General features: G+C 36.8%; 5 protein-coding genes across 5 annotated transcripts; 2 read left to right on the top strand and 3 right to left on the bottom strand.

The window, feature by feature from the left end:
• Nucleotides 1-19,533: 19,533 nt before the first annotated feature.
• Nucleotides 19,534-20,265, bottom strand: LOC146747447 (uncharacterized). The gene is made up of 2 exons (XM_085496644.1): nt 20,004-20,265; nt 19,534-19,752 (listed from the first exon to the last, which is right to left on the bottom strand). The coding sequence occupies exons 1-2, from the start codon at nt 20,157-20,159 to the stop codon at nt 19,534-19,536; spliced, it is 375 nt and encodes a 124-aa protein (XP_085352770.1). The 5' UTR covers nt 20,160-20,265.
• Nucleotides 20,266-20,546: 281 nt separating this feature from the next.
• LOC146747446 (uncharacterized) lies at nt 20,547-22,256 on the bottom strand. Its single transcript, XM_085496643.1, has 2 exons — nt 21,925-22,256; nt 20,547-20,900 (listed from the first exon to the last, which is right to left on the bottom strand). The coding sequence occupies exons 1-2, from the start codon at nt 21,997-21,999 to the stop codon at nt 20,547-20,549; spliced, it is 429 nt and encodes a 142-aa protein (XP_085352769.1). The 5' UTR covers nt 22,000-22,256.
• Nucleotides 22,257-34,666: 12,410 nt separating this feature from the next.
• Nucleotides 34,667-181,150, bottom strand: LOC100376560 (uncharacterized). The gene is made up of 28 exons (XM_085496698.1): nt 180,935-181,150; nt 174,232-174,420; nt 173,404-173,630; nt 171,394-171,619; nt 169,566-169,682; nt 168,938-169,016; nt 166,727-166,872; nt 149,960-150,063; nt 147,625-147,809; nt 144,136-144,310; nt 132,296-132,388; nt 128,031-128,154; nt 127,583-127,662; nt 124,499-124,610; nt 115,422-115,514; nt 114,273-114,356; nt 112,823-112,910; nt 112,052-112,125; nt 91,584-91,708; nt 90,990-91,215; nt 90,479-90,626; nt 88,321-88,487; nt 88,009-88,088; nt 87,569-87,635; nt 38,896-39,066; nt 37,638-37,871; nt 36,975-37,160; nt 34,667-36,723 (listed from the first exon to the last, which is right to left on the bottom strand). Exons 2-28 carry the CDS (start codon nt 174,394-174,396, stop codon nt 36,505-36,507), a joined length of 3,795 nt encoding a protein of 1,264 aa, XP_085352824.1. The 5' UTR covers nt 174,397-174,420; nt 180,935-181,150; the 3' UTR covers nt 34,667-36,504.
• A 28-nt stretch (nt 181,151-181,178) lies between these two features.
• On the top strand, nt 181,179-215,691 carry LOC100378866 (ribosomal RNA small subunit methyltransferase NEP1-like). Its single transcript, XM_085496699.1, has 5 exons — nt 181,179-181,527; nt 204,110-204,211; nt 208,499-208,640; nt 211,244-211,452; nt 215,527-215,691. Exons 1-5 carry the CDS (start codon nt 181,369-181,371, stop codon nt 215,638-215,640), a joined length of 726 nt encoding a protein of 241 aa, XP_085352825.1. The 5' UTR covers nt 181,179-181,368; the 3' UTR covers nt 215,641-215,691.
• A 7,178-nt stretch (nt 215,692-222,869) lies between these two features.
• Nucleotides 222,870-228,427, top strand: LOC144352398 (uncharacterized). The gene is made up of 3 exons (XM_085496642.1): nt 222,870-222,915; nt 224,765-226,967; nt 227,533-228,427. Exons 1-3 carry the CDS (start codon nt 222,870-222,872, stop codon nt 228,425-228,427), a joined length of 3,144 nt encoding a protein of 1,047 aa, XP_085352768.1.
• Nucleotides 228,428-247,065: the final 18,638 nt, after the last annotated feature.

Genomic DNA, 247,065 nt, shown 5'->3' with positions numbered 1-247,065 from the left:
TATTGACTCACATCAATCCATTTATGAACCAGACAATATCTGCTATCAGTGACACATTTTCTGAGTTCTCTTCAGGAATCTACTTGTCACCAGCTGAATACAGATGAATATAATAGAAATAACCATCAGAATGTGCTTAGTGTCAATTACTTCATATTAGCCTAGGGAACACAATGGTGGTTGACGTAGTGTAAATCACTTCATATTAGCCAACTCCAGGGAAATCCATGGTGGTTGACGTAGTGTAAATCACTTCATATTAGCCAACTCTAGTGAAATCCATAGTGGTTGACGTAGTGTAAATCACTTCATATTAGCCACACTAGGGAACACAATGGTGGTTGACGTAGTGTAAATCACTTCATATTAGCCAACTTTAAGGAAATCCATGATGGTTGACATAGTGTAAATCACTTCATATTAGCCAACTCTAAGGAAATCCATGGTGATTGACGCAGTGTAAATCACAGCATATTAGCCAACTCTAAGGAAATCCATGGTGTTTGACGTAGTGTAAATCACTTCATATTAGCCAACTCAAAGGGAATCCATAGTGGTTGACCTAGTGTAAATCACTTCATATTAGCCAACTCTAAGGAAATCCATGGTGATTGACGCAGTGTAAATCACAGCATATTAGCCAACTCTAAGGAAATCCATGGTGTTTGACGTAGTGTAAATCACTTCATATTAGCCAACTCTAAGGAAATCCATGATGGTTGACATAGTGTAAATCACTTCATATTAGCCAACTTTAAGGAAATCCATGATGGTTGACATAGTGTAAATCACTTCATATTAGCCAACTTTAAGGAAATCAATGGTGATTGACGTAGTGTAAATCACTTCATATTAGCCAACTTCAAGGAAATCCATGATGGTTGACGTAGTGTAAATCACTTCATATTAGCCAACTCTAAGGAAATCCATGGTGATTGACGCAGTGTAAATCACAGCATATTAGCCAACTCTAAGGAAATCCATGGTGTTTGACGTAGTGTAAATCACTTCATATTAGCCAACTCAAAGGGAATCCATGGTGGTTGACCTAGTGTAAATCACTTCATATTAGCCAACTCTAAGGAAATCCATGGTGATTGACGTAGTGTAAATCACTTCATATTAGCCAACTTCAAGGAAATCCATGATTGTTGACGTAGTGTAAATCACTTCATATTAGCCAACTCTAAGGAAATCCATGGTGTTTGACGTAGTGTAAATCACTTCATATTAGCCAACTCTAAGGAAATCCATGGTGGTTGACCTAGTGTAAATCACTTCATATTAGCCAACTCTAAGGAAATCCATGGTGATTGACGTAGTGTAAATCACTTCATATTAGCCAACTTCAAGGAAATCCATGATTGTTGACGTAGTGTAAATCACTTCATATTAGCCAACTCTAAGGAAATCCATGGTGATTGACATAGTGTAAATCACTTCATATTAGCCAACTTCAAGGAAATCCATGATGGTTGACGTAGTGTAAATCACTTCATATTAACCAACTTCAAGGAAATCCATGGTGGTTGACGTAGTGTAAATCACTTCATATTAGCCAACTCTAAGGAAATCCATGGTGATTGACGTAGTGTAAATCACTTCATATTAGCCAACTTCAAGGAAATCCATGATGGTTGACGTAGTGTAAATCACTTCATATTAGCCAACTCTAAGGAAATCCATGGTGATTGACGTAGTGTAAATCACTTCATATTAGCCAACTTCAAGGAAATCCATGATGGTTGACGTAGTGTAAATCACTTCATATTAGCCAACTCTAGGGAAATCCATGGTGGTTGACGTAGTGTAAATCACTTCATATTAGCCAACTCTAAGGAAATCCATGGTGATTGACGTAGTGTAAATCACTTCATATTAGCCAACTTCAAGGAAATCCATGATGGTTGACGTAGTGTAAATCACTTCATATTAGCCAACTCTAAGGAAATCCATGGTGATTGACGCAGTGTAAATCACAGCATATTAGCCAACTCTAAGGAAATCCATGGTGTTTGATGTAGTGTAAATCACTTCATATTAGCCAACTCAAAGGGAATCCATAGTGGTTGACCTAGTGTAAATCACTTCATATTAGCCAACTCTAAGGAAATCCATGGTGATTGACGCAGTGTAAATCACAGCATATTAGCCAACTCTAAGAAAATCCATGGTGTTTGACGTAGTGTAAATCACTTCATATTAGCCAACTCAAAGGGAATCCATAGTGGTTGACCTAGTGTAAATCACTTCATATTAGCCAACTCTAGTGAAATCCATGGTGATTGACGTAGTGTAAATCACTTCATATTAGCCAACTCTAAGGAAATCCATGGTGGTTGACGTAGTGTAAATCACTTCATATTAGCCAACTCTAGGGAAATCCATGGTGGTTGACGTAGTGTAAATCACTTCATATTAGCCAACTCTAAGGAAATCCATGATGGTTGACGTAGTGTAAATCACTTCATATTAGCCAACTCTAGGGAAATCCATGGTGGTTGACGTAGTGTAAATCACTTCATATTAGGCAACTCTAGGGAAATCCATGGTGGTTGACGTAGTGTAAATCACTTCATATTAGCCAACTTTAAGGAAATCCATGGTGGTTGACGTAGTGTAAATCACTTCATATTAGCCAACTCTAGGGAAATCCATGGTGGTTGACGTAGTGTAAATCACTTCATATTAGCCAACTCTAGGGAAATCCATGGTGGTTGACGTAGTGTAAATCACTTCATATTAGCCAACTCTAAGGAAATCCATGGTGATTGACGTAGTGTAAATCACTTCATATTAGCCCAGGGATTGCGTTAACCCCATATTTTGCTTCCCGGACTCCAATTATTGAAGAGGGACCCAGTTTTTCAGACAAGCTGGGGTCCAATCTCTAATAAAGTTATCAGGGGTCAAATTTCAATTTCTTAAAATTTTGTAAGTGGGACTCGTCTTGCCAAGACACTAGCGCAAACCCTGTTAGCCAACTCTAAGGGAATCCATAGTGGTTGACCTAGTGTAAATCACTTCATATTAGCCAACTCTAGGGAAATCCATGGTGGTTGATGTAGTGTAAATCACTTCATATTAGCCAACTTTAAGGAAATCCATAGTGGTTGACCTAGTGTAAATCACTTCATATTAGCCACACTAGGGAACACAATGGTGGTTGACGTAGTGTAAATCACTTCATATTAGGCAACTCTAGGGAAATCCATGGTGGTTGACGTAGTGTAAATCACTTCATATTAGCCAACTCTAAGGAAATCCATGGTGATTGACGTAGTGTAAATCACTTCATATTAGCCAACTCTAAGGGAATCCATTGTGGTTGACCTAGTGTAAATCACTTCATATTAGCCAACTTCAAGGAAATCCATGGTGGTTGACGTAGTGTAAATCACTTCATATTAGCCAACTCTAAGGGAATCCATGGTGATTGACGTAGTGTAAATCACTTCATATTAGCCAACTCTAAGGGAATCCATAGTGGTTGACCTAGTGTAAATCACTTCATATTAGCCAACTTCAAGGAAATCCATGATGGTTGACGTAGTGTAAATCACTTCATATTAGCCAACTCTAAGGAAATCCATGGTGATTGACGTAGTGTAAATCACTTCATATTAGCCAACTCCAGGGAAATCCATGGTGATTGACGTAGTGTAAATCACTTCATATTAGCCAACTCCAGGGAAATCCATGGTGATTGACATAGTGTAAATCACTTCATATTAGCCAACTCCAGGGAAATCCATGGTGATTGACGTAGCGTAAATCACTTCATATTAGCCAACTCCAGGGAAATCCATGGTGATTGACGTAGTGTAAATCACTTCATATTAGCCAACTCCAGGGAAATCCATGGTGGTTGACCTAGTGTAAATCACTTCATATTAGCCAACTCTAGGGAAATCCATGGTGGTTGATGTAGTGTAAATCACTTCATATTAGCCAACTCTAGGGAACACAATGGTGGTTGACGTAGTGTAAATCACTTCATATTAGCCAACTCTAGGGAAATCCATGATGGTTGACGTAGTGTAAATCACTTCATATTAGCCAACTCTAGGGAAATCCATGGTGATTGACGTAGTGTAAATCACTTCATATTAGCCAACTCTAGGGAAATCCATGATGGTTGACGTAGTGTAAATCACTTCATATTAGCCAACTCTAAGGAAATCCATGGTGGTTGACGTAGTGTAAATCACTTCATATTAGCCAACTCTAGGGAAATCCATGGTGATTGACGTAGTGTAAATCACTTCATATTAGCCAACTCTAGGGAAATCCATGATGGTTGACGTAGTGTAAATCACTTCATATTAGCCAACTCTAGGGAAATCCATGGTGATTGACGTAGTGTAAATCACTTCATATTAGCCAACTCTAGGGAAATCCATGATGGTTGACGTAGTGTAAATCACTTCATATTAGCCAACTCTAAGGAAATCCATGGTGGTTGACGTAGTGTAAATCACTTCATATTAGCCAACTCTAGGGAAATCCATGGTGATTGACGTAGTGTAAATCACTTCATATTAGCCAACTCCAGGGAAATCCATGGTGATTGACATAGTGTAAATCACTTCATATTAGCCAACTCCAGGGAAATCCATGGTGATTGACGTAGTGTAAATCACTTCATATTAGCCAACTCCAGGGAAATCCATGGTGATTGACATAGTGTAAATCACTTCATATTAGCCAACTCCAGGGAAATCCATAGTGGTTGACCTAGTGTAAATCACTTCATATTAGCCACACTAGGGAACACAATGGTGGTTGACGTAGTGGAAATCACTTCATATTAGCCAACTCCAGGGAACACAATGGTGGTTGACGTAGTGTAAATCACTTCATATTAGCCACACTAGGGAAATCCATAGTGGTTGACCTAGTGTAAATCACTTCATATTAGCCACACTAGGGAACACAATGGTGGTTGACCTAGTGTAAATCACTTCATATTAGCCAACTCCAGGGAAATCCATGGTGGTTGACATAGTGTAAATCACTTCATATTAGCCACACTAGGGAAATCCATGGTGATTGACGTAGTGTAAATCACTTCATATTAGCCAACTCTAGGGAAATCCATAGTGGTTCAAGTCAATACCAATTAAAACAATCTACACTTTGATGTTTTAAGCAGATTTTCTAGTGTTTTTAGATATTTATATTGCTGTTGTTAACTCACAGTGATCAATAAATGTAGCTATTTCTAGTACGCCTTTACAAAATGTTACTTTCACTGTATCCATTAAATTTAACATTCATCACCTCTGACCAAACAAAACAAATTTGCCCTTGGTATATTTTGGATCAAACTTTGAAAACTCCATTATTGCAAGCATCTGTTTTACATGGAATTATATTGATTATATGCGAGTGGCAAATGATGGTCATTGGGTTAATATTTTCTGAATGCCCTTTTCACGTATTGTTTTATTAGAACGGGTATAACTGTCATAGAGTAGAGCAACTCATCATCATGTTATATTCAGTGTGACGTATCACAAAGAAACAAGTGCTACCAGTCCATGTCAAGATGTATAGCATTTATACTAGCTTGTAATCACATGGTATCACTATGGCTGGCGCTGTGTTGCACCAAACAAAATAATTTTGTTTAGATTGAATAATTTGAAGGTCATCCTGCTGTTGATGGTGAGTTGGTGTATTCTTCTTTTGTGTTGTGTTATGCTCTATTATTGGTGGACTACGGATTCTTACCAATATAGATCCATATTTCATACAACTAAAACTAAATTAATTCAAAATTATAGACTGATGAATGACATTGGAAACAATTATTCAAGACCATCTGAACAAGTCAATTTTAGTCACTTTTAAGTTATGCAAACATAAGTTGAATATTATAAAGTCTTTATGTAATTTTGTGAAAAGATCAATGATTGTATGGACTTGAAACTTGGCTGAGAAGACTTATGTGATTCTATTTTTGTGGAATTGACAATAACATCGTAATTATGATTAAATATACATGTTACACTGAATGTATTTGGTTAACTGTGGGCACACTCACTTTCAAGTATAAATATTATATTTGATCTATTAAAAGTACATAATCAATTTATACTGGATCATAAAATATTACTATATTTTAACAATTAATGCACCTGTGTTATTATGTATAAGCACATACACTATTAGTAGAGCAAACACGGTACATGATTGATGTTCAGTTATTTTATATGAGAGTGAAAAATGGGCTTTAAGTTGTACCTTATTTTACATAGTCATCTGCATCAGTAACATATTTGCTGTGAATTATTGCATAGCTTTTAATGTTCTCTTGTATTGTAATCCTGTCAAATTATTGAATTTGACAGATATGTGTATACTGCATACTATGCAACCAATGAACAATGTACCGTAGCTATGTTAAACTTCAATCCTCTCAACAAACTGTCTTGAATAAAAAACAATATTTGTTTTTCAAATTACTGATCCTATCACAAAACCATGTTCTTTAGCACACATGTTATAAAACAAGGTACAAAGTAATAGTGTTCAGCAGTTTATGTTTCACAATGTTTCAAGTTTAATCATTGGATTATACTTGATACAGAGTACAATATACAAATTTGATTAAAATTTTATCCTAGTTTTGGCTTCTTTTAAATATGTATAAATTCTTTTTTTTTTCATATATTTTAATATCTTATATTTTAATTTGTTATTTATATGCTGTTAGTTTTTTAAAGTTTTGGTAATTGCAAAAATCCCAAAAATTTTAAAAAGCCAGCAGAAAAATAATAATAAAAAAAATATTAAATACATATTAAAAAGCCCGAACTAGAATCTGATTTTAATTAGATTGTTAATATACTTTATCAAAGCATTGGAATTCCTGTAAGTTATACTACAAATAATTGTCTTATATAAAGTTTAAAAAAACATGCAATAAAAAAATGCCCTCAAGTGGACTGACCCAACTTTAAAGGTTTTTTTAGAACAAATTGTACAGAATTAAATAAACATTAAAAATACTATATTTTAATATAAATTCTTATAATTTTTAATAGTATACTAAACTTTTGAGAGCATATGGTGATGTGGTGTACTTTGCAGTTTATATAGTAGCCTGGAGGTGATTGGTTTATAGCCTATGTGTAATGAGGCTAATCTTATACTATTACACTATTTTGCATATTATTTTAGTTTCCAACCTAAACACTAAAGAAATAACAGGTTTTCCTGTTCGCTTGAGTTACAAGGTCAACAAGAAGTCAGTATTATAGGAATGATGCAATGTTATGTGCCATGTATTGTTATAATGCAGTGCCATGTATTGTTATAATGCAGTGCCATGTATTGTTATAATGCAGTGCCATGTATTGTTATAATGCAGTGCCATGTATTGTTATAATGCAGTGCCATGTATTGTTATAATGCAGTGCCATGTATTGTTATAATGCAGTGCCATGTATTATAACGCAGTGCCATATATTATAACGCAGTGCCATGTATTGTTGTAATGAAGTGCCATGCATTGTTACAATGCAGTGCCATCTATTGTTACAATGCAGTGCCATCTATTATAATGCAGTGCCATCTAGTTATAATGCAGTGCCATCTAGTTATAATGCAGTGCCATCTAGTTATAATGCAGTGCCATCTATTATAATGCAGTGCCATGTATTGTTATAATGCAGTGCCATGTATTGTTAAAATGCAGTGCTATCTATTATAATTCAGTGCCATGTATTGTTACAATGCAGTGCCATCTATTGTTATAATGCAGTGTCATGTATTATAATGCAGTGCCATGTATTATAATGCAGTGCCATCTATTGTTATAATACAGTGCCATGTATTATAATGCAGTGCCATCTATTGTTATAATACAGTGCCATGTATTGTTACAATGCAGTGCCATATATTGTTATAATGCAGTGCCATGTATTGTTATAATGCAGTGCCATCTATTGTTATAATGCAGTGCCATGTATTATAATGCAGTGCCATGTATTGTTATAATGCAGTGCCATCTATTGTTATAATGCAGTGCCATGTATTGTTACAACGCAGTGCCATGTATTGTTATAACGCAGTGCCATGTATTATAATGGAGTGCCATGTATTATAATGCAGTGCCATGTGTTATAATGCAGTGCCATGTATTATAATGCAGTGCCATGTATTATAATGCAGTGCCATGTATTATAATGCAGTGCCATGTATTGTTATAATGCAGTGCCATGTATTATAATGCAGTGCCATCTATTGTTATAATGCAGTGCCATCTATTGTTATAATGCAGTGCCATCTATTGTTATAATGCAGTGCCATCTATTGTTACAATGCAGTGCCATCTATTGTTACAATGCAGTGCCATCTATTGTTATAACGCAGTGCCATCTATTGTTATAACGCAGTGCCATGTATTATAATACAGTGCCATATATTGTTATAACGCAGTGCCATATATTGTTATAACGCAGTGCCATATATTGTTATAATGCAGTGCCATGTATTGTTATAATGCAGTGCCATGTATTGTTATAATGCAGTGCCATGTATTGTTATAATGCAGTGCCATATATTGTTATAATGCAGTGCCATCTATTGTTATAATGCAGTGCCATCTATTGTTATAATGCAGTGCCATGTATTATAATGCAATGCCATGTATTATAATGCAGTGCCATGTATTATAATGCAGTGCCATGTATTATAATGCAGTTCCATATATTGTTATAATGCAGTGCCATATATTGTTATAATGCAGTGCCATATATTGTTATAACGCAGTGCCATCTATTGTTACAATGCAGTGCCATCTATTGTTATAATGCAGTGCCATCTATTGTTATAATGCAGTGCCATCTATTGTTATAACGCAGTGCCATCTATTGTTACAACTCAGTGCCATCTATTGTTACAATGCAGTGCCATCTATTGTTACAACGCAGTGCCATCTATTGTTATAACGCAGTGCCATGTATTGTTATAATACAGTGCCATGTATTGTTTTATTTCCATGTTATGCAATGCTGTGTATTGTTATATTGCATGTTGTTTGTAATGCAGTGCCTTGTAGTGCAATATTGTATTCATAGAGATATTCTTAGCGGAGCTAGGGTGTGGAATTTCTCAAAGGTTTTAATCACTGTATATGTGAAGCTATAATTTTATTTTTATGTATTACTACTCTCATTTAACAGCTTTATAGATGACATAACTAATCAGGGGACAACACACTTCCAAGAAAAGATAATATTTTTGAAATCCAATGTAACTGTAAATTCAATCCTCTCTTTATATATTATTTTATTGGGTATTCCTGTTTGTACAAGAGACTTGCAATAAAGTATTACATTTGCACACACACACAGTCCAGTTTGGTTGTTTCCTTCATCTTCAGTACGATTTGAAAGATGGAAAGAATAAATGTGTGATGCTGCCAGTCTTTACTGGTAGATGGTGTTTTTACATGCTAACCTGTTGCAGTCACAGTTATTACTGGCTACAGTAGTTTTGTTGCTCGCACTGCAAATATCAAATTACACCAATGTTAATAGAAACAGCCTTACTTACATTGTATATGCACAATCCATTTGATTTTCAGAAACAGAATTTCAAACAGAAATTGTGATGATCAACCTACTAAATTACACAATGCACTAAATTATTGACATACAAAACTGTTATTGCTTCAATAGTGTTACAACTACAAATTAATTTGATTTAAAAGTTCAGCAATGGTACTGTGACGGTCAGCTGAGTTAGACCAATATGGTGGTAGAACAGAGCACTGTGGCAGTACAGCCATACTGCTTAAAGACAACACTGCATACATTTTTCCCTTGCCCGTAGTGTAGTGTAAACGAAGGGTAAGGTATAGTAAGGGGAAGATTTTGGCATTGTTGGCGTAACTTGAGGGTGTGATAACTCAAGTAATTTTTACATGATTGGTTTCAAATTTATATATGATATAAACAAACATGCAACGATGGCAAGTTCGATGCATTGGTGCATTTTGCATAATTAATGAGAGACAGCTACTGATTGGTTTTCTCTCCTGGGCAGAATAACAAGTAATTTTTACACAATCAGTTTTAAATATTATTTGACACAAAACTTTGTATCTACAATACATTGTCCATGGCCAAGAAACTAATCTATTAATAACACAATGAAAACACACAACAAGAAAAAAGTTTTTAGAAATAATTTAAAATGCAATGAATAAACTTGGCAAGGCTATTGGCAATGAAGCTATATTTTGTTCCAAGCAATTGCTCAATACCTTGGCTTGAGAGCTCGCTATTAGTGGAGTCATAACAGAGAATTTCTTTATTAAAAACATTGTGAGCTTTTGAAATTTCACTGTTGTGAAAATAACATGAACTTCATCACCAATAGCCTGCTTGTCACAAAGTGTACAAAGTCTTTCTTCTGGAGGTATTCCTTTATAACGCAGCCTTTCAATTGGTAATGAATGGGCAGAAATTCTAAACTTAGTAAAGCTGACTCTGTGTTGTAAATTTTTTACCTGCTCCAAGAATGGTTCAAATTCATACGTATGTTTAAATTTATTGTAGGTCCGTAATTTATTATTTTCACGTTTATTAATAGTTGGCAACCAGACTTTGTTTTGGTAAATCTGTGTTATAATAGTTTTGAATTCCTTTGAGTCAGTTGAATCATCACTAATTTTAGTTATATTTATTAATTTGGTAATAAATGGCAACCATGTATTACCTCTCATATTGTTGTCTACAGTGAATGCACAGTGCAGTAGGTGATTTTTAGCCCCCGCCCGGAATTAATTTGGGTCGTGTCTGTGCATCTGTGTGTGCACATTTTCACGTTACCAGCTTTTTCTCACACATGTGTGATCGATCCAATTCAGTTCAGAGTTGGTACAGAGACAGGAATTGATGGTGATATTATGCAAATCAAGTTATGTTTTCGATTCTTCAAAGTTTCACTGTGTTTTTCTTTGATTTTTAACATTTTTCCTTCAAAACTGCTGGAAAATCAGACTTTTCCCGAAATTACCCGAGTTTAATCAGAGTTTTGATGACGCATATGCAGTTCTCGTCTCATTGGAAATCAGTCATTTGTGTGAGGATATTGTATCCCGGAATTGTATCTTTATTTAATAATCTAATGTCTTGTTTATACAACAAATGGGATTGTTAGTTTATATGCACTTCTGATAGAGCAAATACCATATATTGATGAGGTAATGACATCGATGGAGAGTGGCGACTGGTGATTTGATGTAAATATTTTTAATGCAAATGATTTATGGATATTAAACATAAATTACTCATAAACTACTAAATTATAGACAGAATGGTGCAATCAGGTCATTGTTAACAATCCAGTGGTATCAGAGGTGGAACAGTGTTGGCTAGTCTATTAATTTTATAAGAGCTTGTAACGACATATACAATGTATTGCACATTGTAGTTAATACCTGATAAATTAAATAAATCAACATGTAATTAAATTTAAAAATACATACAAGTAGATGTGTTTGTTTACAACACCAAAGAAATACATTGCCTTAAACCTATGTGTGTTTTAACATTCACAATCATAATGTATTTACTGCGCACATGTTAAAATTTTGTTTTCACTTTTTGTCAATTTTCACTAGTTCCAGAATTGTTGAGATTTAAAAAATAAGTTAAGATTAACAAGTCATTGAAAATGACACAGTCCCCGTTTAATTTTTGAAAGTTCACTTTGTGCTTGTCATATTAAAGCGGAGGGGTTGTCGCGAGCGTGTCCTTGAAACTTGAGTTCCAAGTGGCGTATACAACAGATTGTTTATTTACATCAAAACACGTGTTCCGTGTAGTAGTAATATGGCCAAAAATAAAAACAGCCGTTATTCGGCCATCTTTGATCTGATTATGAAACACACTGATATGCATGATGTATGTGCCAAATACGAATGAAAATGGCACATAAATTGTGGAAATATAGTAGTAAGGCCAAAAAGTCAGATGGCTGTCAATCGGCCATCCTTGACCAGATTTTGAAACAAATTGTCATGGACATGCATCCTAACATGTATAAAGTACATGTATGTGCCAAATTTGAATGAAAACTGACAAAGCACGTCCAAGATACCGCACATAAAAAAACAAGATGCCTGCCAATCGACCTTCTTTGATCCAATTGCAAAATAAATCGTCATGGACATGTATCCTAACATTTTCAAAAAACAAGATGGCTGCCAGTCAGTCATTTTCAATCGAATCGCTAAACCACTGCATGTGCATATGTCCCACATAAGGTACTGGGCACATGCGAACAATGAACGGAGTCGGTCCACAGGATTCTAAAATATGACTCTGGACAGACTGACACATGGACGGACGGACACACGGACGGACGGATGGACAGACTCAGGAACTCACGGACAGTCGGGGACATGTATACTAACATGTATGATCTATGTACTAAATTTGAATGAAAACTAACAAAGCTTGTCCAAAATACGACATTTAAAAAAACAAGATGGCTGCCAGTCGGCCATCTTTGATCCAATTGTGAAATAAATCGTCATGGACATGTATCCTAACATGTATAATCTATGTACCAAGTTTAAATGAAAACTGACAAAGCATGTCCAAAAAACAAGATGGCTGCCAGTTGGCCATTTTGAATCGAATCGCTAAACCACTGCCTGTACATATGTCCCACATAAGGTACTAGGCATATGCAAAGAATAAACGGAATCAGTCCAAGGGATTCTGAGATATGACTCCGGACAGACTGACGCACGGACGGACGGACACATGGTCGGACGGACGGACGGACAGACTCAGGAACTCACGGACGGTCAGGGACATGTATCCTAACATGTATGATCTATGTACTAAATTTGAATCTAAACTAACAAAGCATGTTCAAAATACAACATTTAAAAAACAAGATGGCTGCCAGTCGGCCATCTTTGAAATAATTGTGAAATAAATCGTCATGGACATGTATCCTAACATGTATAATCTATGTACCAAGTTTGAATGAAAACTGACAAAGCATGTCCAAAATACAACATTTTCAAAAAACAAGATGGCTGCCAGTCGGCCATTTTGAATCGAATCACTAAACCACTGCATGTGCATATGTCCCATTCCAAGGGATTCTGAGATATGACTCCGGACGGAACCACAGACGCATGGAGTCCTCGTTTTCGGACTTCGTCATAAACAGTACTTATATTTTTTACCAATGCTAAAAGTAACATTTAAAGGGCGGTAGTTGTCGCGCCAGCATGCATGAGATATATGGGTCTCATATAAACAAAGACAGCGACTTTGACAGCATCGCAGATCAACAAGTACAACTGAGACATTACCAAGCTTTGATTAGGTATTTTTGTAGGTGATTGGAAGGTATTGAAGAAGTTACCAGTGGTAATTAGTGCAGGTTGTGCCCAGCTCAAACCTCCTACTTGTGATTTCCACTAGAAGAGTGCATTGGATTGTGGGAAAATCTATGTTTATCAACACAAATGTAGCACAAGTGCAGTGTGACCACGACTGTCCTTTAAGTTCCCTCAATATTGGCAAGTTAAAAACACGTTTCAGCCAATCGCTATTGTCTGTAAGCATGCACGTGGAAGTAAAAAAAGTAACTTTTCAGAAAAATTGCAATTAATGATGCCAATTAAGCATGATTGTAAGCATGTAATTAGAAGAAATAGAAACTTAAAGTTTTGAAAATACAATTAATGAAATGAACAAGATATGCAAATACATTCGTGTTTATGAATTTGAACTTGGATATAACCTGCAGTAAGTTCAAACCATAGATTTCTAGCAGAATTCTCTATACATAAAAGCTACACTCTCCAATACGTAACAATCCTCATAAACTCATTTAAATAATTGCACTGATAAATATAACACAAGTAAAATTAATTGTTGTTGTACATAAACATTAAAGCTAGCACCAGACATTATAAATATATACACCTCTATTGTAGACATAGAGCAATAAATGTACCTACAAACTTATACACAGAACATAATTGATTCATTCAGGTGACACTGTACTGACTTGCATTTTAGGGGAAAATAGGGGTGCTAACTTATCATTGACACGACAGATACGTAAACATTTCAGAGGAAGCTAGGGATGCTCTCTTACTGCAATAAAACTTTGGATACCTGACATTTCTTAGAAAGCTAGAGAAGCTCACGAATCGCAAAAAAAACTGGGAATGCCTGAAATAATCAGCAATTTAAAACTGAGCAAAACGAAACACACTCTAAATTGTAACATAGCGAGTACCTACAACTTTTTATATCACTATTCTAAGACAGTACAGTACCACAAGGTTACATAGATGTTTTTAAAATTGCTTTATCTTGCATTCAACAAGCTCAGCCACAGTTCCTTTGGATAAAAACAAAGTTAAAATTTGAACACAAAGTTAGCATTAAACATGAGAAATGTTCTAAAACAGCGTTGTTAGGGGCAATACACTTGTCATTTACAATTCAATTTATACTCTATATACATTGAATAAACCATTATACTCATTCAATAAAAAAACACTTCATCAACAAATTAACATCTACATCCTAACTCTTGCCAATTTTGATTTTCAGAGACACACAAGAAAAAAGCAATATACTGAGTTACACAACAATCAACACATTGGATTACAACAAATATAAACATTTTGAGTTAACATATATCAACTAACAAATAACAAAGATGCTGATAATTACCTATAGTCAAATTGTTGACAACCAATGTTGACATTTACCAACAATGTTGACAGTTACCAGCAATGTTGACAGTTACCAGCAATGTTGACATTTACCAACAATGTTGACAGTTACCAGCAATGTTGACAGTTACCAGCAATGTTGACAGTTACCAACAATGTTGACAGCTAACAGGAATGTTGAGAGTTACCAACAATGTTGACAGTTACCAATAATGTTGACAGTTACCAACAATGTTGACAGTTACCAGCAATGTTGACAGTTACAAACTATGTTGACAATTACAAACTATATTGACAGTTACCAGCAATGCTGACAGTTACAAACTATGTTGACAGTTACCAGCAATGTTAACAGTTACCAACAATGTTGACAGTTACCAACAATGTTGACAGTTACCACCAATGTTGACAGTTACTATGTTGACAGTTACAAACTATGTTGACAGTTACAAACTATGTTGACAGTTACCAGCAATGTTGACAGTTACCAGCAATGTTGACAGTTACCAACAATGTTGACAGTTACCAACAATGTTGACAGTTACCAACAATGTTGACATTTACCAACAATGTTGACAGTTACCAGCAATGTTAACAGTAGTTACCAACAATGTTGACAGTTACCAGCAATGTTGATAGTTACCAGCAATGTTGACAGTTACCAACAATGTTGACAGTTACCAACAATGTTGACAATTACTAACAATGTTGACAGTTACAAACTATGTTGACAATTACAAACTATGTTGACAGTTACCAGCAATGTTGACAGTTACCAGCAATGTTGACAGTTACCAACAATGTTGACAGTTACCAGCAATGTTGACAGTTACCAACAATGTTGACATTTACCAACAATGTTGACAGTTACCAGCAATGTTGACAGTTACCAGCAATGTTGACAGTTACCAACAATGTTGACATTTACCAACAATGTTCACAGTTACCAGCAATGTTGACAGTTACCAACAATGTTGACAGTTACCAACAATGTTGACAGTTACAAACTATGTTGACAATTACAAACTATGTTGACAGTTACCAACAATGTTGACAGTTACCAACAATGTTGACAGTTACCAGCAATGTTGACAGTTACCAACAATGTTGACAGTTACCAGGAATGTTGACAGCTACCAGGAATGTTGACAGTTACCAACAATGTTGACAGTTACAAACTATGTTGACAATTACAAACTATGTTGACAGTTACCAGCAATGTTGACAGTTACCAGCAATGTTGACAGTTGCCAGCAATGTTGACAGTTAACAACAATGTTGGCAGTTAACAACAATGTTGGCAGTTAACAACAATGTTGACATTTACCAGCAATGTTGACAGTTACCAACAATGTTGACAGTTACCAGCAATGTTGACAGTTACCAACAATGTTAACATTTACCAACAATGTTGACAGTTACCAGCAATGTTGACAGTTACCAACAACCAGTTACCTTTTATACATTAATTCTTCACAATCATTCTAGTTACAATTGTCATACTCAGTTATGGATTTTAAAACCAGAGCACAGAAAAAAAGAATCATCAAAACTGAACACTAACAAATAACAAAGATGCTGATAATTACCTATAGTCAAATTGTTGACAACCAATGTTGACATTTACCAACAATGTTGACAGCTACCAGGAATGTTGACAGTTACCAACAATGTTGACAGTTACCAACAACCAGTTACCTTTTATACATTAATTCTTCACAATCATTCTAGTTACAATTGTCATACTCAGTTATGGATTTTAAAACCAGAGCACAGAAAAAAAGAATCATCAAAACTGAACACCTCAAGAATGAGGGCATACTTCACCCAATCATATAACCACAGTGGGACATATTCAGCCCAGCAACATCGCGACTAAAATTCAGTTGTCTTCATTATATGTTGGGAAACTATTTAACAGATGTGAGTTTAAGGTAGCGAGATTATTATTTGTGCTGAAAATTAGGATTTTCACATTTATTTATTAATTGATGAAATGCACTATAAACTTTTATTTGATAAAGTCAACGTAACCTAGAATGTCATGCAAGTTGGTTAAAATGTAGATTTTCTGAAGGGAAGCAAGGCAGCTTCAGTAGTGTTTTCCAAAATCAACAACACAGGTTTAATCTCTGTGTCTATAAGTTTCAAAGATTAACTCAAGACAAAGCAATGTTAGGATGTGATTGAAAATCTTTGCTGTGACTTCATGGATGTTTTCTAGGAGTTTATGTTTTTCAAAATACAAGGTCTTTAACAGAAAATAACGTATACTTATTGTCGTCGGATTAACACCAAATTTTCACAGCTTTAAGGTGACAATGAGAGGAACTTGAATGTGTCCAGACAAACTATTTCATGGATTATTTACCAATATGTTGTGGTTTGAGTTGGGGGCAATGTGACTAAAACAGAAATTAAAATTCAGAACACTACTTTTCAAAACGCGTTGCTTGAATAAAACTGATCAGACACCTTCAATTTACCAGACTATTGAACAACTAGGAAAAGTGAAAAAAAAAACTTCTTATCACCAGCATAAATGCGTAATTATTTTTTTTACAAAAAAAGTAATTTTTCACTTTTGATTAAGTAACGCGCCGTAGAATGCAGATACGGGCATGGCAAACACCTTTGAAAAGCTTGAAGTCTCGCGATTCCAAAAATATATACTTTCCTGGGTCTATTTGTAGTCATTTGGTCACAATTAAAAGATGAAAACAAGTATGCAAATAATAGTCCCGCTACCTTAAGCTTGAAATTATTCATCCCGGGAGTGGGGTGGGGTATAAGGTGAAAATTTAAATTTATCCAACACCAAGAATTTATCACACTCTTATAACTCGGCTTAGTTTCTATATCCAGAATAATGTACTAATTAACTAATGAACAATGAAGACAACAACAACAATCATGTTGCACATACAATAGAAAGCAGACGATTATTTTAAAGCCGGTAATTATTATGTTCAAAGAACGCTTTATTTAACGCTCTTTAAATCAAAACGTCAATAAAATAAGAAACACTGCTAGAATAGTAATGTGTTGCAAGAAACTTCGCATAAAAACATTGAACTTCAACAACCTGACATGACAGACCATGCCGCGAGCCATATGCCACCATAACGCAGAGCTGTTTATATCCGGAATGTAAGTGATTAAACGTCACAGACAAGTGACAGGGGAATAGCAACATATATAGCGATTCAACTGAAATTGGTGAGATTGTACTTACTTCAAAAAGTTCAAGAACGCTTCTTGATATCATTCTGCCATGATGCGATGATGCTCACGCAAAACTCCCCCCAAAAAAACTGGTCGTTTAATACAGTACATGTATATTATGATTCTAATCGACGTAATAATCCCGTGGTTATCAAGCTTTTTATTCATTTGAAGAACAGATCGTCAGTTTATATGTATTACATGTATTTATAACGACAATTATATGTGATGAAAATTGTATGGTTAATAATAAAATTACAACATTTTTTTCATAGAAATTGAAATTGATTGAAAACCAGCCATTGTCATTGCATGCATTGCGAGCTGCCATGCTTTAATAATGCCACATGTACAGACACTATGATGGAAGGCCAATTGTCATTGGTCTGATTGAAACCCGGTTTAGGCTATCAGCCAATCAGAGTCTATGTAACATATAGGCTGAACCACGACCCCTGCAACCTCAAAAGTAGGGAAGTCCCGTTCTTGTGCAAGGAGTTGTCAATTTCGGCGTACATATGCATGCTAGGTCTTGTCTATTTCTATTACAGGTTTGGTGAAGTGTTTACTGACAGTTACTGACATGCCTGCTATATGCCACAAAAATTCCCAGGACCAACATACCTACTTGTATACTGTAATAAAAGAGGATGGAGGAAACATTGTTTGTTAATGGGTACTAGGTATTCTAGGTGTGGATGCTAATAAGACAATGTGTGCTGTCAAAACATTGCCCAGCATCTTGAGTTGAGCATACCCAAACTTTTTTATGTTTATCGTAATTGTAAATACTTACATGTACTATCTCTATACTATTGTGGCCATGATTCGATATAGTTTGGTGTTTGCACAAGTTAACCTATTCGAATAAGTCAATGAATTTACTGTGGAATGAATCAACCTTCCACCCTCTGCTAATATTATTTTATACATGTAGTTGATAATAAAGTAATTATACAAATTCAAAACTTGCAAGTACCAGTAAGTGTGTAAAGAATGTTTTGTAAAAAATTTATTTATACCAATTGTGATATTTACAAGTTCTTTTGTAAAAAATTATACTAATAAAGGTTTACAAAAAATGGCATAAAACTGGATTACATAAAAAAAATCTGCAAAACAATCAATTACAAACTTTAGTAAACTGTCTAGCAATGGTTTGTTTCTATATGCTAATACATTTTGAAAAATAATATGTACAAGAAAATAACATTTGATTTTTTAAATATCCACAAAAATCAATTCAATTGTATTACAATTTGAGAATATATTACAAATACTACATGGATTTACAAAGATTTTAATGCATTACACATACGCACAATCCTAGTAATCACAGACCTAAAATAAACCGTAATATCCTTACAAAAATACTTATTTCATACTTATAATATACATTTACTTCTTGAAGGACAAATACCTTGTTGAAAATTGAGTTGACTGAAATGCAGAATCTTCCCAGTTAATTGCAAAACAAGTATTTCTTAGGTGTTCTCTGATTAGTATTTCAAGGACACACAGACGTATCTGAATTATTACTATATACAATATGCCAATTCAATGCCAAATCATTAAAAATCAAGAGGTTCCGCAGAGTCTAATTCTGGTATTTGACTGGCTCGGATGGTAAATTCTTTACGACTTGATTCAAGTGTTACTCTTTCACAGACTTCGGCCTTGATTTCTTTGACCATATTCTGAATATCCGGACAGGCCAAGAACATATCATACGCTGTGGAGTGTAATAATGGTTCCAACATCTCGTTGATTTCTTGTAACACAGGTACACTCTGTTATTAATAAACACATGGTGTAAATTATGTAATACAGTATTCATAGTACACTGAATAATATTGATATTGACTGGAAAACTTGAATTACGGTGCATATATCACCCCCTTTATATTGTTTAATGTATACCCAGGCACAATAGGCTTAATTTCAATGATAAGGTGGTAATAGAAGGTTTGTTCATATCATTTGTAATTTGAAGTAGTTTGACAACTTATCTACTTCATACTGGTTATTTCACATTACTTACTCCATAGTCTACAACAAGGAAAATTTCATTTGTTTCTTGATCTTTTTCACTGAGTTGTTTGAGTTTATTCTGTATCAATGATGGTAGACATCTTGGTGCATAAGTACAACCCATTCGCAATATTTGATCCATCTTTTGTCTGTAAGAATTCATCATTCTACCCAGAATGCTTAGCTTCAAAGGCCCCTAGAATACATTACAAGAATGAGAGGGCATTGCATGCAGTTATTGTAATTTAGTGAAAGACTTCTTTAAGGAGGTTATTTTGTGTCATATTCATTATATTGTCATCATTATGGGTTCATACAATTGAGTCAGCAGATGATGTCATATCGGTAGTCATTTTTACATTCTAATTCATTTTTAATTTCTATGGTGCAATTATTTCTTCATATCTCAAATTTTTGCTTGGGTTGAAAGAGTTATTATTGGTGGAAATCTTAATATTGTGAAAACAACATTTCCAAAATTGACATATAATTCAGTCAGTTTCCATGACGATGAGAGCTTTCTATTATCCAAAATTGGAAGTTCTCACATAATTCAGTAGTATGTGCTTTTAAGCTTTCGAATGCCTTGATTCAGTCTCTTCCATAACACCCATATCACATTCTGTACATATGTAAACATGATACTACTGGTAGTACTAATAAAGTAACTGACTCGTTCTTCTGGTGGAGGAGGTGGAGGTGGCTCTTCCTGGTTTGCTTTTTTGGGTTTATTAGGATCTGGTGGTGGAGGGTGTCTTTTACGTTCTTGGGCAGCTGCCAGAGTTCCCGTTGTTTCTAAATCAGAGATAATCAAGTCCTGCATAGATTTATTGAGTTCCATTATATATTCAATCTGGTATGCAGTGCTGTGTAACAACCTCCAGCAGTCTGCTAACAAGTTATATTGCTATGAGAAAAAATACAATTATCAAAAATCAGAAACTTCAATGTCTATGGCTGTGCATAGTATATACTCCAAACTTGTATCATATTATAGCATTATTAATACCAGTGGATTTTATGACGTCATTGTAGCAGATTATTCGCGATAATGCATCCCATTATTGTGCATCAAGGCCCCATACAATAGATATATATATATAATGTTGTTTTCGAAAACAAATAGAGCAGAAACTATTTAAAAAGAGGAGAAATTGTAAGATTTAATATTAAAATCGACATCAAGTAAAAATGGTCTATTGCCAGAACAATGGATTTCAATATCGAATTGCAACAATTTTGTTGAGTACGCACCCCTATGACCAGTTTATCCACAACAGTGACCTAGTAGTGAAAGACCGTGGCTGACACCAAAATGGCGTACCAGTCTCGGTGTGCCGTTCACACAGGCGATCACTAACATTACACAACACGTCAGTCACTAGTCCACTAGCAATGTAAATGATTTAAAATAGTTTGTTAAATGAGACTGTAAAAAAGAATTTCCTAAAAGGCATTTTAAATTATCCAGATTCACAGGTGGCTGTGAAACTGTTCTGTTCACTGCGGCAGCAAATCCACTGGTATTGACAATAATAACAATAATGAACTCCCCACCAATCCATAATGGAATCAAGCTCACTTCATGCTCCATATATGTACTTGGCTCACACCTCACACATAAATGTCACACAAAGTGACCTTTCACCCATTATGGGTTGACAGCTCATTGATTGTTTTTAACTATAGTACTGAGAAATGTTGAAATATTAAATATACATGTATGCAGCAATTCTAGGATGTTTCACTGTCCATATGCAAACAGTATCATTCATACATTTGTATAAATATAGCAGTTTTCGATCCAAGGCACTGACAGGTTATCGTCAGATAGACAAGCAGAATGTGGTACTGATAAAACCAAAGAGAATGGACTATTTTATTATTCAGCAGCACAAAGTATTATTATATCTGTTGACATTTCTATTTACCTTATTAACTAATGACCTTATTAAGATCCATCTGAACACACTAACATAGTCCTGCTGACTGATAGCAAATTCCATCTGCTGTTTGATATGTACATTTGTTGATTTCACATTAGAACTGCTGTATGGATCGTGTCTATCTTCTGGTCCACCTTGTTGGAAGTGAAACGCAGCCTACAAACAAGACAGACAAGTATATTATTGCATACATTCAACTGTATCTAACAATGTCTAGTTGATGGCTATTGCGTGTGAGTTAGTGGTTATTGTGTGTGAGGTATCAACATTGTTCAGTTAGTGGCTATTGTGCATGGTATCCACATTGTCTAGTTAGTGGCTATTGTGTGAGGTATCCACATTGTCTAGTTAGTGGCTATTGTGTGTGGTATCCACATTGTCTAGTTAGTGGCTATTGTGTGTGAGGTACCCACATTGTTTAGTTAGTGGCTATTGTGTGTGATGTACCCACATTGTCTAGTTAGTGGCTATTGTGTGAGGTATCCACATTGTCTAGTTAGTGGCTATTGTGTGTGGTATCCACATTGTCTAGTTCGTGGCTATTGTGTGTGAGGTACCCACATTGTTTAGTTAGTGGCTATTGTGTGTGAGGTACCCACATTGTCTAGTTAGTGGCTATTGTGTGAGGTATCCACATTGTCTAGTTAGTGGCTATTGTGTGCGGTATCCACATTGTCTAGTTAGTGGCTATTGTGTGTGAGGTACCCACATTGTTTAGTTAGTGGCTATTGTGTGTGGTATCCACATTGTCTAGTTAGTGGCTATTGTGTGTGAGGTATCCACATTGTCTGGTTAGTGGCTATTGTGTGTGAGGTATCCACATTGTCTAGTTAGCGGCTATTGTGTGTGAGGTATCCACATTGTCTAGTTAGTGGCTATTGTGTGTGAGGTATCCACATTGTCTAGTTAGTGGCTATTGTGTGTGAGGTATCCACATTGTCTAGTTAGTGGCTATTGTGTGAGGTATCCAAATTGTCTAGTTAGTGGCTATTGTGTGTGAGGTATCCACATTGTCTAGTTAGTGGCTATTGTGTGAGGTATCCAAATTGTCTAGTTAGTGGTTATTATGTGTGAGGTATCCACATTGTCTAGTTAGTGGCTCATTGTGTGTGAGGTACCCACATTGTCTAGTTAGTGGTTATTATGTGTGAAGTACCCACATTGTCTGGTTAGTGGCTATTGTGTGTGAGGTATCCACATTGTCTAGTTAGTGGCTCATTGTGTGTGAGGTACCCACATTGTCTAGTTAGTGGTTATTATGTGTGATGTACCCACATTTTCTAGTTAGTGGCTATTGTGTATGAGGTATCCACATTGTCTAGTTAGTGACTATTGTATGTAAGGTACACACATTGTCTAGTTAGTGGCTATTGTGTGTGAGGGATCCACATTGTCTAGTTAGTGGCTATTGTGTGAGGTGTCCAAATTGTCTAGTTAGTGGCTATTGTGTGTGAGGTATCCACATTGTCTAGTCAGTGGCTATTGTGTGAGGTATCCAAATTGTCTAGTTAGTGGTTATTATGTGTGAGGTATCCACATTGTCTAGTTAGTGGCTCATTGTGTGTGAGGTACCCACATTGTCTAGTTAGTGGTTATTATGTGTGAGGTACCCACATTGTCTGGTTAGTGGCTATTGTGAGTGAGGTACCCACATTGTCTAGTTAGTGGATATTGTGTGTGAGGTACCCACATTGTCTAGTTTGTGGCTATTATGTGTGAGGTACGTACATTGTCTAGTTAGTGGCTCATTGTGTGTGAGGTACACACATTGTCTAGTTAGTGGCTATTGTGTGTGAGATATCCACATTGTCTAGTTAGTGGCTATTGCGTGTGATGTACCCACATTTTCTAGTTAGTGGCTATTGTGTATGAGGTATCCACATTGTCTAGTTAGTGGCTATTGTATGTAAGGTACACACATTGTCTAGTTAGTGGCTATTGTGTGAGAGGTACACACATTGTCTAGTTAGTGGCTATTGTGTGTGTGGTATCCACATTGTCCAGTTAGTGGCTATTGTGTGTGTGGTATCCACATTGTCTAGGTAGTGGTTATTGTGTGTGAGGTATCCACATTGTCTAGTTAGTGGCTAATTGTGTCTGAGGTATCCACATTGTCTAATTAGTGGTTATTATGTGTGAGGTACACACATTGTCTCGTTAGTGGCTATTGCGTGTGATGTACCCACATTATCTAGTTAGTGGCTATTGTGTGTAAGGTACCACATTGTCCAGTTAGTGGCTCATTGTGTGTGGTATCCACATTGTCTAGTTAGTGGCTAATTGTGTCTGAGGTATCCACATTGTCTAGTGGTTATTATGTGTGAGGTACACACATTGTCTAGTTAGTGGCTATTGCGTGTGATGTACCCACATTATCTAGTTAGTGACTATTGTGTGTGAGGTACCCACATTGTCCAGTTAGTGGCTCATTGTGTGTGATGTACCCACATTTTCTAGTTAGTGGCTATTGTGTATGAGGTATCCACATTGTCTAGTTAGTGGCTATTGTATGTAAGGCACACACATTGTCTAGTTAGTGGCTATTGTGTGAGAGGTACACACATTGTCTAGTTAGTGGCTATTGTGTGTGAGGTATCCACATTGTCTAGTTAGTGGCTATTGTGTGTGAGGTACACACATTGTCTAGTCAGTGGCTATTGTGTGTGAGGTACCCACATTGTCTAGTTAGTGGCTATTATGTGTGTGGTATCCACATTGTCTAGTTAGTGGCTATTGTGTGTAAGGTACACACATTGTTTAGTTAGATGCTATTGCGTGTGATGTACCCACATTGTCTAGTTAGTGGCTATTGTGTGTAAGATCCACACATTGGCTAGTTAGTGGCTATTGTGTGTGTGGTATCCACATTGTCTAGGTAGTGGTTATTGTGTGTCAGGTATCCACATTGTCTAGTTAGTGGCTATTGTGTGTAAGGTACACACATTGTCTAGTTAGTCGCTATTGTGTGTGTGGTACCCACATTGACTAGTTAGTGGCTATTGTGTGTGAGGTACCCACATTGTCTAGTCAGTGGCTATTGTGTGTGTGGTACCCACATTGTCTAGTTAGTGGCTATTCTGTGTGTGGTATCCACATTGTCTATCTAGTGGCTATTGTGTGCGAGGTATTCACATTGTCTAGTTAGTGGCTATTGTGAGTGAGGTATCCACATTGTCTAGTGAGTGGCTATTGTGTGTGTGGTATCCACATTATCTAGTTAGTGGCTATTGTGTGTGTGGTATCCACATTGTCTAGTTAGTGGCTATTGTGTGTGTGGTATCCACATTGTCTACTTAGTGGCTATTGTGTGTGGTATCCACATTGTCTAGTTAGTGGCTATTGTGTGTGAGGTACCCACATTGTCTTGTTAGTGGCTCATTGTGTGTGTGGTATCCACATTGTCTAGTTAGTGGCTACTGTGTGTGAAGTACCCACATTGTCTAGTTAGTGGCTCATTGTGTGTGAGGTACCCACATTGTCTAGTTAGTGGTTATTATGTGTGAGGTACCCACATTGTCTGGTTAGTGGCTATTGTGAGTGAGGTACCCACATTGTCTAGTTAGTGGATATTGTGTGTGAGGTACCCACATTGTCTAGTTTGTGGCTATTATGTGTGAGGTACGTACATTGTCTAGTTAGTGGCTCATTGTGTGTGAGGTACACACATTGTCTAGTTAGTGGCTATTGTGTGTGAGATATCCACATTGTCTAGTTAGTGGCTATTGCGTGTGATGTACCCACATTTTCTAGTTAGTGGCTATTGTGTATGAGGTATCCACATTGTCTAGTTAGTGGCTATTGTATGTAAGGTACACACATTGTCTAGTTAGTGGCTATTGTGTGAGAGGTACACACATTGTCTAGTTAGTGGCTATTGTGTGTGTGGTATCCACATTGTCCAGTTAGTGGCTATTGTGTGTGTGGTATCCACATTGTCTAGGTAGTGGTTATTGTGTGTGAGGTATCCACATTGTCTAGTTAGTGGCTAATTGTGTCTGAGGTATCCACATTGTCTAATTAGTGGTTATTATGTGTGAGGTACACACATTGTCTCGTTAGTGGCTATTGCGTGTGATGTACCCACATTATCTAGTTAGTGGCTATTGTGTGTAAGGTACCACATTGTCCAGTTAGTGGCTCATTGTGTGTGGTATCCACATTGTCTAGTTAGTGGCTAATTGTGTCTGAGGTATCCACATTGTCTAGTGGTTATTATGTGTGAGGTACACACATTGTCTAGTTAGTGGCTATTGCGTGTGATGTACCCACATTATCTAGTTAGTGACTATTGTGTGTGAGGTACCCACATTGTCCAGTTAGTGGCTCATTGTGTGTGATGTACCCACATTTTCTAGTTAGTGGCTATTGTGTATGAGGTATCCACATTGTCTAGTTAGTGGCTATTGTATGTAAGGCACACACATTGTCTAGTTAGTGGCTATTGTGTGAGAGGTACACACATTGTCTAGTTAGTGGCTATTGTGTGTGAGGTATCCACATTGTCTAGTTAGTGGCTATTGTGTGTGAGGTACACACATTGTCTAGTCAGTGGCTATTGTGTGTGAGGTACCCACATTGTCTAGTTAGTGGCTATTATGTGTGTGGTATCCACATTGTCTAGTTAGTGGCTATTGTGTGTAAGGTACACACATTGTTTAGTTAGATGCTATTGCGTGTGATGTACCCACATTGTCTAGTTAGTGGCTATTGTGTGTAAGATCCACACATTGGCTAGTTAGTGGCTATTGTGTGTGTGGTATCCACATTGTCTAGGTAGTGGTTATTGTGTGTCAGGTATCCACATTGTCTAGTTAGTGGCTATTGTGTGTAAGGTACACACATTGTCTAGTTAGTCGCTATTGTGTGTGTGGTACCCACATTGACTAGTTAGTGGCTATTGTGTGTGAGGTACCCACATTGTCTAGTCAGTGGCTATTGTGTGTGTGGTACCCACATTGTCTAGTTAGTGGCTATTCTGTGTGTGGTATCCACATTGTCTATCTAGTGGCTATTGTGTGCGAGGTATTCACATTGTCTAGTTAGTGGCTATTGTGAGTGAGGTATCCACATTGTCTAGTGAGTGGCTATTGTGTGTGTGGTATCCACATTATCTAGTTAGTGGCTATTGTGTGTGTGGTATCCACATTGTCTAGTTAGTGGCTATTGTGTGTGTGGTATCCACATTGTCTACTTAGTGGCTATTGTGTGTGGTATCCACATTGTCTAGTTAGTGGCTATTGTGTGTGAGGTACCCACATTGTCTTGTTAGTGGCTCATTGTGTGTGTGGTATCCACATTGTCTAGTTAGTGGCTACTGTGTGTGAAGTACCCACATTGTCTAGTTAGTGGCTACTGTGTGTGTGGTATCCACATTGTCTAGTTAGTGGCTATTGTGTGCGAGGTATCCACATTGTCTACTTAGTGGCAATTGTGTGTGGTATCCACATTGTCTAGTTAGTGGCTATTGTGTGTGAGTTACCCACATTGTCTCGTTAGTGGCTCATTGTGTGTGTGGTATCCACATTGTCTAGTTAGTGGCTACTGTGTGTGTGGTATCCACATTGTCTAGTTAGTGGCTATTGTGTGTGAGGTATCCACATTGTCTAGTTAGTGGCTATTGTGTGTGAAGTACCCACATTGTCTACTTAGTGGCTATTGTGTGTGTGGTATCCACATTGTCTAGTTAGTGGCTATTGTGTGTGGGGTTTCCACATTGTCTAGTTAGTGGCTATTGTGTGTGGTACCCACATTGTCTACTTAGTGGCTATTGTGTGTGAGGTATCCACATTGTCTAGTTAGTGGCTACTGTGTGTGAAGTACCCACATTGTCTAGTTAGTGGCTACTGTGTGTGTGGTATCCACATTGTCTAGTTAGTGGCTATTGTGTGTGAGGTATCCACATTGTCTAGTTAGTGGCTATTGTGTGTGAAGTACCCACATTGTCTACTTAGTGGCTATTGTGTGTGGGGTTTCCACATTGTCTAGTTAGTGGCTATTGTGTGTGGTATCCACATTGTCTAGTTAGTGGCTATTGTGTGTGGTACCCACATTGTCTAGTTAGTGGCTACTGTGTGTGTGGTATCCACATTGTCTAGTTAGTGGCTATTGTGTGCGAGGTATCCACATTGTCTACTTAGTGGCAATTGTGTGTGGTATCCACATTGTCTAGTTAGTGGCTATTGTGTGTGAGGTACCCACATTGTCTCGTTAGTGGCTCATTGTGTGTGTGGTATCCACATTGTCTAGTTAGTGGCTACTGTGTGTGTGGTATCCACATTGTCTAGTTAGTGGCTATTGTGTGTGAGGTATCCACATTGTCTAGTTAGTGGCTATTGTGTGTGAAGTACCCACATTGTCTACTTAGTGGCTATTGTGTGTGTAGTATCCACATTGTCTAGTTAGTGGCTATTGTGTGTGGGGTTTCCACATTGTCTAGTTAGTGGCTATTGTGTGTGGTACCCACATTGTCTAGTTAGTGGCTAATGTGTGTGAGGTATCCACATTGTCTAGTTAGTGGCTACTGTGTGTGAAGTACCCACATTGTCTAGTTAGTGGCTACTGTGTGTGTGGTATCCACATTGTCTAGTTAGTGGCTATTGTGTGTGAGGTATCCACATTGTCTAGTTAGTGGCTATTGTGTGTGAAGTACCCATATTGTCTACTTAGTGGCTATTGTGTGTGGGGTTTCCACATTGTCTAGTTAGTGGCTATTGTGTGTGGTACCCACATTGTCTAGTTAGTGGCTATTGTGTGTGGTACCCACATTGTCTAGTTAGTGGCTATTGTGTGTGTGGTATCCACATTGTCTACCTAGTGGCTATTGTGTGCGAGGTATCCACATTGTCTAGTTAGTGGCTATTGTGTGTGAGGTATCCACATTGTCTAGTGAGTGGCTATTGTGGGTGTGGTATTCACATTGTCTAGTTAGTGGCTATTGTGTGTGTGGTATTCACATTGTCTAGTTAGTGGCTATTGTGTGTGAGGTATCCACATTGTCTAGTTAGTGGCTATTGTGTGTGATGTACCCACATTATCTAGTTAGTGACTATTGTGTGTAAGGAACCCACATTGTCCAGTTAGTGGCTCATTGTGTGTGTGGTATCCACATTGTCTATTTAGTGGCTATTGTGTGTGAGGTACCCACATTGTCTAGTTAGTGGCTCATTGTGTGTGTGGTACACACATTGTCTAGTTAGTGGCTATTGTGTGTAAGGTACACACACTGTCTAGTTAGTGGCTATTGTGTTTGTGGTACCAACATTGTATAGTTAGTGGCTATTGTGTGTGTGGTACCCACATTGTCTAGTTAGTGGCTATTGTGTGTGTGGTGCCCACATTGTCTAGTTAGTGGCTATTGTGTGTGTGGTGCCCACATTGTCTAGTTAGTTGCTATTGTGTGTGTGGTACCCACATTGACTAGTTAGTGGCTATTGTGTGTGAGGTTCCCACATTGTCTAGTCAGCGGCTATTGTGTGTGTGGTACCCACATTGTCTAGTTAGTGGCTATTGTGTGTGAGGTACCCACATTGTCTAGTTAGTGGCTATTGTGTGTGTGGTATCCACATTGTCTAGTTAGTGGCTATTGTTTGTGTGGTACCCACATTGTCTAGTTAGTGGCTATTGTGTGTGTGGTACCCACATTGTCTAGTTAGTAGCTATTGTGTGTGTGGTACTCGCATTGACTAGTTTGTGGATATTGTGTGTGAGGTACCCACATTGTCTAGTTAGTGGCTATTGTGTGTGAGGTATCCACATTGTCTAGTTAGTGGCTATTGTGTGTGAGGTACACACATTGTCTAGTTAGTGGCTATTGCATGTGATGTACCCACATTATCTAGTTACTGGCTATTGTGTGTAAGGTACCCACATTATCTAGTTACTGGCTATTGTGTGTAAGGTACCCACATTGTCCAGTTAGTGGCTCATTGTGTGTGGTATCCACATTGTCTAGTTAGTGGCTAATTGTGTCTGAGGTATCCACATTGTCTAATTAGTGGTTATTATGTGTGAGGTACACACATTGTCTAGTTAGTGGCTATTGCGTGTGATGTACCCACATTATCTAGTTAGTGACTATTGTGTGTAAGGTACCCACATTGTCCAGTTAGTGGCTCATTGTGTGTGTGGTATCCACATTGTCTAGTTAGTGGCTATTGTGTGTGAGGTACCCAGATTGTCTAGTTAGTGGCTATTGTGTGTGAGGTACCCACATTGTCTAGTTAGTGGCTCATTGTGTGTGTGGTACACACATTGTCTAGTTAGTGGCTATTGTGTGTAAGGTACACACATTGTCTAGTTAGTGGCTATTGCGTGTGAGGTACACACACTGTCTAGTTAGTGGCTATTGTGTTTGTGGTACCCACATTCTCTACTTAGTGGTTATTGTGTGTGAGGTACCCACATTGTCTAGTTAGTGGCTATTGTGCGTGTGGTACCAACATTGTATAGTTAGTGGCTATTGTGTGTGTGGTACCCACATTGTCTAGTTAGTGGCTATTGTGTGTGCGGTGCCCACATTGTCTAGTTTGTGGCTATTGTGTGTGTGGTGCCCACATTGTCTAGTTAGTTGCTATTGTGTGTGTGGTACCCACATTGACTAGTTAGTGGCTATTGTGTGTGAGGTTCCCACATTGTCTAGTTAGTGGCTATTGTGTGAGGTATCCACATTGTCTAGTTAGTAGCTATTGTGTGTGTGGTACTCACATTGACTAGTTTGTGGATATTGTGTGTGAGGTACCCACATTGTCTAGTTAGTGGCTATTGTGTGTGAGGTATCCACATTGTCTAGTTAGTGGCTCATTGTGTGTGAGGTATCCACATTGTCTAGTTAGTGGCTATTGTGTGTGAGGTATCCACATTGTCTAGTTATTGGCTCATGGTGTGTGTGGTATCCACATTGTCTAGATAGTGGCTATTGTGTGTGATGTACCCACATTGTCTAGTTAGTGGCTATTGTGTGTGTGGTACCCACATTGACTAGTTAGTGGTTATTATGTGTGAGGTACACACATTGTCTAGTTAGTGGCTATTGCATGTGATGTACCCACATTATCTAGTTACTGGCTATTGTGTGTAAGGTACCCACATTATCTAGTTACTGGCTATTGTGTGTAAGGTACCCACATTGTCCAGTTAGTGGCTCATTGTGTGTGGTATCCACATTGTCTACTTAGTGGCTAATTGTGTCTGAGGTATCCACATTGTCTAATTGGTGGTTATTATGTGTGAGGTACACACATTGTCTAGTTAGTGGCTATTGCGTGTGATGTACCCACATTATCTAGTTAGTGACTATTGTGTGTAAGGTACCCACATTGTTCAGTTAGTGGCTCATTGTGTGTGTGGTATCCACATTGTCTAGTTAGTGGCTATTGTGTATAAGGTACACACATTGTCTAGTTAGTGGCTATTGCGTGTGAGGTACACACACTGTCTAGTTAGTGGCTATTGTGTTTGTGGTACCCACATTGTCTAGTTAGTGGTTATTGTGTGTGAGGTACCCACATTGTCTAGTTAGTGGCTATTGTGCGTGTGGTACCAACATTGTATAGTTAGTGGCTATTGTGTGTGTGGTACCCACATTGTCTAGTTAGTGGCTATTGTGTGTGTGGTGCCCACATTGTCTAGTTAGTGGCTATTGTGTGTGTGGTGCCCACATTGTCTAGTTAGTTGCTATTGTGTGTGTGGTACCCACATTGACTAGTTAGTGGCTATTGTGTGTGAGGTTCCCACATTGTCTAGTCAGCGGCTATTGTGTGTGTGGTACCCACATTGTCTAGTTAGTGGCTATTGTGTGTGAGGTACCCACATTGTCTAGTTAGTGGCTATTGTGTGTGTGGTATCCACATTGTCTAGTTAGTGGCTATTGTGTGTGTGGTACACACACTGTCTAGTTAGTGGCTATTGTGTGTGTGGTATCCACATTGTCTAGTTAGTGGCTATTGTGTGTGTGGTTACCAACAATGTTGACAGTTACCAATAATGTTGACAGTTACCAGCAATGTTGACAGTTACAAACTATGTTGACAATTACAAACTATATTGACAGTTACCAGCAATGCTGACAGTTACAAACTATGTTGACAGTTACCAGCAATGTTAACAGTTACCAACAATGTTGACAGTTACCAACAATGTTGACAGTTACCAACAATGTTGACAGTTACTATGTTGACAGTTACAAACTATGTTGACAGTTACAAACTATGTTGACAGTTACCAGCAATGTTGACAGTTACCAGCAATGTTGACAGTTACCAACAATGTTGACAGTTACCAACAATGTTGACAGTTACCAACAATGTTGACAGTTACCAGCAATGTTAACAGTAGTTACCAACAATGTTGACAGTTACCAGCAATGTTGATAGTTACCAGCAATGTTGACAGTTACCAACAATGTTGACAGTTACCAACAATGTTGACAATTACTAACAATGTTGACAGTTACAAACTATGTTGACAATTACAAACTATGTTGACAGTTACCAGCAATGTTGACAATTACCAGCAATGTTGACAGTTACCAACAATGTTGACAGTTACCAGCAATGTTGACAGTTACCAACAATGTTGACATTTACCAACAATGTTGACAGTTACCAGCAATGTTGACAGTTACCAGCAATGTTGACAGTTACCAACAATGTTGACATTTACCAACAATGTTCACAGTTACCAGCAATGTTGACAGTTACCAACAATGTTGACAGTTACCAACAATGTTGACAGTTACAAACTATGTTGACAATTACAAACTATGTTGACAGTTACCAACAATGTTGACAGTTACCAACAATGTTGACAGTTACCAACAATGTTGACAGTTACAAACTATGTTGACAATTACAAACTATGTTGACAGTTACCAGCAATGTTGACAGTTACCAACAATGTTGACAGTTACCAGGAATGTTGACAGCTACCAGGAATGTTGACAGTTACCAACAATGTTGACAGTTACAAACTATGTTGACAATTACAAACTATGTTGACAGTTACCAGCAATGTTGACAGTTACCAGCAATGTTGACAGTTAACAACAATGTTGGCAGTTAACAACAATGTTGGCAGTTAACAACAATGTTGACATTTACCAGCAATGTTGACAGTTACCAACAATGTTGACAGTTACCAGCAATGTTGACAGTTACCAACAATGTTAACATTTACCAACAATGTTGACAGTTACCAGCAATGTTGACAGTTACCAACAACCAGTTACCTTTTATACATTAATTCTTCACAATCATTCTAGTTACAATTGTCATACTCAGTTATGGATTTTAAAACCAGAGCACAGAAAAAAAGAATCATCAAAACTGAACACTAACAAATAACAAAGATGCTGATAATTACCTATAGTCAAATTGTTGACAACCAATGTTGACATTTACCAACAATGTTGACAGCTACCAGGAATGTTGACAGTTACCAACAATGTTGACAGTTACCAACAACCAGTTACCTTTTATACATTAATTCTTCACAATCATTCTAGTTACAATTGTCATACTCAGTTATGGATTTTAAAACCAGAGCACAGAAAAAAAGAATCATCAAAACTGAACACCTCAAGAATGAGGGCATACTTCACCCAATCATATAACCACAGTGGGACATATTCAGCCCAGCAACATCGCGACTAAAATTCAGTTGTCTTCATTATATGTTGGGAAACTATTTAACAGATGTGAGTTTAAGGTAGCGAGATTATTATTTGTGCTGAAAATTAGGATTTTCACATTTATTTATTAATTGATGAAATGCACTATAAACTTTTATTTGATAAAGTCAACGTAACCTAGAATGTCATGCAAGTTGGTTAAAATGTAGATTTTCTGAAGGGAAGCAAGGCAGCTTCAGTAGTGTTTTCCAAAATCAACAACACAGGTTTAATCTCTGTGTCTATAAGTTTCAAAGATTAACTCAAGACAAAGCAATGTTAGGATGTGATTGAAAATCTTTGCTGTGACTTCATGGATGTTTTCTAGGAGTTTATGTTTTTCAAAATACAAGGTCTTTAACAGAAAATAACGTATACTTATTGTCGTCGGATTAACACCAAATTTTCACAGCTTTAAGGTGACAATGAGAGGAACTTGAATGTGTCCAGACAAACTATTTCATGGATTATTTACCAATATGTTGTGGTTTGAGTTGGGGGCAATGTGACTAAAACAGAAATTAAAATTCAGAACACTACTTTTCAAAACGCGTTGCTTGAATAAAACTGATCAGACACCTTCAATTTACCAGACTATTGAACAACTAGGAAAAGTGAAAAAAAAAACTTCTTATCACCAGCATAAATGCGTAATTATTTTTTTTACAAAAAAAGTAATTTTTCACTTTTGATTAAGTAACGCGCCGTAGAATGCAGATACGGGCATGGCAAACACCTTTGAAAAGCTTGAAGTCTCGCGATTCCAAAAATATATACTTTCCTGGGTCTATTTGTAGTCATTTGGTCACAATTAAAAGATGAAAACAAGTATGCAATAATAGTCCCGCTACCTTAAGCTTGAAATTATTCATCCCGGGAGTGGGGTGGGGTATAAGGTGAAAATTTAAATTTATCCAACACCAAGAATTTATCACACTCTTATAACTCGGCTTAGTTTCTATATCCAGAATAATGTACTAATTAACTAATGAACAATGAAGACAACAACAACAATCATGTTGCACATACAATAGAAAGCAGACGATTATTTTAAAGCCGGTAATTATTATGTTCAAAGAACGCTTTATTTAACGCTCTTTAAATCAAAACGTCAATAAAATAAGAAACACTGCTAGAATAGTAATGTGTTGCAAGAAACTTCGCATAAAAACATTGAACTTCAACAACCTGACATGACAGACCATGCCGCGAGCCATATGCCACCATAACGCAGAGCTGTTTATATCCGGAATGTAAGTGATTAAACGTCACAGACAAGTGACAGGGGAATAGCAACATATATAGCGATTCAACTGAAATTGGTGAGATTGTACTTACTTCAAAAAGTTCAAGAACGCTTCTTGATATCATTCTGCCATGATGCGATGATGCTCACGCAAAACTCCCCCCAAAAAAACTGGTCGTTTAATACAGTACATGTATATTATGATTCTAATCGATGTAATAATCCCGTGGTTATCAAGCTTTTTATTCATTTGAAGAACAGATCGTCAGTTTATATGTATTACATGTATTTATAACGACAATTATATGTGATGAAAATTGTATGGTTAATAATAAAATTACAACATTTTTTTTCATAGAAATTGAAATTGATTGAAAACCAGCCATTGTCATTGCATGCATTGCGAGCTGCCATGCTTTAATAATGCCACATGTACAGACACTATGATGGAAGGCCAATTGTCATTGGTCTGATTGAAACCCGGTTTAGGCTATCAGCCAATCAGAGTCTATGTAACATATAGGCTGAACCACGACCCCTGCAACCTCAAAAGTAGGGAAGTCCCGTTCTTGTGCAAGGAGTTGTCAATTTCGGCGTACATATGCATGCTAGGTCTTGTCTATTTCTATTACAGGTTTGGTGAAGTGTTTACTGACAGTTACTGACATGCCTGCTATATGCCACAAAAATTCCCAGGACCAACATACCTACTTGTATACTGTAATAAAAGAGGATGGAGGAAACATTGTTTGTTAATGGGTACTAGGTATTCTAGGTGTGGATGCTAATAAGACAATGTGTGCTGTCAAAACATTGCCCAGCATCTTGAGTTGAGCATACCCAAACTTTTTTATGTTTATCGTAATTGTAAATACTTACATGTACTATCTCTATACTATTGTGGCCATGATTCGATATAGTTTGGTGTTTGCACAAGTTAACCTATTCGAATAAGTCAATGAATTTACTGTGGAATGAATCAACCTTCCACCCTCTGCTAATATTATTTTATACATGTAGTTGATAATAAAGTAATTATACAAATTCAAAACTTGCAAGTACCAGTAAGTGTGTAAAGAATGTTTTGTAAAAAATTTATTTATACCAATTGTGATATTTACAAGTTCTTTTGTAAAAAATTATACTAATAAAGGTTTACAAAAAATGGCATAAAACTGGATTACATAAAAAAAATCTGCAAAACAATCAATTACAAACTTTAGTAAACTGTCTAGCAATGGTTTGTTTCTATATGCTAATACATTTTGAAAAATAATATGTACAAGAAAATAACATTTGATTTTTTAAATATCCACAAAAATCAATTCAATTGTATTACAATTTGAGAATATATTACAAATACTACATGGATTTACAAAGATTTTAATGCATTACACATACGCACAATCCTAGTAATCACAGACCTAAAATAAACCGTAATATCCTTACAAAAATACTTATTTCATACTTATAATATACATTTACTTCTTGAAGGACAAATACCTTGTTGAAAATTGAGTTGACTGAAATGCAGAATCTTCCCAGTTAATTGCAAAACAAGTATTTCTTAGGTGTTCTCTGATTAGTATTTCAAGGACACACAGACGTATCTGAATTATTACTATATACAATATGCCAATTCAATGCCAAATCATTAAAAATCAAGAGGTTCCGCAGAGTCTAATTCTGGTATTTGACTGGCTCGGATGGTAAATTCTTTACGACTTGATTCAAGTGTTACTCTTTCACAGACTTCGGCCTTGATTTCTTTGACCATATTCTGAATATCCGGACAGGCCAAGAACATATCATACGCTGTAGAGTGTAATAATGGTTCCAACATCTCGTTGATTTCTTGTAACACAGGTACACTCTGTTATTAATAAACACATGGTGTAAATTATGTAATACAGTATTCATAGTACACTGAATAATATTGATATTGACTGGAAAACTTGAATTACGGTGCATATATCACCCCCTTTATATTGTTTAATGTATACCCAGGCACAATAGGCTTAATTTCAATGATAAGGTGGTAATAGAAGGTTTGTTCATATCATTTGTAATTTGAAGTAGTTTGACAACTTATCTACTTCATACTGGTTATTTCACATTACTTACTCCATAGTCTACAACAAGGAAAATTTCATTTGTTTCTTGATCTTTTTCACTGAGTTGTTTGAGTTTATTCTGTATCAATGATGGTAGACATCTTGGTGCATAAGTACAACCCATTCGCAATATTTGATCCATCTTTTGTCTGTAAGAATTCATCATTCTACCCAGAATGCTTAGCTTCAAAGGCCCCTAGAATACATTACAAGAATGAGAGGGCATTGCATGCAGTTATTGTAATTTAGTGAAAGACTTCTTTAAGGAGGTTATTTTGTGTCATATTCATTATATTGTCATCATTATGGGTTCATACAATTGAGTCAGCAGATGATGTCATATCGGTAGTCATTTTTACATTCTAATTCATTTTTAATTTCTATGGTGCAATTATTTCTTCATATCTCAAATTTTTGCTTGGGTTGAAAGAGTTATTATTGGTGGAAATCTTAATATTGTGAAAACAACATTTCCAAAATTGACATATAATTCAGTCAGTTTCCATGACGATGAGAGCTTTCTATTATCCAAAATTGGAAGTTCTCACATAATTCAGTAGTATGTGCTTTTAAGCTTTCGAATGCCTTGATTCAGTCTCTTCCATAACACCCATATCACATTCTGTACATATGTAAACATGATACTACTGGTAGTACTAATAAAGTAACTGACTTGTTCTTCTGGTGGAGGAGGTGGAGGTGGCTCTTCCTGGTTTGCTTTTTTGGGTTTATTAGGATCTGGTGGTGGAGGGTGTCTTTTACGTTCTTGGGCAGCTGCCAGAGTTCCCGTTGTTTCTAAATCAGAGATAATCAAGTCCTGCATAGATTTATTGAGTTCCATTATATATTCAATCTGGTATGCAGTGCTGTGTAACAACCTCCAGCAGTCTGCTAACAAGTTATATTGCTATGAGAAAAAATACAATTATCAAAAATCAGAAACTTCAATGTCTATGGCTGTGCATAGTATATACTCCAAACTTGTATCATATTATAGCATTATTAATACCAGTGGATTTTATGACGTCATTGTAGCAGATTATTCGCGATAATGCATCCCATTATTGTGCATCAAGGCCCCATACAATAGATATATATATATAATGTTGTTTTCGAAAACAAATAGAGCAGAAACTATTTAAAAAGAGGAGAAATTGTAAGATTTAATATTAAAATCGACATCAAGTAAAAATGGTCTATTGCCAGAACAATGGATTTCAATATCGAATTGCAACAATTTTGTTGAGTACGCACCCCTATGACCAGTTTATCCACAACAGTGACCTAGTAGTGAAAGACCGTGGCTGACACCAAAATGGCGTACCAGTCTCGGTGTGCCGTTCACACAGGCGATCACTAACATTACACAACACGTCAGTCACTAGTCCACTAGCAATGTAAATGATTTAAAAAAGTTTGTTAAATGAGACTGTAAAAAAGAATTTCCTAAAAGGCATTTTAAATTATCCAGATTCACAGGTGGCTGTGAAACTGTTCTGTTCACTGCGGCAGCAAATCCACTGGTATTGACAATAATAACAATAATGAACTCCCCACCAATCCATAATGGAATCAAGCTCACTTCATGCTCCATATATGTACTTGGCTCACACCTCACACATAAATGTCACACAAAGTGACCTTTCACCCATTATGGGTTGACAGCTCATTGATTGTTTTTAACTATAGTACTGAGAAATGTTGAAATATTAAATATACATGTATGCAGCAATTCTAGGATGTTTCACTGTCCATATGCAAACAGTATCATTCATACATTTGTATAAATATAGCAGTTTTCGATCCAAGGCACTGACAGGTTATCGTCAGATAGACAAGCAGAATGTGGTACTGATAAAACCAAAGAGAATGGACTATTTTATTATTCAGCAGCACAAAGTATTATTATATCTGTTGACATTTCTATTTACCTTATTAACTAATGACCTTATTAAGATCCATCTGAACACACTAACATAGTCCTGCTGACTGATAGCAAATTCCATCTGCTGTTTGATATGTACATTTGTTGATTTCACATTAGAACTGCTGTATGGATCGTGTCTATCTTCTGGTCCACCTTGTTGGAAGTGAAACGCAGCCTACAAACAAGACAGACAAGTATATTATTGCATACATTCAACTGTATCTAACAATGTCTAGTTGATGGCTATTGCGTGTGAGTTAGTGGTTATTGTGTGTGAGGTATCAACATTGTTCAGTTAGTGGCTATTGTGCATGGTATCCACATTGTCTAGTTAGTGGCTATTGTGTGAGGTATCCACATTGTCTAGTTAGTGGCTATTGTGTGTGGTATCCACATTGTCTAGTTAGTGGCTATTGTGTGTGAGGTACCCACATTGTTTAGTTAGTGGCTATTGTGTGTGATGTACCCACATTGTCTAGTTAGTGGCTATTGTGTGAGGTATCCACATTGTCTAGTTAGTGGCTATTGTGTGTGGTATCCACATTGTCTAGTTCGTGGCTATTGTGTGTGAGGTACCCACATTGTTTAGTTAGTGGCTATTGTGTGTGAGGTACCCACATTGTCTAGTTAGTGGCTATTGTGTGAGGTATCCACATTGTCTAGTTAGTGGCTATTGTGTGCGGTATCCACATTGTCTAGTTAGTGGCTATTGTGTGTGAGGTACCCACATTGTTTAGTTAGTGGCTATTGTGTGTGGTATCCACATTGTCTAGTTAGTGGCTATTGTGTGTGAGGTATCCACATTGTCTGGTTAGTGGCTATTGTGTGTGAGGTATCCACATTGTCTAGTTAGCGGCTATTGTGTGTGAGGTATCCACATTGTTTAGTTAGTGGCTATTGTGTGTGATGTACCCACATTGTCTAGTTAGTGGCTATTGTGTGTGATGTACCCACATTGTCTAGTTAGTGGCTATTGTGTGAGGTATCCACATTGTCTAGTTAGTGGCTATTGTGTGTGGTATCCACATTGTCTAGTTCGTGGCTATTGTGTGTGAGGTACCCACATTGTTTAGTTAGTGGCTATTGTGTGTGGTATCCACATTGTCTAGTTAGTGGCTATTGCGTGTGATGTACCCACATTATCTAGTTAGTGACTATTGCGTGTGATGTACCCACATTATCTAGTTAGTGACTATTGTGTGTGAGGTACCCACATTGTCCAGTTAGTGGCTCATTGTGTGTGTGGTATCCACATTGTCTAGTTAGTGGCTATTGTGTGTGAGGTACCCACATTGTCTAGTTAGTGGCTATTGTGTGTGAGGTATCCACATTGTCTAGTTAGTGGCTATTGTGTGTGAGGTATCCACATTGTCTAGTTAGTGGCTATTGTGTGAGGTGTCCCAATTGTCTAGTTAGTGGCTATTGTGTGTGAGGTATCCACATTGTCTAGTCAGTGGCTATTGTGTGAGGTATCCAAATTGTCTAGTTAGTGGTTATTATGTGTGAGGTATCCACATTGTCTAGTTAGTGGCTCATTGTGTGTGAGGTACCCACATTGTCTAGTTAGTGGTTATTATGTGTGAGGTACCCACATTGTCTGGTTAGTGGCTATTGTGTGTGAGGTATCCACATTGTCTAGTTAGTGGCTCATTGTGTGTGAGGTACCCACATTGTCTAGTTAGTGGTTATTATGTGTGAGGTACCCACATTGTCTGGTTAGTGGCTATTGTGTGTGAGGTACCCACATTGTCTAGTTAGTGTATATTGTGTGTGAGGTACCCACATTGTCTAGTTTGTGGCTATTATGTGTGAGGTACCTACATTGTCTAGTTAGTGGCTCATTGTGTGTGAGGTACACACATTGTCTAGTTAGTGGCTATTGTGTGTAAGGTACACACATTGTCTAGTTAGTGGCTATTGTGTGTGAGGTATCCACATTGTCTAGTTAGTGGCTATTGCGTGTGATGTACCCACATTTTCTAGTTAGTGGCTATTGTGTATGAGGTATCCACATTGTCTAGTTAGTGGCTATTGTATGTAAGGTACACACATTGTCTAGTTAGTGGCTATTGTGTGAGAGGTACACACATTGTCTAGTTAGTGGCTATTGTGTGTGTGGTATCCACATTGTCCAGTTAGTGGCTATTGTGTGTGTGGTATCCACATTGTCTAGGTAGTGGTTATTGTGTGTGAGGTATCCACATTGTCTAGTTAGTGGCTAATTGTGTCTGAGGTATCCACATTGTCTAATTAGTGGTTATTATGTGTGAGGTACACACATTGTCTCGTTAGTGGCTATTGCGTGTGATGTACCCACATTATCTAGTTAGTGGCTATTGTGTGTAAGGTACCACATTGTCCAGTTAGTGGCTCATTGTGTGTGGTATCCACATTGTCTAGTTAGTGGCTAATTGTGTCTGAGGTATCCACATTGTCTAGTGGTTATTATGTGTGAGGTACACACATTGTCTAGTTAGTGGCTATTGCGTGTGATGTACCCACATTATCTAGTTAGTGACTATTGTGTGTGAGGTACCCACATTGTCCAGTTAGTGGCTCATTGTGTGTGATGTACCCACATTTTCTAGTTAGTGGCTATTGTGTATGAGGTATCCACATTGTCTAGTTAGTGGCTCATTGTGTGTGTGGTACACACATTGTCTAGTTAGTGGCTATTGTGTGAGGTATCCAAATTGTCTAGTTAGTGGTTATTATGTGTGAGGTATCCACATTGTCTAGTTAGTGGCTCATTGTGTGTGAGGTACACACATTGTCTAGTTAGTGGCTATTGTGTGAGGTATCCAATTTGTCTAGTTAGTGGTTATTATGTGTGTGGTATCCACATTGTCTAGTTAGTGGCTATTGTGTGTGAGGTATCCACATTGTCTAGTTAGTGGCTCATTGTGTGTGAGGTACACACATTGTCTAGTTAGTGGCTATTGTGTGAGGTATCCAATTTGTCTAGTTAGTGGTTATTATGTGTGTGGTATCCACATTGTCTAGTTAGTGGCTATTGTGTGTGAGGTATCCACATTGTCTAGTTAGTGGCTATTGTGTGAGGTATCCAAATTGTCTAGTTAGTGGCTATTGTGTGTGAGGTATCCACATTGTCTGGTTAGTGGCTATTGTGTGAGGTATCCAAATTGTCTAGTTAGTGGTTATTATGTGTGAGGTATCCACATTGTCTAGTTAGTGGCTCATTGTGTGTGAGGTACCCACATTGTCTAGTTAGTGGTTATTATGTGTGAGGTACCCACATTGTCTGGTTAGTGGCTATTGTGTGTGAGGTATCCACATTGTCTAGTTAGTGGCTCATTGTGTGTGAGGTACCCACATTGTCTAGTTAGTGGTTATTATGTGTGAGGTACCCACATTGCCTGGTTAGTGGCTATTGTGTGTGAGGTACCCACATTGTCTAGTTAGTGGCTATTGTGTGTAAGGTACCCACATTGTCTAGTTAGTGGCTATTGTGTGTGTGGTATCCACATTGACTAGTTAGTGGCTATTGTGTGTGAGGTACCCACATTGTCTAGTTAGTGGCTATGTGTGAGGTACCCACATTGCCTAGTTAGTGGCTATTGTGTGTGAGGTACACACATTGTCTAGTTAGTGGCTATTGTGTGTAAGGTACCCACATTGTCTAGTTAGTGGCTATTGTGTGTGAGGTATCCACATTGTCTAGTTAGTGGCTATTGCGTGTGATGTACCCACATTTTCTAGTTAGTGCCTATTGTGTATGAGGTATCCACATTGTCTAGTTAGTGGCTATTGTATGTAAGGTACACACATTGTCTAGTTAGTGGCTATTGTGTGAGAGGTACACACATTGTCTAGTTAGTGGCTATTGTGTGTGAGGTATCCACATTGTCTAGTTAGTGGCTATTGTGTGTAAGATCCACACATTGGCTAGTTAGTGGCTATTGTGTGTGTGGTATCCACATTGTCTAGGTAGTGGTTATTGTGTGTGAGGTATCCACATTGTCTAGTTAGTGGCTAATTGTGTCTGAGGTATCCACATTGTCTAATTAGTGGTTATTATGTGTGAGGTACACACATTGTCTAGTTAGTGGCTATTGCGTGTGATGTACCCACATTATCTAGTTAGTGACTATTGTGTGTGAGGTACCCACATTGTCCAGTTAGTGGCTCATTGTGTGTGATGTACCCACATTTTCTAGTTAGTGGCTATTGTGTATGAGGTATCCACATTGTCTAGTTAGTGGCTATTGTATGTAAGGTACACACATTGTCTAGTTAGTGGCTATTGTGTGAGAGGTACACACATTGTCTAGTTAGTGGCTATTGTGTGCGAGGTATCCACATTGTCTAGTTAGTGGCTATTGTGTGTGAGGTACACACATTGTCTAGTCAGTGGCTATTGTGTGTGAGGTACCCACATTGTCTAGTTAGTGGCTATTGTGTGTAAGGTACACACTTTGTTTAGTTAGTGGCTATTGCGTGTGATGTACCCACATTGTCTAGTTAGTGGCTATTGTGTGTAAGATCCACACATTGGCTAGTTAGTGGCTATTGTGTGTGAGGTATCCACATTGTCTAGGTAGTGGTTATTGTGTGTGAGGTATCCACATTGTCTAGTTAGTGGCTATTATGTGTGTGGTATCCACATTGTCTAGTTAGTGGCTATTGTGTGTAAGGTACACACATTGTTTAGTTAGTGGCTATTGCGTGTGATGTACCCACATTGTCTAGTTAGTGGCTATTGTGTGTAAGATCCACACATTGGCTAGTTAGTGGCTATTGTGTGTGTGGTATCCACATTGTCTAGGTAGTGGTTATTGTGTGTGAGGTATCCACATTGTCTAGTTAGTGGCTAATTGTGTCTGAGGTATCCACATTGTCTAATTAGTGGTTATTATGTGTGAGGTACACACATTGTCTAGTTAGTGGCTATTGCGTGTGATGTACCCACATTATCTAGTTAGTGGCTATTGTGTGTAAGGTACCACATTGTCCAGTTAGTGGCTCATTGTGTGTGGTATCCACATTGTCTAGTTAGTGGCTAATTGTGTCTGAGGTATCCACATTGTCTAATTAGTGGTTATTATGTGTGAGGTACACACATTGTCTAGTTAGTGGCTATTGCGTGTGATGTACCCACATTATCTAGTTAGTGACTATTGTGTGTGAGGTACCCACATTGTCCAGTTAGTGGCTCATTGTGTGTGTGGTATCCACATTGTCTAGTTAGTGGCTATTGTGTGTGAGGTACCCACATTGTCTAGTTAGTGGCTATTGTGTGTGAGGTACCCACATTGCCTAGTTAGTGGCTCATTGTGTGTGTGGTACACACATTGTCTAGTGAGTGGCTATTGTGTGAGGTATCCAAATTGTCTAGTTAGTGGTTATTATGTGTGAGGTATCCACATTGTCTAGTTAGTGGCTCATTGTGTGTGAGGTACCCACATTGTCTAGTCAGTGGCTATTGTGTGTGGTATCCACATTGTCTAGTTAGTGGCTATTGTGTGTGAGGTATCCACATTGTCTAGTTAGTGGCTATTGTGCGAGGTATCCAAATTGTCTAGTTAGTGGCTATTGTGTGTGAGGTATCCACATTGTCTAGTTAGTGGCTATTGTGTGAGGTATCCAAATTGTCTAGTTAGTGGTTATTATGTGTGAGGTATCCACATTGTCTAGTTAGTGGTTATTATGTGTGAGGTACCCACATTGTCTAGTTAGTGGCTATTGTGTGAGAGGTACACACATTGTCTAGTTAGTGGCTATTGTGTGTGAGGTATCCACATTGTCTACTTAGTGGCTATTGTGTGTAAGGTACACACATTGTTTAGTTAGTGGCTATTGCGTGTGATGTACCCACATTGTCTAGTTAGTGGCTATTGTGTGTAAGATCCACACATTGGCTAGTTAGTGGCTATTGTGTGTGTGGTATCCACATTGTCTAGGTAGTGGTTATTGTGTGTGAGGTATCCACATTGTCTAGTTAGTGGCTATTATGTGTGTGGTATCCACATTGTCTAGTTAGTGTCTATTGTGTGTAAGGTACACACATTGTTTAGTTAGTGGCTATTGCGTGTGATGTACCCACATTGTCTAGTTAGTGGCTATTGTGTGTAAGATCCACACATTGGCTAGTTAGTGGCTATTGTGTGTGTGGTATCCACATTGTCTAGGTAGTGGTTATTGTGTGTGAGGTATCCACATTGTCTAGTTAGTGGCTATTATGTGTGTGGTATCCACATTGTCTAGTTAGTGGCTATTGTGTGTAAGGTACACACATTGTTTAGTTAGTGGCTATTGCGTGTGATGTACCCACATTGTCTAGTTAGTGGCTATTGTGTGTAAGGTACCCACATTGTCTAGTTAGTGGCTATTGTGTGTGAGGTATCCACATTGTCTAGTTAGTGGCTATTGCGTGTGATGTACCCACATTTTCTAGTTAGTGCCTATTGTGTATGAGGTATCCACATTGTCTAGTTAGTGGCTATTGTATGTAAGGTACACACATTGTCTAGTTAGTGGCTATTGTGTGAGAGGTACACACATTGTCTAGTTAGTGGCTATTGTGTGTGAGGTATCCACATTGTCTAGTTAGTGGCTATTGTGTGTAAGATCCACACATTGGCTAGTTAGTGGCTATTGTGTGTGTGGTATCCACATTGTCTAGGTAGTGGTTATTGTGTGTGAGGTATCCACATTGTCTAGTTAGTGGCTAATTGTGTCTGAGGTATCCACATTGTCTAATTAGTGGTTATTATGTGTGAGGTACACACATTGTCTAGTTAGTGGCTATTGCGTGTGATGTACCCACATTATCTAGTTAGTGACTATTGTGTGTGAGGTACCCACATTGTCCAGTTAGTGGCTCATTGTGTGTGATGTACCCACATTTTCTAGTTAGTGGCTATTGTGTATGAGGTATCCACATTGTCTAGTTAGTGGCTATTGTATGTAAGGTACACACATTGTCTAGTTAGTGGCTATTGTGTGAGAGGTACACACATTGTCTAGTTAGTGGCTATTGTGTGCGAGGTATCCACATTGTCTAGTTAGTGGCTATTGTGTGTGAGGTACACACATTGTCTAGTCAGTGGCTATTGTGTGTAAGGTACACACATTGTTTAGTTAGTGGCTATTGCGTGTGATGTACCCACATTGTCTAGTTAGTGGCTATTGTGTGTAAGATCCACACATTGGCTAGTTAGTGGCTATTGTGTGTGTGGTATCCACATTGTCTAGGTAGTGGTTATTGTGTGTGAGGTATCCACATTGTCTAGTTAGTGGCTATTATGTGTGTGGTATCCACATTGTCTAGTTAGTGGCTATTGTGTGTAAGGTACACACATTGTTTAGTTAGTGGCTATTGCGTGTGATGTACCCACATTGTCTAGTTAGTGGCTATTGTGTGTAAGATCCACACATTGGCTAGTTAGTGGCTATTGTGTGTGTGGTATCCACATTGTCTAGGTAGTGGTTATTGTGTGTGAGGTATCCACATTGTCTAGTTAGAGGCTAATTGTGTCTGAGGTATCCACATTGTCTAATTAGTGGTTATTATGTGTGAGGTACACACATTGTCTAGTTAGTGGCTATTGCGTGTGATGTACCCACATTATCTAGTTAGTGGCTATTGTGTGTAAGGTACCACATTGTCCAGTTAGTGGCTCATTGTGTGTGGTATCCACATTGTCTAGTTAGTGGCTAATTGTGTCTGAGGTATCCACATTGTCTAATTAGTGGTTATTATGTGTGAGGTACACACATTGTCTAGTTAGTGGCTATTGCGTGTGATGTACCCACATTATCTAGTTAGTGACTATTGTGTGTGAGGTACCCACATTGTCCAGTTAGTGGCTCATTGTGTGTGTGGTATCCACATTGTCTAGTTAGTGGCTATTGTGTGTGAGGTACCCACATTGTCTAGTTAGTGGCTATTGTGTGTGAGGTACCCACATTGCCTAGTTAGTGGCTCATTGTGTGTGTGGTACACACATTGTCTAGTGAGTGGCTATTGTGTGAGGTATCCAAATTGTCTAGTTAGTGGTTATTATGTGTGAGGTATCCACATTGTCTAGTTAGTGGCTCATTGTGTGTGAGGTACCCACATTGTCTAGTCAGTGGCTATTGTGTGTGGTATCCACATTGTCTAGTTAGTGGCTATTGTGTGTGAGGTATCCACATTGTCTAGTTAGTGGCTATTGTGCGAGGTATCCAAATTGTCTAGTTAGTGGCTATTGTGTGTGAGGTATCCACATTGTCTAGTTAGTGGCTATTGTGTGAGGTATCCAAATTGTCTAGTTAGTGGTTATTATGTGTGAGGTATCCACATTGTCTAGTTAGTGGTTATTATGTGTGAGGTACCCACATTGTCTAGTTAGTGGCTATTGTGTGAGAGGTACACACATTGTCTAGTTAGTGGCTATTGTGTGTGAGGTATCCACATTGTCTAGTTAGTGGCTATTGTGTGTGTGGTATCCACATTGTCTACTTAGTGGCTATTGTGTGTAAGGTACACACATTGTTTAGTTAGTGGCTATTGCGTGTGATGTACCCACATTGTCTAGTTAGTGGCTATTGTGTGTAAGATCCACACATTGGCTAGTTAGTGGCTATTGTGTGTGTGGTATCCACATTGTCTAGGTAGTGGTTATTGTGTGTGAGGTATCCACATTGTCTAGTTAGTGGCTATTATGTGTGTGGTATCCACATTGTCTAGTTAGTGTCTATTGTGTGTAAGGTACACACATTGTTTAGTTAGTGGCTATTGCGTGTGATGTACCCACATTGTCTAGTTAGTGGCTATTGTGTGTAAGATCCACACATTGGCTAGTTAGTGGCTATTGTGTGTGTGGTATCCACATTGTCTAGGTAGTGGTTATTGTGTGTGAGGTATCCACATTGTCTAGTTAGTGGCTATTATGTGTGTGGTATCCACATTGTCTAGTTAGTGGCTATTGTGTGTAAGGTACACACATTGTTTAGTTAGTGGCTATTGCGTGTGATGTACCCACATTGTCTAGTTAGTGGCTATTGTGTGTAAGATCCACACATTGGCTAGTTAGTGGCTATTGTGTGTGTGGTATCCACATTGTCTAGGTAGTGGTTATTGTGTGTGAGGTATCCACATTGTCTAGTTAGTGGCTAATTGTGTCTGAGGTATCCACATTGTCTAATTAGTGGTTATTATGTGTGAGGTACACACATTGTCTAGTTAGTGGCTATTGCGTGTGATGTACCCACATTATCTAGTTAGTGGCTATTGTGTGTAAGGTACCACATTGTCCAGTTAGTGGCTCATTGTGTGTGGTATCCACATTGTCTAGTTAGTGGCTAATTGTGTCTGAGGTATCCACATTGTCTAATTAGTGGTTATTATGTGTGAGGTACACACATTGTCTAGTTAGTGGCTATTGCGTGTGATGTACCCACATTATCTAGTTAGTGACTATTGTGTGTGAGGTACCCACATTGTCCAGTTAGTGGCTCATTGTGTGTGTGGTATCCACATTGTCTAGTTAGTGGCTATTGTGTGTGAGGTACCCACATTGTCTAGTTAGTGGCTATTGTGTGTGAGGTACCCACATTGTCTAGTTAGTGGCTCATTGTGTGTGTGGTACACACATTGTCTAGTGAGTGGCTATTGTGTGAGGTATCCAAATTGTCTAGTTAGTGGTTATTATGTGTGAGGTATCCACATTGTCTAGTTAGTGGCTCATTGTGTGTGAGGTACCCACATTGTCTAGTCAGTGGCTATTGTGTGTGGTATCCACATTGTCTAGTTAATGGCTATTGTGTGTGAGGTATCCACATTGTCTAGTTAGTGGCTATTGTGCGAGGTATCCAAATTGTCTAGTTAGTGGCTATTGTGTGTGAGGTATCCACATTGTCTAGTTAGTGGCTATTGTGTGAGGTATCCAAATTGTCTAGTTAGTGGTTATTATGTGTGAGGTATCCACATTGTCTAGTTAGTGGTTATTATGTGTGAGGTACCCACATTGTCTAGTTAGTGGCTATTGTGTGAGAGGTACACACATTGTCTAGTTAGTGGCTATTGTGTGTGAGGTATCCACATTGTCTAGTTAGTGGCTATTGTGTGTGTGGTATCCACATTGTCTACTTAGTGGCTATTGTGTGTAAGGTACACACATTGTTTAGTTAGTGGCTATTGCGTGTGATGTACCCACATTGTCTAGTTAGTGGCTATTGTGTGTAAGATCCACACATTGGCTAGTTAGTGGCTATTGTGTGTGTGGTATCCACATTGTCTAGGTAGTGGTTATTGTGTGTGAGGTATCCACATTGTCTAGTTAGTGGCTATTATGTGTGTGGTATCCACATTGTCTAGTTAGTGTCTATTGTGTGTAAGGTACACACATTGTTTAGTTAGTGGCTATTGCGTGTGATGTACCCACATTGTCTAGTTAGTGGCTATTGTGTGTAAGATCCACACATTGGCTAGTTAGTGGCTATTGTGTGTGTGGTATCCACATTGTCTAGGTAGTGGTTATTGTGTGTGAGGTATCCACATTGTCTAGTTAGTGGCTATTATGTGTGTGGTATCCACATTGTCTAGTTAGTGGCTATTGTGTGTAAGGTACACACATTGTTTAGTTAGTGGCTATTGCGTGTGATGTACCCACATTGTCTAGTTAGTGGCTATTGTGTGTAAGATCCACACATTGGCTAGTTAGTGGCTATTGTGTGTGTGGTATCCACATTGTCTAGGTAGTGGTTATTGTGTGTGAGGTATCCACATTGTCTAGTTAGTGGCTAATTGTGTCTGAGGTATCCACATTGTCTAATTAGTGGTTATTATGTGTGAGGTACACACATTGTCTAGTTAGTGGCTATTGCGTGTGATGTACCCACATTGTCTAGTTAGTGGCTATTGTGTGTAAGATCCACACATTGGCTAGTTAGTGGCTATTGTGTGTGTGGTATCCACATTGTCTAGGTAGTGGTTATTGTGTGTGAGGTATCCACATTGTCTAGTTAGTGGCTAATTGTGTCTGAGGTATCCACATTGTCTAATTAGTGGTTATTATGTGTGAGGTACACACATTGTCTAGTTAGTGGCTATTGCGTGTGATGTACCCACATTATCTAGTTAGTGGCTATTGTGTGTAAGGTACCACATTGTCCAGTTAGTGGCTCATTGTGTGTGGTATCCACATTGTCTAGTTAGTGGCTAATTGTGTCTGAGGTATCCACATTGTCTAATTAGTGGTTATTATGTGTGAGGTACACACATTGTCTAGTTAGTGGCTATTGCGTGTGATGTACCCACATTATCTAGTTAGTGACTATTGTGTGTGAGGTACCCACATTGTCCAGTTAGTGGCTCATTGTGTGTGTGGTATCCACATTGTCTAGTTAGTGGCTATTGTGTGTGAGGTACCCACATTGTCTAGTTAGTGGCTATTGTGTGTGAGGTACCCACATTGTCTAGTTAGTGGCTCATTGTGTGTGTGGTACACACATTGTCTAGTGAGTGGCTATTGTGTGAGGTATCCAAATTGTCTAGTTAGTGGTTATTATGTGTGAGGTATCCACATTGTCTAGTTAGTGGCTCATTGTGTGTGAGGTACCCACATTGTCTAGTCAGTGGCTATTGTGTGTGGTATCCACATTGTCTAGTTAATGGCTATTGTGTGTGAGGTATCCACATTGTCTAGTTAGTGGCTATTGTGCGAGGTATCCAAATTGTCTAGTTAGTGGCTATTGTGTGTGAGGTATCCACATTGTCTAGTTAGTGGCTATTGTGTGAGGTATCCAAATTGTCTAGTTAGTGGTTATTATGTGTGAGGTATCCACATTGTCTAGTTAGTGGTTATTATGTGTGAGGTACCCACATTGTCTAGTTAGTGGCTATTGTGTGAGAGGTACACACATTGTCTAGTTAGTGGCTATTGTGTGTGAGGTATCCACATTGTCTAGTTAGTGGCTATTGTGTGTGTGGTATCCACATTGTCTACTTAGTGGCTATTGTGTGTAAGGTACACACATTGTTTAGTTAGTGGCTATTGCGTGTGATGTACCCACATTGTCTAGTTAGTGGCTATTGTGTGTAAGATCCACACATTGGCTAGTTAGTGGCTATTGTGTGTGTGGTATCCACATTGTCTAGGTAGTGGTTATTGTGTGTGAGGTATCCACATTGTCTAGTTAGTGGCTATTATGTGTGTGGTATCCACATTGTCTAGTTAGTGGCTATTGTGTGTAAGGTACACACATTGTTTAGTTAGTGGCTATTGCGTGTGATGTACCCACATTGTCTAGTTAGTGGCTATTGTGTGTAAGATCCACACATTGGCTAGTTAGTGGCTATTGTGTGTGTGGTATCCACATTGTCTAGGTAGTGGTTATTGTGTGTGAGGTATCCACATTGTCTAGTTAGTGGCTATTATGTGTGTGGTATCCACATTGTCTAGTTAGTGGCTATTGTGTGTAAGGTAAACACATTGTTTAGTTAGTGGCTATTGCGTGTGTGGTATCCACATTGTCTAGGTAGTGGTTATTGTGTGTGAGGTATCCACATTGTCTAGTTAGTGGCTAATTTTGTCTGAGGTATCCACATTGTCTAATTAGTGGTTATTATGTGTGAGGTACACACATTGTCTAGTTAGTGGCTATTGCGTGTGATGTACCCACATTATCTAGTTAGTGGCTATTGTGTGTAAGGTACCACATTGTCCAGTTAGTGGCTCATTGTGTGTGGTATCCACATTGTCTAGTTAGTGGCTAATTGTGTCTGAGGTATCCACATTGTCTAATTAGTGGTTATTATGTGTGAGGTACACACATTGTCTAGTTAGTGGCTATTGCGTGTGATGTACCCACATTATCTAGTTAGTGACTATTGTGTGTGAGGTACCCACATTGTCCAGTTAGTGGCTCATTGTGTGTGTGGTATCCACATTGTCTAGTTAGTGGCTATTGTGTGTGAGGTACCCACATTGTCTAGTTAGTGGCTATTGTGTGTGAGGTACCCACATTGTCTAGTTAGTGGCTCATTGTGTGTGTGGTACACACATTGTCTAGTTAGTGGCTATTGTGTGAGGTATCCAAATTGTCTAGTTAGTGGTTATTATGTGTGAGGTATCCACATTGTCTAGTTAGTGGCTCATTGTGTGTGAGGTACACACATTGTCTAGTTAGTGGCTATTGTGTGAGGTATCCAATTTGTCTAGTTAGTGGTTATTATGTTTGTGGTATCCACATTGTCTAGTTAGTGGCTATTGTGTGTGAGGTATCCACATTGTCTAGTTAGTGGCTATTGTGTGAGGTATCCAAATTGTCTAGTTAGTGGTTATTATGTGTGAGGTATCCACATTGTCTAGTTAGTGGCTCATTGTGTGTGAGGTACCCACATTGTCTAGTTAGTGGTTATTATGTGTGAGGTACCCACATTGTCTGGTTAGTGGCTATTGTGTGTGAGGTATCCACATTGTCTAGTTAGTGGCTCATTGTGTGTGAGGTACCCACATTGTCTAGTTAGTGGTTATTATGTGTGAGGTACCCACATTGCCTGGTTAGTGGCTATTGTGTGTGAGGTACCCACATTGTCTAGTTAGTGGCTATTGTGTGTAAGGTACCCACATTGTCTAGTTAGTGGCTATTGTGTGTAAGGTACACACGTTGTCTAGTTAGTGGCTATTGTGTGTGAGGTATCCACATTGTCTAGTTTGTGGCTATTATGTGTGAGGTACCTACATTGTCTAGTTAGTGGCTCATTGTGTGTATGGTACCCACATTGTCTATTTAGTGGCTATTGTGTGTGTGGTACCAACATTGTCTAGTTAGTGGCTATTGTGTGTGTGGTATCCACATTGACTAGTTAGTGGCTATTGTGTGTAAGGTACACACATTGTCTAGTTAGTGGCTATTGTGTGTGTGGTACCCACATTGTCTAGTTAGTGGCTATTGTGTGTGTGGTATCCACATTGACTAGTTAGTGGCTATTGTGTGTAAGGTACACACATTGTCTAGTTAGTGGCTATTGTGTGTGTGGTACCCACATTGTCTAGTTAGTGGCTATTGTGTGTGTGGTATCCACATTGACTAGTTAGTGGCTATTGTGTGTGAGGTACCCACATTGTCTAGTTAGTGGCTATGTGTGAGGTACCCACATTGCCTAGTTAGTGGCTATTGTGTGTGAGGTACACACATTGTCTAGTTAGTGGCTATTGTGTGTAAGGTACCCACATTGTCTAGTTAGTGGCTATTGTGTGTGAGGTATCCACATTGTCTAGTTAGTGGCTATTGCGTGTGATGTACCCACATTTTCTAGTTAGTGCCTATTGTGTATGAGGTATCCACATTGTCTAGTTAGTGGCTATTGTATGTAAGGTACACACATTGTCTAGTTATTGGCTATTGTGTGAGAGGTACACACATTGTCTAGTTAGTGGCTATTGTGTGTGAGGTATCCACATTGTCTAGTTAGTGGCTATTGTGTGTAAGATCCACACATTGGCTAGTTAGTGGCTATTGTGTGTGTGGTATCCACATTGTCTAGGTAGTGGTTATTGTGTGTGAGGTATCCACATTGTCTAGTTAGTGGCTAATTGTGTCTGAGGTATCCACATTGTCTAATTAGTGGTTATTATGTGTGAGGTACACACATTGTCTAGTTAGTGGCTATTGCGTGTGATGTACCCACATTATCTAGTTAGTGACTATTGTGTGTGAGGTACCCACATTGTCCAGTTAGTGGCTCATTGTGTGTGATGTACCCACATTTTCTAGTTAGTGGCTATTGTGTATGAGGTATCCACATTGTCTAGTTAGTGGCTAGTGTATGTAAGGTACACACATTGTCTAGTTAGTGGCTATTGTGTGAGAGGTACACACATTGTCTAGTTAGTGGCTATTGTGTGCGAGGTATCCACATTGTCTAGTTAGTGGCTATTGTGTGTGAGGTACACACATTGTCTAGTCAGTGGCTATTGTGTGTGAGGTACCCACATTGTCTAGTTAGTGGCTATTGTGTGTAAGGTACACACATTGTTTAGTTAGTGGCTATTGCGTGTGATGTACCCACATTGTCTAGTTAGTGGCTATTGTGTGTAAGATCCACACATTGGCTAGTTAGTGGCTATTGTGTGTGTGGTATCCACATTGTCTAGGTAGTGGTTATTGTGTGTGAGGTATCCACATTGTCTAGTTAGTGGCTATTATGTGTGTGGTATCCACACTGTCTAGTTAGTGGCTATTGTGTGTAAGGTACACACATTGTTTAGTTAGTGGCTATTGCGTGTGATGTACCCACATTGTCTAGTTAGTGGCTATTGTGTGTAAGATCCACACATTGGCTAGTTAGTGGCTATTGTGTGTGTGGTATCCACATTGTCTAGGTAGTGGTTATTGTGTGTGAGGTATCCACATTGTCTAGTTAGTGGCTAATTGTGTCTGAGGTATCCACATTGTCTAATTAGTGGTTATTATGTGTGAGGTACACACATTGTCTAGTTAGTGGCTATTGCGTGTGATGTACCCACATTATCTAGTTAGTGGCTATTGTGTGTAAGGTACCACATTGTCCAGTTAGTGGCTCATTGTGTGTGGTATCCACATTGTCTAGTTAGTGGCTAATTGTGTCTGAGGTATCCACATTGTCTAATTAGTGGTTATTATGTGTGAGGTACACACATTGTCTAGTTAGTGGCTATTGCGTGTGATGTACCCACATTATCTAGTTAGTGACTATTGTGTGTGAGGTACCCACATTGTCCAGTTAGTGGCTCATTGTGTATGTGGTATCCACATTGTCTAGTTAGTGGCTATTGTGTGTGAGGTACCCACATTGTCTAGTTAGTGGCTATTGTGTGTGAGGTACCCACATTGTCTAGTTAGTGGCTCATTGTGTGTGTGGTACACACATTGTCTAGTGAGTGGCTATTGTGTGAGGTATCCAAATTGTCTAGTTAGTGGTTATTATGTGTGAGGTATCCACATTGTCTAGTTAGTGGCTCATTGTGTGTGAGGTACCCACATTGTCTAGTCAGTGGCTATTGTGTGTGGTATCCACATTGTCTAGTTAGTGGCTATTGTGTGTGAGGTATCCACATTGTCTAGTTAGTGGCTATTGTGCGAGGTATCCACATTGTCTAGTTAGTGGCTATTGTGTGAGGTATCCACATTGTCTAGTTAGTGGCTATTGTGTGAGGTATCCAAATTGTCTAGTTAGTGGTTATTATGTGTGAGGTATCCACATTGTCTAGTTAGTGGTTATTATGTGTGAGGTACCCACATTGTCTAGTTAGTGGCTATTGTGTGAGAGGTACACACATTGTCTAGTTAGTGGCTATTGTGTGTGTGGTATCCACATTGTCTACTTAGTGGCTATTGTGTGTAAGGTACAGACATTGTTTAGTTAGTGGCTATTGCGTGTGATGTACCCACATTGTCTAGTTAGTGGCTATTGTGTGTAAGATCCACACATTGGCTAGTTAGTGGCTATTGTGTGTGTGGTATCCACATTGTCTAGGTAGTGGTTATTGTGTGTGAGGTATCCACATTGTCTAGTTAGTGGCTATTATGTGTGTGGTATCCACATTGTCTAGTTAGTGGCTATTATGTGTGTGGTATCCACATTGTCTAGTTAGTGACTATTGTGTGTAAGGTACACACATTGTTTAGTTAGTGGCTATTGCGTGTGATGTACCCACATTGTCTAGTTAGTGGCTATTGTGTGTAAGATCCACACATTGGCTAGTTAGTGGCTATTGTGTGTGTGGTATCCACATTGTCTAGGTAGTGGTTATTGTGTGTGAGGTATCCACATTGTCTAGTTAGTGGCTATTATGTGTGTGGTATCCACATTGTCTAGTTAGTGGCTATTGTGTGTAAGGTACACACATTGTTTAGTTAGTGGCTATTGCGTGTGATGTACCCACATTGTCTAGTTAGTGGCTATTGTGTGTAAGATCCACACATTGGCTAGTTAGTGGCTATTGTGTGTGTGGTATCCACATTGTCTAGGTAGTGGTTATTGTGTGTGTGGTATCCACATTGTCTAGGTAGTGGTTATTGTGTGTGAGGTATCCACATTGTCTAGTTAGTGGCTATTGTGTGAGGTATCCAAATTGTCTAGTTAGTGGTTATTATGTGTGAGGTATCCACATTGTCTAGTTAGTGGTTATTATGTGTGAGGTACCCACATTGTCTAGTTAGTGGCTATTGTGTGAGAGGTACACACATTGTCTAGTTAGTGGCTATTGTGTGTGAGGTATCCACATTGTCTAGTTAGTGGCTATTGTGTGTGTGGTATCCACATTGTCTACTTAGTGGCTATTGTGTGTAAGGTACACACATTGTTTAGTTAGTGGCTATTGCGTGTGATGTACCCACATTGTCTAGTTAGTGGCTATTGTGTGTGTGGTATCCACATTGTCTAGGTAGTGGTTATTGTGTGTGAGGTATCCACATTGTCTAGTTAGTGGCTATTATGTGTGTGGTATCCACATTGTCTAGTTAGTGGCTATTGTGTGTAAGGTACACACATTGTTTAGTTAGTGGCTATTGCGTGTGATGTACCCACATTGTCTAGTTAGTGGCTATTGTGTGTAAGATCCACACATTGGCTAGTTAGTGGCTATTGTGTGTGTGGTATCCACATTGTCTAGGTAGTGGTTATTGTGTGTGAGGTATCCACATTGTCTAGTTAGTGGCTATTGTGTGTAAGGTAAACACATTGTTTAGTTAGTGGCTATTGCGTGTGTGGTATCCACATTGTCTAGGTAGTGGTTATTGTGTGTGAGGTATCCACATTGTCTAGTTAGTGGCTAATTTTGTCTGAGGTATCCACATTGTCTAATTAGTGGTTATTATGTGTGAGGTACACACATTGTCTAGTTAGTGGCTATTGCGTGTGATGTACCCACATTATCTAGTTAGTGGCTATTGTGTGTAAGGTACCACATTGTCCAGTTAGTGGCTCATTGTGTGTGGTATCCACATTGTCTAGTTAGTGGCTAATTGTGTCTGAGGTATCCACATTGTCTAATTAGTGGTTATTATGTGTGAGGTACACACATTGTCTAGTTAGTGGCTATTGCGTGTGATGTACCCACATTATCTAGTTAGTGACTATTGTGTGTGAGGTACCCACATTGTCCAGTTAGTGGCTCATTGTGTGTGTGGTATCCACATTGTCTAGTTAGTGGCTATTGTGTGTGAGGTACCCACATTGTCTAGTTAGTGGCTATTGTGTGTGAGGTACCCACATTGTCTAGTTAGTGGCTCATTGTGTGTGTGGTACACACATTGTCTAGTTAGTGGCTATTGTGTGAGGTATCCAAATTGTCTAGTTAGTGGTTATTATGTGTGAGGTATCCACATTGTCTAGTTAGTGGCTCATTGTGTGTGAGGTACACACATTGTCTAGTTAGTGGCTATTGTGTGAGGTATCCAATTTGTCTAGTTAGTGGTTATTATGTGTGTGGTATCCACATTGTCTAGTTAGTGGCTATTGTGTGTGAGGTATCCACATTGTCTAGTTAGTGGCTATTGTGTGAGGTATCCAAATTGTCTAGTTAGTGGTTATTATGTGTGAGGTATCCACATTGTCTAGTTAGTGGCTCATTGTGTGTGAGGTACCCACATTGTCTAGTTAGTGGTTATTATGTGTGAGGTACCCACATTGTCTGGTTAGTGGCTATTGTGTGTGAGGTATCCACATTGTCTAGTTAGTGGCTCATTGTGTGTGAGGTACCCACATTGTCTAGTTAGTGGTTATTATGTGTGAGGTACCCACATTGCCTGGTTAGTGGCTATTGTGTGTGAGGTACCCACATTGTCTAGTTAGTGGCTATTGTGTGTAAGGTACCCACATTGTCTAGTTAGTGGCTATTGTGTGTAAGGTACACACGTTGTCTAGTTAGTGGCTATTGTGTGTGAGGTATCCACATTGTCTAGTTTGTGGCTATTATGTGTGAGGTACCTACATTGTCTAGTTAGTGGCTCATTGTGTGTATGGTACCCACATTGTCTATTTAGTGGCTATTGTGTGTGTGGTACCAACATTGTCTAGTTAGTGGCTATTGTGTGTGTGGTATCCACATTGACTAGTTAGTGGCTATTGTGTGTAAGGTACACACATTGTCTAGTTAGTGGCTATTGTGTGTGTGGTACCCACATTGTCTAGTTAGTGGCTATTGTGTGTGTGGTATCCACATTGACTAGTTAGTGGCTATTGTGTGTAAGGTACACACATTGTCTAGTTAGTGGCTATTGTGTGTGTGGTACCCACATTGTCTAGTTAGTGGCTATTGTGTGTGTGGTATCCACATTGACTAGTTAGTGGCTATTGTGTGTGAGGTACCCACATTGTCTAGTTAGTGGCTATGTGTGAGGTACCCACATTGCCTAGTTAGTGGCTATTGTGTGTGAGGTACACACATTGTCTAGTTAGTGGCTATTGTGTGTAAGGTACCCACATTGTCTAGTTAGTGGCTATTGTGTGTGAGGTATCCACATTGTCTAGTTAGTGGCTATTGCGTGTGATGTACCCACATTTTCTAGTTAGTGCCTATTGTGTATGAGGTATCCACATTGTCTAGTTAGTGGCTATTGTATGTAAGGTACACACATTGTCTAGTTATTGGCTATTGTGTGAGAGGTACACACATTGTCTAGTTAGTGGCTATTGTGTGTGAGGTATCCACATTGTCTAGTTAGTGGCTATTGTGTGTAAGATCCACACATTGGCTAGTTAGTGGCTATTGTGTGTGTGGTATCCACATTGTCTAGGTAGTGGTTATTGTGTGTGAGGTATCCACATTGTCTAGTTAGTGGCTAATTGTGTCTGAGGTATCCACATTGTCTAATTAGTGGTTATTATGTGTGAGGTACACACATTGTCTAGTTAGTGGCTATTGCGTGTGATGTACCCACATTATCTAGTTAGTGACTATTGTGTGTGAGGTACCCACATTGTCCAGTTAGTGGCTCATTGTGTGTGATGTACCCACATTTTCTAGTTAGTGGCTATTGTGTATGAGGTATCCACATTGTCTAGTTAGTGGCTAGTGTATGTAAGGTACACACATTGTCTAGTTAGTGGCTATTGTGTGAGAGGTACACACATTGTCTAGTTAGTGGCTATTGTGTGCGAGGTATCCACATTGTCTAGTTAGTGGCTATTGTGTGTGAGGTACACACATTGTCTAGTCAGTGGCTATTGTGTGTGAGGTACCCACATTGTCTAGTTAGTGGCTATTGTGTGTAAGGTACACACATTGTTTAGTTAGTGGCTATTGCGTGTGATGTACCCACATTGTCTAGGTAGTGGTTATTGTGTGTGAGGTATCCACATTGTCTAGTTAGTGGCTATTATGTGTGTGGTATCCACACTGTCTAGTTAGTGGCTATTGTGTGTAAGGTACACACATTGTTTAGTTAGTGGCTATTGCGTGTGATGTACCCACATTGTCTAGTTAGTGGCTATTGTGTGTAAGATCCACACATTGGCTAGTTAGTGGCTATTGTGTGTGTGGTATCCACATTGTCTAGGTAGTGGTTATTGTGTGTGAGGTATCCACATTGTCTAGTTAGTGGCTAATTGTGTCTGAGGTATCCACATTGTCTAATTAGTGGTTATTATGTGTGAGGTACACACATTGTCTAGTTAGTGGCTATTGCGTGTGATGTACCCACATTATCTAGTTAGTGGCTATTGTGTGTAAGGTACCACATTGTCCAGTTAGTGGCTCATTGTGTGTGGTATCCACATTGTCTAGTTAGTGGCTAATTGTGTCTGAGGTATCCACATTGTCTAATTAGTGGTTATTATGTGTGAGGTACACACATTGTCTAGTTAGTGGCTATTGTGTGTGAGGTACCCACATTGTCTAGTTAGTGGCTCATTGTGTGTGTGGTACACACATTGTCTAGTGAGTGGCTATTGTGTGAGGTATCCAAATTGTCTAGTTAGTGGTTATTATGTGTGAGGTATCCACATTGTCTAGTTAGTGGCTCATTGTGTGTGAGGTACCCACATTGTCTAGTCAGTGGCTATTGTGTGTGGTATCCACATTGTCTAGTTAGTGGCTATTGTGTGTGAGGTATCCACATTGTCTAGTTAGTGGCTATTGTGCGAGGTATCCAAATTGTCTAGTTAGTGGCTATTGTGTGTGAGGTATCCACATTGTCTAGTTAGTGGCTATTGTGTGAGGTATCCAAATTGTCTAGTTAGTGGTTATTATGTGTGAGGTATCCACATTGTCTAGTTAGTGGTTATTATGTGTGAGGTACCCACATTGTCTAGTTAGTGGCTATTGTGTGAGAGGTACACACATTGTCTAGTTAGTGGCTATTGTGTGTGTGGTATCCACATTGTCTACTTAGTGGCTATTGTGTGTAAGGTACAGACATTGTTTAGTTAGTGGCTATTGCGTGTGATGTACCCACATTGTCTAGTTAGTGGCTATTGTGTGTAAGATCCACACATTGGCTAGTTAGTGGCTATTGTGTGTGTGGTATCCACATTGTCTAGGTAGTGGTTATTGTGTGTGAGGTATCCACATTGTCTAGTTAGTGGCTATTATGTGTGTGGTATCCACATTGTCTAGTTAGTGACTATTGTGTGTAAGGTACACACATTGTTTAGTTAGTGGCTATTGCGTGTGATGTACCCACATTGTCTAGTTAGTGGCTATTGTGTGTAAGATCCACACATTGGCTAGTTAGTGGCTATTGTGTGTGTGGTATCCACATTGTCTAGGTAGTGGTTATTGTGTGTGAGGTATCCACATTGTCTAGTTAGTGGCTATTATGTGTGTGGTATCCACATTGTCTAGTTAGTGGCTATTGTGTGTAAGGTACACACATTGTTTAGTTAGTGGCTATTGCGTGTGATGTACCCACATTGTCTAGTTAGAGGCTATTGTGTGTAAGATCCACACATTGGCTAGTTAGTGGCTATTGTGTGTGTGGTATCCACATTGTCTAGGTAGTGGTTATTGTGTGTGAGGTATCCACATTGTCTAGTTAGTGGCTAATTGTGTCTGAGGTATCCACATTGTCTAATTAGTGGTTATTATGTGTGAGGTACACACATTGTCTAGTTAGTGGCTATTGCGTGTGATGTACCCACATTATCTAGTTAGTGGCTATTGTGTGTAAGGTACCACATTGTCCAGTTAGTGGCTCATTGTGTGTGGTATCCACATTGTCTAGTTAGTGGCTAATTGTGTCTGAGGTATCCACATTGTCTAATTAGTGGTTATTATGTGTGAGGTACACACATTGTCTAGTTAGTGGCTATTGCGTGTGATGTACCCACATTATCTAGTTAGTGACTATTGTGTGTGAGGTACCCACATTGTCCAGTTAGTGGCTCATTGTGTGTGTGGTATCCACATTGTCTAGTTAGTGGCTATTGTGTGTGAGGTACCCACATTGTCTAGTTAGTGGCTATTGTGTGTGAGGTACCCACATTGTCTAGTTAGTGGCTCATTGTGTGTGTGATACACACATTGTCTAGTGAGTGGCTATTGTGTGAGGTATCCAAATTGTCTAGTTAGTGGTTATTATGTGTGAGGTATCCACATTGTCTAGTTAGTGGCTCATTGTGTGTGAGGTACCCACATTGTCTAGTCAGTGGCTATTGTGTGTGGTATCCACATTGTCTAGTTAGTGGCTATTGTGTGTGAGGTATCCACATTGTCTAGTTAGTGGCTATTGTGTGAGGTATCCAAATTGTCTAGTTAGTGGCTAGTGTGTGTGAGGTATCCACATTGTCTAGTTAGTGGCTATTGTGTGAGGTATCCAAATTGTCTAGTTAGTGGTTATTATGTGTGAGGTATCCACATTGTCTAGTTAGTGGTTATTATGTGTGAGGTACCCACATTGTCTGGTTAGTGGCTATTGTGTGTGAGGTATCCACATTGTCTAGTTAGTGGCTCATTGTGTGTGAGGTACCCACATTGTCTAGTTAGTGGCTATTGTGTGTGGTATCCACATTGTCTAGTTAGTGGCTATTGTGTGTGAGGTATCCACATTGTCTAGTTAGTGACTATTGTGTGAGGTATCCACATTGTCTAGTTAGTGGCTATTGTGTGTGAGGTATCCACATTGTCTAGTTAGTGACTATTGTGTGAGGTATCCAAATTGTCTAGTTAGTGGTTATTATGTGTGAGGTATCCACAATGTCTAGTTAGTGGTTATTATGTGTGAGGTACCCACATTGTCTGGTTAGTGGCTATTGTGTGTGAGGTATCCACATTGTCTAGTTAGTGGCTCATTGTGTGTGAGGTACCCACATTGTCTAGTTAGTGGTTATTATGAGTGAGGTACCCACATTGTCTGGTTAGTGGCTATTGTGTGTTAGGTACCCACATTGTCTAGTTAGTGGCTATTGTGTGTAAGGTACCCACATTGTCTAGTTAGTGGCTATTGTGTGTAAGGTACACACACTGTCTAGTTAGTGGCTATTGTGTGTGAGGTATCCACATTGTCTAGTTAGTGGCTATTGCATGTGAGGTATCCACATTGTCTAGTTTGTGGCTATTATGTGTGAGGTACCTACATTGTCTAGTTAGTGGCTATTGTGTGTGTGGTACCAACATGGTCTAGTTAGTGGCTATTGTGTGTGTGGTATCCACATTGACTAGTTAGTGGCTGTTGTGTGTGAGATACCCACACTGTCTAGTTAGTGGCTATTGTGTGTGTGGTATCCACATTGACTAGTTAGTGGCTATTGTGTGTGAGGTACACACATTGTCTAGTTAGTGGCTATTGTGTGTAAGGTACCCACATTGTCTAGTTAGTGGCTATTGTGTGTGAGGTATCCACATTGTCTAGTTAGTGGCTATTGCGTGTGATGTACCCACATTTTCTAGTTAGTGGCTATTGTGTATGAGGTATCCACATTGTCTAGTTAGTGGCTATTGTATGTAAGGTACACACATTGTCTAGTTAGTGGCTATTGTGTGAGAGGTACACACATTGTCTAGTTAGTGGCTATTGTGTGTGAGGTATCCACATTGTCTAGTTAGTGGTTATTATGTGTGAGGTACCCACATTGTCTGGTTAGTGGCTATTGTGTGTGAGGTATCCACATTGTCTAGTTAGTGGCTCATTGTGTGTGAGGTATCCACATTGTCTAGTTAGTGGCTCATTGTGTGTGAGGTACCCACATTGTCTAGTTAGTGGTTATTATGAGTGAGGTACCCACATTGTCTGGTTAGTGGCTATTGTGTGTGAGGTACCCACATTGTCTAGTTAGTGGCTATTGTGTGTAAGGTACCCACATTGTCTAGTTAGTGGCTATTGTGTGTAAGGTACACACATTGTCTAGTTAGTGGCTATTGTGTGTGAGGTATCCACATTGTCTAGTTAGTGGCTATTGTGTGTGAGGTATCCACATTGTCTAGTTTGTGGCTATTATGTGTGAGGTACCTACATTGTCTAGTTAGTGGCTCATTGTGTGTATGGGTACCCACATTGTCTATTTAGTGGCTATTGTGTGTGAGGTACACACATTGTCTAGTTAGTGGCTATTGTGTGTAAGGTACCCACATTGTCTAGTTAGTGGCTATTGTGTGTGAGGTATCCACATTGTCTAGTTAGTGGCTATTGCGTGTGATGTACCCACATTTTCTAGTTAGTGGCTATTGTGTATGAGGTATCCACATTGTCTAGTTAGTGGCTATTGTATGTAAGGTACACACATTGTCTAGTTAGTGGCTATTGTGTGAGAGGTACACACATTGTCTAGTTAGTGGTTATTGTGTGTGAGGTATCCACATTGTCTAGTTAGTGGCTATTGTGTGTGAGGTACACACATTGTCTAGTTAGTGGCTATTATGTGTGTGGTATCCACATTGTCTAGTTAGTGGCTATTGTTGTTTAAGGTACACACATTGTTTAGTTAGTGGCTATTGCGTGTGATGTACCCACATTGTCTAGTTAGTGGCTATTGTGTGTAAGATCCACACATTGGCTAGTTAGCGGCTATTGTGTGTGTGGTATCCACATTGTCTAGGTAGTGGTTGATGTGTGTGAGGTATCCACATTGTCTAGTTAGTGGCTAATTGTGTCTGAGGTATCCACATTGTCTAATTAGTGGTTATTATGTGTGAGGTACACACATTGTCTAGTTAGTGGCTATTGCGTGTGATGTACCCACATTATCTAGTTAGTGGCTATTGTGTGTAAGGTACCCACATTGTCCAGTTAGTGGCTCATTGTTTGTGGTATCCACATTGTCTAGTTAGTGGCTAATTGTGTCTGAGGTATCCACATTGTCTAATTAGTGGTTATTATGTGTGAGGTACACACATTGTCTAGTTAGTGGCTATTGCGTGTGATGTACCCATATTATCTAGTTAGTGACTATTGTGTGTGAGGTACCTACATTGTCCAGTTAGTGGCTCATTGTGTGTGTGGTATCCACATTGTCTAGTTAGTGGCTATTGTGCGTGAGGTACCCACATTGTCTAGTTAGTGGCTATTGTGTGTGAGGTACCCACATTGTCTAGTTAGTGGCTCATTGTGTGTGTGGTACACACATTGTCTAGTTAGTGGCTATTGTGTGTAAGGTACACACATTGTCTAGTTAGTGGCTATTGCGTGTGAGGTACACACACTGTCTAGTTAGTGGCTATTGTGTTTGTGGTACCCACATTGTCTAGTTAGTAGCTATTGTGTTTGTGGTACCCACATTGTCTAGTTAGTGGCTATTGTGCGTGTGGTACCAACATTGTGTAGTTAGTGGCTATTGTGTGTGTGGTACCCACATTTTCTAGTTAGTGGCTATTGTGTGTGTGGTGCCCACATTGTCTAGTTAGACGCTATTGTGTGTGTGGTGCCCACATTGTCTAGTTAGTCGCTATTGTGTGTGTGGTACCCACATTGACTAGTTAGTGGCTATTGTGTGTGAGGTACCCACATTGTCTAGTCAGTGGCTATTGTGTGTGTGGTACCCACATTGTCTAGTTAGTGGCTATTGTGTGTGAGGTACCCATATTGTCCAGTTAGTGGATATTGTGTGTGAGGTACCCACATTGTCTAGTTAGTGGCTATTGTGTGTGACGTATCCACATTGTCTAGTTATTGGCTCATGGTGTGTGTGGTATCCACATTGTCTAGATAGTGGCTATTGTGTGTGATGTACCCACATTGTCTAGTTAGTGGCTATTGCGTGTGTGGTACCCACATTGACTAGTTAGTGGTTATTATGTGTGAGGTATCCACATTGTCTAGTTTGTGGCTATTATGTGTGAGGTACCTACATTGTCTAGTTAGTGGCTCATTGTGTGTATGGTACCCACATTGTCTATTTAGTGGCTATTGTGTGTGTGGTACCAACATTGTCTAGTTAGTGGCTATTGTGTGTGTGGTATCCACATTGACTAGTTAGTGGCTATTGTGTGTGAGATACCCACACTGTCTAGTTAGTGGCTATTGTGTGTGTGGTATCCACATTGACTAGTTAGTGGCTATTGTGTGTGAGGTACACACATTGTCTAGTTAGTGGCTATTGTGTGTAAGGTATACACATTGTCTAGTTAGTGGCTATTGTGTGTGAGGTATCCACATTGTCTAGTTAGTGGCTATTGCGTGTGATGTACCCACATTTTCTAGTTAGTGGCTATTGTGTATGAGGTATCCACATTGTCTAGTTAGTGGCTATTGTATGTAAGGTACACACATTGTCTAGTTAGTGGCTATTGTGTGAGAGGTACACACATTGTCTAGTTAGTGGCTATTGTGTGTGAGGTATCCACATTGTCTAGTTAGTGGCTATTGTGTGTGATGTACCCACATTGTCTAGTTAGTGGCTATTGTGTGTGTGGTACCCACATTGACTAGTTAGTGGTTATTATGTGTGAGGTATCCACATTGTCTAGTTTGTGGCTATTATGTGTGAGGTACCTACATTGTCTAGTTAGTGGCTCATTGTGTGTATGGTACCCACATTGTCTATTTAGTGGCTATTGTGTGTGTGGTACCAACATTGTCTAGTTAGTGGCTATTGTGTGTGTGGTATCCACATTGACTAGTTAGTGGCTATTGTGTGTGAGATACCCACACTGTCTAGTTAGTGGCTATTGTGTGTGTGGTATCCACATTGACTAGTTAGTGGCTATTGTGTGTGAGGTACACACATTGTCTAGTTAGTGGCTATTGTGTGTAAGGTACCCACATTGTCTAGTTAGTGGCTATTGTGTGTGAGGTATCCACATTGTCTAGTTAGTGGCTATTGCGTGTGATGTACCCACATTTTCTAGTTAGTGGCTATTGTGTATGAGGTATCCACATTGTCTAGTTAGTGGCTATTGTATGTAAGGTACACACATTGTCTAGTTAGTGGCTATTGTGTGAGAGGTACACACATTGTCTAGTTAGTGGCTATTGTGTGTGAGGTATCCACATTGTCTAGTTAGTGGCTATTGTGTGTGAGGTACACACATTGTCTAGTTAGTGGCTATTATGTGTGTGGTATCCACATTGTCTAGTTAGTGGCTATTGTTGTTTAAGGTACACACATTGTTTAGTTAGTGGCTATTGCGTGTGATGTACCCACATTGTCTAGTTAGTGGCTATTGTGTGTAAGATCCACACATTGGCTAGTTAGTGGCTATTGTGTGTGTGGTATCCACATTGTCTAGGTAGTGGTTGATGTGTATGAGGTATCCACATTGTCTAGTTAGTGGCTAATTGTGTCTGAGGTATCCACATTGTCTAATTAGTGGTTATTATGTGTGAGGTACACACATTGTCTAGTTAGTGGCTATTGCGTGTGATGTACCCACATTATCTAGTTAGTGGCTATTGTGTGTAAGGTACCCACATTGTCCAGTTAGTGGCTCATTGTTTGTGGTATCCACATTGTCTAGTTAGTGGCTAATTGTGTCTGAGGTATCCACATTGTCTTATTAGTGGATATTATGTGTGAGGTACACACATTGTCTAGTTAGTGGCTATTGCGTGTGATGTACCCATATTATCTAGTTAGTGACTATTGTGTGTGAGGTACCCACATTGTCCAGTTAGTGGCTCATTGTGTGTGTGGTATCCACATTGTCTAGTTAGTGGCTATTGTGCGTGAGGTACCCACATTGTCTAGTTAGTGGCTATTGTGTGTGAGGTACCCACATTGTCTAGTTAGTGGCTCATTGTGTGTGTGGTACACACATTGTCTAGTTAGTGGCTATTGTGTGTAAGGTACACACATTGTCTAGTTAGTGGCTATTGCGTGTGAGGTACACACACTGTCTAGTTAGTGGCTATTGTGTTTGTGGTACCCACATTGTCTAGTTAGTGGCTATTGTGTTTGTGGTACCCACATTGTCTAGTTAGTGGTTATTGTGTGTGAGGTACCCACATTGTCTAGTTAGTGGCTATTGTGCGTGTGGTACCAACATTGTGTAGTTAGTGGCTATTGTGTGTGTGGTACCCACATTTTCTAGTTAGTGGCTATTGTGTGTGTGGTGCCCACATTGTCTAGTTAGTCGCTATTGTGTGTGTGGTGCCCACATTGTCTAGTTAGACGCTATTGTGTGTGTGGTACCCACATTGACTAGTTGGTGGCTATTGTGTGTGAGGTACCCACATTGTCTAGTCAGTGGCTATTGTGTGTGTGGTACCCACATTGTCTAGTTAGTGGCTATTGTGTGTGAGGTACCCATATTGTCCAGTTAGTGGATATTGTGTGTGAGGTACCCACATTGTCTAGTTAGTGGCTATTGTGTGTGACGTATCCACATTGTCTAGTTATTGGCTCATGGTGTGTGTGGTATCCACATTGTCTAGATAGTGGCTATTGTGTGTGATGTACCCACATTGTCTAGTTAGTGGCTATTGTGTGTGTGGTACCCACATTAACTAGTTAGTGGTTATTATGTGTGAGGTACACACATTGTCTAGTTAGTGGCTATTGCATGTGATGTACCCACATTATCTAGTTACTGGCTATTGTGTGTAAGGTACCCACATTGTCCAGTTAGTGGCTCATTGTGTGTGGTATCCACATTGTCTAGTTAGTGGCTAATTGTGTCTGAGGTATCCACATTGTCTAATTAGTGGCTATTGTGTGTAAGGTACCCACATTGTCCAGTTAGTGGCTCATTGTGTGTGTGGTATCCACATTGTCTAGTTAGTGGCTATTGTGTGTGAGGTACCCACATTGTCTAGTTAGTGGCTATTGTGTGTGAGGTACCCACATTGTCTAGTTAGTGGCTCATTGTGTGTGTGGTACACACACTGTCTAGTTAGTGGCTATTGTGTTTGTGGTACCCACATTCTCTACTTAGTGGTTATTGTGTGTGAGGTACCCACATTGTCTAGTTAGTGGCTATTGTGCGTGTGGTACCAACATTATATAGTTAGTGGCTATTGTGTGTGTGGTACCCACATTGTCTAGTTAGTGGCTATTGTGTGTGTGGTGCCCACATTGTCTAGTTAGTGGCTATTTTGTGTGTGTGGTGCCCACATTGTCTAGTTAGTTGCTATTGTGTGTGTGGTACCCACATTGACTAGTTAGTGGCTATTGTGTGTGAGGTTCCCACATTGTCTAGTCAGCGGCTATTGTGTGTGTGGTACCCACATTGTCTCGTTAGTGGCTATTGTGTGTGAGGTACCCACATTGTCTAGTTAGTGGCTATTGTGTGTGTGGTATCCACATTGTCTAGTTAGTGGTTATTGTGTGTGTGGTACCCACTTTGTCTAGTTAGTAGCTATTGAGTGTGTGGTACTCACATTGACTAGTTTGTGGATATTGTGTGTGAGGTACCCACATTGTCTAGTTAGTGGCTATTATGTGTGAGGTACACACATTGTCTAGTTAGTGGCTATTGTGAGTGTGGTACCCACATTGTCTAGTTAGTGGCTATTCTGTGTGTGGTATCCACATTGTCTACCTAGTGGCTATTGTGTGCGAGGTATTCACATTGTCCAGTTAGTGGCTATTGTGAGTGAGGTATCCACATTGTCTAGTGAGTGGCTATTGTGTGTGTGGTATCCACATTGTCTAGTTAGTGGCTATTGTGTGTGTGGTATCCACATTGTCTACTTAGTGGCTATTGTGTGTGTGGTATCCACATTGTCTACTTAGTGGCTATTGTGTGTGGTATCCACATTGTCTAGTTAGTGGCTATTGTGTGTGAGGTACCCACATTGTCTTGTTAGTGGCTCATTGTGTGTGTGGTATCCACATTGTCTAGTTAGTGGCTACTGTGTGTGAAGTACCCACATTGTCTAGTTAGTGGCTACTGTGTGTGTGGTATCCACATTGTCTAGTTAGTGGCTATTGTGTGTGAGGTATCCACATTGTCTACTTAGTGGCTATTGTGTGTGGTATCCACATTGTCTAGTTAGTGGCTATTGTGTGTGAGGTACCCACATTGTCTCGTTAGTGGCTCATTGTGTGTGTGGTATCCACATTGTCTAGTTAGTGGCTACTGTGTGTGTGGTATCCACATTGTCTAGTTAGTGGCTATTGTGTGTGAGGTATCCACATTGTCTAGTTAGTGGCTATTGTGTGTGAAGTACCCACATTGTCTACTTAGTGGCTATTGTGTGTGTGGTATCCACATTGTCTAGTTAGTGGCTATTGTGTGTGGGGTTTCCACATTGTCTAGTTAGTGGCTATTGTGTGTGGTACCCACATTGTCTAGTTAGTGGGTATTGTGTGTGAGGTATCCACATTGTCTAGTTAGTGGCTACTGTGTGTGAAGTACCCACATTGTCTAGTTAGTGGCTACTGTGTGTGTGGTATCCACATTGTCTAGTTAGTGGCTATTGTGTGTGAGGTATCCACATTGTCTAGTTAGTGGCTATTGTGTGTGAAGTACCCACATTGTCTACTTAGTGGCTATTGTGTGTGTGGTATCCACATTGTCTAGTTAGTGGCTATTGTGTGTGGGGTTTCCACATTGTCTAGTTAGTGGCTATTGTGTGTGGTACCCACATTGTCTAGTTAGTGGTTATTGTGTGTGGTACCCACATTGTCTAGTTAGTGGCTATTGTGTGTGTGGTATCCACATTGTCTACCTAGTGGCTATTGTGTGCGAGGTATCCACATTGTCTAGTTAGTGGCTATTGTGTGTGAGGTATCCACATTGTCTAGTGAGTGGCTATTGTGGGTGTGGTATTCACATTGTCTAGTTAGTGGCTATTGTGTGTGTGGTATTCACATTGTCTAGTTAGTGGCTATTGTGTGTGAGGTATCCACATTGTCTAGTTAGTGGCTATTGTGTGTGATGTACCCACATTATCTAGTTAGTGACTATTGTGTGTAAGGTACCCACATTGTCCAGTTAGTGGCTCATTGTGTGTGTGGTATCCACATTGTCTAGTTAGTGGCTATTGTGTGTGAGGTACCCACATTGTCTAGTTAGTGGCTCATTGTGTGTGTGGTACACACATTGTCTAGTTAGTGGGTCATTGTGTGTGTGGTACACACATTGTCTAGTTAGTGGCTATTGTGTGTAAGGTACACACACTGTCTAGTTAGTGGTTATTGTGTTTGTGGTACCAACATTGTATAGTTAGTGGCTATTGTGTGTGTGGTACCCACATTGTCTAGTTAGTGGCTATTGTGTGTGTGGTGCCCACATTGTCTAGTTAGTGGCTATTGTGTGTGTGGTGCCCACATTGTCTAGTTAGTTGCTATTGTGTGTGTGGTACCCACATTGACTAGTTAGTGGCTATTGTGTGTGAGGTTCCCACATTGTCTAGTCAGCGGCTATTGTGTGTGTGGTACCCACATTGTCTAGTTAGTGGCTATTGTGTATGAGGCACCCACATTGTCTAGTTAGTGGCTATTGTGTGTGTGGTATCCACATTGTCTAGTTAGTGGCTATTGTGTGTGTGGTACCCACATTGTCTAGTTAGTAGCTATTGTGTGTGTGGTACTCGCATTGACTAGTTTGTGGATATTGTGTGTGAGGTACCCACATTGTCTAGTTAGTGGCTATTGTGTGTGAGGTATCCACATTTTCTAGTTAGTGGCTATTGTGTGTGAGGTACACACATTGTCTAGTTAGTGGTTATTATGTGTGAGGTACACACATTGTCTAGTTAGTGGCTATTGCATGTGATGTACCCACATTATCTAGTTACTGGCTATTGTGTGTAAGGTACCCACATTATCTAGTTACTGGCTATTGTGTGTAAGGTACCCACATTGTCCAGTTAGTGGCTCATTGTGTGTGGTATCCACATTGTCTAGTTAGTGGCTAATTGTGTCTGCGTATCCACATTGTCTAATTAGTGGTTATTATGTGTGAGGTACACACATTGTCTAGTTAGTGGCTATTGCGTGTGATGTACCCACATTATCTAGTTAGTGACTATTGTGTGTAAGGTACCCACATTGTCCAGTTAGTGGCTCATTGTGTGTGTGGTATCCACATTGTCTAGTTAGTGGCTATTGTGTGTGAGGTACCCAGATTGTCTAGTTAGTGGCTATTGTGTGTGAGGTACCCACATTGTCTAGTTAGTGGCTCATTGTGTGTGTGGTACACACATTGTCTAGTTAGTGGCTATTGTGTGTAAGGTACACACATTGTCTAGTTAGTGGCTATTGCGTGTGAGGTACACACACTGTCTAGTTAGTGGCTATTGTGTTTGTGGTACCCACATTCTCTACTTAGTGGTTATTGTGTGTGAGGTACCCACATTGTCTAGTTAGTGGCTATTGTGCGTGTGGTACCAACATTGTATAGTTAGTGGCTATTGTGTGTGTGGTACCCACATTGTCTAGTTAGTGGCTATTGTGTGTGCGGTGCCCACATTGTCTAGTTTGTGGCTATTGTGTGTGTGGTGCCCACATTGTCTAGTTAGTTGCTATTGTGTGTGTGGTACCCACATTGACTAGTTAGTGGCTATTGTGTGTGAGGTTCCCACATTGTCTAGTTAGTGGCTATTGTGTGAGGTATCCAAATTGTCTAGTTAGTGGTTATTATGTGTGAGGTATCCACATTGTCTAGTTAGTGGCTCATTGTGTGTGAGGTACCCACATTGTTTAGTTAGTGGCTATTGTGTGTGGTATCCACATTGTCTAGTTAGTAGCTATTGTGTGTGCGGTGCCCACATTGTCTAGTTTGTGGCTATTGTGTGTGTGGTGCCCACATTGTCTAGTTAGTTGCTATTGTGTGTGTGGTACCCACATTGACTAGTTAGTGGCTATTGTGTGTGAGGTTCCCACATTGTCTAGTTAGTGGCTATTGTGTGAGGTATCCAAATTGTCTAGTTAGTGGTTATTATGTGTGAGGTATCCACATTGTCTAGTTAGTGGCTCATTGTGTGTGAGGTATCCACATTGTCTAGTTAGTGGCTATTGTGTGTGAGGTATCCACATTGTCTAGTTATTGGCTCATGGTGTGTGTGGTATCCACATTGTCTAGATAGTGGCTATTGTGTGTGATGTACCCACATTGTCTAGTTAGTGGCTATTGTGTGTGTGGTACCCACATTGACTAGTTAGTGGTTATTATGTGTGAGGTACACACATTGTCTAGTTAGTGGCTATTGCATGTGATGTACCCACATTATCTAGTTACTGGCTATTGTGTGTAAGGTACCCACATTATCTAGTTACTGGCTATTGTGTGTAAGGTACCCACAATGTCCAGTTAGTGGCTCATTGTGTGTGGTATCCACATTGTCTAGTTAGTGGCTCATTGTGTGTGTGGTATCCACATTGTCTAGTTAGTGGCTATTGTGTGTGAGGTACCCACATTGTCTAGTTAGTGGCTATTGTGTGTGAGGTACCCACATTGTCTAGTTAGTGGCTATTGTGTATAAGGTACACACATTGTCTAGTTAGTGGCTATTGCGTGTGAGGTACACACACTGTCTAGTTAGTGGCTATTGTGTTTGTGGTACCCACATTGTCTAGTTAGTGGTTATTGTGTGTGAGGTACCCACATTGTCTAGTTAGTGGCTATTGTGCGTGTGGTACCAACATTGTATAGTTAGTGGCTATTGTGTGTGTGGTACCCACATTGTCTAGTTAGTGGCTATTGTGTGTGTGGTATCCACATTGTCTACTTAGTGGCTATTGTGTGTGGTATCCACATTGTCTACTTAGTGGCTATTGTGTGTGAGGTACCCACATTGTCTCGTTAGTGGCTCATTGTGTGTGTGGTATCCACATTGTCTAGTCAGCGGCGATTGTGTGTGTGTGGTACCCACATTGTCTAGTTAGTGGCTATTGTGTGTGAGGTACCCACATTGTCTAGTTAGTGGCTATTGTGTGTGTGGTATCCACATTGTCTAGTTAGTGGCTATTGTGTGTGTGGTACCCACATTGTCTAGTTAGTGGCTATTGCATGTGATGTACCCACATTATCTAGTTACTGGCTATTGTGTGTAAGGTACCCACATTATCTAGTTACTGGCTATTGTGTGTAAGGTACCCACATTGTCCAGTTAGTGGCTCATTGTGTGTGGTATCCACATTGTCTAGTTGGTGGCTCATTGTGTGTGAGGTATCCACATTGTCTAGTTAGTGGCTATAGTGTGTGATGTACCCACATTGTCCAGTTAGTGGCTATTGTGTGTGTGGTACCCACATTGACTAGTTAGTGGTTATTATGTGTGAGGTACACACATTGTCTAGTTAGTGGCTATTGCATGTGATGTACCCACATTATCTAGTTACTGGCTATTGTGTGTAAGGTACCCACATTATCTAGTTACTGGCTATTGTGTGTAAGGTACCTACATTGTCCAGTTAGTGGCTCATTGTGTGTGGTATCCACATTGTCTAGTTAGTGGCTAATTGTGTCTGAGGTATCCACATTGTCTAGTTAGTGGCTATTGCGTGTGATGTACCCACATTATCTAGTTAGTGACTATTGTGTGTAAGGTACCCACATTGTCCAGTTAGTGGCTCATTGTGTGTGTGGTATCCACATTGTCTAGTTAGTGGCTATTATGTGTGAGGTACGCACATTGTCTAGTTAGTGGCTATTGTGTGTGAGGTACCCACATTGTCTAGTTAGTGGCTCATTGTGTGTGTGGTACACACATTGTCTAGTTAGTGGCTATTGTGTGTAAGGTACACACATTGTCTAGTTAGTGGCTATTGCGTGCGAGGTACACACACTGTCTAGTTAGTGGCTATTGTGTTTGTGGTACCCACATTGTCTAGTTAGTGGTTATTGTGTGTGAGGTACCCACATTGTCTAGTTAGTGGCTATTGTGCGTGTGGTACCAACATTGTCTAGTTAGTGGCTATTGTGTGTGTGGTGCCCACATTGTCTAGTTAGTGGCTATTGTGTGTGTGGTGCCCACATTGTCTAGTTAGTGGCTATTGTGTGTGTGGTGCCCACATTGTCTAGTTAGTCGCTATTGTGTGTGTGGTACCCACATTGACTAGTTAGTGGCTATTGTGTGTGTGGTACCCACATTGTCTAGTTAGTGGATATTGTGTGTGTGGTATCCACATTGTCTACCTAGTGGCTATTGTGTGCGAGGTATTCACATTGTCTAGTTAGTGGCTATTGTGTGTGAGGTATCCACATTGTCTAGTGAGTGGCTATTGTGTGTGTGGTATCCACATTGTCTACTTAGTGGCTATTGTGTGTGGTATCCACATTGTCTAGTTAGTGGCTATTGTGAGTGAGGTACCCACATTGTCTTGTTAGTGGCTCATTGTGTGTGTGGTATCCACATTGTCTAGTTAGTGGCTACTGTGTGGAAGTACCCACATTGTCTAGTTAGTGGCTACTGTGTGTGTGGTATCCACATTGCCTAGTTATTGGCTATTGTGTGTGAAGTACCCACATTGTCTACTTAGTGGCTATTGTGTGTGTGGTATCCACATTGTCTAGTTAGTGGCTATTGTGTGTGGGGTTTCCACATTGTCTAGTTAGTGGCTATTGTGTGTGGTACCCACATTGTCTAGTTAGGGGCTATTGTGTGTGTGGTATCCACATTGTCTACCTAGTGGCTATTGTGTGCGAGGTATTCACATTGTCTAGTTAGTTGCTATTGTGTGTGAGGTATCCACATTGTCTAGTTAGTGGCTATTGTGTGTGGTATCCACATTGTCTACTTAGTGGCTATTGTGTGTGTGGTATCCACATTGTCTAGTTAGTGGCTATTGTGTGTGGGGTTTCCACATTGTCTAGTTAGTGGCTATTGTGTGTGAGGTATCCACATTGTCTAGTGAGTGGCTATTGTGTGTGTGGTATCCACATTGTCTACTTAGTGGCTATTGTGTGTGTGGTATCCACATTGTCTACTTAGTGGCTATTGTGTGTGGTATCCACATTGTCTACTTAGTGGCTATTGTGTGTGAGGTACCCACATTGTCTCGTTAGTGGCTCATTGTGTGTGTGGTATCCACATTGTCTAGTTAGTGGCTACTGTGTGTGAAGTACCCACATTGTCTAGTTAGTGGCTACTGTGTGTGTGGTATCCACATTGTCTAGTTAGTGGCTATTGTGTGTGAGGTATCCACATTGTCTAGTTAGTGGCTATTGTGTGTGAAGTACCCACATTGTCTACTTAGTGGCTATTGTGTGTGTGGTATCCACATTGTCTTGTTAGTGGCTATTGTGTGTGGGGTTTCCACATTGTCTAGTTAGTGGCTATTGTGTGTGGTACCCACATTGTCTAGTTAGTGGCTATTGTGTGTGGTACCCACATTGTCTAGTTGGTGGCTATTGTGTGTGTGGTATCCACATTGTCTATCTAGTGGCTATTGTGTGCGAGGTATCCACATTGTCTAGTTAGTGGCTATTGTGTGTGAGGTATCCACATTGTCTAGTGAGTGGCTATTGTGTGTGTGGTATTCACATTGTCTAGTTAGTGGCTATTGTGTGTGTGGTATTCACATTGTCTAGTTAGTGGCTATTGTGTGTGAGGTATCCACATTGTCTAGTTAGTGGCTATTGTGTGTGAAGTACCCACATTGTCTACTTAGTGGCTATTGTGTGTGTGGTATCCACATTGTCTAGTTAGTGGCTATTGTGTGTGGGGTTTCCACATTGTCTAGTTAGTGGCTATTGTGTGTGAGGTATCCACATTGTCTAGTGAGTGGCTATTGTGTGTGTGGTATCCACATTGTCTAGTTAGTGGCTATTGTGTGTGTGGTATCCACATTGTCTACTTAGTGGCTATTGTGTGTGGTATCCACATTGTCTACGTAGTGGCTATTGTGTGTGAGGTACCCACATTGTCTCGTTAGTGGCTCATTGTGTGTGTGGTATCCACATTGTCTAGTTAGTGGCTACTGTGTGTGAAGTGCCCACATTGTCTAGTTAGTGGCTACTGTGTGTGTGGTATCCACATTGTCTAGTTAGTGGCTATTGTGTGTGGTACCCACATTGTCTAGTTAGTGGCTATTATGTGTGTGGTATCCACATTGTCTACCTAGTGGCTATTGTGTGCGAGGTATCCACATTGTCTAGTTAGTGGCTATTGTGTGTGAGGTATCCACATTGTCTAGTGAGTGGCTATTGTGTGTGGTATTCAAATTGTCTAGTTAGTGGCTATTGTGTGCGAGGTATCCACATTGTCTAGTTAGTGGCTATTGTGTGTGAGGTATCCACATTGTCTAGTGAGTGGCTATTGTGTGTGTGGTATTCACATTGTCTAGTTAGTGGCTATTGTGTGTGTGTTATTCACATTGTCTAGTTAGTGGCTATTGTGTGTGTGGTATTCACATTGTCTAGTTAGTGGCTATTGTGTGTGTGGTATTCACATTGTCTAGTTAGTGGCTATTGTGTGTGTGGTATTCACATTGTCTAGTTAGTGGCTATTGTGTGTGTGGTATTCACATTGTCTAGTTAGTGGCTATTGTGTGTGTGGTATTCACATTGTCTAGTTAGTGGCTATTGTGTGTGAGGTACCCACATTGACAGAAGAGCTAATAACTTTAATTTGTAATTTCCTATAAACTCGTAGTAAGATCAATATTATAATAATATAATCACATCACAACAATCATTATAATACAAAATTAAACAAATACATCACTATAAGTTCAAAATTGAGAGAAAGTTGTCACGGATTTTGAAAGAGTTATGTACATACACTGAAAGTTTATATTGCGTTTCTGGGTTTAGTGATTTTAATAGAGCAACACATTTTTCGTTAGATGGATAGAATCTGAAATGGTGAGGAATCCAGTCAGCTCTACAATGCTCATACAATGGACAAAATAGCATATCAAGGAAAGCTTAGAAAGAACTCCCGTGTGCTGAGAGTATTGAAGACATTAATTAAAAATTAATTAAAAATTACTTATATTTGCGATATTGATGGAAAAGCTGAAAACTAATTATGTAAATCAGGTAACTAATATGAACAGATTTGAGTGTAAAACTAATAAGGCCTGCGTAATGAATATCTATGTTATTATTAGAGAATTAATATGAACAAATTTCAACCAAAAATTAATCAGGCCTGTCTATTATCCTAGAGATTTATGTACCAAATTTTATTCAAATGTGATGATCAGTAATTGAAATATCAGTGTTAATTAATATGTTAATTAGGTGATTAATAAGCATAAATTAATAAGCATAAATTAATAAGCATAAATATTTACTAAAAACTAATTGGGTCTCTGCATAGTCCTAGGTTCATTCAAATGTGAAAAAAAGTTTCATTAAAGTCCAATTGGTGGTTCTTTATATATATGTGGAACATTCATGAACAAATTTAACTAATTATGCAAATTAGGTAATTAATATCCACAATTATTTACCGTAAAACTAATCAGGTCTCTGCACAGTCCTTAAGTAACTATGTACCAAGTTTCATTGAAATGTGATGATTACTACTTGAAATATCAAAAGCTGAAAATTAATTAATTATGCAAATTAGGTAATTAATATGTACTGATATTACCCTAAAAACTATCAGGTCTTTGCAGTGCCCTGTGACATCTATGTACCAAGTTTCATTGAAATATGATGATTACTACTTGAAATATCAAAAGCTGAAAATTAATTAATTATGCAAATTAGGTAATTAATATGTACTGATATTACCCTAAAAACTATCAGGTCTTTGCAGTGTCCTATGACATCTATGTACCAAGTTTTATTAAAATGTGATGATTACTACTTGAAATATCAAAAGCTGAAAATTAATTAATTATGCAAATTAGTAATTAATATGTACTGATATTACCCTAAAAACTATCAGGTCTGTGCAGTGTCCTATGACATCTATGTACCAAGTTTTATTAAAATGTGATGATTACTACTTGAAATATCAAAAGCTGAAAATTAATTAATTATGCAAATTAGTAATTAATATGTACTGATATTACCCTAAAAACTATCAGGTCTGTGCAGTGTCCTATGACATCTATGTACCAAGTTTTATTAAAATGTGATGATTACTACCTGAAATATCGAAAGCTGAAAATTAATTAATTATGCAAATTAGGTAATTAATATGTACTGATATTACCCTAAAAACTATCAGGTCTGTGCAGTGTCCTATGACATCTATGTACCAAGTTTTATTAAAATGTGATGATTACTACTTGAAATATCAAAAGCTGAAAATTAATTAATTATGCAAATTAGTAATTAATATGTACTGATATTACCCTAAAAACTATCAGGTCTGTGCAGTGTCCTATGACATCTATGTACCAAGTTTTATTGAAATGTGATGATTACTACCTGAAATATTGAAAGCTGAAAATTGATTAATTATGCAAAATAGGTAATTAATATGTACTCATATTACCCTAAAAACTATCAGGTCTGTACAGTACCCTATGACATCTATGTACCAAGTTTTATTAAAATGTGATGATTACTACTTGAAATATCAAAAGCTGAAAATTAATTAATTATGCAAATTAGTAATTAATATGTACTGATATTACCCTAAAAACTATCAGGTCTTTGCAGTGTCCTATGACATCTATGTACCAAGTTTTATTGAAATGTGATGATTACTACCTGAAATATTGAAAGCTGAAAATTAATTAATTATGCAAAATAGGTAATTAATATGTACTCATATTACCATAAAAACTATCAGGTCTGTGCAGTGTCCTATGACATCTATGTACCAAGTTTTATTAAAATGTGATGATTACTACCTGAAATATCGAAAGCTGAAAATTAATTAATTATGCAAATTAGTAATTAATATGTACTGATATTACCCTAAAAACTATCAGGTCTGTGCAGTGTCCTATGACATCTATGTACCAAGTTTTATTGAAATGTGATGATTACTACCTGAAATATTGAAAGCTGAAAATTGATTAATTATGCAAAATAGGTAATTAATATGTACTCATATTACCCTAAAAACTATCAGGTCTGTACAGTACCCTATGACATCTATGTACCAAGTTTTATTAAAATGTGATGATTACTACTTGAAATATCAAAAGCTGAAAATTAATTAATTATGCAAATTAGTAATTAATATGTACTGATATTACCCTAAAAACTATCAGGTCTGTGCAGTGTCCTATGACATCTATGTACCAAGTTTTATTGAAATGTGATGATTACTACCTGAAATATTGAAAGCTGAAAATTGATTAATTATGCAAAATAGGTAATTAATATGTACTCATATTACCCTAAAAACTATCAGGTCTGTACAGTACCCTATGACATCTATGTACCAAGTTTTATTAAAATGTGATGATTACTACTTGAAATATCAAAAGCTGAAAATTAATTAATTATGCAAATTAGTAATTAATATGTACTGATATTACCCTAAAAACTATCAGGTCTTTGCAGTGTCCTATGACATCTATGTACCAAGTTTTATTGAAATGTGATGATTACTACCTGAAATATTGAAAGCTGAAAATTAATTAATTATGCAAAATAGGTAATTAATATGTACTGATATTACCCTAAAAACTATCAGGTCTGTGCAGTGTCCTATGACATCTATGTACCAAGTTTTATTGAAATGTGATGATTACTACATGAAATATCAAAAGCTGAAAATTAATTAATTATGCAAATTATGTAATTAATATGTACTGATATTACCCTAAAAACCATTAGGTCTGTGCAGTGACCTATGACATCTATGTATCAAGTGTTATTGAAATGTGATGATTAGTACTTGAGATATCAGTAGAAAAGCCAAAAATTGATTAATCATTATGCAAATTAGGTAATTAATATTGCACAGATTTTTACCCAAAACTAATCAAATCTGCGCATTAGGTCAGAGCATCTATGCACCAAGTTTCATCAAAAATCAATGTATGGTTCTTGAGATATCAGTGGAACAGATGGACACACATACACACACACACACACACACACACACACACACACACATACAGACACACTAACTGCAAAGACTCCCATTGTGTGCTTCGCACACGAGAGTCAAAAATAGAATTTATCCTCAATCACCGATATCCTATCCTTTGACAATAAAGACAAATTCTCAGCCGGAGAAGAATTATTGGACTACTATGCCGTCCTGTCTTGCCAGAGCAAATTTATAATTCAAGGTCATAATACATGATAAATACAATTCTGGCTCTAACAAAGATTTGAAGTTAACACGAGTACTTGAGATATTGCTCTGAAACAGCATTAATTAAAACAAGTACTTGTATATATATATAACATGATGTATAACGAATATATAAAATTTGAATAAAATCAGTCAAAGAATTTAAGAGATATGGCTCTAGAAGCCCAATCATTAAAACAAAATGGCCGCCAGTCAGCCATTTTGAATCCAATCTGAAAAATAAAATGACGTGCATTAGGAACCTGTAATGTCTAATGTATGTTATAAGTTTGAACAAAATCCATTCATAAATGCAAGAAATGCTCAATATTTGACAATTTTTTTAGCATAAAAATAGCATTTGGCCACTTAGAAAAGGATCGTCAAACCAATATATCCGTATATCTGTGACATGATGTATAATGAATATTAACAAGCAGCCTATCGGCTGAGATAGCTCCGCTGTTAGCAATGCACATTTCAATTAAAGAACAGAAGATATCATTAGAACATAGTTGAACTCTGGTGACCTTGCCCTTTGTTATATAATATAATTCCCTTTATCATAGTTTGTTTCAATATAAATATGCATTTTCATAATTAATTTTGAATACAAACAAGTTTTGGGGTTGAACCAACAGTGGGGAATCAGTCTACCGAATGTCCTTAAAAGATGTAAATATCTTACAAAAACATTGGTGCCTTATTTGTTTAATTATTTTAAGGAACATAATTTCCAGCTTTATTGAAAGTAATTGAGATATTTTAGAATAAAAACAAATGTCTCAATGCAAAAAAAAAAGTGCTGCATTTAGATGTGAATAGATTCATAAAACATGCAAGATAACAGAAAAATTTAGCTGGCTTTAGTCCAAGTATTTTGTAAAGATTCACTGAGACAAATATGAACTGCCTCATTGTGTGACTACTGTATTATATGAAAAGTAAAAAAAAAAAAAACCCTTTATGAATAGCTATCATGTTGCAAGCTCTGCTTTGTATGCAAATCAACTTAAATAGTTAGTTGGTGTCCAGTGGAGGGAGAAGTCAACAGCACTGTTGCCTCCTGAGAAACTACATCTTCAAACACCGCAATCTCTGAAGTGCGTTTTTAAACTAGTATTATAATCAAAGAAAGCTTAGAAAGAACTCCCATGTGCTGAGAGTATTGGAGACACATTAAATATAATTCGAAATTACTTAGCTGAAAACTAATTATGCAAATCAGAAAATTAATATGACCAGATTTGAGTGTAAAACTAATGAGGTCTGCGCAATGTAACAGAAAATCTATGTCTCCAAGTTTAATTGAAATGTGATTAGAACCAAAAAATTATGAATTATTATGCTTATTAGGGAATTAATATGAACAGATTTTTACCCCAAACTAATTAGGTTTGTACATTGTCCTAGAGCATCTTTATACTAAGTTTCATTGAAATGGAATAATTAGTACCGTGAAAACTCCAAAATTTCGACCCCTCTAAAAATTTGATCGCCTATTTATTTGCCGGGTTTCGGTGTTTTATTTACCTCCAAATTTTCGATTCCACTAAAAATTGCCGACTCATTCTTATTCGAAAATTGCGACCAGTTTTAGTTTTCCCACAAACGAAAAAAAAAACGATGTGAGCGTTCAAACGGGACCTTCCTCGAAGGCATGAATCCGGGTTTCTGATTGACTGAGAGATTTTTATTTTATTGGTAACGAAAATATATTCTAAATAAACGAAGTTTGAAATAAAAACGAACACAAAAATCTCGGCATGCTGCGTTTCTGAATTGTTGATTATTACTGTACTCAGTAGTGATTATAATAATGTACACAAAATAAATTTGTTGAATGGTTATGAAATACAAATAAAAGTCAACTTAGTTTCATCGTAAGCGAATGATTCCGGTCTCGTATAAACGTTTGATGCTGTAGGATATCCGCCATGTTCTCTTAGGTCAAATAGATCAAATCGCTAATTAACCAATCAAAAAGCTGGATGATGCCAACGTGTTCAAATTACCATAGCTTATTTAAATATGTTAATGTTATTGAACGCAATGCGGAAGAGATTGGTGTTGTAGTACGAAGTTTTGGCTTGGATTTTGATGCGAAAACGGCATGATTTTTTTTAAATAAAAAAATTAGTTGTTTTTAAAAAATAAACTGGTCATCTGAAGAATAATTTAACATTGTTCACAGTGATAACAGCTCATTCTCGAAAGGAAGCTTACCCGCTCACGCTAGTCACGATAAAAATCATACACGTGTACTCTTGAATAGACAAACGTCAATGACTACGGTAAAACTTAGACTCTATTTTAGCCGGCAGGATTGATTGAAATGTTCGAAAAATGACGCCAAAATACACCTTAAAAGTCTCATTTTATTTTCTTAAATCACATTTTATTTTTTAATCCAAGGGCGAATTTACGGCAGAATTTGGTCCCTCAAATAAGGGACACGTGAGCTTTGATTCTAACCGGATACATTGCACTGGGTCGGGGAGATAGTTTGCTAAACTTCCATGCATCTTTTGTCCAATGGGTACCTGTACTTCGAACATTCGCAAGTTTTTCTAGGTAGTGCGAGACAGCTTTGTCTTTTGACCTATTAGTTTTGTGCTGACCTCTTCTCCGCGTCTTGATGTTTTGTTTTGCTTGTCATAATACTCACTGATTGATGACTTTGTTTAGATTTTGAGTTACAACTCGGCCACGACCTTTGCTTTTACCGTGAAACATGAGGAAGTTTACGTCAATTGACGGACATTGCATTTTTTAAAAACTAATGAAGCACACTGTCTATCATCCCCATTTTTTCATTTGCTGATTTCTATTCTGAAAAATTCGACCGTCCGAAAATGCACCTTAATTTTGACTCTAAAAACACGTCACATATCTAACACCAATTATTTAAAACCGGTCGAAATTTTGGAGTTTTTACGGTACTTTAGATATCAGTGTGAAAGCTTAAAATTGGTTAATTATGCAAATTAGGTAATTAATATGTACAGATTTTAACCCGCAATTATTCAGGTCTGTCTATTGTTCTACAGCATCCATGTACATTCATTGATATGTGATGTATAGTACCTGAGATATCAGTGTGAAAGTTGGTTAATTATGCAAATTAGGTGATTAATATGCACAAATATTTACCGGAAACTAATTGGGTCTGCATAATTCTAGATTCATTGAAATGTGATGATTAGTACTTTAGATATCAGTAGAAAAGCTGAAAATTAATTATGCAAATTAGGTAATTAATATGCACAATTATTTACCCTAAAACTAATCAGGTCTCTGCATAGTTCTAAAGGATCTATGTACCAAGTTTCATTGAAATGCGATGATTAGTACTTGAGATACCCGTGGAAAAGCTGAAAATTAACTAATTATGCAAATTAGATGATTAATATGCACAAATATTTATCGAAAACAATCAATCTCTGAATAGTCCTTGAGTATGTAAGTACCAAGTTTCATTGAAATGTAATGCTAACTACTTATATCAAATGCTGAAAATTAATTAATTATGCAAATTAGGTAATTAATATGTACTGATATTACCATAAAAACTATCAGGTCTGTGCAGTGTCGTATGACATCTATGTACCAAGTTTCATTGAAATGTGATGATTAGTACTTGAGATATCAGTGGAAAAACCGAAAATTGACTAATCATTATGCAAATTAGGTAATTAGTGTCCACGGATTATTACCAAAAACTAATCAAAACCTAGCATTAGTTCAGAGCATCTATGTACCAAGTTTCATCAAAATCCAATGAGTGGTTGTTTAGATATCAGTGGAACAGTCATGGAACCACTAAAAAATAGCTAATTATCATGCAAATTAGGTAATTAATATGCACGGATTTTTACCAAAAATTAATCAAATCTGCGCACATGTTCAGAGCATCTATGTACCAAGTTTCATCAAAATCCAATGAGTGGTTCTTTAGATATCAGTGGAACAGTCATAGAACAGCTAAAAATTAGCTAATTATCATGCAAATTAGGTAATTAACGAGCATGGATTTTTACCAAAACCTAATCAAATCTGCGCATTGACCCAGAGCATCTATGCACCAAGTTTCATCAAAAACCGATGTATGGTTCTTGAGATAGCAGTGGAACAGTCGGACACACATACACACACACACACATACACACATACACACATACACACATACACACACACATACAGACACACTAACTGCAAAGATTCCCATTTTGTGCTTCGCACATGGGAGTCAAAAACTCTATCATTCTGTTCTAATAGCTGAAACATATTCTTGTGAGTTTTCATTTGTCGAATGAACTGTTTGTCAAATACAGAATACATATATTTTAGAATAATTTTCTTTTTAAAATGTGGATGAAATGTTTTGCTTTTAATGTATTTTTTATGTATTGTTTTTGATTTGATAACTTTTGATTAAACAGATTTTCTATTAGCTTCAGATCTTGATCAAAGTTTGGCACCCAGTTCATAGCAGTGCTTATATTGATTTTCTGACATCTTGTTTTCTGTAAAGATTTTATTGGTAGGTTTGCAAATGTGTATCAGACTGTGCAATCTCTCCATGAGTTGGTTTTGAAACCCAGTATGGGATACTGAGATACATTACCAAGGATATTATCACAAGATAAATCATTTGCTTCATTGAACACATACAACAATGCATATTTCCACTGAGATCAGTGACCTTTGATGTGTATCACCAGTGATCAGTCAAGTAGAAACAGTCAAAATATTTTATCAGATTTTCTCAATTTTTGCATGATATTTTCATACAGGACATCTGTTGTTCAAACTCAGGGAAGACTTATACTGATGAATAAGGTGACCAAGTTTGATAAAGTTTGGAATAGAATTAGTAAAGTTATTATGCACACAATAACAATTATTAACGACGACGACGACAACAACAACGACGACGACGACAGCGCCGGACAAAATTTTTCCCTTAATATACCTTTCCCTTCCATCTTTGATGGTACGGGCAAGGTAAAAATGAACAATATGTATAGTATCAAAGCAATCGGATTTACAGTTTTTAACAAGAAGTCGAAAATATCACTTTCTACCAAAAATGACAAAAATATTCACCAAAATTAGAGAATTAAAGATATCATCACGAAATGAACAAACCTGAGAGAGGTCCACATGTAGTCCCAATATATATAATATCAAAGCAATTGGACTTGCGGTTTTTAACAAGAAGTCGAAAATATCACTTTCTACCAAATATGACAAAAATATTCACCAAAATTAGAGAATTGAAGATATCATCATGAAATGAACAAATCTGAGAGAGGTCTACCCAAGATACATATACACGAAGTATCAAAGCATTCAGGCTTGTAGTTTTCAAGAAGAAGTCGAAAAAGTAAAACATTGACACGGACGACGATGGACGACACCGGACAATCACTCATATCTGACGAAGTCGACAGCGGAGCTAAAAATATGAACATAATCAGTCAAAACAAGTCAGACATATGGGTCTGGAAACCCATTCATTAAAACAAAATGGCCGTCAGACAGCCATTTTGAATCTGACCTGAAAAATAAAATGATGTGCATGAGGAACCCATAATGTCTAATATATGTACCAAGTTTGAACAAAAACCATCCGTAAACAGCTGGGAAATGCTTGATTTTGATGATTTTTTAGCACAATAATGGCCACCATTCGGCCATTTTTAATAGAATCGTCAAACCACTATATCTGTATATCTATGACATGATCTATAACGAATATTTAAAATTTGAACATAATCAGTCAAAGCAAGTCAGAGATATGGAACTAGAACCACATTCATTAAAACAAAATGGCCGCCAGTCGGCCATTTTGAATCTTATCTGAAAAACAAAATGATGTGCATCAAGGTCCTATAATGTCTAACGTATATTCCAATTTTGAACAAAATCCATCTGTAAACATTTTAAGCACAAAAATGGACGCCATTCGGCCATCTTGAATCAGATTGTGAAACAAATTGATGTGCATATGTATAATATCATGTATAATGTATGTGTGAAGTTTGATTGTGATTGATCCAGGCACTTCTAAGATACAGATTCGGACGCACGCACAGACGCACGCACGGACACACAGAGGTCAAAACATAAGTCCCCGTTTTCGGACTGCGTTCAAACGGGGACTAATAACAACGCAATCTACCTGATTTGTGAAATAAACCCAAGAAAATGTTGCTGTCTCTAACTATTAGGGTTATTACAATTCCAAAACCATATCGATACAGTAACTCTCTGATCTTTGTTTTATAATAGGCCCTAGGATACCGGTGCATATCCATTTTTAAAAGTTTCAACCAGTATGAAATGCAACGTTTCATGTAAGTACAGAACGTAGTTTAACTCTGGTGACCATGCCCTTTGATATATAATATTATTCCCTTTATCATAGTTTGTTTCAATATGAATATGCATTGTCATAATTAATTTCGAATACAAACAAGTTTTGGGGTTGAAACAACAGTGGAGAATCAGTCTACCAAATGTCCTTGATAGATGTAAATATCTTACAAAAACATTGGTGCTTAATTTGTTTAAATTATTTTAAGAGACATAATTTCCAGCTTTATTCAAAGTAATTCAGATATTTTAGTATGAAAACAAATGCCTCATCTCAGAAAAAAAGTACTGCATTTAGATGTGAATAGATTCATAAAACATGCAAGATAACAGAAAATCTTAGCTGGCTTTTGTCCAAGTATTTTGTACAGGTGTATGTCAAAAATTAATGATTCACTGAGACAAATATGAACTACCTTATTATATTCATTGTGTTACTACTGATTCATTAAATGAAGAGTCAAAAAAAAACACCCTCTATGAATAGCTATCATGTTGCAAGCTCTGCTTTGTATGCAAATCAACTTAAATAGTTAGTTGGTGTCCAGTGGAGAGAGAAGTCAACAGTACTGTTGCCTCCTGCGAATCTACATCTTCAAACACTGCAATCTTTGTTTTTGAAGTGCGTTTTTAAATTAGTACAGAACATTTTCTCCTTAATATACCTTTCCCTTCCATCTTTGATGGTACGGGCAAGGTAAAAATGGGTAATCTCCCGCATTTGCCTAAAAGTACTTCAGTATTTACATTAGAGTTAACTTCTAATAAAAATCTACAAAAAATAAATTGCACCCTCTCCACAATTACGTAGTACTCATAACCCCATATTTCGGCCCAATAACAAATTAACAAATTAACAAATTTTATGTTAGGATATCGATTACCTTTTCATGTAAGAAAAACGTGTTTTGATATAAGCTAACTGGGTTGTTTGGAAAGAACGTCTCATAACTGAAAAATAAACAAGAAAATTAGAACCAATTTACCAACAGAATATGTGTGTGTTAAAGTGTCTGTGAAATGCTACTAACACGTTAATGTTTAAGTGATATTTGTGAAAAAAAAATTATAATAAATTGTATAGAAGTAAAATTAATAAGATCCACTGTACAATCAGAAGGTGGGATATGCTCATAAAAAATATTTCATGAAACTATGGAAACCAAGCAAGCTGCTATCAAGTATTAACCTGAATCGCGCAATCTCCCTCCCCCTTTTTGCCGAAAAAGAGAACTCAATTTAGTGTTTTATTTTGTAAAGTTTACGTTCATGTTTAAAGTTCTAATGTTATGACTGTAAGTTTAACAAATTTAGACTGACTTACTCATCTTCTGTATTATCAACATAGTGAAATAATAGATGCTTTTGTATGCATAAATATCTCCAACCAATTGCTTTGTACATCTGAAAAATTAAATCAGAGAAAAGTATGTCATCAAGGGGTAATGTTGACTCCTGTCCAGTTTGAATTCTCATGAATGTAAACAATGCACTAAGCAGATGAAGTGTTAATTGAAAGAAACTCAATATTTATATAGTTTAATGTGCATGTATGCAAGCAGTGAAAATAAATTGGCATAATAGTAATTCAATTTGAATATGGTTCCCAAAATAACCATGTTGTCTCAACACTCACTTTGATATAAACTGCTTGCTTTGCCTCAATAGCTTTGGACAGTTCTAATTCAAAACCACTGCTTTTCTTTTTGATGTCCTCAATACTCCATCTAGAATGTTCACCAATGTACAATCCCATAACAACCACTGAACCATTATCATTTTCACGAAACAAATACTCTCGAACTATAGGATAAACAAGTAATCACATTACATACTTGTAGTCAAGTGAGTTCTCAGCAATATATAAAGTTTGAACATGAATGGTCAGAATGTCAGAGAGAGATAGATTCACTAAAACAAATTGTATGATATATTTTCAGTGTGATTTAGTTGTTTATTTGGAATCTATTATGTATGTGTAGTTTAATTGTAGTTTATTTTAAAAAGCTTTAATACAGCAATTACCAAATTTCATTAAAGGATTATTCTATTCTATTCTATATATACCTGAAGTTTGAACATGATAACTCAGGACATGTCAAAGATAATAGCTCTAGAATAAAATAGCTGCCAGTCCATCAGGTTCCTAATTTGTACAATGTTGTACCAAGAGCGAAACATAAATCACCAAAATCTGGTTCCGGAATGGCAGAAATGCTCAATTTCGATGAATTTTAAATATTAAAATGTGCAACATGATGTATTATAAATATGTAAAGTTTGAAAATGTCTGAGGATGTCTCAGATATACATGTAGCTCTTTTGTTAAACCAAAATGGGAACCAGGCAGCCATTTTTAATTTTATCAGAAAAACAAAATGACATGCATCTAGGCCGCATAATATACCAAGTTTGAATAAAATCTGTCCATACATGACCAAGATACGGTTTTGGAATTATAGCAGAAATTCTTGATTTCGATCATTTTTTAACACAAAAATAGTTGACATTTAGCCATCTTGAATTGGATCATGAAACAAAAAGACAAGCATGTCGCATGAACGAGCCAGGCATGTCGCATGAACGAGCCAGGCATGTCGCATGAACGAGCCAGGCATGTCGCATGAACGAGCCAGGCATGTCGCATGAACGAGCCAGGCATGTCGCATGAACGAGCCAGGCATGTCGCATGAACGAGCCAGGCATGTCGCATGAACGAGCCAGGCATGTCGCATGAACGAGCCAGGCATGTCGCATGAACGAGCCAGGCATGTCGCATGAACGAGCCAGGCATGTCGCATGAACGAGCCAGGCATGTCGCATGAACGAGCCAGGCATGTCGCATGAACGAGCCAGGCATGTCGCATGAACGAGCCAGGCATGTCGCATGAACGAGCCAGGCATGTCGCATGAACGAGCCAGGCATGTCGCATGAACGAGCCAGGCATGTCGCATGAACGAGCCAGGCATGTCGCATGAACGAGCCAGGCATGTCGCATGAACGAGCCAGGCATGTCGCATGAACGAGCCAGGCATGTCGCATGAACGAGCCAGGCATGTCGCATGAACGAGCCAGGCATGTCGCATGAACGAGCCAGGCATGTCGCATGAACGAGCCAGGCATGTCGCATGAACGAGCCAGGCATGTCGCATGAACGAGCCAGGCATGTCGCATGAACGAGCCAGGCATGTCGCATGAACGAGCCAGGCATGTCGCATGAACGAGCCAGGCATGTCGCATGAACGAGCCAGGCATGTCGCATGAACGAGCCAGGCATGTCGCATGAACGAGCCAGGCATGTCGCATGAACGAGCCAGGCATGTCCCAGATACAGGTGGATGCACAGACACACTCATAGCAGTCAAAACATAAATTCCTGTTTTCGGACTGCATCTAATACAAGCAGCCTGTTGGCTGAAATAGCTCTGCTGTTAGCAATGCACATTACAATTAAAGAACTGAAGATATCATTAGAAAATAAACAATATGTATAGTATCAAAGCAATCGAACTTGCTGTTTTCAGCAAGAATTCTAAAATATCACTTTTCACTAAAAATGACAAACATGTTAATCAAAATTAGAGAATTGAATATATCATTACGAAATGAACAAATCTGAGTGAGGTCGACTCAGGGTGGGAGGAGTGGTGTTTGCGTTCAGCTGATAGCCCTTGTGGAGAGGGGTGTCTAGATCTGCACTGAGCTCATAGCATCTATCTTGGGAGAGGGGTGTCTAGATCTGCACTGAGCTCATAGCATCTATCTTGGGAGAGGGGTGTCTATCAATACTTACCAATATCAATGTAAATAAGAATAGCTTCACCATGGCAACCTATTGGTCCTTTAAAATAACAGTGTTCATGTAGATCTAGTTTGATTATATATGGCATTAACTGTCCATACCAAGGTGACCATCCACTGACAGCAAACACCATTGCAATCTACAATATATTAAGCCATTAACAAAAATGGGTAAATCTAGAATTGAAAAAAAAAACACTAAACTAATGTACCACAACAAATCCCTAAAGTCATTGTGGTACAAAGGCAATGACTTTAGAATCACAATCAGAGGCTTAAATCTTGTTGGTTAATGATTTTCTTGGGCAAAGCACTTTTCAGCTTCTTTCCATCTAGGAGTAAATGGGAATCTGGTAGGGTAGGGATCGTTGTGCATGAGCACAGGTTGTCTGCTCTCCAGGGAGTGAAAGAAGGTTTGAGGATTGAGGTAATAATATAATATCTGAATATATGGCTGTATATCAATATCTACACATTATTATTATTTATGATATTAAACTCACCTTGAACTGACCTTTTCTTTGTGGGAACTCAGTATTCACAAATTGCTTTGCAATGATTACCACCTTTTGAAAGTTTGGCACATCAATACATGTGAGAGCTGTTTGAAGACCATACACATCACAGCCAGCTAAGTGATATACATAGTTCTCAGCATCTACCAATTTACCCCCCGAATGTAGTATTTTAGATTTAATTTGATCATTACTTTCACCCCATAGAGTCATCCTGTAAGGAACAAACTAATTAAGAATGAGGTGTACTTTCTTAATCACATTTATATAATTAGCTATTATTTATAATTAAGATGACATTTAACCTTTTCACCACCAGAATTTCAAGCCCAATTTTTCTACACTTTTTTATCACATTCTTCAATATTTCTGGAAATGAACTCTACTTCTGGAAATGAACCCTAATTCTTGAGCCAAATCTGGTTAACTTTTTTGATTCATTCATGAAAAGATTTTTGCCTAAAAACAGAATTTTTGGTCAAAATATTATGACAAACTGTGCCTCAAAGATGCATCTCATTAAACAGAATATGTTACATAAACAACACTTGCATTATAGAATAGTAATTTGTATTTACTTACTTCATACCAGCTTGTCTAAACAATGATAACAATCTGGGATATGGATTAGGAGGTAAATGCTGCTCAGACAACAACTCGGATAAAAAGCTCTCGTACATCAAGTCAACTTTAGTGTCCATTAAATACTGTGAAAAAATAATTATAAAAATTGTGTGTAGAGAATAAAAAATGGCTGTCCACACACACTGCAGTACATGCACTGAACAATTACCATATCTTAAAGATCATTACTACCTATAAACACTAATGGAGTTACTGTTAGTAATCACAAGAGCCTAATACAATTATAATCGAATAAACCACAAGACACTAAATTTAATAATCTATCAACTATACATGTAGTAAGCCACAAGAACCCAGGCACAAGATTTAATAAATGATCAACTGTAGTAAGCCACAAGAACCAAGGTACTAGATTTAATAAATGATCAACTGTAGTAAGCCACAAGAATTCAGGCACTAAATGTAATAGTCAACTTAACTATAGTAAGCCACAAGAATTCAGGCACTAAATGTAATGGTCAACTTAACTATAGTAAGCCACACGAACCCAGGCACTAAATGTAAAAGTCAACTTAACTATAGTAAGCCACACGAACCCAGGCACTAAATGTAATGGTCAACTTAACTATAGTAAGCCACAAGAACCCAGGCACTAAATGTAAAAGTCAACTTAACTATAGTAAGCCACAAGAACCCAGGCACTAAATGTAATAGTCAACTTAACTATAGTAAGCCACAAGAACCCAGGCACTAAATGTAAAAGTCAACTTAACTATAGTAAGCCACAAGAACCCAGGCACTAAATGTAATAGTCAACTTAACTATAGTAAGCCACAAGAACCCAGGCACTAAATGTAATAGTCAACTTAACTATAGTAAGCCACACGAACCCAGGCACTAAATGTAATAGTCAACTTAACTATAGTTAGCCACAAGAACCCAGGCACTAAATGTAATATAGTCAACTTAACTATAGTAAGCCACACGAACCCAGGCACTAAATGTAATAGTCAACTTAACAATAGTAAGCCACAAGAATCCAGGCACTAAATGTAATGGTCAACTTAACTATAGTAAGCCACAAGAACCCAGGCACTAAATGTAAAAGTCAACTTAACTATAGTAAGCCACAAAAACCCAGGCACTAAATGTAATAGTCAACTTAACTATAGTAAGCCACAAGAACCCAGGCACTAAATGTAATAGTCAACTTAACAATAGTAAGCCACAAAAACCCAGGCACTAAATTAATAGTCAACTTAACTATAGTAAGCCACACGAACCCAGGCACTAAATGTAATAGTCAACTTAACTATAGTAAGCCACAAGAACCCAGGCACTAAATGTAATAGTCAACTTAACTATAGTAAGCCACACGAACCCAGGCACTAAATGTAATAGTCAACTTAACTATAGTAAGCCACACGAACCCAGGCACTAAATGTGATAGTCAACTTAAAGGGGAACCGCTCAATCCCATGGATTGCACCAAAGAATCATGGGACACTATTGTTTATGTTGTTTACAATGTTAATCTATCTTTTGTTATCCATTGTTATTTTAATCCAGAAAGTAAATTTGTTGTGAAATTAATCTTAACTGGAAGGTGCCCCTTTAACAATAGTAAGCCACACGAACCCAGGCACTAAATGTAATAGTCAACTTAACTATAGTAAGCCACACGAACCCAGGCACTAAATGTAATAGTCAACTTAACTATAGTAAGCCACAAGAACCCAGGCACTAAATGTAATAGTCAACTTAACTATAGTAAGCCACAAGAACCCAGGCACGAAATGTAATGGTCAACTTAACTATAGTAAGCCACACGAACCCAGGCACTAAATGTAAAAGTCAACTTAACTATAGTAAGCCACAAGAACCCAGGCACTAAATGTAATAGTCAACTTAACAATAGTAAGCCACAAGAATCCAGGCACTAAATGTAATGGTCAACTTAACTATAGTAAGCCACAAGAACCCAGGCACTAAATGTAAAAGTCAACTTAACTATAGTAAGCCACAAAAACCCAGGCACTAAATGTAATAGTCAACTTAACTATATATAGTAAGCCACACGAACCCAGGCACTAAATGTAATAGTCAACTTAACTATAGTAAGCCACAAGAACCCAGGCACTAAATGTAATAGTCAACTTAACTATAGTAAGCCACAAGAACCCAGGCACGAAATGTAATGGTCAACTTAACTATAGTAAGCCACACGAACCCAGGCACTAAATGTAAAAGTCAACTTAACTATAGTAAGCCACAAGAACCCAGGCACTAAATGTAATAGTCAACTTAACAATAGTAAGCCACAAGAATCCAGGCACTAAATGTAATGGTCAACTTAACTATAGTAAGCCACAAGAACCCAGGCACTAAATGTAAAAGTCAACTTAACTATAGTAAGCCACAAAAACCCAGGCACTAAATGTAATAGTCAACTTAACTATAGTAAGCCACACGAACCCAGGCACTAAATGTAATAGTCAACTTAACAATAGTAAGCCACAAAAACCCAGGCACTAAATTAATAGTCAACTTAACTATAGTAAGCCACACGAACCCAGGCACTAAATGTAATAGTCAACTTAACTATAGTAAGCCACACAAACCCAGGCACGAAATGTAATAGTCAACTTAAAGGGGAACCGCTCAATCCCATGGATTGCACCAAAGAATCATGGGACACTATTGTTTATGTTGTTTACAATGTTAATCTATCTTTTGTTATCCATTGTTATTTTAATCCAGAAAGTAAATTTGTTGTTAAATTAATCTTAACTGGAAGGTGCCCCTTTAACAATAGTAAGCCACACGAACCCAGGCACTAAATGTAATACTGTAGAATACTTTATTTTCGCTTGGAATTTATTTTCGCTATTTTCGCTGAAGGGGTGATTCTGTGAAAATAAAATCCAGCGAATATACTTTTTTCCTATATTTCACATTAAACTCATCAAAAATCAGTGAAAATAAATTCCATATAAAACGCCCAAAAAGCCTTTTCAGCAAAAATTAATTCCAGCGAAAATAATGTATTTTACAGTAGTCAACTTAACTATAGTAAGCCACAAGAACCCAGGCACTAAATGTAATAGTCAACTTAACTATAGTAAGCCACAAGAACCCAGGCACTAAATGTAATAGTCAACTTAACTATAGTAAGCCACAAAAACCCAGGCACTAAATGTAATGGTCAACTTAACTATAGTAAGCCACAAGAACCCAGGCACTAAATGTAATGGTCAACTTAACAATAGTAAGCCACAAGAACCCAGGCACTAAATGTAAAAGTCAACTTAACTATAGTAAGCCACAAGAACCCAGGCACTAAATGTAATGGTCAACTTAACTATAGTAAGCCACAAGAACCCAGGCACTAAATGCAAAAGTCAACTTAACTATAGTAAGCCACAAAAACCCAGGCACTAAATGTAAAAGTCAACTTAACTATAGTAAGCCACAAGAACCCAGGCACTAAATGTAATAGTCAACTTAACTATAGTAAGCCACAAGAACCCAGGCACTAAATGTAATAGTCAACTTAACTATAGTAAGCCACAAGAACCCAGGCACTAAATGTAAAAGTCAACTTAACTATAGTAAGCCACAAGAACCCAGGCACTAAATGTAATAGTCAACTTAACTATAGTAAGCCACAAGAACCCAGGCACTAAATGTAAAAGTCAACTTAACTATAGTAAGCCACACGAACCCAGGCACTAAATGTAATAGTCAACTTAACAATAGTGAGCCACAAGAACCCAGGCACTAAATGTAAAAGTCAACTTAACTATAGTAAGCCACAAAAACCCAGGCACTAAATGTAATATTCAACTTAACTATAGTAAGCCACAAAAACCCAGGCACTAAATGTAATATTCAACTTAACTATAGTAAGCCACAAAAACCCAGGCACTAAATGTAATAGTCAACTTAACTATAGTAAGCCATACGAACCCAGGCACTAAATGTAATAGTCAACTTAACAATAGTAAGCCACAAAAACCCAGGCACTAAATTAATAGTCAACTTAACTATAGTAAGCCACACAAACCCAGGCACTAAATGTAAAAGTCAACTTAACTATAGTAAGCCACAAAAACCCAGGCACTAAATGTAATAGTCAACTTAACTATAGTAAGCCACACGAACCCAGGCACTAAATGTAATAGTCAACTTAACAATAGTAAGCCACAAAAACCCAGGCACTAAATTAATAGTCAACTTAACTATAGTAAGCCACACGAACCCAGGCACTAAATGTAATACTGTGGAATACTTTATTTTCGCTGGAATTAATTTTCGCTGAAAAGGCATTTTGGGCGTTTTGCTTGGAATTTATTTTCACTGATTTTTCATGAGTTTAATGTGAAATATAGGAAAAAAAGTATATTCGCTGGATTTTATTTTCACGGAATCATCCCTTCAGCGAAAATAGCGAAAATAAATTCCAACCGAAAATAAAGTATTCTACAGTAGTCAACTTAACTATAGTAAGCCACACAAACCCAGGCACTAAATGTAATAGTCAACTTAACTATAGTAAGCCACAAGAACCCAGGCACGAAATGTAATGGTCAACTTAACTATAGTAAGCCACACGAACCCAGGCACTAAATGTAAAAGTCAACTTAACTATAGTAAGCCACAAGAACCCAGGCACTAAATGTAATAGTCAACTTAACAATAGTAAGCCACAAGAATCCAGGCACTAAATGTAATGGTCAACTTAACTATAGTAAGCCACAAGAACCCAGGCACTAAATGTAAAAGTCAACTTAACTATAGTAAGCCACAAAAACCCAGGCACTAAATGTAATAGTCAACTTAACTATATATAGTAAGCCACACGAACCCAGGCACTAAATGTAATAGTCAACTTAACTATAGTAAGCCACAAGAACCCAGGCACTAAATGTAATAGTCAACTTAACTATAGTAAGCCACAAGAACCCAGGCACGAAATGTAATGGTCAACTTAACTATAGTAAGCCACACGAACCCAGGCACTAAATGTAAAAGTCAACTTAACTATAGTAAGCCACAAGAACCCAGGCACTAAATGTAATAGTCAACTTAACAATAGTAAGCCACAAGAATCCAGGCACTAAATGTAATGGTCAACTTAACTATAGTAAGCCACAAGAACCCAGGCACTAAATGTAAAAGTCAACTTAACTATAGTAAGCCACAAAAACCCAGGCACTAAATGTAATAGTCAACTTAACTATAGTAAGCCACACGAACCCAGGCACTAAATGTAATAGTCAACTTAACAATAGTAAGCCACAAAAACCCAGGCACTAAATTAATAGTCAACTTAACTATAGTAAGCCACACGAACCCAGGCACTAAATGTAATAGTCAACTTAACTATAGTAAGCCACACAAACCCAGGCACTAAATGTAATAGTCAACTTAACAATAGTAAGCCACAAAAACCCAGGCACTAAATGTAATAGTCAACTTAACAATAGTAAGCCACAAAAACCCAGGCACTAAATTAATAGTCAACTTAACTATAGTAAGCCACACGAACCCAGGCACTAAATGTAATAGTCAACTTAACTATAGTAAGCCACACAAACCCAGGCACTAAATGTAATAGTCAACTTAACTATAGTAAGCCACACAAACCCAGGCACTAAATGTAATAGTCAACTTAAAGGGGAACCGCTCAATCCCATGGATTGCACCAAAGAATCATGGAACACTATTGTTTATGTTGTTTACAATGTTAATCTATCTTTTGTTATCCATTGTTATTTTAATCCAGAAAGTAAATTTGTTGTTAAATTAATCTTAACTGGAAGGTGCCCCTTTAACAATAGTAAGCCACACGAACCCAGGCACTAAATGTAATACTGTAGAATACTTTATTTTCGCTTGGAATTTATTTTCGCTATTTTCGCTGAAGGGGTGATTCTGTGAAAATAAAATCCAGCGAATATACTTTTTTCCTATATTTCACATTAAACTCATCAAAAATCAGTGAAAATAAATTCCATATAAAACGCCCAAAAAGCCTTTTCAGCAAAAATTAATTCCAGCGAAAATAATGTATTTTACAGTAGTCAACTTAACTATAGTAAGCCACAAGAACCCAGGCACTAAATGTAATAGTCAACTTAACTATAGTAAGCCACAAGAACCCAGGCACTAAATGTAATAGTCAACTTAACTATAGTAAGCCACAAAAACCCAGGCACTAAATGTAATGGTCAACTTAACTATAGTAAGCCACAAGAACCCAGGCACTAAATGTAATGGTCAACTTAACAATAGTAAGCCACAAGAACCCAGGCACTAAATGTAAAAGTCAACTTAACTATAGTAAGCCACAAGAACCCAGGCACTAAATGTAATGGTCAACTTAACTATAGTAAGCCACAAGAACCCAGGCACTAAATGCAAAAGTCAACTTAACTATAGTAAGCCACAAAAACCCAGGCACTAAATGTAAAAGTCAACTTAACTATAGTAAGCCACAAGAACCCAGGCACTAAATGTAATAGTCAACTTAACTATAGTAAGCCACAAGAACCCAGGCACTAAATGTAATAGTCAACTTAACTATAGTAAGCCACAAGAACCCAGGCACTAAATGTAAAAGTCAACTTAACTATAGTAAGCCACAAGAACCCAGGCACTAAATGTAAAAGTCAACTTAACTATAGTAAGCCACACGAACCCAGGCACTAAATGTAATAGTCAACTTAACAATAGTGAGCCACAAGAACCCAGGCACTAAATGTAAAAGTCAACTTAACTATAGTAAGCCACAAGAACCCAGGCACTAAATGTAATGGTCAACTTAACTATAGTAAGCCACAAGAACCCAGGCACTAAATGTAATGGTCAACTTAACTATAGTAAGCCACACGAACCCAGGCACTAAATGTAATAGTCAACTTAACAATAGTAAGCCACAAAAACCCAGGCACTAAATGTAAAAGTCAACTTAACTATAGTAAGCCACAAGAACCCAGGCACTAAATGTAATGGTCAACTTAACTATAGTAAGCCACAAGAACCCAGGCACTAAATGTAAAAGTCAACTTAACTATAGTAAGCCACAAGAACCCAGGCACTAAATGTAAAAGTGAACTTAACTATAGTAAGCCACAAGAACCCAGGCACTAAATGTAAAAGTCAACTTAACTATAGTAAGCCACAAGAACCCAGGCACTAAATGTAAAAGTCAACTTAACTATAGTAAGCCACAAGAACCCAGGCACTAAATGTAATGGTCAACTTAACTATAGTAAGCCACAAGAACCCAGGCACTAAATGTAAAAGTCAACTTAACTATAGTAAGCCACAAAAAACCCAGGCACTAAATGTAAAAGTCAACTTAACTATAGTAAGCCACAAGAACCCAGGCACTAAATGTAATAGTCAACTTAACTATAGTAAGCCACAAGAACCCAGGCACTAAATGTAATAGTCAACTTAACTATAGTAAGCCACAAGAACCCAGGCACTAAATGTAAAAGTCAACTTAACTATAGTAAGCCACAAGAACCCAGGCACTAAACGTAAAAGTCAACTTAACTATAGTAAGCCACACGAACCCAGGCACTAAATGTAATAGTCAACTTAACTATAGTAAGCCACACGAACCCAGGCACTAAATGTAATGGTCAACTTAACTATAGTAAGCCACAAGAACCCAGGCACTAAATGTAAAAGTCAACTTAACTATAGTAAGCCACAAAAACCCAGGCACTAAATGTAATAGTCAACTTAACTATAGTAAGCCACAAAAACCCAGGCACTAAATGTAATAGTCAACTTAACTATAGTAAGCCATACGAACCCAGGCACTAAATGTAATAGTCAACTTAACAATAGTAAGCCACAAAAACCCAGGCACTAAATTAATAGTCAACTTAACTATAGTAAGCCACACGAACCCAGGCACTAAATGTAAAAGTCAACTTAACTATAGTAAGCCACAAAAACCCAGGCACTAAATGTAATAGTCAACTTAACTATAGTAAGCCACACGAACCCAGGCACTAAATGTAATAGTCAACTTAACAATAGTAAGCCACAAAAACCCAGGCACTAAATTAATAGTCAACTTAACTATAGTAAGCCACACGAACCCAGGCACTAAATGTAATACTGTGGAATACTTTATTTTCGCTGGAATTAATTTTCGCTGAAAAGGCATTTTGGGCGTTTTGCTTGGAATTTATTTTCACTGATTTTTCATGAGTTTAATGTGAAATATAGGAAAAAAAGTATATTCGCTGGATTTTATTTTCACGGAATCATCCCTTCAGCGAAAATAGCGAAAATAAATTCCAAGCGAAAATAAAGTATTCTACAGTAGTCAACTTAACTATAGTAAGCCACACAAACCCAGGCACTAAATGTAATAGTCAACTTAACTATAGTAAGCCACACGAACCCAGGCACTAAATGTAATAGTCAACTTAACTATAGTAAGCCACACGAACCCAGGCACTAAATGTAATAGTCAACTTAACTATAGTAAGCCACAAGAACCCAGGCACTAAATGTAATAGTCAACTTAAGTATAGTAAGCCACAAGAACCCAGGCACTAAATGTAATAGTCAACTTAACTATAGTAAGCCACAAGAACCCAGGCACTAAATGTAATAGTCAACTTAACTATAGTAAGCCACACGAACCCAGGCACTAAATGTAAAAAGTCAACTTAACTATAGTAAGCCACAAGAACCCAGGCACTAAATGTAATGGTCAACTTAACTATAGTAAGCCACAAGAACCCAGGCACTAAATGTAATGGTCAACTTAACAATAGTAAGCCACAAGAACCCAGGCACTAAATGTAAAAGTCAACTTAACTATAGTAAGCCACAAGAACCCAGGCACTAAATGTAATGGTCAACTTAACTATAGTAAGCCACAAGAACCCAGGCACTAAATGCAAAAGTCAACTTAACTATAGTAAGCCACAAAAACCCAGGCACTAAATGTAAAAGTCAACTTAACTATAGTAAGCCACAAGAACCCAGGCACTAAATGTAATAGTCAACTTAACTATAGTAAGCCACAAGAACCCAGGCACTAAATGTAATAGTCAACTTAACTATAGTAAGCCACAAGAACCCAGGCACTAAATGTAAAAGTCAACTCAACTATAGTAAGCCACAAGAACCCAGGCACTAAATGTAATAGTCAACTTAACTATAGTAAGCCACAAGAACCCAGGCACTAAATGTAAAAGTCAACTTAACTATAGTAAGCCACACGAACCCAGGCACTAAATGTAATAGTCAACTTAACAATAGTAAGCCACAAAAACCCAGGCACTAAATTAATAGTCAACTTAACTATAGTAAGCCACACGAACCCAGGCACTAAATGTAATAGTCAACTTAACTATAGTAAGCCACACAAACCCAGGCACTAAATGTAATAGTCAACTTAAAGGGGAACTGCTCAATCCCATGGATTGCACCAAAGAATCATGGGACACTATTGTTTATGTTGTTTACAATGTTAATCTATCTTTTGTTATCCATTGTTATTTTAATCCAGAAAGTAAATTTGTTGTGAAATTAATCTTAACTGGAAGGTGCCCCTTTAACAATAGTAAGCCACACGAACCCAGGCACTAAATGTAATAGTCAACTTAACTATAGTAAGCCACACGAACCCAGGCACTAAATGTAATAGTCAACTTAACTATAGTAAGCCACAAGAACCCAGGCACTAAATGTAATAGTCAACTTAACTATAGTAAGCCACAAGAACCCAGGCACTAAATGTAATAGTCAACTTCACTATAGTAAGCCACACGAACCCAGGCACTAAATGTAATAGTCAACTTAACTATAGTAAGCCACAAGAACCCAGGCACTAAATGTAATAGTCAACTTAACAATAGTAAGCCACAAGAACCCAGGCACTAAATGTAAAAGTCAACTTAACTATAATAAGCCACAAGAACCCAGGCACTAAATGTAATAGTCAACTTAACTATAGTAAGCCACACGAACCCAGGCACTAAATGTAATAGTCAACTTAACTATAGTAAGCCACACGAACCCAGGCACTAAATGTAATAGTCAACTTAACAATAGTAAGCCACAAGAACCCAGGCACTAAATGTAAAAGTCAACTTAACTATAGTAAGCCACAAGAACCCAGGCACGAAATGTAATGGTCAACTTAACTATAGTAAGCCACACGAACCCAGGCACTAAATGTAAAAGTCAACTTAACTATAGTAAGCCACAAGAATTCAGACACTAAATGTAATAGTCAACTTAACAATAGTAAGCCACAAGAATCCAGGCACTAAATGTAATGGTCAACTTAACTATAGTAAGCCACAAGAACCCAGGCACTAAATGTAAAAGTCAACTTAACTATAGTAAGCCACAAAAACCCAGGCACTAAATGTAATAGTCAACTTAACTATAGTAAGCCACACGAACCCAGGCACTAAATGTAATAGTCAACTTAACAATAGTAAGCCACAAAAACCCAGGCACTAAATTAATAGTCAACTTAACTATAGTAAGCCACACGAACCCAGGCACTAAATGTAATAGTCAACTTAACTATAGTAAGCCACACAAACCCAGGCACTAAATGTAATAGTCAACTTAAAGGGGAACTGCTCAATCCCATGGATTGCACCAAAGAATCATGGGACACTATTGTTTATGTTGTTTACAATGTTAATCTATCTTTTGTTATCCATTGTTATTTTAATCCAGAAAGTAAATTTGTTGTTAAATTAATCTTAACTGGAAGGTGCCCCTTTAACAATAGTAAGCCACAAGAACCCAGGCACTAAATGTAAAAGTCAACTTAACTATAGTAAGCCACAAAAAACCCAGGCACTAAATGTAAAAGTCAACTTAACTATAGTAAGCCACAAGAACCCAGGCACTAAATGTAATAGTCAACTTAACTATAGTAAGCCACAAGAACCCAGGCACTAAATGTAATAGTCAACTTAACTATAGTAAGCCACAAAAACCCAGGCACTAAATGTAATAGTCAACTTAACTATAGTAAGCCATACGAACCCAGGCACTAAATGTAATAGTCAACTTAACAATAGTAAGCCACAAAAACCCAGGCACTAAATTAATAGTCAACTTAACTATAGTAAGCCACACGAACCCAGGCACTAAATGTAAAAGTCAACTTAACTATAGTAAGCCACAAAAACCCAGGCACTAAATGTAATAGTCAACTTAACTATAGTAAGCCACACGAACCCAGGCACTAAATGTAATAGTCAACTTAACAATAGTAAGCCACAAAAACCCAGGCACTAAATTAATAGTCAACTTAACTATAGTAAGCCACACGAACCCAGGCACTAAATGTAATAGTCAACTTAACTATAGTAAGCCACACAAACCCAGGCACTAAATGTAATAGTCAACTTAAAGGGGAACTGCTCAATCCCATGGATTGCACCAAAGAATCATGGGACACTATTGTTTATGTTGTTTACAATGTTAATCTATCTTTTGTTATCCATTGTTATTTTAATCCAGAAAGTAAATTTGTTGTGAAATTAATCTTAACTGGAAGGTGCCCCTTTAACAATAGTAAGCCACACGAACCCAGGCACTAAATGTAATAGTCAACTTAACTATAGTAAGCCACACGAACCCAGGCACTAAATGTAATAGTCAACTTAACTATAGTAAGCCACAAGAACCCAGGCACTAAATGTAATAGTCAACTTAAGTATAGTAAGCCACAAGAACCCAGGCACTAAATGTAATAGTCAACTTAACTATAGTAAGCCACACGAACCCAGGCACTAAATGTAATAGTCAACTTAACTATAGTAAGCCACAAGAACCCAGGCACTAAATGTAATAGTCAATTTAACTATAGTAAGCCACACGAACCCAGGCACTAAATGTAAAAGTCAACTTAACTATAGTAAGCCACAAGAACCCAGGCACTAAATGTAATGGTCAACTTAACTATAGTAAGCCACAAGAACCCAGGCACTAAATGTAATAGTCAACTTAACTATAGTAAGCCACAAGAACCCAGGCACTAAATGTAAAAGTCAACTTAACTATAGTAAGCCACAAGAACCCAGGCACTAAATGTAATAGTCAACTTAACAATAGTAAGCCACAAGAACCCAGGCACTAAATGTAAAAGTCAACTTAACAATAGTAAGCCACACGAACCCAGGCACTAAATGTAATAGTCAACTTAACTATAGTAAGCCACAAGAACCCAGGCACTAAATGTAATAGTCAACTTAACTATAGTAAGCCACAAGAACCCAGGCACTAAATGTAAAAGTCAACTTAACTATAGTAAGCCACAAGAACCCAGGCACTAAATGTAATAGTCAACTTAACTATAGTAAGCCACAAGAACCCAGGCACTAAATGTAATAGTCAACTTAACAATAGTAAGCCACAAGAACCCAGGCACTAAATGTAATACTGTAGAATACTTTATTTTCCCTTGGAATTTATTTTCGCTATTTTCGCTGAAGGGGTGATTCTGTGAAAATAAAATCCAGCGAATATACTTTTTTTCCTATATTTCACATTAAACTCATCAAAAATCAGTGAAAATAAATTCCATATAAAACGCCCAAAAAGCCTTTTCAGCAAAAATTAATTCCAGCGAAAATAATGTATTTTACAGTAGTCAACTTAACAATAGTAAGTCACAAGAACCCAGGCACTAAATGTAATGGTCAACTTAACTATAGTAAGCCACAAGAACCCAGGCACTAAATGTAATGGTCAACTTAACTATAGTAAGCCACAAGAACCCAGGCACTAAATGTAATAGTCAACTTAACTATAGTAAGCCACAAGAACCCAGGCACTAAATGTAATAGTCAACTTAACTATAGTAAGCCACACGAACCCAGGCACTAAATGTAATAGTCAACTTAACTATAGTAAGCCACACGAACCCAGGCACTAAATGTAATAGTCAACTTAACAATAGTAAGCCACAAGAACCCAGGCACTAAATGTAAAAGTCAACTTAACTATAGTAAGCCACAAGAACCCAGGCACTAAATGTAATAGTCAACTTAACTATAGTAAGCCACAAGAACCCAGGATAAGTGACCATCGCTTACAGATTGAAATGGGAAGGTACAATTATGTACCAATTTCTGATAGAAAATGTTCAGTTTGTGAAATTAAAAATTAGCAACACTTCATTATTCATGACAACAAAAACAATGAACAGTTATTAATTAATATTTTAAATAATAAAGATGAAAACATAAATGATTTGGTGAAACGCATCTATAACTGTTTTAATATATGAGGCAAATCAATTAAAACAAAAAATAGTTAAACCAGCTGCTTTAGAAAATACAAATTAACCAGTTTTTCTATTTCTAGAAATTTGTTACAATGAGTGTCTTGTTTGATATTTTCCTGTATTGTTATTGTCAGTTATTTTTTTTGTTTTATTTTTTATTGTTTTATTGTACTTTTCATCAAAACCTCAAATATGGGGTATGATAGCAATAAAGATTCTATTCATATTAATAAATTTAACAATAATGGAGTTAGTATTCCCAAGAGCCAAATACAATTATAATCAAAATCAAACAAGACATGAATGTTACAGTCCCCTTTATTTGATTATAAAGTAGTACAAGGAACATCTGCAAAAAGGAGAATGAAAATGTACTCTATGTAGTTACAACTCATCATGAAGTGATTTCCCATAATCTAGTTTTGTACTGACAACTAAAACTTCCACTGACCCATGTTCAGAAGTGCAACAAAACTATTTGTCATACATGTATACTCTCTCAAGAAATCAAATCAAAGTTCAAACAGTCCCCGATGAATTTTTGAAAATTCTCTTTGTGCTCATCATATTAAAGTGGAGGAGTTGTCCCGAGCATGTCCTTGAAACTTGAGTCCCAAGTGGTGTATACAAAAGATTGTTTATTTACATAAAATTCGAACATGTGTTGCGTGACGACCCCTCCAGTTTAAGACATGGCAAAGAAAAACATAGATCACAAGTGAAAGCTTGTCTAAGTTATCACATTTTAAACAAACAAGATGGCCACCAGTCGGCCAAATTTGATCAAATTGCAAATTGAATTGACATGTACATGTATCCATTTATGACATGCTAAATATCAATGAAAATGATACATGGGTGACAGAGATATAGTAATATGGCCACAAAAAAAACAGCTGTTATTCAGGCATCTTTGATCTGATAATGAAACAAAGTGACATGTATGATGTATGTGCCAAATACGAATGAAAATGGTACATAAATCTTGGAAATATAGTAGTAAGGCCAAAAATTCAGATGGCTGTCAATCGGCCATCCTTGAAACAAATTGTCATGGACATGTATCCTAACATGTATAAAGCATGTCCAAGATACCACATTAAAAAACAAGCAGCCTATCGGCTGAGATAGCTCCGCTGTTAGCAATGCACATTTCAATTAAAGAACTGAAGACATCATTAGAAAATGAACAATATGAATAGTATCAAAGCAATCGGACTTACAGTTTTTAACAAGAAGTCGAAAATATCACTTTTTACCAAAAATTACAAAAATATTCACCAAAATAAATTAATTAGAGAATTGAAGATATCATCACAAAACGAACAAATCTGAGAGAGGTCCACATGTAGTACCTATATATGTAATATCAAAGCAATGGGACTTGCAGTTTTTAACAAAAAGTCAAAAATATCACTTTTTACCAAAAATGACAAAAATATTCACCAAAATTAGAGAATTAAAGATATCATCACGAAATAAACAAATCTGAGAGAGATCCACATGTAGTACCTATATATGTAGTATCAAAGCAATTGGACTTGCGGTTTTTAACAAGAAGTCGAAAATATCACTTTTCACCAAAAAATGACAAAAATATTCACCAAAATTAGAGAATTAAAGATATCATTACAAAATGAACAAATCTGAGAGAGGTCCACATGTAGTACCTATATATGTAATATCAAAGCATTTGCACTTGCGGTTTTTAACAAGAAGTCGAAAATATCAGTTTTTACCAAAAATGACAAAAATATTCACCAAAATTAGAGAATTGAAGATATCATTACAAAATTAACAAATCTGAGAGAGGTCCACATGTAGTACCTATAGATGTAATATCAAAGCAATTGCACTTGCGGTTTTTAACAAGAAGTCGAAAATATCAGTTTTTACCAAAAATGACAAAAATATTCACCAAAATTAGAGAATTAAAGATATCAACATGAAATGAACAAACCTAAGAGAGGTCTACCCAAGGTACATATACACCAAGTATCAAAGCATTTAGGCTTGTAGTTTTCAAGAAGAAGTCGAAAAAGTAAAACATTGACACGGACGACGACGGACAATCACTCATATGATAAGCTCCGCTCGACAAAGTCGACAGCGGAGCTAAAAAACAAGATGCCTGCCAGTCGGCCATCTTTTATCCAATTGCGAAAGAAATTGTCATGGACATGTATCCTAACATGTATAATCTATGATACCAAGTTTGAATGAAAACTGACAAAGCATGTACAAAATACAGCATTTTCAAAAAACAAGATGGTTGCCAGTCGACCATTTTGAATCAAATCGCTAAACCATTGCATGTGCATTTGTCCCACATAAATTACTAGGCACATGCAAAGAATGAACAGAATCAGTCCAAAGGATTCTGAAATATGACCCCCGACGAACGCACGCACAGATGGACGGACGCACGGATGCACGGACGGTCAGAGAACATGTATTCTAACATGTATAATCTATGTACCAAGTTTGAATGAAAACTGACAAAGCATGTCCAAAATACAACATTTTCAAAAAACAAGATGGCTGCCAGTCGGCCATCTTTTATCCAACTGCAAAAGAAATTGTTATGGACATGTATCCCAACATGTATAATCTATGATACCAAGTTTGAATGAAAATTGACAAAGCATGTCCGAAATACAACATTTTCAAAAAACAAGATGGTTGCCAGTCGGCCATTTTGAATAAAATCGCTAAAGCATTGCATGTGCATATGTCCCACATAAATTACTAGGCACATGCAAAGAATGAACAGAATCAGTCCAAAGGATTCTGAAATATGACCTCGGACGAACGCATACACAGACGGACGGACGCACGGGCGGTCAGAGAACATGTATTCTAACATGTATAATCTATGTACCAAGTTTGAATGAAAACTGACAAAGCATGTCCAAAATACAACATTTTCAAAAAACAAGATGGCTGCCAGTCGGCCATTTTGAATCGAATCGCTAAACCACTGCATGTGCATATGTCCCACATAAAGTACTAACACACATGCAAAGAATGAATGGAATCGATCCAAAGGATTCTGAAATATGACACCGGACGGACAGACGGACACACGGACAGAGACCGAATTATAAGTCCCTGTTTTCTGACTTTGTTCGAACGGGGACTAATAACTGCATTGTTTTAATTTGCATATTTTTGGGAGGGTGTGGTCATTATTGCCAAACGCACATCTACTCATGCCAAGGTGTAATCATACCAAATATGAAATATATCTGCATAGCAGCGATGACGGGTTTCGAGCCTGCATGGCTCATGGCAAATTGCTTGATGTGATTATTTGATGAAAGTCTCATGTCTAGAATGCAATGTTCTCAACAAGTCTTCTGGTGTTTTGCTATTATGAACCACACTGGAATCAGCAGACATAACCATTTATAGTCATCTGTTCAATGTCATTCATAATTAAGATGAATTTTTTGAGGAATTTTGCATTTTTGTGATAAATTCAAGATGGCTGCCAAAACTACTTGAATCATGGGAAATATTTTCATGAACACATAACCATCGTCTTGAACGGATGATGTATGCCAAGTTTGGTTTGAATCTGGCAAATTGTTCATGAGTTATAGCGTAATTTCACTTTTGACTAAATCCAAGATGTCTGCCAAAGGAAGCCATTTTAAAAAAAAATCTGCTTCAGTAAATTGTAGAGCTATCAACAGAGATACTATATGCTAAATTGCATGTCAAACAAGCGGGTAGTTTTTAACAAAATGATTTTTTGAGTTTTTTAACATTTTTTAAATAATTTCAAGATGGCCGCCAAAACCACCTGAATCACGGGAAATATTTTCATGAACACATAATCACCTTAGTCAGTGTTCTCCCCAGGAATTTAAACCACTGTGGCGGCCTAATTTGCATATAATTTGCATATCATTTATATAATAATAGAAATTGACCAAAGCACATTTACACCCACACAATAAACAACATATATTTTCAAAAACAAAGTGGCAGATATTTATTTGCTTTACACAGTGTTATAAACACTTTTATTTTGGGCACTTTTGTAATATTAATGAGCTCCGTCACAGTGCAAATATCTTTTTTTGGAGTCAAAAAATTACGTTTTACAACATAGAAGAGTTTGAATTTAAAAATGAAACATTCTGAAAATGCAAATGCTGCAGACTAAAAAGAAACAAATAAAATGTAAAAGGTTAAATGAAACTCATCTGAAACGTTCCAGCCACGATTATGTTCAAGACTTTCATGATCTTATTTACTACAAAATTCTCCTTCAAAAAATCGACCACGTAATTATTTGGCGGATTGCTGGTTATTATTCCGACCATCAGCTTCTACAACGTTTACATTTACAGTAAATGAACGAACAAATAACACTTCCAAACAATCATCAAAGTTACGACGTGACATAACTTACTTCGCGATGTTATACACCGGTTATACCAATAATTTCACTTACTCAGTCATGATGCCATGCAAAAATTAAATACTTCTTTTTTTATATGAAAAAAACGTAAAATTTGAACTAGTTTTATCGGGAGAAATTAGTTTTGATCACTCGATCACTTCGTGAAAAACACAGACCCGCCATGATAGCTGTGACGCGTTAGTTGACCGCATTGTGTCCTTTGACCCGGTGGGTCAAAAACGCCATTAACCAATCAGAATGCCGCATGGTAATGCCAGTAGAACCCGAAGTTTTCCGAATGATCGTGATCATAAAAATTACATTGCGGAAGTAAAGCGATGTCGTAGCATGATGTGTTGGTATGGATTTCAGATGAAAACTGCATGATGGTTTTCGAAAGAGGTGATTAGCAATTTTTGAAAGGTAAAAGAAGTCTTGAAAGAAGAATTTTTACATGATTCACAATGATAACAGTTCAAATGTATTTTACCCAATCACACAATAAACACGTTGTTTTTTCTTGAGTAGCGCAAAGACACCAGTGTCTTTGAGTAGCGTAAACTGATCGTGAACTCCGCTTTGCCCATGTTACATCGGGGTGGAATTGATTTTGAATGAATTTTAGCTTTCAATCTAAAGACTGCGTCTATCGTCAGAAAATATTTACTTACAAACAAAGAGGTGCTAATTTTACAAAATTTACTTGTATTGTTTAAAGCCGCTACCACATCGCATGACTATGCCTATTGTTTACAAATTATTATCCACGACTGGCAGCATGCTTGTCGGTCGGTACGTAAGTATAATAACAATATGACAATAGTCGGACGCGTTTCCGTGGTGGTCGCTAATTTTGAGTGCCGGTCGGGCCGACCAGCGTGACGAGATCCCCAATGAAATCTTGCTAATCACCGTGGCGGTGTCAGACCGGTGTGGCGGCAAATCGAAGCACTGTGGTGGGACCGCCACGCTGTTTACATCCTGGGGAGAACACTGTTAGTGAAGGGATGTTGTATGCCAACTTTGGTTTAAATCTGGCGAATTGTCCATGAATTATTGTGTAATTTCACTTTTTACTAAATCCAAGATGGCTGCCAAAGGAAGCCATTTTTTGAAAATCTGCTTCAGTAACTCTGTAGAGCTATCAACAGAGATACTATATGTTAAATTGTTTGTCAAACAAGCAAGCAGTTTTTAAGAAGATAATTTTTTGATGTTTTTTGAATTTTTTTGATAAATTCAAGATGGCCACCAAAACCACTTGAATCATGGGAAATATTTTTATGAACACATAATCATCTTATTGAAGGGATGTTGTATGCCAACTTTGGTTTAAATCTGGCAAATTGTTCATGAGTTATAGCGTAATTTCATTTTTTACTAAATCCAAGATGTCTGCCAAAGGAAGCCATTTTAAAAAAAAATCTGGTCACATGACCGCTAAAGATTTTATTGCTGATATTTGCTAGACATGAGCCAATGATGCTACACAAAAAAACCCGAAGTTCCTAGACCCTCAGAAAGTGGTGGAATTGAGCACTTCCGGTTTGTGTTCTACCTAAGATAGCGGCCAGGTCATGTGACCTACATAGCTGGTTTTGGGGTATGCACCACAACTCATGGCCCTTCATCAGCATGCAAAATGGCAAATCAATCGCAGCATTATTTTTCAAGTTACAGTGCTTACAAAAACGGCGGAATAATAATAATAAGAATAAGAATAAACATAGCAATTACAAAAGGGTTTCGCCCTTTAGGACATGAAACCCTAATAAAATCAACACCATGGTGGTAGAGATAGCAGCAAATAACTGCATTGATCTAATTTGCATATTTTTGGGAGGGTGTGGTCATTACTGTCAGAAGCACATCTACTCATTTCAAGGTGTTATCCTACAACATATGAACTAAATTGGCCCAATGGTTTGCTGGGATAAGAGCAAATAACTGCATTGATCTAATTTGCATATTTTTGGGAGGGTGTGGTCATTATTGCCAAAAGCACATCTACTCATGTCAAGGTGTAATCATACTAAATATGAATAAAATCAACACAGTGGTGGTAGAGATAGCAGCAAATAACTGCATTGATCTAATTTGCATATTTTGGGAGGGTGTGGTCATTACTGTCAGAAGCACATCTACTCGTGCCAAGGTGTAATCATACCAAATATGAATGTAATCGACTCAATGGTTGCTGAGATCAAAGGAAATAACTGGATTTAGCTAATTTGCATACGTTTTGGGTAGGGTGTGGTCATATTAATAATAACCTAAAAGATGACTTCCGATGATAAGGGAGCTATTTTGAAATTGGGTTCTGAAGTTCTGCAAAGTTGGTTCTGAGTTCTGAAAAGTATACACTACCGATCGAATACATTTAGTAAAACTTGTGAGTCAGATATCAGGAATTCATGAATCTGAATCTGAATTTAACAGAATCAATTATTCTGAGCATGCTCAGTTGCTCTGTCAGTGTAGTTGAGAGAGGTAATTTTAGATGAAAATCATGAAAAAGACCCACTTAGGATTTTCATATCTGGAAAAAAAAATTACGTGCATATGTAACACAAACTTGTTCATCAACCTGCCAAGTTTTTTATTGACATCTGCTGCAGAGTCTCTGAGAAAATGTGAGAGATAACTTGAAAATGAACGGGGACTAATAAACCACAAAACACTAAATTTAATAATTGATCAACTATAGTACCCCCAAGAACCCAGGAAATGTATTCAACACTAACTGCTTACCTGTATGAGCACAGCTTCTGTCGCCATTATTGTGGGTTTATTACAAGCATCTATGGCATTTTTCACATTGATAACTAGAGATAGAGCAGAACAAACAAACACTGTAACTAGTTCAAGAGAACATTGCAAACATGACAAACATATAAGCAGCCTATCGGCTGAGATAGCTCCGCTGTTAGCAATGCACATTTCAATTAAAGAACTGAAGACATCATTAGAAAATGAACAATATGTATAGTATCAAAGCAATCGGACTTACAGTTTTTAACAAGAAGTCGAAAATATCACTTTCTACCAAAAATGACAAAAATATTCACCAAAATTAGAGAATTAAAGATATCATCACGAAATGAACAAATCTGAGAAAGGTCTACATGTAGTATCTATATATGTAATATCAAAGCAATTGAACTTTTGGTTTTTAACAAGAAGATGAAAATATCACTTTTAACTAAAGATTACAAAAATATTCACCAAAATTAGAGAATTGAAGATATCATCACAAAATGAACAAATCTGAGAGAGGTCCACATGTAGTACCTATATATGTAATATCAAAGCAATCGGACTTACAGTTTTAACAAGAAGTCGAAAATATCACTTTTTACCAAAAATTACAAAAATATTCACCAAAATTAGAGAATTGAAGATATCATCACAAAATGAACAAATCTGAGAGAGGTCCACATGTAGTACCTATATATGTAATATCAAAGCAATCGGACATACAGTTTTAACAAGAAGTCGAAATATGTTATCATAGATACTTACATTGTTTGTCATGTTTAATAATATCATAATCTTCCACACCATGCAAAAAATCTTCAGGTGGTATTGGTTGCCGTGGTGTTGCACCCTCCTAAAACGAACATTCAGATGAGTAAACATGAAAACATTTTTAAATTTTAGTGTGTAGTGTTTCTAGTGAATACACCACTGTCAAGTGTATCTACTGAATACATCACTGTCAAGTGTATCTAGTGAATACATCACTGTCAAGTGTATCTAGTGAATACACCACTGTCAAGTGTATCTAGTGAATATATCACTGTCAAGTGTATCTACTGAATACATCACTGTCAAGTGTATCTAGTGAATACATCACTGTCAAGTGATCTACTGAATACATCACTGTCAAGTATATCTAGTGAATACATCACTGTCAAGTGTATCTAGTGAATACATCACTGTCAAGTGTATCTAGTGAATACATCACTGTCAAGTGTATCTAGTGAATACATCACTGTCAAGTGTATCTAGTGAATACACCACTGTCAAGTGTATCTAGTGAATACACCACTGTCAAGTGTATCTAGTGAATACATCACTGTCAAGTGTATCTAGTGAATACATCACTGTCAAGTGTATCTAGTGAATACATCACTGTCAAGTGTATCTACTGAATACACCACTGTATCTAGTGAATACATCACTGTCAAGTGTGTTTAGTGAATACATCACTGTCAAGTGTATCTAATGAATACACCACTGTCAAGTGTATCTACTGAATACATCACTGTCAAGTGTATCTACTGAATACATCACTGTCAAGTGTATCTACTGAATACATCACTGTCAAGTGTATCTACTGAATACATCACTGTCAAGTGTATCTAGTGAATACATCACTGTCAAGTGTATCTAGTGAATACATCACTGTCAAGTGTATCTAGTGAATACATCACTGTATCTAGTGAATACATCACTGTATCTAGTGAATACATCACTGTCAAGTGTATCTAGTGAATACATCACTGTCAAGTGTATCTAGTGAATACACCACTGTCAAGTGTATCTAGTGAATACACCACTGTCAAGTGTATCTAGTGAATACATCACTGTCAAGTGTATCTAGTGAATACATCACTGTCAAGTGTATCTAGTGAATACATCACTGTCAAGTGTATCTACTGAATACACCACTGTATCTAGTGAATACATCACTGTCAAGTGTGTTTAGTGAATACATCACTATCAAGTGTATCTAATGAATACACCACTGTCAAGTGTATCTACTGAATACATCACTGTCAAGTGTATCTAGTGAATACATCACTGTCAAGTGTATCTAGTGAATACATCACTGTATCTAGTGAATACATCACTGTATCTAGTGAATATATCACTGTATCTAGTGAATAAGAGTTAAGAGTGTTGAGTTGGCAATACAATACTTCTGTTACATAGTTGTATAGTATCTAGATTATTTGATAATACATACCTGGCGCGATGGAACTGGAAGTAGGGCAGTTACTGGTCGTAAAACTTCATCAGGAAATGTCTGAATGTACGCGTCTATTACACCCTAAATATACACAAAATATAATTTAATATGGGAATAATTATTATAAGTGCAATCATCATTGCCAAAGTCCATGGCAGCAATGAATTCACAGGTGAGAAACAGTTGTTATGTTTGACTTTGAGGACGAATAACAACTATATTTTTTAATTTATTCCATTTTAGAACTGATCATAGATGCTATAAGCCAAATTTCATGTTAATTGAATTAACCAATTCTTTGAACTGCAACTTTATGTTAAATACAATTATCAAACAAAAAAACAAAAAACAATGTCTAATAGTTCATTTGGTTGAAAGTCTTGGATGCATCAAACAATGTCTAATAGTTCATTTGGTTGAAAGTCTTGGATGCATCAAACAATGTCTAATAGTTCATTTGGTTGAAAGTCTTGGATGCATCAAACAATGTCTAATAGTTCATTTGGTTGAAAGTCTTGGATGCATCAAACAATGTCTAATAGTTCATTTGGTTGAAAGTCTTGGATGCATCAAACAATGTCTAATAGTTCATTTGGTTGAAAGTCTTGGATGCATCAAACAATGTCTAATAGTTCATTTGGTTGAAAGTCTTGGATGCATCAAACAATGTCTAATAGTTCATTTGGTTGAAAGTCTTGGATGCATCAAACAATGTCTAATAGTTCATTTGGTTGAAAGTCTTGGATGCATCAAACAATGTCTAATAGTTCATTTGGTTGAAAGTCTTGGATGCATCAAACAATGTCTAATAGTTCATTTGGTTGAAAGTCTTGGATGCATCAAACAATGTCTAATAGTTCATTTGGTTGAAAGTCTTGGATGCATTAAACAATGTCTAATAGTTCATTTGGTTGAAAGTCTTGGATGCATCAAGAAAGCACATAAATACACTGCTGACTTTATAATGACAAATAATTTCGTTCAAAAATAGAATGAGATTGATACAATGTTTTTTTTTAAATCAAATCATTATTCTTCAAAACATTTTAGTGATAATACATGTATAAATAGCTATATTGTATGTTGTTCTATATCCTGGTGCAGACAACTTTAATTCCAAATGATAAGATAGTTACCATAACTCACATCTATATTAGGACAGACTGCTAAAGCATCTTCCACCAATTCTAACAACACACTCGTACAGTAGAAGTTCAAGGATCTTAATTGGATGTTTGTCTGTTAAAAAAGTCACTTTAATATTAGTGCAATTTAGAATATAGTACAAATACAAAATAAGAATGAGATCTAATTCCAAGATCAATGGTTCCATACACATACTTCTAAGAAGAATTTTCAATTTTAGCATTGACATCTCCGTAAAAAGAACATAACATAATATTAACTGAAATGAGTCAGCCATTTTGAATCATTTTTTGAAAGAAATGCCTGTCAATATGTGTGAAATGACGGTTTAAATCTACGTGTTTAGTATGAATGAAATCTATCTATGCTCGACCCATGCATCAAACAATGTCTAAGAGAAAAGATTGCAATTTAACCCTCGGTAACTGACCTGAATACTAACTGGTATGATCTAAATTTAATCCTGGGTAACTGACCTCAATATAACTGGTAAGATCTCAATTTAATCCTGGGTAACTGACCTGAATACTAACTGGTATGATCTAAATTTAATCCTGGGTAACTGACCTCAATACTAACTGGTATGATCTTAATTTAATCCTGGGTAACTGACCTCAATACTAACTGGTATGATCTAAATTTAATCCTGGGTAACTGACCTCAATACTAACTGGTATGATCTTAATTTAATCCTGGGTTACTGACCTCAATACTAACTGGTAAGATCTAAATTTAATCCAGGGTAACTGACCTCAATACTAACTGGTATGATCTAAATTTAATCCTTGGTAACTGACCTCAATACTAACTGGTATGATCTCAATTTAATCCGGGGTAACTGACCTCAATACTAACTGGTAAGATCTCAATTTAATCCTGGGTAACTGACCTCAATACTAACTGGCAAGATCTCAATTTAATCCGGGGTAACTGACCGCAATACTAACTGGTATGATCTCAATTTAATCCTGAGTAACTGACCTCAATACTAACTGGTATGATCTCAATTTAATCCTGGGTAACTGACCTCAATACTAACTGGTAAGATCTTAATTTAATCCTCGATAACTGACCTCAATACTAACTGGTAAGATCTCAATTTAATCCGGGGTAACTGACCTCAATACTAACTGGTAAGATCTCAATTTAATCCTGGGTAACTGACCTTAATACTAACTGGTATGATCTCAATTTAATCCTTGATAACTGACCTCAATACTAACTGGTAAGATCTCAATTTAATCCTGGGTAACTGACCTCAATACTAACTGGTATGATCTAAATTTAATCCTTGGTAACTGACCTCAATACTAACTGGTATGATCTCAATTTAATCCTGCGTAACTGACCTGAATACTAACTGGTATGATCTAAATTTAATCCCGGGTAACTGACCTCAATACTAACTGGTATGATCTTAATTTAATCCTGGGTAACTGACCTCAATACTAACTGGTATGATCTTAATTTAATCCTGGGTAACTGACCTCAATACTAACTGGTAAGATCTCAATTTAATCCTGGGTAACTGACCTCAATACTAACTGGTAAGATCTCAATTTAATCCTCGATAACTGACCTCAATACTAACTGGTAAGATCTCAATTTAATCCGGGGTAACTGACCTCAATACTAACTGGTAAGATCTCAATTTAATCCTGGGTAACTGACCTTAATACTAACTGGTATGATCTCAATTTAATCCTTGATAACTGACCTCAATACTAACTGGTAAGATCTCAATTTAATCCTGGGTAACTGACCTCAATACTAACTGGTATGATCTAAATTTAATCCTTGGTAACTGACCTCAATACTAACTGGTATGATCTCAATTTAATCCTGGGTAACTGACCTGAATACTAACTGGTATGATCTAAATTTAATCCCGGGTAACTGACCTCAATACTAACTGGTATGATCTTAATTTAATCCTGGGTAACTGACCTCAATACTAACTGGTATGATTTTAATTTAATCCTGGGTAACTGACCTCAATACTAACTGGTAAGATCTCAATTTAATCCTGGGTAACTGACCTGAATACTAACTGGTAAGATCTCAATTTAATCCTGGGTAACTGACCTCAATACTAACTGGTATGATCTCAATTTAATCCTGGGTAACTGACCTCAATACTAACTGGTATGATCTCATTTTAATTCTTGATAACTGACCTCAATACTAACTGGTAAGATCTCAATTTAATCCTGGGTAACTGACCTCAATACTAACAGGTAAGATCTCAATTTAATCCTGGGTAACTGACCTCAATACTAACTGGTAAGATCTCAATTTAATCCTGGGTAACTGACCTCAATACTAACTGGTATGATCTCAATTTAATTCTGGGTAACTGACCTCAATACTAACTGGTATGATCTCAATTTAATCCTGGGTAACTGACCTCAATACTAACTGGTAAGATCTCAATTTAATCCGGGGTAACTGACCTCAATACTAACTGGTAAGATCTCAATTTAATCCTGGGTAACTGACCTTAATACTAACTGGTATGATCTCAATTTAATCCTTGATAACTGACCTCAATACTAACTGGTAAGATCTCAATTTAATCCTGGGTAACTGACCTCAATACTAACTGGTATGATCTAAATTTAATCCTTGGTAACTGACCTCAATACTAACTGGTATGATCTCAATTTAATCCTGCGTAACTGACCTGAATACTAACTGGTATGATCTAAATTTAATCCCGGGTAACTGACCTCAATACTAACTGGTATGATCTTAATTTAATCCTGGGTAACTGACCTCAATACTAACTGGTATGATCTTAATTTAATCCTGGGTAACTGACCTCAATACTAACTGGTAAGATCTCAATTTAATCCTGGGTAACTGACCTCAATACTAACTGGTAAGATCTCAATTTAATCCTCGATAACTGACCTCAATACTAACTGGTAAGATCTCAATTTAATCCGGGGTAACTGACCTCAATACTAACTGGTAAGATCTCAATTTAATCCTGGGTAACTGACCTTAATACTAACTGGTATGATCTCAATTTAATCCTTGATAACTGACCTCAATACTAACTGGTAAGATCTCAATTTAATCCTGGGTAACTGACCTCAATACTAACTGGTATGATCTAAATTTAATCCTTGGTAACTGACCTCAATACTAACTGGTATGATCTCAATTTAATCCTGGGTAACTGACCTGAATACTAACTGGTATGATCTAAATTTAATCCCGGGTAACTGACCTCAATACTAACTGGTATGATCTTAATTTAATCCTGGGTAACTGACCTCAATACTAACTGGTATGATCTTAATTTAATCCTGGGTAACTGACCTCAATACTAACTGGTAAGATCTCAATTTAATCCTGGGTAACTGACCTGAATACTAACTGGTAAGATCTCAATTTAATCCTGGGTAACTGACCTCAATACTAACTGGTATGATCTCAATTTAATCCTGGGTAACTGACCTCAATACTAACTGGTATGATCTCATTTTAATTCTTGATAACTGACCTCAATACTAACTGGTAAGATCTCAATTTAATCCTGGGTAACTGACCTCAATACTAACAGGTAAGATCTCAATTTAATCCTGGGTAACTGACCTCAATACTAACTGGTAAGATCTCAATTTAATCCCGGGTAACTGACCTCAATACTAACTGGTATGATCTTAATTTAATCCTTGATAACTGACCTCAATACTAACTGGTATGATCTCAATTTAATCCTTGATAACTGACCTCAATACTAACTGGTATGATCTCAATTTAATCCTTGATAACTGACCACAATACTAAGTGGTAAGATCTCAATTTAATCCCAGGTAACTGACCTCAATACTAACTGGTATGATCTCAATTTAATTTTGGGTAACTGACCTCAATACTAACTGGTAAGATCTCAATTTAATCCTGGGTAACTGACCTCAATACTAACTGGTAAGATCTCAATTTAATCCTGTGTTACTGACCTCAATACTAACTGGTAAGATCTCAATTTAATCCGTGGTAACTGACCTCAATACTAACTGGTATGATCTCAATTTAATCCTTGATAACTGACCTCAATACTAACTGGTATGATCTCAATTTAATCCTGGGTAACTGACCTCAATACTAACTGGTAAGATCTCAATTTAATCCTGGGTAACTGACCTCAATACTAACTGGTATGATCTCAATTTAATCCTGGGTAACTGACCTCAATACTAACTGGTATGATCTTAATTTAATCCTGGGTAACTGACCTCAATACTAACTGGTAAGATCTCAATTTAATCCTGGGTAACTGACCTCAATACTAACTGGTAAGATCTCAATTTAATCCAGGGTAACTGACCTCAATACTAACTGGTATGATCTCAATTTAATCCTGGGTAACTGACCTCAATACTAACTGGTATGATCTCAATTTAATCCTTGATAACTGACCTCAATACTAACTGGTAAGATCTCAATTTAATCCTGGGTAACTGACCTCAATACTAACTGGTATGATCTCAATTTAATTCTTGATAACTGACCTCAATACTAACTGGTAAGATCTCAATTTAATCCTGGGTAACTGACCTCAATACTAACAGGTAAGATCTCAATTTAATCCTGGGTAACTGACCTCAATACTAACTGGTAAGATCTCAATTTAATCCCGGGTAACTGACCTCAATACTAACTGGTATGATCTTAATTTAATCCTTGATAACTGACCTCAATACTAACTGGTATGATCTCAATTTAATCCTTGATAACTGACCTCAATACTAACTGGTATGATCTCAATTTAATCCTTGATAACTGACCTCAATACTAAGTGATAAGATCTCAATTTAATCCCGGGTAACTGACCTCAATACTAACTGGTATGATCTCAATTTAATTTTGGGTAACTGACCTCAATACTAACTGGTAAGATCTCAATTTAATCCTGGGTTACTGACCTCAATACTAACTGGTAAGATCTCAATTTAATCCGTGGTAACTGACCTCAATACTAACTGGTATGATCTCAATTTAATCCTTGATAACTGACCTCAATACTAACTGGTAAGATCTCAATTTAATCCTGGGTAACTGACCTCAATACTAACTGGTAAGATCTCAATTTAATCCTGGGTAACTGACCTCAATACTAACTGGTAAGATCTCAATTTAATCCTGGGTAACTGACCTCAATACTAACTGGTATGATCTCAATTTAATCCTGGGTAACTGACCTCAATACTAACTGGTAAGATCTCAATTTAATCCTGGGTAACTGACCTTAATACTAACTGGTATGATCTCAATTTAATCCTTGATAACTGACCTCAATACTAACTGGTAAGATCTCAATTTAATCCTGGGTAACTGACCTCAATACTAACTGGTATGATCTAAATTTAATCCTTGGTAACTGACCTCAATACTAACTGGTATGATCTCAATTTAATCCTGGGTAACTGACCTGAATACTAACTGGTATGATCTAAATTTAATCCCGGGTAACTGACCTCAATACTAACTGGTATGATCTTAATTTAATCCTGGGTAACTGACCTCAATACTAACTGGTATGATCTTAATTTAATCCTTGATAACTGACCTCAATACTAACTGGTAAGATCTCAATTTAATCCTGGGTAACTGACCTCAATACTAACTCGTAAGATCTCAATTTAATCCTGGGTAACTGACCTCAATACTAACTGGTAAGATCTCAATTTAATCCTGGGTAACTGACCTCAATACTAACTGGTAAGATCTCAATTTAATCCTGGGTAACTGACCTCAATACTAACTGGTATGATCTAAATTTAATCCTTGGTAACTGACCTCAATACTAACTGGTATGATCTCAATTTAATCCTGGGTAACTGACCTGAATACTAACTGGTATGATCTAAATTTAATCCCGGGTAACTGACCTCAATACTAACTGGTATGATCTTAATTTAATCCTGGGTAACTGACCTCAATACTAACTGGTATGATCTTAATTTAATCCTGGGTAACTGACCTCAATACTAACTGGTAAGATCTCAATTTAATCCTGGGTAACTGACCTGAATACTAACTGGTAAGATCTCAATTTAATCCTGGGTAACTGACCTCAATACTAACTGGTATGATCTCAATTTAATCCTGGGTAACTGACCTCAATACTAACTGGTATGATCTCAATTTAATCCTTGATAACTGACCTCAATACTAACTGGTAAGATCTCAATTTAATCCGGGGTAACTGACCTCAATACTAACTGGTAAGATCTCAATTTAATCCGGGGTAACTGACCTCAATACTAACTGGTAAGATCTCAATTTAATCCCGGGTAACTGACCTCAATACTAACTGGTATGATCTCAATTTAATTTTGGGTAACTGACCTCAATACTAACTGGTAAGATCTCAATTTAATCCTGGGTTACTGACCTCAATACTAACTGGTAAGATCTCAATTTAATCCGTGGTAACTGACCTCAATACTAACTGGTATGATCTCAATTTAATCCTTGATAACTGACCTCAATACTAACTGGTAAGATCTCAATTTAATCCTGGGTAACTGACCTCAATACTAACTGGTAAGATCTCAATTTAATCCTGGGTAACTGACCTCAATACTAACTGGTAAGATCTCAATTTAATCCTGGGTAACTGACCTCAATACTAACTGGTATGATCTCAATTTAATCCTGGGTAACTGACCTCAATACTAACTGGTATGATCTCAATTTAATCCTTGATAACTGACCTCAATACTAACTGGTAAGATCTCAATTTAATCCTGGGTAACTGACCTCAATACTAACTCGTAAGATCTCAATTTAATCCTGGGTAACTGACCTCAATACTAACTGGTAAGATCTCAATTTAATCCTGGGTAACTGACCTCAATACTAACTGGTAAGATCTCAATTTAATCCTGGGTAACTGACCTCAATACTAACTGGTATGATCTAAATTTAATCCTTGGTAACTGACCTCAATACTAACTGGTATGATCTCAATTTAATCCTGGGTAACTGACCTGAATACTAACTGGTATGATCTAAATTTAATCCCGGGTAACTGACCTCAATACTAACTGGTATGATCTTAATTTAATCCTGGGTAACTGACCTCAATACTAACTGGTATGATCTTAATTTAATCCTGGGTAACTGACCTCAATACTAACTGGTAAGATCTCAATTTAATCCTGGGTAACTGACCTGAATACTAACTGGTAAGATCTCAATTTAATCCTGGGTAACTGACCTCAATACTAACTGGTATGATCTCAATTTAATCCTGGGTAACTGACCTCAATACTAACTGGTATGATCTCAATTTAATCCTTGATAACTGACCTCAATACTAACTGGTAAGATCTCAATTTAATCCGGGGTAACTGACCTCAATACTAACAGGTAAGATCTCAATTTAATCCGGGGTAACTGACCTCAATACTAACTGGTAAGATCTCAATTTAATCCCGGGTAACTGACCTCAATACTAACTGGTAAGATCTCAATTTAATCCTGGGTTACTGACCTCAATACTAACTGGTAAGATCTCAATTTAATCCGTGGTAACTGACCTCAATACTAACTGGTATGATCTCAATTTAATCCTTGATAACTGACCTCAATACTAACTGGTAAGATCTCAATTTAATCCTGGGTAACTGACCTCAATACTAACTGGTATGATCTTAATTTAATCCTGGGTAACTGACCTCAATACTAACTGGTAAGATCTCAATTTAATCCTGGGTAACTGACCTCAATACTAACTGGTAAGATCTCAATTTAATCCTGGGTAACTGACCTCAATACTAACTGGTATGATCTCAATTTAATTCTGGGTAACTGACCTCAATACTAACTGGTATGATCTCAATTTAATCCTTGATAACTGACCTCAATACTAACTGGTAAGATCTCAATTTAATCCTGGGTAACTGACCTCAATACTAACAGGTAAGATCTCAATTTAATCCTGGGTAACTGACCTCAATACTAACTGGTAAGATCTCAATTTAATCCCGGGTAACTGACCTCAATACTAACTGGTATGATCTTAATTTAATCTTTGATAACTAACCTCAATACTAACTGGTATGATCTCAATTTAATCCTTGATAACTGACCTCAATACTAACTGGTATGATCTCAATTTAATCCTTGATAACTGACCTCAATACTAACTGGTAAGATCTCAATTTAATCCCGGGTAACTGACCTCAATACTAACTGGTATGATCTCAATTTAATCCTTGATAACTGACCTCAATACTAACTGGTAAGATCTCAATTTAATCCTTGATAACTGACCTCAATACTAACTGGTAAGATCTCAATTTAATCCTGGGTAGCTGACCTCAATACTAACTGGTATGATCTCAATTTAATCCTGGGTAACTGACCTCAATACTAACTGGTAAGATCTCAATTTAATCCTGGGTAACTGACCTCAATACTAACTGGTATGATCTCAATTTAATCCTTGGTAACTGACCTCAATACTAACTGGTATGATCTCAATTTAATCCTTGGTAACTGACCTCAATACTAACTGGTAAGATCTCAATTTAATCCCGGGTAACTGACCTCAATACTAACTGGTATGATCTCAATTTAATTTTGGGTAACTGACCTCAATACTAACTGGTAAGATCTCAATTTAATCCTGGGTAACTGACCTCAATACTAACTGGTAAGATCTCAATTTAATCCTGGGTTACTGACCTCAATATTAACTGGTAAGATCTCAATTTAATCCGTGGTAACTGACCTCAATACTAACTGGTATGATCTCAATTTAATCTTTGATGACTGACCTCAATACTAACTGGTAAGATCTCAATTTAATCCTGGGTAACTGACCTCAATACTAACTGGTATGATCTCAATTTAATCCTCGGTAACTGACCTCAATACTAACTGGTATGATCTCAATTTAATCCTGGGTAACTGACCTCAATACTAACTGGTATGATCTCAATTTAATCCTGGGTAACTGACCTCAATACTAACTGGTATGATCTCAATTTAATCCTTGGTAACTGACCTCAATACTAACTGGTATGATCTCAATTTAATCCTGGGTAACTGACCTCAATACTAACTGGTAAGATCTCAATGCCATTGTCTGTTCTTTCCATCATATCATTTAATTTTCTTTTTAATGCATCATGTATAATCTGCAGATCTGAAGAGCATTCCTGACTGCAATAAAACAATATGTTATAATGTGGAAATTACATATAATGATAGTTTTGAATCAAGAATTATGTGACTGTCTGTTTTATGTTCAAAACATGTATTCTGTGTATATTTTTCAAAAGCTTGTACATCAAGAAACATGTTGTTTATGGACAGTGTTATGTGAAAAGCAAATTGTTGAACCGTGTCTAGAACTGTTTGTGTGTCATGATTTCTAAAGCTGTGATTGTGTCCTAAAATTCAAGTTAAAAGTGTCTCCTCTGATGGTCCATTAAAGATTTATGAAATGTCACTAGTGAGTGAGTAACAAATCATTCAATACCAGACACAATTCTGTCATTTCATCAAATGCACATAACCAATGTTTGAGAAGTTGGAAAAACATAATTATTATTATAAATGTAATCTGTTTTCAATGCATTCCAAGTTATAAAACAATTTTATCTAGATGATTTAAATTTGGATAATGCACGCTTTCTGAAGAAATTCACATTTTTTCACAATCTGGTCCTGAAAATTGTGATAAAATTGACCAGGTTATACTTATGCTAACATATCATCTATGTAATATTAGAATTAAGGATTTCAGTTAAAAACAACATCTTACAGGAAAATGGATTCATAAACCAAAACTACAGAACATGGGTGGCTATTTGATTCACAAACCCAAACTATAGAACATGGGTGGCTATTTGATTCACAAACCCAAACTACAGAACATGGGTATCTATATGATTCATAAACCCAATCTACAGAACATGGGTATCTATTTGATTCATAAACCCAATCTACAGAACATGGGTATCTATTTGATTCATAAACCCAATCTACAGAACATGGGTATCTATTTGATTCATAAACCCAATCTATAGAACATGGGTGGCTATTTGATTCATAAACCCAATCTACAGAACATGGGTGGCTATTTGATTCACAAACCCAAACTACAGAACATGGGTGGCTATTTAAGTCATAAACCCAAACTACAGAACATGGGTGGTTATTTGAATCACAAACCCAATCTACAGAACATGGGTAGTTATTTGATTCATAAACCCAATCTACAGAACATGGGTGGTTATTTGAATCACAAACCCAATCTACAGAACATGGGTAGTTATTTGATTCATAAACCCAATCTACAGAACATGGGTGGTTATTTGAATCACAAACCCAATCTACAGAACATGGGTGGCTATTTGATTCACAAACCCAAACTACAGAACATGGGTATCTATTTGATTCATAAACCCAATCTACAGAACATGGGTATCTATTTGATTCATAAACCCAATCTATAGAACATGGGTGGCTATTTGATTCATAAACCCAATCTACAGAACATGGGTGGCTATTTGATTCACAAACCCAAACTACAGAACATGGGTGGCTATTTAAGTCATAAACCCAAACTACAGAACATGGGTGGTTATTTGAATCACAAACCCAATCTACAGAACATGGGTGGTTATTTGAATCACAAACCCAATCTACAGAACATGGGTGGCTGGCTATTTGATTCATTAACCCAAACTACAGAACATGGGTAGTTATTTGATTCACAAACCCAATCTACAGAACATGGGTGGCTATTTGATTCATAAACCCAAACTATAGAACATGGGTGGCTATCTGATTCATAAACCCAAACTACAGAACATGGGTGGCTATTTGATTCATAAACCCAAACTACAGAACATGGGTGTCTATTTGATTCATAAACCCAATCTACAGAACATGGGTGGCTATCTGATTCACAAACCCAAACTATAGAACATGGGTGGCTATTTGATTCATAAACCTAAACCACAGAACATGGGTAGTTATTTGATTCACAAACCCAATCTATAGAACATGGGTGGCTATCTGATTCACAAACCCAAACTACAGAACATGGGTGGCTATTTAAGTCATAAACCCAATCTATAGAACATGGGTGGTTATTTGAATCACAAACCCAAACTATAGAACATGGGTGGTTATTTGATTCACAAACCCAATCTACAGAACATGGGTGGCTATTTGATTCATAAACCCAATCTACAGAACATGGGTGGTTATTTGATTCACAAACCCAATCTACAGAACATGGGTGGCTATTTGATTCATAAACCTAAACTACAGAACATGGGTAGTTATTTGATTCACAAACCCAATCTACAGAACATGGGTGGCTATTTGATTCATAAACCCAATCTACAGAACATGGGTGGTTATTTGAATCACAAACCCAAACTATAGAACATGGGTGGCTATTTGATTCATAAACCCAATCTATAGAATATGGGTGGTTATTTGATTCACAAACCCAATCTACAGAACATGAATGGCTATTTGATTCATCAACCCAATCTACAGAACATGGGTGGCTATTTGATTCACAAACCCAATCTATAGAACATGTGTGGTTATTTGAATCACAAACCCAAACTATAGAACATGGGTAGTTATTTGATTCACAAACCCAATCTACAGAACATGAATGGCTATTTGATTCATCAACCCAATCTACAGAACATGGGTGGCTATTTGATTCACAAACCCAATCTATAGAACATGGGTGGTTATTTGAATCACAAACCCAAAATATAGAACACGGGTAGTTATTTGATTCACAAACCCAATCTACATAAATAGGGTGGCTATTTATTTCATAAACCCAATCTACAGAACATGGGTGGCTATTTGATTCACAAACTCAAACTATAGAACATGGATGGTTAGTTGAATCAAACCCAATCTACAGAACACGGGTGGTTATTTGATTCATAAACCCAATCTACAGAACATGGGTGGTTATTTGATTCATAAATCCAATCTACAGAACATGGGTGGCTATCTGATTCACAACCTCAAACTATAGAACATGGGTGGCAATTTGATTCACAAACCCAAACTACTGAACATGGGTGGCTATCTGATTCACAACCCCAAACTATAGAACATGGGTGGCTATTTGATTACAATTTACTTACGATTCATTGTTAAATATTTCCAACAGTTTCTTCTTATAGGCCAGAAACTGATTTTGTACAAACAAGGAATCCACACTGTCCTGCAAACAAAAGGGTGCAAACACTGGTCTATGATATCCTGCTAAATATTACAAAAATTTCAGAAATCACTCCAAGAGAAAGGTTAAAACACTATTTCTTTTTGTATCAACAGAACAGTGTCCTTTTGCTTTGTAAAACAAAAAGATGTCAATCAAGGTTATAAATGCATGTTCCAATTAACTTTCAATGAAATTCATCAACACAAGCAAGATCCATAGGAATAGGAACACGTGTATATTGCTGGCATTAAAAATTAAGAGACTAACTTGCTACCCCAATATTTCTGAGACTGGATTTCAGGGATGAAGAAATACAAGAAAGAAGAAACTTGAAGAGGAAAATAGTATAGTTAGTATTATAATCTTACCCCTTCATATTTTCTAATGAGTTCTTGTACAACTGTATTGAGTTGAATACAGTGGTTGAGTCTTGCTGCAGTACTGTGTAATAACCTGTATAATTCCAATGAGAATTCTACACCATACGACTCTCTAAATTCAATAAATACATGCACTATGTCATCAATAAACAAGCCATGCATGGCACAGTCCCCGTTAGTTATCAAATTTAAGATATATAGTTTTGTTTATAGTAATATAGCTGGAATATAACCATGTCAGGAATATGATTTTTAACATTAAAATGATTGACATTTGTATCTGATCGTCAAACAAGTACTTGTCCATATTGAGAGATATTGCTCTGGAACAGCATTCAAAATCAGCCATTTTGAATACATATATATATATGACATGATGTTTAACAAATATATAAAATTTGAATATAATCATTCAAAGCATTTAAGAGATATGGCTTGAGAAGCCCAATCATTAAAACAAAATGGCCACCAGTCAGCCATTTTGAATCCAATCTGAAAAATAAAATGACGTGCATCAGGAACCCGTAATGTCTAATGTATGTACCAAGTTTGAACGAAATCCATCCATAAATGCCAGAAATGTGCTTGATATTTGATGATTTTTTAGCACAAAAATGACCCCATTCAGCCATTCTTAATAGGATCGTCAAACCAATATATCTGTTTATTTATGACATGATGTATAATGAATATTTAAAATTTGAATATAATCAGTCAAAACAAGTCGGAGATATGGGTCTAGAAGCCCATTCATTAAAACAAAATGGCCGCCAGACAGCCATTTTGAATCCGATCTGAAAAATAAATGATGTGCATCATGTCTAATATATGTACCAATTTTGAACGAAATCCATCCATAAATGCCAGAAATGCTTGATATTTGATGATTTTTTAGCACAAAAATAGCCACCATTTGGCCATATATGATATGATGTATAATGAATATTTAAAATTTGAACATAATCAGTGAAAGCAAGTCAGAGATATGGGACGAGAACCACATTCATTAAAACTAAATGGCCGCCAGTCGGACATTTTGAATCTTATCTGAAAAACAAAATTATTTGCATCAAGGTCCCATAATGTCTAATGTATATACCAAGTTTGAACAAAATCCATCTGTAAACAGCCAAGAAATGCTTGATTTTTAGGATTTTTTAGCACAAAAATGGCCGCCATTCGGCCATCTTGAATCAGATTGTGAAAAAAATTGATGTGCATATGTATAATATCATGTATGATGTATGTGTGAAGTTTGATTGTGATTGGTCCAGGCATTTCTAAGATACAGGTCCGGACGCACGCACAGACGCACACACGCACGCACACACGGAGGTCAAAACATAAGTCCCTGTTTTCGGACTGCGTCCGAACAGGGACTAACAAGTACAGAAGGGTAACTTGGCAGGACTCATAGAGACTGCAGAAGGGATTGCCTAGATATCCCACTTGAATGTCTAGATGTCCCACTTGAATGTCTAGATGTCCCACTTGAATGTCTAGATGTCCCACTTGAATGTCTAGATGTCCCACTTGAATGTCTAGATGTCCCACTTGAATGTCTAGATGTCCCACTTGAATGTCTAGATGTCCCACTTGAATGTCTAGATATCCCACTTGGAAGTCTAGATGCCCCACCTGAATGTCTAGATGCCCCACCTGAATGTCTAGATGTCCCACTTGGAAGTCTAGATGCCCAACCTGAATGTCCCACTTGAAAGTCTAGATGTCCCACCTGAATGTCTAGATGTCCCACCTGAATGTCTAGATGTCCCACCTGAATGTCTAGATGTCCCACCTGAATGTCTAGATGTCCCACCTGAATGTCTAGATGTCCCACTTGAATGTCTAAATGCCCCACCTGAATGTCTAGATGCCCCACTTGAATGTCTAGATGCCCCACTTGAATGTCTAGATGCCCCACTTGAATGTCTAGATGTCCCACTTGAATGTCTAGATGTCCCACTTGAATGTCTAGATGTCCCACTTGAATGTCTAGATGTCCCACTTGAATGTCTAGATGTCCCACTTGAATGCCTAGATGTCCCACTTGAATGTCGAGATGTCCCACTTGAATGTCTAGATGTCCCACTTGAATGTCTAGATGTCCCACTTGAAAGTCTAGATGTCCCACCTGAATGTCTAGATGTCCCACCTGAATGTCTAGATGTCCCACCTGAATGTCTAGATGTCCCACCTGAATGTCTAGATGTCCCACCTGAATGTCTAGATGTCCCACCTGCATGTCTAGATGTCCCACTTGAAAGTCTAGAAGCCCCACCTGAATGTCTAGATGTCCCACCTGAATGTCTAGATGTCCCACCTGAATGTCTAGATGTCCCACTTGAATGTCTAGATGTCCCACTTGAATGTCTAGATGTCCCACTTGAATGTCTAGATGTCCCACTTGAATGTCTAGATGTCCCACTTGAATGTCTAGATATCCCACTTGAATGTCTAAATGCCCCACCTGAATGTCTAGATGTCCCACTTGAATGTCTAGATGCCCCACTTGAATGTCTAGATGCCCCACTTGAATGTCTAGATGTCCCACTTGAATGTCTAGATGTCCCACTTGAATGTCTAGATGTCCCACTTGAATGTCTAGATGTCCCACTTGAATGTCTAGATGTCCCACTTGAATGTCTAGATGTCCCACTTGAATGCCTAGATGTCCCACTTGAATGCCTAAATGTCCCACTTGAATGCCTAGATATCCCACTTGAATGTCTAGATATCCCATTTGAATGTCGAGATGTCCCACTTGAATGTCTAGATGTCCCACTTGAATGTCTAGATGTCCCACTTGAAAGTCTAGATGCCCCACCTGAATGTCTAGATGTCCCACTTGAATGTCTAGATGCCCCACTTGAATGTCTAGATGTCCCACTTGAGTGTCTAGATGTCCCACTTGAATGTCTAGATGTCCCACTTGAATGTCTAGATATCCCACTTGAATGTCTAGATATCCCACTTGAATGTCTAAATGCCCCACCTGAATGTCTAGATGTCCCACTTGAATGTCTAGATGCCCCACTTGAATGTCTAGATGCCCCACTTGAATGTCTAGATGCCCCACTTGAATGTCTAGATGCCCCACTTGAATGTCTAGATGCCCCACTTGAATGTCTAGATGCCCCACTTAAATGTCTAGATATCCCACTTGAATGTCTAGATGTCCCACTTGAATGTCTAGATGTCCCACTTGAATGTCTAGATGTCCCACTTGAATGTCTAGATGTCCCACTTGAATGTCTAGATGTCCCACTTGAATGTCTAGATATCCCACCTGAATGTCTAGATGTCCCAACTTGAATGTCTAGATATCCCACCTGAATGGCTAGATGTTCCACCTGAATAACTAGATGTTCCACCTGAATAACTAGATGTCCCATCTGTATACCTAGATGTCTCACCTGTATACCTAGATGTCCCACCTGAATAACTTGATGTCTCACCTGAAAGGCTAGATGTCCCATCTGAATGGCTAGATGTCCCATCTGAATCGCTAGATGTCCCATCAGAATGTCTAGATGTCCCACCTGAATACCTAGATGTTCCACCTGAATGGCTAGATGTTCCACCTGAATGGCTAGATGTTCCACCTGAATAACTAGATGTTCCACCTGAATAACTAGATGTTCCACCTGAATAACTAGATGTCCCACCTGAATGGCTAGATGTTCCACCTGAATAACTAGATGTTCCACCTGAATAGCTAGATGTTCCACCTGAATAACTAGATGTTCCACCTGAATGGCTAGATGTTCCACCTGAATAACTAGATGTTCCACCTGAATGGCTAGATGTTCCACCTGAATAACTAGATGTTCCACCTGAATAACTAGATGTTCCACCTGAATAACTAGATGTCCCACCTGAATGGCTAGATGTTCCACCTGAATAACTAGATGTTCCACCTGAATAACTAGATGTTCCACCTGAATAACTAGATGTCCCACCTGAATGGCTAGATGTTCCACCTGAATGGCTAGATGTTCCACCTGAATAGCTAGATGTTCCACTTTAATGGCTAGATGTTCCACCTGAATGGCTAGATGTTCCACCTGAATGGCTAGATGTTCCACCTGAATAACTAGATGTTCCACCTGAATAACTAGATGTCCCACCTGAATGACTTGGCTCCCTCCCTGAATGCCCAGACTAACAAGAATAGTGATTAGAAACAAATATTTCCTTGTAGCATCGAGTAAATAATGATTTCACAAATATGTTTATAAGTGGTCACTTACTTGTCCATTAGAACTAGCAATACCATCAACTCAGCTATTTTGAACAGATCAGCTTCAGGATGCATTTTAGAAACTCGTCTTTGGAATGACTCTCTGAAAACATTGAAAATAACGAAAGGTCAAAGAAAGCTTAGGAAGAACTTCATTGTGCTGAGTGAATTGGAGGTATATTGCTGTTTAACTATTGCCTAAGTGAGAAGATTGTGCTGCAACCAGAGGAGTTAAACTAAAACTAGGTGACTTGCTTTTAAGTAACAAGTGTGAGTTGATCAGATACCCTCAACAAAACCTCAATATGGATTCAATCATGGAAAAGCTAAACAAGATCAGCACTGATACTACTGAACTCAAAGCATCACAAGCTGAGGTAACAAAATTGATACAATTTGAAGACATGAAAACCAAGCTAAAATTTGTACAAGATTCAAATACCAGTCTTAGGAAAGAGAGTGATGAGCTAAAGGAAAGGGTTGGTGGTCTGGAGCAAGAGGTAACTGACTGAAATCAATACCACCGCAGAGTTAATCTTGAAGTAAGTGGTATTCCGGAAACGCCCAATGGAGAAAAAAATACAGAAAATTGATCCAGAAATAACAGCAAATGAAATTGATATAACTCATCGCATAGGTACAAGAAAGGCAGGAGCCATGGCGACCCGAAGTGAGGAGAGACCACGACCGTAAGATTTACCACCAAAGACGTAACAGTATATATGACAAAAAACGCAAACTTAAAGCAATCTCCACCAGAGATTTGGGATATGAACAAAATAACAATATATAATAATAATAATTAACTTTATTGATATTTTATCCTTTATAGGATCTTGAGTTAAATTACAATAAAGTGTGGATGAAAGAAAAAACAAAAAAGACAATAAGATAAAATATCATAAAAATGAAGATAACAGAAAAAACAAACAAAAAAACTTGAAGATATGCCATGATATTAATATTGGTGGATGAAAATGAAAGCTTTTTCATGTTATTTTCTCTAATTTTGAAACATTCGTATATGTATTTAGCTAGTTTTATAATTGTTTTATTTTCATTGTTGTTCATCATGTCTAGAATGTTTTTTTTGATTTTTTCCTTTGTTGTCATCCTGCATTTTTTCTTGACTGTTAATTTTGAATATTTTTTGGAGATTGTCCATAATCTTTTTTGTTATAGAGGCAGCATTATGCAGATGTTGGTTCTCCCACACATTGTTTTCATTTACATATTTTAGTAAGCTTTTCACACCAGTTACCCAGTTAGGTGTATTGTTTTTGTCAAGCTCCATTCCAAGTTGATTTGCTTCTTGAACTAGAGTATTTTCATTTTTATTTTTTTGCCAATAATTTATTAAGTGCTTTATGCTCGTTAGAAGTAGGAGAAAATTACCAAGTTCTAATAGACATGCTAAATTACAAGCTTTACAGTTAACTTGTAACACATATTTACAGAATTTGGTGTGTAGCTTCTCCATAGAAAGCATATTATTATGAAGATCTTTGGATTGTAGTATGCAATCACTAGCCCATACTTCACTGCAATAGAGTAGGACTGGTTTGATTATGCTGTCAAATAGTTTCAGGTGTATTTTTATTGGGATGTTATTTTCTGAGTATAATAGTTGTTTCATTTTGACTATTGCTTTTGTTACTCTGTGTCCAAGATCTTCCTGTGCTTTGAAGAGTTTACCTGAAGAATTTATTTTTAGTCCTAAATAGGTATATGATGTTACGTTTTCTAATTCTTGTCCATTTATTTTAAATTTGTTTTTTGATAGCATTTCCCCAGATTTGTTGAAAATTATTATTTTTGATTTTGATGCATTGACATCCAGCTTCCACTATTATTTTGTGAGGATTCAATGTGGTATTTGATGTCATTAACATATAGATTGAATAAAAGTGGGCTCAGGTTATCTCCCTGTCTAATCCCTCTGTTTACTGAGAAAGAGGGTGTAAGCCCTGTTTTTGTTTTGACACAACCAAGAGAGTTTTGATAGATTGATTCTATGATATTGTAGAATTTACCAGAGATGTTGTTTTTACAGAGTTTGTAAAGTAAGCCTTGGTGCCAGATTGAATCAAAAGCCGTTTTAAAGTCAATGAAACATGCAAAGATTCGATTTTTACTCTTAAATATTTACTCAGTAACTGTTTAAAGTACAAAGATATGATCAGCTGTTCAGCAGTTCTGAATTTTGGCAAGAAGCCAATCTGTTCTTTCATTATAATGTTATTTTCATTGAGCAAATAACACCGAATAAACGGCAAGGTAAAGACTATGTCTAATTATAGTAAATACGTACTGCGTGCGTGACTCGAACCGGCGCTCGCGTACGGCACCTAATCGCCTAGCTTAACGCCACTACACGTCTTCCCCTCAGCCACCGGGCATCCCCAAAAAAGGATGCTTAATAACCGAGCTTATTACGTGCAGAGAACGTGAAACCCGTCCACGCGATACGCGCCACACAGCATGGCCAGAATGCGGCAAAGGCCTTCAGATCTGGCTGTAGTAGGATGGTGAAAGTAATGGTACAGCATTTTAACAGTGAATAAGTACTGAGAAATAATTTTTAAACTCATAGTTGCTGTCGACATAGGAAGTAAAGTAAGCAAATAACGCCGAATAAACGGCAAGGTAAAGACTATGTCTAATTATAGTAAATACGTACTGCGTGCGTGACTCGAACCGGCGCTCGCGTACGGCACCTAATCGCCTAGCTTAACGCTACTACACGTCTTCCCCTCGGCCACCGGGCATCCCCAAAAAAGGATGCTTAATAACCGAGCTTATTACGTGCAGAGAACGTGAAACCCGTCCACGCGATAAGCGCCACACAGCATGGCCAGAATGCGGCAAAGGCCTTCAGATCTGGCTGTAGTAGGATGGTGAAAGTAATGGTACAGCATTTTAACAGTGAATAAGTACTGAGAAATAATTTTTAAACTCATAGTTGCTGTCGACATAGGAAGTAAAGTAAGCAAATAACACCGAATAAACGGCAAGGTAAAGACTATGTCTAATTATAGTAAATACGTACTGCGTGCGTGACTCGAACCGGCGCTCGCGTACGGCACCTAATCGCCTAGCTTAACGCCACTACACGTCTTCCCCTCGGCCACCGGGCATCCCCAAAAAAGGATGCTTAATAACCGAGCTTATTACGTGCAGAGAACGTGAAACCCGTCCACGTGATACGCGCCACATAGCATGGCCAGAATGCGGCAAAGGCCTTCAGATCTGGCTGTAGTAGGATGGTGAAAGTAATGGTTCAGCATTTTAACAGTGAATTAGTACTGAGAATTAATTTTTAAACTCATAGTTGCTGTCGACATAGGAAGTAAAGTAAGCAAATATCACCGAATAAACGGCAAGGTACATGTAAAGACTATGTCTAATTATAGTAAATACGTACTGCGTGCGTGACTCGAACCGGCGCTCGCGTACGGCACCTAATCGCCTAGCTTAACGCCACTACATTTATGGTCTAAGCTAGGCGATTAGGTGCCGTACGCGAGCGCCGGTTCGAGTCACGCACGCAGTACGTATTTACTATAATTAGACATAGTCTTTACCTTGCCGTTTATTCGGTGTTATTTGCTTACTTTACTTCCTATGTCGACAGCAACTATGAGTTTAAAAATTATTTCTCAGTACTTATTCACTGTTAAAATGCTGTACCATTACTTTCACCATCCTACTACAGCCAGATCTGAAGGCCTTTGCCGCATTCTGGCCATGCTGTGTGGCGCGTATCGCGTGGACGGGTTTCACGTTCTCTGCACGTAATAAGCTCGGTTATTAAGCATCCTTTTTTGGGGATGCCCGGTGGCCGAGGGGAAGACGTGTAGTGGCGTTAAGCTAGGCGATTAGGTGCCGTACGCGAGCGCCGGTTCGAGTCACGCACGCAGTACGTATTTACTATAATTAGACATAGTCTTTACCTTGCCGTTTATTCGGTGTTATTTGCTTACTTTACTTCCTATGTCGACAGCAACTATGAGTTTAAAAATTATTTTCATTGATATGTTTAGTAAGTCTCCCTTTTAGAGGTGAAGTGTTTACTCAGACTATTTAGAAGAGTAATTCCTCGATAATTTCCTGGGTCAGCTTCCTCCCCCCTTTTTAAAGTTTGGCGTGATAATACCCATATTCCAGGCACTAGGAGAGTGACCACTGTTGAGGATATGGTTAAACAGTTTTTTGTAGAGGCTTTATCAGGACATTTAATTCTACCAGTTTTAATCATTTCATTAGTTATGCTATCTTCACCGGGGAGATTTTCTATTCTTTAAAGCATTGATTGCAGTTCGAATTTCTAATTGAGAGATATTTTGGTCCAGAAAGGTAATAGGTGTAATTTTTAGGCTGTCAGTTTCTATTTTTAGGTTGTCGTCAAATGGGATTTCATCTGTATTGAGTATCTTGAAATGTTCATACCACTTTTCAGCATTAATGTTATCACATAACTTATTTTCTTGTCTTCTCTTTAGTTCATTTATTAAATTCCAATATTCTACAGGACGCGAGTTACTCATTGTGTCTAGTTTAGTTAGTATATTATTCTTGTATTCTCACCTCTTCTTTTTTACAAGCTGTTTATATTTTCTCTTCATATTAGTTGAGTTCACGCACAGCTTCTTAGCACGGGCTAAGAGGTCAAATTCCTTAGCTCGTGCTAAGCAAACGTGCGTGAACGCTTAGCACGGGCTAAGGAATGCTAAGTACGGGTTAAATCTGAACCGAATTTAAGACGCGGTCAAGACCCTTAGCACGGGCTAACGAAGTGTGCGCGAACGCTTAGCCCAGGGCTAAGCGCCCTCTGCAGCAACCTTTGAGTGTGAACATTATGCACGTGATCAAATATATTCAACTTTCTCATTCCCAAAATGGCAACCGAACTCAGTGTACACGCTTCCACACTGATCGGGTCGCTGTAGTAGAGCGTACAACAGCTCCAATCGTGGACAAAATAAATTTGGTTCGCTGTCTACGACATGCATTAATAAAACTCTGTATTCTGTTAGGGTGTTGTATACTGTTTCTGTGCATCCAAATATGTTGAGTCCGTCTTCGCGTTCCTGTGCTCGTCGCTTCAAAATTAGAACGAAACATGTCAGTAGCAGAAATAGAACCTCGCGCATGTCATCCATTTTTCGTTCGTAAATAGCGGCTTGCCAAAGGTCACCGACTGATGGCGCCTCTTAGCCCGTGCTAACGACTGGCCCTCCCTGTGCGTGGACACAATTGGGTCTAGCCAAAATGCAAATATGCTAGATAAGCCTAAATCAGCTTAAATCTTAGCCCGTACTTCCTGTAACGTGAACACTATTATAGCATTCAGTTCTGAGCTGTTTGTTGTACGGATTAGATGATAATTTAATTGACATTTTATGAACTTCTTTCTTGAGTTTAGTCAATTCACAAGTGTACCACTTAGAGTTATTTTTCTTATTTTTATGTTTTGAGTTTTTTGTTTTTACCTTACGTTTTGGTAAACTTTTATGGGCTGCAGCATGGTAAATATTCAAGAGAAGATCTGTGGCTTTATCGACTGCCTGTTGAGAGTTATCAAAATCAGTTAAATTAAAGTTATTGATTAAGTTACACATATCTTTGCAATGTAGTGCTTCATTAAAAAGAAATTTGGATTTCTCGTTCCAAATATATGTGCATGTTTGCTGTTTTAAAGTTTTTGGGGCACCTGTGTGCAACATATCAGTGGTAGAGATTTTTAGCAAGGCATTTGTTTGAATGTGCTAAGATATCTGGCAGTGATCTGACAAGGTTAAATTCAAAGGATGTACATAGAATAAAGAAATATTTTTAAATAAATTTCTACTAACTATTGTATAATCTACAATGCTACTACCCTGACTCTGGTAACATGTATATTTACCAGTAAGATCCCCTATGCATCTTCAATTAAGTATGACAGTGTCTGTGGCAATACATAGATCTAAAAGTTTATTGCCATATTGGTTCTTAATGTGGATGTCTTGAGAGGCTCGTTGTTTGAAGGAATTGTCTGTATTTGTAGAGACGATTATTGAATTGTCAAAAATTGCCACATCTTTTTCACTTTTGGTACGTGCATTGAAGTCCCCCGATAGAACTACTGAGCCAAATTTTGAATATTTACTAATATCTTTTTCCAACAGTTGAAAAAGGTCTGAATCTTTCCAATCAAAGATGCTGGAGTGTTGTGGACTTAAGTAAAGTGAGCAAAGGAAAATGTTTTCGTCAAGGTTGAAGAAATCTTTGTTTAAACGAACCCAGATAAAAGCTTCACTACTACTTGGTAATTGTTTTATGCCATTTGAATAGATTTTTTATAATAAAAGACAATTCCTCTAAAATTGGAGCGGGCCTTTTTATGTTTTTTACTCCTGAAAGAGTGGAAATATGAGTATTTGGGGATTGTTAAATTTGAGTCTCTATCTGTTTTAGTTTCTACTAGGCTGAACAAATCTGAAGTACTAATTCTAGCTATAAAACATGGGTCATTATTTGTTTTAACTAAACTACCATAAATATATAGTTGAAAATGTAAGACAAGTTTTTTTTGCCGGAGAAAAAGTCATGTTAAATAGCTAGATAGGGGAAGGGGGGAAAAAAGAAAAAAATTTGATATAAGTAATAAAGGAATAAAATTCAGTGCGTACTAATATACCTGGTTCTAGGTCAATGCATTAGTTGATTGCTATGTTCATTGCTATTAATTGTCAATAATGTTCATGATGCAGGTAAGCAGGGTCTCAATGTGTTTGTTCTTTGAGGTATTTCGTCTACTGTATTTGGGTGCACGTGGTCCGTCTTGTAGCTTGTTGTGGTGTTGAGTTTTTGGTGTTTTCATTTGATTCTCTGAAGTGGTGATGGTGTGATTTCTTTGATTTTGTACAACTGCTCTATATATATAGCGCTTCATGTTGCTAACAATAAAGCGAATGCCAGTGGTCACGACTCGGTTAGCCTTGCTCAACTGGTTCGTAACCCGTCTTGTGATTGGTTGTTGACAAATGCTGAACAGGCCACGCCTCCAACTGTGTCGTGCGTTCGGACTAACCGTTAGGAATTCCTAGATGGAGTAAATTTGTGTAGTTTTCTTGATTTATTCTGCAGATATGGGTAAAATGTAGGTAAGGCTTTGGCGAAATTCGAAGGAGCAACTAATATTCTTCAACCTGGTATTTTTTTTAGATTTTATTTTTCATTCTTTTCGTCTATTTTTTCGAGTTTAAAATAACCCCCCCCCCCCCCCACTCATAGGGAGTGCCTACAGTTGATCATAGTTCCTGGCCTCCCTGTGGTTTAACACGGGTCAAGTTGTAGTTATGTTAAAATCCGTGGCACCTATAACAATTGAAGAATATCTGCAGGAATAGTAAGACTGTGAAAAAAACGACTGATTGATTGTTATAGAATGACTGTAGTGTACAATTTGTCAAACAAATACAATACTTGCAAATGTAATGTCGGCCAGCGCCCATCTTACTTGTTCGAAGTTGTCAAAGCCGACATCAATGGAGATCGCGTTTTTTAACTAGGCGGCTGGCAAGCGGACTAACACGTTACATAAACTTGTTGAATTACAATTATGGTTTTTATTTTGGCGCCCAATGTCTCGTTATAAAATAAAGGATTCAAATTTTGCAGGGTATTCCGTTTTTTGCGAACTCTGGGTGAAATACTTTCATGAGCTGTACGTAGTTCACTTACAGCCAAAACAAAGTCAGCTTGGACATTAAGTTGTGAGACGCGACAAAACAAACGCTGCCAGTGATAGATTACGTGAATAAAAGAACAAAATAAATCAATCAAAGGCGTCGGCCACACGCTTTGGAAATAAATAGAACGCGTTGCTAAGAGGAATCGCACCTGCATCTCGACGACGTCTCCGGTCATGAGCAAGGTTTGCCGCGTCTTAGAAAAATTGAAAGTTAAAAAGGAATCAGTGTCGGGGAACCATTCACAATGTTTGCATGAAAAACCCCACGCGAAAGCGTTTTTTTTTCCTGTTACAAACACTATGGTACCTGAATCCCGATTAATTCATAAATATGAATCGGTAAGGGTCAATTTCCTGGAATCCTTCAAGATTAAATTTGCCTCCGAAAATCTTTCTAACGATGACCTAGAAGATTGCCATGATTGAGTGTCACCATTTCTGTTCTAAGATTTATTCAGTATAATAATACAAATGTTCACCCCAACAAAGGTGGACATACAGTTTTAGCGACCCGAAGAGCTCATTGTCAACCGAGGTGAAGCACTACGATAAAGACTTTCTGTTCCCAATAAATAATAATAAAAAAAAAAACTTCTCGTTCCCGACATTATGAAATTCTTTCGTTTTGGGGGGAAAAAACCTGGAAAAAAAACTGATTTTGACAATATAATTTAGAAATTGATATTAAGAATAATTCATAACGAAATCTATTCCATATGTACCCATAATTTTTTTTCATAATTACTGATTACACACGAAAATTACAGAAAAAATAATTTGCTATATTATCTATAGATTTGTGCCTTTTATTTGTCTTGAATCGTGACTGAAAGGAGCTGGATGAAATTACAAACTATGTAGTGTGTTCGACAACTCATGTATGAACAACAATTTTAATAAATATCATTTTACTTGGTAAAATTACTGTATTTTTCTACATAAAAACAAAAGAATTTCATAATGTTATCATGTTCTTTGTTATCATAGCGTTGTTGGTAATAGTTGAAAATGAACACCTGAACCTGCTTATATGAGATCGAAGGAGTCTCTGTTTTCAACAGCCGTATACATCTAACTGCGTCATCACTAAGTTTCCTTGTGGACCACGAGCTCTGTTCCTTGTTTGCACGTTATCATGTTCACACAATCGCAGAAATTATTTGTAAGGGTGCCCTTTGAAATGGCACATTTTCTTGATGTTTTAGCAAGTACTCCGCGGGTATATGGCTTGTTCTCACATCAGCATAATTTTCCTCGAGTTCACTCATCGCTTTCCCACATGCACTTCTCGTTCTTTGCTGCTAACTTTTTTGCACTCTAATATGGTGTTGTTTTTGTCTTTCTAAACATCGAGTTTATTTTTGACATTCAACGAGATCGCTTGAATTTTTAATTTGATGACGGTTCGAATTTATCCACTTTTACAGTGATCAACATTGCGTTCGAGTAGAGTTACTAGTAATTACAAGCCTGATTTACATTTTTCTTGCGGTGTTTTTCGTCAATGTATTAAATATAAGTGCTTTGGGAAATAACATAATTATATTGGGCGAGTGAAAGAGTTTGGTGAGACTCTCACAACATGTTTTATTTATTTCCAACGCGCGTGGTCGGCGCCTCTGATTGCGTTTATTTTGTATTTTTGTTTTCAAAATGTATCACTGGCTGCGTTTGTTTTGTTTTCCTCAACAAATTATCTGTTCCGAAATCTCTTTCATTTTTCGTCCGGCTGCTGCCAATCCAATAATTCGTTGCCGCATGTACTCAGACAAGCGATTAATCGTCACAGTCATTATACTAGTAGTTTAAGTCCAATTGATTTGTAGAAATTCAGCTATGCGATAATTATATGTGCAGTTTTGTTTTGCGCACCCAGACACGAGCAAAAGTTAACCAATAGATTTTCTGAACTACAGCATTCCTATTACTTATGCAAATTGAGTAAGGGTCATAGTGTGAGTTGCGTTCACAAATAACAAAGTGTCAAATTATTTTAAGCGGAATAAATTTAGTCAAAATCACACACAGAAACACACACACAACACACAAATACTAGTACTCAATACATATCGTGATTGACCAGTTATATAGCTGCTTGAACTACACACACAAGGACGTAAATGTGTAAATACAGGTCACAGTTCGACTTGCGTAGCAAACGTTACAATGTGTCAAGTGATTTGAAGGCGTCTTTGTTCCAAAACAGAGAAGCAATAGGCGTTGTGTTATGAATCGTCATTAAAACCTAAATTTATTACGAATAAAAACTTAAGTTTATACATACAATGTACGATCATTGTTACTCCAGCGGTCGGTTGGCAAGCGGACGATGCTTCTGAAGCCAGCCATAGCAGGAGCGGTCGAGCGAGCAAACAAAAGCTAACGAGAGCGAGCGAACAAAAGCGAACGCGAGCGAGCGGAAAAAAAGCAGTCAGTTTCCGTTCGGAAAGCAGCGCGCGGTCGGAAATTAAGCGATAAGCGGTCGGAAAAAAAGCGATAAAAGCGGGAGGTTGGGCGGAATGAGTACTGTATAATATGATATGGAAATAGGAATGAATGATTTAAGGAATCAAACGACTAGATATAATATGATATGGAAATAGGAATGAATGATTTAAAGAATCAAACGACTAGATATGATATGATATGGAAATAGGAATGAATGATTTAAGGAATCAAACAACTAGATATGATATGATATGATATGGAAATAGGAATGAATGATTTAAGGAATCAAATACCTAGATATAATATAATATGGAAATAGGAATGAATGATTTAAGGAATCAAATGACTACATATGATATGATATGGAAATATGAATGAATGATTTAAGGAATCAAACGACTAGATATAATATGATATGGAAATAGGAATGAATGATGTAAAGAATCAAATGACTAGATATGATATGATATGACATGATATGGAAATAGGAATGAACGATTTAAGGAATCAAACGACTAGATATAATATGATATGGAAATAGGAATGAATGATTTAAAGAATCAAATGACTAGATATGATATGATATGATATGATATGATATGTAAATAGGAATTAATGATTTAAAGAATCAAATGACTAGATATGATATGATATGATATGATATGATATGATATGATATGATATGATATTATATGATATGTAAATAGGAATGAATGATTTAAAGAATCAAATGACTAGATATGATATGATATGATATGGAAATAGGAATGAACGATTTAAGGAATCAAATGACTAGATATAATATGATATGGAAATAGGAATGAATGATTTAAAGAATCAAATGACTAGATATGATATGATATATGATATATGATATGATATGATATGATATATGATATGATATGATATGATATGATATGATATGATATGGAAATAGGAATTAATGATTTAAAGAATCAAATGACTAGATATGATATGATATGGAAATAGGAATTAACGATTTAAAGAATCAAATGACTAGATATGATATGATATGGAAATAGGAATGAACGATTTAAGGAATCAAACGACTAGATATAATATATGGAAATAGGAATGAATGATTTAAGGAATCAAATGACTAGATATGATATGATATGATATGGAAATAGGAATGAATGATTTAAGGAATCAATCAACTAGATATAATATGATATGGAAATAGGAATGAATGATTTAAAGAATCAAATGATTAGATATGATATGATATGATATGATATGGAAATAGGAATTAATGATTTAAAGAATCAAATGACTAGATATAATATGATATGGAAATAGGAATGAACAATTTAAGGAATCAAACGACTAGATATAATATATGGAAATAGGAATGAATGATTTAAGGAATCAAACGACTAGATATAATATGATATGGAAATAGGAATGAATGATTTAAAGAATCAAATGACTAGATATGATATGATATGATATGGAAATAGGAATTAATGATTTAAAGAATCAAATGACTAGATATGATATGATATGGAAATAGGAATTAATGATTTAAGCAATCAAACGACTTGATATATGATATAGAAATAGAAATGAATTAACTCAGTTTTGAAATAAGAATAAATATTTATCAATGATAAAATCATTACATATAAGTAAAGAACAGATACCTGATAGGAGATGTGGCTTTCCAACCCTCAGGAACGTACAAATTCTCCCTAATTTTAAAACCATCTGTCAAGACTTTCTTCTTTTGTAGTTTTTGAGGCTTTCCTGTATGAGATTTATGATCTTGACTTATTCTGCCATCAATAGCAGCTGATGCTTGTCTTCTTCCAGCAGTCACTATGGAAACATAATTATAAGATTACATTATTGACATCATTCTTTTTGAAAAAACATAGTCAAATGCTAAACTGTAATAATAATTATGTATTGAAAAAAAATCAATAAAACAAAAAAACCTTAGAAACAATTCCCATAGTATTTAACACATGAAGTACAAATAAGGAATACCATATTTATTATATTAGAATGACATCACCAATCATTGAAATATGTCTTATTTTGACTTGCCTCTGTCATTTACATTTAACAGTATTTAAAAATATAACTGCAAGCAGTGATCTGGTTCCTAATGGCTATGGTACTAATAAATATATGCAGAGTTGATATTTTGGTCATGTATCTTGTTCAACAACAAAAATATGCATTAATTATCTGCAACAGTATACATGTACAAGATATTACAGTTACACATGTCAATGAGGTCAAACCACCATATATAGCCATCTGATGTCAGACATCTTGTACAATATTGCACTGATTGCATTGCCCTATCCCCAACAATGCTTGTGATATTACAGGTATAATGTATGCATACTAATGTTCACATGACCATAAATGGATATGTGATAAGTTAGTCATTTCTCCAATGCCTTAATTACAGCATTGGTTGCATGTGCAAAAGTACTTTGAATATTAAATGTATGCATATTAATGAGATCTCATGACCAAATATGGTTAAATGATATGTTATAATCTCATCTCATATCCAATACCTTCATTATTGGACTGGCTGCATTTGTGGAGACTGTTAGTCTGACCTACATGTAATTAGACACCCACTGCTGTTGCCACACCCACATTTATTTCAACCTATCTATTAGTTACTATTAGTAGTTTGTTTGTTGTTTCATTGTAACTTGCATGTAATCGAGTGAAGCGAATAAATAGTTCAGTTATTGTTACCGCACGGTGAACTTGTCTTCTCGATCTCTCTATTCCGGGTTTCTACCCGCAACCGACTCACCCGCAACCGACTCAACTCGCGTGCCCATGCGCACAACATTGTTAAATCTGTAGCAGTGCTTGAGAGATATTACAGTTGTGCATCTTAATGTGGTAACATGACACAATTTATACAATGTAATTAATTCAGGTATGTGGATTATCTAAGAGCACCAATGTACTAAGTTCCATTTAAATTTGATAGTGGCACTAGAGATATCTGTTAAACACCACGCAAATTATTAAAAAAGTAATTAATATATGCACAGAATTCAACCCTATAGCACAGTCCCTCTATCACCGGTCACCGGTGATAGAGGGACTGTGCCTATAGTGAACACATGTGTGGAACATCCCAAAAGCCCTATGTACCAAGTTTCATTGAAATCTAAGGGGTGTTTGTTGAGTTATTATAGAAAAGTTGAAAATTGGCTAATTATGCAAATTTGACAATTATTATGCACAGGTTTTGACCCAAACCTAATGAGTACTGTCCCAAAGCATCTATTAAGTTCATTAAAATCTGTTGAGATATGCAATAGGAAAGCTAACAAGCAGCATGTTGGCTGAGATAGCTCCGCTGTTAGCAATACACATTTCAATTAAAGAACTGAAGATATCATTAGAAAATGAACAATATGTATAGTATCAAAGCAATCAGACTTTCTGTTTTCAACAAAAATTTAAAAGTATTACTTTTTACCAAAAATAACAAAAATATTCATCAAAATTAGATACTGTAAAATGATTAATTTTTACTGGGTTTAAATTTCGCTGATTTACCATTTCAGGCACATTCAGTGGGTTTTAAATTCACTGTTTCGTCATTTAGATAATGTGTTCTATGGTAAATTTTACATATTCACTGGGTTTTAATTTAGCGCATTTTGCAGTCAGCAAAATAAGCTAAATTAAAACCCAGTGAATAATTACCCCCTTTACAGTAATTGAAGAAATCATCACGAAATGAACAAATCTGAGAGAGGTTTACCTGAGGTACCTATATGTATAGTATCAAAGCAATCAGCCTTGCAGTTTTTAACAAGAAGTTGAAAATATCACTTTTTACAAAAAAAGACAAAAATAATCATTAAAATTAGAGAATTGAAAATAACATCATCAAACAAACAAATCTGAGAGAGATGTACCTGTGATACCTATATATACTAGTAGCCTCTCGGCTGATACAGCTCCGCTGTTTGTGATGCATGCTCTGAAAACAATGACTAAGAAGCAATTTAAACTTAATGCAAGCTGCTTTAATATCGTAAGACATCAATTTCTTGATTTTGTTGCAGAGAATAATTCACTAAAATTAGAGATTTGAAGATATAGTCATGAAATTACCAAATCTGACAGAGATTCACCCAAGGTACCTACAAATAAAGTTACAAAGCAATCAGATTAGCAGTTTTCAAGAAGAAGTTGAAAATAACGTTTTTGACCAAAAATTACAAAAACATCTATCAAAATTAGAGAATTGAAGATATTGTCACAAAATCAACAAATCTGACAGAGGTCCACCTGATATACCTACAAATACAATATCAAAGAAATTGGACAAGCAGTTTTCAGGAAAAGTCAAAAATGTATAATTTTTTACCAAAAATGACAAAAATATTCATGAAAATTAGAGAATAGAAGATATCATCACGAAATGAACAAATCTGAGAGACGTTCACATGTAGTACCTATATATGTCATATCAAAGCAATCAGACTTGTGGTTTAAAACAAGAAGTTGAAAATATTACTTTTTACCAAAAATGACAAAAATATTCACCAAAAACAGAGAATTCGAGATTTTGACATGAAATGAACAAATCTGAGAAAGAACCATTCAAGGTATTTGCATATCAAATTTGAAAACATTTTGACTTGCAGTTTTGAAGAAGAAGTTGAAATTGTAAAGTTGACGATGATGGATGATGGCGGACAATCAGTAATATGAACAGCTTCGCTGTGTTGACTTTGTCGACAGCGGAACTAAAAAGTTAACGCGGACGACGGACACCGAACGATGACGGACAATCACTCATATGATAAGCTCCGCCCGACAAAGTCAACAGTGGAGCTAAAAATTGGAAAACTATTATGCAAATTAGGTAATTATTATTCACAAACTTCAACCCAAACCTAATCAGACCTGTGCATTGTCCAAGGGCTTCCTCGTACTAAATTTCAAATGGTTCTTGAGATAATGATGGAATAGACAAGCATCACATACATATATACATACACACAGACAGGCAAATCCAGAAGTCTTTCGCATAGAAGTCATTAAATTTGTAATTTACAGCTATACAACAATGTAGTTCGCAAACTCTGATGACCACAAACATTAGCAATGTCCCATCACAATGTACATACCTGAGGATGAGGATGGCGCAACTGGTCTTGGTATTTCAGCCGGATTTTTGTAACTTTTTACATTATCAAAATCTACCCTTTCTTCTCGTATCATGTACATTGATAAATAAGCTTCTACATGAGCTTTTTTCCAAAATATGCCTTCCCTTGCAGTGATGTACGGAAATTCACTGAAACTAGCAACACTAAAAACAAAAATAAAATTGGAGGAATGTTTAATGCCTTATAAAGAACACAAGGTTACTAGGTCCATGAGACTTAGATCACAAACAAGCAGCCTATCGGCTGAGATAGCTCCGCTGTTAGCAATGCACATTTCAATTAAAGAACAGAAGATATCATTAGAAAATGAACAATATGCATAGTATCAATGCAACGGGACTTGCTGTTTTCAACAAGAATTCAAAAATATCATTTTTCACCATAAATGATTGTGGTTTTTAACAAGAAGTCGAAAATATCACTTTTTACCAAAAATGATAAAAATATTCATCAAAATTAGAGAATTGAAGATATCATCATGAAATGAACAAATCTGAGAGAGATCCACATGTAGTACCTATATATGTAATATCAAAGCAATCGGACTTGTGGTTTTTAACAAGAAGTCGAAAATATCACTTTCTATCAAAAATGACCAAAATATTCACCAAAATTAGAGAATTGAAGATATCATCACGAAATGAACAAATCTGAGAAAGGTCTACATGTAGTACCTATATATGTAATATCAAAGCAATCAGACTATTGGTTTTTTACAAGAAGTCGAAAATATCACTTTTTACCAAAAATTACAAAAATATTCACCAAAATTAGAGAATTGAAGATATCATCACGAAATGAACAAATCTGAGAAAGGTCTACATGTAGTATCTAAATATGTAATATCAAAGCAATTGAACTATTGGTTTTTAACAAGAAGTCGAAAATATCACTTTTTACCAAAAATTACAAAAATATTCACCAAAATTAGAGAATTAAAGATATCATCACGAAATGAACAAATCTGAGAGAGGTTCACATGTAGTACCTATATATGTAGTATCAAAGCAATTGGACTTGCGGTTTTTAACAAGAAGTCGAAAATATCACTTTTTACCAAAAATGATAAAAATATTCACCAAAATTAGAGAATTAAAGATATCATTACAAAATGAACAAATCTGAGAGAGGTCCACATGTAGTACCTATATATGTAATATCAAAGCAATTGCACTTGCGGTTTTTAACAAGAAGTCGAAAATATCACTTTTTACCAAAAATGACAAAAATATTCACCAAGATATCAACATGAAATGAACAAACCTAAGAGAGGTCTACCCAAGGTACATATACACCAAGTATCAAAGCATTCAGGCTTGTAGTTTTCAAGAAGAAGTCGAAAAAGTAAAACATTGACACGGACGACGACGACGACGACGGACAATCACTCATATGATAAGCTCCGCTCGACAAAGTCGACAGCGGAGCTAAAAAGAGAACTGACCATCATGAACCACTGATGTCTCAGACGTGGTATCAGGTGTTTAGAATGAGTTAGCATGCCTTGCTGACTAGACACACCCATCATGATTGGTCTCGTATTGATACAAGTATTGAAATCTAATCTTGCCAAGTAATAAGTTAACTATAGAGAGTCGTAATTAGGAATACTGTTTCACGTAATACACTAGACAGACAAGTCACATTTGGTAATTATCTGTTCATGTCTTCCAATAAACCTTTTAAAGGTCTTAACTAGTCTATTTCTCAGCAACCTTGCTCAACTAGGTTTCCAGCTAGTGAGCTATGTCTTACTCAAAAATCATCATACAACATACATGCTCTACAGTATCTACAAGTTAAGACATGTATACACAAGAAGCTGAAGGAATACCTAAAAGATACAGAAAATTGATAATTTCAAAATTGAAATCATCTTGACATCAATATATTTATATCTTGCATCCATGTTTTTGCTAAAATATCCATGTTATGCATTATGACAATGGATTTATACATTTGAGTACCATTTTTGTGAAAGAAGGCCTGCTTTACCAATGAAGCTAGTCCAGATTTAAGTTTATTGTATGGTATATTAGTGTATAATGTAGCAAAATAAAAATTACTAACATTGCATTTTGGGATACATATGTGTACTGAGAACACTTTCATGGGGTATTTGAAATTATCATTCAACTGTAAGACTGTCACTGATTCTACTCAAAGTGACAAAACAAAACAAAGTCCATGAATATGCAGATATGTGGAAAACTTATTTGCATTACAAAAGTGTATATTGATTTTGAAATCTTCATTGCAAACCCTATCTTCATAAGTCTTTGATGTTACTTACAGGTTTTCTTCAGCTTGCCCATCTTTTGTATCAACAAAGTGAAATAGATATTGTTTGTTTCCTCTTTTATACACACCATTGAGTTGGTCTATCAGGAATACACACTGCGATAAAACAATGTATTGACAATATTATACATTAAAGTGCCTGTGCAATGCCCACCCTCACGTTTCCTATTTTAGATCTGTGTCCCACTGAAATGGGCAGTTACTGATTTTTTTGCTGAAAATGATTACTCGTATCCAAGTAAATTTGGGATATTTCTCGTGTTGTAGCCACGCCCACCTATCCTGAAACGGTCAACTGTTTCCGGATTTCTGACTCTCACCGAAAGTGCGCCACCAAATGACAAAAATGTGAGAGGAAGTCATACCCCCGAGCCGTAAGAACACTGGTCATTCAGTATAGTTTTAAACAATATACATTTTTCGGTCGGCGTTTTTTCTTCTTTTTTTTGTGAGAGAGTTTTTAGTTGTTGTGTTGTGTTGTTGGCAGTTGCAGTGAAACGTATAGTCATAGTGTATGTATTCACACGTTTCTAATCGATTCGAAGGTGCGACATCAGTGGACGAAAGCCACTTAACGTAAACCTAGCGCAACACTTTTGAAAGAAAATAGATTCCGGACCAGCCCATGATCACCGAGGCGGATTTTAGAAGAGAGAAAGAGACGTCCGGCAAGTGTTTCAAATGAGTTGACTTTTTTTGCGATCGTGATTATCGTTTTATCGTTTAGTCCCTGTTAGGTAAAAGGTAGCAATAATTTTGACAGTGACACAAAAACGAAGCGTCGGACAAACAGGAAATTACACAGCCCTTACACATTTCTAATTGTTTTCATTTTCGAAGGCTAAAAGTTTCTGAATTGTTTGGTGATTGGTGTTGAATGTCGAATTCACACCTCTGTTCTTTTTTTACCTCCATGCTTGCAGCTTGATCTGCGTAATAATTTATGAAATAAGAATTATTATAATTATGACAATCACGCCATGGATCACGCTAACTCGAATACACTCTGAATTTATCTGTATGTGTGCCGATCTCGATTATTTAACGCCGCTTTTAACGCACTTGCCCTCGTCCTGACCCGGCGCGTTCACCTATTTCAACAAAAAGTCAATTTATTTCCACGCGGCTGTCATTTATTTAGTAACTGTGATTTGTCGTTTTTTTAATTATTTTATAGTGATCACTATAGTCTAATGTTTAGAATGTCAGAATATGTTCTCTTTTATTTTAATTTTGACAGTTTTACTCAGACGATCAATGAAATAAAACAGTGTAGTGACGTGCCTAGTAACTTGCTAAATAACGAGATAATTCCGACGTCAAATTCTATTTTGTTCAGCGACAGTGTACAAACGTGCGCCGGTGTCGGTCACGGTTACCAGCTACACCAGAACGGACATATTTCGCATCTAACTCAACCCCATGCAACAAAAATTGATACTATGTGTTCATTATGGTCCATTCTCCCTCGACGAACAAGTACATAAGTGACAATTTAGTCAAAGACGAGAAAACTGCACAAGAAATTTGCCTTATTTACACGTATTGGCAATGCAAGCTGCCATGCGACTTCCCCTTCTGACGTCACAAGGGAAATTTCTGTATGCAAATGAGAAGCTAATGAGGAGCCTCGTTTTAAAATACACAAAAATAAAGTTGCCGTAGAATGAGTTTAAAACACATTTTTTCACTTAAAAAAATAATTCATGCTTAGAAACTTAAAAATTATTAATATTTATGTATCAAATGATAATTTTAGGCGTGAAAATAGCAGCCATTTCACAGGCACTTAGTTTCATTCAATTTGGTCAAGGCAAAAATTCCAAATCTATCCTTGACATTCAGCTGGTCTTTCCACACTCAGTACACTCACAAACTCACTATTTTGTATTATAAAACTGTACAGTGTGTTATTGAAATGTCACAGTCTTAATTGTTTATTGGTACCATGTGCAGCCCTGTTATCAGGGAAGTACATGAGGTCAATACATGAACAGAAAAACATGATTGTGTATATGCTAATCGTCAACACTCAATGTTTCCCCCACATTTGTAGGGATAGTTTAAACACCTAACCCACCATTATTTACCATGTTCAGATGAAGTTTGTTTGTGAACTTCTATGCGAAGCTGAACTCCACAACGTGCTAACAACACTGTCTACCACTGCAAGTATATTCATAAATGCAGTATTGAAGGCTAGTGAGTGTAGATAGAAAGTAGTGAGTTTCTGAAAGTGCTGAGTGTAGATAGAAAGTAGTGAGTTTCTGAAAATACTGAGTGTAGATAGAAAGAAGTGAGTTTCTGAAAGTGCTGAGTGTAGATAGAAAGTAGTGAGTTTCTGAAAATACTGAGTGTAGATAGAAAGAAGTGAGTTTCTGAAAGTGCTGAGTGTAGATAGAAAGTAGTGAGTTTCTGAAAGTGCTGAGTGTAGATAAAAAGTAGTGAGTTTCTGAAAATACTGAGTGTAGATAGAAAGAAGTGAGTTTCTGAAAGTGCTGAGTGTAGATAGAAAGTAGTGAGTTTCTGAAAGTGCTGAGTGTAGATAGATAGAAAGTAGTGAGTTTCTGAAAGTGCTGAGTGTAGATAGAAAGTAGTGAGTTTCTGAAAGTGCTGAGTGTAGATAGAAAGTAGTGAGTTTCTGAAAATACTGAGTGTAGATAGAAAGAAGTGAGTTTCTGAAAGTGCTGAGTGTAGATAGAAAGTAGTGAGTTTCTGAAAATACTGAGTGTAGATAGAAAGAAGTGAGTTTCTGAAAGTGCTGAGTGTAGATAGAAAGTAGCGAGTTTCTGAAAGTGCTGAGTGTAGATAGAAAGTAGTGAGTTTCTGAAAGTACTGAGTGTAGATAGAAAGTAGTGAGTTTCTGAAAGTGCTGAGTGTAGATAAAAAGTAGTGAGTTTCTGAAAATACTGAGTGTAGATAGAAAGAAGTGAGTTTCTGAAAGTGCTGAGTGTAGATAGAAAGTAGTGAGTTTCTGAAAGTGCTGAGTGTAGATAGATAGAAAGTAGTGAGTTTCTGAAAGTGCTGAGTGTAGATAGAAAGTAGTGAGTTTCTGAAAGTGCTGAGTGTAGATAGAAAGTAGTGAGTTTCTGAAAATACTGAGTGTAGATAGAAAGAAGTGAGTTTCTGAAAGTGCTGAGTGTAGATAGAAAGTAGCGAGTTTCTGAAAGTGCTGAGTGTAGATAGAAAGTAGTGAGTTTCTGAAAGTACTGAGTGTAGATAGAAAGTAGTGAGTTTCTGAAAATACTGAGTGTAGATAGAAAGAAGTGAGTTTCTGAAAGTGCTGAGTGTAGATAGAAAGTAGTGAGTTTCTGAAAATACTGAGTGTAGATAGAAAGAAGTGAGTTTCTGAAAGTGCTGAGTGTAGATAGAAAGTAGTGAGTTTCTGAAAGTGCTGAGTGTAGATAGAAAGTAGCGAGTTTCTGAAAGTACTGAGTGTAGATAGAAAGTAGTGAGTTTCTGAAAGTGCTGAGTGTAGATAGAAAGAAGTGAGTTTCTGAAAGTGCTGAGTGTAGATAGAAAGTAGTGAGTTTCTGAAAGTGCTGAGTGTAGATAGAAAGTAGTGAGTTTCTGAAAGTGCTGAGTGTAGATAGAAAGTAGTGAGTTTCTGAAAATAATGAGTGTAGATAGAAAGAAGTGAGTTTCTGAAAGTGCTGAGTGTAGATAGAAAGTAGTGAGTTTCTGAAAGTGCTGAGTGTAGATAGAAAGTAGTGAGTTTCTGAAAGTGCTGAGTGTAGATAGAAAGTAGTGAGTTTCTGAAAGTGCTGAGTGTAGATAGAAAGTAGTGAGTTTCTGAAAGTGCTGAGTGTAGATAGAAAGTGGGTTTCTGAAAGTGCTGAGTGTAGATAGAAAGTAGGGAGTTTCTGAAAGTGCTGAGTGTAGATAGAAAGTAGTGAGTTTCTGAAAATACTGAGTGTAGATAGAAAGTAGTGAGTTTCTGAAAGTGCTGAGTGTAGATAGAAAGTAGTGAGTTTCTAAAAATACTGAGTGTAGATAGAAAGTAGTGAGTTTCTGAAAATACTGAGTGTAGATAGAAAGTAGTGAGTTTCTGAAAGTGCTGAGTGTAGATAGAAAGTAGTGAGTTTCTAAAAATACTGAGTGTAGATAGAAAGTAGTGAGTTTCTGAAAGTACTGAGTGTAGATAGAAAGTAGTGAGTTTCTGAAAGTACTGAGTGTAGATAGAAAGTAGTGAGTTTCTGAAAGTGCTGAGTGTAGATAGAAAGTAGTGAGTTTCTGAAAGTGCTGAGTATAGATAGAAAGTTGTGAGTTTCTGAAAGTGCTGAGTGTAGATAGAAAGTAGTGAGTTTCTGAAAGTGATGAGTGTAGATAGAAAGTAGTGAGTTTCTGAAAATACTGAGTGTAGATAGAAAGTAGTGAGTTTCTGAAAGTACTGAGTGTAGATAGAAAGTAGTGAGTTTCTGAAAGTGCTGAGTGTAGATAGAAAGTAGTGAGTTTCTGAAAGTGCTGAGTGTAGATAGAAAGTAGTGAGTTTCTGAAAATACGGAGTGTAGATAGAAAGTAGTGAGTTTCAGAAAGTGCTGAGTGTAGATAGAAAGTAGTGAGTTTCTGAAAGTGCTGAGTGTAGATAGAAAGTAGCGAGTTTCTGAAAATACTGAGTGTAGATAGAAAGTAGCGAGTTTCTGAAAATACTGAGTTGTGATATTGATGGGGATGTACATAACCATTTGCAATTACAAATATATCAAGATTGCTGATCATTTTCATAATTTAACTTTTGTTTTTCAAAATAGTTATTAGTGTGTGCATGTGGTGGTGATGGGGGGGGGGGTTATTTGCATATATAATTATGTAATAATAATAATAATAATCTTTATTGAAACTGTATCCCGGAGTGGGATCTTAGTTGAAAATACAATAAAGTAATACAAAAAGCAAAAAGATAGCAAACAAAAAAACAAAACACAAGACATTCATAGACAATTGAAAAAAAGAAAAAAAAAATTTAATTATTTGGTGGTTGGTTGATGCATCTGGCATTTTAAGATTTTTTCTTGTCATAATTTGAAACAAGTGTGGATGAATTTTCCTAGTTCAATGATTGTTTTGTCATTTTCACTTTTTAGTATATTTGTAAGCTTTTCATCATCCATCCCCAAGTTGCTTATATTGTATTTAATATTGTTGATCATGATTTCTCGTTCCTTCTTGTATAAATTACAATTGAGAAGAAAATGTTTTACGTTTTCAATTTCCTGTTTGCCACAAACTGGGCAAATTCGGTCCTCCGCTAAAATGTTATTATATCTGCCCCTTTCGATTTGAAGGGTATGAGCACTTATTCTGAGTTTTGTCATAGCTGCTCTATGATTTGGATTTTTGATTGTGGTGAGATATTTTTCATATGCAAATTCTGTTTTAATTTTCCTATAGGTTCGTAACTTGTTTTTGTGGTTTTTACCTTTATTGTCATCGTGTAATGTTTCTGTACTATGTATTTCAAAGGATTGTTCTAGTTTGCGCGTTACTGTTTCAGTGATTTGTTTGTCATCAAGAGATTTATGGTTTTCCCAAATATTTCCCATATTTAAATTTTCTAAAATTTGTTTTATGTCTGTTACCCAGTTGTCTTTTCCTTTTTTATCAAGACGTATTCCAAGATTGTAAGCTTCATGTACTAGCGAATTTGGGTTAGAATTATTTATTTTGATCCAATATTTGATCATATATTTTAAGCTCGTTGATAGGAGAGGATATCTTCCCAACTCTAGTAGGCTTGCCAAATTACTTGCTTTGCTATTTACTTTTAGAAGGTATTTGCAGAAATGTATTTGTACTTTTTCCATTGGTGTAGACAGATTTGCCATTAGATGCGATTTGTTGATGTTTTCACTCGTCTAAATTTCACTGCAGTAAAGCATAATTGGTTTTACTATTGCATCGAACATTTTTAAGTATGTTTTGATTGGAATTAGTTTTTCTGAGAATAACATTTGTTTCATTTTGAAACATGCCTTCATTGCTCTAGCTCTTCATTGCTCTGAGGTCTTCTTGTGCTCCGATGAATTTACCCGATTTGTGTAGTTTAATGCCGAGGTATGTGTAGGTTTTTGTATTTTCAAGTTCCTTTCCATCAACATAGAATTTTGATTTGTCCTGTGATTTTTTTGACCTACTAAACATGATGATTTTTGACTTAGAGATATTAATATTTAGTTTCCATTTCTGACAGTAAGTTTCAAGAGAATTTATGGCATTTTGTAAGCCAGTATGTGATTGGGATAATACTACAAGGTCATCTGCATATAGCAGACAAGGGAGACTGTGTTTAAGAGACTTGGTGGGTCATTAGGAGCCAAGTCTAATGATGTTTTAATGTCATTTACATAGATATTGAAAAGGAGAGGGCCGAGTCCATCCCCTAATTCCTCTATTAATTGCGAAGCAATCTGTTACACCCTGTTTAAGTTTAACACATCCTGTTGAGTTCAGATAAATGGATTTTATGATGTTGTAGAATTTACCTGTAATACCACTTTGGATAAGTTTCCAAAAGAGACCTAGATGCCAGATGGAATCAAAGGCTTTCTGGAAGTCAATGAAACAAGCAAACAAAGTCTTTTTGTTGCTTAGGTATTTTGTGGTTAGTTGTTTGAGGACAAATAGATGGTCTTTGGTGCTACAGTTTGGCATGAATCCTATTTGTTCTCTGATAATTGTGTTGTTTTCCTTTAGATGTTTCAAAAGCCGTTGCTTAAGAATGGAGGTGAACAGTTTACTGATACTATTAAGAAGTGTGATGTTTCTGTAATTGTTTGGATTTGTTTTGTCTCCTTTTTTTGAAAATAGGAGTGATCATACCTAAATTCCAGCAATTAGGGATGTATCCACTCTGCAGGATTAAATTGAATAGTTTTTGTAGTGGTTTTACTAGCGGGTTCCTGCTGGCCTTGATCATTTCATTGGTAATTTTATCTGCGCCTGGAGCTTTTTTATTTTTGAGTTTAGTTATAGCATTTTGGATTTCTAATTGTGAGATGTACTTGTCTAAGTTGGCTTTAGGTAGAGAGAGCGATTCATGATTTTTTAGTTGTAGCTGCAATGAGTTTTCGCTCATTGTATTACTTGTTTCTTTACTCAGGTTCCTAAAATGTTCAAATCAGGTTTGACTGTCAACATTATCAGAGTCATTGTTTATTTTGGTGTCTTTTAGCTCTCTTAATAAATTCCAGTACTCACTGGGGTTTGATGTGCTAAAACTTTCGAGCTTGTTCAATATATCATTTTTAAAATCTCTCTTTTTCTTTTTTATTAGCCGCTTGTATTCCCTCTTCAGACTGTATGATTTTTCTCTCAGTTTAATGTTGTATGGGTTTGCACTAAATTTACTGCAGATACCCAAAATTTCTTTCTTTAGATTATATAGGTTCTTGTTGAACCATTTTGGTTTACATTTAGTATTTTTTTGGTTTTCTCCTGATATGTTTTTTCAGACATCTGCCAGCTGCTTCAATGTAAATACTTGAGAGCATAGTATTTGCCTCATCAATTGATTGTTGTGTATTGTCAAAATGTTTAATGTTAAAGTTATTAATTAAATTTGTAATATCTCTGCTTTGTAGCGTTAGGTTGAATATCAAATTTGACTCGCTATTCCAAATGTAAGTGTCAGTTTCATGTACTAATTTATCACTGTGGGAGTGTGTTATTTTCAAAATATTATTTGTGTAAATTGCATTTATTTGAAGATGAAAAGTTATTTGGCAGTGATCTGAGAGTAATAAATTAAGAGGGTGAACATAGAATAGATTAATTTTGTTAAATAGATTATTGCTAACAATAGTGTAGTCAACTACACTGCTGCCTTTAGTTTGATGACAAGTGTACTTGCCAGTTTTATCTCCTATACATCTACCATTGAGGATGGTTAGTTCTGCGGATAAACATAGATCCAACAATGAGTCACCATAATGATTTTTTACTGCCAAGTCTTGAGATGCCCTTTTTCTAGTGTTAATATTTGGAGCGGATGACTGATAGTTAATTTTACTGAAAGAGGTCAATTCCATAATGTTTTTGGTTCTGGCATTGAAATCGCCTGATATAATAACTGAACCACGTTTTGAATATCTATTAATATTATCCTCCAAAACTTGAAATAAATTTGCGTCTTTCCATTTAAAAATACTTGAATACTCTGGGCTAAGATAAATGGTGCCGTAATAAATATCCTCTCAAGATTAAAAAATTCTTTGTCTAGGAGCAGCCAGAGAAAATCATCACTTCCACTCTTCACTTGTTTAATGCCCTTTTTTAAAGTGTTTCTGAAATAAACAGTGATTCCTCCAGAGTTCGAGCGGGCTTTTTTGTGTTTATCAGCTCGAAATGAATGAAAATGGCAGAAATTTGGCAATTGGATACAGGAATCTGCACCCGTTTTGGTTTCCACCAGACTAATAATATCAAAGTCACTAATAAGATCTAGAAAGTTATTATCTCTAATTTTGAGATCTAAGCTACCATGAGTGTTCCAGGAAGTACATTTAAGGGAGGGCTTATTAGCAACATTCATCATATAAAAAAAAAATACATTGAAAGCAAACAATACCTGAATTCTAGGTCAGAAAATATTTTCTAAAATGAGAATGTTTTGGAGTGAGTTCATTGAACCTATTGTTTTTTTTATATAGCTCGCCAGGCTGGTAAGTAGGTCATCAAGTAATGAATATTGTCTACTGTGTTTTCTTCTGTTGAGTGTTGCTTGCTCTTTGTTTCTGTGACCATTGTTTCGCTCCATTTTGTGTTTAGTGTTTTGCTGGCCCAAAGGGTTGGTGTTAAAATCGGAATCTTGTGATTTGTCTTGATCCATTTTTTGCTCTGTAGCATCTGTACGTTTTATGATGGTCTGATATATATTACGTTTGAAGTTGGTGACTAGGAATTTAGTTCCTCTGTCATTTAGGTGCACTTTATCTTCGTAGAAGTACGATTTAATATTGTTTGTTGCGTCAAGTAGATTGTTTTGTATAAAGTGCACATCCGCTGTGTCTTCACATAAGGACTGTAAGGACGAGTTGAAACTAGTTGCTGTTGTGTTAAACTGGGCTTTGTCAATTCTGGGTAGAATACTAGAGACGAATATTCTACTCTGTGGATATGTTTTACGGGCGACATCAATCAGGTTTACGAATTTCTGATGGTAGTTGTCGAGTAGTGCTTCTATCATTGACTCTATAGTTCTGTCCAGGTCATTAGATCCAACATGTATTACTATGTTATGTGGGTTCTTGAAACTTGAGTTTTCCAGATAAGTTGTCACCTCGCTAATACCTTTTCCATTTAACGCTTTGACATGGGTTTTCCTGACTGTTGAGAATTTACGTGGATCAATGTGCTTGATAATAGAGTCGCCAATAATAACAGTATTGTATGCACTTTTGTTTGATGGACTTTGGTTGGGGTTTTTTTCAGTCGTTGTTCCGTGGCAGTCCTTTTTTTGTGAGTTTGTAGTCTTGGAGGTATGGGTCATGGCATATTTGGAATCACCAGTAGAGTTATCACTGTCATCTGCTGAAGTAGATTGTAGTGGATCTTGATGGTCCTCTCTCAGAACGTCATAGGAGTTTTTCACCGGGATTTTGATGATAAATGGTGTAGCGTCAATATTTAGATTTAAGGTTTCTTCGACCGGAGGTGTTGTTTGGAGAGATGGATTTGTCTGTGTTGTGGCATTGGCAGTTGTTAGCGACTTTTCGGAATTGGTTGTATCAAATCTTGTCTGTGTTGCTTCGTTAACATAGGCAACACTCTTGTTTTCCGTAAGAGCATAATTGCGTTGTATGGTTTTCAACATGGTTAATTACTGTGATTGTGTGTCATGCATCCTATTGAAGCTTTTGTTCAGTTTAGTTATGTCGTTATTGTTCTTGAGTACATTGGCGTTGATGTTGTCTAGTGATGTTTGTAAATTCTTGATCTCACTCTGACAGCTTGCCGTTAATTTGTCATGTGAGGACAACTTTGCCTTGCTGTCCAGTCTTTCCTGTTGTAGATCATCAAGTTTATTGTTGATGTCTATATATATGTTTTCGATATTTTCTATAATTTCCAGGAAGTTGGATTCCTTGTTTAGAATAACATTTCTTGCTTTGTCTAGTAGATGTGATTTTGAGCAAATAGGTATCTGTTTTATTGTATTCTGAAGATCACTGGCTTGGTTGGCTGATTCTGATTCTGATATGGATTGGCTAGTGTTTTCTGATACTGGTATCTGTGATTCTGTATTGGTGATCACATCAGTTTGAGGTTGTGGAGAGCATATACATAGCATATCATCAGGAATAGTTGTTGCGTTGCAGTTATGAACGCCGTCGCCGCCATTTTGGCCGATAGGTTTGCTTGTTTATAATTTGGTTGTCTGTTGTTGCTTTCGCCCGCTTTCGTCACCGATTCAGAAAGAAATTCATGTACTTTCGCTTTAAGGGCAGGATATTCACGTTTAGACCACTGTAAGATACATTTACCTTGGATATAAATGACGCCAGATGAATAATAAACATAGTTGAACTCTGGTGACCTTGCCCTTTGTTATATAATATAATTCCCTTTATCATAGTTTGTTTCAATATAAATATGCATTGTCATAATTAATTTTGAATACAAACAAGTTTTGGGGTTGAACCAACAGTGGGGAATCAGTCTACCGAATGTCCTTAAAAGATGTAAATATCTTACAAAAACATTGGTGCCTTATTTGTTTAATTATTTTAAGGAACATAATTTCCAGCTTTCTTCAAAGTAATTCAGATATTTTAGTATAAAAACAAATGTCTCATTGAAAAAAAAGTGCTGCATTTAGATGTGAATAGATTCATAAAACATGCAAGATAACAGAAAATTTTAGCTGGCTTTAGTCCAAGTATTTTGTACAGGTGTATGTCAAAAATTAATGATTCACTGAGACAAATATGAACTGCCTCATTGTGTGACTACTGTATTATATGAAAAGTAAAAAAAAAACACCCTTTATGAATAGCTATCATGTTGCAATCTCTGCTTTGTATGCAAATCAACTTAAATAGTTGGTGTCCAGTGGAGGGAGAAGTCAACAGTACTGGTGCCTCCTGAGAATCTACATCTTCAAACACTGCAATCTTTGAAGTGCGTTTTTAAACTAGTATTATAAAAACTCTATCATTCTGTTCTAATAGCTGAAACATATTCCTGTGAGTTTTCATTTGTCGAATGAACTGTTTGTCAAATACAGAATACATATATTTTAGAATAATTTTCTTTTTAAAATGTGGATGAAATGTTTTGCTTTTAATGTATTTTTTATGTATTGTTTTTGATTTGATAACTTTGAACTAAACAGATTTTCTATTAGCTTCAGATCTTGATCAAAGTTAGGCACCCAGTTCATAGGAGTGCTTATATTGATTTTCTGACATCTTGTTTTCTGTAAAGATTTTATTGGTAGGTTTGCAAATGTGTATCAGACTGTGCAATCTCTCCATGAGTTGGTTTTGAAACCCAGTATGGGATTCTGAGATACATTACCAAGGATATTATTACAAGATAAATCATTTGCTTCATTGAACACATACAACAATGCATATTTCCACTGTGTATCACCAGTGATCAGTCAAGTAGAAACAGTCAAAATATTTTATCAGATTTTCTCAATTTTTGCATGATATTTTCATACAGGACATCTGTTGTTCAAACTCAGGGAAGACTTTATACTGATGAATAAGGTGACCAAGTTTGATAAAGTTTGGAATAGAATTAGTAAAGTCATTATGCACACAATATCAATTATTAACGACGACAACAACAACGACGACGACGACGACAACGCCGGACAAAATTTTTCCCTTAATATACCTTTCCCTTCCATCTTTGATGGTACGGGCAAAGTAAAAACTGACAGTGATGTAAATAGTCACCCAGTGCATGGCTTTTTCTGGGGGGAAATTCACTCATAACAGCAGTGAATTTCAACATTATATCGTAATATTTACCCTGTTGAACCAATTTTGATTTTTCTAACAACTTTTAATTTTGGGAAATTATAATTAAATGCTAATTTAATTCAAGTAAGTTTACATTTAGAAAGTAACACTTTTTTCATATTACTAGTAATTTTTTTTAATCAATTTGTGAAAGCCAAATTTAGAGGAATGCATTTAATAAAATCAATGAAATTCATGTAGTATTTAAAAACATTACACACATACAGTACAGTTCTCGCGGAAGCTTTGGCTTCACTTCAGCTTCACCTTCGCTTCAGCATCGCATCATTATGGCATTGTTATGGCTTCAGCATCGCTTCAATGTCGCGACATTAAAAAGTTAGGCGATTATCGCTTCGCTTCATTGTGGCCTCATTATGGCGACAATGTGGCATCAGCATCGCTTCATCAAACAAAGAAGTACATGTACTGTACTCATTTCCCCCAAACCTCTTGACCGCTTCCGCTTTTGATCGGTCAATTTCCGTTTTATTTTCGACCGTGCAACAATTCGGACTACTAAAAATTTTCTGGTTTTCATAGATCACGGTTACTAGTTTAGTAACCGTGCATAGATGTTGAACAACCGTCAAAAGTTCAAATAATTTTTGTTTTAACTATCTATAATTATATGCACGCAATCTGACCCTTTGACCTAGATTTGGCTGGGATTGAATATTTTATTTTAGACAATATTCCGACGTGACTCACTGCTACAAAATGTATTCAACAGAAGTACAACATGGTTGTCTGGGTTTCTTTTCCTGATTGTGTTGAGTTTACGATTTGTATAATTATTGTTGTTTCCCCCCAAGCAGAAGACAAGCCGAAGGACCATGAAGCTAAATAGAATTCCCACGCATGGACGTGGACTGAGTGAAAGAAAATATTTCTAAGGCTAAAATAAAAATCACCTACTATTACACATCTTTGTGTATTTGTCAATTTTGTATATATTTGGTATGACCGAATGATCGTAAATACCTAGAAAAATCTCGTCTTTCGTTAATAATTTCATTTGTTTGAAATGTCTACCGACCGTAATTTGTTTCCCCAAACGGTCCCGACGTTCGTCATTCAACACAATCAGCATTTATTTATCGCAATTCATGGGGATCATGTCCCGTAATTTGTCGCGGTTAAATAGTCGCCTTGAAATCGATGGAACTTCAACTACTAGTATCCATTTCTCACCTTGAAATAAAAAAATCGAAGAGCATCGGGGGATATATTATTAACCAGTCTTACGAATCGCTAGCTTTATTTTATTCGAATTTATACAATTCACGAGTTTTCGACATTTGTTGGCAACTTCCGCGCTAAAATGGTTGAAAATGTGGGTGTGGTTTTCTCGCAAAGTCCTGTTGATAATACGGACTAATATGGTTCTGTGACCCAGGTCATGCTCCGATCAGGTGACTCTCAGCCAATCAATGATGTTGTAACAAAACATATTTAACGCAAATTGAAGGGTCGTCGTACCATCCAATCTCCATCGTCGATTCACAAAGTTTTTTTGTGTGCTGTGACAGGCTTCGCAATTATTCACTGGAAAACATCGGTATATTTTGACAAACGGATGGGATTTTACCTCAGTTCAAAAAAAAGAAAAAACAAAACAAACAGGGCTGAGATACAAATCAGTTTTGCAAGTTGGGAAATAAGGTAAACCAGACTGGGGTCGATGATTTTCAGTATCGAAGGACTTCCGTGTGAATCATGATTTTCAAATTGTTCATCGGCTGGTGACCAAATATTTACGGCCACACTAAATGGACACGTTTTTTTTCTGAAGCCCAATAAATTATTCCTGCATGTCAAGCGCTATTCGATTTTTTACAGGGCATGGCTCGTTTTCATTCGAAAATATGTTTGTGAGAATACTTTTAAAGTACGTATAGATCGAGCTCAGATCACTGATCGTGACTTAATTTTGAGAATTGGTTGTCAAATTTTACCAGACCGACGCCACCACAACCATCCAATCATATGTTGGAAATGTACGCACTTGTTTTGGAACTTTGTATCAAGATGACTGGCGACTACGCCGACGCACTCGGCGGCGTACGTGTGTGTTGCATGTTTTAGTAGTGGGCATGGGGTCGGACTCGGCTAAAACTAAACGAAACACAGAAAAATACCACCGAAATGAGGAATCTGAATCTGCTCTTCTAGCAGCAAATAAAATGAGCGAAAAAAAGTAAATTTTATAACAAGAACAGTTTCACTTCGTATACAGCAAATTGTGTTGTATCAGAACGACGATTGCATCGTGTGATTTGAATTTATCACGATTTTCCTTCCAGTCAATATGAAACTCGTCACCTTGCCTATTGTAATGTACTTCGCAAAGTTTTTGGTGCCCAATACTCGCAACACTAAAATAATTAAACAAGATATCTTTTTAAAATGTCATTTTACTCTTGACCATATTATTTTATTCGCCTTGAATTTCAAATCGATTACATATCGAACTTCTGTACATGTTTTTGTATACTGCCCTTCTGCGTGCAAATAATGAGGTCATACTCATGTCACAATACTTTGAAGCTGATGCCATGTTGATGCCATGAGACTGCGAAGCTGAGGCCACGATGATGCCACAAAATAGCGAGGCGAACACAGCTTCAATTTTCAATGACGCGAAGCTGATGCCACAATGATGCGATGCTGAGGCGACAATGAAGCCATGCGTAGGCGACAATGATGCCACAAAAGCCAAAGCTTCCGCGAGAACTGTACTGTATGTACCTTCAAATTTTACTGTTTTAGCATATTTGCTCCATTAAGTAATGAATTTGCTCATAAAAAATACAGAATTTTTTTCTATTGCAAAAGAAAGTAAATTTTAATACACAGCCAATGCAATGTTGGGTTTATATGCACTTCTATTGGGAATAAGCATCTAATAGTGCATATACAGTAAATGGTAGTTTTTTTTTATATCTACTGTAAAATTCTTTATTTCAGCTGAAATTAATTTTCGCTGAAAGGGCTTTTTGGGTATTTTGTGAAGAAATTATTTTCACTGACTTTTGATGAGTGAGTTTGAAATATAGGAAAATAGTTATATTCGCTAGAATTTTTTTTCACTGAATTATCCCTTCAGCGAAAATAGCAAACATTAATTACAAGTGAAAATAAAGTATTTTACAGTATTTGGAATATTTTAATTAATATTTTAATGAAACATTTGAAACAAATTCTTTTTTGTATTACAGGTCCAATACTCAAATCCTATGAATATCACACAGAAGACTGCATTGACAATATTTTATTTTGTATTTCTTTATCACAAATTGAACCTTCTGACCCATGACGAAATGAAGAATCTCTCTCATATTAAAAATCAATGAAATTGAATTGAGGGTTCTGTGCTTATTTTTAGAAACACAATATGCATACCAGTATTTTTGTAATTGTACTTTTTATACATTTATTTTTTAAATTGTCTGGATACTGTGTATCACTCACTATGTACATCATTTTATTCCAAGGCAGTACACTTTTATTTTATTTCAGTGTACATTTCTTGATTGACTGAAAAGTTTGTAATTGCTGGTTGAGATTGTTAACTGTTTTGTTTTTTGGAATTACTCGGTAATATAAAATAATTTTTATGAAAAAAATCTAGTACTAGTACAGAGTGGAGGGAATTACATTTATTATACAAATTGTCATCAACTTTATATTTTCATTGCATTTCAAGAAATGTTGTGCAATATATTTATGGTAATAGTTTTATCTTTTTTTATATTCTTCTTACACTTGTATTAAATTTATGTCTGGTACATGTTGGGCAGTAAAATACTCTTGTTTAACTAATTTTAGTTTATAATGTTATTTATGTAAGTGATTGATGGGCTCTTCCCCCAAAAGAGCTGGGACCTCGAGGAAAAATATCCAGGATTCCTATAGGACAAATTCATGTAGGATTCCTATAATATTTTGACACAAAATCCTATAGGATTCCTATAGGACAAAATCTAATAGGATTCCTATAATATTTTGACACAAAATCCTATAGGATTCCTATAGGACAAAATCCTATAGGATTCCTATAGGACAAAATCCTATAGGATTCCTATAATATTTCGACACAAAATCCTATAGGATTCCTATGGGAAAACACGTGTCAAAATATTATAGGAATCCTACAAGACTTTGTTCCATAGGATTCTTATAGGAATCTGAGTGTAGATAGAAAGTAGCGAGTTTCTGAAAATACTGAGTGTAGATAGAAAGTAGTAAGTTTCTAAAAATACTGAGTGTAGATAGAAAGTAGTGAGTTTCTGAAAGTACTGAGTGTAGATAGAAAGTAGTGAGTTTCTGAAAATACAGAGTGTAGATAGAAAGTAGCGAGTTTCTGAAAATACTGAGTGTAGATAGAAAGTAGTGAGTTTCTGAAAATACTGAGTGTAGATAGAAAGTAGTGAGTTTCTGGAAATACTGAGTGTAGATAGAAAGTAGTGAGTTTCTGAAAATACTGAGTGTAGATAGAAAGTAGTGAGTTTCTGAAAATACTGAGTGTAGATAGAAAGTAGTGAGTTTCTGAAAATACTAAGTGTAGATAGAAAGTAGTGAGTTTCTGAAAATACTGAGTGTAGATAGAAAGTAGTGAGTTTCTGAAAATACTGAGTGTAGATAGAAAGTAGCGAGTTTCTGAAAATACTAAGTGTAGATAGAAAGTAGTGAGTTTCTAAAAATACCGAGTGTAGATAGAAAGTAGTGAGTTTCTAAAAATACTGAGTGTAGATTATCAGAACTACTTTCTTGGTAAGTTATACCTCCATAGTGATTGGTTTGGCTTTCTGTATTGAGAAGATTAAAGCTGCTTCAAAGTCTTCACGTCTGGAATCCATCATATCAGGTGTCCATAAATCGTTGATAGTGGAATCAGGAAATCTTTCATGTGTGCCAGGAATGTCCATGCCTACAAAAATGATGACAAACTTACTGAATCACACCCATCAAAGTGTACCCCCTAGACCAATGATGACAAACTTACTGAATCACACCCATCAAAGTGTATCCCCTAGACGAATGATGACAAACTTACTGAATCACACCCATCAAAGTGTACCCCCTAGACCAATGAAGACAAACTTACTGAATCACACCCATCAAAGTGTACCCCTAGACGAATGATGATAAACCTACTGAATCACACCCATCAAAGTGTACCCCCTAGACGAATGATGACAAACTTACTGAATCACACCCATCAAAGTGTACCCCTAGACGAATGATGACAAACTTGCTGAAACAAACCATCAAAGTGTACCCCCTAGACCAATGAAGACAAACCTACTGAATCACATCCATCAAAGTGTACCCACTAGAACAATGAAGACAAACTTGCTGAAACAAACCATCAAAGTGTACCCCCTAGACCAATGAAGACAAACTTACTGAAACAAACCATCAAGGTGTACCCCCTAGACGAATGAAGACAAACTTCCTGAATCACACCCATCAAAGTGTACCCCTAGACGAATGATGACAAACTTACTGAATCACACCTATCAAAGTGTACCCCCTAGACCAATGAAGACAAACCTACTGAATCACATCCATCAAAGTGTACCCACTAGAACAATGAAGACAAACTTACTGAATCACACCCATCAAAGTGTACCCCCTAGACGAATTATGTCAAACTTACTGAATCACACCCATTAAAGTGTACCCCCTAGACCAATGAAGACAAACTTACTGAAACAAACCATCAAGGTGTACCCTTTAGAGCAATGAAGACAAACTTACTGAAACAAACCATCAAAGTGTACCCCCTAGAGCAATGAAGACAAACTTACTGAATCACATCCATCAAAGTGTATCCCCTAGACCAATAGGACAAACTTACTGAAACAAATCATCAAAGTGTACCCCTAGACAAATGAAGACAAACTTACTGAATCACATCCATCAAAGTGTACCCCCTAGACCAATAAGACAAACTTACTGAAACAAACCATCAAAGTGTAACCCCTAGACCAATGAAGACAAACTTACTGAATAACATCCATCAAAGTGTACCCCTAGAACAATGAAGACAAACTTGCTGAAACAAACCATCAAAGTGTACCCCCTAGACCAATGAAGACAAACTTACTGAATCACACCCATTAAAGTATACCCCCTTGACCAAATGAAAACAAACTTCCTGAATCACACCAATCAAAGTGTACCCCTAAAACAAAAAAGACAAACTTGCTGAAACAAAGCATCAAAGTGTACTGCCCAGACCAATGAAGACAAACTTACTGAAACAAACCATCAAAGTGTACCCCCTAGAGCAATGAAGACAAACTTACTGAATCACATCCATCAAAGTGTACCCCCTAGACCAATGAAGACAAACCTACTGAATCACATCCATCAAAGTGTACCCACTAGAACAATGAAGACAAACTTGCTGAAACAAACCATCAAAGTGTACCCCCTAGACCAATGAAGACAAACTTACTGAATCACATCCATCAAAGTGTACCCCTAGAACAATGAAGACAAACTTGCTGAATCACACCCATCAAAGTGTACCCCCTAGAACAATGAAGACAAACTTACTGAATCACAACCATTAAAGTATACCCCCTAGACCAAATGATGACAAACGTACTGAATTACACCCATCAAAGTGTACCCCCTAGACCAATGAAGACAAACTTACTGAATCACACCCATCACCCATAACCAATGCAAATAGACCAAATCTTTCAGGTAGACATAACCCACCCCTCCACTTACACTTCATCATCACTGGAAAAACTAACAGAGGTAAGTGGAAATGGAACAGTAGAGTTAGAGTTACAAACAGAAGTTGGACTTCCTAAAGAATAACACATTTCTAATTTAGCATTTAAAAAATTAAAGATTAAATTCACTAAGTCAATAATTTGAATAAAAGTGCCATAGACAAAGTTGACCTAATTGTTCAATAACGCTTTTCTTGAATGGAAGATGGGATAACCATAGTGTATATTAAGTGTACTTACCTAGAAATACATGTGGTGTCTGTTTGAACATTGAGTTGTTCATGTCCTCTAAGAGTAGTTCAATAAAAAGCTGTGCACCCTGTAAACAATTGACAAACATGTCTTTCAGATGTACTTAAAAAATAAATATTTCTTATATTATGCATTCTCCTTTGCAGAGACTATGAGTCTTTTTCACTAAGCTAGGTGGTCACCAGGGAACGTCCCACAAGTCTCTGCCACAGACTAATTTAAATGTCGCCCCAGTTGTGACGTCATATAGCAGTCGAATGAATACAGGGCAGGTGCGAGATGCCCCGCGTCACCTCGAGTAGACGACATGAATGCACTCCATACAGGATCGACAATTCACAGCTACTTCTACCGCAGAATCTATATTTTTCAGTATTTTAAAATTTTGAAAAGATTTTAGCACTGAATGTACAAATATTTGATATATTTATTATGAATAACACACATTTTTTTCAACAGAAGCTTAGGATGTGGAATACCAACAATTTTGGTGTAAAATGTCTAGTTGCAGCTCTCTATGACTCCCTAGGTCAGGTCATAAGCTAGAAGATTCTGCAAGGGAGAGTGATACCAGTAATTATGCTGTGGTAAGAAAGTAAAATAAAGTGGTACTTACTCTGTTGAGATCAGGACCAAAAATAAGATACTCAACCCGAATATTGACAGTAATTGGGTCATCATAGTAAGTACCAGTGAATACAGCAGGTCCTACCAAGGATACCAGCACTTGAACCTACAAAATAAACATAATGTATTACTTCACACTCACCTCCCAGATGCAAACATGAGGTACATAATTTACCATCACCTCCCAGATGCAAACATGAGGTACATACTTTACACTCACCTCCCAGATGTAAACATAATGTACATACTTTACACTCACCTCCCAGATGTAAACATAATGTACATACTTTACACTTACCTCCCAGATGTAAACATGATGTACATACTTTACACTCACCTCCCAGATGTAAACATAATGTACATACTTTACACTCACCTCCCAGATGTAAACATAATGTACATACTTTACACTCACCTCCCAGATGTAAACATGATGTACATAAATCACACTCACCTCCCAGATGTAAACATGATGTACATACTTTACACTCACCTCCCAGATGTAAACATGATGTACATACTTTACACTCACCTCCCAGATGTAAACATAATGTACATACTTTACACTCACCTCCCAGATGTAAACATGATGCACATACTTTACACTCACCTCCCAGATGTAAACATGATGTACATACTTTACACTCACCTACCAGATGTAAACATAATGTACATACTTCACACTCACCTCCCAGATGTAAACATGATGTACATACTTTACACTCACCTCCCAGATGTAAACATGATGTACATAAATCACACTCACCTCCCAGATGTAAACATGATGTACATACTTTACACTCACCTCCCAGATGTAAACATGATGTACATACTTTACACTCACCTACCAGATGTAAACATAATGTACATACTTCACACTCACCTCCCAGATGTAAACATGATGTACATACTTTACACTCACCTCCCAGATGTAAACATGATGTACATACTTTACACTCACCTCCCAGATGTAAACATGAAGTACATACTTTACACTCACCTCCCAGATGTAAACATAATGTACATACTTCACTCTCACCTCCCAGATGTAAACATGAAGTACATACTTTACACTCACCTCCCAGATGTAAACATAATGTACATACTTTACACTCACCTCCCAGATGTAAACATAATGTACATACTTTACACTCACCTCCCAGATGTAAACATGATGTACATACTTTACACTCACCTCCCAGATGTAAACATGATGTACATACTTTACACTCACCTCCCAGATGTAAACATGAAGTACATACTTTACACTCACCTCCCAGATGTAAACATGATGTACATACTTTACACTCGCCTCCCAGATGTAAACATCATGTACATACTTTACACTCACCTCCCAGATGTAAACATGATGTACATACTTTACACTCACCTCCCAGATGTAAACATAATGTACATACTTTACACTCGCCTCCCAGATGTAAACATAATGTACATACTTTACACTCACCTCCCAGATGTAAACATAATGTACATACTTTACACTCACCTCCCAGATGTAAACATGATGTACATACTTTACACTCACCTCCCAGATGTAAACATAATGTACATACTTCACACTCACCTCCCAGATGTAAACATAATGTACATACTTCACACTCACCTCCCAGATGTAAACATAATGTACATACTTCACTCTCACCTCCCAGATGTAAACATGATGTACATACTTTACACTCACCTCCCAGATGTAAACATGATGTACATACTTCACACTCACCTCCCAGATGTAAAAATGATGTACATACTTTACCCTCGCCACCCAGATGTAAACATGATGTACATAAATCACTTACAGAATAATCATCTTTATTGTAAATAGTACTAGTATCTGGTGTCAGATCATTGATTAACCATATGTATTTCTGTAATGATCTTGGATCTACAGCTTGTACCATATCATGTAAGCCAAATATCTGGGGTTTGGATTTACTGCTCCATACATGCCCGATACTAGTAGCATCAGCACCATTGTCTAATAAGGATATAATACTTTGGGAATCTCGCATGTGCATGTGAAATCTATAGAAACAAAAACAGGTTACTATGTTAACACAATACAACTCTTTGCTTCTCAGCCAAATTTGTTAATTTAAAACTCAGTGCTCAAATCACTAATATAATGAAATTAACTGCCAGTGAGAATAAAGGATTTTACAGTACATACCAAAACAATAATTAATATATACAGATAATAAAGTTACAAAAATCTGACAAGAGTACATGCTAATTACATCAAATCAATTTGAATCTAATCAGATACAAATATTCAAAAACAAATTTGATAATCATCATTTGAATTAAAGATATCAGATATTATTACATATGTACTGCAGTTTATTTTGATTCGTCCCTGAAATCAAAATCGGTATTTCCACAACCCATATGCAAATGAGGTTTGAGAGCAAACAAAGTAGTCCCTTCAGGAGTATCGTTTTTCGAAATAAACAACATTTAGAAGAATGATATTTTCCCCTTGGGGTACATGAATATACTTGCCGAGTGAAATGAAATTCGAACAACAGTAATGGTACTTTTAGGCAGTCACTTATTTTGAGTCAAACTAATTTGCATATCACCCATGCAATAATGTTTTCGGTATTTTCAGTCAATATGCAAATGAACGTGGTATTTCCATTGGCTACCGAACTATTTTTATTTTGTAAACACATTTTCGTCTGCTATTTTTATCCGGTTCAAATCGTTCAGCAACATTTTTGGCGTGTTAGGTGTACATCACATGGAATACTACGATTGGGAAAACTTAATGTATGTTGATCACCTGGAAATTGAGTTATATAAACTTTGAAGGGCTCTGGAAAGATCCACCCGCAGTAAAATCAGCGATTACTATAGAGCCGCAACCATCAGTATCGAGATACCAGGTTTCTGCTGGCGACGTTGCGGCATTACTGAGTTCCAAATAAAGATTTTTAACGCCAAATGAGCAACATTTTAACCGGTAACCAAGACTCATTCAATCCACGACCAGCAAAGCAATATCACAAAAGAAGTTGTAGCTTGCAGCTCAGCGATGACCGCTGTCGCCGAAAGTCATCCTGTCTGTGGAGTACCGCAGTTGCACGGCTTGTTTGCCAATGCACATTTCTGGGGAGGAACTTTTAACTTCAACATAAACTGTGTATCATAATCGTCCAGTTCAAGTTCTGGCTCTGTTGTGGGCCCGACTAAACATCCACGAGTAATTTATTCAGACAGTGATTTAGATTAGACATATGATTATTATTTCCACACAGACAGTGACACGCGTTCTACACTGGCACGCGTTGCTAGGGCGTAACACTATCTTGGAACATATTAATGGGCAATGGGGTTCCCCGATCTAAATTCCATCTGATTTGTTTGCACGTTCTTTCTTTAATATGAAATAATCAAATATGGAACATATGTAATAATAACAGAACCCCACACCCTCCGCGTGGCTTTCGTTGCGTATGGAAGTTATTTTCACTCGAGATGCGGTGTATTCGCTTCACTCGTGAAAGTACGGCCGCAGGATACACCGCATCACCGCATCATATAAACTTTATGTGCATATTAGTTATTCACATTTTACTGGGCCAAACATTGGTTACATAAAATTACATAATTTTTAAATATAGTTTCAAATGTTTGCAAAGATTTGTTCTATTTAAACAAGTCATGAATCTTAACTCTGTAATCACGTATATCTATATTTTTTCAATATGACCTTGAATAGCAATAAGCAATCTATTCTCAAATATACAAGACTTTCCTGAAACTGTATTGAACAGTCTATTGTTAGCATCTCGTACTATACTCACTTTTCAGAATGACGTCGTAGTCTTCTTACAAAACCTGGATATGGATTGTATGGTAATTCTGGTCTATTCAGCAATGACTGGCATAGCTGTGACATAACAATTTCTAATTCAGTATCTTGTATGTATTTAATCATCATAGCAATGTTAGCAGCTACCTGTGGATCATCTGGAGGGTCATAGTTATATCGTTGTCGACTATACAATTGTTTGTCTTCTGTATCTGAGTTCTAAGTAAAAAATATATGCATATGTGTGATTTATTTATTGTAAAAATTACAATATATCACATATTGTTTTGTTAGTGAGATTCCTGAATATACTCATGTACTATATGAATAGTGAACACAGAACCCAAAGAGTAGTAATACATGTCCAGTATGGTTATATATGTACAAGTAGATGACAATTGTTACAAACATTATATGCGTTTAAAAACAGTAGTAAAGAAAAAAAATTGTTTCTTATTGTCATTCCAAACATTATTTTGAAACATATGGCTAAGGAGTGAACCATTAGAAACACTGAGAGGGAAATTACAAAAAAACTGAACAAAATTTGTTTTTTTTTACTTAGTTATGTGATCTTTTTTTAAGCGTGCAGAATTTTGTTTTCTGTTATTGGTCCTGCAGGATTTATTTTAAATTTCTTTCTGTGCAAATTATTTTTAATCCTGCCATCCCCATCTACAAGAGTTTCTAATAATCAACTCCTACACATTTTTTTACATGTGAAATGTAACACATATGAAAGAATGTTTGCTGAAAGCAATTAATTATGCAAATTAGAATTGAGAGGTATAATAACATCCCCTCCCCAATCAAAAAATACCTCAGATTGGTCAGAGTCATCAGAATCCTTTTCTTTGATAGCTTGAAGTTTTCCCTTTTTCTTTTTCCGGAGATTCTTAATAAAATTGGCAGCCAATCCCATTGAGGCAACTGATGATCCACGCTGGCTCTGTGCAGTGCCACTTCGTGACTTTGCAGTAGACATGTTTTTTAATTAACTTGTGCACTCCTACAAAAAAAGCACAAAGAAAATGAAAACTGGTATTTTTGCTGACATGTTGACCTGTGATTCTGCTTCAAACTGAATAAACTAGTTTAAATATCTAACTGAATCAAGATTGACAACTTTGAACACTGTTCATAGTAATTGTATGCGAGGTAAGTGGATAGAAAACAAACACCTAGTATAAGTGATAATATAAATTGTTTTTACCAAAAATGTTAATAATACTATTGCAAGAAAACTCTTGCATTTTTGCAAAAACAAAAAACATTATTGATGTATCAGTCATTACCACACAATGGTAATCACGATTAAAAACAATATATTGTATGGAAAAAGTACATCAGTCAATTTAGTTGAAATATACTGGTATCATTGTCATTTTTGTCATGTGCCTCACCCATACACAGTTCTATATAAGTGTGTTTTCAGCAGAAAAATGTGGTAGGTATACAGTGGGTAAACTATGACCCCTAATAATTAGAATTCCAGTTTATACAAATACATTATATAATGCAATATATTGCAACTCAGGAAATATGTTTTTAGAATTATAACAATAATATGTGATTTTGAAAACCCAATGTAAGTTTTGAATAGAATGAGTAAGTGGATATTGTGGTATTGTAAAACTGGCTAATTTAGGCAATTCTTATGATGTACCGGAATATGGAGTATCTGATTCCCAGACAATTTTAACTTTTATGTACCAAGTTTCATTTCAGTCCTTGTCACATTTCATAGTTGTGTAATTGATGCAAATAATCACATTCAGGCTTATCCCAGAACACGCATCTTTGATGTGTAGATCTAGAAATAACTGAAAATTGCCTAATTTATGCAAGCTACATTTCAACCCTCACCAGCAAAGTGCATTATCTCAAAGCATCTGTGTACCAAGTTTTATTGGTACTGGAGTTACAAATGTGTGGCGCAATTAACATGGGGCCCATGGGCACCAAAGTTTTTCTTACAAAATGTACTGTTGTATCTGTACCATTGTTGTTTCTTTATTCTGTTTTTTCGTGCAGAGAATTATAGGCGACATGAACAAATATGGTAATACAATCCAGGTCATGGCCCAATAATCTGACTTTCAGCCAAATATTCATATATATACCGGTAAATGTACCAAAGTGAGCCAAGTACGGGTGAAAAGTATGGGACATACTTTTCAGAAAATAGCGAGTACGGGTGATATTTGTAGCGAGTATGGGCGATCTTTGTAGTGAGTACAGGTGATATTTGTAGCGAGTACAGGTGATATTTGCAGCGAGTACGGGTGATATTTATAGCGAGTATGGGTGCTATTTGTAGCGAGTATGGGTGATATTTATAGCGAGTACAGGTAATATTTGTAGCGAGTATCAGTGGTACGAATCTTACGAGAACTAAATGTGGATGTGAAGCAGCTATGTTTAATTAATCATATATTCACTCACTTTGACCCTTATGACCTAACAAAATGGACGCCTCGTAAACAAAGGTGCCCCGTAACTGACTACATACGTAGTTTTACCACAAGACAGATCAAACATCACCTTAATCAGGACAAACACACCAACATCAAGATTAAACATTGAATGTAAGTGAATACAATATTTGCATTACCAAAAAAACCTGCAGCAAATATTGCAAAATCACCAGTTGTGGACTTCAGAGGGCAGTGGTCACCACATATGCACAAGATATGGGTCTCATATGAGTAAAGCTGACAACTTGACTGCGCAGACAACAAGTACAAACTGAGATGTTACTGAGCTTTCGTGATTGGAAGTTATCAAAGGAGTCACCGTCAGTACTTAGTGCATGTCAGTACTTAGTGCATGTCAGTACTTAGTGCATGTCAGTACTTAGTGCATGTCAGTACTTAGTGCATGTCAGTACTTAGTGCATGGCGTGCCCAGATCAAAACTCATACCTATGATTTTCATTAGATGAGCACATTGGATTGTGGGAAAAATCAGTGTTTATCAACACAAACGTCGCACATGCATGGCGTGACGATCTAATTTCCAATGCAAACAAAATTATCTAGAGTGATTTTGGATTTGTTTTAAAAGCTGTTTCCAATAAAGTTACAGTTTATAAACATACAAGACATGACATGTCATGTCATAGCCCCCGTTCAGAAATAAATCTAAAAACTTATAATATTGAACTGGGTTTGTGTCAGTGAATTAATTCATCATGAGCTGTATTAAAATTCTGTTATTAATTGTTCAGAATTGATGTGTTACAATTATAGGGGGATGGGGTAAAAATTTGTTCATTTGACTTTTCTGAGACAATTTATAACTTGTTAAACATATAATGCAATGTGCACTTGTAAACTGGATGACACATATCTGAGAAAAAGCTGATAACAGCTAGAAAATGCTTGGTTTTTTTTAGATTTTGAGGAAAAAAATGGCCTCCAAGTCGTAAAAATTTATCCAATCAAACACTGCCTTCACTTGTTGTCATTGGAAAGTTGCAACATACAATTTGTTCAGTTTTTGGCATGGACATAAATTGGCAAACATGATTGATGTTACAATTTTAGGGGGTGGGGTAAAAATTTATTCATTTGGCTTTTCTGAGACAATTTATAACTTGTTAAACATATAATGCGATGTGCACTTGTAAACAATTATTACCTGTCCCTGTACCAACTTTGAACAAAACTGGATGACACATATCTGAGAAAAAGCTGTTAACAGCTAGAAAAAGCTTGTTTGTTTTTTTTAGATTTTTGAGGGGAAAAATGGCCTCCAAGTCGTAAAACTTTATCCAATCAAACAGGGCATGAATGACACTGAAAGTTGCAACATATAATTTGTCCAGTTTTTGGCATGGATGTAAATTGGCAAACATTGATTCTATAGCATTTTCAAGTTTATAGCACTCTCCATCCTGGTCTCAGCAAGAACACCAGACAGCAACAAACAAGTACAAGAGGTAAAATGACATGCAAGTATGCAAATCAGATCTGCAAATATGTTGAAGAGTCAGTGTTGTGTCTGTTTGGATAAACTTCCTTGTACAACTGTATTCCTAATACAAGAACACTGTCAATCACAGAACTATTCCAGCGAAAAACTTCTGATATTTTAGTCAGTAACAGGACAAAGATACCGTTTGTCATACAAGTACTAGCACCAGATGAGGAACTGAGAAACTGCAATGATCCTTGGTGTACATTACCTGTGTCAACAACTTTACTTTCCATGTACTTCATGTACAGATCTACATGTAGTTTGTGGCCCTAAATAAGGACAAGAGTACTTCTCATATGACAATGATACAAATAAAGTGCAAGAATCCAAAAAAATATTATCAAGTTTTTATTATCATACATTAATATTAACAAATCATGTGAAATTGAACTTTTATGTACAGAGAAACACATATTTATGCTTTGGTTGACAGCACTTCTCAAAGAAAAAAAAAGACGGCCTGCAAAACTTTATACAATTGTCAGACATGCAGCGAATAGTATGCTTTTGTAATATATGCAGTTTCAGTGGCTTTGCTTTCTGAGAAAAAAATTCTGGCTCTGCCCCTGAAAAAAAACAAAAAAACATTTAGTCAAAAGTAAGCAGAGGTTGTAGTATATATGCTCCCATTAGCTGTTAAATTTAATTAAAAAAGATATTTGTGTGCCATCTTTTCAGTGCGAAAAAATATTACTTAATATATTCATACCAGCTAGAAAGAAATTGCAGTTTACACTGAGCAATTAGGAATATACATGGACAACAATTGATGCATGTCTAGCAATATACTGTTTGAAAGGCTGCAAGATGTAATGAAATAGCAAACCAATCACTACTCGAGTCGGACTGGCTGGGAAACTGCACAATACATACAAAAATGTATGCAGATGATATATGAGCAGCTCCACCAAATATAAAAATATTCTTTCCATAGTTATGACTCTAATGTGAATGTGATTTTCCACTCCTTAGCAATAATAGGTAGAGTATTGTATTGTACTGTATCGTACAAGTTTATTGTGATTCTATATGTGTTTGTAATATTATTTAGTTGTATTAAGCATTCTGTTTCGTTGGTTAACTTTACTGTATCTTAATGTAGTTTATTTTATTTTTATACGACCATAGAACAACTCACTGTAGTTTGTTGAATAAAAATTAAAATCAGTCACTGTATAGTGGTGACGTATTGCGCGTAATTGTTGCAAGGACAATACTTTTCTCGATTTGCGTGCTGTCGTACATCGATAAAAAATGCATGGAATGGTCGGCAGTATCGATCAAGTTCGTCTAGTGCGACATTCGTGGCTGGCAAAAAGCAAGATGCCGTATAATCGTTTAAATAGGCGTCAAGGAGGAGTGAAAGGCCCTAATTTGGTTCTACAATAGGCATCATGAAAATTACAGTCAATCAAAAAAACCAATCACATGACAACAAATGATCACGGTACAGTAGCTTACTTGTTTTCGAGGTGTTATAATTGTTGATTAGTACTCAGTAGTGATTATATTAACGTACAAAAAATAAATTCGGTGAATTGTTATTAAATGCAAGTAAAATTCAACTTAGTTTTATCGTAAGCAAATGTTTTCGGTTACATGTTAACGCCCGAAGCGATGTGATATCCGCCATGTTATCTTTCGCACGAGGAGTGTTTATTGACTTGGAGTGTGTACGCGTCGCTCCCTCGGAGAGCCCCAAGTGACGTGGCAGTAGTGACCTGTGGCAATGAAAGCGTTCCCCGAAGAAGAAGTTTACTCGAACGTAATCCGAGGAAGTAGTATCACGTGATCGTATTGGTCTGTTGGTATGCGAGCGAAACTCATGTAAAATGTATAAAATTTATTTTAAAATCACGCCCAGTTGCATTTTATGTTTGAGAAAAACATCTTTTTACCTATCGATTTCGTTGTTTGCTATCTTTTTCACAAACTTCCCCGGCTCTGTAAGCAGGGGGCGGTAAAAACTGCCCGAGTCGCCCCAGTTGAGTGACCTCACTTAGCAGTCGAACGAAAACTGGGCAGACGCGAGGCACCCCGGGTCACCCCGAGGCGACGACGCGAACGCACTCCTGATAGGTCAAGTCGCTAATCAACAAATCAAAATGCTGGATGGTGCCCATGTGCTCAAATTACCATAAAACATTTAAATATGACAGTTCATGGCAAAAGCAACATGGAAGACCAGATTTACCGATGTTTCAGTGCGATCTTTTGGCTTCGTTTTTCATGGGGAAAAAGGCATGATTTTTTTTAATCGGGCCGATTTAGAAAAATAAATAAACGTACCGTCCCAAATAAGAATGTACCGGGTGGAATTTTTCAGGGAAAAAAATTAACGTACCGGTACGTTTATTTGGGACAAGTAGAGTTCTGGGCAAGCTCTCCGAGTAGCGACATATTTTTAACTTCGCCTATGGCATGATCAGTGGATTAAGGTAAATAAACCAACACTTTCAATGAGTACATGCCGACCCAACTAAACTTGTTTATGGCTGTTTATGAACAGCGAGAACGCATCTCATAGAACAATAGCTGTGGAAATCATAAACAAATGTAAATGTTGCGGAAATCAAGCATGGCGATAATGATTTTGAGCGAGGCAGAGTCTGGCAAGCGTCTCAGAGCAGCATTGCGCCGACACCACCACGACGTTTAAATCCCGGTGAGAGCACTGCAAACCTCTTAAATCATGATGTAAACTTTCCATTTACACAATACATAATCAGTTCCTACAACAATAATAGAAAGGCAGTTTTTCTGGCGAAGCTCTTGCCAGGTTAGCAAAAGTTTCTCACAATCACCAAACCCGAGACACAAACGATAATACAAAGTGTATAAATACCATAACAAGCACAGTTTCTTACCTTTGAAATTGACGAGGCACAATTTTGTCCATATAAGCGTTGCGCAAATGAAGGTACAATTCCGGGATACAATATCCTCACATAAAAACGACTGATTTCCATCGAGACTAGAACTGCGTTTGCGTCATCAAAACTCGGATTAAACTCGAAGGAAAAATGTTAAAAATCAAAGAAAAACACTAAAATAACTTGATGTGCATAATAGCACCATCAATTTCTGTCTCTGTACCAACTCTGAACTGAATTGGATAACACATTTTTGAGACAAAGCTGGTAACATGACAGACAGACAAGATACTGTAAAGTATTTTATTTCAACTTGAAATTTATTTTCGTTATTTTCCATTGAAAATATCTTTTTTTTCTATATTTTACGTAGGAGGGACTGTGGTAGAACTAACAAATCAGTGAAAATAAACTATACATACAAAACAGCCAAAATGAGTTTTCAGCAAAAACTAATTCCAACTGAAATAAAGTATCCACAGTGACCACTGTACCAGAAATTCATTATCATTACATCCGGGTATTATACACAAAGCAAACATCATTCATAGGCAAGGGGTATTTCTGTTTCTTGACGTATTATAATTTGTAGTTCTTTTTACGGTGCCTCGATAATTGAGTCATGACTTCGTTTCTCCAGACACAAACGAGTCATACATTGTAACTTACCTTATACAGGACCGAATATAGACAACGTTTAAATTACTTTCATGATACCACAGCAATCAGGACACGATAGTTCAAACTTCAATACCCATATACATACCCTTCAAGAACTATAGTAGGCGTCAACACGGTTACTTTTTTAGTAACCGTGGCGTCAAGAACAACAGTACACAGTTGTGGCGACCACCACTCAAATATTTGTAGAGGGCGCAATAATCATCGAATGATGACCTTTTAACCTTTTAATCCTATTCAAAGGGTCACATAAGTGAGCCTGGCCTCCGGTACGTAATTGGAGGCGATATGAATCTGCTTTGAACAAGTTTGAATTTACTTCTCAAAATTTTTAGACAATTTAATCGAGCAATGGCTGTTCTTCGATAAGTAAAGTAAAGTAGTTCTCACCTGATCGATGAGGGCGTTATTTTCAACAAAACATGGCTGCCAACGAGAAAGGAAAACGTGGAGATATGGAAGAAAACTGGGATGAAGAACTTAGGCCAAAACCAGCCAAGAAACTGAAAACATTACAAGGAAGGGATAGCCAAAAAAGACTCATTGTTGTTTTAGAAAGATGTTCATTAGAAACTGTTAAGGTTAGTGTATTCAACCACAATCAGACACAAATTGTGGTATCGGACCATGGCATGGATTGGCCCTGTGTACATGTCTGTTGTGGGTCATTCCAGTTTTTGAGGGGGTCATATTTCTACAAAAAGTATGCATGGTCCAATTCCGAGAGGTGTCATTTTTTGATTATTTTTTTTTCCATATCCACACCCCTACAGATGATTTAATTCCGAGGGGGGTCATATTTTTGATATTATTTTTTTCATATCATGCACACTCCCCATAGATGATGTAAATCCATGCGATCGTAATTTTTAAGCTTCCAAGGGGTAGGTTTGTAAAAAAAAAACTGTCGGCCAAGAGACCTGGGGGGAGGGTGTACGCCCTTTTAAAATGCATGCAGTCATACGTGGCTGTACCCCTGCTCGCAAACTGTTTTAATCCAAGAAAATCTATTATTCTACGACTGCCAATCAAGCCCACACAAACATATCAGTCGCAACTTAGAATAAAGAACAAACCAATGTGTTGGGGCAAATAATTCATGTGTATACTTGATACATTCATTTAAAAGAGTCTGACTTACTTGTACATTTCAGTTGTTCTCAAATTTCATTGGCATCCATGAACTGGAATAGTTCACATTATAAATTAAAATAAACTCAACTCGACATGTGGCTATTACATCGGACATTACAACACTTGTATACATTTTATTTATAATATTTGAAATCTCTGTATTTTACTGGCTGGCATAATTAGAAAGCTTCGCGTTCATTCCCTTTATTCTAACTCTAGGCTCGCACGGCAATTCACATTTATTGTCAAGACCATGAATGACTGGGAAATTACAAGAATCACAAAAATTTCCAATGGAAAATTAAATAAATTTGCCTTAGTCAAAAGCTTAGAAACTAGTCTATAATAGTTGGCAGAAGAACATTTGTTTTATTTGCCTGAGCCTTGGAATGAAAGACGTACATAATATAAAATATGATTTTGTGAATATACATCATGCATGGTCTCAGATAATGTTTAGAAAGTTTAATGTTCCGCGTAGACCAAATATAATCACGCAAAGTATAAATTCAAAGTGTTTTAATACATTGGTGAGAGGTCGCATGCACTTAGAAAAAAAAGCCGAGGTCAAAATTTGGTACAACATACGCCGCGACAACTGAGTGATCAGCGACATCATTTTGGGGTGCAATTGAATTCAAGTAGTTCTTTGCAAAACTTGCTGTGCTGCGATGCTGACATCAAGTGTATGTTGACCGAAGTTTGGCACGTTACCTTAGCAACCCTTTTTGTTCTTGCCTAGTGTATCATTCTAGTCAAATTGTTATGATATCCGTAACTCTGTACTGGCTTTTCTAATTAAGCAATTTTGTTTACAATATTGTACCGGCTCTGAATATTTCAACATTGTAATTGCTTTCATAATAATTACGCAAACTCAAGTTATTTTGGCACAGATCTAGAAGCAGTACCTACACACGAATTGGTGACGTCATAAAATACATGACCTTCAATCGGGGTCGTTTCCTCGGTATATACGAATTGGTATATACAAATTACAATAAAGATACTTAAGACATTACACATAAGGTAAAACAAATCACGTGACAATATAATGATAATAACGGTAATAAATCCTAGCTTAACAGTTGAAGAGAACGCTCATATAGTCAGTCGGGTGACGCCGAGGGTCACGAACTGTGTTGCAAAATGGCCGTGTGGTTGAAACTGGGTCATGGCGTGACGGGTGAGGAAGACATCATTAAACACTCAAAATCACAATAAAACGGGGAAGTGGTTGCATATTACGGCGTAGCTACCATGGGAAATAAAAAAACGCCCAATACAAACGACATGGGTTCGAATCACACTAGATACACACTCACCAGAACCGAAGCAATCAGAAACCAGCAATCGTTTTGGCTTTTCCGTTCAACTCATCGGAACACTAGAGTAGTTAGAAAAATGAACACCACTTAACGACCAACGTCGTGGCGTGGTACACAAGCGTGCCATCAAAATAAAACAAAATTAGCTTGAAAAGACAGTGGGTTCGAGTCCCGCTCAGAGCTACCGTAAAAACGTAAATCAAATAAACTGAAATCTCTCAAACCGTAAACAAGTAAACAAAGAACGTCGCAAAAAATAATAAACCTCACAAAACTGCACCATACAAAACTGAATGAATAAATAATAAAATAACTAACGTCTTAAACTGGACGACGCGCAATTTGTTCAACAGTTTCCAGATTGTGACAAGAGATAAACAAGACCCAAGTCAAGGTAAGTTTTGTTAAAGTGTCGATGGCGTTCCCTATATTACGAAAACAATTCAGGCAACAGACGAATATCTTCTGTGGTGTTGTTGAATTTATACCGTGTCTGCGGAATTGTTGATTGAGGGTTCGAAGCCAGCAGTTAACGTTTTGTTAGAAAGTTTCACAATTAAATCAAATATCCAATGATACCAGTATATTTATTTCATTATTTTAACAACTTGCAATGGTGGAAGTTGGTCAAACACGAGTTCTTACACCTAAATAAGTATCAAATATTTGTCGACACATTTATTCTCTCAACCTTGTAGAGGTGGAAATTAATTAAACAACAGGTATTTACTCACAAATATAATGGTCAATATTTGTCCATACATTCATTCTGTCAATTTAAGAACTTGTAATTGTTGGAATTAATCAAATGAGAGTTGTCTACACCAAAATAAGTTTCAAATACTTGTCCATACATTTATTCTCTCAATTTAACAACTTGTAATGGTGTAAAATAATTAAACGAGAGTTGTCTACACCAAAATAAGTCTAAAATATTTGTCCGCACATTTATTCTCTCAATTTAACAACTTGTAATGGTGTAAAATAATTAAACGAGAGCTGTCTACACCAAAATAAGTCTAAAATATTTGTCCGCACATTTATTCTCTCAATTTAACAACTTGTAATGGTGTAAAATAATTAAACGAGAGCTGTCTACACCAAAATAAGTCTAAAATATTTGTCCGCACACTTATTCTCTCAACCTTGTAGAGGTGGAAATTAATTAAACAACAGGTATTTACTCACAAATATAATGGTCAATATTTGTCCATACATTCATTCTGTCAATTTAAGAACTTGTAATTGTGGGAATTAATCAAACGAGAGCTGTCTACACCAAAATAAGTCTAAAATATTTGTCCGCACACTTATTCTCTCAACCTTGTAGAGGTGGAAATTAATTAAACAACAGGTATTTACTCACAAATATAATGGTCAATATTTGTCCATACATTCATTCTGTCAATTTAAGAACTTGTAATTGTTGGAATTAATCAAATGAGAGTTGTCTACACCAAAATAAGTTTCAAATACTTGTCCATACATTTATTCTCTCAATTTAACAACTTGTAATGGTGTAAAATAATTAAACGAGAGTTGTCTACACCAAAATAAGTCTAAAATATTTGTCCGCACATTTATTCTCTCAATTTAACAACTTGTAATGGTGTAAAATAATTAAACGAGAGCTGTCTACACCAAAATAAGTCTAAAATATTTGTCCGCACATTTATTCTCTCAATTTAACAACTTGTAATGGTGTAAAATAATTAAACGAGAGCTGTCTACACCAAAATAAGTCTAAAATATTTGTCCGCACATTTATTCTCTCAATTTAACAACTTGTAATTGTGGGAATTAATCAAACGAGAGCTGTCTACACCAAAATAAGTCTAAAATATTTGTCCGCACACTTATTCTCTCAACCTTGTAGAGGTGGAAATTAATTAAACAACAGGTATTTACTCACAAATATAATGGTCAATATTTGTCCATACATTCATTCTGTCAATTTAAGAACTTGTAATTGTTGGAATTAATCAAATGAGAGTTGTCTACACCAAAATAAGTTTCAAATACTTGTCCATACATTTATTCTCTCAATTTAACAACTTGTAATGGTGTAAAATTATTAAATGAGAGTTGTCTACACCAAAATCAGTCTAAAATATTTGTCCATACATTTATTCTCTCAATTTAACAACTTGTAATGGTGTAAAATAATTAAACGAGAGCTGTCTACACCAAAATAAGTCTAAAATATTTGTCCGCACATTTAGTCTCTCAATTTAACAACATGTAATTGTGGGAATTAATCAAACGAGAGATGTCTACACAAAAATAAGTCTAAAATATTTGTCCGCACATTTATTCTCTCAATTTAACAACTTTTAATTGTGGGAATTAATCAAACGAGAGCTGTCTACACCAAAATAAGTCTAAAATATTTGTCTGCACACTTATTCTCTCAATTTAACAACTTGTAATGGTGTAAAACAATTAAACGAGAGCTGTCTACACCAAAATAAGTCTAAAATATTTGTCCACACATTTATTCTCTCAATTTAACAACTTGTAATGGTGTAAAATAATTAAACGAGAGCTGTCTACACCAAAATAAGTCTAAAATATTTGTCCGCACATTTATTCTTTCAATTTAACAACCTGTAATTGTGGGAATTAATCAAACGTGAGTTGTTTACATCAAACTAAGTATTAAATATTTGTTGAGACATTTATTCTCTCAATTTAACAACTTGTAATGGTGTAAAATAATTAAACGAGAGTTGTCTACACCAAAATTAATCTCAAATATTTGTCCACACATTTATTGTCACAATTTAACCACTTGTTAATAGTGGAAATTACTTAAACGCGACTTGTTTAATCAGTTGACATCAATGCAACTTACCCGCAGACAGTGCACAACAGAGTATCATTGTTGAGCAATTATAAACAGGAACGTGTCTTGGCATTAGGGTAAGGGTCGGGTCAGGTATGGGCAACGGAATTATTAACAGGAACGTGTCTTGGCATTAGGGTTAGGGTCGGGTCAGGTATGGGCAACGCAAATGGCAAACACCCAATTGGCAAGATGTACACTAACGGGTTATGGCATGCATATAGTTTACACAAGTAAAAACACAAAATTGGCAATTTTTTGGACAATTGTAACTCAATAATAGAAATATGTTGTATTTCTATATATATACACACTATATAGTCTTATCAAATGCAAATACATCCAGTCAATCCATTGTGGTCTTGTGGGTCAGTTCTCTACATAGTGACCAGGAGGACCTGGGTTCAATTCCCTTGCCTGCCCATCTATCTTTTTTTTGCAAACACCATTTGGCAATAAAGCTAAATATGACAACAAATTATTTAATTTGCATGACTACCCACATAGCTCAGTTGATTTGTACTATGTCAGCAATGTGAGCGATCGCTGGTTCGAATCCAGTATGTTTAGTTAGATTTTTGAATGCTAGTGAAGACAGTGTCCTATGAATAGGACTTAAATCCTAACTCCTGTGTGAAGACACTCGTGGTACAGTGGACAAGACAGTGCGCTGGGAACTCAAAGATCGCAAGTTCGAATCACGGATTGGACACTCCTACAAAAGACATGAAAGACGTTAAAATCATAAACAGCGGATTCAAAAACTCAAGTCAGGAAAACAGAACACAAGAATACTACCCCACGTGGAAGCCAGTCGAAGAACGAACACAGTCGAAGAACGAACACAGTTGACAGCTGTAGGTCACGTGCAACAACAGACACGAGGAGCATGGCTGCTCTCCAAATGGGTCCCTTCTTTTGTATTGACCCCCTAAGGATTGCTAATCCCCCTTTCTAACTCTTCCCCCAAAAATAATATATCGCCCCTTTTAAAATGTAATGACCCACAAATTAATGAATATTCATGAGCACAGAAACTGCTACGTCATGAATAAATTAGCATAATTTTAAAAAAAATTTGCATAAAGTGTAGGTACTCCTTCTGGAGCTCTGCCGTTATTTTTACTATTGTTAGGGTACTGACCCGGGGTATTGGGTCTGTGAGTATCTCAATATTACCGACTCTATAATGTTGCATTCGTAATAATTACGCAAACTTACACATGTGCGCATTTAAATCATTGAAAAAGATAGTAGTCAGGTGTCTACCGAATGTTGGGAAAATATTTTAAATACTTCATCGATGTTCCTATTGTGAATTATTTTATTCAAAATGAAGTGAATATGCAATTTAAACCATACAATAACATACCATATCATGCACAATGTTTAAATTTTACTATAATATAATAAACTCTGGGCAGCGCACTTTGATTACATTATTCATGTACATTTCAACTGATAACCACATGTTTGAATTACATGCGACGATGGGCAATGACCTCCAGAGTTCATGCACTGACATTTAAAGCAAGAGAGTTGTCATCTACGCATGCGTCCATAGTGTGTCTACCCATGCCTACCCTTAGCTGAAGTTGACAATACATAAATACATACATTATGTATTATTTGGTTAACTTGTGTCTTTTGTCATACCAAAATGGTTCAATATTTCAGGGCAAAAGTATTGAGGACTGTTCACAATTATAATTATCAAACTTTTGACATATCATATGAACATTTAGGTTTTAAAGTTGTATTATGTTTTAATTTTTGTTGAAAATTGATCATTTCCTCTTTTCAGAAATATGTTATACTATACAGCATACATTATAAGGCCTGAAACCTGTTGGTTTGAGTTTTCAACAACTTAGGGAGTCTCAATTCAACATTGTAAATAAACTACTAGTATGAACTTTTGTACTGCTGGCAGGTTCTACTGTTATCATAATACTTTTTTGCTAAGTTTCACTGTGTTATAACATTTCTTTTCATTAGTTTACGCTTTTAATGTGCAGCCAGACTCTACAGGCCAATGTTGGTAAGTTACTCACTGTTGCATCATGGGATTTAAGTTGTTTTCCTAACTTAAATAACTTGGCCATTTTTCAGGCAAAACCCATAGACGATGTCTTGGATTTTGTTTTTGGATTTAGTTAAGGGGGTCAAATTAACATATTTACAAAGGGCTTTCAACTAAATATAAAACATAATATACTTATACAACTTTATATACAAAATAACTTGACTCCTTCCAACTGCACTGTTCTTCGCAACATACCATCCCAATTTACCAATTTCTTTTTTATAATTAGAAGACCCAAGTAGGCCACTTGCAAGTCACACTGCTTATTAGTCCCTGTTCAGGCGCAGCCTGAAAAGGGGACTTTATAATTCAGGTTATGTCCATTTTTCCGTCTCCAACATTTTCTCAGAAATTCTACAGCAGATATCAGTGAAACTTGGCAGGTTGATGAACAAGTCTCTGCTGAGTATGCACGTAATTTTTTTTCCAGATCTGAAAATCCTAAGTGGGTCTTTTTCACGATTTTCATCAAAAATTACCTCTCCCGGCAACATTGACAGAACGTCTGCGCATGCTCAGAATAAATTAATTACTGTAAAATACTTTATTTTTGCTTGCAACATTTTTTTGCTATTTTCGCTGAAGGAATGTTTCAGTTAAAATAAAATCCAGTGAATATACCCTTTTCTTATATTTTACAGTCAACTTGTCAAAAATCAATGAAAATAAATTCAATACAAAACACCCAGAAAAAGTCTTTTCAGCGAATGATAATCCAGCTGAAATAAAATATTTTACAGTAGATTAGATCTGTGAGTAACGCTGCTGTACGGCACGTGATTTCTCCATTGCGTGCAATTTATTATAGTACTGTTTATACATGTATTCTGTTCGGCTCAGTGGTCTCATTCACTAGTTACTAGAAGAACTAGTAACTTTATTTGATTTCAAGTACTTCAAGAAGGCGGCATAAGAGACGTGTTTCCAAAGTTAAGTTCTCCAATTTCAACAAAATTGAATGTATATTAGGGTACGATTGGTGTACATTCCGTGACGTACGGATGTGAATATTATGATGATTGCCAGCTTTATATTCTTGTGAAAAGCCAAAAAAGCAAACAATTGTCTCCAATCTACAAAACTAGTTTGTAAACTGTCAAATTATTGTACATGGGGACATAGTTTTCAACTAAATCGTTATCCGGTCTTTTGCTTGTGTCGCGATTTCCGAAATATCCACAACTCGAGGGGGGGGGAGAATGTCCCTGTGTCGATCAATTTATTCATTATATAATAGTAGGTTGCTTATGATTATATTCGTATTTTTATGTTGTGAGCATTAAACTGTTAGTTGTAATCACAGTCCCTCTGAGGGACTGTGTTGTAATGAAGATTTTGCCGATCTCCTGCGATTCAACATGGCGGATGTACAGTGACAACACGTGTATGGACGGTTGGTCGAGTAGTCTGCAACGAACCATGAAATCGCCCGGCGTTTTTTCGGCAGTTTTTTTTTTAATATTTTGGATATTTCATTCACTCCTGACGCCTAAAAGAGTCTAATTTATATTTTACCGTAGTCATTGACGCCTATTCAAGAGTATGATGTTTATTGTGAATAGCGTGAATGGGTAAGCTTCATTTCAACAATGAGCTGTTATTTCTGTGAACAATGTTAAATTATTCTTTGAATGCTCAGTTTATTTTTTGAAAACAACTAATTTTTGGATTAAAAAAAAATCATGCCGTTTTCCCCATCAAAATCAAAGCATAAAGATCTTGCTACAACATCGGTGAATCTCTACAGTACCGCGTTGCGTTCACCACAAGGTCACTGAACCGTCATTAATATATTTAAATGAGCCACGTGTAAATGAGAACATGGCGGATATTGTATGGTATCGAGCATTTACATTCGACCGAAATCATTCATTTACGATGAAATTAAGTTGAATATTACTTCCAATTCATAAAAATTCAACGAATTAATTTTTTGTGCGTTATTATAATCATTACTGAATAATAATCGACAATTGCAATACTTCGAAAACAAGTAAGTTATTCACTTGCGAAACACAGAATGACCAGATTATGCTACCGTGATCATTTGCTACCGGTACTAACCACTAAGCAATGTATTCGTGTTTGTATTTATTCGAAACTTCTTTTAGAACATACTTTACTTTTCGTTATCAACAAAATTATAAAAAAATAATGCATATTACATTATGTGATTTGGGGGGGGGGGGGATTCAATTCCAACATTTTGCGGTACCTATGAACCAAAGGCCTTGCACTCCTTTCTGAGTGTGACACCTAAACCAGAGGTTTTATGGTGTATAAACTGGCACTAAATGAAAAGGCTGTTGAACCTTATTCAAATTTATAAGTACATGTTATTATGTATTTCATTATGAAAACTGACTAAATTAAATGTGATCTTATTTTTAATTGTTTGAACAGAATGATTTATATCGGTAATGACGTTTTCATTCAATATTAATTGTGCAATTGTTAAAAAAAATGCCTACCTACACATTTATTGTTTTTGTTTCTGAAATAGACATTTGTAGAAAAAAAATATAAAAATCATGCTAAAAATCATGCTAAAAATCATCACTAAAAAAGATGTAGCCATGTAGCCCCTTTTCTGTTATGTTTCCAACTTCTTCCAAAGTAAAACTGGCAAAGGCATGTAATTGCCGTACAATCATCAATTGTGGGAAAACTTGGTATGTTATTGAAAATCTTTATTTTCTTGTCTGTGAATTAATATAATATTTGAAATGGCGTAATGGTGCAAAATATTCTCGAACAATCGGTCTTCTGGTGGCACTACACTGCGCAATTATGCACAGTCAGTATCCCAATGCGCGATCTCAGCTTACTAAGTGATGATGGTGGTTGAAATGGAAAACTGAATACAAAAATCTAGTAACATCTCAAACGAATTTCCGTCTGCTGTGAATGCATGTTTTGTTGCATCAAATAAATAACCCAATTCTATGATAGAAGCTTGCGATCTTGTGCCATACAGGGTCAAGTGATTGAGCAATAAAAAACATGGTACCAATGACTTGAAATTTCAGGAGTGCTCGCTGAAGGTTTATCAATCTTGCGTATTGTCTTGTTCTTTTTCAATCCTGCATTTCAGTTACTAGAATTTACACTAAAAAAAATAGTTTCTGTTTTTCTTCTAATTATTCGGCCACTTCTCAAAAACAAATATTTTTCCAGGGTCAAAATGCAAGAAGAATACAAAACTACTGTGATTGCATAGCGATACCTGTAGGGCCATTGTCAATTAGTTCGCCTGATCAACACAGCGTTTAACATAGGGCTGATATTGAATCACAGAGAGTAAAATCTTGTGATACTAATCTCTAGAACCACTCAGATTGGTACATATGTCTTATGAACCCACATGTGTATATCTTGGACAATACTCATTTTAAACTTTTTTTGACTCCCATGTGCGAAGCACAAAATGGGAGTCTTTGCAGTTAGTGTGTCTGTATGTGTGTGTGTATGTGTGTGTGTATGTGTGTCCGACTGTTCCACTGCTATCTCAAGAACCATACATCGGTTTTTGATGAAACTTGGTGCATAGATGCTCTGGGCCAATGCCCAGATTTGATTAGGTTTTGGTAAAAATCCATGCTCGTTAATTACCTAATTTGCATGATAATTAGCTAATTTTTAGCTGTTCTATGACTGTTCCACTGATATCTAAAGAACCACTCATTGGATTTTGATGAAACTTGATACATAGATGCTCTGAACATATGCGCAGATGTGATTAATTTTTGGTAAAAATCCGTGCATATTAATTACCTAATTTGCATGATAATTAGCTATTTTTTAGTGGTTCCATGACTGTTCCACTGATATCTAAACAACCACTCATTGGATTTTGATGAAACTTGGTACATAGATGCTCTGAACTAATGCTAGGTTTTGATTAGTTTTTGGTAATAATCCGTGGATACTAATTACCTAATTTGCATAATGATTAGTCAATTTTCGGTTTTTCCACTGATATCTCAAGTACTAATCATCACATTTCAATGAAACTTGGTACATAGATGTCATACGACACTGCACAGACCTGATAGTTTTTATGGTAATATCAGTACATATTAATTACCTAATTTGCATAATTAATTAATTTTCAGCATTTGATATAAGTAGTTAGCATTACATTTCAATGAAACTTGGTACTTACATACTCAAGGACTATGCAGAGATTGATTGTTTTCGATAAATATTTGTGCATATTAATCACCTAATTTGCATAATTAGTTAATTTTCAGCTTTTCCATGGGTATCTCAAGTACTAATCATCGCATTTCAATGAAACTTGGTACATAAATCCTTTAGGACTATGCAGAGACCTGATTAGTTTTAGGGTAAATAATTGTGCGTATTAATTACCTAATTTGCATAATTAATTTTCAGCTTTTCTACTGATATCTAAAGTACTAATCATCACATTTCAATGAATCTAGAATTATGCCGACCCAATTAGTTCCCGGTAAATATTTGTGCATATTAATCACCTAATTTGCATAATTAACCAACTTTCACACTGATATCTCAGGTACTATACATCACATATCAATGAATGTACCTGGATGCTGTAGGACAATAGACAGACCTGAATAATTGTGGGTTAAAATCTGTACATATTAATTACCTAATTTGCATAATTAACCAATTTTAAGCTTTCACACTGATATCTAAAGTACCGTAAAAACTCCAAAATTTCGACCGGTTTTAAATAATTGGTGTTAGAAATGTGACGTGTTTTTAGAGTCAAAATTAAGGTGCATTTTCGGACAGTCGAATTTTCCAGAATAGAAATCAGCAAAAAAAAATGGGGATGATAGACAGTGTGCTTCATTAGTTTTTAAAAAATGCAATGTCCGTCAATTGACGTAAACTTCCTCATGTTTCACGGTAAAAGCAAAGGTCGTGGCCGAGTTGTAACTCAAAATCTAAACAAAGTCATCAATCAGTGAGTATTATGACAAGCAAAACAAAACATCAAGACGCGGAGAAGAGGTCAGCACAAAACTAATAGGTCAAAAGACAAAGCTGTCTCGCACTACCTAGGAAAACTTGCGAATGTTCGAAGTACAGGTACCCATTGGACAAAAGATACATGGAAGTTTAGCAAACGATCTCCCCGACCCAGTGCAATGTATCCGGTTAGAATCAAAGCTCACGTGTCCCTTATTTGAGGGACCAAATTCTGCCGTAAATTCGCCCTTGGATTAAAAAATAAAATGGGATTTAAGAAAATAAAATGGGACTTTTAAGGTGTATTTTGGCGTCATTTTTCGGACATTTCAATCAATCCTGCCGGCTAAAATAGAGTCTAAGTTTTACCGTAGTCATTGACGTCTGTCTATTCAAGAGTACACGTGTAAGATTTTTATCGTGACTAGCGTGAGCGGGTAAGCTTCCTTTCGAGAATGAGCTGTTATCACTGTCAACAATGTTAAATTATTCTTCAGATGACCAGTTTATTTTTTAAAAACAACTAATTTTTTTATTTAAAAAAAATCATGCCGTTTTCGCATCAAAATCCAAGCCAAAATATCGTACTACAACATCAATCTCTTCCGCATTGCGTTCAATAACATTAACATATTTAAATAAGCTATGGTAATTTGAACACGTTGGCATCATCCAGCTTTTTGATTGGTTAATTAGCGATTTGACCTATTTGACCTAAGAGAACATGGCGGATATCCTACAGCATCAAACGTTTATACGAGACCGGAATCATTCGCTTACGATGAAACTAAGTTGACTTTTATTTGTATTTCATAACCATTCAACAAATTTATTTTGTGTACATTATTATAATCACTACTGAGTACAGTAATAATCAACAATTCAGAAACGCAGCATGCCGAGATTTTTGTGTTCGTTTTTATTTGAAACTTCATTTATTTAGAATATATTTTCGTTACCAATAAAATAAAAATCTCTCAGTCAATCAGAAACCCGGATTCATGCCTTCGAGGAAGGTCCCGTTTGAACGCTCACATTGTTTTTTTTTTCGTTTGGGGAAAAACTAAAACTGGTCGCAATTTTCGAATAAGAATGAGTCGTCAATTTTTAGTGGAGTCGAAAATTTGGAGGTAAATAAAACACCGAAACCCGGCAAACAAATAGGCGGACGAATTTTTAGAGGGGTCGAAATTTTGGAGTTTTCACGGTACTAATTATTCCATTTCAATGAAACTTACTACAAAGATGCTCTAGGACAATGTACAAACCTAATTAGTTTGGGGTAAAAATATGTTCATATTAATTCCCTAATAAGCATAATAATTCATAATTTTTTGGTTCTAATCACATTTCAATTAAACTTGGAGACATAGATTTTCTGTTACATTGCGCAGACCTCATTAGTTTTACACTCAAATCTGGTCATATTAATTTTCTGATTTGCATAATTAGTTTTCAGCTAAGTAATTTCGAATTATATTTAATGTGTCTCCAATACTCTCAGCACATGGGAGTTCTTTCTAAGCTTTCTTTGATTTTTTTTTTTTTATACAGTGGTGCTGTGAACTGCTTCAATTTCGCAAGGCAATATTTTCTGGGTTCCTACAACATGGAGTGTCAGGGACTTTATTGAAATGTTGTAAACAAATTTCATAAAATCCTGAATATATCTAGAAGTGAAAATTAAATGGTTTACAGTATTTTATACCCATTAATAATGATTGAAATGCAATAATATCACTGCACTAAAAAGACTTCGAGCAAGTATTGTTACTTCTCCATTGAAGGTTATGAGCAGACCAACCTTTATCACTACTGGCTTTCTTAATTATTACATGTACTTGCTCTGAAAACATAGCTTTTACAATTGTTTAAATTAACAGATGTTGTTCTATGTACAATGAATAAATTTTAAATAATAAACCTTACTGTGTTAATAACAAATTGTATTTGACAACATGAGAATGATTCTGATGCCCAGTGGTGATGTTGAAACAAACCCAGGTCCTGGTAATATACTAAGACTTGATTAACAAAGAAGTCATGTACATCAAGGTTCACTCAGATTTATGAATGCAGTTTCTTGAGCAAGTATACATGTATGACAAATAGTTTTGTTGCACTTGTGTACTCTGAGATTCTGAACATGGGTCAGTGGAAGTTTTTAGTTGTCAGTACAAAACTAGATTATGGGAAATCTCTTTATGAGTTGTACCCACAAAGAGTACATATTTATTCACCTGTTTGCAGATGTTCCTTGTACTACCTGTACTTTATAATCAAATAACGGGGACTGTGACATTTCATGTCTTGTTTTCCGAGGGGTTCTGTTTTTGTGTGTATTCGAGGGGTATACTTTTTTCATATACCCATCCATATACGTCAAATCAGTAGTTTCCAGGGGGTGTGTTAGTTAACAAAAATCCGACACCTGAATGGTGGATTTGAATCCATAGGGTGTCATAACCTTAATATCCATCCGTAGGGGGGGTGTGGATAAAAACTGGAATGACCCTGTCCCGAGCACTACTCTACCCTACACACAGTGAACAACTGAACTATACACGTAACTATAGTATATGGACTTTCTATGTTTATGAATTTTGATATGTAAAATTATAAATGTACACAAACATAAATTTACGAATACAACCGAACTCGGCCAGGGAAAAAATGCACAACTCGGCCAGTTGTGAATGTTGAGGTGTAAACTGGTCATTGGTCAACAATTGTCACCTTTATTCACGTCTGTTGCCGTGGCGGCATTTTATTTCCATATGTTATATGCTACACAACACACCCAGTGACGCATCCGTTTCACTGACTCTTTTTGACTAACTCCCGTCACTGTTTTGTTGTCGATTTCAACAACGCAAGTTTACATACACACACAAACGCTACTGGTTCTCCGGCATGTTCAAGTTGTTGATTTCAACATTGGCTGAACATTGTCGATTTCAGTGACACAGATTTTCTTTTCAAAGGAAAAACACAGACATTACATCGGAATCACAGACATCACATCGGCGAACGTCTGGCTATGCTGTGTAACAACACAACACACAAAAAAAGAAACGCTCCCGTTTCCCCAACTGTTGTCGATTACAGTGACGCAAGTTTTCAAAGAAAAAGCTCTGCTATGTAAAAACACTAAAACTAATGTTTCAATTTGTAGTAGTTTTGTATGGCGCAACATTTTTTATTGTGTGATCCTTAATGCATTTTATTTTTCAGATCCATTATAAAATACTGTGAAGATTTACGAGTTGCATTTAATAAATCACTTCTGTTATAGAAAAGCTCTATGTTACGGTAAAATAAACTACTAGTATATATAATAATGGACTATGCTTGAGTACAATTCACATGAGTATAGGAAAAAAACCCTTAGGGAAAAAAAAACCCTAGAAAAAAAAAAACCCTAGGAAAAAAACCCTAGGGAAAAAAAAACTTTTAGGAAATACTTTTGCAGAATACGGAAGACTTACTAACTTGTTTCTCATAACTATATTCACAGAATTGACATAAATGGTCACACATGTTACTGGTATATTATTGTCTCATTGTGTTATTCTTTGATCATAGTTGTGAACATCTAGTGTTAATTTGTGTCAATCACTTACGTTTATAGGCAACCTTTGATCTTGAATGCCTATTCATTGGTGTTTTGTTAAGTGTTTAATTCTATATTGTTGAGGGATGCCTTTGATCTTTACATAAGATAAGTCTTCATTTAGTTTTAAATCTTTGATATAGATTGGTGGATTGATGGACAGGAAAGGGCAAAAGTAAACATCAAGCATTATTACACAGTGTTTTTTTATTTTTCATTATTTATTAAATATTTACAAAATGTGAAACACATTACCATATCCCCCATGAGACCATTAACATACTCTAAAAATAATAGCAGAAAATATGTGTTGCCATTTATTTTACATGTAAATACTGACAATGTGCAAGCATTGGTGATAAAAAACAATTGTTTTTCACTATGGGGTTTTTTTCCTAGGGTTTTTTTTTTCTTATGGGGGTTTTTTCCTAAGGGGTTTTTTTCCGGACCCTGATTCACATGCGTCTTGACTCATGTCACCATGATAATAAACCATTTGACAAGGCTACAAGTGTGATTTACGATCGGCCCTAACCCATGGTGTGTTTAAATGAACTACCAATGCAGTAAGTGTTTTAGATCGATTCAAGGATGGCTTTGTAGTGGGTACCGTAAAAATCATATTTGAGGCCGCAGCTTTAATAGAAGCCCCTAACTTGAGACATTCTTTCATGTTGAAATTGACAAGTTTTGATCCCAGGAAAAAGTCTGCAATATAAGCTGCACCCCAAACTTTCACAAACCAAACAGCCACCACATATTTCAGAAAAAGATATAGCATTTAATTTTAAATTAAGGGATAATTTTTCGAACATTTCAATGATTCCTGGCGCTTAGATTAGAGTCTAATTTAGGTTTTCCGCAGTCATTGACGCTTATTCCACAGTACAGATTTATTGTGGGTCAATGCCTGACTGGGTAAACTGCGTTTCGACAATGAGCTGCTATTATCGTCAAAAGTGTTAAATTCTTCTTCAATGCTCAGCTTATCTTTCGAAAACAACTAATTTCTTGATTTAAAAAAGAAATCATGCCGTTTTCCCATCAAAATCAAAGCCAAACGATCGCACTACAACAACGGTAAATCTCTTTCGTGTTTCGTTTACCATGAGGTCGCCGAACTACATTAACATATTTAAATGAGCTATGATAATCACGTTGGCACCATCCAGCATTTCGATTGGTTAATTAGCGACTTGAGCAAAACAGTTTCAAGTCGCTCACTAAAGATGTTTGAACAAACATGGCGAATATCGTATTGGATTGAGCGTTTAACTAAGTTGAATTTTCACAACAATTCAAGAAATTTATTTTTTTGTAATCACTACTGAGTAATAATCAGCAATTGTAACACTTCGAAAACAAGTAAGTTATTCACTTGTGTGAAACGCAGCATGACCGTTACCGTTATCAAAAATAATAGGAAAATAAATATATATTACATTAAATAATATACTGAGTATTTTGTTGTTATCATGCGAACATTTTTTTTTATTGATTTTTTTTTTATTTTAATTTCCCCGATGTCTAAATTAAACATGGAATGTACAGTCACTCTGCAGGAAGTCGAACATGCCGCAATCGACTGTGTCAGACGGCTGTCTCTCAGTTGTGACCTATACCAGTGCTAACGAATTAGTCTATTCAAGAGATTGTAGTATACAGTACGGTAATCTGCAAATGCAAACAAATCTATTTGTAGATATTACTGTAAAATCTGTATTAGAAGCCGCGACTTCTATTAAAATGGTACAATGCAACAGAGGGGATGCGGCTTCTATTAGAGCATCTACACATATGAGAAATGATGAATTTTTGGTTCTCAATTGTACAAAAAGATTGGGTGCGACTTCTATTAGGGATGCGGCTTCTAATACAGATTTTACGGTATTTATTGTACAGTAAGTTATACAGTGTGAAATTTCGTTTGTGTACAAGTTTGTCTGTGTGTAAAAATCCGAAAGTGCCTTAGAATCGCAACAAAGTTGCAATCGAGTGTCGTGTATCTCATTAGCATATCATTATCCCTTCTGGCCTTTGTTTTTTGAAAAAAATTACCACTGTTACCAAAATGAATGCTCTAATTAAAGCCGCACCAAGACTTCACCCATCTGAATGAATTCATCCATTGAAAAAATGAATTTTAATTAAAGCTGCGGCCTCAATTAGGAATTTTACGGTAGTTGTTTATTAAACAAGATTTATGCAAGATTTACTCACCAAAAGTTCTTTATTTTTAACTTTTTACTGTGCTTGGCAAACAGGAAAATGCTTCATGCGCAGAACCAAGCTATGTATACATTGCATATATATTTAAAAACACAACGCGGTTACTACCAGATTATTACATCATCTATACCATTTTTCTCACCCAGTGAGATTACACTCACACATATATATTGTCTGTAGCTGGGGGGAGCAGTACATATGAACGAAAATAAAAATAATAAGAACATTATAACGGTTAATCGCTGGAAAAACCCATGGATGTAATAAGATACCTTCAAGGAATAACAAAAACATTTTGGCAAAGCGTTCCGGTTTTATTGGAACGTTCACAGCCATAGCTGCACCCTCTAGCGGCTGATAGCCATAAGCAGAATTCTTTGCCAAATTCTGCTCGGAATAAAAACACCTTTACACGACTTGTTACTTTATAAAAAAAAAACACATGTATTTACCGGTATTAGTCAGACGGTGGCTTGGCAATATGGGAGACAGCCTTAAGCAATCTAAAGGTATTAATCTCACCATTGCTGTACCGATCCCACAAGCAAAAGAGCTTGCCCTGCATGACCCTGGTCTGTTTTCTCTGGTAACGTTGGAGTTTGTCTTGTTGTATCAGTCGTTGTTGTAGTGGTATTAATCTGGCTTCGTTGTGTAGCAGTTTTACTAAAAGATAAAACTGGATGTTACCTCGCTTGGCTTTGCTGTTCAGTCTACTGTGCCACCCTTCTACGTTGTTGTTTGTCCTGGTCGGTGTCATGAAAACACACCACTGTTCTGGTGCCCAGTTACCTTCAATCCATGTTTGATTTACGTAGTCAACAAATGGTCGTAGTTGGTCATTGGATCTGGCTGCCATTTGCTCAAACGCCGTCTTTATGTGATCACTAGGAATGTAAGGAAAAGCAAAAAAAAGGCTTAAATAATCTTGAGGTGTGACAAGAGGCACGGTATAACGGTGATAACGATAATTCTTGAATTTTCCTGTAAAGAGCTTGTTTAAAATGAAAACAACATCCACATACCTGAACCCGGGGGATCTGCCGCCAACCGACAGGTCATTGTTTGCAATTTAGTGTATAAAGTACAAGAAGTCTGGCATTTAACTTGGCGACAGAGTGGGCCATCTTGCTACATTGTTACATTCCGACTTCAGTTATAATTTATCACACAATTCCCCATGAAAACACAAACCACAAAAATGCAGACCCTGAAATGTATTGCTCAACAAACAGAATCACAACATGCAAAGAAACAGTTTATTTGTTTATTTACTGATAGACCAATACAGACTATTTTGTCTGCCTACATAAACTGCAACATTCTTTTCCTCTTTCGTTCAACGTTCTCAATTCATCACGCGACAAACCACAAATGAGCATTCTAGCCCTGACTGAAACAGATTTGTATTAGATGTATTAGATGTGTATTCTAGTTGTCTGCCTGCGAGCCACACAGGTCCACTGCACAGTGTCAATCTCTCCGGACCATATGGTGTTTAGTACAAAGGCGGTGGAAAGTAAATAAAAAAAACATCTGCTGCATTGTGTAAAATAGGGTGTTAAATCGTGAAAATGCCGTGCAAAAGACGAAAAATAAGCTGTGAGTAAGATAGTCATACATTCATTGTGCATTTAATATATTAACATTAGATATGATCGCATATCGAATATAATTTATACCCAATCTGTTTTGGATCGTCCAAACCAGAGCCGAATCGTCATGGCAACATGTTACTTGTTTGAGTGCCTACCGGTTTGTGTATACAATAACATGGCATAGTTTCAAAACTCTTGTATTTCATTTCCACTGAAGATTACTACATGCCTCTCACCACTCTTGATTTAACCCTTGCCGTCCGTGCAGTATTTATTTTTTACATAAATAACACAGCGCTCGTTGCTGTCGCTTGTGACACAGAAACAATAACAAGCGTCTAACAAAAGAATCACACCTTGCACGATGTGTTAATTAACCATGTCTGAGGGTTACACCACGGTTACTAACCGTGGTTACACGAACTCCAACATTTTTGTAACCATAAAGCACTGCGTCACTGAAACCAATAACCCTTGTGGCCATATTTTATTTTTTAACAATCGACAACCCTTTTTTATTAACAAAGCGCGATAAGCATCACTGAAATCGACACCCTTTGACGCCCGTACATTTTTTTTAGTCCCCGTTCGAACGAAGTCCGAAAACAGGGACTTATGTTTTGACCTCCATGTGTTCGTGTGTGCGTGCGTCTGTGCGTGCGTCCGGACCTGTATCTTAGAAATGCCTGGACCAATCACAATCAAACTCACACATACATCATACATGATATCATACATATGCACGTCAATTTGTTTCACAATCTGATTCAAGATGTCCGAATGGCGGCCATTTTTGTACTAAAAATCATCAAAATCAAGCATTTCCCGGCTGTTTACAGATGGATTTTGTTCAAACCTTGTATATACGTTGGACATTATAGGACCTTGATAAACATCATTTTGTTTTACGATCTGATTCAAGATGGCCGAATGGCGGCCATTTTTGTGCTAAAAAATCCTAAAAATCAAGCATTTCTCGGCTGTTTACAGATGGATTTTGTTCAAACTTGATATATACATTAGACATTTTGCGACCTTGATGCAAATAATTTGTTTTTTCAGATAACATTCAAAATGGCCGACTGGCGGCCATTTTGTTTTAATGAATAGGCTTCTAGACCCATATTTCCAACTTGTTTTGACTGATTATGTTCAAATTTTAAATATTCATTATACATCATATCATAGATTTACAGATATATTGGTTTGACGATCCTATTCAAAATAGCCGAATGGTTGTCATTTTTGTGCTAAAAAATCATCAAATATCAAGCATTTTTGGCATTTCTGGATGGATTTCGTTCAAACTTGGTACATACATTAGACATTACAGGTTCCTGATGTACGTCATTTTATTTTTCAGATCAGACTCAAAATGGCTGTCCGGTGGCCATTTTATTTTAATGAATGGGTTTCCAGACCCATATGTCTGACTTGTTTTGACTGATTATGTTCAAATTTTTAATATTCATTATACATCATGTCACAGGTATATGGATATATTGGTTTGACGATCCTTTTCAAAGTGGCCTAATGGTGGCTATTTTTGTGCTAAAAAACTTGTTTTATTTTTTAGATCGGATTCTGAATGGCTGACTCGTGGCCATTTTGTTTTAATGAATGGGCTTTTAGAGCCATATCTCTGACATGCTTTGACTGACTATGTTCAAATTTCATATATTCATTATACATATATTCATAATGGCTGATTTTGTTTTAATTAATGCTGTTCCAGAGCAATATCTCTCAATACTTGTTTGACGATCAGATACAAATGTCAATCATTTAAATGTTAAACAATCATCATATTCCTGACATGTTTATATGCCAGCAATATTACTATAAACAAAACTATATATCTTAAATTTGATAACTAACATGGACTGTGCCATGCATGGCTTGTTTTTTATATTTTATTGTGATATGACTCTGGCAGTCTGTAATACAGCGCTCGTTGTTGCATCACTGAGATCGACAACCCTTGGCGCCCGTGTATTTTTTTTTTCACATTTTACTGTGATATGACAAAAGACACAGCGCTGGCTGATGCGTCACTGAAATCAACAACCCTTTTTTATTAACAAAACACGATATTGTGATATGACTCTGGCAGTCTGTAATACAGCGTTCACTGTTGCATCACTGAGATCGACACCCATTAACACATATGCTGGCCGAGTACGGTCACTGGCCGTGATCGATCACTGGCCGAGTAGAAATCTGGCCGAGTTCGGTGGTCACCAAATTTACCATCGAAACTGAGCAGAACCACCCGACAAATATTATATTCTTACCTGTATAATTTAAGTGGGAAACAAAAGACCCACAACGTTCCTAATTACGTGTGAATAACCGTGCATTGTCCATGTTAGTGATGATATTCTCACCGAAATCATGTTTGTTCCAGACCACAACACTCATAAACAATGTATACTAACTATCCGTGGCCTTGAATGTACAAGTTACTTGTACCTCATAGTGAAAGTAAATTGCATGTTTCACCTTCCTAATGTTTGAATTCCCCACAAACTTTCTTTGGAAGTTCAATAGTGTGATGTCAGTCTGCAGTCAAGAATATTACTGTGTAGTCCATGCTGAGCTGACATGTGGTCTAGCAGGCCTGGGTTCCATTCTGAAAAAAAAACATTGGGTGCATCCTGTCTGCACCTTGACCCTTATTTATCTTAACAATGATACCTGGTGTATCAATATTCAATATCAATATTCAAGATTCTCATTAGTAAACACTGAATAGTTCATGATATTAGCTATCATCATCTCATCATACTGAATTAATCCATACATTTCATATGAGATATCCTGTCTTCAGACTTTTGTATACAAATAACAAAAATGATATTATGTTTGTCTTAATTAATATTGTAATGAAGCTGTTTTTTTAAATACACACAGAATAATCCCACAGGTACACAGCCGCTAAGTAGTAAACAAAAAACCACATGTTGTTCTCACCTTTGACCCAGGTGATTACGCCATCAAACAGGAAGCACCTGAAAAAAAATATATTTAAAAAATGTCATTGGTTCTTACAAGGCATTTAAATTGGTTGATTAGTGGCATGAGACCTTGTACAGCCAGACCAGGTGACCTTTGACCCAATGTCTGCTAATGTCTGATGTGGACAAATTTCTTGGACTCAACATTTAAACTTGGTTATTAAAGCGTTTCTTCGGGGAGTTGAGAATACCCATTATGACATATAGATAACCAATTTGGAGCTGTAAATAATCATGTATGCCACATTTAATGAAAATTAACGTTTATGTTTTTACATTTATTCTTATACAATTGTAAATTATTTCATGTTATACAATTATTATATTTTAAGCTTCTTGTTTTTCTATCAATAGGTTGGAAAGAGTTTTGAGCTGCTGTCTTGTGACCGTCATAAAAGTTTCATGAGAAAATTCAAAAAAGATCCTGCAAAGTACAGACCAGATATAACACACCAGGTGGGTATTTTCCTAAAACGCTGCAGCTTGTTTTTGTTTAGCGTTGAAATCTATGCATATTAATTTCCTAATTTACTTCATCTAATTTGTCAGATTTTAATGAAACTTGGAATATAGATTCTCTGGGAGAATATGCAGACATAATTTGTGTATAGTGGAAATCCTAATAAACTAGAATTACATAAGAGCTTGATTGTCTCATTATTCCTTGTATCTATAACAACAGCTTTTGACCTATAGAGGGTTAACAGTGGTCTTGTATGAAGTATTAGAAGATATTGCTTTTTAATTGTCCATATGACAGGCTGGTTGTCAGCAAAAACTATGCCACAAAATATAACTTTATAGTGCTTATTTTCTTTATTTACTAAATTAAAATCCATATTTAAATTTAACAATATTTGGCAAATGTCACATTTGAAAATTGGCATTCATTCTGTTTAAGGTAGCGAGAAGGTTTTGTGACGTTTTTAAATAAAACATTCTCTGTCTGTTGTCTCGTTCAGAACAGTAATTTAGGTTATATATATCAAAAGACTAAGTATAGAGGTGCAAGTTCGCACAAACTGGACAGACATTGTTTACATAATTATCACGTGACATCAAAAATGGCGAACCTTGTAAAAATGACGAAGTACGCGATTGCGAGAGCACACTGCGGAATTTCCTGGTGAAATTTAAGTTATGCATTGTCCGTAATCAAGTCCATTGAAATGCGTCTCCGATAATCAAAAGACCTATTATTCCGATTTCTATGCAGGTTTGTTTTTTTGTCCCCAAATTATTTCATACTTGGCACCTTTAACAGACTATTATTCTGTGACAAAGCATTTTCTTTAAAAACCCAGACATATTTCGCACCATCATTATCTTTTGAACGATAACTGCGAGTTTGAATGTCCTAGTCCGAACGCACTTGATTTGGCGGCGGTCCCAATGAGTCGTTCTCGATCAAAACTTCAACTCGAGAAAAACGCGAAAAACAGTTTTGGTTAATAAAACACTGTAGATTTGCTGCATTATTATAAATATACACTAAAAATGGCCAAACATATTAACCACTGATATCATAGAACTCATAAAGAGTGTCAGATAATGAATAATTTCAAGCTTGAGCGCGAAAAATGAAGAAAACTGCTGGCATTTGAGTCCGTACTCCAGGAACGTTCGGGTTTTCCATTGTTATGCAAACGAACAACGAGGGATAATCCTCTGACAAACATTACTGTCCCACTGTACACGCTGACAGTTTACAAACAAGCTAATCCTTCAAGTGTCTCAGATAAGACATCTAATAAAACGGTTTTCATGGTGAAACAAAATGGCCGATGTTTGAAAAAAAATTGCTGTGTCAGAGTGCGACACTGAGTGGCAGATTTTTCTTTGCCTCGTCTGTCAACGCTTTCTTTCTTTTCTTCGCCATTGCATTAGAAAAAAAATGTATTAGTAAAATAGAATATTGACTTGGAAAATAAAACGATTTAAAAGAAAGTTGTGCAAAGTTACAGTACTCCTTTCGCACAACCTCCCGCCCGCTTCCGCTTTTCAATCACCTTTTTCTCTCGCTTTTGCGACCGCTTGTTGAATTCGACCGGACAATTTCCGCTTTATTTTCGACCGCGCAAACCCCGAAATATCACCGCCCACCTGCTCGCTCGCGCGCATTTAAAATTCGGACTAACAGAATAATTTCCGAGGTTCACATTGTCTTATAATTGTCTTTCTGGTTTTTATATATGTTGAACAGCTGACAAAAGTTCAAATACTTTTTGCTTTAACTATATATAATTATATGCACGCAACCTGACCCTTTGACCTCGATTTGGCTTGGACTGAATATTTTATTTTAAACAATATTCTGACGTGAAATACAAAATGTATTTCAACACAAGTACGACAGGGTTGTCTGGGGTTTTTTTCCTGATTGTTGAGTCTTCGCAATGCGTTTTGTATAATTATTGTTGTTTTCCCCGATGCTGAAGGACCGTAAACTAAATGGCAGTTACATGCATGGGCTGAGTGAAAGAAAATATTTCTAAGCCTAAAATAAAACCTAATATTACACCTCTTTGTGTATTTGTTAATTTTACATATGTTTGTCATGACAGTATGTTTGTAAATATCTAGAAAAATCTCGTCTTTCGTTGATAATTTCGATTGTTTGTTTGGAATGTCGATCCCCGTTGGTTTCTCCATACTGAGTTTAGGAAGGGCGTCGATCAACACCGTGACAATCAGCCGAGAGAAGACAAACATTGACCGTAATTCATGGAGATCATGTCCGTAATTTGTGGGCTGAAACCCCAAATAATTAATCAAGTATTATTATTTTAATATATATTTTATTTTACATCGCAAAACTAAACCATGCCCAAAACAGAGCTAGAGTTGTTCGCGGTGAAACAACCGCATTGAAGACGATGCAACTTCAGCTAGCCATTTCTTACCCTGAAATACAAAAACTAAAAATTCGAAGAGCATCGGAGAAAATATTAATAATCATCCTTATCAATCGCTTGCTTTATTTTATTCGAATCCATGAAATTCACGATTTTTTTTACATTTGTTGGCAACTTCCGCGCTAAAAAAGATTGAAAATGTGGGTGTGGTTATTTTGCAAAGTCCTGTTGATAATACGAACAAATATGGTTCTGTGACCCAGTTCGTGCTCCGATCAGGTGACTCTCAGCCAATCAATGATGTTGTAACAAAGCATATCTGACGCTAATTGAAGGGTCGTCGTACAATCCAATCACCGGCGTCGATTCACATAGTTGTTTGTGCTGTGACAGGCTTCAAAATTATTCGCTGAAAAACATATATTTTGACAAACTGATGGAATTTGACCTTAGTTCAAAAAGAAAATACTAGGCTAAGATACATTAGAGCTCACGCGAATCAGTTTTCTCTGCAAGTTGTGAAATAAAGTAAACCAGAGTAGCGTCGATGATTTTCAGCCCTGAAGGACTTTGAATTGTTCATCGACTGGCCACCAAATAGTTATGGCTATAACTAAATTTGACACGTTTTTCTTTTAAGCCCAATAAATTATTCATACATGTCAAGCTGTGTTCGATTTTTTCAGGGCATGTGGCCGTTTTTAGTCGAAAATATTTTTTGTGGGAACACTTTTGCGGTACGTATACGGTATAGACCGAGCTCATTCAATGATCGTGACTTAATTTTAAAAATTGAATGTCAAATTTTACCAGACGTGGACCGATGTGGATTCGATATCATTATTTTTGGAATTAATCACTAACATTTCCTCGTTTCTCTGCTCTGTCAAAAGGAGTTACCTAGGTTTTTTTCACGTAACTGTCTCATTAAAATAAAAATAAAAATATTACATCTAGAACAAGCACCCAAAACACGTAACAAGAGGTCCCAGTTCAGTTGCTTTCACGATACAAGTGTAATACAGCTATTAGATTTGAAGTGTCGTTCAGAATGTAATAATAGTTAATACTAGTTGTATGTTCACACTTTACTATCAAAACCACCATTTCGACCACCCATGTGCCAGTTTTCAGTGTTTGGGCGAGCGGTCAATGTTTTCAATGAGCGAGCGAGCGAAGAAAAAAACGCGATTAAAATGCGGTCGGACAAGACCGCGTGGTCGGAAATTAAGCGATAAGCGATCGATGTAAAAGCGGAAGGTTGGGCGAAATGAGTACTGTATGACCATGTTTCTCCGACGAAGTCTCGCCTGACAATAATGCTGACAATGGACGTTAGATAAACATTGTCTGCAACTGGAAGCTTATCACCCGTTATATCAGAATCGTCAACAACAGAGTATACAGATAAGATGTTATCATTTAATTCCTTCCAAAGATAAACACTATGCAAATATCCACGAAACGGCAGTTGTAGTCTTTTCTGCTAGTGTTTTAAAACACTAATTTGAGCAACGTTGTTTCGCAATTTCGATCTTTTGTAAACCTGGGGTGATGTATCAAGGTCTAAAGTAACTGTTTTATCAATTTTTGAAAAATCAAGAAAAAAGTGAAAATTTCCCTTCTCGCTACCTTAAATGCTGATAGTGTTTTTGCATCTGATATGTAAATAAAGAAAAAAAAAACAGCAATTATTTTAAACCTGTCAATGACGTAGTAATTAGAAGAAAATTCATATGTTCAATTAAGTGCAGATATGGCATCTTACAGAAAATTTTATTGTTTTTGGAGGTAGATGTATAATATAATTATTTGTTCATATATCTGGGTGAAGTGTCATGACTACAAGTAAGTAAATAAAATTTTTGTCTATACTTTTTATTTTCAGTGTTTACTCATGTTGTTTGATAGTCCACTGAATAGAGCCGGTTTACTCCAAGTTTATCTACACACAGAAAACAATGTTTTAATTCAAATCAGTCCGCAAACCAGGATACCAAGAACATTTGATCGGTTCTCAGGACTTATGGGTATGTATACAACTATCTGGTTTTGTAGACTAAGGGGTGATCTCATATTCAAACATGTGGGTCAAACCTACGAAAACCCAAACCGCCTTAAACTGCCCGAACAAAACCCAGTTTTGCGGTTTGGAAGTTTAAACAATAGACAGTGCGGCTCGACCGCACGAATTTGCATAAAAACTGCGGTTCGAACCGATCTCATTCACACCTCATTCAAGCTGTTTATTTTTAGGATTGACAGAGTTTACATTTCTTTTTGAAGACTAGATAGTTGTCTCTAAAATGTGTTGATTTATTGGTGTACAGTAGTCATTTTACCGTGTGTCTTGCCTAAAACAACACTCTTTCATATATCGGTGAACAGCGTGCTGAATAAATTGTTTTGTTTTGATAAACTGTTATGCTCGAGTCGCATATTGAGCAGAGGACGTGAATCAGACTTTTCATTGGGCTGGACAATTGATATGTGTCTCTGACAGCTAATAAGTATCAAAAGACGAACATTTGTTGATACAAAGTTGCACTTGAGACTTACGCTACTGTGTTCAAGCCTTTACTACTGTTGCGTTCAATTTTCAAACAGTTCTTTCAGGAGTGCGGCATCGCAAAATCCGGAAAACAAATGCAGCGTACGCCATGAAAATTTATTTCGATTTGCTGCAGTTTTTCTTATTCAATTGCCAGTGACACAAAGTATCAAAACAGAAAATTAAATTAAATGGACTCGCGCTGATTATTTAAGGCTATTCATCTGCAGACGAGACTGCTTATAAAAAACGAACCCTGACCTCTGAAAATACCTTATTCATAGAGTGCCTTGTACCCAAGACCGTCGCCCAAGGCGACACAATGCACGTTGCGATATCGCAATCGATGCATGCTGGGTGACAAAGAGAAATTCTGATTGAGGTAACCAAGATGGCTGCGTTGAGTGCTTGATTTTCTGCGGTGATCAAAAACAACACCTCGCTGCCTACATGTACTTCGCCCACAGTCCGTCAAGGCACTGTGCTTCGATGTACTTTCTAAAATAATCGTTTATTTTTAATTAACCAGGGGTTCGAAATGTGTGCATTTTATCACAGAAAAGTAAGATATCGGCAGCGGTAAATACCCGTAATTTCCCCGCAATGCCGTCAGCTGACAATGTTACGGTGGTCGTAGCACCGGAGTCGTAGCATTAGCCCCGACTTTAGTTTTGACACAGTGATAGAGGGACTGTGGTTTTCAGATGCCTTCATAGAAAACAATGTTGCCATTATCGATTTAATACTTTCATCATATTTTGATAACTCGCAGTCTCACAGACTTTACAAACTTAACCAAAAAATGTGTTATATGAACATGGGCACAAAACTGACTGTACTTGTTGCGAACAAAATGTACCAGTTCGCTCCATGGATAAACATATTTTACTGACTATGCCAAATATATATATATATAACGTAAGTAATTTATCCTAAAAAGCTGTTCATTAAAATTCTATTGCATTTTTTCCCTGTTCTGTTTACATCTGTAATTAATTCCAGATAAATTGAATAACCATTGTATTGACTTGTACCAAAATGTAAGTTGTGAGAAACTGATTATTATTACCAGTTACAGAAATAAATAAATATAATTTTCATCACACTTATAAATGACATGATGTTAAATGGGTTTGTGAAACAAATGCAAGTTTGTTTTTTTACTAGCATTTACATGTATAAGACCAATCTGATGTAGTGTATGGGCTTTAATTATTTTGGCTATAAACTTATTTTAATTTTATTTTTTCTTACTTTTGTTATTAATGCCTTTTTATTTTATTATTTTACTTTGATTTTCATTTTGTGATTTTTTTTGTAATTCCGCCCTACATACATCTGACCCGATGCCTATGTAACAAGATTTCAACAAGACCCACTGTCGACGATTTTAGTCAACGAATCACAGTCCTCCTTCTGTGATTCGTTGACTAAAATCGTCGACAGTGGGTCTCGTTGAAATCTTGTTACATAGGCATCGGGTCAGATGTATGTAGGGCGGAATTAAAAAAAAAATCATAAAATGAAAATCAAAGTAAAATAATAAAATAAAAAGGCATTAATAACAAAATTAAAATAAGTTTATAGCCAAAATAATTAAAGCCGTTACACAGATCTTAATCAGATTGGTATAAGACTAGCAAAAAAAAAATATCGCTGCTGTAATTCTTAACACTTCAAAATATAACACTCAGTATGAACATGGAGCTCCATAGTATACATCTTATTTTTTTCCTACTGAAACCAGGCTGAAACAGTATTGTAAGAAAAACCTAGGTTTCCCTAGGTCTGTCTTCTTTGTTCTCTGTTTGTTTTCAGTGGGGGTGTTAATGGGCAGTTAATCCGGAGGTTAGGTTCAAACCTACTACTAATTTGCATATTGTCGATCTAGTAGGTCTGAATAGGGTAGGAAAGGGCAGGTGTTTGAATATGAGATCACCCCTAAGTCATGAAGCTGTATTTACTTGATTTGTGGCAGGAAAGTACATTGATTATTGTACTAAGAGTGGTCACTGATATGTTGTATCACTATCTAGATAGTCAGACCTAGTTGAATCATGTTACTATATGTTGTCTTCACAGTTCAACTGCTACATAAACTGAGTATACATGCCGCTGATGGACCTCACAAATTGATGAAAGTAATCAAGAATCCTGTGACTGATCATTTACCCACTGGTTGTAAAAAACTCTGTATGTCATTCAGTGCTGATCAATGTGTGGCTCCTTCTAAGTTGGTGTTACAAGATAAACCAATAGTTGTGGTTATTGGTGCCATGGCACACGGCAAGGTAAGATCTCAACCAGTAGTTGTAGTGATGCCATGGTTCATGGCAAGGTAAAATCTCAACCAGTAGTTGTAGTGATGCCATGGTTCATGGCAAGGTAAAATCTCAACCAGTAGTTGTTGTGATGCCGTGGTTCATGGCAAGGTAAAATCACAACCAGTAGTTGTTGTGATGCCATGGTTCATGGCAAGTTAAAATCTCAACCAGTAGTTGTTGTGATGCCATGGTTCATGGCAAGGTAAAATCTCAACCAGTAGTTGTCGTGATGCCATGGTTCATGGCAAGGTAAGATCTAAACCAGTAGTTGTTGTGATGCCATGGCTCATGACAAGGTAAAATCTCAACCAGTAGTTGTTGTGATGCCATGGTTCATGGCAAGGTAAAATCTAAACCAGTAGTTGTTGTGATGCCATGGTTCATGGCAAGGTAAAATCTCAACCAGTAGTTGTTGTGATGCCATGGTTCATGGCAAGGTAAAATCTCAACCAGTAGTTGTAGTGATGCCATGGTTGATGGCAAGGTAAGATCTAAACCAGTAGTTGTAGTGATGCCATGGTTCATGGCAAGGTAAAATCTCAACCAGTAGTTGTAGTGATGCCATGGCTCATGGCAAGGTAAGATCTCAACCAGTAGACGTAGTGATGTCATGGCTCATGACAAGGTAAGATCTCAACCAGTAGTTGTGATGTCATGGTTCATGACAAGGTAAGATCTAAACCAGTAGACGTAGTGATGCCATGGTTCATGACAAAGTAAGATCTCAACCAGTAGATGTAGTAATGTCATGGTTCATGACAAGGTAAGATCTAAACCAGTAGTTGTTGTGATGCCATGGCTCATGGCAAGGTAAGATCTCAACCAGTAGACGTAGTAATGTCATGGTTCATGACAAGGTAAGATCTATTAAAACCAGTAGTTGTTGTGATGCCATGGCTCATGGCAAGGTAAGATCTCAACCAGTAGTTGTTGTGATGCCATGGTTCATGACAAGGTAAGATCTCAACCAGTAGACGTAGTGATGTCATGGTTCATGACAAGGTAAGATCTAAACCAGTAGTTGTTGTGATGCCATGGCTCATGGCAAGGTAAGATCTCAACCAGTAGACGTAGTGATGTCATGGTTCATGACAAGGTAAGATCTCAACCAGTAGATGTAGTAATGTCATGGCTCATGGCAAGGTAAGATCTCAACCAGTAGACGTAGTGATGTCATGGTTCATGGCAAGGTAAGATCTAAACCAGTAGACTTAGGTATGCCATGGTTCATGACAAGGTACGATCTAAACCAGTAGATGTAGTGATGCCATGGTTCATGACAAGGTAAGATCTAAACCAGTAGACGTAGTAGTGTCATGGTTCATGGCAAGGTAAGATCTAAACCAGTAGACTTAGGTATGCCATGGTTCATGACAAGGTACGATCTAAACCAGTAGACGTAGTGATGCCATTGTTCATGACAAGGTAAGATCTAAACCAGTAGACGTAGTAATGTCATGGTTCATGGCAAGGTAAGATCTAAACCAGTAGATGTAGTGATGCCATGGTTCATGACAAGGTAAGATCTCAACCAGTAGACGTAGTGATGTCATGGTTCATGGCAAGGTAAGATCTAAACCAGTAGACGTAGTGATGCCATGGTTCATGACAAGGTAAGATCTAAACCAGTAGACGTAGTGATGTCATGGTTCATGACAAGGTAAGATCTAAACCAGTAGACGTAGTGATGCCATGGTTCATGACAAGGTAAGATCTAAACCAGTAGACGTAGTAATGTCATGGTTCATGACTAGGTAAGATCTAAACCAGTAGACGTAGTGATGCCATGGTTCATGACAAGGTAAGATCTAAACCAGTAGATGTAGTGATGCCATGGTTCATGACAAGGTAAGATCTAAACCAGTAGACGTAGTGATGCCATGGTTCATGACTAGGTAAGATCTAGACCAGTAGACGTAGTAATGTCATGGTTCATGACAAGGTAAGATCTAAACCAGAAGTTGTAGTGATGCCATGGTTCATGACAAGGTAAGATCTCAACCAGTAGACGTAGTAATGTCATGGCTCATGGCAAGGTAAGATCTCAACCAGTAGACGTAGTGATGCCATGGTTCATGACTAGGTAAGATCTAAACCAGTAGACGTAGTGATGTCATGGTTCATGACAAGGTAAGATCTAAACCAGTAGACGTAGTGATGTCATGGTTCATGACAAGGTAAGATCTAAACCAGTAGTTGTTGTGATGCCATGGTTCATGACAAGGTAAGATCTAAACCAGAAGTTGTAGTGATGCCATGGTTTATGACAAGGTAAGATCTCAACCAGTAGACGTAGTAATGTCATGGCTCATGGCAAGGTAAGATCTCAACCAGTAGACGTAGTGATGCCATGGCTCATGACAAGGTAAGATCTAAACCAGTAGACGTAGTGATGCCATGGTTCATGACTAGGTAAGATCTAAACCAGAAGTTGTAGTGATGTCATGGTTCATGACAAGGTAAGATCTCAACCAGAAGTTGTAGTGATGCCATGGTTCATGACAAGGTAAGATCTCAACCAGTAGACGTAGTGATGCCATGGCTCATGACAAGGTAAGATCTCAACCAGTAGACGTAGTGATGCCATGGTTCATGACAAGGTAAGATCTAAACCAGTAGACGTAGTGATGTCATAGTTCATGACAAGGTAAGATCTAAACCAGTAGACGTAGTGATGTCATGGTTCATGACAAGGTAAGATCTAAACCAGTAGTTGTTGTGATGCCATGGCTCATGGCAAGGTAAGATCTCAACCAGTAGACGTAGTGATGTCATGGTTTATGACAAGGTAAGATCTAAACCAGTAGTTGTTGTGATGTCATGGTTTATGACAAGGTAAGATCTAAACCAGTAGTTGTTGTGATGCCATGGTTCATGGCAAGGTAAGATCTTAACCAGTAGTTGCTGTGATGCCATGGTTCATGACAAGGTAAGATCTCAACCAGTAGACGTAGTAATATCATTGTTCATGACAAGGAAAAATCTCAACCAGTAGACGTAGTGATGTCATGGTTTATGACAAGGTAAGATCTAAACCAGTAGTTGTTGTGATGTCATGGTTTATGACAAGGTAAGATCTCAACCAGTAGTTTCTGTGATGCCATGGCTCATGGCAAGGTAAGATCTCAACCAGTAGTTGTTGTGATGCCATGGTTCATGGCAAGGTAAGATCTCAACCAGTAGTTGCTGTGATGCCATGGCTCATGGCAAGGTAAGATCTCAACCAGTAGTTGTTGTGATGCCATGGTTCATGGCAAGGTAAGATCTCAACCAGTAGTTGCTGTGATGCCATGGTTCATGACAAGGTAAGATCTCAACCAGTAGACGTAGTAATGTCATGGTTCATGGCAAGGTAAGATCTAAACCAGTAGTTGTTGTGATGCCATGGTTCATGACAAGGTAAAATCTAAACCAGTAGACGTAGTAATGTCATGGTTCATGACAAGGTAAGATCTCAACCAGTAGTTGTTGTGATGCCATGGTTCATGGCAAGGTAAGATCTCAACCAGTAGACGTAGTAATATCATGGTTCATGACAAGGTAAGATCTAAACCAGTAGTTGTTGTGATGCCATGGCTCATGGCAAGGTAAGATCTCAACCAGTAGACATAGTGATGTCATGGTTTATGACAAGGTAAGATCTAAACCAGTAGTTGTTGTGATGTCATGGTTTATGACAAGGTAAGATCTAAACCAGTAGTTGTTGTGATGCCATTGTTCATGGCAAGGTAAGATCTCAACCAGTAGTTGTTGTGATGCCATGGTTCATGGCAAGGTAAGATCTCAACCAGTAGACGTAGTAATGTCATGGTTCATGACAAGGAAAGATCTCAACCAGTAGACGTAGTGATGCCATGGTTCATGACAAGGTAAGATCTAAACCATTAGACGTAGTAATGTCATGGTTCATGACAAGGTAAGATCTCAACCAGTAGACGTAGTAATGTCATGTTCATGACAAGGTAAGATCTAAACCAGTAGATGTAGTGATGTCATTTTGTATAATCTGTGTGTAATATAACAATTATATTTTATTCCTAGATTGATGTTGATTACACGGAAGAGGACATCTCGATCAGTAACTATCCATTATCAGCTGCTTTGACATGTACCAAAATCTGTACAGCCTTTGAAGAATCTTGGGGAATACTCTGACATGTATTTGTTACACATGGTTTTGAAAATAAACAATTATTTGTTATGCTAGTATCTGTTTTCATTGTTTGTGTTATACCAGTCAGTGAGTTGCATGACGCGATTGGCTGCTTTATGTTTATGTTCATTTAAATATATTAATAATTCATCACTACAAAAAGTTTGTTGATTTTACAGCAAATAAACAAAATAGTATACCCCGGTAGTTTAATTACTATATATATATAACTTGTGCATGGTTTCAAGTGTTTTAATAAAAAATGTTAAAAACGGTTGTAAATAGCACTTTTGAGCTACGGTTTTTGACTAGTATCTGTTTCCAGGCGTTCAAACTGTACTACCAGTAATTAGTATTCATATACCATGAATTTTCACAATTAGGTGACGAGTCAGGTCACTTTAAAGATGGCAATGTAAACACAGTTGTTGGAGACGCTTGTGATTTTTTCACACAGAAATCTAGTTTCTTTCTTAAATATTTGCTATATTATTTTTTTGTCAAGAATTTTGACATGTGAATATATTTATCAACTTAGTGGAGTTTAGCGTTGAGAAGTACGACGGGGATGGTAGATCTGTGGTTATGACAACGATGATTATAGGGTGATTCAAAATGGATACAATAGAAAAGTTTGCCATAGTCGGGAAAAACCCAAAACTAAGAGGAAAGTGCAGAAGGGTCCTCAATTTAAATAATACCTCTGTAGAATACACCAGTAAGGCTGCGCATACTGGATATGGGTCAGGTGTACGTGTTCAAGCAATTCACTAGCTGTGTTACTCCCAACATGATTCCTCTGTGTTATACTGGGAGTGGATGTTAAACTGAGTTACACACTCATATTACCTAATGATTTAGAGGGTTGCATAATTAGCTAGTGAGTTGGAGGCTCAAACAATTAGCACAATACCTAATGAGTTGGAGGGTCACTCAATTGGTATACTTAATGAGTTAGAGGGTCACACATATCGCTGTATTAGCAACCATAATTTGTAAAATAACAAACAATAAAAAAAGGCTATTGTAAGTAGATATTACAAATATTTTAGGTAAATATAAACATTATTGTAAAAGCATCAAACCAGAATAAAGGTCAATCATATTTGAAATTGACAACTTGAGGTAACCGAGGAAAAGATGATTAGGTTGCTTCAACACACGCATGAGTATATCTTTTATGCAATATGAGGTAATGTAACAAGTTCTGGGTTATTCTCAGATTTACAATGATATTGACTCATTTTATAATAAATTTTACTTCTGCTTAATACAAGGATTTAAACAGAGTTGAGGGTTTCTGGTCTAGAATTAATAAAATTATGGTTGTACTATCGCAGCAGATAATATTAGACAATTGGGTGCCATGATAATAATGCAACATTATCCTATATATTATTACCCTGAAGTATATTAGCCCTTTTAACTCTCCAGGGAGCATACAACCCTGACTCCCATATAAAGGCACACATGGGTGCCAATTATTCTATAGACGAATCCGAGAAGCAGATGAATTACCCCTTCGCCGTAGGCGGCGCGCTCACGGCCGCCATTACCGGGGGGCAGCGTGAATCGATAATCAAGGAAATTTTTCGTCAGTGTAATGTTGTTTTGATCAAAATTTTATACCATAATTTTAACTAGTGTTATAGTTTCAATGTTTTTATGATCATGGAAGGGTCAGAAAAAAACTAAGTTTCTAGGATGCACGAACAGCGATAAAAAACAAACTACGTGCCAAATCCATTCACCAAAGACACATGTTGAGTGCGAATGCAGGCAACCCCCGGGAGGGGGGTACTTGCAAAAATACTGACAGAGGTGTGTAGCTGGTTGTTTGAAACACCTACACATGTATCTCTTATCAGAAAGAAATAAACTCAAATTGCCTACCCCTTTTTAGACAAACTGTGGATATTTGACATCCCTTTCCAGATAGTACGCATAAATGGTAAATGGTAAATAGCGAATCAGAGGATTTATATCCGTTTCAGGTTTATTTATTCCGGGAAATGGGGGTGGGTGGTCAGCTATTTTTATTTACCTAGATGGACTCCCGGGGATATAAAAAAAGTTGACGACCGAAATGAAGTTACAGAAAGAAAAAATCAGCTTAATTTTCCTGATTTTTGGATCACTCAAGCTCTAGAGACAGTCTTTGGAAAATATGGTCCTTTTTTCAGACAGAAATAATGACAAAAAGATACACAGACAGGGTAAAATAACATACCCCTTTTCAGACAAAAGTGGTAAATTTGGGACCCCTTTTGGCGGCACATATACATATAGCACTTTAATGTGAGTAACCCCCCTCCCCGGGAGGCAACCTTACCAAATGCACCGGTCTCCAATCGAAAAAAACAACAGCAGAGTCTGCCAAGCTTCTGATGAAATGGAAGCAGATTATACAAAAGAAAGAACGATTTATAGCAGTAAAACGAATGTTTAGTAATGGAAACTTCGTCGCATCTAGTGATACAAATGAAAAGCTCCCGTTTCACAATACAATATGAAGAATGGAAAAAGGGAAAAATAAATTTGTAATTTTCCACGTTTTGAATTTATTTCAATAGTTCCCCAAAAGTGGATCACTTGCAATAATGCAACATTTAGATTTTGATTTCTCATTGTAATTTTGCAAGTCAACTGTTTGATAAAATGCACAGGCTCCTTTGTTTACATACATATCAAAGCTTGATATAAATAATATGAATGTGAACAAATGAGTCTGTGCATTTTCACAAACTGGTAGTTTACTTTGTACACGAAATTGGTAGACAGTATTAAATACACCAGTAAAATACATGTACAATGTAAAGCACCATGTTGAGTTCTCGTGCTTTCACCACGTTAAGATCATAAGTTAAGATCATAAATGTATTATTGTAAAGTTGAGTCTATAATTGTGAAATTGGACAAAATCAATGCATTGAAGTTTGTGCTAAATGTTGACTAGAACAGTCGTACTGGTACCTTCAGGGCTTGTTAACGAGATGCACAACAGCATCTCAGCGCACGTGCATTGATGTTGCCAAATTTTACCCTTCAATTTAAGTGACAGTGCTTTAACATGCCTTCCCTAATCAAAGCAGCCTTTGTGTTTACCAAATTAGTTAATTTGTTACTACAATAAACTTTGAATAGTTCTCGCAGTTTTTTATCATTTTTTTATTTATTTCTTATTAATGGAAATAATAACATGTTGAGTTGCATGCTGAGTCAGTGTTTATAATTACTGTACATGATGTCAATACCTTGCCTCTTAATGTATTTTTCAGGGCTCAGATTGAAACTTTTGTATAGCGGTTTTTAGCTAATTTAGCACAAGTTATCAACATGGTGTGCTTTTATATTTCAGCGCATGGTAAATCTAGTGAAACATCAGCAATCGCATAGTCATTAGGACCCCAAACAAGAAACTTGCACCTTGTTCTTCCTGAGCAAAACATTGCAATTTCCACCTGGGTATAGTAAATACTGGCTGCGGTTGTTGCTGCATTACCTGTGAAGCGTGGGTGAACATGGTTGCGAATCCATTTTGCGGGATCGGTGTTCAGTTTCTTTAGGACGCTTGCAGCTGCACTACTTGTGATACGTAGCTTTCTCTGAGATGTCCAAAGGGCAGAGTTTCAGTTTTCATTTATTTTTTCTACATCGGCATTCGTTATTAACATTCAAATGCCTAAATATTTTGAATAGTTATGAAATGGCTTGTGCTGCTATGTTATTTTACGAGTGTTCATCAGTGTAGTTACAATGATCTTCTTGGCGATCAATGCCCATCATTTTCTACAAAGAATGACTATCCACTAACCCTAGTAAGTCTCTACAACAAAAATTAAATCGTACCATATGAACAACCTACGATTCTGTACACCGACCGTGTTGGTAGGGGACTGCCCAGTTACTAACGAGAATAATTCTACGTCTGTTCTCCATTGATCGTTTTGGAAAACAGCTTAACTCTGTACGTGCAAAAAGCGATTTGGACACACACAAACGAAACAAAATCATGTTTTACAACAATTTCTACACAAAGTCTGAATTTCCAGCATTGGCCAGTCTCTAGTGCCGAGTACAGTCCTGTAGGTTGGCCTCCTTCCGTTGACCATTCGGCCCCACATGTTAGCCAGTCTCTAACATCTCTTTCCAAATATCCATGGAAATAATCGTTGGAAATACGTATTAAATATTTGTAGGTGAGCATGTAATTAATAAATATTATTATTTTTACGTAATTTGTTATGGGACGCCATGACTGTGAGTGGTATATGCCCCCCAGTAATGGCGACGGCGTATGAGGGCGCACTTTCGAGAAGCGCTCGTCGGATTACTCTATATCGGGTTCCCTGTGTAAAAAGGAAGTATGGTATAGGAATACAGCACCACATACATACATACAGGATGTGAACTCACAACGCTGTGATCAGTCTATAATGCATCCATAATCATAATGATATTATGTCATGGTTGTTAAAGCGTGGTAGTCGTCGCGCTGCGCATGTGCGAGATATATGGGTATCATCATGGATGTAGTACATCCATGGTATCATATAAACAAAGATGGCGACTTTGACTGTTGCACAGATCAACGAGTACGAACTGACACGTTTCCAAGCTTTAATTAGGTAATTTTCATGTGATTGGAAGGTATCGAAGCAGTCACCGGCGGTAATCAGTGCAAGTCGCGCCCAGGTCAAATCTCATACTTGTGATTTCCATTTGAAGAGAGCATTGGATTGTGGGAAAATCAATGTTTAACAACACAAATGTCGAACATGCGCAACGACTACCGCGCTTTAAACATGATGAAAAACAAGAAAAGCAGTACTGTTTGTTATGCCGAATTGTTTTTAAAATGACAAATGTTATTTTGTGTTAAAATTGTACTGCATGGAATTGTGTAGTCTCGCTTGCTGAGACGGGTTATGCACACGCCACATTGGGTCGCATCTGTGATATCTCAAATAAGACCTCACGAATACGACCTACTTTACATATTACCCATATTGCATTATACAAAATGACTGATAGGTTAGTTGTAGCTTGTGTTTGACTCCAGTGTGCAAAGCAGTTAGTGTGTCTGTATGTGTGTATGCCCGTCTGTTTCACTGATATCTCAAGAACCATGCAATAATTTTTGATAAATAAACTTTGTGCATAGATGCTCTGGGCCAATGCGCAGATTTGATTAGGTTTTGGTAAAAATCCATATATATATATATATATAATGATGGAAAATGAATATATAAAATTTGAACATAGTCAGTCAAAGCATGTCAGAGCTATGGCTCTAGAAGCCCATTCATTAAAACAAAATGGCCGCCAGTCATGCTTGATATTTGACGATTTTTTTAGCACAAAAATGGCCACCATTCGGCCACTTTGAATAGGATTGTCAAAGCAATATATCTGTACATCTATGACGTGATGTATAATGAATAATCAAAATTTGAACATAATCAGTCACAGCAAGTCAGAGATATGGCTCTAGAAGCCCATTCATTAAAACAAAATGGCCGCTGTGGTATTCTGGGAAGCAAAAGCACGCACATACACAGTACAATGACAAGACACAAACACGACCAATGTTTATAGAGTGCCGACAACAGTTTATTGAATTACATTTCTTTTATAACAGCGCATACCAGATGTACTGGCATAACCAGATGTACATTTAATTAGCATATCAATAGTGTGTACAAATCACTACACCTCTCTTCACCTTTAAATAGTAAGCTCTACAACACAGTATGATTAACCAGTATTCATTTTTTTATGCAATACATCAATAACTACTTTTACAAATTACAATTGTTAGTACATACAATACAATACTTATCTAAATATACATTTTTAACATTCTTTTTATTTACTTTTTGGATTAGAACTGTTTTTGTTTTATTCATTTAATCTATACATTTAATAAATAATCTAATAATATAAATATTCTGGTCTAGTATTTGGTTTCCTTATTCGTGTTGACCTTCTAAGTGGTAGTGTTTGCTGTACATTTTGTTGTGTAATCGTCTGGAAAACATAATTCATCCTTAATTTGTTTATATACATTCAGAGCATCTTTATTCACATTTTCATTGATGTTCTTGTGCCAAATATTAGATTTTAAACACTGCACAACAAACATTAATTTTGGGTTGCTAGCTGTATTTCCGCTAAACTAACGCCACGAGCTTTGGCATGTTGTTGCACGAAGGAAATATTTGCTTTAGTTACGTTATGTAGCTTAGAATGATTCTGATGCTGCGACATGTAATCACTTGGATTGTTGTCGCCCTGTATATATTGAACATTGAAACTAAATCTTCGAGATTTTATCACCCATCTTTCAATTCGTGCCGACATTTTATGCAATTGTTGATGTTTAAATTTTCTAATGCGTGGTTTATGGTCAGTTCTTATTCTAGCTGACTATAGCGAGTTTCAGTGTCAGTGCTCTACTGGTACAACTAATAAGGGTGTTACCTTGACGTAGAATAGCGCCAATACCAACAGGGCTTGCATCTACAGTAAAAGTAGTCTCCTTATTTATGTCAAAATATCCCAAAGAAATGTCAGAACAGAGAGTTTAATGGCAATAAACTAAGATTCTTGAATATCACCCAAAACGAATTGCACATCCGTCTTAGAAAGACGTCTAATTGGCTCAGATATAGTACTAAATTGGGGAACCATCATTGAAGGCAACCCCAACGTTCCCAAAAATAAACTTACTGTACCCAGGAGGCATTTTTCGGACGTTTCAACTCGAATAGTTTTGATTCGTTTTTCATCGCAACTCATCCAATTTTTATTAAATTTAAATCCAAAGAAAACTATTTCAGGAACCGAAAATTTGCATTTTGATAAACTAAGAGTCAAACCACAAGCCAATCAACAGGACAGTCAACTACGTTGCGCGTTATCGTGGAATATTTTGCAAGGCCAATGACATTTCATTCTGGCAAATTTTAGCTGCCGAATTAATACCAAAGGGAAGTAGTTTGTATCGTCTAAGCCCAACATGGGTGTCGTAATGTTACGCGATTCTTTATCAAGTTCAAATTGGAAATAATATTTATTCGCATCTAATTTACTAAAAACAGTGGAACCATGGAGTTTTGTACGCATTTCTTGTACAGTGGGAGTCACGTGACGTTCTCTCTGTATAGCCAAATTAGGACTTCTATAATCACCACAAATTCGTACACAATCAGTACCGGGTTTAGGAACAATGACAATCGGACTTGCCCAATGTGTTGGTCCTTCAACTGTTTCCAGTATGTCAGACTTTTCAAGCGATTTCAATTCTGTTTCTACTTTCTTGCGCAGATGGTATCGAACACACTTGTGACTTTGACAAATTGGTTTAACAGTAGGGTCAACATGAAGTTTAGATTCCCCATGTCAATCTTGGTGTTAACAGTACCCAATACATCAACTCTTTGACGTTTTCTATATGTAAATAAATGTTACTAGTTGGCTCAAGTACCACAGTATCGCTAATCAACTGATAATCACTAATATTAAGAACGTTACAAGTTGCCCCTGAATCTATCATTAAATCTAATGACACATGGTTGATACTTGATTTCGCAAACTGAGTTTTCCTGCCATATTTTTCATAAACATGAATATTAAAGCGCGGTGGTCGTCGCGCAGCGAGTGTTCGAATTTCGTGTAAATAAAAAATGCTTCTTTACACGCCTTGTATACGTCGCTACAAGTCCCATATCGAACAGGACGCGGCACGACGACTGTCTCCCTTTAAATAAGAAATAATCTTCATTGCTGCTACTATCTAGAAAATCATGATCATGTACACCGTTAATGTTGGAAACCTTAGGCTTGGATCTTGGTGCTTTGTTCTTTTTCAATTTACGACAACAAGAAATAAAATGTCCGACCTCGTGACAGTAATTACACTGCTTACCCTTTGCAGGACAGATATCTCGATGTGGATAATGTCCGTCACAATAGAAATAGCTCGATGATTGTTGTGATGAATCTTTGGTTTGCCGACTTCTTGTACTGCGTCTTGGTTTCGTAGGACGTTTCTGACTTGCTGCATATTGAAGTTTTGTTCACGGAGTCTGGTAATTGTGGATGTTCAATTCCATGCGCTTCGCGTTCTGATATCTCAAGTGATCTTGCTAGGGAAATAATTTTGTCAAGAGTTAGTTCATTACTGGAGAGCTTTTCTGCGAACCCTTTTATTTTTACCTCCTTGGACAACCTGATGTTTTATTTCTTCATCCCTTACTGCCTGTAAGAATAATCATCGAATGCTTTTATTATCTTTTTATAATTGTCATATTCAGGTGCAGTAGGATTAACAAGAGTTTAGGAAATGTCAAATAGGTCTTCATCACCTCTGTCCAACAGCATGGCCTTTTTCTGATCCGGGTCTGTAGTTTTCCAAGCAATGCAACTGTTTTCGAAACGAGACAACCAGCGCTTCCATCGTGCAACAATGTAGTAGAATCTGTATGCACATCTAAAGGAGAAATTTGTGAAAATATAAAACCAGCTTCAACTGCTATTCTGACGACTTCTAAATAGCTAGCACATGTAGACTGGGGTAATAGTACTCACTGTGTAACAGCCTGAAGAAAACATTTACTCTAAGTGCAGTGCCTTCTCTCCCTGTTCAGTGTTGTTCATCCTCGTCGACAATGTGGTATTCTGGGGTGGACCCGTAGCAGAAGCACACACATACACAGTACAATGACAAGACACAAACACGACCAAGGTTTATAGAATACTGACAATATTTTAGTGAATTACATTTCTTTTATAACAGCGCATACCAAATGTACTGGCATAACCAGGTGTACATTTAATTAGCATATCAATAGTGTGTACAGATCACTACAACCGCCAGTCGGCCATTTTGAATCCAATCTGAAAAACAAAATGATGTGCATCAAGGTCCTATAATGTCTAATGTATATACCAAGTGTGAACAAAATCCATCTGTAAACAGCTGAAAAATGCTTAAGTTTGATGATTTTTCAGTATAAAAATGGCTGCCATTCAGCCATCTTAAATCAGATCATTAAACAAATTGATGTGCATATGTATAATGTCATGTATGATGCATGTGTGAAATTTGATTTGATTGTGGAGATGTCGCTTGGAACCTACCCGATCTCCGGAAAGCCATACTCACCGAAATTAAGATAAGTCAGGTTGGTAACAATAACACTTTAGCAAATCAACCCACGATTACTGCTACCTTTCACACTACGACGCGAGGGCAGAAAACAGCTCGTCCGAAACGCCTTTGCGCCTACTGCAAAGGATCGCATTCGCCTTCCGAATGTACGGTTGTTACAGACGCGAAGCGCCGTTTGGAGATCGTACGCCGAGACAAACTGTGTTATAATTGTTTAGCTAAGCATCTCGTTGGAAACTGTGCATCGAAACACGCCTGCAGACACTGTCAACGTAAGCATCACTCATCGCTTCACATTCATGGATATAACGGCAGTAACCCAAGAAATAATAGCAGCGCCACAAATGGATCTAATCCCAGTGGGGATACTCGTCACAATTCTGGATTACCTGCAGATTCGGCCACTGGATATAATACACCGGTTTATACGGCCAATAATGGAAATCCTACTAGCATACCTACAAATGGATCTAATACAAATGGAAATAATACTCGTGTACATTTTACTTCAACCCTGAACTTTGCGCCAAAAGAGCCGGTCCTACTCAAAACTGCTAAAATACCCGTTTCTGTCAATAATGGAACTATTGTCTCCGCTACTGTACTATTTGACGAGGGAGCTAATCGCACATTTGTTACTGGAAGTTTCGCCGACAAAATACACGCTACGCGTTCCGAAAGCATTGATCTTGCTTCATTTGGAAACAAACATACACGCATACGCTCAATGAAAAAGGGGACATTCGATCTGCATACCATTTCCGGCAACAAAGCGGAAATTGACGCATTGCTCATACCAGAGATATCGACTTTGATGTCCAATCACGTCGATTACGAACTATTGACACTTCCATATCTGAAAGGGCTACGCCTAGCTCACCCGGTTTCTAATGACACTTGTTACAACATCGACATTTTAATCGGTGCCGACTACTACTGGAATTTCGTCGGAGACGAAGTTATACGTGGTAAAGGCCCTACAGCCGTGTCATCTTCTTTCGGTTACTTGTTATCTGGTCCTAAACATAATGGGAAATCTACCGCTGCTGCTAATGTGCTACACGTAATGACTGACACTTACAAAACTGACATTGCTATCACTTCATACTGGGACCTTGAGTCCATCGGCATCAAAGATGATATATGCTCCGATAACACGCCTACAAAGGAAACCGAATTTAAGTCGTATCGCGATACTCACCTGCGCCGAGAGGACAATCATTTTGTTGCTAAGTTACCATGGAAATCAGACCACGCTCCACTACCTACGAACTACAACGTTTCGAATTCGCGAACGCGATCCATGATTCGCCGTCCACCACCAAATGTTGTTGACATTTACGATAGAATAATTACCGATCAAGAAAAACAAGGCTTCATTGAGGTCGTTAAGAACGATAACAGTGCATGTGGTCATTACTTGCCACATCGATCCGTCAAAAAAGATTCCGAGACCACGCCAATTCGTATTGTATACGATTGTAGTTGTAAGAAGAACGCTGATTCCCCTAGCCTAAATGATTGCCTAATGACCGGGCCTCCATTACTCAACGACCTCACCTCGATAGTACTACGATTTCGCGCAAATTCTATCGCATTGACAAGTGACATTGAAAAATCTTTTCTCCAAATACGTCTTGAACCTAATGAACGAAAGTTTACAAAGTTCTTGTGGCGTTCTAATCCACGAGATATCGAGAGCGAATTCGTCACTTACCGATTCAAATCGGTTTTATTCGGCGCTGTGTGTTCGTCTTTCATTTTGAATGCCGTAGTCAAAACGCAGATGGAAGCAAATTCGGACATTCCAACCTATTCCGATTTGAAACAGAACATATATGTAGATGACGTCATAACCGGCAGTACGTCTGAATCCGACGCCATACAATACTACAAACAATCCAATCAACTAATGAGTTCTTGTGGTTTCAACCTTCTTTCGTGGTCTTCGAACAATAATGAGATTCGTAAACTTGCCGGAAATGACAACAAACTGAAGACCGCGCCAGACGTCGGCTTTCTTGGTATACAGTGGAATACCGAGAAAGATACACTTACTTTATACAGAGATATTAACATTCAATCACCGGGACATTTAATTACGAAACGCGACGTTGTCAGTGTGACCCGCTTGGTGTATTATCACCAGTACACGTAAAGGCAAAGTTGTTCATTCAAGACATCTGGGAAAAGGGAATCCATTGGGATGAACCTTTAAATGAGACTATGTTTGGGAATCTATTGCTGGCGATCTAAATCAGATCACAAAAACTACAATGAATCGTCAATATTTCAGTGAAACCACAGATGACACAAACGATTGTGAACTGCACGTTTTCTCTGATGCTTCCATGAAAGCATATGGTGTTGTTGTTTACCTCAGGAAAAACAACAAAACTAATATTCTTATGGCGAAAACCTGAGTCGCGCCGATCAACTGCAAAACACTGACTTTACCTCGTCTAGAGTTGATGGCAGCCTTAGTTGCCACGCGATTGAGCAAGTTTGTCACTTTACAATGCGTTATCTCCGAAACTGAACATTACTGAACGCGTATTGTGGTGTGATAGTCAAATAACATTACATTGGATCCACAGTGATAAGAAATTGCCTTATTATTCATTGCTAACCACAGTCCCTCTATAGATAGAGAGACTGTGTGCTAACAGAGTGAAGTAAATTACTGGTTTCAAGCACGTGTATAAATATTGTCCAACAGGGTCACACATGAGGTCAACGAACTATGTACTGGGGATTCTCTTGATCTACGTTCTAACGTCAACGTCGACGAGTCCGCGAATGTCAACATCAATACTTCTGGGTTTCCTCGCGGCCCACAGATGCAGGTAAGCGTAAACAGAGACATATCCACCGCTTTTCACGTGACGGACATTCATCAATCTGAGATACAACCAACTCTGCCCGTTGCCATGAATACCGACGATGGACACTGCCATTTATTGGATAATTCTATACGTGACACTTCGTTTATAGATTCACCTTCAGAATCTGTAGCCTTTTCTGACATTTCTCTGGGAATGCAACGTATCATTGTTCTGACTAAATACGGCTCATTGAGTAAACTGTTGAGAATTACCGCTTATGTTCAACGATTCGTGTCTATACTGATACGCAATAATACTACACGCGGGCCATTGACAGCCAATGAACTTGAACGAGCCGAAACCGCGTGGATTAAATGTGTGCAGAAAGAGACATACAGTGACACTATGATGTCACTTCGGGGACATAATGCAAAGTACGGTCGTTTGGTGCGCCAACTGAAACTTTTTATCGATAATGATGGTATTCTGCGGTGTGGTGGAAGATTACATAACGCTCCTATTGACTTTGGTACGAAGTTTCCGATTCTTCTACCTAAGGGACATACGTTTACTACTCTGATCATTCGGCATGATCATATTCGTCTATTGCAAAGCGGTACGCAGGCTATTGTTACGTCGCCAAGACAACGATTCTGGATCCTACAAATTCGACGCGCAGTGAACTACGTCATTCATAAATGTGTAACTTGTCGAAAGGTGGACGGGAAACCATGTCAATCTCCGTTAACTGCGCCATTATTAGATTACCGTGTCAATATGACTCAGTAACCGGCGTGGATTTTACTGGTGCATTGCTTGTCAAATCCTCCGATAACAAAGAAAGCAAGGCATACGTTTGCTTGTTCACGTGTGCGGTCACGCGTGCAATACACCATGAACTGATACACGACTTGAGTACTCGAACTTTCATAATGGCTTTCCGTCGATTCGCTGCACGACGCTCCCTACCAAGTAAGATGTTATCCGATAACGCGACTACCTATTTATCCGCCGCTGACGAACGAAATTCACGCTTTGTTCGAGTCTACCGAAGTAAAGAATCTACTAGCCGAAAATCGCGTTTCCTGGACATTCATTCCTAAACGTGCACCCTGGTTCGGTGTGTTCTGGGAGCGATTAACAGGATTAACCAAAACAACGATAAAAAAGGTACTCGGTCGCGCTTTTGTTACTTTTGAAGAACTCCGAACTAATCTTACTGAAATCAAGTCAATTTTAACCGACCGACATATGTATCAACGACCGAAGATGACCCCGTCACATTAACGCCATCACACCTTCTTAACGGGCGACTTACGCTGTCTTACATTTCCACTGACATCGATGAACTATGGGAATCATAACGCTAATAACGAACGATATAAACATCTATCAACCCTACAAATGAGTTTCTGGAATCGGTGGTCAACCGAATACCTAACTGCGCTCCGAGAAAGGCATCAAACGACTATTTCCGGGGTAAGAGATAATATTATACAAGTTGGTGATGTCGTTCTCGTTCATAATGACATTGATAAACACGTACGATGGAAATTAGCGAATGTTATAAAGCTTGTGCATGGAAATGATGGCCTAGTGAGATCAGCAGAAATAAAAACCTCATCTTGGTATGACAAATCGTCCTATCCATAAACTGTATCCACTTGAGGTGAAGACACCCGCTGCTTCAGATGAAGAGAGTCCACCACGAGACACAGAACCTTGTTGTCACATGGAGATGAAAATAGAGATGACACAACGCAACAAAGTGATACTGATGCTAGACATTCTCGCCCAAAGCGACGGGCTGCCATTGCGGCTAGACATTTTATACAAAATCGTCTCAAGGACTTGTGATAATACCCTGAAATTGTTTATCGGATATTACCTGCCATTGTCTTGGATTACTTGCCGTTAATTGGTTGAACATTGTGAAATATATTGACTTTTTGTTCCCAGTTGTTTACCTATGCGAGTAATATTTGAACACATTACATCGTGACATTTTATTATCATGATGGAGATATTTTCTAACAACTTTAATGTTAACTTTGATTCAAAATGTTTGATTATGCGACTCTTATTACATGTTGTCTTCTATGATCATTGATTATTGCCTCGTATTTGTTAATATGACGTGCTAGTCGATATTTTTTTTTCGTGGCCGGGAGAATGTCGGAAATAGATATGGATATGCTTATTGTTTACTATTATTACTGATATTGTGTATCGTGTTATATTATTATACTGCTATATATATCGTTTATATCGCCTAAGCTTGAATGTAACAAAACGGGATACGACTTTGAACACTGTGCTATGAGCGAACGTGAGAGGCAACACCACAATATTTGTATTGACCAATCACAGTATTGTATATTTGTATCTAAGTTTCCCCGCTCGAATTCAGAATCCCCACGAGGGTATATAAGCATCCATTGTAATTGTTTCAGGGCTCTTCTATGTTATGTTCACGAATAAACAACTTGCGTTCTACTCTTGAAAGTATTTGTCTTGTCTGACTGCTGGACTGCTGGTATTATAAAGAATATTACGTCCAAAAATACGACTTCCCACAACATTGCCAGAGAAACCAAGTATGCCAGAACCACAAGATGATGGGTATTGACTATTGAAGAGATCAGGAAATATCCGAAAACTCAATGACCTCATTCTTGGAGGAGAAGAAGTTGACTACTACCCAAAAGTGTTTGATTCCGGTGCCACACAGTGGTATGCAAGTCGGCGTTGCCAATATTATCACCCATCAGTAGTATGTGTTAACTTACGGAGACCACATATTAATACATTAGGTGATCTGCATTTAGGGCAAGAAGTTATCCTTACAAAGGAATTGAATATTTCTTTGGGATGTGAAATTTAATTAAATACTTTATACCACTCATGGTCATGTGACCCATTGTTCTGGCCATGCATGTAAACCCACGCTAGTTATATTGTTCTCATGCACATTAGTAATCCACAACAGTTTTATTAGTCCCTTATAATAATTTACTTATAATTTCATATCTCAGAAACGGTTTGTTCATTCTTTGCATGTGCCTTGTACTTTATGTGATACATGTGCACGTACAATGGTTTAGCAATTCGGTCCAAGATGGCCGATTGACAGCCATGCCATTGTTTTTGTGTGGTATCTTGGACATGCTTTGTCAGTTTTCATTCAAATTTGATGCATACATTATACATGTTAGATACATGTTCATGACTATTTCTTTCACAATTGGATCAAAGATGGCTGACTGACAGCCATTTTGTTTCCGTGTAGTATCTTGAACATGCTTTGTTTTATTCAAGTTTGGTACATTATACATGTTAGGATACATGTTCATGACAATTTGTTTCACAATCAGATCAAAGATGGCCAACTAGGGGGGGGGAGTGCTTTTGGGGTCGTTTTTTAACTTGATTTGCTTCAAAGGTTGTAGCAGAACACAAACTTGATAATATACATGTCACATGAAGTGTTTTAGTGATTCCATATCTCTTGTCAACAGTGTTTTTTTTTGGACATACCTTGACAAATTTCACTCCAACTTTGTATGTTGATTGTACATGTTGGGTTACTGATGCATGTCATTTTGTTCATGATTTGATTTAAAATGGCTGACTGATGGCCATTTTATTTTTGTGCTTTTTGAGTTACTTTTTGGCATGATTTGGTTAATTGCATTCAAACTTGATATGTTGATAGTACTTGTCTATTTTCTGTTGCATGTCAGTTTTGTTGGTTTTTGATTCAAAATGAAGATGCGTCACTTGTAACATTTTGATTGATTGATTTAGTTCAGCGTTGTACAAAGTTTATTAAAGCTTGATGCAATGCAACGATGCTACATGTATGTCATGACTATTTATATAATAGCAAAAGCAAATCACGTTTTAAACAATTTAGCCAGTCCAATGACATAAACATGCGCATCAAGTTGTGTTATACTTTTATGCGTGATCTATATTTTTTGCCATGTCTCATTATGAACACAAAAAGACCTTGTTACACAAATTTAACGAGGACTGTGACATTTTCAATGACCACACTTTTATGAAAAGGATTCATTAGCATATGAGTGTTGCAGTTACTAATTAACATATGAATACAAGTGCTGTGGATTACTAATCTGCATGTGAATAACAGTCCACCTGGATTCCAATTATTCACACCCACAAAAGAATACCGAAATAATTGAGGCAAATCAATCTTTGTTTTTTGTTAAATTATCGTAATATAAATTGAAATACATCCATGGATAATGAAACGTTCCATGTACATTGTAAGATTGTGTACTCTTGGAAAACACAAAATATGTTATTTACCTTTTCGAAGTGCTCAGTCTTCGACACCACCAATCGTGCACAATTGTCAAAGTGTGTTAATTCCAATTTTTGTTCGCAAATCAAAGAAAGTATATTCCTTCATGTATGAGCAAAAACGATTTCCCAAGCAATCGCCACACACATCGTGAGCTGACGGATTAGTTAGGTTTTATTTTTGATGATTAAATTTTCCTCCTTTGGTATAGCATGGTCATGAAATATCCAATTTATGTCCTTGTTAGGTACAAATTTCTCTGTTAAAACGTGATGTGCTGTTACTACCAAATGGTCCACCCCTTGGTATGCTCATAGTAATCGTACACCCCATACTACTAAATGGTCCACCCTTTGGTATACTTACAGTAATTGTACACTCCCTATACTACCAAATGGTCCATCCCTTGGTATGCTCATAGTAATCGTACACCCCATACTACTAAATGGTCCACCCTTTGGTATGCTTACAGTAATTGTACACTCCCTATACTACCAAATGTTCCAACCTTTGGTATGCTCATAGTAATCGTACACCCCATACTACCAAATGGTCCAACGCTTGGCATGCTCACAGTAACCGTACACGGTTACAATAACAGTGGCGGATCCAGCAAAATGTATTGGGGGTTCCAAGCTTCGCTTAAGATATACGGAGCGTAAATCGCAGAGAAGCTATGCGTAATCCAGATCATACGAATCGTCATGCGTTTGGAAGCGCCACTGTACAATAAAACATGAGATTGTAGTTATATATGCTTTTTGGAGCAAAGTACTGTTTCAATAGTGAAACACAATAAAAGTGTTCTTGAAAATTCTAATGTAATTTTATCATCTACATTTTGTATACAGAGAGGTCAGAAACTACCAATAAATAATACAATACTGTTCATTAGCCCTGGACTTGTTTCCACTCATTAATTAATTCCTTATTCTTCAGCTCCTGAGAGAAAAGTTATTTGTAGTTATGTTGGCGATCGCCGCTATGTCTGCGGAAGTACTATGGGAGATTGCATGATGGGACTGAAAAGTAATCAGCAAAATAATTTCAGAAAAGTGAAAACTAGAGTGAAATAAAGGATGATTTTAAATACTAAATATCTCGGAATCTGGATGTAATAATGAATTGAAATTGAACTGGTATGGAAGGGCAATAAATGTAGCCAGTCAGAATCCGGGTCAAAATCCATCAAGGCGGTTGCAAAGTGTCAACAACTATGGATGCGGTGAAAGACTTGATTTGCGCATTGCACTTTTTAACGTTATCCGATTATCGTCTAAAAATGTCTAAGTTAGACAGGTCTGTCTGGGCAAATATTGGGATAGTTCGTTTTTCTCCGATATTATCGATAATATCGATAAAATCGTCCAATAATGTCTAAAAACGTCTAAGTTAGACAGGTCTGTCTGGACAACTATTGGGACAGTTCATTTTTTTCCGATATTATCGATAATATCGTCTAACAATTTCTAAAAATGTCTAAGTTAGACAGGTCTGTCTGGGCAACTATTGGGACAGTTCGTTTTTCTCCGATATTATCGATAATATCGATATAATCGTCTAATAATGTCTAAAAATGTCTCAGTTAGACAGGTCTGTCTGGGCGTCTAATAATGTCTAAGTTAGACATCTCTGCCAACATTTCATTAGATTTTATTAGACGATAATTATCCGATAATGATTTATATGACATTGTTGCGCCTTCGTGTGATTTGCAATTTGCATGTATGGCCGGGGAGAAAAAATCATGCAAAATTTGTGCTTTAGTAACAGTATTTGCTGCCTTTTTGTGCAATGAAAATTATTACAAGAAATGCTGCCAAAAGACATGTCCTTCTAGTAAACAAAACAACCTTGGGACGTTTATCTTGAGAAATTGAGAAGATGAAAATCCCTTGGAACAGTCGTTGTGAAGCAACATACATGCTACTCCAGTATATCAAGGGTATTTTGATTATTTGAAGATGGAAACTGCTTTATGGAAGAGCAATGTTCAATGTCATTAGCCACAGTAATGACGTTTTTTAGAGGGGTGACTCGCTAGAAGTATTCGCCGTGACTCCGGACTTTTCATTCGGGTTTATACAAGACTTACATGTTACTGTCAGGAAGGTTTAATGGCTTGTTTGTATTGCGATGTTAAATCTTGGTATCATTCCCAACTGTACGTTTTGACGACTCGTATGCAATTGTAAGATTATATTTCAGGTATACTGGAATTGAATATCAGCACTGTGCCTTTTATAAATGTCATGGTTTGTTATAAGCAAGTCTCAGAAGTATCGGGGCAGCCAATTTGCAAACTCGCTAGCGAATTGGCTAACTGTTGGGGTTTTGACTAAACAGTTGTTTTTCGAATCTCGGTGGCGCTGACTTGTGGTCGCGTCCACTTTGGGCGAGTCTATATTATTTTAGGTTACATAGAATGTTTTCACCTGGTGTCTGGATTCATCTGGATGATTTTCTTTGTTATTCAAGGCGTGATAATGTAAAAGTAGTACGAGTAATTTATAATTTATATGGGGGTAGCCATCTTGAACATGGCTTGAAACCAAATAAAGATACAAGTTGGGAAACAGTTTCCTACAAATCAGGGGGAAAATTAAATTTTAAAATCCAAACGTTCTTTTGGGGTAACATTGAGTCAAAACCCAAACATGGTTAGCCAATTCTCTAGCAAGTTTGCAAATTGCTGCCCCAATACTTCTAGGACTTGTAATAATTTTCTGGAAACTGTACAACAAATCACATGTTTTCATTATTAATTGTTCATAGTTTTATAATTTTCAGTTTTTATTGTTCATAATTATTTACAGTAATAACACATTTTTTCGTTCTGAAACCATTTCCAGTTATTGATGATTGTGTGCATGACATCTTTGCCTCACACAAAATAAGACGGATGATATGTACGGATATGTGTGAGTATGTTTCATGGATCAACAAAACCACCACCCCATACCACTCCTAGCCCTAACTCTAACTCTATCCCTATCCTCTAGCATTACCCAATTTAATTGCGTATGTCCCTCCTAAGGACACCTATAGTTATCTAGAGGGGTATAGGAAAGGGGCTTATTTGACAAATTAATTATTAATTCTAATCCTTGTTTGATGTAGTGATGTCTGGGGCATTAAAGCATATACCGGTACTGTCCCAATGTACTATGTTCAGTTAACATCTAGTACTACCGGTAGTATGTTAGCTTGTAGCATTTAACTAGTACAATTGTATACAACCATCCTCTCCAGGAATTTGACATGTTTCAATAAATGTAAGGTTACCCTGATATTACTTGTTCTAGGCCTGGGTGTTTTGGGGTATTTTTTTTCTAAGATTGGGAAACACAGCATTAAAGAACTGGGTAATATTCTTTCTACATTAGGCGTAAACAAATTTCACTGGCTAACTCAGGTGACAAGGTGACATTTAATTACTGATGATGAGTAATTGACTGTGTGTTATTTTTGGTTTTTAAAACAACACTTCATACCTCTGTAATTTTTTAACATTATCATCTTGGTATAATAGTGGTTTATATCCCGATATAAAGAGTGGTATAAATTTGATATCTTTGAACAGAGCATGTTTGGTCTTATATTGCTTCAGTGATCAAAACATTCAATCCCATTCACTCTAGCCATAATATTATTTCCCCTGCAAAATACACAGACAAGACCTATATTTCAAAACTGTGATTGGAATTATCATGTTTCATGATGTTGACTTTGTTTATCTGCATCTACTGTTGAATAGTCCCTTAAAATAAAAGAAAGACATATTGATTGGTGTGCTTACTACAAGCTAATTACTGCAATGTATTTTACCACAACTTTTTTTGGTAACCATTAATTTTTTTCTCAATGATGTTCAATGTATGTTTCTAATTTGTGTTTATTGAAAATCAAATTATTTTACTAATAGATGTCATCTCTATTTCTTATGATAAATAAAATGTGGCTAATAATGTACATAAATCGGATTTAATTATTACCAGTAGCTGATTTGGATGGCTGATAGACAGTATGTTTTTTAATTACACAGCGCCCTCTATGGGTTGCTTGGAGAAAGATGCAAAACTAATTTGAACTAATTAAAATTAAAGATTGCATAGAAATTGGTAGTTTTCTAAAAGTTCAAGAAAGATTAATGCCTGATAATTCTGATATAAATCCCATGTAGTTCCATCTTATCGTTAAAATTCCACCATTAAAATCATGAAGTGAAGAATATCATTTTTCAGGTATGCCTTAATATATATTGTGTGCACCACAGCTTTGGAATCAGCTGTCCTGAAAATTCATTTATTTAATATTTTAATCATTCATATTGTGAAAGGTGCAGCATTAGAATATTGTATTTAAAATAAATAAATACATTACTGTATCTTATTGTTCACATTTGTCCAGCCATCCCTTTGAACATTCATGTCAATCTAAATGACAAATTGTGTGCTAGGCAGCGTTATTCAATTTTTGAGACTAGTGGGATCCCACATCCCAAATGCCTGGGCTGAAATTTCTCATTCAAGGAATATTGTTTAGAAATAGAGAAGTGATTGTGTTAACGAATTATTAAACATACCATTGTAGCTACAGCTATATAAGGGGATTATTTGGTTTAGATCAATTGATATTTAAGAAAAAAAAAGTTTTATATATACCCGGTATATATATATTTTTTTGTATAGTAATGAACCATTCTATTTAGCCATTTCTGAATACGGTCTTGAAAATGTATTGGTCAGTCTTAATTTCTGTGAAAATGAATTTATTCACTGATTTTACCTCAAACTAAAATTGTTATCTAAGCTTGTACATACAACTTACATATGAACATCCATTTGTTTTACAGCCTTATTTAACATGGACAAACAGTGGCAATTTTAGTGCTAACAATCTTGGTAATGCATAGACTGATTACATTCAAACTTGGTACATTAAACACAAATAGGACATTGATGCACGTCTCTCTTTTTTAGAAGATATAATTAAAATGGCTTACTGGTGGCCATTTTGTTTTACCAAATACAGTTCCAAGTCTGTATCTTGGAAACACTGGAATGGTCAAGTATCATATAAATCAAAATCATATGAATTGGCCTTTCTGAACCAATATTGAACCTTGATGCATGTCCTTTCCTTTTGATTTAACAAATATAATTCTGGTTCTATATCCTGAAAGTACTTGGATAGTTAAGTTCAAACTTTAAACACACACACATCTCAGGACTCATATTTTTTATTCGTATATGTTTTATATTTTTAGAATAGTTTTTTTTTTTTTTTTTTTTTTTTTTAGATTATAGTTTTTAAATTTCTAAGGATTCTATGCGTCTAATGAATATTATTATCATCAATCTGATTAAAATCCGCTGTAGGTATGAGGCTCCTATTATTGTTTTGTGTTTATGACCCTTTATATAATATTTATTTGGATTTTAGTTTTAGTCTCGACTTTTTGTTTTTTCTTGCCGTTAATCAGTTCTTAGAAAATCGCATCCCAGTCAAATTAACATCATTATGTATTATGTATTATTATGTACCTTCATTTATTTACACTCTCATTCAAGATGACTGCCGAAGGCTCCTTCATGGATGGATTTTGATTTGTTTATGCAATGACTTAAACTTTATAACCAATGAGGACTGTATGACTTGTTAATAGTATTTTTGGGCAGGCAATACAGTAAAACTTGGGTTTTATCTATTTATAGCAGTTTAATTGTACTACAATAAGTCAAAGTTGACATTGTACACTCTTTGACCAAAACTATTTCTTTACTACCATGACCAGCTACAAGAAAAAAAAACATTTGACATGTAATGTTTGACTGATGTGCATGGTGATCTTGAACATTATTTTGTTTTGTTGATCTTAAACTATGAATCTAAAAAAACATGGCTAAGAAAACAGAAATTCTGTTAAACCACAAATAAATCACCTTTATAATAATAATAATAATAATAATAATAATAATAATAATAATAATAATAATAATAATAATAATAATAATAATAATAATAATAATATCTTTATTTCGTACTGTGGCCATTGGCCTTATGTACAGATACAAATAAATACATTAATAAATTATATTGGAATTATAACGCAGAAATAAGTAAAGAAAACAAATATAAAATCATAATATATAAAATTTGAATAATTAAGTGTCCTCTCCAAGCATAAGTTGTCGTAATTGAAAACTATAAAATATAAATTTACCAAGGTTTAATTGTATATATGGGGTTTAATTCTGAAATAATGAAATAAACTTTATCTCTGTAGGTGGGGAGTAGTAATACTGTGCAATAAACTTCAACCTTAGGGAGTTATATTTGGGACAAACTAATGTAAAATGGTATTCGTCCTCAATTACACTACAGCCAAAAGGACACACCCTCTGGTTACGTGGAGTACCACTGGCCCTACCCTTTTCAATTTGTAGTACATGGGACGAGATCCTTAATCTACATAAAGCATTTCTGTATATTGCAGAAGACTGACCAATACTTGTGAGATATTTCTCACATGTTAATTCATGTTTCACCTTACAATAAGTTACTAGTTCAGGACTTCTATTAATTTCAGAGCTCCAATCTTGTCTGGAAATATCAAAGCACCTCTATTTAAACAGTTCCAGGAATACAATAGAATTACTTACATATTGGTCAATCCAAATATGTCCAAAACCATATTTATAGAGAACTTAACTTAAGTGTCAAAGCCCAGCAGATAGTACCCACTCCTGCCATATTAAGTTGAAATTTATACGATTTTTTAAAAATATGTGGAGAAACATCACTTATTAATTTTAACCAAAACGAATAATTTCAACATTTACATACACTCTAAGATAATGCCGTTACAATACTTCCCTAACAGAGTAATTAGTGGCAACAAAACTAACACTTAGTAGATATTTAAAAAAAATTATTGTGTACTCTCTCCACATCAATAATATCAGAATGCGTGTCCCAAATACCGTAGAGAAGTCTAGTTTGTATGTTACATTAGTTTACGGTTTTGTCTTGTGTGCTTTGCTTATAAGCATAATTGGTCCTATGGTAGCTATAATGTGTATGTTTAATCAGTAAAGTGTGGAATGTTGACGGTATTCTTTATTAATTGTATTTTGGTGGACCTTTCAAAAGTTATCTTCCACAGGTACGATACTTACATAGGATATGATGGTTATCAGCATTTGTCCGTACAGAGTCCTGTCAGGAGCACGAGATAGTCACACAGTGTTATAATGAAGACATTGCACACTAGATCTGATTAACATATTTAACAAGTTTATAATTCCATAGTTTGTAATAAAATGTTGAGATGACGATACGATAAGTATCCACCACATTCCTGTATATTACTTACATGCACTGTAGGCAACTTTAATACAATTATGAGGATATTAGTGACAACTGATTTTCATAGATGTCACTTCAAATTTAAATAGCTAATTTTTGCTACTGCAGAACTGACACTTGCCATATTAGTCATCTAGAAGGCAGCACATTAACAGTTTTCAATTTTTGTGGAAAATTATCTTAAGATACTCAATGAAATTTATGGTGTAAATTGTCACTGGCTTCTTAAATTAGTTGCTTATAATCAGAAATCTGTAAATAATTCACACGACTGAAAGGTGAATATACTGGCCAAGTTTTGGGAATACTGTACGTGTAGGACACTTGTTTCGCTGATTATCTGTAATTAGCGAAACGAACCATTTACTAATTAAAATCCCGTTATTTTCGGCAAATATTGTGTAAATATTGTGCGTATAAACCCCATTTTCTCTGATTACAGTTTATTTTTTATTATGTTTGTCATTATTGATTCCAATAAGCCCTAAAGATGGAATACAGTTATTATTATCATGCGTCTTATATCTACTTCAAACAAAAGTAACCGTTATTCATGATGACAACTGGAAAACCAACTGTAACTCAGGTAGCTGGTAAACTGACCTAGCTGATGACACCCCACTATCAAAGAAACATTCGACCCCATGTGGACACATACGGCCGACATCTATATGAACTACTAGTATACTCTGTCTAGAAATGATCATTTGCCAACACGTTATTGGGCTTTCCCAATGACAACCAATAAATCATGTTAATGACATCTGATTTGATTACACCCAGCAGCACAAGCTCTAAATCAGGGTCATATTGCAGATTTGTATTTAAACAAATAATCGTGGGCATCCGGTCTTCTAAGCATTGTGCATATATACAACGTCCTCGCATTTTACACGTAATGCGCCATATAAGTGTATCGATGTCACCATGCCAACATTTCCTAGTTGGGATATTTAGCTGTAAATATCAGACCATTGGTCTAAGGTGCATTGCAGACTCGATTTGAAAGGCTACAGTTGAGGTTTCATGTCGATAGTCGCAGTTACTTGTCACACGACAAAAAATTATTATTTAAGACAATATTTTCTTAACATTTTATGGAAACAATTCGCAGTGTACATAAACTTTAACGACACATAATTGACAAAACAGTAAATTTTAATATTACTGTTTTCGCAGCACTGTGGACGAAAAGGAAAGATTACAACAATTAGCACATATAGCTGGAAGTTACACTTCTCCGTTGTGTAGACTGATTTCAACATTTCATCAGATAATACAATTTATATCCAATCATCTAGAACAAACATTTCTAGAGAAAACACACGCACGACCTGAGCTAAGATTTTGTGGTTAATCTTCAAGTCTGACATATTTTTGTAATTTCTTTTATGAATCTCCCCGGCGAACCTAGCAGCGAATCTCCGGTAAGGTATAATAATCGCGAAGAACAGTTAGGCGTGTTATTTAACTGCATAAATATGTAAGAATAATGCAATGTATAATGTCCTTCCTGAATACAGAACTTTGTTGATCTAATCGATGAGGCGTATTAATTTGTAATGAATAGTTCAGTCAAACACTGAATTATATCATGATGGTGGTATGAATTATATTTTTGTCCAAATCATATTTCTGGATTTCATAAAAGTATCTTTTCATTGTTTGGCCGGCTAATGTTGGATGGTATATGTGCAAACCTCAGTCGGGAACATGTATACTTGGTGTTTAGAATAAAGATGGGCAAAATGTTAACAGGACACTCGTTTTTATTTTATGCTTTTGATGTTTTTGTAAATTGAATAGTTTTTTTGGAAATGTTTGTACGTATTTAGAAACTTTTTTGAAAAGCCACGTAAATTGAAGAACCCTTGTATCATCAGAAGGACTGTGTATTATCACAAGAATATCGGATTTTGCACGGAATAATGTTTGCTTGCTCTTGACTGAACGTGTAGTTGTAGTCGGATGGTTGAGGTGATATACTAGTATCACATGGATATGTGTAGTTGTAGTCGGATGGTTGGGTGATATACTAGTATCACATGGATGTGTGTAGTTGTAGTCGGATGGTTGAGGTGATATACTAGTATCACATGGATATGTGTAGTTGTAGTCGGATGGTTGGGTGATATACTAGTATCACATGGATATGTGTAGTTGTAGTGGGATGGTTGGGTGATATACTAGTATCACATGGATATGTGTAGTTGTAGTCGGATGGTTGGGTGATATACTAGTATCACATGGATATGTGTAGTTGTAGTCGGATGGTTGAGGCGATATACTAGTATCACATGAATATGTGTAGTTGTAGTCGGATGGTTGAGGTGATATACTAGTATTACATGGATATGTGTAGTTGTAGTCGGATGGTTGAGATGATATACTAGTATCACATGGATATGTGTAGTTGTAGTCGGATGGTTGAGGTGATATACTAGTATCACATGGATATGTGTAGTTGTAGTCGGATGGTTGAGGTGATATACTAGTATCACATGGATATGTGTAGTTGTAGTCGGATGGTTGAGGTGACATACTAGTATCTGATGGATATGTGTAGTTGTAGTCGGATGGTTGAGGTGATATACTAGTATCACATGGATATGTGTAGTTGTAGTCGGATGGTTGAGGTGATATACTAGTATCACATGGATATGTGTAGTTGTAGTCGGATGGTTGAGGTGATATACTAGTATCTGATGGATATGTGTAGTTGTAGTCGGATGGTTGAGGCGATATACTAGTATCACACGGATATGTGTAGTTGTAGTCAGATGGTTGAGGTGATATACTAGTATCACACGGATATGTGTAGTTGTAGTCGGATGGTTGAGGTGATATACTAGTATCACATGGATATGTGTAGTTGTAGTCGGATGGTTGAGGCGATATACTAGTATCACATGGATATGTGTAGTTGTAGTCGGATGGTTGAGGTGATATACTAGTATCACATGGATATGTGTAGTTGTAGTCGGATGGTTGAGGTGATATACTAGTATCACATGGATATGTGTAGTTGTAGTCGGATGGTTGAGATGATATACTAGTATCACATGGATGTGTGTAGTTGTAGTCGGATGGTTGAGGTGATATACTAGTATCACATGGATATGTGTAGTTGTAGTCGGATGGTTGAGATGATATACTAGTATCACATGGATGTGTGTAGTTGTAGTCGGATGGTTGAGGTGACATACTAGTATCACATGGATATGTGTAGTCGTAGTCGGATAGTTGAGGTGATATACTAGTATCACATGGATATGTGTAGTTGTAGTCGGATGGTTGAGATGATATACTAGTATCACATGGATATGTGTAGTTGTAGTCGGATGGTTGAGGTGATATACTAGTATCACATGGATATGTGTAGTTATAGTCGGATGGTTGAGGTGATATACTAGTATCACATGGATATGTGTAGTTGTAGTCGGATGGTTGAGGCGATATACTAGTATCACACGGATATGTGTAGTTGTAGTCGGATGGTTGAGGTGATATACTAGTATCACATGGATATGTGTAGTTGTAGTCGGATGGTTGAGGTGATATACTAGTATCACATGGATATGTGTAGTTGTAGTCGGATGGTTGAGGTGATATACTAGTATCACATGGATATGTGTAGTTGTAGTCGGATGGTTGAGATGATATACTAGTATCACATGGATGTGTGTAGTTGTAGTCGGATGGTTGAGGTGATATACTAGTATCACATGGATATGTGTAGTTGTAGTCGGATGGTTGAGATGATATACTAGTATCACATGGATGTGTGTAGTTGTAGTCGGATGGTTGAGGTGATATACTAGTATCACATGGATATGTGTAGTTGTAGTCGGATGGTTGAGATGATATACTAGTATCACATGGATGTGTGTAGTTGTAATCGGATGGTTGAGGTGACATACTAGTATCACATGGATATGTGTAGTTGTAGTCGGATGGTTGAGGTGATATACTAGTATCACATGGATGTGTGTAGTTGTAGTCGGATGGTTGAGGTGACATACTAGTATCACATGGATATGTGTAGTTGTAGTCGGATGGTTGAGGTGATATACTAGTATCACATGGATATGTCGGATGGTTGAGATGATATACTAGTATCACATGGATATGTGTAGTTGTAGTCGGATGGTTGAGGTGATATACTAGTATCACATGGATGTGTGTAGTTGTAGTCGGGTGGTTGAGATGATATACTAGTATCACATGAATATGTGTAGTTGTAGTCGGATGGTTGAGATGATATACTAGTATCACATGGATATGTGTAGTTGTAGTCGGATGGTTGAGGTGATATACTAGTATCACATGGATATGTGTAGTTGTAGTCGGGTGGTTGAGGTGATATACTAGTATCACATGGATATGTGTAGTTGTAGTCGGATGGTTGAGGTGATATACTAGTATCACATGAATATGTGTAGTTGTAGTCGGATGGTTGAGGTGATATACTGGTATCACATGAATATGTGTAGTTGTAGTCGGGTGGTTGAGATGATATACTAGTATCACATGGATATGTGTATTTGTAGTCGGATGGTTGAGATGATATACTAGTATCACATGGATATGTGTAGTAATTGTAGTCGGATGGTTGAGGTGATATACTAGTATCACATGGATATGTGTAGTTGTAGTCGGGTGGTTGAGGTGATATACTAGTATCACATGGATATGTGTAGTTGTAGTCGGATGGTTGAGGTGATATACTAGTATCACATGGATATGTGTAGTTGTAGTCGGATGGTTGAGATGATATACTAGTATCACATGGATGTGTGTAGTTGTAGTCGGATGGTTGAGGTGACATACTAGTATCACATGGATATGTGTAGTTGTAGTCGGATAGTTGAGGTGATATACTAGTATCACATGGATATGTGTAGTTGTAGTCGGATGGTTGAGATGATATACTAGTATCACATGGATATGTGTAGTTGTAGTCGGATGGTTGAGGTGATATACTAGTATCACATGGATATGTGTAGTTGTAGTCGGATGGTTGAGGTGATATACTAGTATCACATGGATATGTGTAGTTGTAGTCGGATGGTTGAGGCGATATACTAGTATCACACGGATATGTGTAGTTGTAGTCGGATGGTTGAGGTGATATACTAGTATCACATGGATATGTGTAGTTGTAGTCGGATGGTTGAGGTGATATACTAGTATCACATGGATATGTGTAGTTGTAGTCGGATGGTTGAGGTGATATACTAGTATCACATGGATATGTGTAGTTGTAGTCGGATGGTTGAGATGATATACTAGTATCACATGGATGTGTGTAGTTGTAGTCGGATGGTTGAGGTGATATACTAGTATCACATGGATATGTGTAGTTGTAGTCGGATGGTTGAGATGATATACTAGTATCACATGGATGTGTGTAGTTGTAGTCGGATGGTTGAGGTGATATACTAGTATCACATGGATATGTGTAGTTGTAGTCGGATGGTTGAGATGATATACTAGTATCACATGGATGTGTGTAGTTGTAATCGGATGGTTGAGGTGACATACTAGTATCACATGGATATGTGTAGTTGTAGTCGGATGGTTGAGGTGATATACTAGTATCACATGGATGTGTGTAGTTGTAGTCGGATGGTTGAGGTGACATACTAGTATCACATGGATATGTGTAGTTGTAGTCGGATGGTTGAGGTGATATACTAGTATCACATGGATATGTCGGATGGTTGAGATGATATACTAGTATCACATGGATATGTGTAGTTGTAGTCGGATGGTTGAGGTGATATACTAGTATCACATGGATGTGTGTAGTTGTAGTCGGGTGGTTGAGATGATATACTAGTATCACATGAATATGTGTAGTTGTAGTCGGATGGTTGAGATGATATACTAGTATCACATGGATATGTGTAGTTGTAGTCGGATGGTTGAGGTGATATACTAGTATCACATGGATATGTGTAGTTGTAGTCGGGTGGTTGAGGTGATATACTAGTATCACATGGATATGTGTAGTTGTAGTCGGGTGGTTGAGGTGATATACTAGTATCACATGGATATGTGTAGTTGTAGTCGGATGGTTGAGGTGATATACTAGTATCACATGAATATGTGTAGTTGTAGTCGGATGGTTGAGGTGATATACTGGTATCACATGAATATGTGTAGTTGTAGTCGGGTGGTTGAGATGATATACTAGTATTACATGGATATGTGTAGTTGTAGTCGGATGGTTGAGATGATATACTAGTATCACATGGATATGTGTAGTAATTGTAGTCGGATGGTTGAGGTGATATACTAGTATCACATGGATATGTGTAGTTGTAGTCGGGTGGTTGAGGTGATATACTAGTATCACATGGATATGTGTAGTTGTAGTCGGATGGTTGAGGTGATATACTAGTATCACATGGATATGTGTAGTTGTAGTCGGATGGTTGAGGTGATATACTGGTATCACATGAATATGTGTAGTTGTAGTCGGGTGGTTGAGGTGATATACTAGTATCACATGGATATGTGTAGTTGTAGTCGGATGGTTGAGGTGATATACTAGTATCACATGGATATGTGTAGTTGTAGTCGGATGGTTGAGATGATATACTAGTATCACATGGATATGTGTAGTTGTAGTCGGATGGTTGAGGTGACATACTAGTATCACATGGATATGTGTAGTTGTAGTCGGATGGTTGAGGTGATATACTAGTATCACATGGATATGTGTAGTTGTAGTCGGATGGTTGAGATGATATACTAGTATCACATGGATATGTGTAGTTGTAGTCGGATGGTTGAGGTGATATACTAGTATCACATGGATGTGTGTAGTTGTAGTCGGGTGGTTGAGATGATATACTAGTATCACATGAATATGTGTAGTTGTAGTCGGATGGTTGAGATGATATACTAGTATCACATGGATATGTGTAGTTGTAGTCGGATGGTTGAGGTGATATACTAGTATCACATGGATATGTGTAGTTGTAGTCGGGTGGTTGAGGTGATATACTAGTATCACATGGATATGTGTAGTTGTAGTCGGATGGTTGAGGTGATATACTAGTATCACATGAATATGTGTAGTTGTAGTCGGATGGTTGAGGTGATATACTGGTATCACATGAATATGTGTAGTTGTAGTCGGGTGGTTGAGATGATATACTAGTATCACATGGATATGTGTAGTTGTAGTCGGATGGTTGAGATGATATACTAGTATCACATGGATATGTGTAGTAATTGTAGTCGGATGGTTGAGGTGATATACTAGTATCACATGGATATGTGTAGTTGTAGTCGGGTGGTTGAGGTGATATACTAGTATCACATGGATATGTGTAGTTGTAGTCGGATTGTTGAGGTGATATACTAGTATCACATGGATATGTGTAGTTGTAGTCGGATGGTTGAGGTGATATACTGGTATCACATGAATATGTGTAGTTGTAGTCGGATGGTTGAGGCGATATACTAGTATCACATGGATGTGTGTAGTTGTAGTCGGATGGTTGAGGTGATATACTAGTATCACATGGATATGTGTAGTTGTAGTCGGATGGTTGAGCCGATATACTAGTATCACATGGATATGTGTAGTTGTAGTCGGATGGTTGAGGTGATATACTGGTATCACATGAATATGTGTAGTTGTAGTCGGGTGGTTGAGGTGATATACTAGTATCACATGGATATGTGTAGTTGTAGTCGGATGGTTGAGGTG

The sequence above is a fragment of the Saccoglossus kowalevskii genome, chromosome 3, assembly GCF_978046115.1.
Source record: "Saccoglossus kowalevskii chromosome 3, keSacKowa6.1, whole genome shotgun sequence".
NCBI lineage: Eukaryota > Metazoa > Hemichordata > Enteropneusta > Harrimaniidae > Saccoglossus > Saccoglossus kowalevskii.
Note: the sequence above shows the minus strand (reverse complement) of the source record. Positions and strands in the feature narration are given on the sequence as shown.

What these genes read in the sequence shown, in the direction of transcription:
- LOC146747447 (XM_085496644.1), bottom strand. Translation starts at nt 20,159, where the DNA reads ATGATGAATTCTTACAGACAAAAGATGGATCAAATATTGCGAATGGGT. An exon ending in TCCTTGTTGTAGACTATGGA is followed by an intron (nt 19,753 to 20,003) that starts GTAAGTAATGTG and finishes TATTAATAACAG; the next exon opens with AGTGTACCTGTGTTACAAGA.
- LOC146747446 (XM_085496643.1), bottom strand. Translation starts at nt 21,999, where the DNA reads ATGGAATTTGCTATCAGTCAGCAGGACTATGTTAGTGTGTTCAGATGG. An exon ending in TAAGGTCATTAGTTAATAAG is followed by an intron (nt 20,901 to 21,924) that starts GTAAATAGAAAT and finishes TTTTTCTCATAG; the next exon opens with CAATATAACTTGTTAGCAGA.
- LOC100376560 (XM_085496698.1), bottom strand. Translation starts at nt 174,396, where the DNA reads ATGTCTACTGCAAAGTCACGAAGTGGCACTGCACAGAGCCAGCGTGGA. An exon ending in TTCCAGTTCCATCGCGCCAG is followed by an intron (nt 112,911 to 114,272) that starts GTATGTATTATC and finishes TGTTCGTTTTAG; the next exon opens with GAGGGTGCAACACCACGGCA. An exon ending in TCTTATTTACATTGATATTG is followed by an intron (nt 88,488 to 90,478) that starts GTAAGTATTGAT and finishes TTTATCCTATAG; the next exon opens with TTCGAGAGTATTTGTTTCGT.
- LOC144352398 (XM_085496642.1), top strand. Translation starts at nt 222,870, where the DNA reads ATGACAATCGGACTTGCCCAATGTGTTGGTCCTTCAACTGTTTCCA. An exon ending in TGGTCCTTCAACTGTTTCCA is followed by an intron (nt 222,916 to 224,764) that starts GTATGTCAGACT and finishes TTGATTGTGGAG; the next exon opens with ATGTCGCTTGGAACCTACCC. An exon ending in GTGTATTATCACCAGTACAC is followed by an intron (nt 226,968 to 227,532) that starts GTAAAGGCAAAG and finishes ATTGTCCAACAG; the next exon opens with GGTCACACATGAGGTCAACG.
- LOC100378866 (XM_085496699.1), top strand. Translation starts at nt 181,369, where the DNA reads ATGGCTGCCAACGAGAAAGGAAAACGTGGAGATATGGAAGAAAACTGG. An exon ending in GTTCATTAGAAACTGTTAAG is followed by an intron (nt 181,528 to 204,109) that starts GTTAGTGTATTC and finishes TTCTATCAATAG; the next exon opens with GTTGGAAAGAGTTTTGAGCT. An exon ending in GACCAGATATAACACACCAG is followed by an intron (nt 204,212 to 208,498) that starts GTGGGTATTTTC and finishes TTTTATTTTCAG; the next exon opens with TGTTTACTCATGTTGTTTGA.